Source organism: Neopsephotus bourkii, unplaced genomic scaffold (genome assembly GCF_033783945.1).
Source record: "Neopsephotus bourkii isolate Nb327-2 ecotype Australia unplaced genomic scaffold, CSIRO-AGI_Nbou_v1 NB_1234, whole genome shotgun sequence".
NCBI classification, from domain to species: Eukaryota; Metazoa; Chordata; class Aves; order Psittaciformes; family Psittacidae; genus Neopsephotus; species Neopsephotus bourkii.
In genome coordinates, this window is record NW_026901719.1 from 1,657,555 (window position 1) to 1,898,685 (window position 241,131).

General features: G+C 39.5%; 1 protein-coding gene across 4 annotated transcripts; it reads left to right on the forward strand.

Moving 5' to 3' along the window:
* Positions 1 to 75,875: 75,875 nt before the first annotated feature.
* GLRA2 (glycine receptor alpha 2) lies at positions 75,876 to 203,566 on the forward strand. Of its 4 annotated transcripts, none has more exons than XM_061364467.1 (9): positions 75,876 to 76,233; positions 78,376 to 78,509; positions 96,583 to 96,650; positions 103,741 to 103,964; positions 116,457 to 116,539; positions 117,825 to 117,962; positions 120,610 to 120,824; positions 174,090 to 174,239; positions 202,062 to 203,566. In XM_061364467.1, the coding sequence occupies exons 1-9, from the start codon at positions 76,166 to 76,168 to the stop codon at positions 202,338 to 202,340; spliced, it is 1,359 nt and encodes a 452-aa protein (XP_061220451.1). In that variant the 5' UTR covers positions 75,876 to 76,165; the 3' UTR covers positions 202,341 to 203,566. The 4 variants fall into 4 exon arrangements, with proteins under 4 accessions (XP_061220451.1, XP_061220452.1, XP_061220453.1 ...); XM_061364468.1 differs by lacking the exon at positions 96,583 to 96,650 and adding an exon at positions 96,747 to 96,814; XM_061364471.1 differs by lacking the exon at positions 75,876 to 76,233 and adding an exon at positions 96,747 to 96,814 and having other exon boundaries at positions 78,455 to 78,509.
* The last annotated feature ends 37,565 nt before the right edge of the window (positions 203,567 to 241,131 follow it).

Here is a 241,131-nt window from a genome sequence, read left to right on the forward strand (position 1 = left end):
TTTTCACTACTCAGTATTCCCACATCTTATGGGTTATCTTTCTGAATGTTTCCCAGAATGTTCATTATATTCTTTCACCCTGAACTGTCTTTCTGAACTCCAAAAGGTAGCCAGGACTACACCTGGGCTGCAGGCATTGTGACCAATCATTTAACTCATGCATTATTCCACAGCTGTAACAGAGAGCACACTTGAAATTCACATCCAACGTGCTCTCATGACTCCCTATAAACAAATCAGTCACCTGCTTGCCTTTTGCCTGAAATTACAGCCATCACTGAAAGAAAAGGAATATGCATACATTAGATCTTTTTTGGAGCTTGGCTTTATTATGATGACAGGAACATACAATTTCAGGCTGCTGTTTCTTGCACATTCAGATGTAGATGGGTTTCCTAAAGGTCAAGTTATCTCATCCCAAAGAATATCATATGGATTGAAAAGTGTACTAGAGTGTAGCTGGTAAAGCTTTCCAGTGAGACAGCAAGGTTGAGTGAGGCAGAATTCAGAGGTCATTTTCCTCTGGTATCAAAAGTATGCCAAATCAGAAACCTGCAAAGCAGGGACATGGTGTAACTCACTAAGTACTGTGTCAGGTGCCAGATTCAGGAGGGCAATACAATAATCAGTGTTCAGCAGAAACCATGGACAGTCCCTTGTCTCATCTTCCTTTGTGAATACCTAGAACAGGACACATGCCCTAGAGCACCTGCAAAAAAGTGTTACTCTGCAGCAGCCATGGTTCTTCAGTGTTCTGCGTTCACTGATCCTCTGACCTTCTGTATTTCCTTGCGGTCTGCAGAACTGTAAGAATACAGGATTTTGCTGCTCTGACATCAATATCCTTACACAAGACCACAGTGAAGCTGAAGACCCTTTCAACCCGGATTAACCAAAAAGATGTTTTTTCAAATCTTCATCAAGTCCTACCTACAAGGTAGCATCCTAGTGGCACTAGGAGGAGCATGCCATTCTTCAAAGATGCTTGAAACATGGACTTCATCTTACTGACTCCAGACATGAAAGGCAAGTGAAATCTCTGTACACCACTACTTCCTCTGTGATCTCAAAGCTGTCCTTGAGATACTGAGATACTGATAGAGTCATTTAGAGACAAAGACTTTCACAGATCATCTCCATTCTATGCCCAAGCTCTAGATGAGAAGGTTTGTCTACTTGAAACCTTTGCTCAGCACCATGAATACTTCTAATTGTGCAACTCCCATCTGTAGAAACTGTCAGCTGCTGAGAGAGGTCTTTTGAAGTTCCCAACACGGAATTGCAAAGCCATGCTAATGAAGGAAAGTGTGAAGAAACATCTTGCATCAGCATTTGATTCCCGCTACTGCCTTTTTTTCTGTTGTTCTGACAATATAAATGAGCATTCTCACAGGTAATACAATCATACATCTCTTTGCTGTTCTCTACACTGTCTCTGGCCTAAAAGCATATCAGAAGAATTGAATGGAGGAAGAATTTATTGGCCTGAAGACTTTTCTGGTTGCTTTCACTTGTGAAGAAAGCAACAGGAATATGCCAAGCAGCCAATTAGATTAAATTCACATATGGTGATGTTGGGCCATTGTTTGGGATGCCCAAGAGTTCAGGAAGCATATTTTCTCACATTCCACTAAGGCTAAGGTGCAGCAAACAACAGTGTGCCTTGCAAAAGCCTTTGAGATGTTCTGATCACCTTACATAAAATAGGGTGTAAGAAAAATCCGAAGATTCTGAGTATCCTAAAAAAATCTAGTATACAAAAATATCATGAAGCCTGCTTGTATACTTTTGTACATAAGAGAATAAAGCTCTCAATAATAATTAATTGAAAATGATTTTAAGTATTAATTCTACATAGCAATGACTACCTGCTTCCTTTTCTTGCAGTTGACCATAGTGAATCTTTTGACATTAAGATGTCTGAAATTATGACTTTACCTTATTTATATTAGCTTATTCCCTCTAACTCTATGCAGTTCAGTATAAAATTATAAATACATTATTTCTATATATAACATGGTATAATATATAATTTTCACTCTTTACGCAATTTTTGTTCTTGTGCTTTTATTCCATGCGGTGACTGAAAGCTGTAGAACAAATAGGAAATTTTTGCCTAATTTCTTCTTTCAGGAGTGCAGCAGTGATTCACTGGTGGATTAGAACACCTAAAAATGAAGATAATGTCCCTTGAGCCAGGGATAACAAGTTGTCACTGTATGTGGTGCAACAGCAATTCTGCTAGAAAGCAAAATTCAAAATTGTTTTCAATGCAGGAAAGGCTGCTTACAAAGGTCAATACTGCTATGTTTTGAAATGACATAGTAGAACATCTGTGTTTTAAGAAAAGAGCAAACCTAAGTAATTTAGTTATTACTGTGTTACTGTAAGAATGATGTAAGGAGTTTGGATCATACAAAACACAAACTCCTATTTTTTTAAAGGTTACATATGAAGTTTTTCTAGTGGAAAACCTTTCCAAGTAGCCCTTGGTGTATAGACGGTCTCTGCTCTCCCATACTTTGCTGTTGACTGTTGTAAACTTATTGATATAATTGCTCCTAAACCTCATTTATGCAGGAGAAATGAAGGGGGAATGTTGGCAAGTTTAACTTCGTATGGATGAGTATGGCCCAGGAGTCAGTAGGCCTGAAGCTAAAGCATGCGTTAGTATATATTTTTTTCTGAACTAAGGCTGATAAAACCACTGACTATGGTTAGTTTCCAACTTTTGGCACTTTTTGCTGCACTTACAAACCTAAAATAGAGTCACTTAAATGCCAGGTTGCTGCTGGGCTTGATCATGTCTCAAATGTCTTGCAACTTTCTATTAGCAAAAAAAGCAGAGAATATAGCTTTATTTTCGTAGCACTTGTGCAATGACCGGTTTCATACAGATTTAATGTGAAGCTGCATATTTGTCCACAGGTGAGAAGTTTGCTATTCTTCACCATTCCTTAGCTCAAAATATCAGAGTAAGAACAATACCTTATGAATCCAGTTATCTGTGAGATGTCTGGGGGTGACAATCAATCACATTAAAACTCTCATTCAAATAAACTTTATGAAAATCTATTTTGAATAAGTGAATACTTAAATACAGATTTGAAGGGATATGCCTTGTTTTCATACTTTATATATTTCTAAAAGGAATTTCTACTCCATGAATGTAAGGCTTCTGGTCTTACCATTGCTGAACAAGTGCACGGAGATATCATCTACAGTATGTTGAGAAAAAGCTGCCCCATACTTTAGGATTATCCAACAATGTACTTGCTCTATGGGACTGACTATACAAATGGTTGAGAGGTAATGCCTGGAGGTACCTCTCTGCCTGGGACGTAATGAGTACTTCAATGCTTATTCAGGCATATGGACCTCAGTCTCCTTTATCCTAATGTTGTAGATTTAAATGCATCTTTAAAGTGTGGGCAGCTACTTTTACACTGTATTTAAAATAAAAATGGACCCTATGAGAAGGTGGGGCTATTTAACACCATTCAGAGTCAGCTTCCCTGCCATTTTCTTTTTCTGATTCTCACTTCAGCCTGAAAACAACAAGTTTGTGCAGTTCCATGTAGAAATCATTTTATAGATTTAGAAATCTATGAAGAAAATCATAGAGGGGCCAGGGACCTGAGATCACCAGAATCACAGCAGTGCTCCTGTATACCTTATGGCATGGTGCAGCAGGGAGTCCAGTCACCTGCTATCGAGTTACTTTAGGAAGACAATGGAAGACAAGTTTTATCAAACTCATGCCACTCTGCCTCTCAAATGCAAATATTGATCTCCATCATGTATAGCTTAGTGTTCTTTTAAGGTTTATTTTTTATTCTCTCTCTGTACAACCGTTCAGACATGCTGTCTGAATAATTGCAACAGTAGAGCTTGTGTTTGGGAGAGAGATCCAGATGATGCTGTGAGGCTTCCAGTGAGTTTGCAAACTGTGAGCATTTCAGCAGTTTCAATTTCTGATCCCCACATGGAGAACTTTCTCTCATAAACAATGTATTTTCCAAATTCAGAGCTTAGAGTTGTCTGTTTCATGCACACCAAGGATGGGCAAATCTGTTTAGATGAAAAATCTGGAAGAAGCATTTATTAAAAAATCTCAGTCAGCTCTTCATGTACCCAGTTGGGAGGTAAGGTTTCATTGGGTACTTTTGCTAGAACTCTTCAAGGACACCTCTTAAATCAGAGGGATAACAGAGCATTGGGCCCTGGATGGATTCAGCATGTTTTAGCCAAAGGCTAGGACGAGAAATCCGAAGGAAATACTGCAGGCTAAGTGTTCTCAGAAAAATGCTTATGCTCTCAGAAAATGAAGTCATTAGGGACATTATGCAGAATCTGTTCTTGTGACATTGTCCTCGGATTTCCTAGAACAAAACCTTTTGAAAGCATGTACAATAGAGGAATTATATTGTAAATGAATAGGAGGAATTTGTCTTATGATGAAATATGGATCACTTCTTTGGCTCTTTGTAGCCTAGAACAAATTAGCTGGAGCTTAAGTTTGAGTAGAGCTGTTCTTCTACAGCTACAGTAACCTATCTTCCTGGTTATAAGTAACATGAAGAGGTTTAATGTGTATCTCTTCAGTGATAAATAAATCTGCCTTCTCTATAGGATTGTGTACCCTCCTGATATGAGTCTTTTGTTTAAAAAGGAGGATGCTATTCATGAAACAAGCACCACTCAAAAATTATGCTATAGAGTAAAAGCTGATCTTGAAAGCAGCAAAGATATTCACAGTTTCCAGTGATGAGGCAATACATGATAAATAAACAGAATGCTTGTGAAAATGGTAGGATGATGTGCAATGGTTCATACGCCTCTCTGGGGAGTACTTGTTGAGGGTCAGCAACTCAGACGAGTTTTGGGAAGAAGGGAGGTGTGGGATGGTTCCAAAGCCTCTTAAGGTATTCACTGTGCCTGAACAGAAGTCACTTTCTATTTGCCTGTGGCTGGAGAATAAGCTGAAAATAAAACTGCTTGGAAAAGGAAGCATTAGGTTACCCTCCTGGACTATCCACTTGCTGGTGAAGCATTGTTCTCAAAAATAAATTTCTGTCTTTTGACAGAGGATAATTTTGGACCTTGGATAATCTTGTTTTTCAAGGAATTACCTGTAGGAAAAACCCAACCTCCTGACACAGCCAAAGTTACGCTTACTATTGCATATCTATTTAGACTGCTATACTGCTAAAGACCATCTGAATTCCCAGTGTTCTTTTTCCAATGTGTCACTGTTCTGGCTGCTGGTAGCATGTGGAATCCACAGGCATAGGTGTCATGACCCCAGACAGAGACCAGGTTTTGGGCTAAAGCAGCCAGAACATAGACTCTTGGCTCACCCTTGACTATGGTGCACACATTAGTCCTATATGAAGAAGACATCAAGCCTTATCTGACCTACTTCCCTGCTTCTTCCACCCACAGTGCTTCATTCTGCTCAGGGAAGCCTTGAAAGATTAGAGAGGCAGAGTGTTCCTGTCAAGGGAGCCCTGTGCCTCTGTTCTCCCTTGCCTTGATATCCTAGCCCTTGAAGTACCACATGAATACATAGCAACATGTATCCCACAGAGCAGAGGGTGTTTATATTTCTCTGAGACACACAGTGATTGGCAGTGCAGTGGACAAGCAGGAATTCATACCTTCCTGAAAAGCTTAAGCTGGCTGCGATTGCACGTCTCTTGTCAACTTGCTACAGTTCGAGAGGAACTGATGAATTTCCATGTCCGTGTCCCTGGGAGGCAGACCACTGACAATCTCCAGGCACCACAGAACATGCACCATGAGCTCAGCTGTCACCTGACTCCACATCCTATTACAATTTCCCGTATTACGTATCTGTCTTCCTCTGCACCTCGTGTATTAAAGAAGATAACTTGGTGCTACTGAAATAAGTACAGCACACAGCTCTCCTGTCAGGGTGTTTACTTCATTAGTCAAAGACAAAAAAAAATATTTCTCATAGTTTTACTCCTTGCAATTTTCCTGAAAATTTTTCTGCTGGAGGCCCTTTATATGTAGTCAGCCATAGCATATATTGTCTAAAACAATATTTGAGCTCTCTGTGAGTAACCCTTTCAGCAGAATTACTTGTAATGGAGGAAGAAAGGAATGATATTGGGAGTCTAATGGTGAATGGCCCTTTCCCCCACTGTTCAAATGGGAGAAGAGTCACATCAGGTTTTAGACTGTCACCAACAGTAAATTTTGGAGGTGGCAGCACCATTTTGAAGTCAGGCGACAGCCTTACTAATTGGCAAATCTGGACAATTCACGGAAGGACAAGTGATTCTCGTGTGTGATTTCTGATGTTTCTGCTCACCACTTGGTATGTGCCTGGACCACAGACCACATGGTCGTAGGGGTACCATGTCTGCAGGAAGCTGGGGACACTTGGGCTCCTACCCCTCCCCTTTCTACCCTCAGGAGAATATGGACAAAAAGCCTTTTTTAACAGCTTAGAGGCTCAGTTGTAGCTGAAGGCTGCCATGGGTGTATATCACAAGGAGAATCTTTTGTAAGTGTAGTTTATTTCAAGTATTTCCAATTTTAACAAGATTTAAATGGATGTTATGTATCATTCATATGGTGTCCTTTGTGTTTCTTTATTTAGATAAAGTAAGTGTGGAATATTTATATTGTTCTTTTCCTTTAAATTATTTCTCTTATAGTTTCCTTCCCACTAGACATAGACACGTCTACTCGCATTTCCCCAGAGGACTCTATGGATAGCTGAAGGACTCACGAGTTTATATCATCAGAAGCACAAAAGCAGTGAAAAGTGAGAGGATATGATTTTTTAGCCAGGTTACATAAAACTCTTTCCCTTGTCTTTTCTTCTTTTTGTTGGCTCTTCATTAACTCAAGCATCTGCCAAACACTTAAGACTTGAGAAAACTCCACAGACTAGTTTCCCAGTCCACTGGGAAGACACTGAAAGAAAAAAAATACTGGAAAAGGGAGCAGATTCTATCTCAGAAATAAGAAACAAATGGTAAAGAAAAATCTTTATTCTGATTTTGCACTTCTACATGCAAAATCAAGCAGAAAGAAAGCATACAAACTCTTTTTATTTTGTGTGTATATACTATAATAAATGACATGGAGTAAGATATTGGAGGTCAGGAAGCTTGTTAAGCAAATCTTAATATGGAATGAATCCTGCTTTTAACAAAAAGATCATGATTAACATTACAGATCAGGAAGACTGGAAGATGTTTTGTCTGCAGAAGATACTGTATATTTGAAGTGGTAGCTCTTACAATTAATTGGAACTGGCAAGGTGTCACCTCATAGGAAAATATCCACTAAGAAACAGATCGTTGCAAAACTGGGTAGTATGAGCTGTCTTTCCAGATGTGGTTAAACTGCAATTTATGATCAGTGGCCTACATATCATGCTTAAATAGACATAGTCTCATTCAAATAATAAGTACTGGGGTCACCTTTCTTTCTCCTGAAAAGGACTGTCTCTGTTTGGATAGCTGATTCCTAAGCCAAAACCAGGGAATTTTCTTGATGTGAATGGAAGAGGGCAGAAGATAGCATGTGAATCCAATTTCGAGGATAATGAACCTCTTCTCTACTTTCCAGAACTGGCAGACTGTTTTCATATAGGGCTGTAATAGCATGTTTTTCTCATTCTCTGCCCCTTCCAGGGGTCATTTGACCTGGTATACACTTGTCAAATGGTATAGATTGCAAGAGAGCTGAGACATATCCAGGGTGCTGGAAGAGGCATCAGTTGGATTCTTCCCTCACAGATAACATCATCATCAGAATTGTTTGGGACTCCAAGCAGAAGCAGCATATGACCATAAGAAGACTCAGAACAGCAGACTGGATTTGAAATGATGATTATTGTAGGTGCTATCAGAGAACTAGTAGGAGGAAGGCGGAAAAATATTTTTAACCTGAAATACTTATTCCTTTTCTCACTCTCCATGAAGACCTGATTCCAGGAATTTACAAAGATCATTCTTCAGCAAAATTCATAGTCAGGGGTGTCCTCTATAAACGTGGTTGTCTAATATTGCATCTACAACCTGCATCCCAACAGCCTTTGCTTCTCTCTGTAGTCACTTTAAGTGGTTTTAAAAGTCAGAATAAGTGGTCTGAAGGTGGAGGCACAGATGCTGTGAGCTATAATTTGGCCTCACATGAATGCAACGGTTCTGCAGTGAAATGCTGCTAAGTTCTGGACAGAAGAGAAAAGAAAAAAAATAAAAATAGAAGATTAAATATAGCTGAAGTCTTATTCTTGTCCCACAGCCAGTTTCATGGGATGTTTATCATGGGCATTTTAGAGCTAAACTTTGCATTCATATTTAGTTTGTTGCCAGTTCATGTTCTGTCACAATTATGTCCCCCATGTGGAAATCATGAGATATTTTTACACATTTATAGTAACTCTTTCAGAGATTAGTCTAGCAAACTGCCAGGTACCCATGGATGTAACTGCTCTATTAGAATAAAATCTTAAGTGAAAAGATTTATATAACATACATTTGACACGCGATTGGCTCCATGAATTATTTACCCTAAGATGTCCCAGCACACGCTTGTGCTAAATAATTAGCTAGACTTTTTTTCAACTATACATAACTGAGATGGGATAGTGTGCATCAAGGACTGCTGGTAAAAGAAAAACATGTAGATTAAGGTGATGCTGATGCTTGAAAACATTTATAGACAGATATGGTTAAAAAAGGATTGTTCAAAAGCCCTGAGTTAGGTGGACTACTCCTCTGCAAATTCAGGAAACATTGACAAAACCCTCCTGCAGTTCCAGCTTAGACACAGTCCTGGTTTCAGCTCAGATAGAGTTAATCTTCCTCCTAGTAGCTGGTATAGTGCTGAGTTTTGTTCTTTTTCTGACTCTCCTTCCCATCCCCTTGGGGAGAGTGGGGAGCGGGGTAATGAGCAAGCAGTTTTGTGGTACTTGGTTGCCAGCTGGAGTTAAACCACAGATACAAAAAATGACAGAAAGTAAAAAATGAGGTACCAAACTAAGCATAGTTTTTTGAGGAGAAGCCTTGATAACCAGAATATGTCCTTGTGATTTTTCAGTATGAGACACATGCATCTGGTTCTATGCTCCAACATCTCACTTCACAGGGAAGGTGTCTGTCTTCAGACACCTTCAGTCTTCTGTCATATGTGGTCTGTGATCTAGGAGTAGGTGCTAGTTTTGCTTGCATTGGACTGAAGGACAAAGGAGATATGTCTCCTCATGGGGTAATGCACCACTGCTCAGGAAACTTTTGTTAAGTCAGCTCAGTGATAACTATGCCTGTGTAAATGGACATCCCAGAGAGAGATGTAGGTATCTGTGCTTTAATGCAGTACTAGAAATGATGTGGACCTGAGGAGATTCTTCACACCTGTGGTTCCTGAAGGCAGTCCTGAGCTCAGCCTGTGGTAGATCCAGCAATGACAGTGTCAAAGTAGCTGGGATGAATTCTAGGGAATTTCAGAAAAAGTAGAAAATAGGAAATAGAGCATTTCAGAAAGCTGCTAGAATAAAGGTTTTTGTTGTCTAATAGTCTGCCTCCTCTCATGCTACATAGAGGGGCTCTGAAAGCAGTGTAAATTTTCCTCCTTTGCCTAACAATTATTTATATTTACATTGAAATCATGTTGTAGTCAGGCCCCTGAACCTCCCATCCAAATCTTTGTTTAATATTACAGGCAGGGTTTCTGCCAGTGTCTTCTCAAGAGAGCAGCTCTATTTTGTGAAACAATTAAATTTAGATTTGTTTGGTGGCCTGAAAGTCCTCAACTGCATTTCAGGCTTATAAACACAGTGGGAAGAAAATGATTCCTGAGAAACGAGAATAGAGTCAAGTTAGGGGTAAATTTCCTAAATTGTAATCTCTGCCACAGATCCTGTTTCAGGAGCAGAGAGCAGCCAGGAGAGGTCGTGATCCAGATTGACAAGGGATGAATTGTCACTGCTGGTTTATAGAATCTATCACAAGCATGCTAAGCACAGTGAAAGAGATAAAGGAGATGTTGGGCTGAAATGGTGAAATCAGGCAACAAAACTTGATTTTATAAAACAATCCATAAGAGATAGAGTTCCTACTTAGACAGAAAGGTCAGCAAGATGTACAGTCCTGTGCTGTTACTCATACTGTAGCAAAATGTGTAGCAGCAAGTTATAAACCCGATGTTATATATATGTCCATCATATTTGAAAAATCATGGCAGTCAGGTGAAGCTCCCGATGACTGGAAAAAGGGAAATATAACCCCCATTTTCAAGAAGGGGAAAATGGATGACCCAGGCAATTACAGACCAGCCAGTCTCACCTCTGTGCCTGGCAAATTCTTGCAGCAGATTCTCCTGGAAGGCATGCTAAGGCACATGAAAATCAACAAGGTGCTTGGTGACAGCCAGCATGGCTTCAGTAAGGGGAAATCCTGCCTGACCAATTTGGTGGCCTTCTAGGAGGGGGCTACAGAACTGATGGACAGGGGTAGAGCAGTTGATGTCAACTACCTGGATTTGTGCAAAGCATTCGACACTGTCCCACACGACATCCTTGTCTCTAAATTGCAGAGACATCAATTTGATGAATGGACCACTCCGTGGATAAAGAACTGTCTGGATGGCCGCACACAAAGAGTTGTGGTCAATGGCTCAATGTCCACCTGGAGACCAGTAACGAGTGGTGTCCCTCAGGGATCGGTGTTGGGACCGGTCTTGTTCAACACCTTCTGTCGCTGACATGGACAGTGGGATTGAGTGCGCCCTCAGCAAGTTTGCCGATGACACCAAGCTGTGTGGTTCGGTTGATACGCTGGAGGGAAGGAATGCCATCCAGAGGGACCTTGACACACTTGTGAGGTGGACTGATGCCAACCTCATGAAGTTTAACCATGCCAAGTGCAAGGTCCTACACCTGGGTCAGAGCAATCCCAGGCACAGCTACAGGTTGGGCAGAGAAGAGATTCAGAGCAGCCCTGCAGAGAAGGACTTGGGGGTGCTGGTCGATGAGAAAATGAACATGAGCTGGCTTCAGTGTGCGCTTGCAGCCCAGAAAGCCAACCATATCCTGGGCTGCATCAAAAGGAGTGTGACCAGCAGGTCGAAGGAGGTGATCCTGCCCCTCTACTCTGCTCTCGTGAGACCTCACTTGGAGTATTGTGTATAGTACTGGTGTCCTCAACATAAGACGGACATGGAACTGTTGGGCCAAGTCCAGAGAAGGGCCACGAGAATGACCAAGAAACTGGGGCATCTCCCATATGAAGATAGGCTGAGAAAGTTGGGACTGTTCAGCCTGGAGAAGAGAAGGCTGCGTGGAGACCTCAGCAGCCTTCCAGTATCTGAAGGGGGCTTACAAGGGTACTGGGGAAGGACTCTTCTTTAGGGACTGTAGTGATAGGACAAGGGGTAATGGGTTCGAACTTAAACAGGGGAAGTTAAATTGGATATAAGGAAGAAATTCTTTACTGTAAGCATGGTGAGGGACTGGAATGGGCTGCCCAGGGATGTTGTGAATATTCCATCCCTGGCACTGTTCAAGGCCAGGTTGGACAGAGCCTTGGGTAACATGGTTTAGTGGGACATGTCCCTGCCCACAGTAGGAGGGTTGGAACTTGATGATCTTAAGGTTCTTTCCAACCCTAACTATTCTATGATTATATAAGAGTTATCTAATATAATTTTTAACAGCAGTAAGTAAAAGCCTTTCATTCTGGTTGATATGAACTCAATAAAGCTGTGTGGACTGCTTAAGGGTTTGAATGTTAGCAAAATTATCTGCTCTAAGATAGGTCTCACTTGTGGAACCCTTGTCCTATTTTCCAGTTTCAGTAACATCACTGTAGAAAAGCAACTGTGTAAGATGAGAGCTGTGTCTGATCACAACATGAAGCAAGCCTTGTGGAAACTAGGCTAGCAGATTTTAACAAGTGGATTACAGGTACTTTAATGTGTCTGCTTATGATGTGCTTATAAGTTGCCAGCTCAACAGGTGGGTTTGTTCTGAGAAAACAGGATTAGCACCCAGCTACACAAATGAAATGGAGAAATCACCCCCAGAAAAAAACAGCTTGTCTTGGAAGTCTTTTTCTGACTGGAAGATATAGTGTTGTACATTTTTTGCTTGCAACTGGCTCCACTGAGCCAGTTCTTGGGCTTCTTAGTTCTTCATCACTGTCAGGGTTTTATGCTGCTCCTCAGCATTGCTACACCAGCTAGTTAACTTTGGAGTTTAACTATTTTTGAACATCAGTTTTTAGAAGATACATTTTCCAATGTCTTGCTAGATTGTGTTTTGTCTTTTGCAATGCTTTTGAGCAGAAAGTTTAATAACATATACCAATGAGGTGACACTATGGATAGCTTTGGTCTCCTATGTTCCATACCCAGATTTTCCTTGCTAGTAATGCCTTGTTTCCATCTCTGACAAATTCCCTACCAAGCTTTCTCCTTTCCCTGATCCTACATTTTCTGTTGTACATGACCTAAAACTTGGTCTTCAGCAACAGCTGGTTTTCCTCATGCAGGTTCAGTGGTCTAATTTGCCTGTTCAATGGAAAGGTGCAACAAAGGAAAATTTGCTCTTTGTTTTTGACATGTTAGCCTGTGCAAAGAATGGAAGAGTGGGGTATGTTTACTCTCACTGCAGCTCCACTGCTATGCTTCTGATGCTCTTGAGAAATGTCTGTGGAGAGATGATGCCACAGCAAGGGCAGCTGTGAAAGTTTCTTGCCAGTGCAGTCCCTGAGCCAATGGGAAACACAGTTGGAGGGAGAGGAGCTGACTGAAAATCTCTTTGTGAATTTGTGTGGTTTTTAAATTGGTGAAACTTTTCTTTTTGAATGTAATTAGTTACTAAGCTAAACTAAGTTCTTACTAAAAATGTAGGAAATGATTGCCAGGTCTATGATAGCAGTGATACTTGTCTGGAAGGAGAAAAGAGGAAGTCTAATCTTGGCTGGAAAAAAAAAGAAACCTGACGTAGGAAGGAGAAACCTAGGGAGGGAAAGAAGTCAGCAAATATTTCCCAGCTGGACATTTCATGGACAGGCTTCATGTGTTTTGCTTTCTGCCCCTGCTTTCCAGAACAGAAGGCAGAGAACCCCTCTCCAGCATCCCTTGGTACCTTGTGATGTGTTCTGTGTGCCACCTCTGAAGGGCAGCAGTCCCCACAGGTGGGGAAGCCATCCTGTGCTTTCCCAGGGATGCTCAAACAGCTTGTATTCTTCAGGACGGTTATTTTTTGTCCCGAATTACAAAGAACAGCTTTGCAAGGTTACGAAAACAGTGGTTTATCCAGAGGAAATCATGTGTAGCTGTGACTTGATGGCATTGTGCTGACTCAAATGGGTTTTGAACACTCACATACGGTATTATAGAGTCTGGTTTTGTGATCGAATGCAGTTTCATGTCATAGGCAGTGTTGAAAATGTTTCTTCAGTATGCTGCACCTTCAACACCACACATGGGAAGTATCTTAGGTTCTTTTTTCCTAATTCATGGGTCATTCTTGCATTGCAGGAAGTGTAATGAAGATAAGAGGTTTTTATTTGTTTTGCTGTATTTAAAAACCCTTCAATTTATGAGTGTGGTGGTGGGCTGACCCCAGCTGGCAGCTGAGCCTCTGCCCATGCCCTTGTTTCACTCTTCCAGTGGATGTGGGCGAGAACCAGAAGGGCAAACATGGGAACCATTTGTGGTTCAAGATCAAGGCAGTGTAATATGTGAAGCAAGGCTGCATGCACAAGCAAAGCAAAATAAAGAACTTATTTTCTATTTCCCATTGGCAGGCAGATGTTTAGCTGCTTCTTGGAAATCAGGGCTTCTGCATACATAATGATTATTTGGGAAGGCAGCTCACATAGCTCCAACCATGCCCTGTTTCCTCCTCCTTTACCCAAAATTTGTTGCTAAGCATGATGTCATATAGTATGCGACATTCCTTTAGTCAGTTCAGGTCAGCTGTTCTGGCAGTGTCTCCTCCTCAGCCTGCTCATGCTGGGGCCAGAGTGGGAAAAGGCTTTGATGCTGTGTGAGCACTGCTCAGCAATAGCTAAAACACTGTGTGTTACCACTCTCTAATCTACAGCATAGCACCATACAGGCAGCCATGGACAAAATTAATTCCATACCCTCCAAACCGAATAGTATCTCCATCTCTTATTCAATACCATTTATATTATGATTAGAAGCCCCACTATCCAATGCATTCTTGCTATCCAGTACACCCCTCACATTCTCTGAGATGTGTATATGTCATTCCCTTGTTCTATGGGTCTCCTTGTAAAATGACTGTAAAATGTCCATAAAAGGTCCATATAATATCCTTATAATATTCATTGATTTCATTTAGTCCATGAATTGGGGTCCATCTGTTGTAGTGGTTGCTTGGGGCAGGAGAGGTGGTGTGTTGCATGGGATTATTTGGCTCCAAAACCAGTTCACATGGGGTCACTACTGTACTTGTCCAGCTTACAGAATCATAGAATCATTTAGGTTGGAAAAGACCTTTAAGATCATTGGGTCCAAATATTAATCTAACACTGTTCCACCTTGTCCATGGCCCAGGACCCCATGACAGCCCCTTGGGGTCCTGCCCCCACCCACAGGAGGGCCTTCTTCCCTCTCTTATTTTTAGTTTTTGTTTGTTTTCTGCTGTCTACGTCCAGGCTGAATTTCTTGCCCAAGCACACACCTTAGAGGTGAGTCTTTCAAAGCAACTGCAACCAAAAATAAACCCATATTTGACAGTGAAACAGGACATGTTCACACTCATGAATAATTTTACTAAAAGGCCAAGTTTCAAGAAAGGAAAAAAATTAAAGAGTCAAGAATAGTTGGTAGGCAGAAAGACGGAGTATAATATGTGTGATTGGGCAAGTGACTTCTCTAATAGAATATTGTGTGTAGATGTTAATAAAGGATGGCCCTAAGAAATAACTTACAAAAAATTGCTTTTCCCAACATCTTTGGTTTTGTTAAAATTAGTTTCATTGAGCTTTTTGTGTCTTCTAGAATGATTCTTGCTGCCTTATTTGGGTTGAATATTTGCAACCTATTAAAATATTCCTTCTGCTAAAGCTTTGAGAGGGAACACTTACACTCAGCAAATTCCCATTGGTACCAACATTGTAGGTAATCAGCATTTTGCCGCTGCACTGTTTGCTCTGCAGGTTGCATGTGTAGTTTTTTATGCCTGCTTCTTAAATCTAAAGTGTGAAGGGTCAGGCTATGTCAGGTCCAATCCCCAGTCAGAGATGAGTGTTGCTGTATTTTCTGACAGCTCAATATCAGAAAGAAAAAATGACCCGTCATTCATGTTTTTAAGCATCTACCTTCAGACTGTTTAGTGTAAGGTAGCTGCCCTTACAACATGGGTATACAGGAGCTGGACTAGGATTTTATTACAAATTACTTTTTTTGTTGTTGTACTGCTCACTAAAGTCTCTGGTCACTGTGATTACTATTGTACACGCCCTGCTCTCAGAGAACAAATATCCAGAATTTTAAGTGATCATTTCAATTAACAGGCAAGAAGATATATTTCTCCTAGCACTAATAGGAGAGTCTAATATGGAATTTGCTTCCAGTCTTTATATAAGTGAAACTTCCAAACATTTCTTTCAGATAAGAGGCTGGCCTATTGACAAGGAAATTGAGTGAGGTAAGTATGCTACTATAAGCAAATATTTATTTTCTCAGCCAAAGCTTAAGCAAGCATCATATTTCTAGAGAAACTTAGGAAGTAACCAACAGTCGCAATTGTTTCTCTGTGTACTTTCCTTTTCTTTTTTGAATGAGACATTTAAAAGATGAAACAAACAAAGACATGACAATCTCTTCCTACTGATGCCAAACAAATCTGAAGCAGATGATGTAATAAAATTGACAAAACAGCATGAAGGACAAAGAAAGCTCTGGTGCTGGCAGCTTGAAGCCAGAAAATACTCACATTTTTAAAGCTGACGTAATTTGACAGCTCTGATGAAATCATAAGAGTATGTATGCACATTCAGCAAAAAATATGGTGATGAACTCTATCTGTCTTGACAGGCTGCCGCTTGAGTGGATACTTGATTAATATTATCTGTATTCACAGTGCCACTTGGCATGAACGAATGAATTTCAAAATATCGAGCTAAATGCTTTCATAATTCACTGTCTCAGGAAGGATACAGTGCAAGTGCAACCTGGAAAATTAGTTCTACGGTAAACACAATCCAACACTTTTCTAACAGCTTGGCTTATTGGGGTATAGACATTATCTCTATAGCAAATATTTTATATAAATGCAACTTAAAACCTTATTCAAGTTTAAAAAAAATTTACTGCTTTGTAGGGTCTTTACCTGAAAAATACTATCCTGCTTTGTGAGCTCAAGGCTATAATTTATTCACACTTTTATTTATCATTGATTAAAATTCCTGAATAAATTCATTCTCTTTTTAACAGCTGAATCTAGAGGATCCAGCATAAGAGCTGTCCTATTAGCAAGCAGTAATTTTGCAAAGAGCAAGGTTCTCAGAGTAAATTCTGAGGTACTTACTTTGATGCAGTTTTCCTTGTGCTACTTCCAACATTACCATGTCTACTGTTTTGTTCCTGTTTCTAGAGATCCATTTAAATATTATGGAATCTTCAGTTATACTTTCAATCTCTTGTAATTCTTGTTCTGCAATTCAAGGTTCTGTTGTTTGGCTTGGCTCCTCCTGGAAGCTGTCACTGCTGGTTTCTGGTTTAAATCAGCCTCATAATATGGGATATACTGCACTTTTGGCTTAAAAGAAAGAAAGTCCATTTAGGGTGTTTCCATTTTCTGACAATACTTGGGTGCAGGATGGCAGTCTTTTGGCACAGTTGCAGCTGTGTGTGGTTTGGAGAGAGCTGTGCTGAGACTTCTCCAGTCTACACTAGGAACTGAGTTCACAAAGGGCTTAGAAATAGAAATCATCATCGTTGCCCCTTTTTTAATATTTTTTTTCTTCTGGCCAAGAAACACTGATAAAGTAGAAGGTGTGAACCAGATGGTGAGAAGATGATCCTGCAGTAAAGCATTCTTATGTTACTCTTGAGATTTTTACCTTGCAAATCATTCCGGTGCTTATGCATGAATGTCTAGTACTATCTGAGATGCCTTGTGACATCTGAGGCATCAATAGGGCTTCAGATAAGCTATGGATCCTGCTGTGGTTTAAGCCCAGCTGATAACTCAGCACCATGACATGCTGTGGTATGGAATGCCTCTTTGGCTAGTTTGGGTCAGGTGTCCTGTCTCTGCTCCCTTCTGGCTTCCTGTGTCCCTCCTCACTGACAGAGCATGAGAGACTAAAGAGTCCTTGATCAGGGTGAGCATTACTTAGCAACTAAAACATCGGTGTGTTATCAGCATTGTTCTCAGACTAAAGCTGAAACACAGCACTGCACCAGCTACTAAGAAGGAGAAAAAAACCCACAAAAACATTCCAGCTGAAACCAGGGCAGATCTTACAGTAGACCTGTATCCTTTTAGACAGAAAGGTGTAGTCCAAGCAGGACAAGAGAGACTTAATCAGCACCAGATGTCCAGGTTCACGTATATGTATTTATATATTTTGTATGGTAGAGAAGTTGTCCCATATCTCTGCCATAGCTGTTGATAGTAAAACTCTTTGAGTTTTGCATAACATTTTATGAGTGTGCCTTCCAACATATGAGTAGTTCTTAACTATATTGCTCTGAACACTTGCTCCTGCCTTACATGCGTCATGATCTGGAAAGGAAGCTTGCCGTGCTTCAAGGCATAGATACTTTGTGAGTGAGCACTTGTGTAGATATGTTCACCTTAGAAACAGAAAGGTGTTCTGTTGCACATCAATAGGGATTGCTCCATGTGGACATTGCTCATAGAGATGTCCCTGAAAGCAAGTAAACTGTGTTACAAAAACTGATGAAGTGACTTAATCACTTTTATTCATAAACATACACATTTTTACCTACTGTTCTTTCTAATCCTCACACTGACACAGTGAGTGGCAGATGGTTATGCTGAGGTTCTCTATTTGATAGAACCAAAATAAGGAACTGTTCATTACATAACAGCTCATGGACAATGAAGATGCTTTCTTATTGTTCACTTTTTCTATTTGCATTTTACTCTCATGTCGTATGTGAGAAAATTCAAGTGTGTTTATTTATTTCACTTTTCTTCTGGGAACAGAAAAAGTTGTTACTGATTTTGTTTGGACATGTGCTAATTTTACTTCTCAAACTAGGACAAGGTGGTTTTGAAATGGCCTTAATAGACTGCTCTGGGAACAGTTCCCAACTAATGAACACTATTAAATAGCCAGATCTAGTTCAAGGATGATGGCTTTGGTAATTCTGTGTAAAGAAACATGCTGGTTTTGCTTTGCAGTATAATTAGTCTGTGCATGAGGCACACCTGTTTTATTTTAAAAGTAAGCATTATGCTTGGTTTATGAAAACCCAGCATCTGCCATAGAGTTTGCTAAAGTATGTACCTTCAAATACCTGCTTCTGATATGCTGCTGCATATCTTAAGGTAAATTAGCAAAAATGTGTATTGATATTTTAACACTGAATTTGTGGTTGTTCATCATTTAATTTATAGTTCTTCTCAAGAACTGTACTTTTGAAATGCATAAGCCATTTGGTCTACAAATGTCTTTTATATTTCTGAATTATCTTTTACAGAATAAACACACGTCTTGCTTCTTTCCCAGAATGAGTAGTTCTCACACATTTGTCTGCTTAATTGTACTGGAATTGATTCCTCTTGACCACTGCTTAATGAGGTTTACCCCTGAAAGACTTAAGACCAGTTTATCTCCTGTCAATTTCTAACAGAGCAAGAGACACTTTTCGATGGAATGACCATTTAAAACTCCCCACATATTTCAAAACTGCTATAAATTTCCTTTTTTGCAGTGGTATTTACAAGAAAAATACTAAAATATACCAACAGAGTAGATGGTTTCTCTGCTGTATCAAAAAGGTTAATTCACTAAATGGTGCTACCTTTTACTAATGAGAAGCACCATTATCCTCTATCTTTCTGAACAGTGCATTAAGCTTGCTTGAAGTTTTTACTTTATCTGTTCTACTTACTGTGAAATTACAGTTAATACATTTTATAATTAAATTGTCTAGTTACTTCAAGGAAAACTCAACTGTTGTACGTCAGCTTGTGTTAAAATCATCAACCCACCAAAAGAACTTGACATTGTAATTTCAACACTCTGTGGCAAGGCAAGGGAAGGTTGAAAACAAAGTAAAATGTGCATGATGGCTTTTTGTCACTGATCAACCTGTACCAAATAACTGATTACTTAAACAGAGTAACAGTTAGCAAAAAGGGAAAGCTTGCTTTCTCAAGACCCCAAAAGTGAGAGATCCAGGTTTCCAAGTGTTTCCTCTACAAAACTGTACTCTCCAGTTATAGATGTACTTAAAGTCATATTTGTTAAAAACAACAGTGATTTCTTCTGGAAGTCACAAATGTATCTAATGGGAGGAACTACCTTTAAAAATCATCTGCTGCCTGAGCAGAGGCTGGATAGTAGCATAGACTCATGTTAATTCATTCTCTCTTTATATTCTCGGTTTTATGTGGGGTTTGTTTGGGGGGTCTGTCTGGGGAGAAAAGAGGGAATGAGGAGAAAAGCAGATGTTTTTAAATAAGGCTATGAAAAATAAACATGACATTACCACAATGAAGCATTCATCTTGTCCATCAGACAACACTATGTAACCATATTCCATTAGAAAATGCAGATTGTTAAAGAGTATTTTACAGGGATTTCATTAAGACTGTTTTGACAATAAATTTGTTTCAACTTAATTTTCAATGCAAAAAGTATGCAGTTTTGTATGTTGTATATTAATAATAAACTTGAAATACACACCACATTAACATAATTACACATGTACGATACAGCACTGTGTTTCAACTTTTAAAAAAGAAATTTTGTACTTCATGTTGAGGGTATTCTGAGTTTCATTCTACGGAAAAAACATTTTAATTGCAAGATTTGTTTCAGGAGAGTAACAGTGAACAGCTCTACATGTAAATAAAGTTATGTGGCAGATGGGATTGTTACATAGGATGAAAAATATTCTGCAACATGAAAGTTCAAATCTCTTTGTGTTCACATACTTGGCAGTCTTCAAGAGAGGCATAAGCTAGTACTATTAAACTTTGGAAAGCAACGTTTCTTACTAATATAATGTTTTAAGCTTAAAAAAGAGAGAAATTGCTCCTTTTTCTCTCTTAATATCTCTTTTGTGCACATAAGTTTAACTTGGTTTTGTCTTATACGTTTACAAGGAAAATGAAAGTTTAAATTCATGCCCCTGTTTCCAAAAAAGCAGCTAGCAACTAGTACATGAGGGAGTAACCTTTTCATCTAAACAGCTTTTCAGTGCTTCAGTGTATGTTTGCAGAAAATAACATTTTTTTTTCCTAGCATCTGTCTGTAATGCCATCTGCTGCTATGCTTCAGGCAGCTTTGATTGTGTAAACTTAGCTTTTCACACAGTTTGCCAAATGTAGTGGTTTTGAAAGTGTATCCCCATTCATTCCCTAAGACATTTGGTGGCACTCAGCAGACCCAATGCAGAATACATCAACCTTGTCTACAGTGAAAATGCTTCTTGTTTCCTCACTTCTGTTTGTGCCTTCACAGACATCAGGACAAGCCTTATGGACAGATAATGCTATTCAGCCTGTCACTACAAATTTGTGTTAAATACACATTTATAATAATTTCTAATTCCATTATTGGGTTTAACACTTGTGTTCACAATTTCTTAGCATCTTTTTCTTATTGCATTATTTTTCCAAAGCTGCTGAAAGCCAAGGTAGTTCCATAATAATCAGTGCTGCTATTTCCAGCAACCACAGACCCTTCTATGTTCCACTGACCTGAAACAAAACATCAAGTCTTGCCACTTTCTGGACTCCTTGGGTAACTGGCTCTTGGCCTGTACATGTACAGTTAAATATTTATTCCTGTGTTGATTAACTTTAAACTTTATGTCATATCTATTCCCTGCCTGTTCCCATTGCAGTTGCAATGTATATGGAGACAGCCTATCTGTACCCAAACAATACCTGGTAAGCTGTTGTGCAGACTCGGTGCTTGTGAGGTGTATCTCCAGTTCCTGAATGAGACGCACTGCTGAGTCATTCTAGAATGTTTATTGTTCAGTGTCAAGGGACAAATTCTTCAGCTCTTGGGTGTTTTTTTTCTTCTTCACCCATCTTAGGAGGTGCATTAGCTGTTGATGTTACTTTGGCAACATGAACTTCCCACACTGTATCTTGATATGCTTCAAGCAATGCAAAATAGACAAGAAGAGAAAGTCCTCAGCGAATGAGACAAGAAGTCTAGTAAAAGATCAGCTATGTCAGTATCATATCACTAACAGATTTTCAGGGTTTTATAGAAGCAAAGTTTAAAGAGACAGGCAGTTGTTTGCTTTTGTTTTGTTTTGTTTGTTTGTCTGGTTTTGTTGTTTGGTTGGGTTTTGTGTGTGTGTGCTGTTGTTTTTTTTTGTGAGTTTTTTGTTTGGGTTTTTTTTTGTGTGGTTTTTTTCCCCTCTCTGAGTTTGCAGAAATTCCCAGCCTTTTGAGCATGACAAGCCTTCTTGAGCTCTGAAGGCAGAGCAGCATCACACTTTAAGCTAAGAACAAACTGGGAACAATTGAATTTAATTTAATTATGTTAATCCATATAAAATTAAAAGAAAAGGATGATTGGCACCTTCAGAACAGAAAAATGTTAGCAAGAGAAAGGAATGTTAATAGTTATAAGTCATTGTGACATGGAAAAAGAAAAACAGGTAATTATCACCAGTGGAAGTAAAAGGTTACCAGAGGTGAGGGTAGGAATAAATAGTAATGCCAAAATAATCTTTTTGTGTTTGTGATTTTGATTATCCACTGGAATGCTGAAATGAGTTTCCAGTTTCATCTTTTGGTGTTCAATTTTCCATTATCCTTGACATTCACGACTTCTGATATGCTTCTAACAACAGTGAAGTAGTCAAGAAGAGAAAGTCCTCAGTGACTAAGGCATAAAGTCTAGAAAAGGTCAGACACGGCAATATCACATCACTAAAAGATTTTCAGGGTTTTACAGAAGCAAAGTTTGAAGATACAGGCAATTTGGGTTTTTTTGTGGCTTTGGGGGGGGGGGGGGGGGGGGGGGGGTGGAATTTTTTTTTTGTTTGGTTTTTTTTTTTTCCTCTGATTTTGCAGAGACTCCCAGGCTTTTGAGCGCAACAGCCTCTCTTGTTGTGCTAAACCACCCTAGAGGTTGGCTGGCTGTTTTGAGAAGCACCTCCTCCCATTAACAGCTGTACAATTCTGACCTTCAATGACCACATGCTTTCATCTTCGTGCATGCAACACCCCTATTATCCCTATTATCAGGACTGAGGCATGTGAGACCATAGAGGCCTAATGAAGTATCCTATCTGGCTTTCTTGAGATGTCTTGTGCTGTTATCAATACGGATATCCATTTCAACTCCAGTGTTAGGTAAAAATGTAAACTTTTAGCAATACAGATTGCAATTTGGAAACTAGCAAGTTATCTTTCTATCCTGTACCTTCATAGCCAGTATGGAAGACAACAGTGTCTTTTCTTTACTCATAGCATATGTGAAATCTGCTGCTAGACTCTGGTAGGTATTATGCAAATACATGAATAGTATTAGCACTACAAGAGCATCTCAAGAATGGTGTAAATCACAGGACAGCTTGCTATGCCAAGAACAGAGTATTCAAGACTTTCTTCTGCTTCATCATAGGACTAAAAATAGATTTTAATGTATTCCCATTTCAGAGAAAGCCTGATTTACACATTTTTAATTGCTACTATGAAAAATGGGGGAGAAAATGCAAAAGTGAACAAAGCTGTAGGAGTTGGTGGAATCAATACATAGATCAGAGAGTAGGAAAGCTCATTAAATTTTGATGATTGGACATGATTTTAAATGTAAATGTTTTGAATCTTGTTAAAGTACCAAGTTTCACTTTTTGAGAGAGAAGCAAACTAAACAAATGTGTATTAATGTAAAATGGATCATCTATTGGAAATCTGTAATATACTCTATGGAAAAAATAAGTTATGAGAAATTTACCATTTGAAAGTGATTGTGAAATGAAGGGTAAAACTAAACAACACTAGATCCTTGTTAGCACCAGGAGTTAAGGAAGATGAGGCTGGTGCATCCTTGAACCAGTTGCTCTTGGGACCTGTAGAGCTGTATGCCTTGAAGCACAGCTTTACGTACAGAGGAAAAGGCACAAGAAGTTCTCATCAAATGAAGCTGGATATTTTCTTCAGTACAGTCATCAGAGGTGACTGTATAGCTTGAGACAGTTGAATGAAAGGAATGGTAATCTCATGAAGCTGAAGAATTAAATTCTTTTCAAACATGATGGCAGTGCTATTGCCCTAAATACCCTAAATAGTGACAGGTGGACTTAATGTTCTGCTTTCCAGCCTGGAGGATCCTAGGCTTGCCCTATACTGGGAAGGCAAAATGCATGGAATAACTAGGTGTTAGTACTCTAATATTAGTAATTCCATCCAGTAGTCTGTTAAACTACTACAGCTGGTAGAGGCTTTAGTGTAGCCTGCAGAATCCAAGAAGTACTCAGTCTCTCTAAGGTTCTACAGAGAAAGCAGCCGTCCCCATATATGCAGAATATTAGTAACATGTCTATCTTTCATTGGATATGAAAAACATGGACAAAACTACTCATGTCCATGTGAAGCCTCCAGCACAAAGAGGCAGCTTCTGGCAGAGAGGACAAGGTAGCGGTAATTCATTTCCTGGAACAGAACTGCTGGGTACTTCGTAGAAAACACAAATGCATGTGTGGACTTACAATAAAAATATCTGGTAACAGAAGGCATGAGAGACCTTGGCTAGGAAGGAGGATACAGGTTCAGCACAGCTTGGCTCTAAGTGTGCAGAAAAGTTCCTGGATTTGTGGAGCAATATTTGGCTTTGTGGCTAGACAAACAGGAGCTTAGAAGGCCTTACAGAAATAGGCAAGGCTCTAATAGCCCTAGTACTTCCATGGAAACCTGCCTCTTGGGAGCACCAGTTTCTCTGAGAGTTGTGCTTACCATCTGCAGACTTAATTCACAGAATGAATAGTCCTTTTGTTGTTAGTTTGGGGATTTTGTTTGTTTTTCTTCTTTCTCTGTGATTCAAGACAAAAACAGCATGTTACCATGGAGTCCTCAAATTGGATTGGGTTGGAGATGATGTGAGGGGGAGGTCTAAATTTTTAATTTTGTTTTTTTTTTTTCACCACTGTGATTGAGGATTCTGAACGGCAATTTTCTGAATGAAAGTGAAAGACAAAATAACCAGTGATAGCACCAGCCCTAAGATAGACTGGAACCGTATGGTGAAGAGGTCAGATTTGCATTAGCTTATGGAACTCAGGAATGCTCCTGTCTGAATCCCCTAGACCAGGTTTCTCAAAGTCCCATCCAACCCGGCCTTGAACACTTACAGGGTTGGGGCATCCACAACTTCTCTGAGCAACCTGTTCCAGTATCTCAAAACCGTCACAGTAAAAAAGTTCTTCCTCATCTAAACTTTCTTATCTTCTTCATCTTCCTTCTTCTAATATAAATCTACCCTCTTTCAGTTTAAAGCCATTCCTTCTTGTTCTATCAATCCAAGCCCTTGTAAAATGTCCCTCTGAAGATTTCTTGTAGGCCCTTGTTAGGTACTGGAAGGCTGCCCTGAGGTCTCCCCAGAGCCTTCTTTTCTCCAGGCTGAACAATCTCAACTCTCTCAGGCTGTCTTTGTATGAGAGGTTCTCCAGCCCTCTGATCATCTTTGTGGCCCTCCTCTGGATTTGCATCAGCAGATTCGTGTCCTTCTTGTGTTGAGGACCTCAGAGCTGGATGCAGTATTCCAGGTAGAGTCTCATGAGAGCAGAGTAGAGGGGGAGAATCACCTTCCTCTGCCTGCTGTCCAGGCATTTCTTGATATGGCGCAGGATACAGCTGGCTTTCTGGACAAGAAGCATACATTCCAGTTCATGTTGAGCTTCTCGTCCAGCAACACCTCCAAATCCTTCTCCTCAGGGCTGCTCTCAATCCATTCTCTGCCCAGTCTGTATTTGGGCCTGGGGTTGACCCAGCCCAGGTGCAAGACCTTGCACTTGGCCTTGTGGAACTTCATGAGGTTTGCGCAGATCAACCCCTCAAGCATGTCAAGGTCTGTCTGAATGGCATCCCTTCTCTGCAGCATGTCAACCACACCACATATCTTGGTGTCACTGGCAAACTTGCTGAGGGTGCACTCAATCCCACTGTCCAAGAAAGATGTTAAATAGCACAGGTGAGAATGCCGGCCTCTGAGGAATGTCACTCAAGCACTGGTCTCCACTTGGACATGCAAGAAAATAAGTATTTTCATTTGGCAATGAATCTAATGGATTATTCCTTTCTGGTAATAAAGGCATAAGGAAAAGGAGGAGAAAAAAATGGGACTATAGGTATCTGAGATGAAAAACACTATTAACCCAGCATCACTGGGGTGATCCACAAAGCATTGTGAATCATGGTGGAGGTGGAAGCAGCAGATGGTGTCATGCACTGAGATGTCAGTTGGACCTCTGATCCTTCTATGATGGATGTGAGCTGGACTTTTAATTCTCATTCACAAAGGCATTTGTTATCTCAGTTAAAAATTTTGACTTTTTAAAATGGGAAAAGCAAAATGTTTTCTTCTCAAATTTACCGGTGGTTTGTTTGGGTTTTTTTATTATTCTGCACTCAGACTTCCTTTATTCCTATGCTTTTTACTAGCCTGTTACTATTTTAAAGAGTATAATCCGATCCTCATAATAACAATTTAGAAGATAGCCATGGAGTGAGAAGACTTTCAGGTTAATGCAGGCTGGTGGGAGGTTTGTGTCAATAAGGACATAGGAGCAGCAGATGTTCTGTGAATCCTTCTGTACCTAATGGTTGTTGACAGCTGCAGAAAACTGTTCTTGCCATTGGTGATCAGGTCAACCCTTCTAGTGCTGAGTTCCCGAGTCACTGGATTATAGTACATTACATTACAGAAAAAAAATGGTACAAATATTTTAAAGCCTGTTAAATAATAAAATAAAAAATAAAATAAAATACCATTACTTTTCTTTTATAGAAGAATTTGTATTTCCAATTTATATAAAAAATGGAAATTTTTGGTGGATTTGACTGGAGTTAGTAACATCTTAAGCTAGCATCACGTTTACTGATGTTAATTAACCATGGTTTCCTTCATCAGTGGTGGTGATTTGGGGAAAAAAAAACCCAAACCTTATTATTTTTCAGAGTGAAACATTCTTTGGATTGCCCTGTGTTGCAGGTTATAGGATTTAATAGTATTCAGTTGTCATCACATTGAATTCTCCCACTTACTTCTACTTAAAATAGGGTCTCTTTCTCCAACATTGAATAATTTAAGTGATCAAACCCAGATTAATCAGATGTGAGAACAAAGAAGGCATCTTCTGGCTAACAGCAAGTAGTCTATGTCCTGCTCTTCAGCATTTAACAGAAACATTAAAGAAATGTCAAGTGAGTGATTGCTAGCTCATTGCCTAATTTTAGTCTATGTAAAAGCAGCAATTGGCACAAACCACTGCATTAAATGGAACTAGCTGGGTACCTTTGTAGTTAGCATTGTCTAGATCATATTTAAAAAATGTCTGCAATATAAAGGAGTCTAAAGTATTTCCTTGGTTTAAAAGTCATCTCCTTGTGGCCTTTATTAGAGACATGACATATTGGAGATATGCGTGTTCTTGGCACAATTCAACAAGAAGCAGAGAGGTAAAATTATCTTTTAACCATGGATCTCTGAGGCTGTTGCTTTTGTCTTTAGCGCAATGAGCATACTGAGGATTATGTCATTTATACCAGTCCAGGATAGTCTCAGAGACTGGGTTAGCTGTCGTATAAGATGACCTTCCCTTTTTCTTGGATATGTGGCTCTCTGGATTGAGGTAGAGCAGACTGTTTAATGACTTAAGTCTGAATTAATTAAATGGGCATAAAATAAAAATTTAAACACTCGTTAATTCTGTTGTGCAGTATTAAGCGCTGTAACTTCTATATCTGCCACATTTTATGTAGAATGATAGGTAAAAACTTAAAGATTGACTGAATAAATCAAATCCAAGTTTCCTAACCTATAAAGTGTTTCCAGTGTCCATCAAAAGTAGGTATCCAGGGAAGAGTGCAAGGAAATGGGTGCATGTTACACTTTTCCCTTTATTCTTGTGCTGTGGTTGTATAGATCTCTCACACAGTCTGCTCAGCTACCACTTTACTATGCTGGAGAGATCTAACTTAAAAAAATCATTCTTCAGGTAGAAGCCATTGCTTATTTCTGATCACTCCTCTTGCCCTTCTTCAGCTCTTCTCTGACACTGCTCTTCTCAGTTTTGGGATACAAAGACCAAGACTGCACCAAACAAACTATGCATTTACATAGGGGCATAATACAGTTGTGGGGATCTTAATTATTATTCTCTCTCCCCCCCCCCCCCCCCTTCTGTACCTAATTAATTCTAACACTGACTTGCTGTTCTGGTAGGTACTGAACTGAAATTTTCCTGGAACTGTCTAAGGTAAATTCCAAGTTTTTCTCCTGTGTTGTAACAGATGCCCCGGAGCCCATCATTTTAAGCACAAAGTTATAATAGGTGTTTTTTTCATCCCTTGAATATAGAATTCAATATACTGATTTTTATCTGTATTTTTATTTACCATGACTTTACTTTATAAGGTGGTTCTGCCTGTCTTGACGGCTAACACATGTATTCGGAGAAGCTGTTCAGACTTTGCAAACTTTTTTGTTGCAGCTGCTTAGTGTATTCTTGATGTATGTCCGCTTTCACAGTCAGGCTATCTCTCACTTGGCACTGTTGTTAGCTGGAATCACCTGTCAGTTCCTCTGCCTCTGACAATAGAAGCTGAGATGGGGCTGAGAAAAAAAGATTCTAATGAGGTCCAGTGATTTTTTTTCCTGTCGCACTGTGGCCAGAAGATACTGGCTATAGCAGGGAAAATGCCTCTACATGTTTACAGGTATCTGGAGTTCTTTATGTAGCTTGCTTGTTTTCATCCTTGTACCTAGCTCAGGAATGGTATAAACCTTTTTTAGGTGCCGTGAGTGAATTATAAAACCGTTGGTTTCAATACACCTAGGAATGAATAGGCCCTCAAACAGTAGGAGTGTGTCCTGCAAAGATTTTAATATCCATTTCTGCAGCTATCATGGGGAAGATAAGACAGGAATGTAACCTTCCAAATGGCAAATCAACACGCTCACCAGTTTCAGACTTAAATATTCATGAATATTTCTCCCCTTGTTTCTTTGAAGAGTTTTGACATTTACTTAGGTAATTACTGTCACCTCTAAATGGCTGCCCAAATTTTGTCCTTTTGTAAATCCTTCTCCAGTATTATTTATGCCTTTGTTTCATCTTAGCTCTTTGAGCCAGGTTTTATCATGTCTGTCAGGTGTGCTGTGCACACACATTCTCAATCTCCCTACTCTGTCAGAGTGTGAGAAAGTCAATTTATTCAAAGGAGGTGGGAGGAGTAAAAGGAATTCAGCCTGAGGTATCCCGCTCTTCGTTGTCTTTGTCAGTTTGTTATACTGGGCAAAATGCTGCTTTCTATGTGAATAGTTTCAGTGCAAGAAAAGACGATGTCAGACATGAGTACCCTTGAGTCAAGTCCTTTGCCTCCAACATACTTCAAAACAAGCCAATTAATTTTTCAATATCTTTTATTCCAAGAGCTTTGCTGCACTGCGCACATATCCGTCATGTAAAACCTCACAGAAACGTCCTTTCCCATCAGAAGTGAGATGGCAGCCCTGGTCCTGCAACTAGGCACTTTGCTGGGCAGCCTGTCTCATACCTGCATAAGTAAATGCTTCATGAGGGAAGTTTAGTGCTAGCTTTCAACAGATGGGCAAGTGGATTTAGAGGTACAGTGCGGTTGCATGAGGTTCCTTCTTTGTGGGGTTGGCTGGTCCAGCCATGTGTTGGAAGGCTGACTGACTTTGAAAGTTTGGGGTGTCACATGGAGTTTGACTTGGAACTCAGCCCTGGCATATTGGCGTTAATCAGTCAATACTCACATTTAAACAGTCAAGAATGTGGAATAAAGTTGGCAAGGAATTGAAAGAGAGGTAGAAGGTCTTGTCCTTCAGCTAAGGCTCATACAGACTCAGTGTGACTCCTCTAGGTGATTTAGAAGAGCTTGGTTCTTAAATTAGAACAAAAAGCATCTCTGACTATTTTTGACTTGGAAATGAGAGGCAAAAAAAGAACCAGGATGGAACTAATTATGAGTCTATGCTGAATAAATCCAAGTTACTGTTTAAGTTCCAAACCTGTCGAAGAAAATATGAAGCAAAGCTGCTCACACAAATTAGTGAAGACAGACCTGAGCAGATTTTGCCAGTGCACAGTGGAGGATGTGCAAGAACTCTTAGATCCTGCTGAGAAAGAAGGTCTGTGGAAATGCTTTGAAGGCAGCTAATGAATACAGTCAGGAAGGAGAATACTGGGAGATGCTAGGAAACCTATCGAGTGCTGAGAAGAGTGACGTCAGATATCAATTATCACAAGCTCTGTCTTTGACCTGTGTTTTGGTACAAAGCTTTCTGAAAGAAGAAAATACAACTAAAGAAGAGAACACAGAAAAAGAAAAGAAAAGCTATTTCTTATTCTATATTTTTGTATAAATTTTATAACTATCTTATTCTGTAACATTTTATTATTTCAAGTTGGATTTGACTTTAGGTGATATAGTCTAGTGGAATTTGTCCCTTTCCATGGCAGTGGGGTTGGAACTAGATGATCTTTAAGGTCCCTTCCAAACCAAACCATTCTATGATTCTATGATTCTATTTGAATACAAATATAGTTTCAGTTTAAATTAGCCACTAAAACGTTTATCACTTCTGTCTTCAGCTGATGTGTTAGGCGAATGCTGTGAATGCCATGACAACCAATGTCACTAATGGTGTAGTGATGCTGTCCATTATGTCCTTTTTGAGATTAGTTGCAGTGTAACTTCAAGGCTGGTATTTTGGGGGAAATTCAACTGGAGAAACAAACAAAAATGTTTGGGTTTTGTTTGTTGGGTTTTTTAAAGTTTTTTTTTTTAATTTTTGTTTTTTTTTTTTTTTTTTTTAATTTTAATCTCCAAGTCATAGAAGGAAGGATGTTATCTGTCAGACACTATTGCCATATTGTCAGTCAAGAAAAGAGACAGTGACCATGGAAAAAGGAATGAATGAACTTCTGACATGTTCTATTTCCCATTCTTGAAAAGCTGTGAGCACCGGATATTCTTAAAAGTCATACAGAATGGTCCACAAAGGGATCGATTAAACTTTAAGTGTCTGTCTACAGCTTTTTAATGTTTGTTTTCCAGGGAACAGCTTTGTCATTTCTTACACTTTCAAATACCTAACCTGTTTGCTGGGCCAAATGCCCAGGCAATGTTTATCCTGTCTTACTGTTTTGAGCTTTGTGCTGCTGTTTGTACGTCCACAAAACCCATTGAAGCTCTCTCCTGGTGTGTGAGCAGGCAGCCTTGCAAGCCCTGAGACCCTCTGTGACCTCCCTCAAGGCATGGATGTAAGAGGTTTTTGTATGAGGGTGCAGAGTATTTGCTGCTGTTTGTCTGCTGTCCTGTGCAAGAGCAGAGCAGATGACTGGCTTCAGCCATCTGCAAGGGAGGAAGGGGTCAGGAAAGCAAGTTGGCATGATCACAGGAGAAACCCTCCTGTTTCTTCTCTGTGTTGAACCAACTGTGAAAATGTCTGCAGGCCTGTGGAGCAAGAAGGACAATTTATTTCTCTTTACATGTAGTACACAAAGGAAAGAAGATATACCAGGAGCAAGCGACAGGAATCATTCTGGAGCAGAGAGCGTAGGTCAGTTTTGTTTCTCCTCTGGAAACTGCAATGAAGAAAACATTTTTAAAATTTTTCTGGCATTCTTATATCATTTGTGGTGAATCTTTTAATCTTATTTTCCATGTTGTACTTGCCATCGTTCTCTCTTGCTTGTTGTTTCCTATTGCGAATATTGCATTTGCATTTAAAAATACAGAAAGAGACTAATAACTTCATTTCTTCTGTGTTATGGTGGCTGAATGGTCTGTGTAAATGTATGTAAACTCCTTTACTCATCCTATTTGTTACTGTATACCTTCAAGAAGGTCTTAGCTAATTACTGAAGAAAATAAACTTGTAACAGTATTTATTAAGAGGGCTTTTGGTTCTTAACTTGTAATTTCAGAGAAAACCTCTCATTCTCTTTTGTTTTCCCTTTCTGTAGATATATGTGGTTAATTTTTTTTTATCATAAGAATTTACAGAAAATGAAACTTACTTGCTCAAACATTCACTTAAAGCAAATTTATATTCTTTCTTCACAAACAATTATCCAATTGGATAATAATCAAACTTGGCACCTCTGTGCCCTGAAATTTTACAATCTGTTGACTTATAACCTGTCTCTGCGGCTGAGCCATGTCTGAGCTTTAGGTTTATTTACCAAACTGACCAAATGCAGATTTCCTTCTTTCTGCTGCAGAGTTCATATCAGATACTGTGCAGTAGGTTAACAGATTTTGTGTTGAAGAAGAAAGATAGATGATTTTTTTTTAATTTTACTGTTCTATGCTGAGGACATACAATAGCTGCCGTCTTCAAAGGATCAAGACAATTTATGAGTTAATAGACCAGACATGATTGCACTAAAGCAATTTCAGTCTGAGTTTATGAAAGTAAACCATAGTGGCAGGTTTATGAACCAAGAGATCATAAGGTTGCAGTGAACTGAGGTTGTAAGTTTGATGTTTCTGTGCTGAGAAAATTGCCCTCTTTCCAGAGGAACAGGCAGATACTATAGCTCGACACCCTTGTTACTTTTATTATGTATGTCTTTTCCATTGCTGGAGGCCTCAAGTCTTCAGGGCTTGAAAACAGAAATGGCTTTAAAACTCTGCTGTTTGGGACTGGACCATGATAGAGAGGGAAAAAAAATCTTGTTCCACTCTCTCTCCCCAGTATTGTATGTGATACATAGCAATAGAAAAGCTTTCCTTTAAATGGTTCAGTCACTCCATTGGCTGTTGCTGTGCTGTGTTTAAGAAACTGTCAGAAACTTGTCAGAGCAGCCAGGTGCATCTCATGGATTTTGATAATAACTAAGTGGTGCTCCTGGGCCCCCAGCGGGGCCTGTGTATTTTCTTCATGATGCTTTTCTTCAACAAAGGGCAAGAAATTTAACCTTTTGTAAGCCAATACAAGATAAAGTGATTTTACTCTTTGCTACAACGTGAGAAAGGTAACTTGCTGGGGCTGAGTCCCATATTCAGTCTGTGTCTTTACATGATTCTGGTGATGCCAAACAACTGTAAGCCTGTCTAGTTAAGCATGGCTGATGCTTTGTGTTTCTGGAGGGGTGTTAACCCGGCAGAGCTTCCTGGGTTAACTAGCACACTGCAGCTGTGAAAGAAGTGTGAGCTCACAGCCAAATTCCATCCATAGCTGTGTAATACCTGCCTGCTGGTTGTGAGCATGCTCTCTTCAGCCCCTTCACTAGATCTGTCTAGGTCCCTGGATGTCCTTGTGACTGAGTGCAAATGTCAGAAAAGTTTGTTTTTTCTTTGTTGGTTTAATGTTACTTAGAGGTAGAGCTATTAGATCATAGAAATATAGAATAGTTAGGGTTGGAAAGGACCTTAAGATCACCTAGTTCCAACCCCCCTGCCATGGGTAGGGGCACCTCACACTAAACCATGCCACCCAAGGCTCTGTCCAACCTCACCTTGAACACCGCCAGGGATGGAGCATTCACAACTTCCCTGCTACGACATAGCATATAACTGCAATACATATAAAATAACATACAGATGAATGCCACAGTAATTCAAGAAACACTTTACTATGTTCCAAAATGCCAATCTGAGAAAAGCACACTGAGAGGTGGTTGAGGCAACCAATTACTTTTGAGAAAAACTGGATGTAAACTGGATGCAGTGGCTTTATGAGTTACCCACTCTCAGCCCAACTGAGGTATCTTGACTGTGGGTGGATTTGGTCTTTTTGAGTTCTGAAGTCAAATGTGTTGGCTTAGATCAGGTTCAAACCAGCTGAAACACAGCTTCTGTCCTTCAGCTATTTAAATTGCATTTTGCTCATATTTAACTTCACTATTCGGGTCAGTAGGAGCTCAGCCCTCAAATTTAAGGCATCTACAGTATCCCCATTTGGTGCTTGAACCTGAGCTGAACTCCACTCCTGCTGCCTTGAAAGGCTGTAAAAATAAAGCCTAACAACAAATACAAGATATTAGCCTATGCGGTATTTTGTCATAAAAATTAGTGATGTGAAGAATTTAATGCTGAAAAAAGAGTTGTGTAGATGTATCATAGTTACATGGGGGACAGACCCACTTAGAGTAATTTTCACACTTCAGGGCTTAACCAATACTTTCTGATCACTTCCTGGTGGACATTACAAGATGTGTTTGCTTAAAATAGCAAGGGACTGGATTCACCTATCAATCCTTGGTTCTGTTTGTTAAGACTCAGGGCCAGAAAGATAATTCCCTCCAAGAAGAAGTAATTTCCTCAACTGTCCATGACAGACTGTTTTTGTAACATTCTCAGAAACATATACCACTTACTGCTCTTGGAAATAGGGTATTGATGAATCACAGCTCTGCTAGGCACGGCCATCCCTACACACTGTATTCACCCAGACCCTTCTGTTACACAGTCTTGACTGGCCTCAAACCTTTAGGTACCATAAGCAAGACAAAGCAGACATCTTATTTTTGAAATGCTGATTCATAAGGCTGAGTTTGGTCATCAGGCTTTGGGATCTTGTTCTCATTCATGACCTTTGTCTCTGTGAAGCTTTAATGCAAGGAGCTGTCTGTATCACTGGTGCACCATTCTGCTCTTTGCTTATTTTTACTCATCTGCTTTTCCTGTAGAAGCCTTTTTTCCTTTCATGTGCAGGACAGTAAAGCACGAATATTTAGTACTGATGTCCAAGAGACATGTGAATAAAGTCCTAGTTTACAGGTTACTAGTTTACATTACCTTACACTTAAAGTTTACATAGACTTCAGCTCTGATGGCTGTGTGCCAGAAACGTCATGATTTTGCAAGGACACTCTCAGAGGATCTTCCTATTTTAGTTTAAGATTGCTTTCATCTTGGAGCTGTTAAGTTGCCAAGTGAACTTTTGGTTATTAAAGGTGCGGACAGATACTGAATACATTTTCAACTCAGTACATACTGAGTAGAGCACATCTGAAGAAATGAAGATGCTCTTGAAAAATAGTAATTTAGTTTCTGCACTGTAGACCTTAGTATTTCATGAAACAATTATGGCATCAAAATTAGAATTAATTGAAGGCAGTGACTGGCAGTCAGCACACTCCTTTGATGTACACAGCAGCTGAAAGAAAACTGACATTTCAGATGGGGACAAAGGATTTAATTCTCACTTGCACAAAAGCAGAGCAGAAAGAAAACAAAGACTTTAAATTGTGGTTGGGGATAGATCCTAACTCAGAGGTGCAGGCAGGAAAGACAGTACAAAAAAAGTCATCTTCATGACATTCCTAAATCCCCCACCCTGCTCTAAGACAACTACTGTCAGAGCACTTTCCAGGTGGATGAGTGGAGAGACAGACTTTTTCTGTATGTCACATTTATTATTCTTAATCCTTCTGAATAAATAGTACTGCTAAGAAGAAACAAAATTTGAATTTTATCTCATATTTCAGCAGAATAGAGTTTAGTGGGTTTTGGTTTTTTTTTGTTGGTTGTTTCATTTATTATGGTTTGGGTGTTGTTTTTTTTGTTTGTTTGTTTATTTCTTTATTTTACTGTTATTTTTCCTGGTTGTAGAATTCACATGATCACAGTCACAGAATAGGTGATATAGGAAGTGACCTCTGTAGGCCATCTGATCCAATACCCGTGGTTAAGCAGGGCCATCTACAGCCAATTGTCTGAGACCATGTCCAGATAACTTCTGAATATCTCTGAGGATAGAGACCTTCACTGACTCTCACTCACAGTTCTCTCTCTCTTAATTCATTTCTTACATTCAGAAGAAAACATGTATACAGTTGTATATGGATGTATGTGCATGTAAGCACACCTGTGTGCTTCCCTATCCTTTTTAATACTGTGAGGGGGTCCATACAAAAGTGAGAACTGTAGACATGTTATCGTGTCATCATGAATTGTATTAATTAATTGTCAATATAGAATGAAAAGTTTATGAAGTATTTTACATATAAGTAAGAAGGCAGTTTTTTTTTTCCCACAGCACATCACACTCAGAGCAAGAGCCTGACTTTGACGCTGGTAAGTGATCCCTCCCCACTCTGTGGTTTGATTTTATTTTTTTTTCTTTATGAAGATGTTTTTCTTTAAGATGTCCCACCTTTTCAGAGAAATAAATTGAAACAAAAAAGTTGGCATTTCTGTGAAGGAACAATTGCAATATGTAGGCTTTTGATCGCTCGACAGGGGAACTCCTGAAGGCTGAGCAGCAGAAGGTGTTTTCAATTCTGCAGCAAGCTCCTCCACCTTGTTGCTAAACAGTAACAAGGCAGGAAAGTAGTGACACGGTACAGGGGAAATTGAAGCTGTGGGGGCAAAATGGAGGTATCTTCCTTAGGTTTTTCATTCCTTTTCCTGTTGTCTCAAGCAGAACTGCTAATATTCAAACAATATAAAGCAGTTGAGATGAGTGGTATGGAAAAATGACAGACACTGAACTAACCAGGGCAGTAAACTCAGCAGTGCATTTCCTATTCCTGAAACTTCAGTTCTGGCAGTATTCAGCACTGAGCCAGCTCCATGAGAAGCAGGAAAATCATGCCAACCTCTTCTCAACTTGGTGACAAAGTTTCTAAAATGAATCAAAGACATTGAGTCCCTCCAGGCACATCACTGCACTTTTATTTATCTTGACAATATTTAAACTTTTGATTTGTATGGATTTATGATTTCGAAAGATGCCAAAGGGGGTTAATGTCACATTGAAGCAAAATATTAAAATGCACAGCTGCAAGTTTGACACATAATGCCATGACTTAGATACAGGTTGCAGTTACAGAACTTCTGAAGCCTCTTTAAATGTCATTGTGTTATATGTGATATCCTTTACAGCCTGTGACTGCCTGCCTTAAACAATTTCATTTTATTATGCTGTGAAGCATTTACTGACAAAAGAGCCTTCAGAATTACCTTTGGCAGTAGCCTTCATGAGAAGTTCTTGATGCTGCATTTCACTGGAAACTTTGATTCTTAATTCTTGTTTGATTGCTCTTTGGTGAGTTGTAACAGTAGCTGTAGTTATAGTAACTGTAATATAGTTACAAAATGAATGGACCGAGAGCCAAAAAGACTAATTTATGAGGGGCTGTGAAAACTGTAGAGGTACAAACAAAATACTGAGGAAAATATTCCAAGTTTTTCTTTTTTTTCTTGCTACTGCTTGTGTGCAGACTTCAACTCTTAACCTTGTAGAACTGACAATGCCATAAGCACCTACTAACCTGTATGGGCTTCTTTCTTCCTTTGGCAGGTATATTTTCAGTACAACACTCAGGGGAAATACAGATTTCCTGAACACTGAATGGGAAGAGATGCCTGGAATGTTTGCAATTAATTCTCTGAATTTGAGATTTTAAAGAAAATTTGAAGTACATATTAGAAGAATCTGGCAACCTATTAGAAGTATCTGGTGAGGGTAACTGAAGTTAATTCTTTGAGCAAATTTTAGATAACAAATATTTTCCCTGAAAGTATAAGAAAAATGAACTAGAACAAAACCTCATAATTTGCCCAAATGATTTCAGACTCTTCACATTTGCTTTGAAAATTGTTGGTCATTCAAACTTGGTGAAATACAGAAGCAGAGGCAAAGCTATACCTTGCCATATACCCAAGAGAAATTACACTACACTTAGTAGTATACAGGGCGTTCATGCATTCATGTCATCTAACCCTAAAGACCTGAAATGCCTCGTCAAAATATGTCTGTCTTCCTTATGACCTTTTTCTTCTCAGCTCCTGGTGGTAGTTAAGCGCCAGAGAAAAATCTTCTCTGTTTTTTCATAGGCAGCCAGGACAGAAACATCATCCCCCTGCCCAGGACTAGACAGGAGAGACAGTACTTCAGTCAGACCTACTAGGTCCAGAAAATACACAGTTGTTTTTCTTGGAGTTGTCAGCCTCAAAAGTTAACAACGGGGTGAAAGACCAGTTCTCAAGAGACAGGTTTCTTCCTGCAGTGGATATCTACTTTAAATTCTTCACACTGCAGTTTCAACACCCTAGAATGCGTCATCTTCAGTTTGGGCTTTCATTTTCTGTTGTCTAAATAATTCCAGCAACTGTGTGATGGCATTGTACGTATTTAACTTACATGTGTTTTAGGATACACAGGCCTCAGCATGTTACAGAAGTGCATAGAAATGACAGAGAAGGGAATTGGTTGGTTTGGGTCAAATAAAGTCTGTTTGGCTTTAGAAATTATTCTGGGTTTCTAAGTTCACTTCTAGTCTAACAGGTCTTTCCATAACACTTATTTTTGAGTGCTAGGCTTTCATTTTGAAAAATAGCTGATAAAATGGTCTGCATGAAAAACACTTCCCTGAGTGTTGACACTGTTCATTAGGATGAAAGCTTGCGCTTTTACTTGAGAGACAAAAGCATACATTATTCCTGATTGCACCATGGTAAGAAGAGTGGGACCAAGCTTGTGTTCAAGAATGCAGGCACATCTGCTTTTTTACTTCAATGATGCTTGAGTAGCCACCAGAGAGGTAATGACTTGGAAAGTGCGAAGTCTAATTAGAGTCATATTTGCAGTACCTATGCTTCAGGATAATTCAGTGTGTGAGAAAATGCTGCTCTTGGAGAGCATTACTTTTTTTTTAATCCTTTGAAGAAAACCTAATCAACCCCCCCAGACTGGCCCATTTTTCCTTCCTGTAGTACAGAAAGGTGTGGGAACTAAAAGGACATTGGAAAGGCATAAGTAATCCATCTAAAGCTTCCCAGCATGGAATTTCACAGTAATGGTGTCTCAATGTAGATGAAGAAGAGCTCTCTGAAGGCTGAAATATCAGTGTGCAGCAGCTGGGTTTTATCTATGGGATCTTCATGTTCCTGCAAACAACTCTGTTCCATGAAAAATTGGTTTTGTTTTGGTTTTTTGAAGTGAGCCTGGACGTCTTCTGCATAGTGACAGAAGGCTGCCTGTCTTTGTGCACAAGCAGTACTTTGTATCAGAGGCAAAAAAAAAAAAAAGTACAGACATTTGGTTTGCCACCCTTGTGCAAACTGAGAGCCAGACTGCTACACGACACGAGTAACTCTGAGAAGCAGCAAGTCTACTGTAATTTTGAGCCACTGGAGACAAAGAATTAGCCTGACAGGTAAGCAGTAAACAGTGAGCAGACACTTCTTTCTTCCTGATACATATAGTATAAGAAAGGTATGGGAGGTTATTGAAATACATGGCTCTTCAGCTGCACAGACAATTCGACACCCTGGAGGGATATCCCGTACCTGGACAGAAACCAAGCAGCCTATCCCTTTGGTGACGAGTTATGACTGGCAGAAGCACTGTAGTTTAAAACCTCCTTGGCAAAAGCTATGGGGGAAAAAAAGGACTTATCAAGCAGTTGTCTGAAAGCAATGCTTAGCAAACTAGCAGCTTCTGCTTTTTCACATTAAGCAGTCTCTCTCCAACCACTCTTCATAGTAAATAGGCCTTAAAAATTCTCTTACCTCTGTTTCACCAGCTTCAATTTGATGCAGTAATTAGCAAAATGCAATTGGAGATGTAAACCACATTCCACCTGTGGTTTTCTATTAGCAAGTTGGAGACTCTTCTTTAGGACACTGGAAGGATAAATCATCTGTTCTAGGTACTCAGCTCTTACATGGTCAGCTTGAGTACTGACAAAGAAAAAAATCTAGGAAAAACCCTACTGAGTTAAAACAGCTTGAACAGGAAGATGCTCCTGTGGAGACAAGCTTCTGGAGCAGATGTTCTTCCGGGGCAACTGGCATGGCAGAAGCCTGCTACATGTGGCCTTCTCCAAAAGGTTTTTTTCCATATAATGTCATTCTTCATTCCATTTCCAGCCTGGGAGTTTGGTGTGAAATCCTAATAAGGGAACTAAATATTTAGCATTAGAATTTCCCTTGAAACACTATTCACCTTATTCTACCATATCCCAGGGGAGCTGTAAACACTCTGTAAGTTTTAATAGTTCAGTGAGGTTGGACAATGATAGGACAATATGAAATTGTTTTAGCTCTAAAGACCCATGCCTTGAATTGCAATAAAGGCAAGTTGGGCACTGCAGTAAAGGCAGAAATAGATGACATGTAAAGGGGACTCCAGCATTGCCCCTAGCAGAAACACATGCTGTAGGATAGTGAGGAGTTCTGAGGCCTCTAAGCTCTGAATGAGCTATAAAACATATAAAAAACTAAAATCCCTTTCTAGAGGCTGCACAGAGAGTGCGTGCTGTAGCTAAACTGGCACATCATAAAAGAAAGCGTTCAGTTTCAGCACCCACTTGGGAAAAACATCCACAATCAAACTTTCACAAAATGCCTGAGATAACAGAAAGCAACTTTTTGAAGTATGATGCCAATGGTGTTCAAATGGCATGATTGTCTGAAAGCTTAGCCCAAGGTTGGGAGCTGATAATGCAGAATGAGAATGTTAGTTAGCGTCACAGCTGATTGTGGGGAAGGCGGAACAAGTGAGAGTGCTGAAGGTCAGGTAGAGGCATGCCTGCTTACTTATCAGAGCTAATTTTTCTTAGCAGCTTGCCTTTTAAGTCTTTATCTCAGGTAAAGGCTAATGCTGTCCTTAAATTATCTTTCTTAAGTAAAAGGACTGTGTGTTTTGCATGCAGAAAGGTTAGGGCTTATTTTGCATTATGCTGTTGTGTTTTTTTGTGGACTTGTTTGGGGCTTTTTGTTGTTGTTGTTTGATTTGTTGTTTTTTTTTTTTTTTCCTACAGATAATAGTGTTCTTTTATCTGTAGCATAATTAATGACAACTCCTAGAATATACAAAATCAGAGAGTTGTGAGGATGTATCAAGCTCTGCTCAGCCTAAAAAGCTTGTATAATATATTTACCATACTGCACACTGCAGATTATTTGAACTAGGTTGACTAAAGTAAATCTTTTGATATGAAGCAGTGTTTTTATCTGGCAGTGTATAAGATAAATGTTAAACATGTTATAGCACATTAGGATGCTTCAAAACATACTGGTGCTTGCATTCTGTAGCCTAATATAGAAAAATTGTTAGAGAATCCTGCATAAAAGCCTGTATTTCTCAGCCAATGAAGACTTGGCTGAGCTGTGTTATTGATTGCACCTTCTTAAAATTTTCACGTGATACTGAAAATATGTGTAGAATATACATAGTTGTGAATTCATAATGGGAAAGAGCTTAACAGTTATGGGAGTAGTACCAAAATGTATCAATGAATTTAAAACCAATTCAGAATCCTTACCTTATTAAAAATGATGACCCATTTCTTTTTAGCACTTCCAGAAGCAGGTATGGACTCTTACATACGTCTTGCACACATGGGGAATGTGTGCTCTGGCTTCTTCATAAGGCAACAAAGAAGACAGATGTACTTTTCTGTTAGTGAGACAGCAGTTTAAAAAAGGAAAGTAGGAGATGGTAAGACAGGAAGTTATTTAGAAGAGGATCATTGCTATACTAGCTGACTGTGGTGAAGAAAGTGGAGGTCTGTTCAGGAACACAGAACTTGTAACAAACGTACACCGACTATGAAAACCTCTGATTTCTTATTGCTTATCTTATTTTCAGTAATGTGCAGGGATTTACATAATGTGTGGTTGTCAGCTACAGGTGAAGGATAGGTGCAGGCAGATAACTGATGAACCCATCCAGATGGAAGCAGGTGTGCCTTTTCTAAGTCAGATGGCAACAGTAAGCTCGTTTCAAGAAAGGTGGTAAACTCCTGCTCACAGAAAAATCACTTCCTCTGGCACAAGCTAAAATCCGTTATAGAAGTGTATTCTTCCAGGTGTCCTGCTGGTTGAGAAGCTCATCAGCTGTGGTCAGCCACATATGGGAGATGATCTGAGCAATATCTGAAACTGTAACTGAGGAAATTCCCTCCAAGTACTTCATGATGGTGCAGAAGGCTGAAGATAGAGTGAATTTAACACGGGAAATTGATTCTCGAAATTGTATATTTTTATAAGGCCAGTATGAATGCATGGTTCTAGGGATGCAGTATTTCTCAAACAATCTGGGTCCCAGGTTTAAGGAATCCATCAAGCTTATGAAATAAAGTGGCTGCTGGATTATTGTCTCAATGCCCAGTTATGATAGGGAGGAGAGCTTTAAACAGCAGTATAGCATTTAATGAAAAGTGATACTAAGTGCTTCCCTCTTTAGGGGTATAGGATAGTTACTGTTGGGTTTGGGGTTTTTTTTTATTCTTTCACTACACAGATATTTGAGAGACTCTGTTCATAAATAACCATGAGGGAAACAAATATGTGCTATGCCCCAGTAGATGAAGGTGGAATGTGAGTGCTCACCTCAGGCAGGTGAGTAGCTCTACTGTCTGTAAGATCTGAATAACTTAACACCTGGATAATCTGACTAGCACAAACCAAGATGAATAATCCATGGGAAAATGAACTACAATGGTGCAGGAAGAATGCATTTTGAAGAATAAGTAAGTAATTAGTTTTGAAATTTGTTAATTTAAAATTCTATGAGGGGAAATAAATCTTGCTTTATTCGTAGAAACATTACTATCATCATGGTATGAGTATGTTCAGTGATTGGTAATGAAGATGGCAAACAAGGCCTTACATTGTTTCAAAAAAGCAGATGTTAAATATAGAGCATACCTGTAGAGTAATTCAGGTCTAAGAACTCACTCCCTACTTGCCAATATTTAAAGTATCAGTGTTTGAAGCAAAGTTAATATGCTTGCCTTTAAGTGTCACATCTAGTTTGCTCATAAATGGAAAAGCCAAGGATAAGTGTTAATAACAGTTCAGATAATTTGAAATAAGGTGTAACCCATGGTAACTCATGTATTCATTACCACATTTTTATTCCAAGAAATCTGCTTTTAATAATTGATGTGGAGTATGTGTTGCTGTCACGGTTCATTGTTTAATTAGTTTTCTGATCAAACACATTAATGAACGAAGACATAATAAATCATGCAAGAGCAGAAAGAAATACTTAGTTAATATGTGTTGCATTGATTAATGGTAATATGAAACCACAGCAATCTTGAAACAGTGGTTATATGTGACCATGCACAATTACAAGGGCACCTTCAAACTCATTTCTTAGGAAAAAAAAAAAAAAGAAAAAAAAAAGGAAAAAAAAAAAGTGTAACATTAAATTCTCCTAAAAATGAGAATGTGTCGGACATTTCCTACCTTGCTCTGAGTTCCAGGCTGCAGCTGTGATGGATTAAAGGCATTTTGAAGTCCACGTGAAAACTGAATCTCTGGTTTTCCAGCAGTGCTGCAAGATGCTCCATTGTGGTTGGTGCAGGGTGTCAGGATGGGGGCTCCAAAGGGCAATAATGTGGTGGCATCCATCTCACTAGTCAGGAAATTTGAGGTGAGAGCAGTTGTCAGTTATGATGATAGACAATACACCTCTTCTTGCTCCCCGAGAACGTATTTTGAATCATTGTTTTGCCAACCCCTGACATTAATAATATTCACTATATTATTATAAAGTCCTCTGGATGCTTTATGGTACTGGCAAAAAAACGTGTTCGGAACCCAAATGGAAAAATGAAGGTGAGCAAGAGTGACATAACAAAAAGATGGAACAGTGAATGGAAAAAATTACGTGTAATAAATAATGAGGCTGTCAGAACTTAGGTATGCTCTGTTTCCTGTTAGAAGGTATGTGACTACAGTTGTGTGTGATGTGTGAAAGTGTATAATACCCAGAACTCGAGCTTAGCAAGGTATATTGAGCTTTTCAGCTTTAGCTTCACTTTCAAACTTTTAAACTGCAGATACCTACTCAAGACCTACATTCCTTTTGGTGCTCTGCCTTCCTCTCACTCCCTTCAGGGACTCATAGTACTTTTACAAGTCCTCTGAACGTGTACCCTCACCTGCCACAACATACAAAGCTCATGGCAATAGGCTCAGAGGAGGTACCTGGCTGAGACAGCTGCTGTGCTGCTGCTGCAATTTGGCCCATTAACTTGGCTCTATATCTAAGGAAGGTTTCTAGGAACACCTCTTTCCCACACAGCCCTGGCCATCTGTGGGGTATTTAATACTCAGATGATCAGTCAGATTTGCAAGCTCTGACACATCATGAGAATGAGAGGGATTTCTAGAGAGCTGGTGTGGTTTTGGCTGGGATAGAGTTAATGTTTTTCTTAGTAGCTGGTACAGTGCTTGTTTTGTATTTAGTAAGAGAATAATGTTGATAACACACTGATGTTTTAGCTGTTGCTAAGTAGTGCTTACTTGAAGTCAAGGACTTTTCAGTCTCTCGTGTTCTGTCAGATCCACAAGAAGCTGGGAGGAAGCAGACAGGAAACCTGACCCAAACTAGGCAAAGGGGTATTCCATGCCACAACACGTCATGCCTAGTGTATAAATAGGGGAGAGTTGGCCAGGAGCCACTCGTCACTGCTTGGGGGATGGGCTGGGTTTCAGTCGGTGAATGGTGAGCAATTGTATTGTGCATCACTTGTCTTTCAGGGATTTTGTTCCTATTATTATTTCTACTACTATTCTTACTGCTACTATTATGTTTTACTTTATTTCCATTATTAAACTGTTTCTTATCTCAGCCCACACATTATTACCTCTTCTAATTCTACTCCCCATCCTACCAGAGTGTGATGGAGAGTGGGAGAGCAGCTGTGTGGTACTTTAGTTGCCAGCTGGGGTAAACTCCATAACAGGGTGTAAAGCACCTGAGGTGCTCCAGAGCTTTGGGAAATCCCAGTGGCCCGACTGCATCTTTATGTGCTGAAATATTCTGAAAAGTCTTGCGCTACATAGCTTCCTCCACATCCTACTGTTGGAGTGCATTACCGCATGGTCTTCCTTGGCCTACCCTCACTAGCAAGTCAACTGTTTGCCTTGACTTGTCTTTGCAGTATCTCACTAAGGGCTTGGTTCCTGAAGCAAATGCTTGCTTTTCCTTTCTTTGTATAGCCTCAGAGGAGATTCCCCCACAAATGGCTATGATTAATGCATACACAACCAGCTTTCTATCAGAAAATCATTCCTTTTGATTTCCAAACAAAGAAGAGAAAAAGGATGGAATAAGTTGTTCACCTGCCAGAGGGACTGAGGGATCTGACCTGCTTTCCCTTGAACGTAGTCCTAACTGTGGAGGAGAGAATATGAGTTTGGTTGGCTGAGCTCTCACAAGCACTTTATTCATGCATTTCAAACTCCATTACCTTCTAGCCAAGAGAAAAGTGAGGTTGCTGTTTTCATTCTGCAGAACACCTTTCTACATGTCTGAAAAGAACTTCTCTGCAGTTGCTTGTTTTAATTTGATGTCCCATGAGAAGAAACTGATTGTTTACAATATTCTTGGATGAGGAAAGAAACCCAAATTAGATTTAGGATCCTGTTGCTGGCTTATCTTCAAAAGGGGAAGATCATAGTAATTACCAAATATAAGATAATTTTAGATGTTTAAAAATGTTCATGGGTGGTAAAGGGAAAATTATAAAAAAATGGTACTGTATTGTGTATATTTGATTGGATATATTTTAAAGAGGCAGAAAACATCTCAAATTACCTTTTGAGTGACACTGACGACAAACATTCTCATTCTAAGAGTGCAACCTAATTGATGCAGCCCGACAACATTATGAAACCAAGGACCAAAACCCCAGAGCCTGGTGGAATGGAAATAGAAGCAATGCTATAAGCAGACAGTTTTTAGCTTTTTGTTAAAGTTTATATTGACTTATTTTTGTAGAATTTCTAATGTGTTGAAAACATTTTGTAGTTAAATGGGAATGAGCTTGGAAACAGTGGCAGCCTAGTCCTCTGACTGTCAGGTGGACAGCTTCTCTGTGCTCTTGACGTCTTACAGCTACTAGAGACCTCTCCATTGTATATGTTATTAAGGATAGGTTTTAAAAATCATTTTCTAGCTTTGTGTCATCATTGCAGGTGGAATCGTTCAGATTTAGTGGAGAGAAAATGCATCATGTTCCTCAGAAGGGAACAGAGAGATAAGAGCGGTAATGAGACACAGGCAGGATGAAGGTTATTATTCCATGGTAGGTTATTTTGGCAACAACCTGGATTTAAGTAAGAAAAATGAACCAAGTAAGATTAAAGTGTACAATCTGTAATCCCAGACTGCATAGAATGGGAATAACAAATATTTGTGTATGTGCAGACACAACATTCAGAAGGTAATCTCTTACCATTTTCACTTAAAGATACCTGAGATACTCTGTCCCTAGGGGCGTCAGCCTCTCTTCCCGAAGCTGAAGGCTGAAAAGCAGGCTCAGAAGAGGGCTCCTCTGGATATGTCTGAGGGATGAGTTTCAAACAGCCCTTGTTCATTCCCCTGTTTATGATGACCTTTGTACCTCAATAGAATTCCCACTAACTTGCAAAGAGGCAGTATTTCACTTTAGGTATTTATCTCCAAAACATTTCTGTCCTGAAATGGTGGAATAATTTTAAATACATTTCTTTAAGGAGAACAGTAAATGAAACTCAAGAAGAAAGAAGGATTTGGACTAAGAACTTTAGGGAGACTTTAATCAGAAATCCAAAAATAGGCTTTTCAAGAGTTGAACAAGTGAGAAGCGGTGGTATTTTTTTGTCCTTTCTACAACAAATCCACTAATATAAGCAGAAATCTTTGGACATCCACCTTTCCTTCATGGCCACAAAAATAAGCTTATTGAAATGTTTCATGAGAAGTGGTGTGAAAAAACAGTTGCTCATGGAAATATTTTTCCACTGCCTTCATCAATTCTATTAATTGTTTGCTCAACTTCATTAAGCAAAAGGTTGTTTCCTGCTTTTTTTTCAGGTGAAAAGTGAGGCTTTCAAGGGTATTTTTCTGTCCCCAATCAGAAAAGTCCCTGATCAATACACCAGTTCATGCATCCGGTGGGAAGACACTGAAGATAAAAGTGTGTGCACAAACAGCTGATTCAATGTGAAGTTCAGTGGAACTTGGGCTGTGTTAAAAAAAACAACAACCCACTTGGCTGTGTTAAAACCAAAAAACAGTACTTACCAGATTTACGAAGTTTGAACAAAAGCTTAATATAGCCAGCGAGAATGGGATCCAGGTCACTTGTCTTCCAGTCCATGCAGGCCACATCTGGTGAAGGGACTTATCTGCCCTCCTACCTGTGGTGTGCGAAATAACTTCCCATGCCTTTAACTCATACAGGTCTTGAGGTGAGCTTTGTGGGAGATAAATGGGAAGGATGATACCCACTGAACAAGAAACACCTCCTCTCTTTGCATAATGGAAAATACTATCCAAAAACCCTACTTTGCTTACCACACCATGCAAATAGAAGTCCAAAGAATTGTTTGAATAGCCTTCCCAAAGACTGGGGGATCATAGGACAGGCATGTTTAATGTGTACAGGCGTCTCAGATCACTTAGAAAAATTATATGAGAGATGAGATCAGTCCTGGTAATCAGATGTCTGAGTTGCAATTTGGTTAATTGTTTTGTATTCTTCACCTATTTTAATAAAATTTGGAGTTACAGGCATGAAAAGTATTTGTTGCATGTGACAGTTTGTTGCTGGAATATGAATAGTGAGATCTGATGTACTTTGCTTGGGTGAAAGACAATAGGGAACTCCTGCAAGCTTTGTCTATCTGTTCCTAACTGTCTAACTGGTACGATAGAGAGTAGATACACCACAGGCTCTTGAAAGTGTCTTTAAAAGTACAGATTATGTTAGAACATGTATATTGCTTTAGGGTATGTCAAGCACAATGTACAGAAAGCACCATGCAATCATTATCTGCCACAATTGTACAAATTAATCCAGTACATCTTAAGGCTAATGCATGTACTGGTCTGATACCCACAGGGTGAGAGGCTGAAGGAGGTCACACTTGTTTCTTTTCAGTGACACTGATTCCTGCACAAGGCTTCAAAGGCTGCTATATCTAAAGTTTGTTCAAGCCCTTGCTTGGTGTCATGAAAGTCAAGTAATGTGCAGCTGTTTGCAGAAGGGATGGGGCAGGGCTGTGATGTTGCTCTGATAGCTAGGGATGGGCCTGGGTGCATGTGGGGCCCCAAAGGCAGGGCAAATGGACCTGCCAACTAAAACGAGAGAAAAGGGGTGGTTTAAAAAAAAAAGGTGCTGTTGTAATTATGGGAAGGAGAACACTGATAAAGGAATGTGTGCTATGTAAAGTGATATTGCTGGGAATAGGAAAAAGGCAAATACCAGCCACACATATCAAGTATTTCTTAATGATTTTACCCAAGCATCTGTGTGGATGAAGTAGAAGATTTCATGAATAGCTGTCTTGGAAGACTGCACATTTGATGACACTTCTAATCCCTGCTACCAGTTTATTTCTTTAGGATGAAGTCAGTCTCATCTCTGTGCCTGGCAAAATCTTGGAGCAGATTCTCCAGGAAGGCATGCTAAGGCACATGAAAAACAACAAGGTGATTTGTGACAGCCAATATGGCTTCATTAAAGGGAAATCCTGCCTGACCAATTTGGTGGCCTTCTATGATAGAGCTACAGAACCGATGGACAGCAGTAGAGCAGTTGATGTCATCTACCTGGACTTGTGCAAAGCATTTGACACTGTCCCACACAACATCCCTGTCTCTAAATTGGAGAGACATCAATTTGATGGATGGACCACTCGGTGGATAAAGAACTGGCTGGATGGCCGCACACAGAGTTGTGGTCAATGGCTCAATGTCCAGCTGGAGACCAGTAATGAGTGGTGTTCCTCAGGGATTGGTGTTGGGACCGGTCTTGTTTAACATCTTTGTCAGTGACATGGACAGTGGGATTGATTGCGCCCTCAGCAACTTTGCTGATGACACCAAGCTGTGTGGTTCGGTTGATACGCTGGAGGGAAGGAATGCCATCCAGAGGGACCTTGGCATGCTTGTGAGGTGGGCTGATGCCAACCTCATGAAGTTTAACCATGCCAAGTGCAAGGTCCTACACCTGGGTCGGAGCAATCCCAGGCAAAGCTACAGGCTGGGCAGAGAAGAGATTCAGAGCAGCCCTGTGGAGAAGGACTTCAAGCATACCCAGTCAGAGATAATTTTAAAAAGCTTGCAGATTTATTTCTTTTCATATAAATTCAAGTACTTCACTGCAGACATTTTTAATAAGGTCCTGTCTGGAAGTTTCTTGAGTAACACTTTGAATCTTTCTGCCAACAGCAAATTTAAGTGTTGTTTGCATATGGCGCGTTAACATTTGTTTCTATCTTGTTCCATTCTTGAATCACACTGCAGACACTATGGCAAGGTGTCATGTAGGAATTTAAAGAAATGTCATGGGCAACAAACCTGTGCCATGTTATACTGAAGTATCTTGAGGGCAGTATGCACTAAAGCTTAAAATAATTTAAAAGCTGTCTCTGAATGCTTTTCATTATGCATTGGTTTATTAGAGCATGCAGAAACATGAGAAAGAGTTTTCAATGTATTTCTTCTTCCAGAAGATCATTACAGACACATATTTTTTTATTTCACATTGGAATTCTTAAATTCATTCTCCCAGCTTCCACAACCTTTTCTAAATGGCATCAACACATACTATGTTAGCTGGTGCAGAGTCAGTTATCCAGTTAATCTGAAGAGGTGGAAGGATGAATCATTTGGTCTGATCACTTGTTCTTGCTTGGCCTTGGGAAAGAGACAAGGTGGCCCTTGGTGCTGCTTGCAGCCATCTAAGACACAGCTGAGTTAGTAGGCAGTGCAGTGTGGAAATAGTCTGCCCTGGAGGAGGAGGGCATGTTCACCACTTCTTCCCCAGTCTAATAGTCCAGGGAAGGTTGCATTAACGGTTAATAATTTATGTGAAAACAGGCCCAAGCTGGTAAATCTATGTGGATCCACACTGTGGAATTCCCAGACCAGGTTATTGGTCTTTCCTCCATAGACGTCTCTCTGCAGTGGGCTTTGCTATAGCTCAAAGTCAGCCTAGCAGCTGACCGCTGCTTGTGGGCCCTGAAGTTGCTCTGCCAATGACAGATTTGGAGGACTTCACAAAAAAATGAGATCTATTTAAATTCAGAGATTGGTTGGAATAATTTCAACTGTTCTTCAGCATACAGAGATTTTCATAGCAATGTAAGACTCCAGGGAATGAGTTTTGTCCAATGTTTGGCCCTTATACACCAGCTGGTACATAGTATTGGCGCAGGAAACAAGTAGATGTGAATGAGCTAAGAATTAACCTTAGGCTGATCAGTAGAACTCGATTAATTAGGAAAGAAGTGATGCTCTGGAGCAGCCTCGCAGATGAGACACAGGGTATGCAACAAAGGCTATGGTTGTTTACTCTGTTAATACTTACGTATTTTCTTAAAATGCATGTTGATGGGCAGCACTGGAAGACTGTTAAGTTGTCCCATGATGGCTGGCAAGGCAAAGCTGTCGCAGAGACGGGGAGGTTCCCCTACCCTTCCAGTCAGGAGGAACTTTTGGAGCAAAGATGTGGCAGGTGTGGTTGGAGGGTAAGGCAGAGCAGGCAGGGAGCTTGTGGCACAGGGTCAGACTATAAGAGAGAAGCAAGTGGCTACTTTCTGCAAGGAACAGACTCACAGACAGGCCCAGAAGCTGCAAATTACTGCTCCCTGGGAAAACAGGATTGGAAGAAAGGACATGCCTTCCCCTCATGGGCTGGCTGTGGTCTTGTTTTTGGACTTCTGTGGTTTGCATTTTCCAATTTAAACAGCTATTTGGTCATAAACTGTAGAGTTTGTAGAGTTTGAAAGCCTTGTGATGTTTCCTCTGGGAAGGAGACAGTTTTTGTAATCCAAGTCTCTGGCCATTTCAGCAGAGGGAGAAAAGTCCACACTAGTTTTTAAAATGGAGACATATGAGTTAAATAGGAGTACTGTAAGATGCAAATGCTGTATTCGGGCAAGCAGCTGGACTTCATGATCTTGGGGTCCATTTGGCTATGTCCATGGTAGGGTGCGTGTCCATTAAGTAAGGTCATGATACATTCTGTTGAATCATCAGCATGGTCTCTAGCACAGTTTTAGTGGTCAACATGTGCTCTTCATGCAAGGCTAAAGGTGGCTTAGGGAAGAACACAGGCCATGGACCATTTCTAATAGATGATATGGAGAATGCTGTTCTCATCTTGTGGGATGAAAAGCTTAGGTGTAGGGATGCAAACTATTCTATGACTCAACCAAAAACTGGCTGGGGTAGGCAAGCACAGTTAGTGTTGCTTAACAGACAAGTCTATTTCAGAGAAGAGTAAGATCATTTACCTTCATGTTGTTTTGTAGAAATTTGCTGGTAATAAGTAAAATGTATAGATGGCTATTTTCTCCTGTGTACAGTAGAAGTATAATTCCAGACCCCTGAAGAGAAAGAGGTAAAATTTACTGCTGTGACCAGTGGTTAATCCTAAACTTGTGTAATCTTACAGGTTTTTCCCTGCACAAATAGTTTCAGTAGTTTCCTAGCTCTGGTTTCCTGCTCAAGCCTGCTGACTTGTATTTCAGGCCTGACTGTCTCAAGCACCTGCTTTTTTCCCTGTGAACAATTTTTCTTGTCCTGAGAATAGGCAAGGAACTTTACTTAAAAATGCATAGAGAATGGGCTAAATTTCCAACAAAACAATTCAAGAAAAGACATTTCTATAAGTAACTGGATTTAATCTTATTTCTCTGTGATAAGATTTATAAAATTTCAGTGTGCCTTATGTCATAACCTTGTGTACAGTGCATGGGGCCCTAGGTGACGACCTGTTGGTTTGGGATGTGATTATGCATGATGTTCTTTTATTTCTGAGGTTCACTGTGTAAAAATACATTTTTATACTGTGACTGAAAAATAGCATGGCTCTTCCTCAGGGTGAAGCTTTCCGATCTCCCCCATGAACTCTTATGTCTGCACAAGGACATTGCCACACGTAAATGAATCAGATTATCTCACGAGGGCCCTGCTGGGTTCATCAACAAAATAAGGGGAGGTAGCGCAGGATGTGGTTCTGCTGGAGCCCATACAAATGCCTTAAGTAACTGGTGGTGAGCAGAAAGATCCTGAGGCCACTGTTGGGTGCTATGGCATTAAGACATCTGGAATCAGATGCTGCTCGAAGACAAGTTTCACCAATGTTCAGATTTAGGAGATCATGAGAAATAGTGAAATTCTCTGTAAAGATGAAATTTTGCAGGGCTAAGTTGATAGCTGAAAAGAGAACAACATGAAGAGAGAGTATCAAAAGTACAGAAGTCAGAATACAGAGTAGTGTGTGCTAAATGATCCTACTTCCTTCTGACCTAAAAACTCCTAAAAGTTGGCCTTCCCTGTTGCACTTTGCTTCTGATTGCTGCTATTTGCATCTGTGGCCAGCAAATAGATGCACTACTAGTAACCAAGTGTGTTGAAAGTGAGTTGCTAAAGGCTTTTGCAAATGTTTTTCCAAGTTACCTCTCCTACTTCTGTACTACTTTTCATTCTATTTTGTATTAAGTAGGCAATGCTTGTTCGAGTGTTTGTGTATCTGTACATTTATAATTTGATGTGAAAGACTGCAGGGATTGTATATGTCTTCTCTTACTTGGGTCACATGATTTTAAGACCTTGTTTTTTATCTCCTCTTTTTTTAAGTTAATTGTAAGTAAATGTCATCTCTGCAGGGTGAGATTAGCTAACTTGAAAATAAGATACCTGGACATGATGAGACATTTTGAAGGTTTGCTGCTTTTATTTCAATGCTAGAGATGTTTTTTATTCATACAGCATGCAACCTCTAGGCATAGCAAACCAAACAACTCCTTACTTAGTGTTGTAGCTAAAAGTAGCAGTGTAGTCTGTTACTACCCTGGAAAACATTAGAACTGTGGTTTGAAAATAGGAATATCATTAAACATGTACCATTTCATCAGTTTCTCAGTTAGCCAGAACAAAGGCATGACTGCCAAAGTGTTTGCCATACTGTATGGGTTTTCAGTTTAAGAAAATCTCAATATTTGTGATACTTAGTTCTTCAATGTGTCCGCTGCTTTCCAGTTCTCTAAAGAAATGTGTTATCCATGCTCTTTATTTAAAAAATCGTTCATCTTAGTTTGATTAGTAGCAATAAAGTAGGACAAAAGCTGGGGGAAGCTGAGTGCAGTCTATCTGCATTAGACTGGAGCCTTTGGATACCCTCCTTTGCCAGTCTGCTGGCTTCTGGGGACTGACAGAAGATACGAGAACATTAGGCAATAACTGTAAATGGAGGTCATGAGGTTCACAGGAGTCTGCTACAAGACTGGATGCGGAAGAGAGAGAGGTCAGCTGTTGTACAGTATGCTCGCTCAGTAGGAATCTGCTTATTGAGCAAATGTCTATGCTCACCTCAGGAGCAGACTCTGTCAACAGTGCTGAGTCCAAAAGTCAAGTTTAAAAGTCAAGTCCAAAAGCAGAGAGATTCCATAATACATACAAAAGCCCCCGCAAAGTCTTCCAAAAGTCTCTGTGAAACAGCAGGGCAGAGAGGTAGAAAATGAAGGGATAATCTTCCCTGTTGCATTTGTGCTGTAGTGAAAGCAGATGGCGGTGTACCGGTTTATGAGGATTATAAAGTAGCAATCAATCTTCAGACATGGATCGATGTCTCCTTCACTCAGCGCTTCATGGGAAGACAGAGGCTAGCTGAGGTTAGCAGAAGGTGGTGCTGGGTGGTCACCCTTCCTTGCCATCAGTTGTTAAAAGGATTATTCCAGTGTAACTTGTTGCCCTGGGGTGCAGGGATGCAACATTTTATTTTTTCATACCACTGTAGAGTAGCTGTTACACAGTGGTTTTGGGATGGCATCCTCATGACTGCAGAGACAGAGCAGTACTTGCAACTTGAAAATTATATAAAGCAGAATGTCCACCTTTCTGTTAAGAGTGAGAAAATACCACAAGTATTTGCAGGCAATTGTAAATAATTTTAGGGGAAGAGTTGATGGTGTTCAGCTTCTTATATCAGTAATAAAACCAATAAACCTAGCACGATGTGGAAACACTCCTAACATTGCTATGATGCTAAGGGCAAGTCATTTCATGTTTCCCTGCTCTTGCAAAATGCATGAGCAAATTGTTTCTGGAAATTAAGGTATTGGGGTGGTCATATGGATGCCAGAAAGCATTCATTTGCAGTTACTACATGGTAAATAATTTCTCTTCGTACCTCTAATGTGAATCCAGAGGTAGAGTCTTGGTAATGAAAAGCAGAGTTTGTTTTTAGCAGTAGTCAAACAGTAAAAGAGGTCTTAGATCTGTTTCTTAGTAGAAATCTTAAATTCAGTAATGGATATTATGCAGACTCTGTTTACACTGAATGTCTTTCCCACAGGAACTATATATGTTCCTTAAAGAATAGTAGAAGGTGGAAAAACTAGATTTTGACAGTAAGTAGAGAAAACCCTTGAGACAACAGAGCACATTATCGGTCAATAAATAGGATTTTATTTGAATTTCTTGGAGAAATATGTCTCTATAGAACTGAGACTGATAATTTTCAGCTTTAGAACTGAAATTCTTCCCATTACTGGGACAAACAAAAAAATGTATTATTAATTAGCAAAATTATTAGATGTTTTTGGCAACAAGCACTAGATTCTTTAAGCAAGAATATCTCAGTAAAATAAAGAAGAAAATGCCACAGTGAAAAAAAGAAATCCATTGACATTCATTATGACATACTTATTTAATTCATGGAGAAGTATGCTATCCATAATTGTATCCTTTTGTGCACCTGTTTTTAAATAAATTTTTGTTTGTGTATGTGAAACTTTCATTACTAGAAAATTAAAGAGGCCTGTGGTGATTATCATTTTTTCTAGCTTGCTGTTAAATTTTAATTATTGTATATTTAATTTGATAAAATAATAAACTTTTAATTAGACTAGTATTTACTCTGGACAAACAAACAAAACTCCCCTCACGTGCCCTAGTTATTCTTGGCTCCACATACTGCAAATAACATTGGAATTTTGGTACCATATTTCTAAAAATGTTATTTTTCCATTTTCTGCTTAGTATGAACTTTGCAAGAGCAGGTGACAAACACGGAAACATTGACTCCTTATGAAAAACATGTAAAAATCTAATGAGATATTTTAAAAAATAAAACAAACAACCCAAAACCCTTTAAAAACTACAAGGGGATCAAGAAAAATCTATTCTCCTGTAACAAGCCAAACCAACCAACCAACCACCCAACCAACCAAAAAAAAGTTCACAATTCAAACCATTACTACAAAGTAAGCAAAAGGTAAGAAACATACGAATCTTTTTTACTTTCATCCACCTTATGAAGTTTTTCATTGGTATTGAAATTTCCCTTCCATTGAAAGGCAGGGGGGTTTATGCATGATGCCTCCTTTCCTAGAATTTGGGTAGCTGCTCAAAAGCATAAAAATGCCTATGATTACAAAATCAAAAAAAGCAATTACACAGAAGTGTCTTCAATCATGCTAGTTTTATTTGGCCAGCCCAGGCACAGCATTGCTGTTGTTATCCAAGCTTCATATAATAGTCGGAGTAATTCTGGCCCATTTCAGAAGTCTGTTTCCAGACAATGTAGAGAACAATGGCATTCTGCATTTCTTTCTGAATCATACCTACAAATTTGCAGTGAAACATCTCTCCTTGATTCATCTCTTTCAAAACTCTGAACAAAGCTGTTTCACCTCCCAGGCTCGCAAGTACTGTATAGGCACAGCATGCAGATATTATCAGAGTCCCATTAAAAGTAATTGCAGGCAGTAATGCAGACAATTATTTGTGACTGACCGGGTTATTGATCTTTTCAGTTCATGAAAACAATATGAAGATTCTCTGCCCTCTTTTCCTATCTTGTCCTGTTTAATTGACAGGCCAGCATTACTTACAATTTACTGCAGATTTCAGTCTCCTGTCAGAAGACATTCTGAATTCAGAACACAGTCTTATACTGCTTTGCTGCTAAGGTTAATTAACAATTCTTTTTGTTGATACCAGGAACAGAAATGTGAAGGGAACAAGAATCTGGCATAAATGGAAATCTGACAATTATACCCTGCAAACTTAAGTTTAGATATTATTTAGTGACAGTAATAAGAAAAGCAAGTTTATCATCTATTTTGCAGAAAACACTTTTTCCTCATTTCAAGTCAGTATGCATTTGTAAAGCATAAACACTTCCATTTCTGTCTTTTAACTTTCTTACTACAACAGCATAATTTACCTTTATTTTTGTCACCCTTAATTCTTAAAGATTTTCTTTTATTTCTGCCTTATTTGTTAAATCTTCCCTGAAATATTTCCAGTGCATAGCAGTTTAATTTTTCATTATTCTACCTCTGTAAAAGTCCTCATCTTCCCGTAATGACTTCTCACTAATTAAGTGCCAATTATTTTTAAGTTTCAGTTCCTACAGCTCCTTTAAGTTTCAGGACAGAAAAACAAACAAAAAACCAATCATCTTCAACTAAGTCCAGAAGATCTACGCTGATATCAAGAACCATTAAAAAAACTGGTTTCAGTGAAAATCATCCATAGCCTACTACCAGCAGATGGATGAATTCCTTCCTGTATGTCCTTTTTGGAAAAAAAATCAATGCTTTTGAAGCATTTCCTTGAACACATCCCACTCATGGAGATAGGGGTGGGTTATAATAAAAGAGTTATATTAGTTCTAATAATGCAAGTAAAGCAGAATAGGTTTAAGTTTAACTTTGAGTTGAAGAGGGAAATCATAGAAAGAACACTAAGGCCATCACTCCTCCTCACTACTCTTGTGCCACAGTGTACAGATTTCATGATTTCTTCAGTGTGAAATGGCTTTATACAAATTCACGTCCATTTTTCCTTAAAATGTTCCAAAGGAACATCTGGAACATTGTTCCAAAGTCCTTATCTTTACCTACAGGAGCTCTAACATGGCTGCAGGACCAGGTTTCTGAGTGAAAAAAACAAAATAATTTTATGTAAGAGACATGCTCAATTAACATTCATTTAGGTGTAGCCATAAATATGAGAATGGTGACAAAAGGTGTCTTCATGGTATCCACCCTGCATATGATTTGAGGTGAGCTTCTGACAGACTGTGGGAACTTCATGTTAGTGTAAGTTCATTTGAAATGTAAATGCATTTCAGAAATCCCAAAAGGAAAATTTATGGTGAGAATATGGGAAGATGACAAGAAAATGGTATATGGAAATCAGCTTTCAGTGGGAGGAACTGTGACCCAAAATCAAAAGGTGTCTGTAGCAGCTGCAGAAACCCAACATGTTTTCCTCGGTATCAACCGTAGACTAATAGGGGAAGGTTGCTGACAAGACTGCAAGACTTCTCTGTTTAATTACTTCATCTTCATAACAGACAGACCTTTGTTGGTAATATTCCAGAACACTTCAGAGTACTCTTCCTTGGACAACTCAGACTGTGGAGAAAAATATTAATGTCGTTTAGGACTTAATGCTGTCTCTGGCATAGAAGTAGGAACTACCTACCTTTTAATACTTAGAGTGAACATCATCAACATCACCTTTTCTTTTCTTCTTTTTTAATTTTTTCAACTAGACAAAGATACTGCACCAAAATGGGATCTACTAGAGCAGGGTATGATAGGTTAATTGGACCATTATTGTTGGATGATACAATGCAATTATCACTTCTGATTCTGATGTAATGTGGAAGTGTGGGTTCACAGTATATTACAACCTACTGTAAAATCTCATGACTGGGAAGAAATTAGCCATGTTCAACATTGTAATTAGGAAAAAAAGTCTTGGTAGAAGCAGCGTTGGCATACCTCCAACTCTTTAAAAATACCAAAACTGTTCTTCACAAATTCAGTATTCTGCAAATTAAAATGAAGTACATTCAAATCGATTCTGTCTCTTTGGGACTATATTATAATTCTGCAAAAGGTAAAATATTACCAGTAAGCCACTTTGAAGAGCTACTCCAAGAATACACACCAAATTAAGAAGCTGAACATTCCATAACTTCCTTTTTAAAAAAAATTATTCCATATATAAATATCAAATTATATTAATCTGCATGGTTTGGGAATGTCATAAAAGACTCAAAGGGCAGGAAGTCCAATCCCCCTCCCAAAGAGCAGAGAGAAAGTTTTCATCTTTCATAATTTCTAACTGACATTTATCTTGCCTACCCCCAAATCTAATGATGAAGAATTCAAGGCAATCTATAGCAGTGTTTACTTCCAAATCTCTTTTAAGAATGGAGCCTATTGCCTGGGCACTGTCTAGGACAAACACGTTGCTGAATTAACTTGGTTTAAACTGAGATTTAAAAGCACTAAGTACCTAGAAATTGCAGTGAAGGCAATGGTGACTTTTGCTTTTATATTGAAAATAAAGACATCATGTTCCTCAAGGTCAGGAGTAAGCTGCCAAGTTTCAATTCCTAACCCAACTCATCTTTAACACATAAAGATATTATCCAAGTAGAAATAATTACATACACTTCATGCTCTCATTGCAAATTCAAAAATCCCCATAGCAGAACATTTACTTTCTGTGGCATTCTTAATATTTACATTACAGAGAGTGTTGAAAAGGAACGGGAAGGCTCTAAGGAAACCTTTCAGATGCTGGATGGCAGCTGTGCATGTTATTGTGCCCTTAATTTCCAGGCTCCAATCTAGCTGACCATTTAGATGGGTGTAATTATTAGTTACTGTTTTTGCATTTGTGGGAGGAAGTTATGAAGCTAAAATGAAACCTTTACTAACTGTGTTGGCTGTAATGACATTTAACATTTTGATTAAGGGAAATTAGGAGAGACGTTCCTGAAGTGCTTTCTGTCTGGCATGTGTAGGGCTGAGCACTGTTTGAAACTTAGCAGGATGGGTCTCTCCTCAGCCATTACTGTTAAGCAAGCAATTGGTCCTTATGGGAAAAGCAGTTCATTGGTTACTGGAGTTTCTTCTTGGCATCTGCTTTTTCTGTAGACACAGGTATCTGGAGGTGCATTTATATTAGTGTCCATATGCATGAATTGTGAAAGATGACTGTCCTTTTGAGGGAAAGGCCAGTACAGAAGGATACACAAAGTTTTGAGTTATTAAGAAATCATGATGAAAGCAGGGAGAGATAGATTACTGATTATAGAAAAGACCATACAAATCATGATGGATACATTCCTCTTCAAGCAATAGAAAAAGAGTAAGGTCCTGAGGGACCTGAGCAACTTGACCAAATAGGGCAATTGCAACAAAAATTGGCATTGTTTGAGCAGGTGAATAGGACCAGATGACCTCCAGAGATCTTTTACAAAATGAATTACTCTTTGATTCCGTTGTGTAATTCTATAGCATATAAGCATAGAAAATTGCATTGCACAAGGCTTCATGAGGCCATGTAGTCCCTTCTCTCCCAGTGCAATGTCACATGTTCCTGTTTTTCAGGACTGAAGCATCTGAAATACTCTCTGTGTCTGGACATTTTTACAGCCTCCCACAAAGCTCTTACAGCTTCCAAATAATATTAGGAATTTTTTCTTGACATCAAATTTAAATCTTCCCTCATGTAATTTAAGCCCATTTTATTTTGCCTTAAACCCAGTACTGAAAAAGAATGATTCATTAATCATTTGTTTTGCAGCTACCTTTTCTATAGCTGAAGACAGCTGTACATCATCTTTGGCTCCTTTTCCCTACACAAAGTAACCTACAGGGCATTTAGGCCTCTGAACATTTTTATTACTTCACGGAATCACAGAATGTTTGAAGTTCGAAGGGACCACCAGAGGTCATCTAGTCCAACCTCCCTGCTCAAGCAGGGTCACCTAGAGAACATTGCTCTGGATTGTGTCCAGTTGGCTCTTTAGTATCTCCAGGGAAGGAGACTCTACATCTCCGAGCAACCTATTCCAATGCTCACTCACCCTCACAGTAAAGTGAAGTTCTTCTTCATGTTCAGGTGGAACTTCCTGTGTCTTAGTTTATGCCCATTGCTTCTTGTCCTATTGCTTGGCACCATCAAGAAGAGCCTTTCCTCTGAACCTTCTCTAATAAGTCCATAGATCTTGGCTAAACAAAGCCCCAGCCTGGAACCAGTCCTACAGGTGACTCCTGTAATCATCTGTATCTCAGCTTCCAGTGCTGAGCAGAACAGAGATTATCAGAAGTGTTTCAGCAATGATGTGCCTCTTTGTAGATCACGATACAATTTTACCATTTAAAACCAGCATAATATCACTGACTCAGCCCCAGATGTTAGCTTTGTAAAGCATGATCCTCACTCTGAAAGTTTTCAAACATTTTTCAATTACCACATTGCTGTTATTATGTCTTTTGGTGAGATAGAGCTCTCTGCAGGAGCAAAAAGAAATTATAGGACAGCACAGACTAGAATGCTGTGGTAGAAGGACTGTATTTCAAAGAAACAGTGAACATGGACTTTCCTGTATGTTACCCTGTCCTAGAGAAATATATGACCTTTCCTGAAAGGGAAGCAATAGATTACTTAGAGTAATAATATCTTAGCATGTATTTTCAGTTAATTATTGCACATGCTGGGTGTTGTTTTGTTATCTGTTATCAGAAAGAACAGCAGGCTACAATAAATCAAGGAGTAGAAAAAAAACCAAAATACAAAATGCAGTTCCTGTACCTGGTTGGATTTCCTTATTAGCTACAGTACTTTTTACATTGTGATTTTTATTCTGTGCTCTCTGCAACCAAATACAATTGTTAGCAATCATGTTATGAAGGACATCTAGAAATAATGAGGAGGCCTTGAAATGCTGCCTTCCCTACCAACAAAACACTATCACTTAATTGAATGCTTCAAGGAATGCCTCAGGAGAACTATGCACAGGATGGATCACTTTAGATTAGGTAAAATAATGATGCCCCATAGAAGCTTTTTTTTTTTTTTTGTTTTAGCAATTTCTACCTCAAACTATGGTAAAAACCAGTGAAATATTTGCCTTTAGATCCATTAATGGTCATTGGATGTCGAAAAAGAGACCGGGGGAACTGCAAGGCCAGCCCACAAGAGATCTATGGAAGAACGGGGCATGTCTAATGAATCCTGATGTGAGAGATGCAGAGCTATTGTTCATTCAAGGAACCAAAGGACAAAAAGTGCCTAAGCTAAATGAGACATGTCACACAATATTACACTTAGGAACATGCTGTTTCTAAGGTATACAGATGAAGGAAGCTGTGTTAAGGAGAGCAGGAAAGCCATTAAATGGTTGGATCGTTGATATTGTGCACATCCTACTGAACTGTGAGGAAAAACCAAAGCCTTCCATTCATCTCACAAGTTGTCTACAACAGTGATCCTCAAGAGGCCTTAACTTTATTACTGCCAACTTTCTCAACTTCTCATGGACCACTGGGCATCCTTTCTCTCAAGCTTTTAACTGAAAACACTTTTTTTTTTTTTTAATAATTTCACAGACACAGTGGGCTGTGGACTAGTTTTGGAGTCATCAATACAAAGAGGCATAGATCAGAAAGCCCTGGCTGTCTCCTGTGGGTATAAAAGGCAAAGTAAAATCTTAGTCTGAACAAAAATGTCACAATGTTGTCATTTTCAAATACCTGTACCAGCAATGTGGATAATTTCCAGAACTGAGCTTCAAACAAGAAAATTCTTAGTGTTTACAGATATAGTTCAGTTTGTGTTATAGAGGCTTGTTTTCTTTATCCACAGAAATAACTTTACTGATCATTTCAAGCTGTTTGATCCAAAATTTGGTTCAGACTTCCCCCCCCCCCCCTTCTCTTTTTTGTCTATTGATTGTTAGCTGTTTCAATGCTTTCATATGATCAGCTGTAGCAATTCCTGCAATATTAAGCATCTATTCACTAAATCACAGTCTGGGTAAAAGGAAGACCATGTGATGTCTGACTGAGATACACACATGGGTAGAGCGAGCCAGTTGTTACTGGGGAAAGTACCAAGAGCTGGGCAGGCAGGGCAGCAGAGAACCTAGGGTGGAGGAGGAAACGCTGCTCACCTGACACAAGAAAATATTTAGAGGGGACATGGCAGGAATCTGGTCTGCAGGGAGGGAATGGTCTGAAATGGCTCAGCAAGCCGGTCATTTTCTTCTCATGATTTCACTGCTTGTTTCCACTTATTGACGGAGAACAATATTGGTTTCAAAGTTAGTGCTTTGAAAATGAGAGTCTGCAAAGGCATAAACAGAGTGAATGTTTAGATTTATCTAGAAGTGTGCATGGCATAGCAGAAATTAAAAATCAATATATCTCGTCTTCTAATTTCAAAAATGTTCCCTATCACTTGAGAAGCAAAAGTTTTAATACATAAATATAATAATTTTTAAAATAGTACACAAACTTCTATGTATCTTTTTAAAGATCAGATTCAAAACTTAATTTGTTCTGAATATGGAAATTCCATGAACATCTTCTGTTAAACGTAAGAAGTAACTACTAATTTATCTATCTTACACATCTTCTAAGAAATTTTAAGATATCTTTTATATCTATAAGTCAGATGTTTATGGTTAACTTTTTGCTGCTGAATCTGTTTCCTACCACATTTTAATGAAAAACAGATATAAAGGATACTTCATTGTTCTAGAGAGACGATGAGGAACCAAAAAAGGAGTAAATAATTCAACGGATGGAACAGTTCTTGTCAAGATGCACTATTAGTGGTAATACAGCCCTCCCCTTTAAAAAAGTACCACAAGTGTCACTGAAATGTCTAGCTGGAAATAGACAGACTATTATAGAAATTTTACTTTTCTTGCCATTTTGCTTTAGATTACTGAAGGCTAATCTTTAAGAATGAAAAGGAGGTTTTATCAGTTAGAAAAAATAATATTGTCCTTAATAATCACTCATCTAAAACTTATTTCGTTAGCTGCAATGGCTCATGTGGAAACTTACCACCTCCTGCTCTGGAGGTGGTATTAATATCCTCCCTCTCCCACCCCGTTGCAATTCTTAGGGACATTTTATTAGATTATGTGGGACTGAGCAAATTAGAACTGGCAAATGCCTCCAAAATATTTGGGTAACTGTCAGCTTGTGTAAAAAAATAAGAATAAAAATCTGATTAAGGTCATTTTATTTTGACTACTCTACAGAAAATTCAACAAATCTGGAATCCATTTGTTGTATATATCATTTTTCACCTCATTTGTATAATTTCCATGGAAACTTAGACTCTCATTTCATTGTTAGTCTGAGCGACTGAGTCGGGTAACTGACTTGGGTGACCATGGTATTTCAGTCACTGTTGTCCCCAGTTACTCAGGTGTCTTCCTTAAACAGGAGAGAGGAAATCAAACAGAAGTTTCTGTATCTGGATTGTCAGTCAGTCAAGGTTATATTGTAACCTTTTGATATGGAGATAAAGGGGAGGTATTTAATTTCACCAGGTGAATAGAACCAGGATATTACTGCTATGGCATGAAAACCCAGAAGTGTCTGGAAAGTAAAATAAAACTATTTGTGTCTAAATTGAAATGTTTTACTTTCTCTTTAGGTATAGAGGCAGGGTTTTAATACAGATCGCCATGGAATCGAGTGAGGCTGAAGGCTGGGGATGCTTCAGGGTTCTGAAAACTCTGGGTAGGTCATAGCCCTCCATCACTGGGCAGGCTGGTGGGGGCTCTGAGTGGCTGATAACAGAGTGCACTGGCATTGACAGTGTGGTTACAGCAGACACTGAGACCATCCCACCAGAGGGACCAGATGCTTCTGTTGAGCATGGCTGTAATATATAATTTTCAGGTCACATATGAAGGGTTTATGTCATGCAAATGTGTGATGAGAATGCCTGGGTTTTCTCGATGCTTTTGAATACCTGGAATGATAAAAAAAGCATTATTTTTCTATGTCTGGTTTTGTGTCCCACATATGCAGAATCAGACTATATTTAACTTTCCAAACCAGTGCTAGAAAAGAGATTCTTAAAAACGTATATCAACAGTGAATATCCACAAGAACTGTATAGGAGAGTCAGATTTACTGTCTTTCCAGGACTGATGATGTTAATTTACTGAATGTTTCTGGGAACCTTCTTAATCTGTTCACTAAATGTAGGTGGGGTTCACAGTTTCTCCTCTTTGTCCCTTTTAACACAGCTGATGGACTTTCAGCTTGAACAGCATCTCAGCTGCAATTCTGCATTAAGTGTTCCCAGTAATATCCTCTACCACTTTGTGCATTTTGGACTCTGAAAGTCTGAAGAGATGAAAGTGAGGAAGAAAGAACAGATATTCATTTAGTCTTGTGGGTGAAAATAATCATAGTTTAAAAAGCAAAATACTGCTTCTATCATACCTGTTTTGTATTTCCTCAAGAAGAAATGGATAATTGGGAAATTATATTATTCTGAAATAACCCTACCTGAACTTTCAAAGTTCAGAATCAACACTGTGGTATCACAGCTCGGTGGCTCTCAATGCAGTATGGACATAGCAGGTTTGGATTTCTCAGTGTTCCAAGGCAGCTGTCCTGAAACAATATTTCTGTTGGAGAAGTACTGCATTGATGACTTAGAAGCACCTCTTCTGAGTCTCTCTTACGTCTAATTTTGTTCATCACTTAGTGATGACATAATCTGGATAATACTTACAGATCTTTACCGAGACCCACACAGCACTCCATGTACAAATGATACTACCCTATTTATCCAAACAGGATTTCTCCCTTCTAGCCTGAACACCACCTTCACTTTAATCTATTTTTCTTGGAGAATTAAGTCTATGTTTGTCTCCATGGGGAGTAATCCTAAAAAGCGTCTTGTAGCTCTGTGTTGGGAAAAAGGTCATTTCTTATTACAGATCTTTGCCATTTGCTGAGATATATAGTGATTCAGACAGGGTTTCAGTAATGTCCTGAATTCTGCAATGCAGCAAGAAGACCTAGATGAAGTTCATGGCCATGCAGGAATAGTGTGATCTTTCCTGTGAAGGATATTTTACATAGGAATCCTTTTTTTTTGTGGGATTGAACCAGTGTTTAGCATATGACTAAGTGGAAAGTTACTTTGAGGACATATGTTAAAAAATTGAAACAAATAAATAATGTGGAAGAGACTAGAGCGCTCTGCGTATTTGTTTGTGAAGGATCACAGATATAATGAATAATGTTCCATCACAAGAAAGGAAAATAAATGAAGGAAGACTGTTCTAAAGAAAATACAGGACAAAAGATCAATATTTGCTGAATGGGAAAGTCTAGCATTTTTATTCAGAGACATGTATTTTTATTCAGAGACAGTTTTGCATTTCCAGAAAGTTGTTTCAAAAGTAATTACAATTAAAAAAGGAAGCAAAGGTTTGAATTCTCCCTTTCCTTTCTCTACATATTTATTCATCTTTTCCCAATGAACATGATTTCTAATTGAAGTCAGAAAATGGACTTGTTTTGATTGCATTAAGTGGTAAATCAAGTGTTAAATAGTCACAGTTACTTCTGATATCAATATGAGATATGTATGAAGATGTGTAGAAATCAGTGATGCAGACCAGGGAAGGTTATTTAGATTTGAAAAACAAAAATAAGTAAATTCCTTGCTTCTGGAAAAAACCAAGCCAAACCAAAACAAACCAACCAACCAATTGATATAGACCAACATGCTTGAGCTGGATATGGAATATGTGAGTTTAACTTTGTGCGTAAAGCTTCCCTTGTGAACTGAGGGCAGTTTCCATTTTCGGCACTGAAATTCAATAGCAATGGAAAAAAAGGATGTGGTCAGAGTATACATAAAATAAATCTTCTAAGTTCTCTGCACTGCTTATTTACAAAAAGCATCATCAATGATATACTATAAGCCTTCAAATACTAAAACCAGGTTCAGTGAATAATTTAAGAAACATCTTCAGTAGTACTCTAAAGGGACCAGTTAGGTCCACTAGATAAATAAATCTAAGTTTTTAAAAGTCTGCAAGCAACTTACTGCCTTGCTGGCAGGACTTGGCACAGTATATCACACTTGATATGGAACACATGTGATTATCCTTCTGGGTTAAGCACAATAGGGAAGATGATCCATTAATTATACACTGATTAGCATTTATCCTACACTGGTAATTCTATTTTTCTTTTGCTTTTTTCAAGTTCCACTCGTTTTGTGTTCTCCCCAGAAATGATACTGGAAAATATCCCCACATTAAATTATTCCAAATAATCATACTGCCACAATGAAAGCCTCTGCACCTTAGTAAAATTTTCTTACAACAGAAAGAAGGATTAGACAGTTAACTAAAACACACAAGCTTTTGGTTTAATTAAAAGACGCAAATTGCTTTCTCAGTACATACTGTATATTTGTGGTTCCACAGCCCTGAGACAGCAGCTGTCTGTAGAACACAGACACCTTCAGTTGAGCTGCCTGCATCTTGGAGTACATAAGGATTCACGTGACACTGCTGGAATTCACTGTTTCTGATGGCTTATGTTGGAGAAGATGAGGCAGGCTGATGTTGACTTCATTTATCTGAAGGTTTTCTAGGAGGCTGTCCTCAGGTGCCCAAAGGGCTAGCAAGACAACAAATTGGAGTTCTGACCTTAAATATTGGTAAAATCCAATCATCATCTCCTTCAAGATCTGCGTGAGAATGACACATTTGCTGCAGTGGTGGTATTTCTTCTTCATTTATAGTAAAAATATTATTTTTCTTGACTGTATTGCTAACTGGTTTGGCATTCGCGGGAGAAGAGATAGAAGTGTTGATGAACTGTTGAAATATCAGACCAGGCATTCAGGCACGAGAGCTGCTTTGGCTTGTGCCAGGTGAGAGAGGTTCAAGGGCATAAGATAGTTGCTACCTTTTCCTGGGTGATAACTTGCTGCTTTCTGAGTCTCAATGAAACCCAGTGCCTTCTTTTCAGCATCATTAAAAAAACTGTAATTTATACGGTTTGGTTTGGTTTGTTCTAAAAATGCTCTCCCATGATTTTAAAGCCCTGTACAATGCATATGACTGAGGCACTTGGCATTAGCAAATGGCATGGTTTAGTGTGAAAGACCTCAAATTTAAGAGGAAAGGATAAAAACTGAGGATGCTGGCTGTCTAGGGTCACTGCGTTTCAAACTGGACCATGGAAATGGTCAAAGCATATCACTAAGGGTCTGTTGGTATGCTTTGGATCTGTAACTGTGCTTTACTTACTTCTGGATCTTTATTTGCCCAAATAAATCTGAAGGCTGTTTTTCTGTACTGGTGTCAGTCTTTGCTGACAAGATTTGCTATCAAGATTTATTCCACAACATCGCAACTTTTAACTAGTAGTGGTTAATATCTTTATTTCAAAAGATCAGTACTGTTCTTGTCTTTCTTAATAGAGATATCCACAGCTGCAAGAAAATCTCAATATTTTGAGATTATGTTGTTCAGAAGGTTTTGGGTTTGTGGATTTATTATTTTTTTTCTTTTTGTCTCCCATTTTATACTAATGATTGTTGAAGCAGCAAAAGCTGAACACTCAAAATTTGACAAAATGTATTTCTTTATGAATAGCAGATTCTGGGATGTTGTAGTTTGGATGCCCCACTACTCAGATGGTTTTCGAAGAGGCTAGCAACTACAAAGTAACTAGATAGTAACTACCCAACTATAAAATGTAACTGTGGACATGACTGAAACCTTGGCATAAGCAGTCTTTACTGAATATACTTGAAAACAAAGCAGGTTTTTTATTTATAAAAGCTCTGAAGCAAACCTGCTTAACAAGCTGAATACATTTAATCTCTGAAAGCTCCAATGAAACTCCAATTGACTTTAATTTGGCTCATACTTTGGCAGAAAAGGAGAAAAGCCTAGGAGAATGACCTTTGCTTATTCCCTAGAGAGTAAACAATTGAGATAGATACGAACAGATCCACATTCTCGGTAGGAACCTTTTTGTCCTCTCAGTGTGTAATGAATGTGCAACTCACGTTGGTGTCGACAGCAATTATGTACATTCACTGGGAGGGAACAAAATTTTAAATTGGTAACTCTTCATAGAATCTTATTACAACTGTTCTATAGGCCATTGTTCAATGCAGTGAGTTAATAAGCATTAGCCAAACTCCTGTTGGGGCAGTAGCAGTAATACAAGTAGAATGTTTAATAGAAACTTGTGGCTTAATAACTTTCCAAAGAGAAGACAGTTCAGCTAAAAGATCTGTTTTGTAATAAATTTTTCTTTATATTATATAATTTATATTATAGTGATACTTAGGACTGGTTTTTCAGTGAATACCACCAGATGTGAAAAGCTCGTCTAAGCACCGGATTAATAAAAAATTCATAGAAAAAGCAAGGTGAGAGAATTCAAACCTGCATGGTTAAGCATTCCAGTTAGGAAATGTATGGGCAGTCTTCATTTTACCCCATAATGAATAATGTATTATATTATAGCCTTTAATTATGTTATCATATACTATTTCTTGAATAATGCAATTTTCTTCAACACGTTTTAAGTCCTGGTTTATGCAATTTTTGTAGTGTTATCTATTACTCAGTGTATACTAGGAAGAATCCAAGAAAGTGTTCTATATAAAATCCCATAGCATGCTAATGTTGCTCAATAAATTTATAAATAAATCACCCTTTCTGGAACACTGAAATCTTTGGATTTCAGACAGCCTTGCAGTTGTCTGAGACATTGTTTAGTAATAATTCCTCTAGGTTCCAAGTACCTGACCCTGCCACAGCATGTATTGCTTTCATAGGCAAACAGATGCTTTAAAGTTAAGAAACAATCACAGCTCTAACACTACTAATGGCTTATAGGATACCTTGCAGGTATCTCTATAGACAAAAATGATTATGAATATGTGCATACCAGTAACATATAGCCTGTGAATCTGGAGTCAACGGATCTTTGGGTCTTTCCTCTGCTTTTGAAGTTTAATAGACTCCTTACCACAGGAATACCCAAGTTCTGCCTGCTACCAGGCAGTTGCAGAGCCAGCAGTGAGTCACAGGAATGCAGAAACTGAGATCCCTCCCTCTCTATGCTGCACCACAGAAACTAAAGTGGTTGTCAGACGAGGTAGAAAAAGCACTTTCCCTTGCAGTAGCCAGTACCATGGAAAAGACAGGGGGAAAGCATTTGTGCACCCACACACTCACACATGTTTGCTCTTGATATTCCTCTCTAGTAAATGCTAAAGAAAAAAATAGAAGTGAGAGACACTTCTGTGGTGTGGAAACCCACAAAATGAACTTTTCAGAGCACACATCAGCATTAGCTTTGTGTTGTTGATACTTTATTGCATGCTCTATGGTAGTGCTAGAGCATGCTGTTCTGTGACTAAAGAAATTTGTAGTGCAAATGCCACAGGTGAGTGTCCAAATATCACCTGGGACAAATATTTTCCCCTTTCTAATCTGGGAGGATGGTTTAATTTATTTACATCCATTAAAGTATGTGTCTGCATTTTGGATTTGCTAGGGGATGGCTAATCCTGTTAAGGCAGAACCAGCATAAGGAGGACACACTTAATTATCTAAATCATCTATATTTTGTACTATGATTATTTTCATCATGCTCTTCACCAGGCATATAAAATTAAAGTACCAGTTTAAAGAAACTCTTGTAATCCATTTATAAATAAATTAAGCTTTACAGCTTTTCTTCAGTCTGCATACATGATTACACCACTGAATCTCGGCACCCTTATGGCTAGATCAGATGTCATATTGTAAAGTCTATTTAAAAGTGTTATTTTGAATAAGCTTGACATGCATTAAATTGGGGTAAAAAATTTGTTTTGTTGCAAGCCAGGAAGAATGCATACTTGATTAAATATCGAAGACTAAAATTTACAAAATAATACCATCAAAAGAGAAGCAAGTTCAGCTTACAAGCATTAAGGGAAGATGATTAAACTGATTACGATGAGCAGCATTACTCATTGATACTATATAATTCTGCTGTCTGCTGAAGTCTCTAATCTACTGTAAGATATTTGGTTCATGGGTTAATATATAACATCTGGAACAAAATAATTACTGCAAATGAAATTGAGAAGTGTGACAGAATTTTCATGCATTTATACACATGCATATTAGAATCAAGTGTTCACTAGATAAATCACATAAATACGACTCTTTGGTAGTCATCCCATCAGACATACATTAGATAAATCTTTAGCATAGCTCTTTCTTGCTTTTGTTTCTGTTACAACTTAAAAAAATCAAAATATTAAAGCTGAATGAATGTTGATCAGACACTGAGTTTAGCTACCAAATTCTAAGAAATTAATGGCCTGCTGATTTTCTGCAAAAACCCCTTCTCTCTCATAGCTGTGGTTAGCTCACATAAAGTGAACAAAGGAGGTGGGCAGCAGCATATATTTACAATACATTTGTTGAGTACAGTTGCATATACAGCAAACACAAACATAACAGTTCATATCATTAACTTTTCTTTTGAGTGGCTCCACTTAGTACTCTCAATTTGTATCTGATGTATTTTGTAGAAATTGTAACTGATGATGTTTTTATCCAAGTGGAATTAAACAACAGTTTTCCTGTAGCGATGATGATATAGACAAAAGCCCAGACACAATAGACAGGAACAAGAACTGATCTCACAGCTGACTCAACTATACTTTGGGTATAAGTGTGCAGAAGTAAACAAGGTTATCTGCTGTTTCCTGGAAGTTGTTATTTCTTGGTCTTTGGAAAGTGGGCAGTGGATAGCAGTCTGTCAATTCATGCCTTCTGACTATCATAAACTGAAGTAGCACAGTTCAGAGAGGGAGAAATCCATTGCTGAAATAGGTTTGGACCCACTTCTGGCTATTAGTCCCTTCTACCTAACCCAGCCAGTATTTCCAGGTAAGGAGGTTCTGATTTTGCAAGAGAAGACTTAAAAAGCAAGGCAAGGCACCAGCTTAATGTTTAAGACTATTTTTTTTCATCATGAGTAGAGGCTGCCTTTCGTGGAAAGGTCCTGTTGGGATATTCTCTTGAAATAAGTCACATATAATACATGTTGTCTTAGGAATTTAAGCCATAAATGAGACCTAAGTGCTAGGAACTATTCAGATTCATATTTAAATTGCCAGAAGACAATATGAAAGGAGGGAGAAGGAGAATTTTGTGATGTTTCTGAATACTATTTTTCCTCCTGCTTGAGTATCTGCCAGCCCCTCCCAGTATGAACCGCATACTGGGACTGAAGGTTGAGGACTGAATGAGTAGCTCATTTTAACCCTTTTTCCACCTCCTACTCCACAAGGATATCTGGACAGGTTGAAGTACATATAACTTTATATTCATATTTTCCCCTTATTTCCAATCTTACCTTGTTCCAAAAGCCAGCTATTTCCATTTTATTTGTGTGAAATTCTCCCCTATTCTGTAACGGCTTCACTGGTACCATCTGAAGAGTAGAGAGCTATAAATCACCTAAATAGGTCTTATGGCATAGGAAGTTCTTGGGAATACCAGAAATCTGATGGTAATGTCAGAAACCAAAAGCTGAACTCATGTGAGCCAACTAGCAAAACTGAAGTAACTCCCTATGTAATTAAATTGTAAAGCTATCAAACAAGAACAAATTTTCAAATGAGTTTTAGTGTATTCTTTGTTTTCTATCTTTGCAGTGTAAAGAAATTACACTGGCAAATGATATTACAAGGCACTTTATAACAAAAAGATAAATATAGGCATATATTATAAATTATTATATATGTAATATAGAATATATATTCAAATGTTCAGAAAGTGAAACTCAGATGTAAGAAGTAAACTGAGTACAAAATTATATTTACAATACAGAATTCCATTCAAGAGAAATTATGTCCTCCCTCCAGCTGTGCTTATTATTATTTAAAAGCAAAAACTATGTGATAGAGAACAATAAGGACTTCTATATATTTTGTTGGAGTTTTGAGATACTTAGACAAGTAATACAAACAAAGAAGGAAGGATGTGAAAATATTCTGAATATAAACAAAATAAAGCTGTACTGACAAATGCTTTGTTATATCTATTAATGCCAGATATAAAAAAGTTACATATATATATGTATATGTTTATAAATTATGTAAACATAATTCATTTTCATACTGAAAAGCTAGCTATTGCCTTGTCCTAACACAACTAAGGCTATCACTGTTATTCACTGAAAGAGACTTCTTATTAACACAGTTCTCAGAGCTAAACAGGATTAATTTACAGGTTTTGATCCTTTACATAATTTGTTATGGTACAGTTTAAAAACCAGGCCAGTTGGTTTCTCATCCTTAGCTCATCATGCAGTCATGTTAGATTACCCTCAGGTTTTGTTTTGGCTTTTTTACCTTCACTATAATTGGATGTTTTACATAGACTGTATCCTTTATTTATATTTGGCAGTTTATTGAAATACACTTGGCATTGTTAACAAATATCCAACAATTATGATAATCCGACATACCATTTTGAAAGTTATATTGAATTTTCTCTTCTTATAGACACTAATTGTATATTTGAAGTGATGTATTTTGTTTCCTTAGAAGCATGCTTCTGGATCACTTATTTATCATCATTTGAGAAAGCGGTATGATCTTATTTCTTCCATTTCATAGACTTCCAAAAAAGCATATACAGTGCAAGCAAACGTAAATTATGTGCCATCAACTGTTATAAAACCACTTACATGGAAACAGGGTGATTCTGTCCTATTTTCTGCCCAGTAGGTAGTGCTTAAGAAACTCAGGTGGAATAGAGAAATTACTAAATTAATTCTTACTTGAAATAATATACCACATTTAGCATGATTATCAAGCTTTGCTATATGCCTGGGGAACCAAAAGGATGCGTTATTCAGTCTTTTCACCAGAGGAGCAGCATTTCCCTCTTATCTTCCTCCACATCCCAGTACCATTTTACTACAAGCCTCCCCATCCCATCCCTTGAGTCCCATTCATTTGCCACACTTGTGTAGTTAGAAATGTGTTGTGGGAGATAACAAATGAGTGACACTGGAAAGAATCACATCCATGCAACTCGAGGTACACAGCTCATCCAGAAACTGCTGTACATCAGCGGTTGTACTCATAGCTCTGGCTCCTTCAGAAGAAGAGGACTCTGAGAAGTGCTGTGTACATTCCCACAAAGTGCTTCCAAATGGTCCCCTTGTCTGCAGAACTGTGAATCATGCCTCACCATCGGGTGTGCATTTAATAGACACTCAAGCTGTGGATGAATGACAACTTAGATACTAAAAAAAAAACTATACTTTTTTTTTTTCCTAATAGAATTAGGATGAGGAAGAACTGTTGCAAAAATGACTGACATCAAGAACTTTCTCATGCATGTGTTAATTCATGGAAAAGTGAAGGATGCACTAAAGTCTGGCCCTCCCCTCCCCCTCTTCCAGATACAGATGGGAGTTTGACCTAAACCCCTCTGATTAGAGGAAATAGTTGCTTTGAGCCCTCAGAATTTCAAGAAGAGAGCTATTTGACTGACTGTTGCTGTTACTTAAGTTAGTATCAGTAAAGCACTATTTTCAGCCCTTAATAATTAAGTTTTATTTGGCACTTCTCGGTAACCACCATGTGGAGCAACATGTCACTGAAGCCTCCAGGCATTTGGAGGTGTAACAAATGATACTCAAAATTTTCGTTATTACATCTCTCACCATATTTTTACAACCCCAACCCCAATTAAGGGCAGGTTATTTTGAAGAACTTCCTGCAACTTTCATTCAGCTTAGGAATATAGCTATTTAACATTTCAAATATCTGTGAAGCACAGAAAATGGCTGCTAGCAGCTAAATCTTGGAAAGCAGACTTCCAAGTAAGTTTTCTTTAGTTAGATAGCTTACAGAAATGTTCAGTTACTTTCTCAAAAAAAAAAAAAAAAAAGAAAAAATACAATGAACACTTATGGGTCTTTTAAAAGCATTTCACGTCACAAAACCCATGTTAACACCCTCATTGGAAAGACACCTGCAGTATTCAGTGACTTCTGCATTAGGAACTCTATTAGCAGTCCTGAGATTCCCCACACTTTTAAGCAGGTGGCAGTGTAGGTTAGAGAGACATAGATTTTTCCTGCAGCTGATAGAAATTGTTGCTTTCCAATTTCTCCATTTATCTTAACCCAAGGTAACAATATATAGCAGTTTTATCTGGCTCCTTTCTAGATGGGAACAGGCACAAATTCTGAAAGGCATATCTTTGTTGATTCAAAACTACTCCATTATTTTTCAGATGCAGCTTTATCAGCTGTATTTCTCAGAGCGAGACAATGCAGTACGAGACATAACAACCCCTCTTTAATATGTCAGTAGGAGGACCTACCTTCTGAAGAGGTTAGAGGATGTTACAGTGCAGTGATTCAGCACCAACCCTCAATGTTTACTGTTAAACACTGTCAGTTTTAATAAAAACAAATTCTGTGGCCTTTCTTCTCCTGGACCTTCATTTATACTATTGATTCAGCAGGAAAGACAACAGATTTAACTTATATTTGAATGTTTGGACTGACTTTTCCAGTTATTTCAATCTTTTGTGCATAAGATGTTTTAATATTTAGCATTTGCACCTATGATTGGTGCAAAAAAGAGTAGGTTTTCTTTTTCAGACAGGTCCCACACTATTAAACTAAAGTAAACAAACAAAATGCAGCAACTGAGTTTCATTTAATGAACAGCAAGTGGCTTTGATCTCTTGCTAATGCAGTAGTAGAACATCTTTTCAGAAGCAATTTTTGAAGATGACTACAAACATAGTAGAAGTATCTGTCATGGAGAAGCAGATTCTTTTACTTGGGAGATAGAAGAAATGTGTGTGTGCAAATACTTCTGCAGAAGTGAAGCAGTGTTCAGGTGGTCACATTCCCAGACAAGAGAATACAGCTGGACCTAAAACTGAAGGAAAAATGGTAACTTGTTTATTTTGGGAGTGCAGGATGGGTAAAAAAGACAACTTCTTTGGAGGCATTGGTTTCCAGATTGTTGAAACAGATTTAATTATGATTTACACAAAATTTAGGATTTTCAAGTGGGAAGCAACTGAACTGGTGAGGAAGCATCCTGCTTCTTGTCAGGGTGTTGCAGAGTGCACAGAACCAGAGGCTAAACAGCAGTAGAAGAGAGGGAAACCCATGGTGGAAGCAGAGTTAAAACTGTTTTATATTCCTTGAACATCAGGAGATAGGAATTGTCAACTGCCCGTTTAAACCTACGTGACCAAAATGCTTTAAGGGTTGTAGTGTGTTCAGCAGTTTCTTTGGTCACCATATGTGCTTCAGAGGGGCAAGTTATTCTCTTCCTCCCCTTTACAACGTGACTCCTCAGTGACACCTTGGATTTAACATGAGAATCTGTAACTGAGTGATAGGGAAGCACTGAGGGAAGGACATGGGACTGAGACTTTGGAGAATGGCAAAGCTGGGCCTAATCCCTGCTCCATCACTGCCCATCTGTGGGGTCTTGTGTAATTATATTCCTGTTCCAACTTCCTGTTTCCACAAAGAGAAGTATCTCCTTCCAACGTGTTGGGTATGGAGACTGAAACATCCCCTTGTAAGATGCCTGCCATTATCTTTTCTAAACCATGGGGAAGAATAATAAAACCAATTGGAACTGGAAACTACACAGTCCTGCGTCTTTGGTATCTCCGCAAACTCCCCACAGGCTCCTCCTCACTCCTCCTCACACCCACTCGGGTCTTTTCGGAGTAGCTCCCAAGAGAGGAGCCAGCTCCTGTCGCAGGGACGTTCTTCCCTGCGGGAGCTCCTTCCTGCCTCCTCTCCAAGGAAGCAAAGGTCTTCCTCTCCCCTTTCCCGCTCACCACAGACACCTGGAAGAAAGAGGCACCTCCCTAAGGGGCGCGACATGGCGACTTGCGCGACCCCACGGACAGAGGGACGGCGAACACGGAAAGCCCCTCACTTCCCCCCCCCTCCCCCCCGACTCACGAGCACACCGCGCAGTTACCCCCCGCACACGTTCCAGCACACCCGGAGACACTCCATCACACACAACCCCCGCTCACACACATACACACATACACACACCCGCACCAGGCGCTCCCCGGGCGCGCACACGCGGGCACACACACGCGCACTCACCGACCTCCACTCGCTGCCCCCCATAGCCCACACCGACCGGGCGCATGCGCAGTGGAGGGCTCGGAGCTGTCCGAGTACTGAATTTCTAGCGCGGTGCGCTCCCTCCCGCCTCATTCCAGCACAGGCTCCGGGGTTCCCCGCGGCCCCCGCCCGGTCCATCCCTCCCTCCCTCCCTTCATCCTTCCTTCTGTCTCTTCCTCCCTCCCTCCCTGCCCCCTCCGGCAGCGCCGACGCCTCCCTGCCCAAAGAGGGGAAAACCAGACAGACCCAGTAGTCCAGGCACCAGTCATAAATACTAATTTTCAAAGCGAAAGGGGAATAAAACGTAGAAGCAACAGAACGGCTCTCAGCGCTATTCCCCTTTTCATGATGCTCCTTGCATAGCTGGGTTTCCTCTTCCTTTCCCTTCCTCTATCTTTCTTTCTTAATTTTTTTTATTTCCTTTTTTTTTTTTTCAGATTTTGTGTTGTCCCCGTCCCCCCCCGTCCCCCCCCCCCCCCCAACGTAGGTGGGGGAGCAGCCAGGTCTGGTGCTTTGTCTGTTTCATGCTGGCTGCTGGAGATGAGCCTAGGCTTGACCTGACCATGAGTCCAAGGACTGGCACTTCTTTTTTACCCCCAGTTTGTAGATATCCAGACTTTCTCTTCCTGATTGTCAAGAAAATTAAATTATTGCTGAATTTGGGAATCTAAGCAACACCAGCTTACTTTTTCCCTGCATCTCTCTGGAATCGTTTCTGGGATATTTTCCAAATCATCATTGAAAGCAGGAGGAATGAACCGGCAGCTAGTGAAAATTTTGACAACCTTGTTTGCATTTTTCTTAGAGACAAACCACTTCAGGTAGGTGATGCAACTCTGTGTGATGATATTTGTGAAAAGGTTGTGGAAACCATAACTATAAAGATACTATGTCACATTACCTAGTTTGCTTGCTGTATTTGGGAGTATTTCATGATAATTCTGTATAGGCTATCCTTTTTACGCTTGGAGGCTCGTTGCTTGGTAACAAATACAAAAGATAATAATCTCAAGTTTTTTGTGTTTCTCTGATTTAAAGACAAGTTTTTTCACTGAGTGTTAAAATAGCTAAAACCATTTTCTTCAGTTTTTCTTCCAAAATGCAAATTCTCTGTTCCCACTGGAGGTTGTTTAGGAAGTTGCTTTGGTTCTCTTCTTTTTAAGCTTTTGAAATGATTGCACCAGTTTTGTCGGGCTTGTAGTTATTTGAAATTACAGAATCAGCCCTCTGATTTTGGAAACCCCTGAATCAGACCAGTATTGTGTTCACTTAAAGTGCCAGCACACACGATTGTTTTGAAATTTTCTCAACATTTCATGAGCTTTTGTTTCAGCTATTGACTTTCTGCTATACAGAGCAAACAGGTCAGTCCTACTAGCCAAAACACCATTTCAGCTGAGATTCATCATTATGCTGTGTGCTGTTGTATATCTACATGTGCACATATAAAGTGACTTTGTATGAATGATGAGGTACATACATACAGTGACGGAGTGAAATAGTGTTCATATCCATGAATCTGGGATTGCAACGCAAATCATAACTAGTGAGCTTTGAATGAAAACACAAGTAAATTGTATAGGAACACCCCAAATACATGCACTGGATTAATTTGCATTTTCTATCTTAGGTGAATGGATTTAGAAAATAAGTGGACAATATTATGTATTAGCAATTAAAGATATTTTGTAATAATATGTGTCATTGGCCAAAGCAAAAAGAAGCAACTGCCTCCTGTAAATGGAACCTGAAAAAATGTGGGGAATCACACTATGAGAATTTACTATCACCTTGCCTTTTAAAAGTTCCAGTGCTTCCGTAAATGGATAAAGGTTTGCTATTTGATTCTCATTTCAGATGCTTGTACATATATATAATTTTTTTTAGACTTGTGTATAGATGCATGAACAGCCCCCCCCCCCCCAAAGACTCCTGAAACTGAATGGCTTGCTTTGGGCAAATATATAAAGCACAGTCATAGAATCACTTTAAATATAGTAAAATAAGAAATTATGTTGGAGCATAGATACAATGAAATTGGTTATTTAAGAGTCACGTAATGTTTTATGATTAAATCTATGCCTCTACACACCAAATATGACCATTTCATTCTAGTTTCTTTTTCCCTAGGGAGCAGACATGGGAAATCCTAAATTCTCTTTCCCTGAATAAATAATGTATTTGCAATATGTAATATGCTATGTACAAAGCATTTAACATGCATGATATGATACCAGAAGTTTGCTTTGAAATTCTGACAGCAGAGATGTATTTCGAGAGCCTTCATATAAATATCAGCTGGTAATAATACTGATAGGTTTGTGGATTTTTTTACTTGATGTTTAATGATAAAAAAAAACCTAAGATCAGATGTGGCTGGCTCTGGAACCCTTTTTGCTATGTTGGAGAAGACTTCAGACATTCACAAGCATAAGTCAAACATTTGTTGGGTAGCATCTGTAAAAAAAGGGTTTTTTTGCATCTATCTCCTTCTCAACATTAACAAAATCAGTATTTTTCAGTGTTGCTTGGTGTGTGTTACCAGCTATTGTTTGCAAGTTTAAGACTACCTCAAACCCAGGGTTAACATACTTTTAACAGCGTACATGCAATAAAAACAATGATATGAAATAAGATCTCAAAGTCCCTATAAGGTTGCTCTAGACATAAAGACAAAAAGTAAATATAAACTTCTAAAGTCTTAAAGCTGTAATGAATTTCTTTTTTATGCTGTTTTGTTTGCTTGCTTGCTTGTTTGTTTGTTTCTGAATAACAAATTGTCCATGAATATTACCTTAAGCTCATAGAGTAAAGTTTTCAGATTAAAAATAGACTATATTGTTCTACAAAAATAATGCTACATTCACTGGATTGAGACAATTTTATTTGCTGTTATTATTTCTCCATAACTTGAATACAATACAAGGTAAATATTAGCTAATCATGGCTAATAATTTATTTAGGACAACTTTCTGTAAAGAACATGATTCAAGATCTGGAAAATCCCCCTCACAGACCCTGTCTCCTTCAGATTTTTTGGACAAACTGATGGGAAGGACATCGGGGTATGATGCTAGAATCAGACCAAATTTTAAAGGTAAGTTTTTTAAGACTTCTTATTAATTAATGGCAGGGGGGTTGGAACTAGATGATCTTAAGGTCCTTTCCAACCCTAACTATTCTATGATTCTATGATTTTGGGCAAATTATAGGTTTGAGGGGTTTACTTCTGGGTTCTAATTCTCTTTCCAATAAATTCAGTTTTCCAGTGTGATAGTGGACATCGGCTAACCCATGGGGAGGACTAGGAGAGCATTGTAGGTGATATGGGTCCAGAGCTTGAAAAACCTCTTTTCATGTGACAGTAATATTTAGCTGCCAGAGGATGCTTCTGAAGATTCTGCTAATTCCATGTAGTAAATAGAATTCTAGTTCCACACTAAAAACATTGAGATAACTTGTTCCTGAAGTTTTTATCTGTGAAGACAATATCTTTTAACACTTCCATGCTGAACTGTCGTGTTCTTTATAGCAGTGTCTGAAGAAAAGGTTTATGTTTTCATTCAACTTGAAGAAAGTAAAACCTCTTTCTCCAAAGTAGAGAGATAGGCTAGGCCTCAAGGTATGCGCACAGAAAATTTTATCCTATGGATGCTGACTGAATGATAAAAAACAAGTCATCAGTATCCCTACAAAATATAAAAATAATATTTTCTTTTGCACTTCCATAACTCCCCCCTTTTCTTCCAAAATTTGCACTGAGCTATGGAGAGTCACCATCATTCCAGCACAAACAAGGCTGTGAACTGGAGACCTCTTTTGCAACCATTACTATTCACAGTAAGTTTTTCTTGCTGTAGTCTTTTAAATCCCTATGGAAGTGGGCACAGAATGAGTTATGGCTTTCAGTGAAAGGAGTTGAGAGAGAAGTTTTCACTGTGAACATTTTAGCATTTCTGGAAAGCTCTGTAATTCTGTGAAAGTGGCTCTTCTATGCCAATTTAAAGCTTAGAATGTGTTTTTACTTTGAAAACTGATAAAATGCTTCCTTAACAAATCTGATGACAATGTACGTTTGCACTCTTACCTCTCAGCTTTGGTCACCAAAATGAATGTTTTCCTGTACAGAGCCATGTTATCAGTGCTGTGAAAGTTGTTAACAACTGGAAAAAAGCCATCATTTCTTAGCTAATGAATGAACTGTTAGGAAAGAAGCTCTCATGTCAATTAGAAAAGTGCTTAATTAAATTTAGATCAAAGATTAGTTTCTTCTCTCTGTTCCACATGTGCAAATTACAAGATTTGGAACAAAGTGCCTGTTTTTGCTGCTTGCTTCTGGAGCTCCCAAACTGGAGTCCACATTAGCTTGTAGTAACTAAGCAAGCATTAGGCCCTTATATTCATTTTGTGCATTTGTATGAATATTAGTGAAGTTTTAGAGAATGCAAATAAGGGCAGAAATTCCCTGAATTGAGCAGGGTAGCAATCATTAAAACTTATTCCTGCTCTTTACATGAAAGGGGCACTAAAACGAGACTTCTACTTCGTCTCTTGTAGCTCAGATTAAATCAGGAATAGTAGCAGTCCCTGTACATGGAACTACTTAAAGACTGCACTTTATTGCTCCCCAGTACGTGCCTAAAGCCATTTCATGAAAAACACAGGAGGAAACAGATTCAAAGCTTTGCTGTCAGGATGTTCAAGCAGGTAGAGCAGGTATGGTGTGCACGATATTACGTGGTGCTGAACTGTTTGACAGACACAGCTGCTCTCCAAGTCTCACAGTTTCTTTGTGCTCCTAAAGTGAAGCTGCTCCTGATGACACCTATGAACGCTTAATGGCAAAGAATATGCTGTTTCTTATTTTTGATATTTTTTTTTATTGTCACTTTCCAGAGCAGGAAAGTACTTTGCAGCAGTGTGAAGTGACAAACACATCTCCAGTGTTTTTTCCTAACTTCACATCTCTGAGCTCTCGCATAAGTGTCAGTCTTCTGGGGAGGGGTCTGAAAGGTTTTCTTGTTCTTTGCTATGTTCCCTTGAAGGGTATTTTATATCTCAGATTTCAAAACTAGAGCATGCAGTTAAGTCATGCAGTTTTGAACTTTGCATCACCCATAAAAACCTTGTCAGCTGATAACCATTTTTAATTAGTCATTATGATGCACACCCATGTTCTAGTTGCCCAAGTCTTGTTAACTTTTTAAAGAAATTGAAACTCCTTTTTTGCTCTATACTGCATATTTATTCTTTTCAAAAAATAAGAAGTACAGTTGCAAAGAGGGTAAAATAAATATGTCTTGCATGGATTTAAGTATTATAAAGTTTTTTGTACTGAGTTTTATTGTTACCATAATACAAATTGTTTCAGTCTCTAAAATTCATTAATCTCTTTGAGATCTTTTGGGGGATTTAGGGTATTGTACAATACCAATAGTCTAAATAATATAAATGGATGGATGTATAAAATGTGGAATAATTACCTAATTTATAACACTTTTTGTATTTTAAGACATGGATTTTAAACACAAGACAGCTCCACAGGAACAATGGTTTAAACTAAGGATCTGCTGCGTGGTTTTGCATGTAGTCTGGAGCTAATACGTATTTTCTACATTTCACAAAAGACGTGGATCAACATAGTTGTGCCATTGCTCATGCATTTATCTAGCTTTTTCTGTTTTAGACCATTTACATAGATCTTTCTAAGCTCAATGTAGGCATTTAAAAGTATCAGAAATGTCTGATTTCATGGAAAGGCAACTAGGTAGAACCCGTAGCACTGATTATATAATAATGAAAAATACTTCTATGACTAGTCTGAATTACTGGAAAACTACAGCTATTTGATTGATTTGTGTACTAAAGGCTACACATTATAAAAAGAGAGGAAAATGCTACTTACTGCAACAAGGTGTTTTATCCAGATAAAACACTTCATCATTAGTTATTGCTGTTCCCTAACTCGCTCTTGCAAATCAGAAGATTCAAGAAGGTAGTGGGAGAGCAACAGGTGAATATATGAAAGATCAAACATCAGCAACAGTTTTGTTGGGTTTTGTTTTTTTGGAGGGTTTTGTTTGTTTGTTTGTCTTTTAAATAAAAGTACAGTATGCTGAAATATATTGAAAGATCCTTTCTTTTTTGTATCTTTCTGTCTTACACAATCATTTGAAAGCAGAGGACTGGATTTCTGGTTCTTCACGCACCAACCAGTCAGATACAAAATGACCAGGCACTGAGAGGGACTGTCCCCCTGATGAGCAACCACAGAGAAGTGCCAGAGTGACAGCTCTCAAAATTGCCTTTCTTTAATCACTGTGAGATACTTAATGCATATTTTTTCATCTTACACTTACTGTTTATTGAATCTGAGTAGGCTAATAATTTGTGTTAAGAACACAGAGGGGAATATTTTTAAATGTAAATATGAAGACTGCAATCTAATACTAGTTGAAATCCCTGAGAGCCTTTCTGTTGACAGCAAATATGCGCTAGTGGCCATATGAGTTGATTTGCTGTTTCTTCTTCAGTTATAACATCAGTTGAGTAAGATTTCTGTAAAACAATAAAACATGAAACCTGCATGATGTACTTTTAACCTGATTATTATCAACTTTGTATCATTTTAGTGGTAAAAAACAACAGCAACAAACCAGAGTGATGTCTTTTAATTTCTCCACTGCTTATTTTGCTTTCCTCAAGAAAACTAGAACAGTCGTGTCAGGCACCTGTGCTATCAAACTAACCAGGAACGTGCTTTCTTGTTGGGAGAAACCAGAGATGGTGAAGTGGTATCTCAGATTAGTATATATTCAGTTCAGGCTCCCTCAAGAGCACTGTGTATAATGCCATGATACAAGAGATCAATCTGCAACTTAATCACAACATGAGATGTGGTGCTAATGGAAAGTCAGCTTGAATTTTAAATTTCTTATCAGGTGTTCACCTTCAGAGATTACTAAATTATTTCCACTTTTTAACACCTTCATCTTCTAAATCCACTTAAAATCTAAACATAAACTAGAATTATCAGATAGAGAAAACTTTCTCTATAGGCACTACTACATTCTTTATGCCAAATACTTTATGTAGTAGACTGGCTGTCATGCTGTGAGTGGAGAGAAGTGGAGTTTGTCACCAAAAGCTCAAGAAGCTTATTGTGTTTGGTATGAAGAAGTTTGCAAAGAAGACCATAGTGGTTTTCTCCCGTACTGAATTTTCATTCTATATTTTAAGTGCTTTCTTTCACACTAAGTAATTTGCTAAGGAATATTCTGGTTTTTATGGAGGTACCTGGAGATGTGCAGCAACACTGCCGATGCTACTCTTGTCACTGGATGATGCAATGCAGTGTGAATTAACTTGCTCAAAAGCTGCTGTTTCTGAACTCAGAGAAGATTTGTTAGAGGGTTGCAGTTTGGGGGTGTAGTGGCTGTAGTTGTAAAAGATTAGTCTGTAATTAGAGCAGTGTAATGTCATTTTCATGCCAAGTCAGTGGGTTTATATCTGAATAATAAACGCGTGGACTAAATAATTTGCTGAATATTAGCTTGACAACTGTTACAGGAAATGGCTTATACACTTTAATGCCTTAACTCCTTGGCAGCAAGGGTCAGTTTTTACATATGTTCAAGCTCATTGTTTACTTATTTGGCCCCTGAGTTGGCCAGTCATGAAATCCTTAAAAAAGCATGAATGGAAGCCAATGAATGACATTTAAGGGTGAAATTACTAGCATCAGGCTTAATAGACGAAAGCAGCTTCTATGTACATGATGTAAAGAGGAACTGTCCACGGAAGGTGACCTTAATCTAGATACGATACTTCACAATAAAACCTGTTAGAAAAACAACCTGTAAAACATCTAGAAGTTGAAAAGCATAGGCTGTGGGATCCATTCTCCAGTGCTTAATAACCTTCTTAAAGACAGACTTCAGTTGCTAACAACTCCTGAACATGAAGTCAAATGAAGGGAGTATACTGTACTGGGCTATTTTCCACACAGTTCAAAGTCTCAAAGGACCATATCCAATGGAGACTCAAATCCAATTCAGGTGTGATGGCATGTAGTAAGGAAGTGCATGATCTTGGTGCATTCTCATTGTAGGCCATGGGTTAAAGGTGCATTGTAGGAGAAGGGAGGCTACCTGGACAGTTTTTGGATGTGGCCAAGGCCATGGCACTCCCTAAATATAGGCTGCTTGGAATGTGCAAGCATCCATTATTTGGAAGGTGTGCTTCCGGTTTATTTTCTCACTTGAAACACATCTACAACTACACTGTTTTCACATGAAGCTGTGTATGCACATCTCACTACACAGTTAAATGCTGCATGAGGATCTTTCCTAACAGGATATTGGGTTTGTTTGGGTTTACTTCATTTTTCTTCAGCCGCAAATATATAGCTAAGGAAATGATATTCAGTCCCTGCCTTAGGTATGGACTTTTTCATGCAGAAACCTTTTTACCTCAATTATGCAAGGATCCTTTTAACTGTTTTTCTTTTAAAATTGTTCATAAAGAGGGATGTGGAACTTGTCCTTCTCCCTCTGTTTCTTTAATTTCATGTTCTTTCCCAGAACATGAGTAGGCTGGGGAAATTGCATGGCTAGTTAGGTTGTGTCTAGACTTCTAGACAGATTAGACTAGACAGCAAGATCAAGCAGCCCCCCGGATTATCTACACTGCTTAGCTGTTTTCTCATTCCCTGGATCCTTTTCTGAGCTTCCTGCAGCCAGCTCCCTCCAAAGTAAGTCAGAAAGGCTGTGAGCACGTAGCAGTGTAAGGCACAATCTAACCAGTGCTGCTTGGCATCCAAACTGAGGAACCGTCTTGGTCTTCATTTATATTTAAAAGGTTAGCCACACTGATCTTTATTGTATTGATAAATCTGCCTTTCTTGCAGAATCAATGATTTAATTAAGAGATATCAATGGATTTGGCTGTTGTCATGGAATACTGCTGTGCTGCTGCATAAACTGTCAAGAGAATTTATGAAAAACAAATGTCAAAGCAGATCCAAAGACCTTTGATATCAAAGTAGGAGACACTATTGTTTTTATCATGTTCTAATTTAATCAAGGGGTTTTTATCACATCCATTGTCATGTTTAGATTTAAATTTTCTATGCAGCTGAAGGCAGTGCCCTTGGGTCACTCATTAAGCATCTTGTGTTTTGGAAAACATGAAATTTAAATATAGAATACGTAAAAGCACGTACACTTAATTTACCAAAAATATACAAATATTTAAACCACAAACCTATTACATACAGTGCTACAGTAACTAGGAATATGTATACATAAGAAAGAAATATGCAGTTTTATCAGAAAGATTCATTTATTTATTTTTTTCCCTCTGGAAATATGAATATAAATCCCTGATTAAGGCAATAGAAAATGTATATTTGATGTTTCAACTTCAAAACACGCATTTCATAGTCTTTCACAGAAATGAATGATCATAACAGTCTGCAGAGAAGCGCTCCCCTAAATGACGCAGACAGGGCAGTACAGGTTCTGACAGAGCTTTAAGACAAAGAGTGCAAAATGTCTGGCATAAATAGTGGCCTGCCAATGTTACAAACCCCAAATCCATAGTTGAAATTCAAAATTTACTGAAATATAAAACCTCTGATTCTGGAAACCATGCAAGATCTGAGGAGTACAGTTCATGACAGGAAAGTGCCATTCACCAAGTATTCTGCTACTTAGAAGGAATAAATTAGAGCAGGCTAGTGGCATGTCTGAGCTGTGCCAGCTACCAGCAAGCATGAAGTGTTGGAAGAGCATGAAGACACATTGATTGCTCCTTATGCCTCAGCTACATGGCAGCAGCTAGGAAGGATGGGAGCATAAAGACTTCATGAACCAATAAAAGATGGAAGCTTTTAAAACTGGACATATGTGGAATATAAATCCACAAACAAACAAACCATCCCCCCTGGAATTACTAACTTACCTACTCTGTAACACTGGCAGTGCATTACTGTTTTCCCCCATATTCTCTTGGCTCTGCTCCTGAGTGTGCCCAGAATTGCTGCAGGCTGCCTCAGCACTCACATCCCTTCTAAGCCAAATCCAGGCTGTTTGACTGTAACCAGATAATCTTAAAGTCTTTTGCAGCCCTAACAATTCTCTGATCCTATGATTTTAAGATTCTATGATGAGGCACTGTTCCACCTCCTGTTCCCTGTATGGAACAGGTATATCAGAGCCTGCTTTATATTTATTCCTCAGGAAAGGGATTCCTCTCAGTGTGGGATTCCTCTCAGGTTGGATCAGTGAGCACTTAAAAATCTCACAAATACAAAACAGTGTCTATGGGTGGCCCGCCTTCCTCTACTATGCACAGAAGATTTTTGGTCATTTCCCCTCAGCTTGAAGGGTTCTGCATCTGATCCAAAGGACTATAAATGATTATGTGTAGCCCATTTTGCAGCATTATGATTAACGGAATAAATGTTGTTTCATTTTCCAGAAAACCCACAGCCTAGGAGGTGCAAGTTTGCATCCCTTCAATCTGAGGCAGGCATAGAAGTCCTAGAAAGGACTCTTTCTACACGAAATGTCTCAGTGTTTTGTTACTGCCTGCAAAACTGGCTATATTTTAGATGGAAAAACTGATATTCTTGACTGATTTTTCAAAGTAAGGTTGTACATATTGGCTTGGTGGAGAGTGGTCTGAGTAGTGGATTTTGAACGAGGTACTTCAACCTTGCTGAGAAGCAAGGTTTCAGAAGGGCTCTCAAAGAGTCCACTGAAAATTATTTGCTCTCTGCAAGTGCAACCCCACTGTTCTGAAGCATTTCCTATGCTCATGGACTATATAGGGCCCTTAGGGTTCCTCCTGTGGTGGTACACATCAAAGTATCAGACATAGCAACTCCTACCTGTCATGGGACAAATATGTTTTGGCTATAGCAAACAGTGGGCTGCTGCACAGTAACAGTGTGATATTCTTCTCCAAAAGCTGATAACCCCTACCTGGGTGTTTCTGTGCCTCCAAAGCCCGGGACTGCATAGAAGCAGCTAGGCACATCTGTGACCGAATTTTGGGTACTTTGACTTAAAGAATGGAAACTGGTACTAAATTGATACACGCTGCATGAACAAACTCATTATTTTTCCATCCTGAGAATACCACTATGAGTTATCTCCTTTGCTTTTGTGCTTGGGAAATATAGACGAGAAGAGGTTAAATGCTTTCCTTAAACCAGCATAGTTAGTCAGGGAAAAGCTAAGATTACAATTGATCAATACTCATTATGTTAAGCTGCCTCTAATGACTATATTCCCAATGTGTGCTGTCTGTGTCTTTGTCTTAGGCTATAAAACTGTCTTATCAGGATTAATCTTTCTTATTTTTCTGTTTACTGTGTCTAATAAAGAAATAGTCCTAAATAAAATATAAAATAACAGTAACGCATTGGCCGGAATGCTGCTATAAATTCTCACATTTCAATTTAAAGCAGTTGTTGAAAAGATGTATGCAAATTACATGCATGGGGCCAAATCAGGAGTGTATGCAAAAAATCCTTCTTTGCTATAGCTGGATGTAGCCTGTTGCATAAACACATGTACATACTCTCCCTCATGCCAAACTAAAATGAAGATGTGGCCACTCCACATAAGAGTTTCAGAATGCAGCAATTTTCCTTTCCATACAGTGATATCCCATCCAATGGAGAAGTCTGAGGTGTAAAAAGCCTTTGGTCAGCCTGGTTATAGGAGCCACCCTAAAAATAAAAATCTGAGAAAATTTTTCAGCTCTTTGGCTCTCTACTTCTGAGAATAATTTTGCAGCTTTTTGGCTGCATACCCCTGAGAATTCTGGTTTTGTCACACTTCTGTGGTGTGTTTTGCATGAGGTAAAGCACACATAATCTGTTAAAAACAGATTTTAACTTTTTTTTAATAAAATAAAACATTTTACTTATCAAAATTAAAAAATAATTAAGGACAAATTCAGTTCATGACAGTAAGTTTGTCAGTGTGTGTATAGTCTCATTTAGATGACTTCATAGAAGACTCCTACTCAGCATAGCTTTGATCGTAGAAACCAGAAAAAGATCAGATGCCCTGACCCTGCAACAGGCTTAATGTCAGCAGAGCTCTAAGCCTATGTGAAAGCCATTTGATGCTTCTCACAGCAATGCAGTGAACATCCTTCATCATAAAGCTGATTTAGTATTGATAAAAAAGTAAATTAGTTACTTTATAAGATGCTTACTTTCTAGGCTGGTGAAGAGCTCTTATTGCATCTCCCATTCTTCCAGGCATTTTATATATAGGAAGAACTGATGACTGAAAAAAATCCTGGTGAAAGACACCCAAGAGGTGCCTTAAGGATGTCTTGCAGTTACAAGACAGATCCTTTTGGCATTCAGGGTGTGGGAGACCATTAAGGAAGTTCCAAATGAAGGGGGTATGTGTGAATGGGAGGGGTAGGAGGCTGAGAGAAATGTGAATCAGATCAGATGATAGGAGCATTGAAGCTGAGAGTCAGAAGGGAGGAATTAATTTCAAAGTAATATTCTGAACAGATAGTATGGAAATTAGTGGAACTATAAGGAGGCAAAAAAATGGAAAAGTTTTGAAAATAAAATGAAAATTTTATTTTATTACTGCTAGATATAGTGGGATCTGTATGTCCCTGACCAGTTGCAGATTTCCATCTATACCAGCTCCTGATCATTTCTTTTGCCATTTATCCCTATGTCTGAGCTATCCCATTTGTCTAAATCCCATCATTCATCTGTCTCTCATATATCATTTGGTGAATAATTCCCTAGCAGCCATAAATCAATGTCTGCTCATAATTTTAGTCATCCAAACTGCTCTTTTTCTCAGAGTCTTGTGTAGGCCTTCAAACAGTTAAAACAAGGAACATTATGGAGAGATTAAAGGAAAAGCTGGCAGAACTGTGAAATACAGTGGGTATGTGAGGCTCAAACGAGCAAACTAAAGGAGTTAAAATCGATTCTGAGACCTTTCTGTGGACATGTGCTTGAGACAGTACATACTGGTGTTTATAACTGAGCTTTCATTAATTCCTGCGGTGCAAGATCAGAATCACAAAGAACGAAGAAATATTTTTTAAAAAGCAAAAAAGTTCTAATTGGTTTTGGCTTTTTAAAAATAAACATTTTGAGGTATGCTGAGCAGAGTGCAGCTGTTCATCATGACTGAAAATAGAAACCTAGACTGATTTACAACATTTCAGTAGTAAAACTTCTTTTTCACTAAGTAGACCTTCCCTCCTGCCTTCTCTTTGCAGTGAAAATCTTTTATCTTGTGGTTCTATGCAGTCTCTTATATGAGTTGGCTACAATGACTTTGTAAAACATTATTAAAAGTAAGATTACTTAGGAGCAGCTTAATTGACTACACTGGAGTGCAAATTTCATGACTAGACATGCAATACCATCTTTTATTTAACCACATTTGGGAATGTTCCAGGCCTCTGCACACATGCAGTTCACACGCCGATCAGCAGTGAAGACCTCTGTCTCCATTAGTGCAAAGCAACCAAGCAGCTCCTCAGAATAAGGTACAAGGAGGATCTCTGCTACTTGCTCCTTATGGGGCTGAGACCCTCTGCCTTTCCATTTGCTCACTTCAGTGAGCACTGTTTTGTGATAAGAAGCCGGTGCCTGGATCTTTCTATGTCATAAGAAAAGCAACCAATTTGATTTCCCTAAATACAATCCATTGCTCTATTGCACTGGAGGAAGGAATACTTCAGAAAGTCTTGCAGTGATGTGCTTGTTATGACTTGGAATGGAAAGATTTGAAAGAAGAGTGGAGGGCTCAGAGATAAAAAACAAAGTTTGATGGATGTATGAAGAGTTAAATCATTTATATGAATATTTTCAAAGTTGACATAAGTACTAATCAACTTTGCATTGTAGGCTTGTAGTTTCAACAGGAAGTTTCCGGATGTAAGTTTTGTGATTCACTGGTTTTTAGATTTACTCCCACAGACTAATTTGCACATGGAAGGCTTTAGCTCTGGGACTGGCTGCACTCAGTCACAAGTACGACTGAAGCTTGTGTAGAAATATCTGAGTTAGCTTTCAAGTAATTTGCTCAGAGATGCTCTGTGCCACACCGACATGATAAAGAGCTCCGCACAAGCTATAATGCCTGAGGTTAATGGCCTCCAGTGAATTCCAGCCTGCCATGACTACATCAGTTGCAGCCCTCAAACTACCTACGTGAAAACCAGCTCCAGCACATTTGTACAATTCGTTGTGACTGCTATATATATTCGATGGCTATATATTCTTTGCAGACTAGCTCAGGTTAGCCAGATAAATCAGGAGCATGTCAACTGTTTAAACGGCTTTTCATTTCACAGTAAAATAAAATAGTGCCTGAATATTGTTCTTGTGCACTGTCTATTAGATAACCTATGTGAAAATATCCCACTGAACCCCAGGGCTGTCAGTAGTATATGTTTCTGTTATCAGCCTCTGCAGAAAGAGTCAGGGAAGAATGAACAGGTCGTAGACTATCTTGTAATGCCAACTTCAGAACTGAAGGTTTTGTAGTGTGAGACTTACCTTCCTCTTCCAGTGCTGGGTCTGTGGACAAAGGCTTTCACTGAATGTGAAGCTTGCCAATCCAAGAATTTTCACAAGTGCTTTAAAAGCACACAAAAAGATGCATCTTAACAGGGATTCTCCTGCTGTGAAAAGTTGATAGGATTGCACTGGCATAACTCCTGTTACATTCAGCAATAGTTCCACAGCTGAAAACTCACCACTTCTGAAAGTGATTGCGCACTGTTTGATCTCAGACTATGTCAATGTATATATATTGATGGCTTTAGCTGTACTTACTCCAGAGAAATTTTCTTTCTGTGTCTCATACTTTAATCACCTGGATCTGACAATCACTGGAGTATCTGTCTTGTGAGGCCTTAGAGGCATTTTGATGAAGAAGAGCTTTCAGGTTTGGAATTTTGTATTCCCTTTTCATATCCAGGTCACATCATAAGGCCACGGTTTTGGTCAGATGTTTTCTCAAGTCAACCAAGTGAAGAGAAACAGCTTAAATCTTGATGTAAGAGGAGAGTTCTCTTTATGACAATTTGTTTATTTATATTTGTGTGTGTGCCTGCATATGCACATCTGGAAATAGGCACCTGAAACCAGGAAGAAATATACTTTCTCTGTAATGCTTTCCTGCAGATTCTATTCAGCCCTGCCTCTATCTCTCAGCTGCTTTGGGTAGGTCATGTTGTGTCTCCTCCAGTCTGTAAACACAATTGTCATAAGAGGTGTTGCTCACATATATTCCTCAGATACTTGGTAGTATTTGGGCTCAGTGATATCAGTGGGAGACAGTCCTAAAGAGAATTTAGACACCTAAATTTCTCTGCAGGTCTTGCTCTGGCTCTATAAGTGCCTTTGTGTTTCTTAGTCTTATTCTGTTGATAATAAATGTATATGGATGTCACAGAATGTTTCTGAGTCTCATGTATAACAACAAGCACCCAAAACTGTTGCCACATTCTCATCAGGAGGTATGACATTCTCAGCAAGCTAAGTTACTATATATGACAGATGAACTTTCAGAGGATGTCGTTTCTAGCTTGATGAAGCAGAACAATAATTTTCTTATTTGATTTTTCAAGCAAATTGCATCAGTGCAAAGTACCATACAATTACTGTATTTCACAGGTTCCTGAAATCTGTGGCTGTTTGTTTTCGTTATTTTTTCATTTGGAGTTTTCTTTTTTTGTCTTTTTGTTTGTTTGTTTTGTTTTTGTTTTTGTTTAGTAGGCACAATTGTTATCAATGAATAATAAAAGTGACACAAGCATAATAATTTCTGGGGTACGTTGTGTTGTGGCAAGTGCTTTCAAAGAAGAAGGAATTCTCAGTTTACCAGTCATAATTATACTTGGAGGATCAGGGTGAGCACGCACTCTACAGGAATCCCACAGAAAGACAACCTCATAAGTGAAAGGCATCACTCCCCAACAAGAAATGTCACCTTGATTTTTAAGCCTTAGGATAACTATGTTTTCCTGCTGTCATTAATTTTGCCTCCTGTGACTGACTCCCTTGCTGTTAACATTCTAATGAGATGATTCTGCTGAAATGGAGGAAAACATTGTTTTTTTCCAAAAGCAGAACAATAAGGAAAATTAAAAGGCCTACCTAGGTACTGGCAATAAAGACTACCTATGGTCTACCTCATGCTTTCTTATTAGAAGCTCAAGCTTGTTAAATCATGTAAATTTTCTCATCAGGGGTTGGATTATGAAATATACAAATCCTTGAAAACAAGTGTGCAAGCTGAACTGCTTCTGGAGTAGCTACAGGATCCCTGTGGCTCAGAGGAATTTTTCTAGGACATCAAAGCTACCTTTCTCTCCTTGGCCCAATATCCCTGGGCCCTGACCACAAGGTTGGCTGAATTGCCTTTGATAGCACTTCTGCAGTCCTTACCCTGCATGCCATACTCTGAGCAGCGATGAAGGTAGACAAGTCACTTGCTCCTGTCTAATGACCATGGCCATCTGAGGTGTCCCACCAGTAGTTCAGCCTTGCTGTTTGACTTACAGGGATGTGCCTGGAGGGCCATGAAGAGACTCGTTGGCAAGCTTTTGAAGTAATTCAGGCACCTGTAGAACTGCAGCTGCAAAAGCAGAGCCCTCCATAGGGGTTAGCTCTGTTTCAGGTCTCAAGAAGACTGTGCTGGACTCAGAAGCTGTTCAGTTTGGCTGAGGATAAATGGTTGCTAAACCCACAGCTGCCTTTAGAACTGGCAATTAAGAAACCATCTCCAACTGCTACCCTTCCCTGGTGCCCTGGGATCTGTGTTACCAGTGTTCAGATCAGCACGTGGGTCTTTGTCCTGCTCTCAGCCATATTTTATCACCTCCCTTGTTTGATCTCAGACATGAAATACCTGTTCCACAGATGAAAGGATGCTCAGTCCCTGGTGGGTTCACTGCCCCCTTACTTTGCCCCTTGGTCCTGTTCCTGGGAACCTGCTCTATCCTCACACTAAGATGGGATTGATTTTAGTCTTTTGAAACAGTCCTGATGCTTATCTTGCTCTTTGTGATAAGGTAAGAAGGGCAGTTCAGCTCACCACTCTCCTCTGTGTATGCACTGAGATGGTGGGAAAAACCTCTTTCCATTTGTACCATTTGCACATGGACCAAAGTCAGAAGATAGACCAAAATCTACTACATATAGAGAAAGACATAAGATTCTTCACAGACCTGTAAACATCTTGCCAAAATTTTCCCTGCCATCTGATGAGGTGGTTCTGCCTCATTATCTCTCATTTTTGCTTCCACATCTCTCTGGTTTGCCCACAGTTCTCTGTGTGTGTATGGTATTTTAGCTTGCCTTAAAAAATCCCTTAATAATAGAGATATAAAAGAAAATTAGCAAGTGCAGAGGTATCATTTTAAAACTCTTGTATGATTATAATATTCCCACTAATGATATTTTATCTATGTGGCTGAAATTAATGTGAAGAGAAAAAGGCTGCCAGGTGCAGCCTGGAAACTGTATACCAAAAGTCACTTAGGATGGATGTGTGAATACAGATATGATTAGTTGCAGTTAGGATGATCTGCAGGACAAGAGTACAAGTAAGTCTGCTCAAGAACATACCAAATGAAGGAAGCTTTCGGGTTGTGTGTTATCAAGACTGGAGAATATTCAGCAAAAGCTGCACTTAGCAGCTATATGGGGCTCAGTGTACATCTTTCAGCACTCATTAGTCAACATGGGGATTCACCCATGCAGTGGGATGGATTCACCCCCTCTGGCAACTGACAAGGGAAGGATTCAGTCTCTAGCCAGGCAACCAGACAAGGTCACAGACACCTTTGGTACATGAGTTGTGAGGCAACATGCCACAACAAATTCAGGGAAATATTTGGTATAGTCAGGCTTCTCATGGATAGGGTGAGCAGATGAGTGCTGAGGACTTTCTGTAAGTGCCAAGTGCCCTGAAGTCACAGGAGGTGTGTAACACATCAAAATGTCAGAGTTTTTCCATAAGGCAGTGTACTGGAGGAGTAGTTGACTTGACTGGCAGTATTTGCAGGGGGACGGGAGTGTAGGGAAAACAAACAGTATCTTAGCTGTTTGTCAGAATACAAGAGATCTGCTACTGTCTGGTGGCTTTGAGCATTAGTTACCTGTTTGGGTTTTTTCTTTTTTTTTTTTTCTTTTTTCACCTGTGTCCTTTCAAGAAACAGACATTTTCCCTGTGACTCAAAAATCACTTTGATTATCTCAAATGTGCCTGAAATACAGCTGGACTGTTACCCTGTTGCATTGGAGGCGGCAAAAAGAAAACAAGTGGGGGAAAAGGGATTTCATTATAAAGTATACTCTGCTTAATTTTTTAGAGGAAATGAAAACTCTTTTTAGATTTTAGGCAACAAAGGCAAATTAAATATTTTCTTTGTCTTTGAAGAGTTTTAGATCGTGTTCTCAAACCTTGGCTATACTTCATAGAAATTTACTGCCTTCATTTTAAATGAATTATTAGATCAGAAAAATCTGATAGGATGCAGTGTAATTCTTAAGATGTACAAGACCTATACACCCCTTCCCCACTGGAATATTAACAGTAAAATAAACCCGAAAGATCAATATAAAAGAATAAAAACATAGCCAGCTTCAGTGCTCAGTTAGTTATCTTTTTCTTATCTACTTCATTTAGCTCATCTTTTTAATGCACATTTCAAAACCCCATCACCATCAGACTGACTTTAACAGAAAGTTGGTCTTCTAGATTATAATCTGTGATTTATGTGATCAAATGTTAGATTTTAAGATTCTTTAGTAAATATCTTCAGTTCTCATTTAGTTGTAAATCTTGCATTACATTTTTTATGTTTATAAATAAATATAAATGATCAGGAAAAAACCTGAATTGGTGATGTCTCACTGACAAAACTCTTTCCAGGAAAATCTGAGGATGAAGAGAACATGATCAGTTTTGCTGGCAAAAATCAGGTTTATAGAATCACAGAATCATAATCATCATAAAATAGTTTACGTTAGAAGGGACCTTTAAAGATAATCTGGTCCAAACTCCCCACAGTCAGTAGGGACACCTTTGACCATATCAGGCTGCTCAGAGCCCAGTCCAACCTCATCTTGAATGTTTCCAGGGCTGTGAGCACACATTGTATCCGATATAGACAGAAAGATATTGTAAAGGGCTTTGTCAAAGGCCTTACAGACATCCAGATAGACAACATCCATAGCTCTACCCTTCTTCACTGATATAGCCACTCTATAACAGAAGGTTGCTAGGCTGATCAGACAGGACTTGCCTCTGGTGAAGCCATGCTGTCTGTCTCAAACCACTTCTCTGTCCTCCATGGGCCTTAGCATAGCTTCTGTTCTAGGGTCTGTTTCATGATCTTCCCAGGCACAGAGTTGAGACTGACAGGTTAGTAGTTTCCAGGGTCCACATTTCTACATTTCTTTTTACATCTACCAGCAGGAAGTAAGTAAAAGACATGACACAACTGAGTAGAGAAATGAAGGCAGATACTTTCTTTCTTTTCTTTGTTGTAAGATACAGTGCTCTAGCACATACCTACTTAGTGTTCATCTGAACTGAAATCTGTGGTGTGGTAGCGCATTTCCTAACATAGGTAAGCATGTTTACTGGGTTCTGCTGGCACTCAGGATTCAAAGTCATGGTCCTCACATTTGGCAGCTTTTTCAATACAACACCATAAGCTTAAAGAAAATTTGACAAAACACATGGGAAAACGACAAGGCATTCAATGCCTTCTTCACTTCAGTCTTCACTGGTAAAGTCTTCAGGAATCCCATATGTCTGAGACCTACGGGAAAGTCCAGATCAAGGAAAACTCAGTGGAGAAGAATCAGACTGCAGAGCATTTAGGCAAACTGGGTACAGATAAGACCATTGTAACCACATAGCAAGCACCCACAAGTGCTGAGGGAGCTGGCTGATGGTATTGTGAGGTCATTCTTAGTTAGCTTTGAAATTTTATGGCCGTTAGAGGAGGTTCTGCATCATGGGGGGAAAAAAAATCATTCCTATATTTGAGAAGGACAAGTGGGAGGATCCAGAACTACAAACTGTCCAGCCTTACTTTGAAGCCAGAAGCAAATCCTCGTTGAAGCCATTTCCAGATATGAAGGACAGAAAGATGACAAGGGTCGCAAGCATTCCTGACATATTACTTATCTTTCCATTTTTCAAAAAAGAAAGTAATCATGTTTCCATCTTTTGTAAAGCAATTTCAGGTCTAAATATGAAACCAAATGTAGCTGTTTATATTCTGTGCACTGACATTTTTTAATATTAGGAAAATTATGTGAATAAAAATAATGAGAGAAGAGATAAGAATGTACTTGATACTCGATGTTTGTACCAACTTTCGTGTCACCGAAATTTAGGCATTTAGCATTAATCATTTTTTATTCAGTTGTGAACGGCTGTTTATTTCATCACACCTAAGAAATTAGGTGGCTAACAGATAACTAATTAAATATTAACTCCTCATTCATTCTGCTACATGTCAGTGACTGCTGAAAAACAGAAAAGGATCTGGAAGGGAAGAGATTACAAATAGCTGTTTAACAAAAGCTTGGTTGAGCGAGAACAGATATTGCTAAAATATTTGCTTATGGCAATGCAGACGTCTTCAGATCAGGTTCACAAAAGGCTGCTTGTCCAAGTCTATTTTCAGTGGATTTGAGTCAATGTGAAAAGTAGTCCTTGTTGAGAATTTCAGTGGCAAGACTTTGCATACAGAGTGGAATAAATGTGGAGAGATAATATTTTAATTTTAAGTCTGAGAAGGAAATGAGAGAGGAGTGTTTGTAATGCTAAAGCATATTTTGCATTGGTACAGTAGATAAAGAAAAAACTGTTACGCCCTCACTCAACTCTTCTCATAAATACTTAAACGCAAGGATGTAGTTCTGTGTATTTATATAACAACTTCGAATGAAACTAGGTTAATTAAATTACTGTTAATGATGTTTTCTTTTCATCAAAATTTAAATGATCTGTTTGGGAAAACTCACTTTTCACTTGTTTTCAGCCACATCTGTACCAGACTGTACGGAGGCTGAGGGATCTGTACTTTTGTTTCAATGTATATTGCAACATTTTTATTGCATTCCACAGGTCCTCCAGTAAACGTTACTTGCAATATTTTTATCAACAGTTTTGGATCAGTCACAGAAACCACAATGGTAAGTGCTATGATGCCATTGGCAAGAGAACAACAATGCTTAATACATGTCATGAACACAACCTGTCAATTTTTCTATTTATTGTTCAACTTGCAGGTCCTCCTGTAAATGTTACCTGCAACATATTTATCAACAGCTTTGGTTCAATAGCAGAAACTACAATGGTGAGTGGGACTGGTCATTGAAGCCATCTTGTGAAGGAGTGGGATGTGATGTAGAATAGAGATGCTCAGGACGTGGGGACATTCCTAAATTATTAAGCTATTACAAGCCTACCAGCTGAGCTGAAATAAAAGAAATCTAAAATAACTATACAAAAAGATATATAAATCATTAAACTCAACTACCAAGTCTAAACATACCTACATAATCTGTACTGACTCTAATGGCAGCAAATATAGGTGAGCATAAACCAGCTTTTTCAGGTCTTATTAACACTGAAGAGGCAGAGGAATGGCTAGAGCTCAGCTGTGGGGCTCCTTGCCAAGCACTCCATATTTTGAGTGGGTTTTACAGCACATGTTGAATTATCTGCTGCTGCAGATTGTGCTGACAGAACTGCCGGAACACTCTTGTTTAACTTTGCTAAATCTCTGTGCATTGCATATGAATGTATAACTTGAGTTAAATAACTAAAACATATTTTTCTATAAGGAAACTTGGGTATTTGAGCCTTGGGTGAGATAGTTTAGTGTGAGGTGTCCCTGCCCGCGGCAGGGGGGTTGGAACTTGATATCCTTTCCAACCCTAACTATTCTATAATTCTATGATTTCATTTTGAGGGTTAAATTGGTAGTAGGGATCCCAGCTGACTGAAATGTGTATTTTGACTGAATTCAAATAACACTATCAGTCAAAAAATATACTAAAATGAAACATTGCAGAGTTTAAATTTTGTTACATACAAAAATAAATAGCTCAATTTTTCATGTCAAGATGAGATTTTTCTTCTAAAATTGCCAAAATTTAAGGATAAAGGAGACAAGCTAAAAAAATTGAAATTAAAATTTTAGTCCAAATTTTTTCTGGTTTACTCTAGACACGAATTTTCTCTTTTTTTCCTTTTTTTTTTTTTTTTACTATTTGCTAAAAAAGAAATAAAATCTTTTCTGAGCAATTAAAAAAGACGCTGAAGTTTTAAATCTTTTTCAAATAATGAGTAAAAAAGATCACTTATTTATTCAAGCATACATATATCTGACTAGTGGTGTTAGCCCAGAGAGTGATTTTTAATGGCTTTCTTATAATAATGTGATAAACCCAGAATGATTATCAGGTATTCGTACACAAGAAGAATGTTAAATCAATTCCAGAAAGAGCCTGGTTACAAATTCCTTTTTGACTGAACTATTCAAGTCACTGCTACCACAAAATAAATTAACCTTCATTCAAATTTTGCAAGATGTATTCTCATTGTTTCATGTGGCTATAGAAAACTATGGACACTTCTGAAGAACTGCAAGGTAGTTTTCCAACTGCTTTGCAGGCATTGCTACACAGAATCCAGGTCTTTCTGCATCTGATGAAACCAGAGGCAGTAAAGAAGCTTAGCATCCTGTAGGATTGAGTTCTTGGTAGCTAAAAAGGATTTTGCTACACAAAAGGACTTAAGATATACCAAATAAATATTTTTTTCATAAAAATTGGATAGATATTGCCTTGCGATCTTTGCATTACAAAGGAAGAACAGAGATTTAGCCCAACGTATTTAATTTAATATTCAAATACTTCATTTAAATTCAATTGTAATTCATGCCATCATTTTAGAAAGTGATGCTTAAGGAATGTCCCAAATATTTTTACATAAGACCCCCTAAGATGTTATTTAGTGTTTTCTAGAGATAAAGTAAAAGTTATACCTAGGGCAGGTTGATTTGTTAAATAGCGTGGGAAAGACTCTTCTATAAATGACAAGCTATAACATACAAAGCCATAAAATAAATAGTTAAGTTAAACTTTAGCCTGTGTATCTGTAGTATTTTAAAAACACTTTAAATGAAAACTAAAATCAAGTTAAAAAATACAGGAAAAAACATATCTTGATGTAACATAATTATCAACTGACTTAATTTTCTTTTTTTTTTATTTTTAAACTTTTTTTTTTTATATTTAAAGGATTCTGAGAAGATAGCTAGGCATGTAGCCTTTTTTACCCCGCCACATCTGTTTATCCTAGCGTGCAGAGGCATTAGCATAGTGTTAAGTAGCAAAAAATCCTGCACGTCACTAGCTTTACAAGATGGCATTCAATGAAAATATTTGCACGACCTAATGCTGATTGCATTAATTAGACTCCTTCATTGCTTTGATTAAATCCCCTCATTGCATTTTACTTTCTATCAAATATGTTAATGTGCACCTTTCCAATGTTCATTAACACATTCTGCTGAAAACAGCCAAACATTCAACTAGATGAAAACAAAGACTATTGGCTTTCTTATTTTGCTTTGTTCATAATATCTGAGAAACTGTGGAAAGTTTTCTCTTAGATGATGTTCAATGGTTTGATATTAATTTTCTTAATGCTGTCACCTCTTTAAGTACTAGTGCCGTCACTTTTAGGATGTTTTAAAACTGCTCTGAGAGGCACACATCAATTACTGTTCCATCTACTTTGCCTTTCTGAAATAGACGTAATCATGTGGTAAAAATGTTGTCATCCCTTGTGATAAGTACTGATTTTTGTTTGACTCCTAGGATTATTTTTTCCCTATAAAGTGCTCTTGATGGTTTTGACATAAAACCAAGCTATTCATTTAAAGCCCTGGACTGTAAATTGAATAGAGACACTCCTTTCTCAGAGGACAGGAATGCTTAGCGAAACCATGCATATGTACTGAAGGGACATTATCAGAACACAACTTGGATGATCTGCAGCAGCTCATTAGAAACTTGGGAGATGAAAACTTGTTTCAGTAGGAGAAATGAACATGGAAAACAGGATTACAGTCTCAGACCTACTAAATTCAGTAAGCCAGCTTCTCAACAACATTAGCAGGAGTAGCTTCTGTTTTCTGAATAGGACAGACACCATCATGAAACTCATCCCTCTGTGAGAGGCCAGCAGAGCTCTTATGTCCAGCATATTCTTCTAAAAGCTAAAACATTTAATTCAGAAATAAATCAGGATTTTGTGCTGGTTCTCTCCAAACAGGTGAATTCCACAGAGTATTCATGAGTTTTGTTCCCAAAGATCTAGGGAAACAAAAATGCAAATGTATTAGACTTTCTGTACTATAACGCACATATGGGGCAGTACCAAAATTGATTTCTTTTTTTCTACAAAATAAATGGTTTCTTCCATATTGGAATGATATATATTATACCAAAATAAAAATAGTAAAAAAGAAGATGAGTCAAGATGTAATTGTTTGAAATATTCTTTGTTGATTTATTTAAGTCCTAACTAGCAAAGAAAGGTGAAAAGGCATTCCTGAGCAAGTTCACTGAATAAATCAGTTATGCCAGTAAATTCCATCCATTTTTGGAAGCATTCACACTTGCAGTATTCAGCAGAAAATTCACCATACAGCATGACTGCAGCTGAGTATCAAGGATGAGTAATCCACATTGGGCTGGGTGGAGTCCCAATGACTTCAGATGTTCAATGCTGCTAATGACCAGGAACTTTAGCTGTCAGCTGTAGGAGAAACTAAGAACAGTTTGTACATCTACAAGCTAATTGTTACTTACAGAAATTATTAACTGTGAGGACATTATTATTGTTGTTATGCCCCATAATCAGTGACTGACACTGTGCAGCAGGTTCTCTGCTGGGGTAAACGCATCAGACTCTAGTTGTGTTTTGCGTACTTTTGTTAGCAGAAAAAAAATGCCATTCCTTTGTCTTAAAAGCTTGGTTGTGTCTGAATGTGTATTATTTTTCCAGTAGAAAAAAACATAACTGCAAATGAGCTTGTTACATGTGGATTAATTCACATGTATAGTTTTAATTGTGTAAGAAACTCCCACTGAAGCCATTGGGGACACCTTGCATGTTTAGGTACATAGGTAACCCAGGGATCTTCTGTAACATCTTCTGAGCCTTAAAATAGGTCATTAAACCACTATTCTTCAGTTAGCATTCATATTTAGGATTTAGAGAGAGAGCAGTCTCTTTGGCAAGACCTTCCTATGCATGGAAGGACAGATTAAGTCTGCTGCTTTCGTCAGGCATCAGTCTCAAAGCCTGAGAGATCAATGCTATTGGCAGGGGTCGAAAATGGAAGGAAGGCTAAGATCAGTCCAGAGACAGAAAGTAACACTGAAGAGGGAGCATGGCTCCCCTGCATCAACCCTGCCATAGCAGTGCCTGAGACCAAAGGGACCAAGGACTTTGCTGAAGCTCTGGGCAGCGAATCTGGTGGTTGCTGAAAGACGATTTTTATTCAGAGTCCTATAACACAGTGTATTTATAGATTGAGTCCCTAAATCTTCAGATAAATCTACTAAAACTAATCAGATGACTATTTCTTCAGTATGTGAGTATTACTCCCATCTTATGGCTTGACAACAGACAAAAACTGTTTATCTGAGTTGCCTTGAGCTATGCTGCAAACTGATTGAATCTTCTGGTCCATGCTCCTCGTTCAGAGCAGTAGTGCTGTCAGAAAGAATTTGTGGAGCAGGTATACTCATAGTTGTGTAGGTGTGCATTACTACAGTCCACCCACTTTTACCCTCAGGAGCTTCCAAAATACACAGTGTAGTCTGCCTGAGCTCTATGTTGTGATAGTTTTCTCAGGAGAATTTTTCTTCAGAAGATAGTTAACAATGTTAGCACAGGAAAAGTAAATCCAAAATTCCTCGCATGATTAAGTCTGACTGTGTAAACACACATCCTTCCCAAGTGCTTACACCACAAGAACAGGAGAAAAAAGAAACTGCAGTTTTGTGCTGTGCATGTTATATTTCCATTTTTCTTTCTTACTAAATTATCTATACATATATATGTATGCAAAGCCTATCAGACATAAACACAATTTTCAGTGTTGTTATACTTCTAACAACAAAACTTACAATGAGAAAGCTTTTCTGAGTTTGTCAGTATGATGGCTCTGATGTATTTATGAAGATACATACTAGAAAAGATAGTGTAATCCTTTCAAAATTATTTATGCTTTTGGTATAATATATATCATCATATGCAAACTCTTCATTGAATAAGGATTCTTCAGACTCTTTTCTGTTACCTGAATCACAAACCACTGAAGTTCATTAAAATATTTATTTTTAGGTATTTCTAAACAATTTACTAATTTGACTTATTTATGATTTCTTTGTCATGGGGGGAAAAGCCCTCTGCTTTCCATAGGCTTCATTATATATCTTATTTCAAAGAAAAAAGAAGTCAGTTGCACATCTAGTTGTAGCAATTTTATTCAATCAGCTCATGACAGCTCCTGCCTTCTTTTCTGCAGAATAAAAATCTAGTGCTTTCCTGGATTTATAACTAAAACTGTCTCATTAAACTTATAAGACACGCTCAGCTTCTGTGATGAAAACACAAGGGAAAGTATGATTAGGGTTAGTGTATCCTTACAAGTCCTCATCCTGTATGAAACAACACCATCATAAAAAGTACAGTGGCTTGTGAAAAACAGATACAAGCTTTTGTAAGTATCTTGAACACATGTGCTGTTCTTAAGACCTCTCAGGCCTGTCCTGCTTTGATTAGTAGACATTTCTGTTTTGACTCACATCTACACAACAGCAAAAAGAAAATGATAAAGAAAGCAAGAAAAAAACCCCATGTTCCTAGTGAGAATGTAAAGCATCATCCCAATGGGTTAGAAAACTTCATCAATCTGGATGTCAGAATCAATCTCTTAGGGAAAATACACCTTGTCACAAATGCACTGAACTAAAGATAGGAAGTGCTCAAGCCTGGAGAAGCTTGTTCACAGAGTCTTAATATTGGGCAAACTGCTTTCTGCAGCTCTAATCTGGGTGAAAATATTTACCTACACTTCATAGATGATAAATTCTTTAGACTATGCAGTTCAGTTGCCTAACTAAACCCGAGTCAGCTCATACATTTTCCAAGTCAAAGCACAATGCTGCCATATTAATGTACTCCAGCTTACCATAAAGTAAATCCTGAATGTGAGGGGCTTTACAGTTGGCAGAATTATTTGATAAAATATTCCTTCTGATTACATTATTGCTATAAATATTATGAAGTATTTTCACTTTCAAGGAAGAATAGATGTGTTTCTAACAGAGTGTTCACAAGCAAGTGAAATGTAGTAATTTCAGGTAAATGTTTTATAATAATAAGGAAAGATGGGGGAGATGAAGCTGTTATTTGCTGACTTTGGAATTTCAGGATAAGGAGAATACGCATTAGCATCTTTCCATTCCCTCCAGAGAGTTTAGACCCTAAAAGCTCCTTTCACAATTCCCTTTAATAGTTCTTGACACAATGTTAATGCCGGTTCTAAATGAACCTCTAAGTAATTGCTGCCTTTCCCAATTTTGACTGGCAGACCACAGAGCAGAAGAATGAAATTAGAATAATTTCAACGGGATGCAGAGAGGGAGGAGTGAATGAAGTAACATACAGAGAAAAGCATACAGTAGATAAAAAAAGGATACAAACAGTAAATAAGTAGTGCTGATCTAATTTACTCTATACAAATCTGGCTTCATTTGAATTAGCAACTATTCATGAGTACATTAGAAATAATTGATCTACATTTTGGAAGTAATTTATTTAAATTACTAGTTTTTGTAGAATATTTGTTGAAATTATTTATATCTAGCTGCAATGCTTTTTGACTTTCTAAGTACCTCTGAGTTAATCCATCACATTGGAAAATGGTTTATATTTAATATTTGAGGTTGCAGTTAATATTTTTTTCATCATTGAAGTAATTTTGATTTGGAAAATGTGCCAGTTGTGTGTGTTTGGTTCTACACAGCTTTTAGACTGCTTTACTTTCGAATGAGATCTCTCATGTTCAAAGGATAACATAAATGTTTTCTGTAACACTGGTACTGTAGTAAGTCTAACAGCATAAAGAAAGCTGAAGTGGGCTCCAAGTTTCAATAAGTGGCTTAGTAACCTTTTCACATGGCATTTCTGTAGGACTACAGAGTGAATATATTTTTGAGACAACAGTGGAATGACTCACGCCTGGCTTACAGCGAATATCCCGACGATTCCCTGGATTTGGATCCCTCTATGTTAGACTCTATTTGGAAGCCAGACTTATTCTTTGCCAATGAGAAGGGAGCAAACTTCCATGATGTCACAACAGACAACAAGTTGCTGAGGATTTCTAAGACTGGAAAAGTGCTGTACAGCATCAGGTAAACCAGTTATTTTTTTTCTCTCTTTTCTGTTCATCTGCTATTTTCTCCTCACTCCCTGTTTTTCTGCAGGTAACCATACTCACAGAACATAATGGACATATTTAATTTTTTATTGTCCCATGTGTACAGCTGAAATGAGACTTAATAATAACAGGGTAGAAAGAAAATTTGCCTGTGTTCCTTTGCTCAGCTTTTACTTTTCACAAAAGAGTCTGTAAGTGGCACAGCAGTACTTCTTAGTCTTGTTGGAAACCTGAGGATGTCTAAAACCTTAATGGCATGCCTCAGTAATTCCCATTAGTGTTAGCTCAAGTCACTCCTCTTACAAAGAGAGGAAATCAACTCCTCTATAGTTTGTGTGTTGCAATTTAAAAGTAAAGGGGAATACTGTTTTAAGTGACAGCTCAACACCTTAAGTAAAAGACATCCTTGAAATAAAATAAACTTGACATGCAAGTCACTGGGTAATCAGATGTATCTATTCACATTTTAAAAAGACTGGAATTACACAAAGCATTTTTAATACTGAGTTCATTGAAGTGTGTGCCATGTGACTGGATTTAGGCTGAATTAATAAACACTGACAGAACATGATTTGATATGACCTGATGAAACAGGACATATGCAGAGAATCAGAATTTAATTACACAGGCATAAACAGAAGCAAACAATACGCAGGATTTATTTAGCATTCAGTTTACTCTGCACTGTTAATTACTTAATATAGGTAGTCAAAGACGCAAAACACTGTATTATAGTTGTTAACAATTGTGGTTTTTTTAAAAGGTAATTACTGTGTTTAATTTGTTCCTGAGAATGTTTTTCAGCTTTTGCCTTCTTTGCGTTACAGAAAGTAAACATGATAGTATTTGTTTAACTGGTTGTTTGGTTAATTTACTCATCTGTAAGGCAGATTAGTTTAGAAGGCAGTTGTTTCTGACTAGGCATTCTGTTTGTGACTTGCATTTTCATTAAGGAATTATTATTGATCTAGGGTCAGGACAGCTCTGTTCTTTAGGATGATAAATAAACAGATTATAATGTTGCACTTCCTCTGCATAATTCTTGTGGAAATTCCTTGATAAGACCCCAGTAACATTTATATCAAGTAGGGTAGAAAGGAAATGTTTATTGAGCAAGATTTGAAATTGGTGTACCTGAACAGTTTGAGAAAAATAATAAGATACAAGGATGGAACTAGCACAAGCAGAATGGCAAATATGTTGTCACTTATGAATATTTCTTGTTTCACTCTGGGAAAGAAATGAATGTATCTGTTTGTTTGAGCGACATCAGACACCATCTTATTGCAGACAACAGTGCAGTTGGGTGCTGTTCTGAATGCAGACAGATAATTTTCCTGACATTAGACCATGAGAGAAAAATATTTTGCACTGTCATATCGCATTTGTAAAATTCCCACACCAAAACACAAACTAATGTGAAGCAGAGTAAGAAGGATTTCAGTGGAGTACTAAGCAAACCCATTGTTTCTCATTTGTATTGCACAGCAGTAACAGAGGTTTACCTGGCACCTCTAGCATGGCATATAATTTTTTTAGTACATTCCAGTGTATAGAAACTTGAAGTCAGAAGTAATTAATAAAGCTTGTCTTTATTCTCTAGATACCGGGCAAGATACATCAGTGTATTGCCACTTTTAGTTGTGCTATGCGGAAACAAACAAGAACATTTTAGTGACTGGTTTCAGTACATAAAAAATGTAGTAGTAGTTTCACTACTGCACCAATAGCATTTCAACTGACATCATGATACTTAACACTTGGCATTTAGTGTATTGTAAGTGTTTAAAACACTTCACAAACATGTCTGAGAAGTAGTGGTGTAGGCTATTTTGTCATACTCCTAAATTTAATAAAATCAAGGTGAAGTTAATCTCATGTAATTATATACTGCTCTCTGCATAAGATGAGTTTAGAACTGCTCCTAGTAATTAGTGGGTAAGAAGCAAGGTGTGTGTATTATATGACAATGGTATTCCTTTTCCCTGTATACTGAACTGAAAACATAGAAACACAGAATCATGGAATGGTTTGGGTTGGAAGGGACCTTTAAAGATCATTGAATTCCAACCCCACTCCCATGGGCAAGAACAGCTTCCACTACACCAGGCTATTCAAAGCTCCATGCAGTCTAGCCCTCAACAATATGGAAATATGCTACACAAGAGGCAAAACTGGCTTATGCTTTTAAATGCCCTCAGAGCCAATCCAGCCCTTTCTGAAAAGAACGTGGAAGGTCCTGGAACTAGATCTTATGGTGTACAATACAGGTGCTCAGATAAGGCATGGAAGGGTCAGTGAGGGTCTGGACCCTGTGTTAACCCTACTGCAGTGGTTGGCTCTGGGAATTATCTACCTTGTGGTAAGCATGAGGCTATCTGTCCTTCTGTCAGTGAGAGAGAAACCATACTGCATTGGCTGGTGATGGTAGGCATGACGTAGATTTCCATCATAGTTTGCCTTATCATAATTGTAATGCTCATGCTTGCAGAGTCCTAGATCTATATTTAATTTTCTGGGAGTTGTTCATGGTTGATGTATTCACCTATGAATCATATAAGTTTAGGAGTCCAAGCCTATTTTTAGATACTTGCTTCATGCTCAAATGACTACCTTTGTTTTGATCTCAGACAGAATGCTATATATGCTATATAAAGCTCCAGACTCTATATCTGGATAACTGGTCTAAACCTTTGGGTACTGCAGGGAGAATTCTTGTGAAGGGAACCGAGCACTACTCAGTATCACAAATACAAGCTATTAACACTAGAGATGCACCAACAGCTCTTAGAGGTGCACACATTTTAAGAAGTCAGCAGTTTCAGTGAAGTTATATTCAGCAAACAACCACACTTTAGTCAAGATTAGTCTCAACTGCACTCTTTGAGCTGCAAACCAGTTAAATAGCTATAACTTTAATTTTAGAGCCCTCTGCAGAGAGCAGTCAACATGAGGGATTTGTTATAGCAGCATTCAATAAAATTAGCTTGTGTATATTCTGTGTTGTAAAAGCAATGAGAGTCAAAATCAAAACCTACACAATATTACCCCTTAGATGCCTGTGACTCATCTTCTCCCAATCGTTGAATGATCTCCAAAATCCAACAAATTGGATTTTGCAGGGGGTCATGCACTCAGAAAGAGTGGCAGTGCTGTTCATGATACTGATAATCCTGTTCCTGGCACTCACATTCTGTGTGGCACCTGAATTTTGCACTATATACACTGCTGAACTGATTTTGTGTTCCAGGGGTAAGGATCGTGTCTTCTCTGGCCCATTACAAACACCTGGGCCATGAAGAAAATATTAAATAACCTTTGGGTTCTCTCCAAGCCACCCATGTGTGCTACCTGATTCCCACAAACTCTTTTCAGGCTGCCAGCCCGCTTAGAATATTAACATCTGCTAAAAAGCTTATTTTAACAAAGTGATATAGAGTGGAATGATTTTATTTAAGGTTTGGGTGGGTTGGGGTTGATTCTTTTCAGCATTAATTGCCTCCCTCTCTTTTTAACATTTTCAGTGCATCTCAGCCATATGAACTTGATGCAGAAGGTGATATAACTCAAATGTAACATTGAACCTAGAATATATTGGTCAGGAAGCAGGAAGGGGCTTCTATTTTTTACTTTTTTTCCCACTTGCTGCTCCAGAAAACACTCCTGATTGCCAGATGAGGGTATAGAGCTGTGCTCTGGAACACAGTGACAATGCACTTAGCCAAAAGGAGTTACAAAGCAGATTAGCCCATATTTTTAACATGTTTTTTTACACAAAGATTTTAGAATGTCTTGCTTAATTGACAAAAGAGCCACTTGTAATTCTAGGGAGGAGATCTGTTCAAATTCACAAATTACATTTCTCCCCCCATTTTCCTTATTCTTGTCCAAAGAGCACTGAAATACCTAGAATGAATTTCCTTAAGTCTTTAAAAATACCTGTTTTTGCTGGTTTTGTTTATCTTCACAGTGCCAGAAATGTTACAGTTATGTAGACAAATAGTTCTTTGTGGTTTCAACTCTTGACCTAGATTTAACTGTTAGATGTTATTATGGAGGAAGGCAGAGTGTCTACTGGAGAGCAGTACTGTGTGGTTAGGGCACCACAAAAAAAGGGGAAATTCAAGCTATTAGATGTCTCTCTATTTGTGCAGCTGTTCTGGGGTGATTACTAGCCCCTCCATTCGGCAATAAGTAGCTGACAGGATGAGTTGGCACATCCAAAAGCCCTTGCCTGCTTATGTAACCAAAGAGAAGTATCTGTGAAAACAGCACATTTATTTGCAGTACCATCTCCCGTGCCAGCTTCCTTACTCAGGAGTTTCCAAAATCAGCTCTTCCTAGTGTGGCCATACTGCTGAGTGACAGAGCAGAGTCAACTCTCCCCTGCACCCACACCACACACCATTTTGGGTTTTATTACATGGTACAATTACCATGTCTCTCACTAAATCATCAGAAGTAATCTATAGTATGTTTTAAATTCAGCTTTTCTGAGTGAAACTTCTGTATTGTAGTCTACTCTGTAACTGTGTTCTTTGCCCTATGGGAAAGAAATACAGAGCAGCTTAAGGGAACACATGGGTAACTGTGCTAGTCCTTCTGCAACAGACTATTCATAGGGCAAAAAGTCCACTATCCTTCTGAAATATTTTGTTTTAAAATAAGATCAGATCTTATTTTTTCGGTCAGGCATGGGTTTTCAAAAACAATTTCTAGGTCAAGATCTTATCAGCATTATGATACTGAAGATCCATTTACACCTGATGAGATAGTGTGTGAATCATCCATGGCACAGCAGAGTCTAGCCTAACAGAGTGGTAGGATATGTTATGTTCTGCAGCTTTGTGTGCATCCTGCGCTTTAATTTGAAGACATCAATTTTATTTTACAATATAATGCTGGGATTTAAGAGGATTTGGACTTTACTAGCAGCGTTGTATTTCCATGCAACAGATAAGCAGAGGGGGGAGCAGAGAGACTGTTATCATGATTGACATTGTTGCTTATTATGTAGGAAACCCTCTCTCTGACCTCACACAATCATATTTATTACCTCAGCTCTTATCAGAATAATACTGGTGCTGACAAGGTGAGGATTTTCCCTTAGAAGTTAATAAAAATCACCACAGGAACATTTTCATAGAAAATTATTTAGTTTTCCAGTTAGCAACACTGGCCCATGCTATCTGTCCTGAAAACTTTCCAAAAGCATACAATGTCTTCATGAGCCTCAAACTAAATTTTCCACATTTAAAACAAGCCAGTACATTGAAGAACAATCAGTGCAGGAATGCGAACTGAAATAGAGCACATATCTAAAGAAGTTTTGAGTTTGACAGCTATAATATATTGTAGGCAGAAGTCCTATAGACATTATATAAATAGTGCTAGAATCAGTAAACTTTATTAAACTGCACAATATTATTGAGATATGGTGACTTCTCAAATTGTGGCTGCAGGCTATGCCAATCCAGTGAATTTGAGAGATTTATGTTCCCGTGGGCATAATTACAATAATAATAGTTTCAGGGGCTAAATTACTGCAGCCTTTTGTGGGACATGCAACCACTCTCATTATGGCTGACACAATGTCCTTGGGTTATCAATAACTGTCCACTTTTCACCTATCCTTTTTCTTTCTTTCTTGCCCTTATTCCTGCTTCACATTCTATCCCCATTACCTTTCATTTTAGGGTCTTTTAATTACATAGCCTCAAATTCTTCTCATATTTTGGGATGGCTTCCTAACACTACTTTCTTTCTCATTCACACCCAATCTACAAATTCAGCCTGAGGATTTAGACCTGGGTTTCCAATAGTCTTATTTTTCTGTTGTATCTAAGGCATCTTTTTCGCACAACAAATAATAAAAACTACTAAATAAATAATGAGGCCTGATATGGGTACTTTGCCACGCAACTGAAGGAAAATAAGATGAAAATGACAAAGGAGAAAGGAGAGATGAAATACTGTTCTTCATGGAAAGGAAACAGATGGTTACAGAATTTAACTGTTACATGAAATCACACTTGAATATAATTCATAGATTTGCTTGAGCAATAATTGGAAAATCATTTACTGGCAGCTCATGCACTGGCATTGTACATCTACAGACAGTGATTGCATTACAATGAGAAGTGGGATGCCTGTAATGAGAAATCCAGCACCCTGCTCCGTGCCAGCTCCTGTGTTGTTAAGCAGTACATGAAGCAAAGGAAAGCACTGGAGGGAGCAAGAACATGCTCATAAACAGCAGTACCTGAAAACTCCAGCCTACATCTCACATTTTGCCATAGCAGAGAAGGCTCCACATCTCTAAGCTCAGCTTCAGCCCATTCCCACCTGCAGAACATGACAAATATTAGGGAGGAATTACAGGACTCCTAAAAAAAACCCCCCAAAACAACAACAACAACAACAACAACAAACACCACAAACAAACAAACAAACTAACCAAAACAGAGCAGACAGTTTGACGGTTCCATTTAACAGGACAAACCCAGTAGAATGTGAAAATTACCAGAATTGACATTCAAAATGATGACTCAGGTGCCTGAAAAAATAGAGATGGACTACAAAATGAAAAGCCCTTTAAAAGAAGAATGGCACTGGGATTTTATACTTTTTGGTTTTTTTTCAGCCTCCTGATATGTACAGTGTGTGTAACCTTCTTGCAGGCACAAATCACCCAAGAGAGGGGGCTGGGAGGAATAAAAGGAGATTTTAGTTTCTCCACCCTGTTTCAGAGCCACTAGCCTGAATGGCATGTGCTCCTCTGTCGTGTAATGTTGTCATGTTTGCTGTGCAACCCAACCTCCCCTGCCAGTTTAGTGGGGAACTTTGTGCTTATGTAATATTTCAGTGTTATTTCAGCAGCTCTGAGGATCAGAAATTTAATCTTCCAAAGAAAAATGTACTACTAAAAGTACTTTTACCTACATTGTCAGCTTGGAGCTTTCAGAAAAATACCAGATATCTTGCAATTTATGATAGCATCTTTAGAATTGGCAATACGGGAAAGAAAAAAAGAATAAATCCCACTTGTCTCACTAAACCCAACACTATGGGCTTAGCACAGGTATCAGACTTTTCACTAAAATGGCCCAAAGCCAATGTTAGCAGTGACCGTGCATGTATTGTATGTGTTATGATATTTGCAGCATAAAACCCTAGATTGTGAAGTCTCCTGTCCCAACAGCTGAAGTGCAGATGGGCGTAGCGTGAAAGAATGAAGGGATAAGAATAGAAACAAAAATGTTATTTTTGGTACCATGCCCACATTTGTTGCTTTTCATGCCTGTGAAGAGATAATCATGTATTTTTAGGAGACGAAAGGAACCTGTACTCTTTATCTCCAAGACCGTTTAAATTACCAACAATGTTTCTTTGCTTAATAAGGCTGACCCCAGTTATTTGTCATTAGAAAAAGCTCTATGAGGAGGCTGTTGTCCTGAAGCCCACGCACAAACCACCAGTCTTTCAGGATAATTAATGAAAATTATATTCCCCTGTTTTCAGACACCTCATATTGTGATCCACAGAGCTTTTCTCTGGTGGGATCAATGTTCTCTCCTCGAGCAAGTTTATTGCTTAGATCAAGGGAAGTTTTGAGCGAGCTGCAACACATCAGACTAAGGAGTGACAGCTGTTTGTAAAGAGGTGTATTAGAATTCAGTTTAATGGCTGCTGCAGATCAGGCAATACGTCAGATCCCAGTTAAAATTAGATATTCTCTTAAATATATATATTAAAAAAAAATCCTTGGATTATGTAATGTGTAAACCCAATTCCCTAAGGATTTAACACACTACTAGCAGTTCTTGACTTCAGTTCTGTGTTGCAGACCATTCACAAGCAGTCTGTATGTGCAGAACTCTGAAGCGGTTTTGTAGCATTGTGAGATTATCACAGAAGTGATATGATGGTGACGAGCATCAGTATTCAAAACCCTCAAGAGACAGATTGAGATTGGAGATCATCTTGAGAGTAATCTGTTTACAAATATTTTATCCCTATTGATTTGTGTGTGTGTGTGTGTGTGTGTGTGTGTGTGTGTGTGTGCGTGCGTATTAAAGGACCTTACCCTCTGCTGATGTTGCTGCTTTGGGGATTAGGTGTCAAAGAGCAAACTGGTCTCAGAGGCTTAATACTCTTAAGAGAGATGGGAAAAGGAAGGGGAAAGAGTAGAGGACAGGCTAAGATGCAAAGGAAAGAGGCTGGGCTCTGGGTTATGTAGGTGTCAGATGGGACAGAGGTAGGGGAGATGGGCAGACATAGGAGAAGGTGGGAAAAGTATCCCCAGGGCCAGAGAAAGGACAGGACAAGGGCAGGAATGGGTAAAGTATAAATATAGGAAGCATAGTATCTCAGCCCCTGAGCTGAGCTCAGGAATTTATTGCACTACAAGTAAATACCTCTGAGCTGCCTGAGCTGCACGTGTCAGCTCCCTTCACTGGCTTTCCCTTGCAGGACAATGGCTGGCAATAGCAGTTACATTTAGGGCAGCGGTAGCACCTGTGCTGAGCTATGCTGCTGGCCCATCTGAGGGCATGTCTACTCCCAGCTGGACAAAGCACTGACCTTGCAAAACAGCGTGTTCAGGTGTTAAAGATCACCAGCATAAGGGTTTCTGATTAATAACATGTTGTCAAGCTATTTATTTTTTCCCCACAGGATACCTTAGTCTGGTTTCTATGACAAAGGAAGCCACAGCATGCAGGACTTCTGCCTTCCTGCCTGAAGAAGTAGGAAATACAGATCTCTGTATGATGCTGTTAGGGGATTTCTGAGGTAGCCAGAAATAAAAGATGTTGAGCTGGGCTCAGAAGAGAGACAGGTCCAAATCTGAGTGATTTCTCTGGACACTAGAGAATGAAAAGTGAAACCAGAGAATGAAAGGGAAGTGTGTGGGTAAGTGAGGATGATGAATGAGATGCCAAGTGAAGAAATCCAGCAGTGCACAGTGCACTTCGAAAGCATTTGAAGTATGAACAAACACTGCTCAGAAGAACTTTCTTCATGTATGAGGGAATCCTCAGGAAGAGGGTCCAAACTTGAGCAGATACAATATTGCCCTGGAGTAATTTGATTAGAGCCCTGCCTCTGCCACAGCATTGCTCAGTAAAATTACCGATTTATTTTTTTATTATTTTTGTCAGAGTGCTGTCTAATTGTTAATTCCTTGTTTTCTGGCTCTGATTCTGCATTTTGTTCTATTCATGCTCTATTTGCACTATTCCAAAGCTTGATTCTTCCTGACTGTGGGGTAGGTGAGGGAGCAGGGAAGGAAAGAAGAGAGCAACTTTACGTCTCCTCACAGGTGTCTTGCTGACCCTGGCATTGTGCCTGAAGTGCTGGCAAGCTGGAAACAAGATTCTCTCCTGCTCTCTCTTCACTTGTCTACTCAGATGGAAAATAGAACATGCCTAGCTCCAGAACTCTCTGTGAGTGACTTGTGTGAACTGAGCCTGGCTAATAGTGGGTAAAGGGTGTTCAGGTACCTGAAGAGAGAATCAAATCCTTGGTCAGCTACTTCTCCTTTTGGCTGTACAGATTGTCATAAAATTCTTCCCATCAGTGTCTTATTGTGCTGTGCCACCAAATGTGTTGTTTATGCATCTCAAACGCTTTGGTGGCAGGGTGCCTGAAAAATAATTTTTCTATAGCAGTTTATTCTATTTTATTAATGATTTTTCATCAATGTAATTGCCAGTTAAACTTGCACTTTGCAACAGATCTCCAGGGGCTCTTCTTGAATTTGCTAAGTGTGAGATGTTCACTTTGCTGAAATGTATTCTGCCAATGGCACTGATACTGTAGGCAATGTGGGTAGTTATATCTACCTAACACTTCCCATTGCTGATCCTGTTTCTTCATTAATGTAAATATACAAGTGGTATTTGGCACCTGGGTTTGGAAATACTTGCAGGATCATATTTTTACTGGAAAAGTCAACTGCTATAAATTGATCCACCACCATGGTTTCAGTGGAGCTACTTCAGACTCCAACAGCTGAACATTTTGTGTGTAGTACTCTTATAGAAAAGTGATTAATCTGTGGACGATACCAGGCTGTAAGCATTGGTTCAACAGTTGCATTACCCCTAGTAAAAGGGACTATGTCTACAGAGGCAAAGATGTTAACTATGAATGGCTTCTCTGCTAAGATAAGCAAGTAGAGGTAAAGCTATAAGGGCATGATTTCTTGAATAGAAATTATGTTCCTTTTGTCAGGGTGAACAGAGTCTTTGAGTGAATTGAGTCTTTGAAACACATTGTTGGTTAGGAAGAGAAAGAAAAGGTGTTAGCCTCTGTGCAAACCTATATACTAAGCATTTTCTCAGCTCACATCCAGAAGACAGTTTTTTCTCTGTGAGGCTTGAAAGCTGCAACTGGATGTATTAACTTTCTCATTAGTTATATTATTAGTTAGCTATATTAGACTAAGATGAGACCCACCTGCCCATGTATGTAGTCAACCCTCCAGATTATATGAGGTTCTTGGGGAGCAGAAAGGTTGAAGGAAACAAAGTCAGTATGCAGCCCACAGGAGGGGTGGATAGGCCATGCTTACTTCAGTAAAATATTTAAAAATTATGTATTTAGAAAAGCTGCATTTGCGTAAAGACATGTTTGAAATGAACATAAAAGATCTAAGCCGTAATTAGGTGATGACAGAAAAGAAGGAAGAGGGTTTGAGGTAGCAACATTTCAGGGGAAAAGGCAGAAGCAGTCTTTTGTTAATGCTGGGGATTAACAAATTAATTAGCACAATCTTCAATGCAGGAAATTGCCTAATAAAAATGACACTACTTAATATTTGCAAGGCACTTAAAATACTTAAATAAGTAAAGGGCAGACTTTCACTGATGTTTATGTATCTACTAGATGTACTTTTATCTCTAGATGGCAATTTTTTTCTCAATGCTTATGGTATTTGCTCCCAAAGATTAAATGGGAGTTTATTTACTATGGTGGTGTTGAGAGGATGACTGGGGGATTTTATTACTCTCAGGGCACTTCACTGCCACAGGCCAGTCAAAAGGCCTCTAATTTTCTGATACTATCATACTTCAAAGACTGTGTCAAGAGCAAAATATTGTGACTTTCTCTGGGTAGCCCACTAGTAGGCAAAAGCAATGATGTTGAATGTCATTTTTGATCAGGTTGAGACCATTTTGATCTCTGTTACTTAAACATCATCTTCTTGTCATAGTGATTTGAAGGCAGGACATTAGGGCTATAAAAACCCAGTCAGGCCATCCCTGAAGAGTCACATGGTAAAGAAACAGACTGGAAGAACTTGAATCAACTATATGTAGTGAGAAGCACAAAACCACCAGGGGAGACAGAACTTAATGAAGTATTTCTCCATAGAGATCACATTTGTCTGTGGGGCAACATATTTTCAGAGTTAGCAGCTGGCCTATAGGTTCACTGGCACTATTAAAAAACTGTTCTTATTGTACTGTGTCAGTGTTTCAATGTACATTCAAATCAGAAAATTAAGTTCTCATCTTTTTATTTATTTGCTTGCTTTGTGTCAAGATGGCTTTATATACTGAAGTTTACCTAGAATAAAAATTTACTGTTTTTATATTTAAACCAAAATCTTAGCAATTCTTCTGTTTTTCAAAGCAGCCAGTTGTTTGTAATTATATCATCCACTATCTTGGTTTGTTAAAAACAGTTTCCTCTCCCCATACAAAAAATAAAAGAAATAAATCAGAGAAGAAATCTTGAAACAGATTTCAATCAAATGTAGAAAAGCAAATTAAAAAAAAGGGGGGGGAAGAAAGAAACATTAAGAATGTTCTTATCTGAATGAAATTAGGCTTTATCTGGGACAAAACAACTGAACTATTAAGAGAGAAATTTAGTTTGTATGATAATGTTCCTTTAGGCTTACTTTCTTCTATCTGCACTCTTTTATCTTTAAATGCTATGTGATTCTTGCTTCTACTTTTCTTTCTTTTAATGGCTAAGCACTAAGAATGAAGTGTTGAAAATGGATCTCATAAGCAACAAAAGCACCGTCTGTTGCAAAAACCCGTGCTTGTTTTCTTCCTTTGCTTTTCCAAAACAAAGCTTAAAAGTGTGTGTCCCATGATGAGACATTTTAGCTTTTGCATTATTTGGGTTCAGTAATGCACATCAAACATTCACTGGTACATTAGTGGAGAGTGTTTCTTACTATCCTGATGTTGTTTTCTCTGTCTCTGTTCTGTTCAGCTGTCACAGCCAGCGAGTGCCCAGTTTGCGCACACATTCTGTCTTCACAACTCTCACATCCCTAAAATTTTAGAGCGGAGAGTGAGCCTAGACTCTGAGGTGTTAAGATTTGGTTTTGATCCTTTAAACTCTAAATATGGGACTTTGGATAAAACCTATAGATTTCTAACAAAAGCTTCTTTTTCTTTTCTTTCTTTTTTCTTTTTTCTTTTTTTCCCCCCTCCCATTTTAGGCTTACTTTAACCTTATCCTGTCCCATGGACTTGAAGAATTTTCCTATGGATGTACAAACATGTACAATGCAGCTAGAGAGCTGTGAGTGTCCAACTGCTTTTTCTATCAAGAACGAGATTTTACCCTCACATTTGGTGGTTAGATAGTATCTACATTATTGTATTTATGTGGTGAAACTCAATATTCCTATTTTGTAAGGGAAAATCATGGAGGAACAGTGATTTAACTGTTCATGAATGTGTCATGCAGGTCCCTTGTCTCTGTGCTGTTCCTGTTCCCTTTCTGCCTCCTTGGGCATTTCACCTTACTTCCAGCGATAACCACAACAATACTGTGCAGGAGAAATTATTACATCTTGAGAAAGTAAAAGCAATTACTACACAGCCAGGGATTAGTACACATGTCTGATTGAGACGTGCTATGGTCTTTTGAAAAATGAAAGCAACATACCTAATAAAGCAGAAGCCTTATTAGTATATTTATGCTGGTAAGCTAAACATGGCAAAGGCACGGACTTGGGTACTAGCATGCTCCCATTCGTACCATGTAGCTGTCAGCACAAACTGTGGTACTATTCCAACCTGTACCAGGTAACAATCAGACAAAACCAGGAGCGGCTCAGATAACAGCATGCAATAGCAATCATTCCCAATAGTCAGTAGGTGCCAGGCCACCTTGGGGTTTTGTGGGGAGGGGAGAATAGGTCTAGCTGTATGGATTTTAGCTGTGGGCTACCACCTGCCTTTGTGCCCAGAGAATTATAGATTTATAGAATGGTTAGGGTTGGAAAGGACCTTAAGATCACCTACTTCTAACCCCCCTGCCATGGGCAGAGACACCTCATGCTAGACCATGTTGTCCAAGGCCCTGATTTACACATAAAGATGTAGCCATTGCAGTCAAAAATACTCTTGTGTGAACCAAAGCCTCCCACTGGTAAGCTCACAGGTTTACAAAAGCTGCCGTTTTCTTTTTAGCAAAGGCAGTTTAGAAACCTTAGGTTTGTTGGTGCACACCAACTCCATCATCAAAGAATGATGAAAATAAAGCAAATAAATAAAGCAGGCTGACACATAAGCACAGAGAAATGTCATTTCAGTTGTAAACGGTATCTTTGATGGGCCAGCAAAATTATTTCTTAGTGGCAAACTAGGGCAGTATTTCAGAATGCTGCTACTTGTTGCTATAGAGTAATAGTGCAGTAATAGTAACTGGCAAGTAACAGCAGTAATGCTGCTCTTAACCTGACAGTTTAAAAATATAACACATATTGCAATAAAACACACGCTTCTTGGACATAATAATATTTGGTTTTGATGTCTTCCAGTCAGCTAACATCTAACAAACTCTAATTTCTTTATTGTAGTTGGCTACACTATGAATGATCTGATATTTGAGTGGCTAAGTGATGGACCTGTGCAAGTTGCAGAAGGTTTAACCTTGCCACAGTTTATTTTGAAAGAAGATAAAGAACTTGGTTATTGCACAAAACATTACAACACTGGTAAGCATGACACCTTTTTTTTTTTTTTTTTTTTACAATTGCCCTAATGGTATCTTGTGTCAATTGGCAAAGGAAAAAGGAGTAAAACAAAAAAAAAAATTGAAATAAAAAATCTTTTAAGCCACACTGATTTTTATATCTGAAAAAAAGAGAAATATTCTCCCTTTTGGTTTTGTGTTTAAAAGGTTTTGTTTCCAAATTTCCTTTAATTTCATTAAAGATATTTTAGTATACACGTGCTAATATTCTTAAAAACAGTAAGGAATTTAAGGTCTTAAAAAACTAATAAAAAATCTAGTTGTCTTGATTTCCTTAAAATGGAACATTTTTAGCAAAGTGAATCTTTTCTTAAATACAGATTCATCACTTTTAAAGTACTGATTTTTCTGAACTTGATATTTTTCTACAGCATATCAAATTGCCAGTGAGGAAAAATATAAAATTTTCATCATCTTTTATGTGTGGTCTAATTTATGAGATGTAGCATTTGAAAGGACAAATGCTTTCATTGCTGATCTGAATATTGTACAGGCCATGGGAAATTAAATGTTTGTTTAATACTTCAATGTTTTTCTCCTATTTGCTGTTTTGAAGTCTCAAATGCTGTGTTTTCTGTCTTTCGCTCTACAGAGCAGAGAGAACTCCGCTAAAATTTTGATCTAGCTGCTTGGAGTTTATTTAATGGGGACAACTCTTACAGAACAGTTTGCTGGGTGCTTGCTGGGATTAGATATAATCCCTCTCATCTAAAATAGCTTTTTCATGATTTGAGCATAAGAGTGAATCCAGTTGCATCAAATACATTTGTTTTGCTGACTGAAATAATACAGCATGAGAGGTTCTGCCTCTGCCAAAAAAATAAAGTCACATTCATTTCTTATGAATAGACAGGTACTGTTTTTCATTTTTATAAATGCAGCTTTGCATTTGGGGGCCCAAAGTGCCAAGGAAGTAAAACTTCACAATTATACAGTCTAAGACCTGTGGAAAGGGGGACTGCTGTGACTTCTCATAGTTAAAGGGGATAATCAAGAGTAAATTCCAATAGGTATATATAAAACATAATTTATTTCCCACTGTATGACTCAAACTCTGAATAACTGAGTTCATCTGCTTTTCTAACTACTTTTCAGGGACAAAAAGTAAGGGAAGAGTTCACAGGCAATAGCTTCCTTATATATCCAGGAAGGTTCCCCACAATGGATAAAAAAAAAGCTTCCATTATATGTAATTAAACAAAATAAACTTGTAGGTATCAGAAGTTGAAAGTGTGTAGTTTGACAAGGGGAACTGACAAGCAGTATTCAAGCAAAAAAAATTTTGCTTAGAGGCACTCACATTCTGCCTTCGCTGTAGTGTGCTCCTTCAGATTTGGTGTGAAATTAAAATGTGAATAAAAGCTGCACTATTTAGTTTTGTCCTACTTACACTGTCCAGGTTGTGCCCTGGGAATCTGGAGAGCATTCAGCAGGTTGGGCTTCTTTCATGCCATGGCTACCTCTCTCCTCTGGAGTCCCCCTGGGGGTCAGGATCAGTTACTATCCATGTCTCAGAGTGTGCCTTTAGGGTCACAGGTCCAGTCACTCATTTCAGAGCTTCTGTCCGGCCAGAAGGCACTATTCAGTTCTTCTCCCCTACTCTCTTTGTCAAGCAGCCTCTGCATTGTCCTTTATGCCAACACTCACACCCTGCCATTCAGCATTCTAGACTAGAAGAAAAATATGTGTACATCACAAAAAGGAGAAAAAAATTATCTCATTTCTCCTGAAAGGATGAATGAGGAACAAGGCATCTTCATGCATTTGACTAACCAGGACAAGAGAGGCTCTCTGAAACCATAAGCATGAAACTTCAGGAATTACAGTCTTCATCATACTCGGTGTAGTCTGCCTCAAATGACAGCCTTCACAATACCTACCCCACAGTAATTTGCAGAAAAGTTATGGTGACTGCATCAGTAGATGTTGCATCTCAGGGCTATGCATCCCCCACTGCACAACTAGCTCTGCTGTCAGGCAGTCCTAAACTTCCATCCTCTGCTACCCCTGTGGAGCAACTATCTGTTTGAAGAATCACTCCCCTCCCACAAAGAGATTATTGTCGGTTCCTGAAGTTAGACTTTTGGCAAAATTCAAAGTAGGCATTGAGTTGATTCTACTGCGAAATGTTATCCACAGATACAGGCAAATAACATGACCAGAATGAGGTGGTGTGTGATCTATCATAGGGCTGTAAGACTAGCAGTTTTTAATTTGTTCTTTTAAATACATTTTCTTAATCTTGTGTCATTAAAATAGGAAAATGCTGTCTTCTTTTAGGACTAAATATATTTGACTAAAATAGAATCTCACTGAATTCTGAGAAAAAGAAACAAAAAAACATTACATTTTCTGGAATATATATATTCTGGAGGTGAAACTGCTGTGCTAATATTTGTTTTCTCAGTTAATGTGAAGAACTGGGTACAGCCTACCTCAAAGGTCCCATGTGTCCCCAGGCTAGTGTGCAACAAATAGCCGACTTGCATTTGTGTATCAGGACCTGCTTATACTGTTAGATTAGGAAACAGGCCATGCACCTGACTTATGTTTGAAAAATGAGATAAAAATGTGCAAAAAGCATTTATGAAAGTAATTTCATGTTCTAGGAAAGTTCACATGCATTGAAGTCAAGTTTCATTTGGAGCGTCAGATGGGATACTATTTAATCCAGATGTACATTCCTAGCCTGCTGATTGTCATTTTGTCCTGGGTTTCTTTCTGGATCAACATGGATGCTGCTCCAGCTAGAGTCGCACTGGGTATCACTACAGTTTTGACAATGACCACGCAAAGCTCAGGATCAAGAGCTTCCCTCCCAAAAGTAAGGAAATACTTTCACACCACCAATTTGTTACTAACAAGAAGTATCTGTACTACTCTTAAAGTTTCTCAAAGATCTCTGTAAATTTGCATCCGATAAGGATACATGAGAAAGCGGTAACAATGTGATGTTAAACTTGCAGTACTCTTGCATTTGGATTCAGGCAGGTTTCTGGTGGTTTGTGGGATAGCTAGAGGATTTAACCATATGGATTTTTAGAGTTTCTGCTAATTCTGAGACTTAGTTTTCAGTATGTCAAAGCCAGATTTTCTGAAGTATTTAGGTACCTAACTGGATTTCTGAAAGTGCTTTCATTCTGTCTGACTGGGGACTTTATAAACTCTGGCGTTTTCTAGACTGTTAGACTCTACGATATTTTGGTGTTTCTAGATGTGGCACTTAGTTCAATGTATATATAAATATACATAAAAACCAGGTATATATATAACACAGATACATATACATACCATACCTGAAACAATACCTTAGCCTTGGCTATATTGACTACCATCAGTGGTCCACCTTGGCCTCCAATCGGGAGACTTGGAGGCACACCATACATAATGCTGTTGACTCCTTTGAGAGCTCACGAAGAACTAGTCTTGAGGAGAAAAGACAATGCAGAAAGAATCGCGCCCCACCTGTAGCACCCAAGGAGACCTTCTGCTGTGCTTTTTGTAGCTGGATTTGCCTATCCCACATTGGCCTTCTTAGTCATCAGCACGCTTGTAGTAAGCGTGGGTAAAGCCCTTCCCAAATCTTCATTTGTGAAGTCAAGCCACGATGATGATGATGATGATGATGACATATACATATATAACACATGTATACACCTAGAAGTTTTCTCTGGAGAGTCTTTTCAGTGAGGAACTGCTGATGTCTTTGCTTCATGGCAGAATTTGTCCATGTTCTTATTCAAGAGTTGTCTGCAGACCTTTACCTTCTCTATGCACAAAAATACACTCACTAAAATTTTGTGTTATTTCTTTTTAATCCAGGACAGATGCTGTAGATGGTTTTGCAGATTACAAACTGGATTGTGTTTAGTCAGGCTGACAGCTCTTTTCAGCATAGGCACAGCCTGAATACTTCTGCTGATAGTAGTCCCAGCAGAATTTCATGTGCATGCCTAAGTTTTACAGTTTTCAGGGACAGAGCTCAAAGGTAGGTCAGTTTGCAATAGTCTAAAAAATCATGAGTTATAGTCTCTCTTTATAGAAGTCCAGCATCACATGGTTGGGGATTACAGCAGGAATGAAAAGCACAGATTTTTGAGTGTTTGTATAGAACATGATCCATTCCAAAAAGGCATGTTGTATTTTGTGCTACTTTACCCTCAGAATCACATTTAGTCATACTCCAAATACTGTGATTTGTTCGAGTGTATATATATATATATATATATATACACACATATGTATATACAGGGCAAATTCAAAAACTGCACAGATTGCATTAATCTTTTGTTGGTAATGAGAAAATATCACTTAAAAATCTGGTGACTACAACAGTTGATTCAGCTTCACTTGTTCACTTGGAGATATGCATAATTTTCCATGCAAACTGAAAGTCTTTTGTCTATTAACTTCATATCCACTTCAATATTGCGAAGTGAACACTCTGAAAAGAAAGTCAACAAAGAGATAATGTTGGCAAGGAGCATACAGGCTCTGTACATAGCAAATTTAAAGTCAATGAACACTGTGTCTAGGTGGTACTGCATGACTCCATGTGTTATATTCCAAGTTCTTCCAAATTAACTGGCTTGGGAATTAGAGATGGTACAATCATGTTAGTGGAGATTTCCATCCACATTTCCAACTGGGCAAACATAACCTGCCAAGAAGCTCTGCAGTGTTAGCATGCCCAAAATGCTGATGCTTTAGAAATACTTTTTGTCATATGCCTTTGATCCAGCTGAAATGTTTTTCCCTTTTGTATTCTGCCTTGTTTGAGCAGAAAAGTATTTGCTGGATAATTTTCTGGGCTTTTGCAAAGTAGAATAAATGGTCATATCCAGAATATGTTGATTGTGTCTATCTGAATAGTGAAGAGTTTCTCCTCTAGCCTCAGGAATAAATACATTTATCACAGCAGCTGTCAGAGAGCAGTGATGCTCTGACCCTACTCTATCTTCTCCTTTCTTATTGTATTCTTTTGCCAGAAGATAAGCACTAAGGGAAAGTACCTCAGCAGATAGCCCAACACCTTATATCTGTCAGGCTACACCTGGTTGTTGCAATTTCATTGTGTAACTCAGCTCAGCTGTACTTTATAGTTTTATCCTCTATATAAGTGAACTAACATGCATGGGGACTTTTGAAGGTTCTGAATCCCACCTTGGATGACCCAGGCGCCCAAAGAAACATGGGACTGACCAAAATAAAAGTGCTTCAAAACAGGCTTTGTGTGCAAACACATCTCATCATCAGTACCTGATTCCTTAGACAAAGCAGAAAGTTTTTTTGTTGTTGCAGGCACATAGCTATTTTAAAACCTCTTCTGTAACTTACTACCAAAATTGTATTTCTTAATAAAATCTGCCCAGCTGAAATGCATTTAGAAATAAAAATAAAAACTGAATCAAATCACTGTCAAGTCCCGAAATGTCTTTAAAAGTAGTGGTTTTTAAGTCCTTCTACATATTGCTATGACACAGGAAGTTAGGCTGTCGATAAAACATCCATTTAAAAATTGCTGCAAGCATGAATTCTAACAGAATAAGATATGACGGGTTTATTTTTGCAAGACTACTGAAAAAAGATGCAACCTTGCTTTGTGAAAGCAATAAAGCAACCTACATTTGAATATAAGAGTTCTATTTTCCCCCATCTTTCTTCTTGTCCTGTTCTTAAGAGCACACATTTATACAACTTAACTTTACCTTCAGTTTCTTACTGCCACATGCTAAGAGCTTTTCATTCTTCTCTATTTTAGCAGCTCTTTACCACACACCCACACAAACAAAAAAAAAAAAAAAAAATTAAAAGAAAATCAAATCAAATCATTAAAACTCACTACTTTAAAAGGAACCTTAAAAAGGCACAGAAGAACTGTGATAAGATTACCAGTCAGATATTTTGTCTGTTTCCAAGTTACTATATAAATGATTAAAGTGTTATTGTCCAGGAGTAATTACATACGTATTGCTCTCAACCCTGGCATAGGATTACATGACAGAGTTCTGTTCACTTAGAATTGCTCTTTTCTGTATTAATAACCACTATTCATTGTTATACACAGATTTCATAATGACATTAGGCACTCTGGTGTTGAAAATTAAGCATAAGATTGAGACTACTAAAAAGAAAAAAAAAATGAAAGGAAAGAATGCAATTAATTCCAACTGAGGTTCATGTTTGTTGCACATAAGGGAAATATCTAGAAAGCCTCTTCTAAATGAAGTATGATATTTCTTTGGTAAATTCTGTAATATTTCTGTAGAACTATTATCTTTGGAGTGTTTTAAAATTCTGGATAAGAATAGAGGGTTAAATTCCAATGTAAGCAACATAGTGATAAAAAAATAAACATTTTTTTTCCTTATTCTTCTACAAAGTTGATTTCTTTGTTACAAAAGGTAAGAATAAACCATGAACGAGGTTATATCCCAGAAAAGCTAATACTGTTCTGTAGTGCCTGTTTCAGAAAGCAGAAAGGTTCTCTACAGTTTTAAGATAAGCTGAGAAATACTGCATCCTGCTTCCTTCATGGAGATGAAATAATGATTTTCTGTATAGGGAGTATCTCCAAAACAATACTCACCAGGATGTTAAAATCTGTTACAGTGATGAAATTATTTTGTGTTTGTTACAGAAGCGTAGTGAGGGGTCCTATAACCAGAGTTAACCTTACTGGCTGTTCAGAGGTGGTGAGGAACTCATCCAGAAAGCTGGGCTTGAATACTTTCTCTGCAGTTCAGCTAATCCATTGCTGGGATGCCCAGGAATGGTGATCCAAAATAGCAGGGTTCCTGTGATCAGTTCGCCTTCCCGCATATTCATGTGTGTACATCTTACCCACATCTAATACTCTGTGTCTGGATTCCTCTGGTTTTATTATCATTTTCCACTTAGGGTCTTTGGCTAGATAAATGTTTGTGCACTCAGCTACACCAGAAGCTCTTGCCAATCAGTCATCTGAGCAGAAATCCTGGTTGTCAGCTGGGTCATCAGTGTGGCCACACATCTGCATTGAAAACCTCGTGAAACCCTGAACTTTCTGTGTGAGCTCTATGTATGAACCAGGGAGCCTGCTTGCAGCTAGCGTTTGTGGGACTTCATTTACGCAGAGAAACTATGACACACAAACCAGGAATCTGATGTTACCTACCATACACCCATGCAAAACACACCACACACTTAGACCCAACGCCTTCAGGAAGTATCAGACCCACAGCACAAAAATGGCAGTATGTATTCATCAAAATATGGATTAAGGCATGTCTGAGCATCATGAGAGACATGGAGACATAGAATATGCCTTCATGTATTTTACAGTCCCAGCTGTATATAAGCTGGGGGAATAAAGGGAAGGATATCAATGTGCAATAGTGCAGAACTGTTGAGAAGTGTTACAAAAGAATTCTTCAGAGAACTGAATGACCATTCTCTTGTTATTCTATTTATTTTTTTACAGCTTCCCTTCTGTTGAATCAACAGAATCAAAAGTTTTCAAGCACTTTCAAATGAGGCATTTGAAAGAATAATGAGTTCTCTATTGTGCTGCTAATTGGGTATTTTTCAGATTGCATACTTCTTAAAACACTTATATAAACCAAACCTTAGCAACAACAATCCAAGAAAATGAATTACTTCTAATGCCATAATGCAAAACATTTGAGGACATTTTAAGTCAAGTAAGTGATAGCAACTGCATTTTACAGAGTTGCATAGCATTCATATAGTGTTACTTTAATGCACAGTGCTTGATGAATGCATGTTTCTTCCCTGGGGAACAATCTCTGCAGAAAAAAAAAAGTCTCATTCAGAGCTCACTGAAACATCTGGGAGTCCTTCCATTCACTTCATTTGGCTTTGGATCACTAAATGCATTACCAAATGCAATAAAAGCATTTTATTCTAAAAGGTGCAGAGACGTGCAAAAACAAAGTCAATGAAGTCTATGCCCTTTGGCAGTAAATGACTGCTTTTACATGTTTTTCGCTATCCCCAATGTATTTGGAAACTTTTCAAGATTCTTTGGCTTCTGGCAGACCAGTCTGAGAAAGTAACCTCTCCTTTTTTTGGCTGCCAAAAGTTATGAAATAAAGAAGCTCCAAGAATACATCACATTTTGTATTTTGAATTAAAGTTAAAATGATGCCATAATATTACTTTTTTTGAAGGAAGAAATAAGAATAACAGTAAAGAAAAAGGAATAGATGCTGTTAGCAGAAATTATATTCTTTGTTCATTTGTTTTCATAGTAAGTAGAGAACCTAAGGTTATAGCTTACTCTTTCATGAAAAAAAAAAACAACCAACACTGAGACAATACGTTTTCGTGCATCATTATGGTAAAAAAGCAGTAATTGAAGTAGCTTGGAATGGAAGCAACTTCTTGACAAATTACTTTTACTCTAGTCTCAGGATCTCAAAAGGAAATATAGGAGTAATTCAGTGATCACGAGATATGTTAATTGGAACTTGGATTATGTGGGTATCTGCGCACATCATACACTGCCGGAAATAATTAAGCTAACCCTATTTTTATTAGATGCTTACAAATTCCTGTTGGAGACGTGATGGTCCTAAAACATTACTTTGATATCTAATATGCTTGCACATATTTATGTATTCTTATAAAGGAACTGCAAACAAATTTCCACTTTACAAAAAAACATTCAGGGGCCTTGAGTGGATTAAAAAAAACCACATCCTAGTGGTTGTCAGTTTTCTTGACCCTTATAAAAGTGGGCATGCTGTCCAAACACTTGGCAAGTCAGGCTGTGCTGTCAGGTAACCATGAAGATGTGCTCTTTGATCATGTGCCTACATGGAAATGTTTTCTTTTCCCTCCCCATTACAGTTTGTTTTCCCTCCCCATTACAGTTTTAACATATATTCCTTCTTTTACTTATATTAAGATATCATGAGACCTGCTTTAGCCCTTTTTTTTTCTTTTTTTTTTGAGCTTGGTTAAGGTAGGCACAACTAAATCTTATATTCAGACAATGTTTTCAATATCCATTGTTTTATATACAGTATTTGAATCTGGATACAAAGATCTCTTCTACATTACATAACAAAAGACATCACATAGACTGAACCTATTTTTCAACAAAAAAAGTTCCAAAATAAAACAAAGTTTATAAGTAAGTGAGCATGTGTTTGCCTTATTGCAACTTATTGAAGCAGTTACTTGAGCACAAAATGATCATGACTAAATATAGTTCTGTGTGTAAAATAATCTGTCCTACAAAATATTAGCAGATGAATTACTGTCAAGCTCCTTATAAACACCTCATAAATTCTAGCTCAAAAAGGAGTTTGGTTATTATGCTCTACAGCTTTTTCATATTCCTTTATTCTTACTTCTTCCCCCTTTACATATGTTTTGTCATGTATGGTTTTGAGGTAAATGTTAATGTACTTGTGCTCGAGGGCAAGAGGTTGGTTGAAAAGTGTGTTACATGTATTGGATGATACCTGACGTAACACAGAGAACTTTCTAGCCACTTCAAGTATTAGTAGCTGTGGCCATGCTAATACCAGCTTGAAAATATGTACTTAGCCCTAATGAAAAGAGTCTGTGTTGCCCAGAAACTTCTCTGCTGCCACCACATACATCAGCTTGTCTTGTAAAGACACCTTCCCTTCTTGTAAGTCTTGCACCTTTAAGATCTAGTTTGACAAACAAATAGCCTATGAAGTTACAGCTTCAATGGGAGCAGTATCTTAATTAAAGCAATGTTGGACAAGCTTCAGCACAGTTATATATGCTGTGATCATGCATCCATTATAGGAAGATTATTTTTTTCTCCCATTCCACAACCATTTCTGATTTTATAAAACCTAAGGTTTGTGTCTGCTGCACAGGTAGGAAGAAAAAATACAGCAGGTTCTACACTTATTGTGAGAAAAGCAGGACGAAGAATGACATAGGTGTTACACAGATCACATACTTCTGTTGCTAGAAATGGCCACATGAGTCTGTCTAACTTGGCCATAGATGTGGTGAATCTTTGTGTCTTACAGTGGTTATGTATAGATTCTAGTGAAATACTTGCTGCCCTTCATCCTGTGCAAAGCTAACTGACTGGTATGTTGTCTGATAAAAACTAATACATCTATAGCAGGTTGTACTCTATGAAAGTAAAAAAATAAAAGACTGAGTAAATCAGTCACTTTTTCCGCTGTACTAAGCTAAACTTTAGTTTGCTTTTCTGTATAGGAAGACAGTGGTATTTACTGTAGTACAAAAACAGTGGTTGCTGCCATGCGTGACAGCTAAAAATACACAATAAAATGTGTCTGAATACCTTTGGGATGTAGTTTGAGTACTCCTGGCGCTTCCTCAGCAGGTTTTATAATGCAGTCATCTGGGAGGGCTGGCATTCAGAGGAGCTTATTTCAAGCATCAGAGAAGAGTTGAAGTCATTGTGCTCACCGGTCTGGTGGCTGTTTCATAACCCTGGCATGGTGCTGGGGCTCTCTGGCTCTGTTGTTGCACCCTCCAGGACCTTCTGGCAGCTTTTAGCAGCTCTTTGAGGAATACTCCCTGACGTTCTTTCACACACATAAGTACTCCAAACCCACTCTGAAGCAACAACATACGCTGTTGTGGCTCATTCATTTCAAGTAATTGCAAGCCTTGACTCTATTAGATCATCTAGCAGTACTACTTATGAATATCCTTTGTTAATATTTCATCTGAAAAAAATGTTGATGGGACCCCCTGAAGTCTGGGAAAATACACTTTAATTTGAAGTGTACCTTAAGGCTGTCACCTTCCTGTCTGAACATCAGTGCACACTGCACATGGCTGTTAAAACAGCTGAGCCGTCAACCTCTTATTCCCCAAAAGTTGTCTTTGGGTTACAGCCCAACTGCTTGAATACCATTGCTTGAATAACAGGTCTTTGGTTTTGGTTTTGGTTTTTTATTTCGGAAACATTTCTGTGGCAAAAATACCATCGATACTGATGCCTAGAACTATTAATACATTCCTCTTGTCTCCCACTACCTCAGAAAGAAAACAGAGAGAGGCAATTTTCTTTTTTTCATGAAAGCATCAAACTTCTGCAGGAGGAAGAATCAAATTACTCAGTATCTTGTTTTTACATATATCTGTGTTATGATATGACTATGAAGTGGTTCTGGGCAACCCGGTCTAGTTGAAAACGTCCCTGCTTATTGCAGGAGGGTTGGATCAGGTAACCTTTGAAGGCCCCTTCCAATCCAAACTATGATTCTATAGAATCATACAATCAACTACGTTGGAAAAGACCTTTAAGATCAAACCCAACCATTACCCCAGGACTGTCAAGACTACCACTAAACCATACCACTGGAGACCTCATCCACATGGTTTTTGAACATCTCCAGGGACAAATACAATTCTATGACTTTAATTTGCCAGTAGTGAGGTGCACTATTCCTTGTTGCAGTAAAATCAGCTTTGGAAGAAAACCAATTCTGAATTAGGCTTTGGCAACAAAACAATATAATTTGGTTTTAAGACATGGGAATGTATAGTAATGCGCTCTAGAGTGCCTCATTATTCACAGATTCTAGTAGTAAGGTTTAAAAACCTGATGAAGTAGTCTCTTCTCCTCATCATTTCTTCTTCACAGAATCTTGGAGTTAATTGAGATATCTTGTCTTAAAGAGAAGGGAACATGAAAACAAAGAGCTTTGATCCTCAGCAGCTTCTCTCTGGTGCTAGGCTTCCCTGCCTGTGAGAAACAGACATAGTGTGCTGTCTTGCCTTATTCTACGAAAGGTTCAGGCTCTGGAGAATTGCACCAGAGCTCTCAGTATGTCAGGAGAGAAATGTAAGTGACTAAATCACAGCAGAAAACATAAGTTAGAAAAAAGGAAGAACCCGTAACAAATGCTCCTTAGTACATGTATTCACGGAATGGTTCATAGTATTAATGTATAAACGTTAGTTTAAAAGTATTTTATCAATATAAATTATTGCATTTTTTGTTTCTTTTCTGCAAAGGAGATTTCCCTTTTTGTGCATAATAGCCATCAAAACACTCTTGTTGATAGGTTTGTACTAAAATATGATGAATAAAGCTACTTTAAAAATTTATCTGTGGTCAGGGGACGCTGATGCCCATCCCTGTATAAGGCACGATCAGCTTAAAAGGATCTCTTAATTTTCCAAGGAACCACGTAGATAGTCACAAATAGCAATGAGAGTACCACCTTCCTGGATTTCACCACTCTGAGCTTGAGTGTGGTCTGCTCATCAACTGACTTAAACCCAGTTTAAATTTGCATCAAACTGACAGAGGAAAAATGAAAAGTTAAAAAAGTGAAACAGTCCAAATGTCAGAATTATAATGAAAACTCTTGGAGTTAGACGGTGTTCTGTTGCTTTTTCTCATTAAAAATAAATCAAACTGCTCACTTGTTTTTTTAAGGAAGCTGTAGTTGTCTGACAGGATCTATTTTATGAGGTTGTTGGCTGCATTTTGCTGTCTCCTGAGCCTTCTAGCAGAAAGAGAATCCGCTAGGAATGAAAACAAAATCCAGTGACTGGATATGCTGTGAATTAAAGCATTTAGATACTCAGGCTTTAGCACTGCTCTTACTTTTTACCAAGGCTCCCCAAAGTTAAGGATGATGGGGTTATGCCATGAAGACAACAGTGCAGAACAACATAGTTCTGCATATATCTATATTTGGATGTGACACTCCCCTTGCTTTTATGTATTTCAGAATGGCTAAAATACTACTCTAGCAAGCAATGTGGTGTCCTTATTTTTGCCTTGTTTTCTCTATTTGTCCCATCTAGTGAGTAGGAGGAATAAGACATAGCTGTTCTTGTAATTGGTCAATTATTCTCTCTGAAGTTAATTCATTTGCCATTCTTTAGTAATGGTGTAGCGTTGATTTTAACTGGGTACTATTGTCTTTTTGATAAATAAAAAATGCGAATTTGATTTTCTTTTTTAACAATTTCCATATCCCTTCTTAGAATGGGGACAAACACTGTATTGTTCACTCCAGAAGTGTTATGTGCCAACCACCTTATGTTGTATAGATGTAACTTCTTATCTTTTTCTACGTTAACTGGAACAGGAGACAGATGTTTTGCAGCAAGTCAAAATAGTGCATATTGTACATGCTTCCAGGCAAGATTTGTAGCTTGGGTAATGATTTCATGGTGAATTGTTTTAGGTTAAAACTCTGTCAGTAACAGTGTCTATAAGAGGTGATTAGCTTTTTGCATTAATGAGGTTTCAGAAGAAGCTTTTCCCAAATTGAAAGACATATCTAATTAAACCACTGTGGCTTACCTGAATATGGGCACTGCACTTCATGGCAAGTTCATCTGCCCAGTTTTATTCCTGATTTCCGCAGTTAGGCTTACTTCCTCCAGATGTACGTCCCTCTTAGTTAAGGAAAAGCATCCTCAAAAGCAGCTGTTGACCACAGCAGAGTTCAAAAACATCTTACCCAGTTCCTCTGCCATCTGTGAAAGACTTTTAAAATAAATCCTTGCTAATGCTTACATTGTCATCATTATGATTTCTTTTTTTTTTAATTCATACTTTTTTGAGATGTTGTTAAGAAAGACGACTGAAAACCATCCTCAAGAGACAACGAAAATTTTAAGCTAGAACAAATTCTGCTATTTTCAGCTAAAATCAAATAAACAGTTTTTCCTAATTCCTCTTTGTCTTTGTAGCACACATTGTATTAGATATGTGTTCCAGTAGTGATATATATTTTGGATGAAGTCAGGAAATTTTTCTGAGGGACTGTGTTTTGCAAAACAAAAAAGACCCTTTTTTGAAGCTATCTAAAGGATACTTAGAATACGGTTCTCATTTATTGGAAAAATTTCCTAAACTGTTCCTCTTGACTTCCAAAAAGCACTGTCTGATTTCTCCAAGACATTTTTTTTAATTATTTTTGAAACCGCTTTGTTATTTGGAAATCAAAAATTAATCAGTCTAAAAATATCTGAAAAGCTTGATGTGAGAATAGAAGTGATGAAAACAGTTCAACTGACATGATTTAAAAATATTTAATTTACCATTTGTGACTTTTTTTTTTTTTTACATTTTCTATTTTATTCTAATTTAGAAGACATTTCTGAAATGTCAAAAATCCCCAGGGTAGGGAAAAAACACATCCCACTCAGATCTAACATTTACTGAGATACGGGTAGGCACTTTTCAACTTTAAATAATATCAAGAGTTCAGAGAAAAGTTGCTATAATTAAAACCTTACTACAGTCACAAGATTGTGACTGAAACACTGACAGGAAGAGAATAAAACCAAACTACTTCACAGTGAGCTTCAGCTATGCTGTTTGTAGCCAACATATGAATCTTCAAGTCATTGGAGATGGTTTTATTCTGATGTGGCTTAGTAACTTCTAGAAATCATAGATCTTTTCTGTCCAGAAGTGACAATGTGGCCTTCCAGAATAACACTGTTATTTTTGCATCCAACTGTTATTACAGTTGTGTTCTGTAACACACTGGGGATTCTGTGGCTTTGCCCTCCAGCCCGTGTTTCTTGCTACGTATTTCTTGTCCGGTCTATAGATACTTTCCAGACTGTTTTCTCATTCAAGACTTCCTATGATGAAATTGAGCAACCTTTTGATCTCTTTTTTAGCAAACTAAACAAATCGAGCTTCTTTTATCTCTCACTCATATGATATCTTCTTCAGACTTCAATCCTGTATTGTCTTCCTCACTGTCCCAGTACAATTTTTATTTTTTATTTAATATAGCATCTGCAGCTCTTCTACCATCTCTTCCTCCTCCTGTGTTCTGTTTATAGACTCAATAGTCATATTCAACTTTTCCCCACACCTTTGTATAGCTGATGGTCCATTATCAGTCCCTTTCAGCACCGTTCATGGTGCGCAGTATAGCCATGCTGTCTACAGATGTGGGCCCCTCCTTGTCTCCAGCAAGATGGGGCTCTTTTCACAAGCATTTAGCTTGGAAGTGCCTAGCAATCCTAATTACACTGTTCTTGTCATTGTTTATAATTCTACCACTCTTAATTTCTTCTAATATTTTTTTACATTTTTCCAGGACATTCTGTTTTTACTGTTTGGTGCTCATGTTCCTCTGGTTTTACTTGTTTTTTTAAGTATTTTCTTTTTAGCTCTCTTACAATAATAATGCCTATTTCTGCTTTTGTCATGCTATAAAAGGTATTCAAAAACCAGATCCGGACAGTTCAATGGTTGTAGAATTGCAGTTATTAAAATCTTTAACTCTTGTATGGTTATAACATACTTAGTGCTAATAAATAAGAAGACATTTGTGAAAGCCTGTGCTTGTGCCATGTAAGCCAGGAGAAGTTATTGCTTTATGAAAACCCAACCGATTGTAAACGGTTAATTCTGAGAGGGAGAACACTTCTAGAGAAAGCTGTAGCTGAAGCAGCATCAGAGTGTAAATAGGGACAAAAAGGAGCACTGTGACATTTTTTGTGACTTTTCTTGCCGTTTGTGGATAAGAAATTATGCTGAAACCTAAATTTAAATCAAAATGGAAAAGTCAGATTAAACTGAGTAATAATTTCCAAGGAGTTTCAGTCTGTATCATGAAAAATGGTGGTTTATGCCCATTTAGCCAGTTAAAGAGAGATAGAGCCTATGGCACCTGGGAGAGGTGTGATTGTATGAGAGTCTCTCAGGTCCTCAGCCGGACAAATAACTGATGGTTTGGGTTGTAGCAGTGAGGTAAAGTAAGAATTTCTAAGAAGTCAAGTTTTTGTAGCACCAGATAGGATCAACGTGGATTAAGATGCGACACATAAAAGGAAAGTTTATGAATTTCATTAATTATGAGATAATAAGAGTTCCACTGAAAACATTAGCCTGGGAGGAGAAAAAGATCTTCATAAGCAAAACTAGGTAGATAATAATTTCTAGTATCAATTAAAGTGAATAAAGACAATAGTAAAAGTTTTAAAATGTAGATTTTCTTTTGGATTTGAAGAGCTGTGGTCATCATAGAATCATACAGAATCATAGAATAGTTACGGTTGGAAAGGACCTTAAGATCATCTAGTTCCAACCCCCCTGCCAAGGGCAGGGACATCTTGCACTAAACCATGTAAAGAGTTACTTTTCCATCTATGTAAGACAAAAAATGCACAGGAAAAAGAAAATATTGCTTAACATATGGAACAGGGTGAAGAGAAGAGGAAATAAGTAACAAGCCCCTTAATAGTTAGAGCTTTAAATCAACTAGTGATATACATGCACTAAAAAATATTCATATGTAGCTGTCTCTGAAGAATATGAATAAAGGATTATTTTTCAGCTGTGGCTTGTAATAACAGATTGAGGAAAGAGTAAAATAGCATATAATGGAAAAAAAAATCATGTTTCAGTTGCATCTGCCTTTTTGAAGCTTCCTGGAAAAAGCCGGAGTAATTCTTTACACTTAGACTAATGATGGCTACTTTAATAGACGCATCTGTATTTCACAACAGATTTTAAATCAGAAAGTAAATACTGGTATTGTAAACTTCCAGTGAGATACAACTGTCAAAACTAATGTGACTGAAAATTGTTTTAGACTGCCTTTCTATTCAAGAGAGAAAAGGAAGCACTTCCACTGCCAGATTCTTCTGACACTCAGACAGGTATGCAAGGTAGGTCAGAGAAATTGCTTGCCAACAAGGTGACCAGTCTGAAAGTCAGATGTCTGAAGTGTTGGGAGGTAAATCCAATCCCAAACACACAGTGTGAAAAGTAGTAAAATGTGTCACATAATACAGAAATATTCAAAACATTAAGCTCTGGTTTTTTTTTCCAGACAAGCAGCTATATGAGAATCTTCTTACCTACGTCTACTGTTTGTGTGTGATTAGGGTCAAACCTGTGGTATTAAGAAAAGAAAGTAATTGTTTTCTTTCCATTCTTTTTCATTGCAGTGCTGACATGGATTAGAGTGAATGAATTGGGGATGAGGTGGTATCCAAATGCTTGTTTCATTATAGTCTGTTACACATTTGTTAATCTTTAAGGCAAACAGGTTACAGGAGGTGACTCCAAGGCCCTGTATGGGCATAATTCAGTCTGCAGAACCAGGCAAAGAACTGCAGAATCACAAGTACTCGGTTTAACTCTTGGAGCTGTAAATTAGAAAATTGAATACATACAAAGTAGAAATAATTGAAGCAGTAGATATGTAACTTCACAGTAGATTAAAAATATCAATTCTCAGCATAAACTGTCACACCACTTTGTACATTCTAGGAGGAAATCAGAGAAAAGGACTTCTATTAGTCATTTCTCCAATGCAAGCATTTCTGGATAAACATTACTTAAGCATTTCAAGAATGGATTGTCATCAACCAATCTTATCGAATCCTCTTGAGTATAAAATGATCACATTGCATACCGACTGAAGCCAATACTGTTCTTACATTATTTTGAGTGATATACCAGTGGTGTTTTTCCATTTATGCACAGGTCTTCTGTGCAGAGAGCATTTATATAATGCTTCTTACTCTATGAGAGCTCTGGGTTGTGTTTATTCATATAGTGGATTTTTAGGCCTTTGTGGATGTCATTATGATTATGTGTGTTTGAAAAGTAAATGCAAGGCACACGCCACTCTCTGACATAGGAGATGTCTCTTTATCTGTGCAGAAGACCAGTGCTTCAGTCTAATATATAATGTCAAAGCTTCTTATTCACTGGGGTCGCATTTTATTTGCTATATTTTGGGCAAATGCATTAAGAGTTCAGTGCATGAACAAGGTTACAAGTGTGTCTTAGAGTCTAATATAGAGCATTTGAGGGTACACAGGGAGATTCTGAAACCTTGCAGAAAATAAAAAGCTGAGCTTTCCTATATAAATTCTGCAGTATTATCTGATACGTGAATCTCTCATGTGCATGGAACAAGCACACACTACACAATTGAGATCTGCTTTCCACAGAGGAGGCTAAATCTTAAGTTCCTTTGACAAAACTGACAAGGTGCAAATGAAACATGATTGACTTAGACTTTGACTGACACAAATCCCCTAACTGATTTACCAACTGGAGACCTTGTTTGAGTACATTTATTTTTTAGTGGAAGATATTTATTTTTTTAATTCCATCAACATTCTGTAAATAAGTGTCTTCTTTTAATGAAAAACTGAGGGATTTTTCCTTCAGATGATCCAAGATAAATTCATCCAAGAAAAGCTTGAAGTGTTTCCATTTGGATAAACTACTGCAATTGTTTCAGGAAAGTCAGGAATTACTTACATCATTGTCCCCTTTCTTCTGTGCCCTTCACTGACATTTCATTTTATTGCTTTCTATAATGCACTCCTGGCTCCTTCCAAAGAGAATGTACCACAGGACATGGAGTCTGAGCTGAAAGGAAAGCCCATAGAAAACCTCACTGCTCAGAAAATATGTGGTGACTCTTTGTATTGTGTGATTTGCATATTGTTCCAAATTTGAAAGGTGACACATATACTTCGTTCTGTGTGCTCTTGCTAGATCCGCTGCTCCATTAGAGGGAAACTGCTGTTAATATTTCAACACTGTTCACATAATTGCTTATATGATTTATAAGCTGTGTGGTTTGGTTGATACGCTGGAGGGAAGGAATGCCATCCAGAGGGGCCTTGACACGCTTGTGAGGTGGGCTGATGCCAACCTCATGAAGTTTAACCATGACAAGTACAAGGTCCTACACCTGGGTCAGAGCGATCCCAGGCACAGCTGCAGGTTTGGGCAGAGAAGAGATTCAGAGCAGCCCTGCGGAGAAGGACTTGGGGGTGCTGGTCGATGAGAAAACGAACATGAGCCGGCTTCAGTGTGCGCTTGCAGCCCAGAAAGCCAACCGTATCCTGGGCTGCATCAAAAGGAGTGTGACCAGCAGGTTGAAGGAGGTGATCCTGCCCCTTTATTCTGCTCTCTTGAGACCTCACCTGCAGTACTGTGTGCAGTTCTGGTGTCCTCAACATAAAAAGGACATGGAACTGTTGGAACAAGTCCAGAGGTGGGCCACGAGAATGATCAGGGGACTGGAGAACCTCCGGTGTGAAGATAGGCTGAGAAAGTAGGGGCTGTTCAGCCTGGAGAAGAGAAGACTGTGTGGAAACCTCATAGCAGCCTTCCAGTATCTGAAGGGGGCCTATGAGGATGCTGGGGAGGGACTCTTCATTAGGGACTGCAGTGATAGGATGAGGGGTAATGGGTTAAAACTTAAACAGGGGAAGTTTAGATTGGATATAAGGAGGAAATTCTTTACCGTGAGGGTGGTGAGGCACTGGAATGGGTTGCTCAAGGATTTTGTGAATGCTCCATCCCTGGCAGTGTTCAAGGCCAGGTTGGACGGAGTCTTGGCTGAGACGGTTTAGTGTGAGATGTCCCTGTCCATGGCAGGGGGATTGGAACTAGATGATCTTAAGGTCCTTTCTAACCCTAACCACTTTATGATTCTATTTCCCTATGTTTTTGTTTCTTGATCATTTCTGCAATCTAGGATCTTAAAAGCACAGGAAGCTTTGCTGAAGGAAAAGAGTTCTGTGAAACCACAACCAGTTCCCAGTATGCCAATCTTCTGAAAAAGTTTGCTTTTCTTTTATTCTACCAGATAACCTTCAGTGCAACAGTTTAATTCTGAAACTACCAGTGGTCACATGACATCTTACTTTTAATATGCAAACATTTACATTTTCAGTGGTCATTTTTTATGCACAAATTTGGTGATAAAAGCAGAATATTTTGTAAATTAGACTCTCAAAAATGGATTAAAATGAAAGAATCCTGTGATGAGATTAATTCATAAGTGAAAATATATTTTATCTAACAAATAAACACATGCTTGCAAACTGCAGAGAGCATTCCCCTCTGAAAATTTTATCAAGGATATTATGCATGTTCAACACTTCTGCTTATTGCTACATAACAAAAAGCCGTTAACTATTTCACCATTGCTAATAATGTCCATAATAACAGGCAGATATAGCAGTAGATAAGAGCAGTGCAACTGGGGTTTCATTTTTAGACCATTATTGGAGGAAAGTAATTATCTTGCATCCTTTTTTTTTTTTGCCTTCAACTATCATTTCTGATGCTATGAACTTCACTGGAAATCTGCAAATTGTTCGCTTCATGCAAAACCAAAGCTGCACTGGAAAAAAAACAATCCGTCTTCATACTGTTCATGTCACTTGTGGAAATGAACTTGAATGTTTTTATACAAATATTTTCAAACAGCCACACTTCCTTGTCTGTGCTACCTCGCTTCCCTCCCACATAAGCACAGTCCATGCAGACTTGCCAGGATACTGTGAGAAAGGCTGGTTTTGCCTCACAGCTTGTGCTCAGGTACAGAAGTGTGATTGCTTTGGAGAGGGCTTCTCTCCACAGGGTTTTCATGCTATGTTGCCAGGCTTGGGAGATGTGCATCAGTGGCATCTCCATTAGTGCTCTCCGGGTGAGGCACATCAATATGTGAGAATGCACTGGAGCAGATGCTTCTTGAGATTTGCTCCTTCCAGAGTGTCTTTCACATTTTTCTCAGCTAAGCTTCACTGAGCTAAAGCTTAACTGCTGTTTACAGCACCTGGAGAAAAGCAAGAAGGTGCTGACATAAACTGCTCTTTACCCTCCAGGAGTGCCCAGAGGTCCAAGTGGTACTCTGGACTCATACCCGTGTAGCCAGGTGCCCAAGTTGTCTGTTGAAGAGTATGGATTTTGACCATATTGTTTTGTTTCTTTTTTAGCACGATCTTTTTTCTTTTTACTTTTTTTTTTTTTTTAATATGTATTTGTCAAATTCAGAAAAGTTTCCTAGAGACAGGATGATATTTTATGATTCCAGGACAACTAGCAGACTGAAGCACAAAACCAGGAAATTTAAGATTTGAGTTTGATTAACTGGTCAGGTCTGATTTTAAATCTAAGTAGGGTAAACTAAACCTTAATGCCACTGACTCAAATTACTCAAATAAATGAGCTGAATTACACACCAAAGGTGTCTATTTTTCTCCTCTTGTTGTAAAAATAACAGGTCAGATGTAGAACTGTAAAGACACTGCAGTTAGATGAAATGACCCCCCTGCCATCATATGTGTCTGCTTCTGGTTCACTAACTACTATTTAACTAGCTATTTTAATTTATGATCTTGTCCCCCCACAGTGTCTTACTAAAAATAAGGATGGATCACTATTTTATTTTAAAATAGTCAGGGGAGAAAAAAAAACCCAAAACCAAACTACAAATATTTCCAGGACAAAATTTTTATTTTCAGACTATTACCCATGTGTGGCTCACACTGCAGGAAATATGTTCTGAAAAGCAGTAAATCCCAGTTTTAGAAACTATAGGAGAAAAGCAATTACACAAGGATTACAGAGAGATGCCACACAAAAGGGGCTAACTTGGTCTATGGCTGTGTCAATTGTGCATGGGAATGGAGTGATGTTTTTAACTCTTTATGTAGCATTTTTATGACCACCACTTCAGTTTTGCCTTTTTATGTGACCAGGCAAGAGAGAACTCATGCCTACTTCATAAAATTAAAAAATGCATTCTTTGCATAATCGTCCTCAATGCAGTTTTACTCAAGTCTGTTTTTTGCTGAGATTACTGTCTTCTCCTTGCATTCTCTTTTTTTACATTCTGTGCTGAAATCTTTTAACATCGTCCTGCCATCTTATATGATAAAGTTCTGTATGGCCTGATAGATTCATGCAGGTTGCTGCAGTCTGTAAGCATGCACACAACTTCTACAGAGAATGACAGCATAGGCACTGAAATAAATTCTAAGGACATTTTTCATAGTTTCCTCCCTTTTTAGCTGTCGTAAGATCTGATCCAGAGCTGAAATCCAGGTGGCTAAACTGCTTTGCAAGAATTTCACTTCTTTTTTCTCTAGTTCATGGTTGATTAACTGAAAATAAATTCCCAATCAAAACTAGGAGTACATCTGTTTGCTTAGCTGTCTCCAGTGTGCCAGCAATGTACTAGCTCAGTGCCCAGCTCAGCTGCAGTAGCTTGACACCAGCTGTCTTGGACACTGTCAAGGGCAGCTCAGTAAGAGCCAGTGGCAAACTGCATTAAACTCCCGAGTTCTGTGCTTAAGCCAGGCTTGCTTTCTGGCTCTCTGAGGTATATATGAACTCTGTGGACTATGGTGGGGCAAGTTATGTAAGTGAATCAGGTAGCTTATGACCTGCCAGTGTCCCTCTCTTCCTTACACCTTACTTACACCCCCCTTACTTACACCACCAGTTCTGTAGTCATGTCATCAGCATCAAGCAAACAATCTGCCTATAGGTCTCAAAAAAAGCTCAGTTTTTGAGGCAAGGCAAGAACTGATAGCATTATGTTATTTAGGGGCCCCCACACATAATTACCAGCAGATTAATCCTTTAAATGTCTAAGGTGTCTATGCTCTTTCAGCACTAGTGTCACCTCTGACCCAACGAGAACTGAGGAACCCTAGATCATGCTGAAGCCTTGGAAGGCAGGTCTTGGAGCCTGTATCTCAGTATATGCTGTAGGCATTTTCCAAGAGGGGCAAGACACGGACATATCCCTGTGCCATCGACACTTCAGGGACATGAGATGTTTGGAATTATTGTCTTGCTCTGCATATAGCTAAAGACAAGAAACTTCTTCCTGAAAGGCTTTTAATTAAAATTTTATAGTTATTTATGTAGTACTGAAAAACCTCTTTCTTTTCCTCTCCTCTCTTCCTCCTTCCCCTGATCTTCTGGCATTGTTCTGATCTCCTAGGGTGGGCAGTAGCTGGAAGGTAATGCAATCAGCTGGTACCTATTTTTCTCTGAAGCACGTCAAACACAACTTTGTACCTGATGAATACTTGCTCTGCACCAATGACACTCAACCTTTGCCCAGCCAATAACATAAAAAAATACAGTATCCTGCTCAGCTGTCAGTCTGGACAACTGACTGGTGAGAGTGAAAACTGCTCAGCTGCTAGTAGATGGCAGATCCTCTCTATGATGATCTGCTGAAAGAAGTAGGTTTCAGTGCCTAAATCAAAGGCAGGGCAGTTGTGTTCATAGGAAGTGCAAACAGGTGTGCCAGCCTTTTTGCTTTTCCCTGCACCTCATTCCTGAATAGCTCTTCAACTTGGTTTCTGAAGATCTTGCATGGCTGGCTTAGCATAGGAAATTGGAGGATATAGGAAGACAGGACAGGATACTTCTCAGCCTCAGGCCACTTAGGGATTGGACACTGAAGCCCCTGGGTTCACCTGAAGAACTATCAGCCAGCAAATGAATGGCACCTAGTCCTATAGTAACAAATCCCAGTAGCTTCAGGTTCCTCCTGCCCATGCTTCCTTCTGTAGCAAAGCAACAAGTTCAATAGAGATGTGACACCACATTCACTGTAGCATAATTTCAACGAAGCTAGTACAAGATCAACTGATCCCTTAATGTTTTGTTTAACAGTCTATTTGTGACCCCCTTTTCTTGTCACTTTGTCCTTCTAAGGGAAGGGAATCTGAGGTTACTGAGACAGTTTTGATCAGTAACGGTAGGATCTGATGGCCTTGGCTTGCCCTGGTGTGAGGAACCCTGAATGTCACTAGAAAAGTGGCTGACCAGCTCAGGATGTACCTTAAATCCATGTTAGGCTTTGCGTCACAGGAGTTTACTTGTGAACTCCAAACCCACTCCAGTGAAATAGCACAGTCACAAGCCCACTTACAGTAGGTAACCCAACACTGCTCTCTGTTCTGGACAGTATGCTATTGCATTACCATCTTAAAAAATAAAGAGGTATTGTTACTATTAGCATGCTGTGACATCATAAGCTTACAAAGACACTTTGTCCCTGACAGAAACCGCTAGCAGCATCTTCAATTCTGCAACAACTTGTTTGTGAAGTCATCCGTGATACTCCTTGGTGAAGTGTGGGTTAATCCTGCCCAGTGAGATGCAGCCTCCTGTAGGCTGTGTCTGGGGATTCCCTGACACAAAACTCTTGGCATCCTCTGGGTCTGTGTAGAGGCCGTAGAACAGGTCTGAAGCACTCCCTGCTGTCTCCTGTGCTCAATCCTGCCTGAAAGGACCCAAAACTGGTGTGAGATCCTTTGCACCCACTTCAGTGCCAGCCAGACAGGGCCTGGATGGAGAAATGTGCTGGTAGACCAAGTGACACAGTTCTCTGGAGGCATTAATTCATTTCACTGTACGTGTGTGTGTATCTGCTTTGCAGTTGGTGACCATGATATCTCTATATTCACAGCCATGGTTTAATTAATCCTCTTATGGATAGAACCTACCATGGCATTAAGAGCAAATATTTTTAGCCTGTATAAGGAGTCAGTCCTGCCCACTTGCACAAAATACTTTAGAAGCCAACTTAGCTACTGCAGGTAGCTGGGATGACAAAAGAAAATGAGGTTTAGATTATAGCAATTAAAATTTACAGAGCAAAGGAAACCCTTTGTGAAAGGACATGAATAATTGGTGACTTCACCTTTTAGAGAAAAATAAGAACTATTCTGCTGTATGCCAGTTCCCCTCCCTGCCCTCAGGGCAGAGGTCATACCATTTTTGATTGTGACTTTTATAAAGGTGTGAAAATAAACCATGTTAATTGCTGAGTTCACACCACTGAGACTAATGGAAGCAAATTGCAAAGACTTGAGAGAAGACACACCATGAGAGGCAGTGTTTTACATAAGTATTATGAACAACATCACTCACCTCTTTCTGTTTGTCAGACAGATTTGTGCTTCTTCAGAACCATCAGGACAACAGCACACATGATTTTTTTAAGAAGTGCTCAAGCCCTAAAAACCTGAAAAGGAAAAGTGAGTTCCCCTTTGCCCCTTCTCTAGGAAATTGCAAACTCAAATTGAATATCTACTACTGATTTGCCTCTATGTTCATGACTTAAGCATGGAAAAGCCCTATTAGGACACTTGAGTATTCCTTCTTCCCTACAAATAACATTTTTTAGTGATACCTTATACGCTTTTCTTAAACATTTAGAATGAAAATAAATCCTTACCCTGAAGTTTATATTTTGCTTCCTACAACTCAGACAAATTCCACTTTCTGAAAGAAAAAGCTCAAATGTTGCATCTGTTTGAGTCCCAGGGAAGCATTTAGTGGGGTGGCCAGTGGGAGTGACAGCCTTACAAGTAGTGATGGGAGCACTGAGCTGTGGCAGATACTGTGCTGAAACTCTATTTGAGGAAGAGTATTCAGAAACTCATATAAATTGAGAATTATTTTTTTTTTAATCCTTTACATTGCAAGGGACTTTCTCTGAAGCCTTATATAACCATTTCCTTACTCAGAGCAAATACATAACTCTTGGTAAGAAAATTATTTTCTGAACATGTATTATTTCCTTGGGATAGAAATGCAAGCAAATATTGGGGGTGAGGTGGGTGTAGAAATAGTGCTTTTATAAGAAAAAATATCAGTAATGAAATTTAACCCAATTCACTGTATTGAGGAAGTAGCTCTTAATATTTTGGGATATGTCAAATATTTACTTTTTAATGTTATTAATATTAAATGAAAGAAAATTAATTTTACATGTGCCTGATCAGAATAAAGTCAATTTTGACTAAAATTCATGTGCTGTGGACTACCAAGCTAAACGCTTTGAAGGAGGACATAATACAATTTCCAATATGAGGGCAGACAAAAAGAGACAGAGAAAACAATTTTCTTTTGGAACTGATTATACATTACAAGTTGAAAGTAAAAGGTGACTTATCCTGACTCACATGTATAAACATATACACCAGTCTAGTATGTACTCAGCAGCCAGTCTTAAAGAGCCTGTTGAAGCCCTCCTTGACTTGTCTTTGCCATGCCACATGCTGTCCAGCCTAGTAACTTTTCCCCCTCTCCTCATCTTTGCTCCAGCTAAGATAGGAATAATGGGAAGAGTCAGGGAAAAGGTGCACCTGCATCTAGAGGTCTCTTGCTTCCCTGAGGTGTCTTCCAGCTCCCTTCTTGACAACCTCCAGTGTCATGTTGGAAGGTTCTCTGAACTATCTTTACGCCTGTGTTTTGCCATACTGTGGCCATCCCTTTATAGCAGTCTCTCACCAAAGCTAGATTAGGAAGAATGTAGGATGATTGGCTTTGTTGCCATCAAAATGTCCAGCACTGCAAGGCAGCAAGACGGAGGAAAGAAACAGACTCCTGTGCCTCAGCACACCTTTCCATCTCTTTCTTGCATGTCCTTGATACCTCCTCCCTGCCTTCACCTTCATAAGCACAGATCAGCTGACAGCTGAGCTGGTGAGACAGGGACCTTCTAGGTCAGATCTACAGGATGATTGGAGTGAGAGCAGGGAATCACCTTAGGGAAAGGGAGGTGAAAGGCTCAACAGGCTCTTTGTTGTACTTCCACTGGTTTGTTGGCTTGTGACACTCCCTGTCAGCATTCTGCTCATAAAGGGTCTCTTGTCCCCAAACCAATCTGCTTTTCTCAGGACTGCTGTCTGCTCTACTAAGAGAGAACTCATTTCCTCAAACCCAGTTTTGAGTCTGTAGCCCATCATGGCTGCAGCAACTCCTCTGCCCTTATTTATTTGCATTTTGCTGAATTGCAGTAGATTTCAAGTCTCAGCTGCTAAAAAACAGTACTAGGAAACTCAGTCATATAGCTATGTTCTCCTCCAGCATCGACAGGATGGATTCCTGCTGGACGGTCCTGGAATAATATCCTGGAGTGGCTTTGACAAAAGCTCTGCCACCATTAGCTTCTGCAGGCTTTGGAATAAAAAAACCTTTCAATGGGCTGCATGGTCTGTCTAATCACTTCTCAGAAAATCCATGTTTCAGTATACTTTCTGAACAACTTCTATGTGGAGATTTTAATTGTGTTGAATATCAGTTGAGTATTAAAATATGTGAAAAAATACTTTGTAAGTGTCAGGGATTCACTAATGGAAATTAAACCAGTATGCATCTCCAGTTAGTATTGGGTGAATCATTAAACATCTGCTGCAGGTTATTATAGAAAGAGAAGCCAAATGAGAATGGAAAATGTGTACCCTCAGCTGCAGGAGCTGTAGAGAGACAGCATGTAAATGCTATTTGAGGGAATTGCTGATCACTCTGCATTGCTCCTTTGAAAGCCAGAGGCTTTTGTGCTGGACTCTTCAGCTCCTGAACAAAGCCTGTGCACAGCAGGAAATTGACAAACGGGCTGGAGAGACTGTGGAAAAGGCCTGACTGTGGGAAGCAGAAAAGAAGGCAGCAGAGACTTGTTACATTTGCATGGATTGGACAGAGTAGACAGGATGGATCCCATATCGATTCAATTTGCTCCCCATTGTGGGAATTAATTAGTTGATTGGGAGAGAAGAAAGGCTCAGTAGAGGTGCTATGGCAGAGGGCAGGCAGTGGGGAACAGATGCTTCCTGAGGAATGGCTCTGAACCTACCAGTCTGTAAGTTGGGCACTACAGAGTACTTACAGTTATCACAATTACTTTATTTCTCTGCTGGTTTGTTGTTCAGGGCTCAGGATAATATGCTGTTCAGATCCAACCACTAATTAAGGATATCTCTTCAGTGTGAGGTACCCTAGAAACAGAACACGTACAGATGACATGGATGAAGAATACAGGATTTCTTCGGTCAAGTGTGTTCAAATCCAGGGTCTATTCCCAACCTCTCTGTGGTTGTAGCACATACCTGAGGTCCAGAAGCAGCCAGACTACAAGCATGTCCATACTCAATAGAGTCAATGTTATACCTTGTACATACATGACACACAGCTGAGCACCTCATAACAATGGGCTCACTGTGCCTGCCTTATGAAATCTGCTTTGCTACTCTGAAAATTGAAATAAATCCCTGTGGTTGAGCCAGTCCTACCCAGCTCTACATGTTTTGGCCCAGATAGTTCAGCTGAAGTCACAAAACTCTGTACTCTTCAGTTTTCCAAGCTACAAAATAGAGATGAGGAACTTTCCCCAAGACAATCACAACACAGACTTACAGCAAGGGGATTCTTCATTTGTTCTTCTCCTTATGTTTTTCCACTGCAGGCTCTAATACATGCAGAGTATACATATGTAGTCCCATAGACAGATAGTAACTATGAAGATGGATAGAAGCAATGGGGATACCTTCAAACCCTGGAGTCTGCTGTGGGAAGAGACCCCTCTTTACAGCAGGGGAGGAGTGTGAGGACTCCACCCTTAAGGAAGGAGTGCCAGAAACAAAGTGTGATGAACTGTCTGAAACGCTCGGTGCCTGTCTGCCTGTACTGCTGGGGGAGAAGTGCAGGACTTGGGATTAAAATAAAGACCAGAAAAAAAAAGGCAGGGGTGAGGAGAACATGTTTTTAAATTGGTTTCTTATGATCCTCTCATATCTCATTATTTCTATTCTCATTATCACTCTGATTTGATTGGTAATGAATTAAATTGATTTCCCCCATGTCAAGTCTGTTTTGCCCATGATGTTAATTGGTGAATGATTTCTCCCTGTCTTTATATTGACCCATGAGACTTTCATTGTGTTTTCTTTCCCCTGTTGAGCTAAGAAAACGGAGTGATAGAACAGCTTCAGTGGGCACCTGGCATCCATCCAGGATTAACCCACCACACAGCTTCATCAGTTTGATGCACATTAATAGGTCAAGGCAAGCTCAGCTTGGTAGTGCTTATGCTCATGACAACACAGAGCTTTAGTGTATGCACCTAAAGATACCATCTCATCTTTCTGCTTTTCCCTTTTAGGCAAGGTCAAAGTAGTCATTCAACCTGTGCAGCAATTTTGTCAGTCAGGAATGGGCAAACTGGCTTTTCTGTGCCACAGATCTGTCCCAGAGGTTTTTCTGAGGGACTGTTCCTTGCAGCTGGCAATGCTTTAGAAATAAACCCATAATTTTTAGTGAGATAATGACGGAAGAATGTAAAAATCCTCCCCTGTTTATAGAGAGTAATAGAGAAAATTACAGGCAACAGGTAAAAGTTACATCAGAAGCTTCGTATCAATATAAACCAGATTTTACTGTCAGTGAGAACAATTCTGGAACACCTCCACAGGGATGTGGTAGGCTCCCCATCAGTGTTGGTTTTCAAGATGCAATTGGACAGGGTGGTAGATAGGCTCATCTAGGCTCTCTTTCCTGTGAAAAGTGGGACCAAATAATATTTGGAGATCCCATCCAACCTGGCCCATTCAATGATTGTAGGGTTTTTTCCCTAGAATATGAATCTTCGCTGATTCAGTAGCAGAAAAAAATTGAAATTTTTAAAATTTTGCTCTGTTGGAAAATTTCATTGAAATTTCTTGATTTTTTCAAATTTCTGAGAAGTGACAGAAAAAGATATGCATGGACCAGCAAAAGATATCTATACAGCAAGGTAGCACTCTCTTAGAAATCAGACTAAAAATTGAAAAATGAAAGTATGGAATAACTTGCTACAGGTGTTTTTTCTCCGGTAACTGGGAATTTAAATGTTGCAGTATATACAGTAAACTTCTTTGCCTTCATTCACATTTAAACACGTTGCAGATTTTCACATAGTCAACTGTGTGCTGATTAGGTTGTCCTCAGATGAATGTGTCAGTCTGAAACCTCGTAATATGCACAAGAGAAATAAGAGAAAGAATTTGTTCATGTTTTCTTGATTAGACATCAGTTTTCCTGTGAATGTGGAAGTCAAAAATCAGGTTAGCTAACATGATGCTCTGCATGACTGACTCTTCTGAGGAACTTAACATCCAGTATCACTGCAGCTAATTATGATTAAATAGCTGACAGAGATAGCTCTTGCCAGTTAATTTTGAATGTTACTGGTTAGTCAGTTGTGTCAGCTTAGTCATGTCATTAAATCATGATAAACCAGGCTCCTTTTTGGTGAAGTATGCACAACAAACACGATTGCCACCAAATGATGGAGCTGGAAGCCTGTCTTCTGCCAGGGCAGAGCTAATGAGCGAGAACTGGAAGCTTGCTTGTTACTGTAATATTTCTTTGAATTGGATAAAGGATCTCATACATAACAGTGTGACCAGTTTTGGTCTTCTGGAATTTAACTGTTTTGTGATCCTTGAGCATACATCCTGCTAGGGCCTGGGTATCTTCAAGGTCATGGCAGAAAAAGGCAGTGAGCAAACATGGTACCCAGCAAAATTATATCCCATTGTCATATGCATGTTTTTATGGGGTTTTTGTGTTGTTCAGTTTTAGGATTTTTTTTAATGAGGATCAGAGCATGCAAAAATGTCATGATTTAAGCAAGGACTTCAGCTAGACATTTTGCAGAGAAAAAAAGCAGGGAATCAGACATGCAAAGAGTAAATAAGCTGTTCTTCAGGTCCTTCTCAGAGTATGAGTAACTAGCATTGGCCTGTTACTCTTATTTTTGTACGGATATTATGGAGTTGTCATGCTCATTTTCTTCCCACAACTCACCCACATTGAATACTTGGGTCATGCAAAAATACTTACACAAAATGCAATAGACAGCTCACAAAGCCATTTGCAAATAATGTGCCGATGAAACCAGCACTGATCTTTTACCATGAATTCACATAAAAAACCTAAAGGAATAGAAGGCCTGCTGTGAATTGTAATGTGATTACCCTTCAGTTAAATAAACCGAAAGAATCTTTTATTTTGCCTGTGAATCTTTATATTTCAAATGTACTTTAAAATGAATGCTATAAATTCATAAAATTCTTTTTGAACACTGTTGCATGAGAACGTTTTACAAATTGTCCCCAAAATAATGTGAAACTTGCTTCTTGGGAAGAATACTCCCAAAATGTGAGTGATTTAAAGATAGGAACTAAGCAAATCTAAACCAGGAGCTGTCTGGTATGCTTCAACAAGACAACAAGCTGACTGATGTCACTGGGGTTCAAGTTTATCCTCCTCAAGAGAGGGACAAAAGGTGAGGGTTTTTCTAGTCTTCTATCACTATCCCCCTAAAAATGAGCAGTCCCTTGGAAAAACCTTTGGGTTAGATCTGTGGCACAAAAAGCCAATTTGTCCTTTCCCAGGTGACAAAATGGTTGTACAGGTGGCCTGACTAGTTTGACATTGCCTAAAAGGGAAAAGCTGAAAGCTGAGGTGACCAAGCCACCACTGTCTTTAAATACACCTATCTTTAGGTGCTTACACTAAAGCTCTGACTTGTCATGAGAGTAAAGCATCGCAGAGCTGAGCTTGGCTTGACGCATTAATGTGCATCAAGATGATGAAGATAGCAGGCAATTTTCTAGTATTTTCAGTATATTCCCCCATCCCTTTTACCTATCCCCACAGCAAATTGCTGACAGGTTTCCCTGATGTGAAAATGGTAAGGATAAACACAATAAAAATACATTTCATGTGTTTTAAAATCACAAGTCCCAGTGGAAAATGAAGGTTCTTGAATCTTGCTAGTGTGAATTGTGACATTTTGTAATGGCTTGTACTCCCTACGCCGTGTAGACCTGGGCTGGAAGGGAATTTTGCAGGCAGTTTAACACACTGCCTTTACCTGCTACACTTGCAGAGGCTGAAGAATTTAGAGCATTATGGCTTATAAGCACCTGGTGCTCAGCTCTGAGCAACAGAGAAAAGGGTGAACTGTGTGTTTACTGTCAGTAGCTGCTTGTGAGAAATGAATCCTGTTTGCCTTCCTGTTTGATTTTGACAGAAGTGGGAGAGAGAGTGTACTCCTGCTCAAACTGTGCTCCATGACTGCTCTTTATACCCCAACAGCGCAACCTGAGTGCCAGTATCCTAATCTGTGATGCTGATCTGTGCTTCCATTGCACCAGAGCTAAGCATTGGACTTAATTTTGGAAGAAAACACAGACCTTTCAGCATAGGCACAGGAATTTTAGTGTGCTTAGGCAAGCTTGGAAATGGCCAAGCTGTGCAGACACACATGGACAGTTCCTGTGACCCTGTACCTCTGCATCCCAGTGCCAAGGGTATAAGGTGTACCAAAACTTTCTCGTAGACCTGGAGGTCATTATCCATAAATGCAGTGTTTGAGAGGGAAGGATAAAGCTGGGGGCTGAGAAAGGTTAAAGAGTGTCTGTCCAACTTGGTGCTGGTAAAACACAAGATGTGATGAAAACCAAAGGGGTTTAGCATGTATTGCTGCTGGCCAAATATAGATCAAAAGGGATTCAAGCTCTTCATATCTCCTTTTAGCAGAAAAATTACATGTTTTACAGGAAAATACAATAGTTTGGAGTTGCATACACATATGCAACTGTGAATTAAAAATCTCAGAATGGCATTACTTATTGAAAGCCGGTAAAATAATGATGTAGTGAAAACTGAAGTTACTTTCATTTGTCAAAACTCACCTTGTTGGCTCTGTTATAGTCTGTAATGCCAGGTGCTGAGGTAATACCTGGTGCAGCTAAATCTCCTTTGTCCAGATTTAGCCACGTATTTCATTTTGGAGCATGTGAACTGCAGAGCTGAAGTCCTGTAGTGCAGCTGGGCACTGATTCAAGGTTTCGATGAATGTTTATGTGGAAACTATGTGGTGCTGGAGACTGTAGTTAATTCCCATCTGAGCAGAAAAGGGGGCTTCCTAGAGATGCTTCATGTGTCAGGTTACCATAGCATCAGCCTTCCTCACATGCCAAAGTAGCATTACTTTCACTTGTCTGAGGAGGACCAAAGAAGAAATGTGAATATTATGTTGTGTTTCTCAATGTAGTCAACTATGGTCTTGTATGAAATAGGCAGTATCCACAAATCATGGGTATCGTGCCACTTCCTAAGGGTAGAAATGGAGAGGTGAGTGTTCTGCCATTATTTGTGAATGAAGATAAGCCTGGAAATGGCAATGGTTTTGTCAAAAAGGTAGTTTCAATGAGCTTTTTGACGGAAAATGTAAGGTCAGGTAAAGAAGTTACATTAAATTCTTAAGAGGTGCAGTTAGGGCATCTTTACACACAAGTATTTTGTGTCAGGCTCACAGGAGATAAAAGAAGAATCTCTGCTATGCAGGAGCTCAGTAAAATATTAAAAAAAGAGTTCTTACCTGTCAGTAGAAGGTTCGGTCACCATGAGGTCACTGGAAAACAGAAAAATGAGTTGAAAATAGCCCCATTTGGGGAATTCTTGTATTCTGCTCTAGATTCATGACCGATGGCTACTTTTAGAAAGATGATGTTCATATTCTTAACAAATTGTTGACATTCCCCTTTTGTGATACAGTTGAACTGCCAATAAAAGCAACGTTTTCATATGGTCTAAATGTTTGTCATTATCCTTGTATGTTTCATATGAGAGAATCAAAATCACCCTAGCTACAGTTTTTTTCTGCTCTTGAATTTCATTCTGATTTAAATACAATCCATTTTAAATTAATTACTGCATATGATGGTTTAGACGTTCTTGTTTCAAACATCCTAATACATGATTCTGTGTAGCCAATGCGTCATAATTTGAAGACAGCATTTATTAAAATGTCACAGAAAACTAAGATAAAATTCCCAAAACTGCAAAACTAGCTTCAATTTTTAATTTCCAAGTATTTGTTCTGCTTTACTCAACAGCAACAACAGTGTTCCCTAAAAACAAAAAAAAAAAAGAAGAAAAAAAAAAAAGAACCATTCACTCATTGTTTGCAGATTGAAAAAGCAAGGGTACACATGGAAAGAAAGTCAGGAATTTCCCAAAAGAAATTTTCTTTCCTCTCTCATTCTGACTTGTGAAGAAGGGACAGAGGCAACTCATGAGTGAGAGCAAGCCAGGGACCAGGGGCCATCTACAGTACAAAACAGGCCAGGGTGCTGACTCACAGCATCTGGGCAAGTCTGGGGTAGTGATGGTGGTGGGATCCACTGACTGTTGCAGACAAGGTGAGGTGATGACCAAGGGCTGGGATGAAACCATCAGGACAGACAGGACTAAAAGAGGCAAGAAAAAGAGATTCCAAATCCAACCAGGACTGAAACAGGAAGACCAGGGAGGCCAGGTGCCAGTAAGGACAGCTGGAGGCCAGCCTGGTGGTAGGGACAACTGTAACACAGGTCCAAGGTCTTTGCAGAGGACTTGGCTCGGCAAAGCCTATGTATGACATAGCCCAAACTAGGATACTCCTGGGCCCACAGGGAGAGGAAGCATGGCTGGGGCCTCAAGTGATACTTGTCAGGGCAATCAAGCCTTGCTGGAGCCTCCAGGGACCCGGAAATATCTTTATGTTCCCTACCACATCTGCTAGTGTTCTTGTTTAGCAAGAGGTTTTTTGTAACACTCAAAAAAAATGAGCCACTGTGCAGATGCAACTGGACTTTAGAAGGCAGTGCTTTATTTGAACATTATTTCTGTAGTAATCAAGCTAAATAACAAGGGTATACAAATAGAAGGTGAAGCCTTTGCCTCCTCAGAGTGCCTAAGAAAGGCTTGTCACAGTTTGGTGTTGTGGTCTCTCTAGCTGATCAAGCAAAGCCTTCCTAGTGTGGGTTCTGAAACTTTAAAGTCTAAGCTAATTCACTGAAAGGGTAATGGATACAGTGCTAATTGCAGTATGGCTATATTTGCTACAATTACACCAAAAAGAATTATCATTCAAATGAGAACATGAAGCATGTAAGACTGCAGAATCATGACATACTGTGCATATAATGGCCCAGGCAACTGAATAATCTTTGACATTTGTCTGCCCAGATCTTTATCTCTTTCCGTCTGCTTGTGCTCCTATGCTATTGTATATGAGATCTTTCTTTCAGTGTCCAGTATGAATCATTAGAGCAGAAAAATACTTATGTAGTTTTGCTCCCTATAGCAAAATACTCTGCATCTAGGAATAAACTGTATCACAATGTATGCAACATCTGAGGAAGTATTGTATTTCAAAATGTTATATTTAAGTGTATGTGTGGGAGGTGGCTTTGAAATTCAGACTACTCCAGCAGAACAAAAAAGTCTGAGTAATGCTATTTGCATTCATGCTATTTCATTTCTTTTCTATTTTTTTTTTTTGTTGTTCTTCGCCTTTCTTTGTTATCACCATTTTTACATTGCAGGAAAATTAGTACTAAAGAACTGACTTCCATCTTAATGTGCAAAATTGATTAGGTTCTACCCCTGGAACCATTCAAATTAGTTGTGCTTGGGGCCTGACTGCAATGCTATTAAAGCAGGAGAAAATTCTCAAGGCCTCATGTCTGAAGTTAATAACAAGTCCTGTCAAACTAAAACATATCCAACCCTTTTAGTCTAGACAAATACTTTAGCTTCAGTTTCAGCAAATATTTGCCATTTGAACAACATTATTTTGGTTGATGGGATTTCTTTTTAAACAGAAATTATAGAGCAACAAGGTTCCTTTCAAGAGGCAAAATCAATGGAATAAATGACATTAGCATGTGCAACTGCAGTCTGGTGCACATGAATGTATTAAACATTTTTGCAATAAAAAGCCATCGGCTTGGAACAGCTCAGCTTTCTAAGATGATAACATTTTAGTGAGAAAATAACTTTAATAATCCCCCTGAACATCATATGCATGCACAAATTATTAGATTAGGCTGTCCTAGTTATTTGGTTGTCAGAAGGCTTCTGCAGGAATCGCACCCAAGCCACAGGAAAACACCGATTAAAAAACCCTACAGCCTAAAGATAGCATAATTACCACAGGGAAATAGGTGATTAAACAATAATATTTAAATTAAATGGCAGTGTTGAAAGGCTTTTCCAAACTGCGTTTTAATAATGTTTGTCTCTGTTAAGCTTTGAAGATAAATAGACAAACCATGATAAAAAAACAGGAACTTCTCTTCCTGTTAAGAGACTAGTCACAGCAAGAAGAGGACAGAATGAGTCAGGGAACCCCTTCATGTTTGTATTTTCTGAATTGAACCCCAAGTTAATTTCATTGGATTTTTCTCCCTTATATTTTTATCCTCCCCTTCCTCCCCAGTTCAAATGCCTTACCTGGCTTTTCAGATCGATTTGGCTAGCAGGAACTCTTCATGTTAGTTGTCTCTAATGGATGGAAATTGATACTTCCAGAGACCCAATTCATCCCTATGGAAAATCAACATCTAATATAGATGGGATGAAGTCTACCCTGCAGTTACCTATCTCTTCAGATGGTGAGCTGAATCCTCCCCGTATCATTCACATAACTGAGGACTGTTCATCTGACAGTGGCAGTACTGCTATTTCAAATTGGACAGAAAGCAAATAATTTACCAACCAGATAAGGAGCTTCTTCATTCTAGCCAATAACTGAGAACATACCAGAGGCATCTAAGGCATGGCTCCTTTACTCTTCTTCCTTGTTACAAAATTCATGAATCTTACTTTCCTTTTGGTGCAGTTCCCATATGAGCTTTAAAATCCCTGCTCTTCCCAGCCCTGCTGGTGATCTGATACAGATATGTGGGAGGTAGAAGAGATGCACTGATATCCTCTCAGGCTTGGGAAGGCATTTAAGGTGTATTTCCCTCCTTCTTGGTGAATATGGCTACCACAGAGCTTCCAGTGGCAAGGTTGGCATGATTTTTCTTTAATATTACTGTGGGTACCGAGGCATTTTTTTTAAAGCACTAAGAATGTCAGTATGTACTTGGTGTACTCTGAATAAACTCCTGTACACAGTCCTTGTATGTTCTCATTGTAGCTCCTGAATCATGTTTGGACCCAGGCTGGAGCTAGATTCCTCCCTACATGTAGGAGATATTTTGGGTATGGGCAGAACTCAGCTGCCCATAAAACATTAAACAACAAAGGACCTACTGAACTTCAGTTATCTCCAGAGTTATGCAGCAGTTGAGCAAGGGCAAAGTATTGGGACTGAAACACCCAGATCTTTTATGTAGCTATCATCAAGGGGATACTGGACAAAGAGATGGTGAATTAAACACTCCCCTCCAGCTAATTGTTATCCTTTTGTATGGACATGGACAGTGGGATTGAGTGCACCCTCAGCAAGTTTGCCGATGACACCAAGCTGTGTGGTTCGGTTGATACACTGGAGGTAAGGAATGCCATCCAGAGGGACCTTGACACGCTTGTGAGGTGGGCTGATGCCAACCTCATGAAGTTTAACCATGCCAAGTGCAAGGTCCTACACCTGGGTCGGAGCAATCCCAGGCATAGGTACAGGCTGGGCACAGAAGATATTCAGAGCAGCCCTGCGGAGAAGGACTTGGGGGTGCTGGTCGATGAGAAAATGAACATGAGCCAGCTTCAGTGTGCGCTTGCAGCCCAGAAAGCCAACCGTATCCTGGGCTGCATCAAAAGGAGTGTGACCAGCAGGTCGAAGGAGGTGATCCTGCCCCTTTATTCTGCTCTCATGAGACCTCACTTGGAGTATTGTGTGCAGTTCTGGTGTCCTCAACATAAAAAGGACATGGATCTGTTGGAACAAGTCCAGGGAAGGGCCATGAGAATGATCAGGGGACTGGAGCACCTCCCATATGAAGAATGTTGAGGCTGTTCAGCCTGGAGAAGAGAAGGCTGTGTGGAGACCTCATAGCAGCCTTCCAGTATCTGAAGGGGACCTATAGAGATGCTGGGGAGGGACTCTTCATTAGGGACTGCAGTGATAGGACAAGGGGTAACAGGTTAAAACTTAAACAGGGGAAGTTTAGATTGGATATAAGGAGGAAATTCTTTCCTGTTAGGATGGTGAGGCACTGGAATAGGTTGTCCAGGGAGATTGTGAATGCTTCATCCCTGGCAGTGTTCAAGGCCAGGTTGGACGAGGCCTTGGGTAATATGGTTTAGAGCGAGGTGTCCCTGCCCATGGCAGGGGGGTTGGAATTTGATGATCTTAAGGTCCTTTCCAACCCTAACTATTCTATGATTCTATGATTCTATGACATTGGGTGGAAAATACTTTGGATAAATATGTTGTTAAGAAAGGCCAAGAGGGGAACCTTGTTGAGTTGAAAGAAATAGCATAGTAATATATCAAATGACTTCACAGGGCATAGGACATCATGCAGTCATGAGAATTCACCTTCCCTGTAAAAGGAGGACAATTTCCTCGGGAATGATATTGTGAGGTTTTATTGTAGGAATGTGTTCCAACGTTCCAATGCATCTGCTGCATTGAAATGCCAATGCCAACAGGAACACTGACTTGCAGCCTTCTTGAAGATATATTGACGAGTGCTCTAAAAGTAACAGCCCTCAAATAGGAATGCAAAGAGGTCCCCAAGAGCTCAGCAGATACTCTGTGGATCTGTGGAAAATTTGCTGTCAAACATGCTGGACAGTTCTGAAGATGTCTGCTAAGGATAAGAAGCCTTTGGACAAGGATGCTGTGTGCACCCCTTCTTCTGGTAAAAGCATATTAATGTCAACTGGGTGGCAATGATGTATTTTGATGGGATGTGCAATAAGGGGATATGGTAAGCATGCTTACTGGAGAACCAGGCCCTGCTTTTGTTTTTTTTTCTGTGTTCTTCTGCAGCTAGTTGGCAGCTAGGGATGTTAAACAGATGTGGATTTGCTAGAAACAGGAGGCTATAGAGACTCTTTTTCTTTGCTCTCCTTCCACATTAGCACCACTTAGTGTGATGTTTGTGCCTATGACATGTCCTGTGGGAGTAGGGCTGAATGGCTGTTCCCCTTTTCTTCTTTGCTGCCCCCACATTTGAGACTGGGGCTGTGGCTGCTCTGGCACACAAAGCATGTGAAAGAAGCAGGATTTAAATTTTAATTTCCATACTTTGAAGTGATTTTGTGTAGGAGTTTCTGCACTTAAGCTTCCTGATGTGCAATCAATCAAAGTCATGGCTGCTAGAATGACATTAGGTTCAAGGTACCCTCCAGGCAAAGTAAGTGTTGCAAACTTGACAAATATGTTTACAAAATAAACATTGTATTGAAAACTTAAGCAAAATCCCTCTTGCAGTTGCATATGCTGTGAAAAAAAAAACAACAAACCACTGAACCACTGAACTGTGAGTTAACGTACACTGAGAAAAAACCCAAAACTGTATAAATTTCTCTTCATTTCTTCTTATTATGTCCAAAACCAAGTCAACAGCAATAGTCAGGAAGAAGTGGGTACTATTACTGAATATATTATACTATCTCTCTTCCTGATGTGTGTGACAGTGACACAAATATGGATTTTTTTGCAAAATCCTGTTTTTAGTGGGGTTGTGATGCAGCATCCTCAGGAAACTACTCATGGATTTAGGCAGTTCTGTGGAAGAGTCAGCAATGTTGATCCCTCTCATAGTCAGGTGGGAAGGATGATCTGGGCTCTAAAACATAGATATGGTAGCCCAAAAAAGTTAAGATTTTCTGCAGAGCTCAGCCACTGGCTCCTCCTGCATCCCTGGGCAATGTACTTGCTATATGCACACCTGATTTCCCTATTTGTAAAATGAAGCTAGTAATATTTCACTGCAGTGCACATGCTCTTTGAGAAGCTGGTGGCTTAGCTTATTTAAGACACCTCATTAAGATCTTTCAGGAAAAGAGGCAGAGAAATACTGAGGCCTTTTTGGTAGTCTTTGAGTCTATCAGATTCAATCTACTTTCTGCTAACATGTACTGCACCATGCAGAATAGTTCTCAGTTGTTTTTTATCTGTTTGTCCTCTTTTTCATCTCCTACTTGATGACATGTGAAAATACATCAGTTCATATGAGAAATACTTAACAGGGTTCACCAGCCAGGCAAGTACTTCCCCACAACTCTAATAAATAATGGTAAAGCAAGCGTTACTGAAATTTCTGACATCTATTAATAAGTTATCAGACATAAAGATAGTTCTTAAATATAATATGAAGTGTGTCTCTTTGTATTTCTATCTATGTGTCACTCTCCTCATCAACATGCTAGTGGGGTCATAATCGTTAAAAGGTAGGGACTTCTGAAGAGATATATTTATTAATGCATCACATGAATACTGGATAACAGGACAGCACAATCTGGTCTTCTATACAGGACTAGCAGACATTTCTTCTGACCTAATAGGAGTCAAAACTGTGTATTATGTGCTAATTCTGCTGAGTCATGATGGAAATGGAGATTGTCATAACCACATGGATATAAAAGACGTAGGTGTGCATTCCTGTGTTTAAACTAGTAGAAGGAACAAACAGATGTAAGAACATGTAGCACTGAAAAGAAGGTGGTGAGCTATTTAGACTTACCAGCAACTGTAGGCAAATGCCTACAGAATGATTTGAGCAACATATAAGTTCATTCCCAATTATGCCAATACAATTACTGTCTTGGGCAGTTAATGAAAATCTCCTGAAATGGTTATAGTTTGCCCCAAAACTTCATGGTTTAAAATTCTGACCAGTGTGTTTTCTGAGCTTCCTTATAACTTTCAGAGTTAGGGATGAAAAAAAAAAAAAACAAAAACAAAAGAGAGAAAGGGATTTAACTTGAGTCACTTCAAAGCTTTGTTCTGCTCTAGCTACTTATGGAACTGACAGGGGAAAAGTTATATAGGTTGTTTATATATAGGCTGTTGTCTTCTCTTGTGTAGGCTGGTGCAGTTTTAAAGCTTCTTTGAAGTTTCATGACTCATCTGAGCAAGTCAGAATTGCCCAGAAGTCAGAAAATCTGTTCCCTTTCCCTCCCTCCTTTGACATGTGCAGTGCTCAACCTGGAGAAGCTGGGCTCGTGCAGTGCCTGTGTCAGGTGGCCTGCTGTCAGCCAGAAAGCAGAAAATGGGCTCTTGACACACCCACATCTGTGACTTGGCAAGAGGAATAATCCCTGTGAATTACGTGGTTGCTCCTTTTGGGGGGCATTTCAGGGCAGCCATAAATTATGCTCTTGGTGAACAAGTTGTCTTCTGCTTATGCTCTGAGGCCCTGTGGTTGCAGAGAGGAGTATCAGAGGAAACTCCCACTCCATGTCAGACACATGAAAGGCTGGGCAGTCAGCTGAAAGACGCAGAGTCTCTTGGTTTTGTGAAATTGTGCCTGTGTCAAGACCCTATATCACCCAGAGCTTTGAGGTGGATGTGCTTGTATTCTTCTCACAATGAGATCCCACAAAAGGTAAATGGGGGGGGGGGGGAAGGGAGGGGGATGGCTAACTTAAAAATTACTCACATTTTATCAGAACACAAACAGAACAAGAAAAGTTGATATTTTTTTTTTACTAAATAAAAATCAAAACAACTAGGTAAGACAAAGCATATATGCAAAGGTTGATACACAGCACTCCTCCTACCTACTGTGTTCTCATTTTCAGCCATCCCAATGATTCTGAGTGACAGAAAAATCAGTTTGGTCTCCTCTGGGTCTTAGGAAATTACTCTGTCCATCATTTCTGAGGCGTGTCTGACTTTTCCTCAGTAGAGTTTCTCCAGATCCCTTATCATTAAGTCTTTTGAACCTTCTCCATTTGAGCAGGATTAGCTGTTCCCCTAGAATGCAGCAGCCTCTCCTCCTTATAGGAGACTCAGCCTCACCTATTCACTGTTTTGCAGACACAGCATGTGACACAAACTAGGAACACACGCATGAAAGAAAAGGGACCTATACCATCAGCTGCAATTCCGTGCTTATAAGGATATAACCCAATACATCATATGCAAGAGCCTATAAAATTGCAAAAAGAAATAAGAGGACCAGAAGTGATTTATTTTCTACTTCCTGCACAGATGAGCAATTTTTGCTGTGAATATTCACTGAGCAACAGCAATATGCTCAGTAGATATGTAACTGTTAGTTCCCTCCAGGATTTCTCCAGCCTTTTGAAAGATGAACATTCGTCAGTCAGTATCATGAAGCCATCTTGCAAGCAGACAGCAAGTTTGGCTTGCTACAGGTCAACAGACTTTAACAAGTCTTGAGAACATGACATCAGACTGACATGAAAACCATTCCCCTTACTTGTGCTGCAGTGCTTTGAACCTCCAGGGCCAACAGAGGCCTTTTTGAGGGGTGCCTGCATGATCCTGTAAATAACTCTCCATCTATAATCTAGATTAGCTCAGTCACTGGGACTGAAACTGTTGTGGGAGCCACCGGTACTCAGAGGTGTGGGGTTCTGATTTCCTATTCCTCAGAGAATCTCTGGATGCATTAACTACAGAAGCAGACAGTACAGAACAGATGCACCAACACTGACATTAGAAAATGGACAAGGAAGAAAAAGTAGCTTATAGCAGTAGACATTGGACTTTAGGCTAAGTAATCCAAAAACCATCAGAAAAAAAAAAATATCTCTTGTTATGAAAGTCCACTACTTTGGATCAAAGTTAACCTGAGAAGAGAAAATAGATTTGCCCCAAACTTAAGACTGCATGGGTAGAAGGCTTCTGCATAAACATCCTTCTGCAAGAAGCAATGATGTTCTTACCTATTGCTTTTTATATATATTTGCACTGGACACCTAACTGTTGTGGCTGAAAATGACCTCACTCAGCCTTGCAGTCTCATGGCACTGTTTTAAACAGAGTTCTTAGTATGGGGGTCCTGAAGACAATTTAGTGTTACAGTATGATTCATAAAGTACTTGGATTTACAGCTCAGGTGAAAATGAAATTCTGTGAAAAACACAATAACTGCAAACAAAACTTCAGTACAAGACTGCTTGGAACTGAAGTCTCAGAATTTGAGAGGCCCAATTTTTACTGTAAATCAACAGATTATTTTGTACATTGAATTGTGAAGGAGAGAATTGTATTCTGAGTTATGTTAGCAACAGATCATCAATAAGCTGTTGCAAATGATCAGAATATGCAGTAGAAAATGAGCATGAATGGTGATACTTTCTCTTCTGTCCTTGGGTAGCCTGGTGAGTCTTTGCAGGTGCTCCTGGCAGTTCCATGTGAATACAAAAGGGAACCTACAATCACATGTTCCTGTGCTGATTTCTCCCTGCTTTTTTGTTCTATGGCTGGTCTTTCACAAGTAGATTGAAAATTTACTTGAGTTAAATGTTAATTGGTCAGACATCTCTGGCTGGAAATGACAGGCAGATCTTGATTTAGGAAGTACTACCTTGTCATGGTTTAAGCCCAGCTGGCAATCCAGTGACACAGCCCTTGCTCACTCCCCACCCTTCCTCCCCTGCTCCCGGAGGGATGGGGAGGAGAATGGAAAGAATGTAAATCCCACGAGTTGAGATAAGAACAGTCCAGTAACTACTGTATGACACAAATCACTACTGCTACCACCAGTAATAATAATGATAAGGGAAATAACAAGGGAAGAGAATACAACTGCTCACCACTCACTGACCGATACCCAGCCCGACCTGAGCAGAGATCTAGCGCTTACAGGTAACTGCCCCCAGTTTATATAGTGGGCATGACATGGTGTGGTATGGAATACCTCTTTGGCTAGTTTGGGTCAGGTGTCCTGTCTCTGCTTTCTCCCGGCTTCCCTCATCTCCGGCAGGGCATGAGACTCAGAAAGTCCTTGGTCAAAGTAAACATTACTGGGCACCAACTAAAAACATTGGTGTTATCAGCGCTCTTCCCAGGCGGAAAGTCAAAACCACAGCACTGCACCAGCTACTAAGAAGGAGAAAAAAATGACTGCTATTGCTGAACTCAGGACATACCTGACTTTAGAAAAGAGAACAAAAAATCATTAAAACTCGAAGAATGTGAACAGGAAAAACAGGAAAGGAGGTACTTGCCAGTAGCTTCAAATCTTCTATGCGGTTCTGCTTCTACCACAAAACCTAGAGCAATATCAGCTCTCAGTCCAAGCCTTTTTCTTCCAAATAGGTGGTACATGTGGATCATAGAATCATAGAATAGTTAGGGTTGGAAAGGACATTAAGATCATTTAGTTCCAACCCCCCTGCCATGGGCAGGGACACCACACTCTAAACCATGCCACCCAAGGCTTTGTCCAACCTGGCCTTGAATTCACAACTTCCCTGCATAATACATTCCAGTGCCTCACCACCCTTACAGTACAGAGCTTCCTCCTTATATTCAATCTGAACTGCCCCTGTTTAAGTTTTAACTCATTAACCCTTGTCTGATTACTACAGTCCTAATGGAAAGTCCCTATACCCCCCTTCAGATACTGGAAGGCTGCTATGAGGTCTCCACGTAGTCTTCTCTTCTCCAGGCTGAACAGCCCCAACTTTCTCATCCTTTCTCCTACAGGAGGTGCTCCAGTCCCCTGATCATCCTCGTGGCCCTCCTCTGGACTTGTTCCAACAGTTCCATGTCTTTTTTTGTGTTGAGGATGGTCATGAGCTGGTTAGTGGGACCTATAGAGTGTATCAGGTGGGCCGTTGGTTTGAGAACTCCATGGGACAGGACAAAGGGCTTGGTTTTCTGCACCATCCTGAGTAAGATGACCTTCCGCAAAACAGTAGTTGGGGTACGTAACCTGCGCTTCACCAAATGCAGTGTTGATCCCAGGTTCTGAGGCTAAGCACTTGGGTAAATTTGGGTGTGTGATAGGTACATTTACATTAATGTGGCAACTGATCCCTTTAGAATATGGAATCTGATTCAGTTACATTAAGAAAAAAACAACCATCTGTATGAATCTTGTGAGAGCTGTTGTTCATTCCCCTTTATTTGAATTCCATTTTCTTACCTTTAACCTCCCTTCTTTACCCTTTTTTCTTTCTTTTTGCTTATTAATATTCACACCATCGATTTCTTTCTACGTACATTTTTACCTTTTCCATGTTCTATTATTCCCGTTGTAAACTGTCTTTCAATTCTGCGTTTCCTTATGTGCTTTACTGAACATGAAATATGATTCAATCACACTTGCAATTAGAACTGGACCATGTTGTCCCTCCTGAGCTTATGTTTCCTTTGATGTCAAATTTGGCTTCTTTTCTAGGGACATTTTTATTTTTCATTTCAAAATCCCTTCTTTTTCCTCAGAGATTTAAAGAGAATAATTTGATGGACTGCATATACTGATCTATTTGTTGCACCATTATTGTTAGTTCCATATTGCTTCTATTATCCACAAAAACAAAACAAAACAAGAAAAACAAAACAAAACAACATTATTGTTCCCTTACAGTTTAAGCAGATGAAAGTAGCAATTCAGAATACAGAGCCAGAAGAATCATTAAGAATGATAAGTGGCTCAGGAACATTAAATAACCGATCAAGTAATATTCAAGAAAGAAGCATATGGAGGTACTGAGTAATGTAACGAAGCATCCCATTCTCAGTTGGTTTAGTCTGATCTTATGTTTAGTGTTAGTAAGGCAATTTTCTTTAACAAAGTATTAATTTAATTTACCCATCTGTAATCTAGACAGACTGGCAGTCATGAAAATACACAAATTACTTTTCCCACCAAATTACATAGCTGGAAGTCCTAAAAAATCCAGAAGTTAGGAGAATAGTCTTAAGGAAGAATTAGCAAAACAACTCTCTATTCAGAAAAAACAGAGACCAAGAGTGAAGGAAAAACAGCATATTGCTCTAGGCATCCTTTTTCTAATTTTAGGGTTTTGTTGTTTGGTTCAGTGAATTGGATCACTTTTAATGGTTCACTTAGTTGTGACTACAATAGGAAATACAGCACAGAGAGGATGTTGTAGAATGTTCTGCAGTCACCTGAGCTTTAGCACAATTTCATGCTATCCAGTGAAAATATAATGGCTAAAAAGGAATGTATACATGCAAATGTTCTGTGTATTGATCACTGCCATCCTCCAATTCTGTGATTTGTAGCTGCTTTACATGAAAGGAAGAGATTTGTTTACATTGCTACAAAAATAAAATCCTGATTTTTTATTTGATAACAGTCCTAGACTGAGTCAGTTAACTCTTCAAAGAATAATGCAATTTGGTGCAATTCTTCCTAACTGGGAGGCAGAGATAATAACTGCATCTGGCATGCCTGTAGCTGAGCTGAATGAAGATTACTTTTCACCTGAGATAGGTGAGGAGCTTTTGGATTTACAAAGGAAATGGAAAGGATTTTCTAAACCTGAGTTAATTCTCGTTTTGAAAAAACAAACAATAAAATAATTTCATAAAACTGCAATCATAATAGAAAAGCTGTTGTTTTAGGAGCAGGCAGTCTGGCTATACTCAGCTATATGCCATATTGGCTTCTTATGTCCAATGAATCTTAAATTGTCCTTTGGTAAGTATCAGCATTTTACTCTAAGTTTAATGACATTGCTTCAAAATACGGCCAGTGGTTCTGCCCAGCAGAATCATGGTTTTGTGGCTCCTCTTCAATCTTCCTCAGCTTTTATTCCTCGGTGATTGTTTTTCATCCAAGCTCTCATTCATTGAAGAATTTACTACTCTGGAGTCCAAGTAGTCAAGTGGGTATTTAATGATGTTAAAGAAATACTATCTGTTGATTTCACTAGGAAGGGACAGAAACTTCTATTGTAAATGAGACCTGAGACTGACATTGTCATCTAGCTACAGAGGCTGTCTGTATGTGTATTTGCCAGTATCTTAATACAGCCACATATAACTTTCAATTTGCACTGAGCTCAGCTGAATGTGGGGGTGTTACTGTGTGATAAATGTCTTTCAATTACTTAGCAATAAGAAGCGGCTTCCTTATGGCAGAGGCATCAATCCTTATTTGTCACCTTCATAAACTGATCACCATGGCTCCACCAATCTGTTGATTACTTTCATTGGTCCATACACAAGAAATGTCACAAATATTGGTATTATTTTTTTTTATTTCTGTCAACATAAGCTTGTTTTGTGCTTTGCTTTATTCACAAGCCAAACCTAAAGGATTAATTGGTTGGACACTGAGGCACTGTAGTAATCTTTGGGGAATCTCTGGACATAGAGAGACCTAGGTGGGGTTTTTTTTGTGGGGCAGGAGGATTATTTTTCCTTTTGACTGTAGAAAGCTTTTAAAAAGAGCTCTTTTTCAAGATAAGTTGCTTGAAGACAGAAGAAGACAATATACAAAGCAGGACTGAAGGAAGGAGCAGAGACAATATTAGTGGCAAGAAGACGATGCTTAGTTTTGCAGGTTTCTTTCTGAGACAGTTCAAGCACAGATTGTTGGTTTTGCTAGTCTGCCTGAGATCTGACAAAATCATACCACCTCTAGCCATGACATTGGGGTGGGGTTAGCTGCCTCTTGGTCAGCAACAGTACTGCAGAGCACATTTTTGTTGCCCATTTAAGCCAGACTCTTTTTATGAAATAGGCAGAGAGAGGCAACCAGGCTGGATAGTGACATGAACCACAATTCCCTATTTCCACATAGTGCTGACTATGTGGCTGAGCTGGTGACAGTGGTGGTGTCCCCTGACTTTTTCTTGCCCAGTGTTTTTTCAGGATCAGGGCAATTGATACCTAACATTAATTGGTAACTAAGGATGAACAGAAGAATTTTCATTCCCACCCCCTCCTCTCTTTCATAGTTTTTATTCTCTCAAAACTTTTTTTTTCCCCAGGGGACCTCAAAAGAGACAATCAAATGGAAATAACTAGACCCTTTGTCATTTGGTCCATCTGTGGGTCCAAACTTCACACACCCTGATGGAGAGCTGCTCAATCCTGGTTCCATTCAACCCTGTTTACAAGGAACAAAGTCAGCACAGTTCTTGGGGAGGGACACGGGAACCTGCTATTACCAAATAATTCATAATTTCCCTTCTGTACCTTCTTGTTTCTGTAGCCATCTGAGTTAAACTTAAAATCCTGGCCTAAATATGAGAGACATTTCCATTTTATTGTCATCTTAGTGATACAACACAGTTGACTACCGTTTGCAAAAGTAGGTTTTTGACCCTGATTACAATTTCAGTTAGTGTTATTTCATTCCCACTAGAAGAGATCAGCCTGTTCCTGTTTTATCAATGCATAACAAAAATCACCCTGTTTGCTCCCAATCTGAGTACCACCACCATTACCTATCAATCAAAAGCACGAGCCTTTGTTTTCTCAACTGTAACCTGCCCTAAGCTATCACTCTCTTTTTTATGTGGTTGATTTGTGTCTGAAAAATTGTCACACTATTTTCCAGGAAGTCAAGGGCTTTTGAAGTGGAAATGGTACATTCTGTCTAAATTTCCTGTACAGAAAGAATGAATTGTCAGAAATAGGAAATACAAGGCAGCTACACCATATGATTGCACAAAATGACACATGATGAATATGCCAATACTTTCTATGCCCTTGGGAAGTTAAGAACAGCAGTCTTGGCTTCACCAGTCTGATAACTGATTCCATATTTACGGGATTGCATTTTTTCAAAGGTGGAAATCTGCTGCTTGAGAAGAAAGATAATAAAATATGAATAGACACAGCCCATGCTAAAAAGAAATATATTATTGTTTCTCTAGATTGGCTTTCCTTTACCTGGAACACAAGTTTACTTTTTTTGGTAATGTGTCACACAGAATATTTTTACTTAATTTAAGGAAATATCAGTCTCTGGTACACAGTTACTGCTCTGTGCTCTCTTTATCACATCCTGCAAAATGTACCATAACACAGTCCTGTGTCATCTGAATCAGGTGTTAGCCCTGTGATGTAGAGGTTCACAAAACGCTAGATAATGCCTGCAGATTCTTGTGAGGCAGCCCCATGTTGAAGTTAGGGAGCAACTTGCTTGTTCTCTTCAGAGGGACTGGAACTGGCACAGAGGCAGCAGTCAGCACTCACAAACTGACACTATCTATCTGTGGCACCTTGGGCTGGATGGCACAACAAAAATAGCTATTAGCTGTATTAGTGAATTCTGTTGCACACCTGTGATCATCTCTTCCGGCCTCTGCCCTGGGGCCTCTTTCAGACCATCTTTGTAAATACCTTAACTCCATGATCATCTTCAAAGACTTGAAGAAAACCTTCCTGCATCTTTGACAGAAAAACAAACCATAAACAGTTTCCATACTTTTCCTTGCTTGAATACAGTCAGCATTTAGTTCTGCGTCACCAGTGGGTAGGAGGTTTCGCATCTTCTGACAGGGAACAACCAGCAACAGAAATAGAGCAAAAAATTTTGGATTAATAGTTTATTCAATGTAAAGCAAACTGGAACAACTTCCTAGTCCCTGCTGAGTGAGGTGGATACTTTCAAATGGAATCTGAATAATAGAGGGAGGTTAAGAGAGTTTGTTTCAGTATTTTTAAATTAAATATTTCTTGCTTGTTTTTCATTTTGTTTTGAAAATTGCCCACATTTTGTTTAACAATGAAAGACAAAGTAGAGATTTCTAAGAAAAAAAAAAAGAAAAAAACCCAGACCAACAAAAAACCCCAAAAACAAAAGAAAAAAAGAAAAAATATATTTTGGTTGATTTAAAAAAATGGAGTTGTTTTATTAAAGTAACTGGAAAAAGTGTGTTTCACATTCACCAAATATTGTCATTTTTTCATTCATCTATCAAACAACTGAAATCAGTTATGTCATAATCTCAGAACAGGCATTTTACTCTGAGGGTAGTAGCTTAGGTCACTGAATGGGACATTTAGGACTCGATTTTAACCCCATTTCACCTCTGAAGGAAAGAAGGCCACCAGCCAGGCTGGTTGTTCTTCCAAGACATTTAGCAATGTAGTAAATGACCTGACGGACAAGTACAACTTCCACAAGGCTCATTCACTGATGAACTGTCTCCTGTTAAAATCTGCCTCATACTATGAGCACTTAATTTTCAGTAACAGAATAGTAGCTCTAAGGAGGTTCTTTACTGTGTGAATGATGAGGCAGGGGCACCGGATGCCCAGAGAAGTTGTGGTTGCCCCATCCCTGGCAGTGGATGTGGCTTTGGTTGGATGTGACTTTAATCAACCTTGTCTAGGGGGAGACCTCCCTGCCCATGGCAGGGGGGTTGGAACTAGATGATCTTAAGGTCCTTTCCAACCCAAACCATTCTGTGATTCTATGATTCTACGATTGTACGATAGCTTAACCTTTTTCATTACAAAGTACATTATTGAAAGAATATGGACATTAAAGTCTTGAAGAGGGAAATGAACATTTACCATAGTCTGGAAGACAAAAGCTTTCATTCTTATTCCCTAATCTCCAGCAGCAGCTGCCTTCAGGAGCAGGTCACCCAAACAGCTGTGAAAGACAGTTGCTTTATTTGTTCTCTCCTGAACACTTCAGAAGTGAGGATGAATCTTCATGAAGATGAATCTTTACAAAGATTTCCTTATCAGGTTATCAAGCTTATTAATTTTAAGCTTGGTGGAATTTAAAACACTTTCTGCTTTATGCCATGTTGTCCGCTAAGCTAAAAAGACTTCTCAGCCTGAGCCACCAAGGTGTTGCACAGTCACTGTGCATCTTTAAAATTGCATGGGGTGAAGAATAATTAACTGGGAGCTGTTTCAACAACAGAATAGTATAAAATTACTGAGGTTTTAGGACTGGGTAAGAAATTTCCATTTTTTTATATTTATTGGGTTTAAAATTATGATGTTTCATGGACGTGAAACACTTGGATGAAAAGAAGGATTGGGACTAAGAGTGAGACAAAAGAATATTCCTAGTAATAGCAGCTGACAGCATGTTCTTCATTCAGAAACCTCTCTCTCTGGAAGCTGTGATGAAACAAGGACATTTGCTTTCAGCTTCACTTATATACAGCTGATGTGCATGAAAGAGCTATCAATTTATTTATGAATTCAAGATTTTAAAAAAAATCCATTAAGTTTTATGATAACAGAATACTGTACAATTGGATTTTAAAAAATCAAGTGAAATTTAATGCAACATCAATGCCTTGTACAAGAAGGCAGTTTTACATAACTTTGGTTTCTTTTTTGATTTAAAATGCCACTTAGTTCTATTTCCACATTTCCAATCTGAAAAATTCTCTGAAACCCTTTTCCATAAGAGATTCTTTTAAGGTCTAGGATAAATGAATTTTAAATTGTAACATTTACCAGTAACTGAAGATCTTCTTTTAAAAAGAATTTACCTAGAATTCAATATTGTGCAAAAGCAGAGGTTTGGGGTTTCATAGCACAAGTCAAAGATATTTTTTTATTAGATTCTATCAACCAAAATAAATGAATATAGGGGTTTTAGCATAGGCTGAGCGCCTTGCATTGTCAGTTGAAGTTCTTATCACAATGCAGAATTCTCGGAGAGAATGGATGTGTCTTAATTTTCCTTTTACACCTGTTTGAGTTAAAACAATTGTCTGCTTTAGACAGAGTGTTAAAACAGTTGTCTGGTTTAGACAGAGTTAAAACAGTTGTCTAGAGTCTCATGAGTCTGGCACTGCAGCAGAAATAGAGCTCATATCTGGATTGATTCACAAATGTCAACAAATGACAGCTGCTCAGCCACAGGACCCATGACCATGTTTTCCCCTGGCTTCTCTGCACAAAAGCATGCTTCCTTCTGGTGTGACACATGGTGATATGCTGAAAGGTACCCAGAAGCTGTTAAGAGAGTCCCAGTGCTAAAATCAAAAGAGCTGGAGAAGTGGAAGGTTTATTCTTTGCAAGACCCTCAGGAACAGAGTAATATTCCTTGGACTTTCATTTCCAGAAACTTCACTCAGGTCATTGATGCTTCACTCAGGTACTGTATAGGGCATTATCTGGTCTTTCATTTATGTAGTGGGCATGGGCAAATAACAAATGAGGAAAATAGTAGAGTGAAAGGTGCTGCTTTGTCATGTTTACTATGTCTTGCCTCATCATACTTGGCTCTTCGTGCGGGTAGCTCTCCTTCTGAAAAAGTTCCCTGATTAGCTGTCCCTAATTTACATTTACAGAGCATCTGCAAAATTGATATATTTTATGATTTTATTAGTAGGAGCCATTAAATCCCCTCCCCCCAAAATAACATCAGAGAGGAAGCTCTGCAACATGCAGTAAAGAATGGAGGAGTTATTTAAAGAATAAAAGTGCATGCTGCATGAGGCAGGGTTTCCAAATATCCACTTCTAAAAGTACCACAGAGTAAGTGGAGCCAGTGTGCTGTCAGGGTTACAGACTTTTCAGAGGGTCTTCCTTTGAAAAAATCCCCTGGTGCTAATTTTTCATTTTATGCTTGGTAGCATCATAATGACAACTCTGAATTTGTAGTGTTGCTGCAGACCTTGTGTTCTGTCCTGCAAGTGAAATTATGGGAAAGGTGGCAAATACTCAGGTAACAGTCTGTTACATATGCTCTAGTGGGGTAACTGCTGTTATTTTGTTCATTTCACTTAGGATTACTTCAAGATAGTAACAGAGCTAACAGAGATGATTGAAAAGCTTTATCTAACCAAAGTTGGCATATATCAAGCAGACATATATACCAGAAATAACCATTCAAAACTCCAGTCTTGTTCAAAAATGAGAGACTGGTATTTTTAGGGTACAGTTTATTTGATGCTATTATAGGTATCTGCCTTCTACTTCAATGCATTTTGTCCCCGAAGTGTTTATTTCTTATAATTAAAACCCCGCATTACAGAACATGTTTTAAGTTAGGTGAGATGAAATCTTCTCAAAAAAAATCAGGGTCTCTACTGTTCTACATGTACACGGTAGTAACTGTAGAACATGGTACCTAAGGAAGCTGGAGATACAATATTGTTTGATGAGTCTTTATGAAAGCAGGTGATGTAAGCTTTTAGTTGAGCAAACATAAAAGTTTTCACACAATGCTATGACCTGGTCGTTAACACTCTTTTTGAGTTTGGTGGAAAGACCTCCCAAAGCAATGGATATGCCTATCATATCATGAAGTACTCAGTTTTCAGACCCTAGCCCCTATAAGCATGTCACTCAGCAATATTTTAAATTGAAAACTGCATGTGAAAGGTTCTTTGTACAGTGCAAAGGAGAAATAAGAACCTAGGAACAAGATGCACACTAGAACCTGCAGAGAAGAGTTTTCTGTTAAGGTAAGTGAGAAATGGCTGAGGAGCTCCTAGGAAAAGGCATTTCATTGACATGTGAGACACCACTGTAAGAAACTACAGCATCTGGTAAGGAAGTGGTTATAACACTCACCTGGAATGTGTTCACATCCTTTCTGTGTTTATCTTACTGAGGAAACTGTTCAAGTACCACGAAATAATCTGTGGTAGGTCTTTCTCAGTCCCTGCATGTGTTTGAGACACAGAGGCAGAGAAGGACTTTGTATTCCTCTGCTTAAGATTTGCATCTAACAAGGGGAGATTCTGTTCCCAGCCCCCAGGCCAATGTATTTTTAAGTGTTTTCATACAAAGCAGAACAGTTTCTGCTTTCAGCAGAGGTGGTTGGGAGAGGTCTATTTCAGAGCAGTCTACAATCTGCTAGATGTGACCATTTCCTAGTTGAAGGAAAAACACAGATTGGAGTCAGCTAAAGCAGACAGAGACCCTAAAATCCACTAAAACTTCACACTGTGCATGCTTTAGTTGCCAAAATGTTGGTCTAAGATCTAAGCAGTCGCTTTTGGACTTTTTTGGAGCCATGTACTAGGTGAGGCCTTCCTAGGCTTGATGTAATATAACTATGTCATTTTCCATGCAGAAGTTTGGTTTAAGAAAATTACATGAGGTTTTTAGGCTTTTAGCAGCATAATTCAGTACATGCTGAGGATACATAGATGAAATTACACATGGTGATTTGCAAGCAAAGGGGTCAGCTTTCACTCATTGCAGGACTTTTTTGTCTATTTATTTTTAATGTGTTGTTGTAAGCAATTGCTTTCTGTTTCCTCATTTAAAGCTGTGCCATGGTGTGGCAATGGCAAAACAGCAAAACAAGTTACATATCTGCCAAGTATATTGCGATCTTCTGATTCCAGCCAAGGTGACCTGGTTTAGTGCGAGGTGTCCCTGCCCATGGGAGGAGGGTTGGAACTAGATAGATTATCTTAAGGTCCTTTCCAACCCTAACTGTTCTATGATTCTAAGGCTGGAGTTAAAATAATCCAGCTGGCTCAGCAATTGTGTGGATGTCACTTATAGCAGCACAGTTTAAGTGGCAGGAAAGCTAACTCAGGGCTTCCTTTATTATTTTGCCCTCCCTGCTTTAAGCCCACTAGGACAGGATTTGCACAGTCAGAAATGCTGATTCTTGTGGCTTCTACTCCCTGCATTGTGCTGTCTGTAGCAGCACAGTCCAGCTGTTTATGCATGTCTAATACATCTCCTAAGGGCATTTGAGAAGGAAAACCAGCTGCCCCTTCAAGGAAGGTAACAAACATTCTGAATTCAGATGCATTTTACACAAATTACAGTGACTTGATTCGTGCTGTGCCTCAGCCTGTGGCAGAGTGCCTGCGATGTTGATTTTTTTACTGGGTTTCACAGCTGCTCAATAAAGATGTAACTTCTAAATTCTTTTTTTTTTTTATGAGTGGGAGAGAGAAATGCATACCTGCTGTGTATCTAATTGAAAGTCACAGATTCATAGTGTTACCTTAGCCTGCTAAACCCTCCTTTTCCATGCCTAAGCGTGTTGTATGGTGGGTATTGCAGAGTGGAGTTGCACTATAGCATCAGCTACTGAAATGTGTGTACCTGTGATGCAGGTTGAATAGCAGTACTTGGCTCCTCTAAAATGTCCTGCTCAATATTCAGGATCTGCAGGATGGATCTCTGTATCTTTTCTGCCCTGCTTTAAATGCCAGTTCCTCTGCTTATATTGCTTGCTGGAGCATATAGATCAGTATATTCTGTTTGATGTTAACAAAAATTACAGACATTGAAAGGTGATGCTATTCAAGCACATGGTAAATAGGAGCAAAATCTACTGAAATAGGTGTGCTTCCCTTCATCGTGAAATAGTAGCTACAACTGTAAGAGCAAGGTCATTTTGAATAGTGTGTGCAAAGGGTAGAGGTGAAGTTTTCCAAGGTTGAGATCGGGTATCCTAAATATTAGCATGTTAGATGTACAGCACATCCTTTTCTGCTTTCTTTTCAGGCCACTGTATGTTTTGACTGCATTGAAATGTTTGCTTGCAGGGAATTATTCAGATGTTAAATACTTTTTATTATCAATTCAGGGTTTTGGTATTACCTGTTTTGCTTATCTTGATTCAGTTGTATGGTGGGGCCATTTGAGGTCACCTTGGGTATCTGAGGCATCTCCAAAGGACTAGTTTGTTAGTATGATCCTGCAGATTTGTGCTTTGCTGGATTAGCAAATGGAGGCTACGTACCTCGTGTGGCAGTATGTGGTACTTTTATTTAGATGACTGAGTAAAGCCCCATATGTCTATGCTTAGTAGTTCTATGTTCTCCTTTACAGACATGAAGATGAAGAAGCACTTTTTGGGTGTTATTCATCTCACCCTAGAGAAAATATCTAAAACAGTTCACATGCATTGCATCCTAGAAATGACTATTCTTTTTCATTCCTTGATTTATTTATATCAAAGTAGTTTAGGCAACTGGCTCACATGTATGTTGAAGACATTAGAAGTCAGATGATTTTAATTCCACCCTGGGTGCAATATCTGATAAAGAAAGAGACAACCTGCTGTTGCCTAATCATAAGATCTCTGCTTAAAACTTGCAAGACTACAAAGAAAGGCAGAGACCTAACACAGCTATGGAAGACAATGTGCCTTTGATATACATAGCGTGTAGCTCATTAACTGCCTATTGTTTGGCCTAGTGCAGGTAATACGATAAAAATCTTGTGACATTGCAGTGCTGTAATATATCTGATTTTATCGTGGACCTGTCAGTTCAAACCAGAATAGGCTTTTACTAGAACAGAGGCATCTGCTGTTTGGGTGTTTTTAGTAGATAATATCTGTGAGTTATATTTTTCTTATAGAATATTTGGATACAGGTCAAGAAGCTACATTTAACTATTAAACTGGTGAAGTCACATCAACCCATAGAATACAGTACCCTGAATTTTGTATGAGGTTATGGATACCAAACATACCTAATTAAACAATATGGTAATTGGTTCATAGAAGATGAAAAAGGTGATAACTATAAATTTTCTATAGTAGTTTTTTGAAAGTTATTTTATCACACCTTTTATTTGTTTTCTTTCTGATAACCTGTGAGCACTCATAAACTGGTTGAGCGCTCTTACTTTGTTAGATTAATCCTGATTATTTTTCTAAAGGCAGTAGCTAATAATTTATGTGTTCTTTGTGAAAACACATTTTCATTAATAGTTATATTATTTATTTGTAATAGCAAATAAACTGACAAACCAAAACACAAAACAAGAAAACCTTCACCTCATTGAACAACTGGAACTCATGCTGTGCAGAAATGTGTTTATTTTTTAACATCCATAGCTTCAGCTTATGAAAAAGTTTGAAATGTAACATGCTGCGTCCTATTTTTTTCTAGGTCTCCTATGTAAAAGCTATCGATATCTGGATGGCCGTGTGCCTTCTCTTTGTCTTTGCTGCGTTACTGGAATATGCAGCAGTCAACTTTGTTTCACGGCAGCACAAAGAGTTTCTGAGGCTTCGAAGAAGGCAAAGAAGACAAAATAAGGTACAGCTGCTCTTCATCTGGGGTGACTGCATCTGCCCTGATAGCACACTGATGTGCAGTTGATTTCTCACCTCAGTTCTTGCCCTTGCAGAACAGTCTCATTCTAAAGTTTGCTTTTGAGTGATTTACTCCCTGGTGAAGAACTGATAACTGGCTGCAGGGTTTATTTCCAGTTTATGAAGTTATTCATAAATGCCAATAGATTAGTCATTGACTCCAAGAATTTTATTCTCTTTTTGCAATTGCTGAGGCAGCCGTACCTCTGCAAATATTGTGCTACTCTGTGGCACCCACCACTGGATAAGGAACTGTTGGAAGCAATGACACAGATAGAGTACTGATATTATCTCCTTGACAACAACACATGCCCAAGACCTGTCTTTTCTAGTGCTATGTTAGCTAGTCATACTAAAATGGGAGATTCCTTAAGCAGCCCGTCGCAGTGATCGGCAATTCTGCCCTCACTTTTAAACCACCAGCAACTGTTGTCTTTCCCAGCTGAAACCAGGAAATGTGGGCACTTAAAAAAAAAAAGAAATTTCCTCTCTAGATTCTACTACTTCACAGTTTGTTACTGATACAAACTTCAATTTTTTTAAAAAAGGACTATTTGTGAATATTGCTATCATATCATTTTATACCAGGGACTGAAATGTAGAAGGGAGGCTTGGTTTTAATCTAGATGTCAGTCTTAAAATATTTTTAGTAAGTTTGTCCATGTTTCCGGAATTTTTTTTCATTTATCTGTAAATGGAAAGACAAGAATAGATATTAAATTGAATTTTAGCCCAGTTACAGTCTTTGCCCCAGCTATAAAGATTTAATCCTTCCTGCATCTGTGTCACTGATTTTCAGTATCAGTAAAAACATTTAGGTTGACACTATACATATGCATTTTCTAGGTGAAGTAAATATTTGCTTGAGCTGTGCGAGTGCTTCAAGCCACAAATAATGGTTTCCTTTACAAGAGAGATGACAACAATGGCACAGGGCATTTGTGTTTTGACAGGTCTGTCTAATAAATATTCTGTAGCTAATGTAATATTTGATGGATGCTCTGGGAAGCAATCCAGTCAGATGAATTGAGATTCCCGTTAAGATTAGATTACAGGAGAGAGCAGAAATGCTTGCCCAACTGCAGGCACACATGCCAGATGCGCTGGCACTGAAAGCCTTTGCTTCCAAAACCAGCATGGCAGCAGCTGAAGCTGTTGTATGGGGCCTGCAATTTCAAGTTTGGATACAATGTCTTCTTTAGAGATGAGCTGGTGGGCAAGAAGCCACTATTGGTAAGTATCAGTGTCCAGTGGCATCATTCAAAAATTACAGGGTTTTGGTCCATGGAGTTGGTGGTTCATCTATGGTGGGAGTGATTATTCTGGTAACTATTAAAAGGAAGTTATTTAAAATAAAATCACCAGAAGATCTGTGTTTATCCTAGGGCAGTTGGTACATGGATTCTTTGCAAAATATGTAATGTCCTAACTAAATACTAGGAAACATTCTTCTGGAGTAAAAGACACCTGTTTGCACAATCTTTTTTTCACATTTCCTATGAAACTGGTTCCACAAATTTCAAAATAATAATGCTACTAAGACCATCTTTTTGAGAGGTATTTTCTGTATCCTCTTACTTGAATTTGCCTTTCATTTCTCAGTTTATTTTTCTTTGAAAGCAATTCACGTTGTTTTGCATGATGGCCTTCTCTAACAGAGCCATTCTTCTCTTTGCGTGTTGTGTATGTGTGTCGTCATGTTACCACTGCGCTATTCTCATTCTTGCTGCTGCTATCTATGCTGACACTCTGGGGACAGGCACAGACTATGACTGTTGGGAATGAAAGCGTTGAGTCCGTGCGGCGCATGAATGGCTTGCGGAGCAAAGAGTCACCAGCTTACGGGACAGTGAATCAGATCGGCAATTCAAGTTTGAGGGTAAAACTGTAGTGAGAAGAGAAAGCAAGAGACAGATTTAGTATCAACAATGATGTCATAAATCAGCAAAACGGCTGATTTTGATGGCATCAGTAATAGTCTCTTGTGTTCTCTTTGCTAAATGTCCCCACAAAATACACAGTACTGTCCCCAGCATGAACAGCAGTTCAATGTTGTACATTCCTGTGGCCCATTCTTATGCTTGTTTTCTTCCATGTTTGACTTGCGCCACCTCCATTCCAAACCTCCCTGGGAAAGTGCATGTATATTTGCTAACCTGATCCTGTATAAATATAAGGTGAATGGGGAAGACAGAAGCATAGGAAATGCCTTGTGACAGTAAATCCCACATTGTGTCATCTTTCAGATCAGTGCATTCCAACAGAATTTGGTATGCAAAATGAAATGCATGTTTATTGGTATGGTATTTATTCCCGAACTGTCAACCAGCAGTGTTTCTTCTTGTGACATCCTGAGCCCTGCTTAGTGGAGTATGAATAGCTATGAATGAAAAGATGTGTTTCATTGATTTCATTTTATTTTCTTGGAGAAGAGCCATGGGGCTGAAATCTTGTACACAGTGTAACATGTAGCAAGTCAGAAGCAATAAGACAGCAGATGATAGATCCAGATTATGGGTGAGATGTGGAGGTAATAAAATCAGTGATGGAGAGAGAAATGAGCTTAGTGTGCAGCTCACTGCTCTGTCGTAGTAGCAGAGAAATGAAATTTATTCATTTAAATAAAATGGGACCAGGATTTAAATCTTTCCTAGAACAAAAACATTGCCTGAGCAGCTTTTGAGCTGTAATGAGCCTCTGACTTTGATCAAACTCTGTAAAGTTATGGGATTATAAAATGCAGATTATTTCAGTGGATTTTGTGTAAGGGGAATTTTGAAAATCAAAGAAAAACCACAGTTCCTGTTACACAGCAAAATTAGAATAGAGCAATAAATTGTTCTCCTTTGAAGCTACAATATCAAGCAGTAGAAGACAGCCTTCATTTCTGGATATTTTCAATTGTAAAAATAATTGTATTTAAACATATAGAAAACATGAAATTAAAAAATCAGGGTCTTTCTAGAAGATATGACAAATATGACTATGCTGCCACTGGAAATCTGATGCCATACAACTACAAAACCAGTCCAAGTAAGTACTCAGTGTTACATGTCTTATCAGTCACAAAGTGCTATTAGTCCAGCTAAGGTTTGTGTAAGTTAAGTCCTGGTTATCCTCTATAAGGAAAGGTTGCAGAAACATCTCTTCAGCTTTTGAATACTATGTATTACATATACAGGAGTACTACACAGAGGGGCCATGCAATGCTAAGCTTGGGAGAGAAAACATAGGCACTGTATCATGTCTGACCAGGTTTTCTGGTTTTAATAGCTAGATCTACAAAACAAGAAAAATACTGTTCTGTTTTGTAAGCCTGTATCTCTGCCACTGGTTTTGTTACTGCTTCTGCCAGGTCTTGTCTTTTTAGTGCTGCAGCCCTGACAGCATTGCATGAAAGCACAAGGCACTTTAAGAGACTGTTAGATCTCTTAAGCCGAAGACCAGACTGGCTAAAGACTCTCTATAAAAGTGTGAGTTCTAACATTGATGATCCAGAAATTATATTTACAGCTGAACCATTGACATGTCATTGCATTAGAAAAGATTGTGTTATCAGGACGAGCTGCCATCTTCCATACAGAATGTATCTCTATACCTCAGATAATCAGTGCTTCAACCTTCCCCATGCAGTTTCTGTTGGAGAAAGCATTAATACTTGTCCTAAAGATTTGTGTAGTCTTCCTGCTCACAGTGAAATATATACCCATCAGCAGCAACACTTCACTGTAAAGAGAGGTGCTTGCCTATGTATTGTATATCATGCTACTACTTTTTGCGTTGCAGAAGTCTAATGGTACTGAGATCATAGTACAGTTTCATTATATTAAAACCTAAATTTGCATAGTGCCAGATGACCAAAAAGATAATAGTTTCTTTTTTAAATATGATCTCTAATAATCAAACAAGATTTGCTTATTTTGCAAAATGATGGTTTTCAGGGAAGCAGAACTCTGTTTACAGAGGTTCAATCATCCCTTTTTAAAAATAATAATTACTATGTTATGTGATCAGTAGTCAATATGAGTCACAGTACACTAGTATTCACACCATCACCTCAAAGGGGTCTTCCTAAATTATATATGTGGTGGTAATATGACAATTATACTGTGACCAAGAACAGGGGTTAAGTTTGGGACTGTTAGTGTTAAAAGCAATACTTTATGGCTTGAACAAAAAACTGTGCAGCTGGAGGCTGTGACAGACTTTAATCCCATGTGCAGGGAACACAGAGCAATACAAATAACAATGCTGCAGCCAAGGGAGTTCACATGAATGCAGATTAGCAAAGGGAGGCACAAATGGTGTTTTCAGTTGAAAGAGCTGGGACTAAGTGATCATAGCAGCAGAGGATAACTCGACTAAGCAAAGATGGCAGCACCTTACTGAGTTCTTCAGAGAACTGCTGGTCTCTGGATGGAGCTGCCAATGGCAAGGTGGGTACCCCAAGTACCCAAACAAAGTCACTGTGACTGTCAAGATAATACAGTATTTCCATCTTTAAAAAGGAGAAAAAGTATGCAGTGAGTAACACCAGTTTTCAAAGGCCATCTCTGCTGTTTCAATAGGATTGAAATCCCTCTGTTAGATCCTCTGAACAATTTTCTAAGATTTTCTAGACTTGCCTGTTGAAAAAGTAATCAGCGCCTTCAGCCTGACTTTGCCTTTAAAACACTTGGTACTACTGTCCCCGGTAGAAATTCTTGCCCGCCAGCATCCATGTGCACTCAACGGGATGATGTGCTTACGTTATGTAAGGTGCCGCATCTTGTGAATAATGGAAGTGCTCAAGGAAAGCCCTTTTTGCTGAGCTATTTTTGGTACTCACTAAGCAAGCTCAAGCACACAAGCTTCATTGTGAAAAATAGGAATCCAAGTCTGAATGGCTTTCTCTCTCTCACATACACACATCTTCTTACTTAATGGATTAAAGAGCACGTAGCTTCTGCTATAGATAAACACCCTCAAGATATTGTGGTTCCTTTTATTCCTCCAGGACAGTTGCATTAGCACTTTAATGTAACAGTGCAGTAGAAGATAAATACACCAAAATGATCATTTAGCTTGAAGTTATAGCTCTGCATATGACTGCAGAGAACCAGTTAAATAAAAGACACAATACATTTCAACATGTTGCCATGTCACCTTGTGACTTCATCTGAATGTCCTTGTCTGTCTTTTTTTGAGCATGAATAGGCTAGTTAACATCAGTCAAAGTATCATTATTGTTTATTAAAAGGACTTACTTCAGTGAGTTTAAACATTTAAACAAAAGCATCACCTCAAAATAGAAAAACATCTTGATATAAATCTTTGGTCTAGCTTTGGGCACAAGTTTAAAGAAAGGCAGAAGTCCCCAGAGAAAGAGTAACACGTAGAAAACAGAAACAGTTCAGCCATGGGGGTGGTATCCAAACAGTGGATCAAAAAAGTCTTGTGAAAGCAGTATGTTCAGATGGGCAGAATTTCCAGTAAAAAAGCAGAGATCAAGAAACAGTGGAGGGAGAAATTAGTTTTTATAAAGGCCTTTTACAAATGTAATTTAAAGCTGAATGGAAGATTTTCCTTCCCTTATTGGATGAGGGAAGGTAAAAAAATCAAAACAGTGTCTGTGTTTCCTGCGTTTTACACCTTCAGACACAATAAGATGGTGAACTGTATGGGGTAGATATTTTACCCCAAACCAAGAAACAGTAGAGAAAAGGGATAATCACATTTCAAGGAGAAAATGCTAAAAACCAAATAAAAATTTGGGTATAGTAAACATTCTGTAATCAAAGGCAGACTTTGAGTGATGGAACATGTAATACTGGTTCCTGAGAAAGACCTCCAAGTATCAACTCCCAAATATCTTAGCATTAATTGAAGCTGAGAAGAGTACAGCTGCAAAACCTGAAGTAATGGAATCCATGAGAACAAAATCAGGAGAACAAGCTACAGTCTCAGGAAAAAAGAAAAACAAACAAACCAAAACACAAACAAAAAAACACACACACAAAATAAAACAACAAACAAAACAAAACAAAGCAACTACCAACCAAACAACACAAAAACACCAAGGAAAAAAAAAATAATCACAATTCAAAAAAGCATAGTCCAGAAGTGGCAGAAACTAGAGGAGTGGAGAACTGATGGGGAGTTGGTAAGACTCAGAATGGTTCAAATGGTGCAGCACAGAGTACTCTGTGGGAGCAGGGAATACATAATCTAACTGCAGGGAGCAGGTACAACACCAAAGCACCAAACAGGACATGATGCAGTATAATGACTCACTTTGGCCAGCTTGCAAATACTTTAGCAAATTATTCCTTAACGTTAAATAAGATATGAACAGTATATAAACATTGTGTGCAGTTCTGGTGTCCTCAACATAAAAAGGACATGGAACTGTTGGAACAAGTCCAGAGGAGGCCACAAGAATGATCAGGGGACTGGAGCACCTCCCACATGAAGATCGGCTGAGAAAGTTGGGGCTGTTCAGCCTGGAGAAGAGAAGGTTGCATGGAGACCTCATAGCAGCCTTCCAGTATCTGAAGGGGGCATATAGAGATGCTGGGGAGGGACTCTTCTTTAGGGACTGTAGTGACAGGACAAGGAGTAATGGGTTAAAACTTAAACAGGGGAAGTTTAGACTGGATATAAGGAGGAAATTCTTTCCTGTTAGGGTGGTGAGGCACTGGAATAGGTTGCTCAAGGAGGTTGTGAATGCTCCATCCCTGGCAGTGTTCAAGGCCAGGCTGGACGAGGCCTTGGGTGACATGGTTTAGAGCGAAGTGTCCCTGCCCATGGCAGGGGGGTTGGAACTTGATGATCTTAAGGTCCTTTCCTACCCTAACTATTCTAAGACTCTATGATTGTAAAGGGCTACAGAACAGTAACATTATTAAACATTAATGCCTGTAATTTTGAGCAGGGATTTTGGACTAGACAGCCTCCAGTGATCGCATCTATCCTCAACCATTCTGTCATTCTATGATTCTGTAACATTACAATATCTCAGATATTAGATATGAAGTGACTGTATGCTACATCATCTGGGACAAGGACTGGAAAAGCCAGAGGGAGGACTTGAGATATAGGTTCTTTTCATTTGCTCCATAGAGTTACTTTGCTTTAGAAACTCTGAGTACTCTCTTGTACCTACCCAGCACACAGTGGCTGAAAGGATCAGCTCTGAACTGACAAACCTTGGGGATTGAAGTTTTCACTTCACTCAAGTGAGTTTGTCCTGATGGTAGCTTATGAACAGCAGGAGACACACCAGAAATGAACTCTGCTGTTTTCCAGCTCATGAAAGGTATTCTCCAGCTGGGTGCAAATGTATCCCTTTTTTATTATACCTAGGGGAGAGTGCAAGCTGAAAATAGGGCAGAGGAAGGTAGAAAGACACAGGAAATGGTGTTTTTATTTTTGATGCTTTAAGCAACAAGAAAAGTTTTTCAGAACGATGGGCCACAGGCACAAGTATTTGTTTTCCAGATTATTTTAGAAAACGGTGATTCTTTAGGTGGATGTGCTCTCCCTCATTTAATTAAAAAAAAAAAAAAAAAAAGCCCAATGAAAATGCTGTCAAATATGTGTTGCATGTTAAAAAGATGAAGAAAGGGGATTTCAGGGGTATGTTTAACCTAAACCACCCCTAACCAAGAGTCCAGAAAGAGATAGAAAAGCCACTTCAGTCCCAATATTTAGGCTTAGGCTGCACAAGGGGTCAAAGAAACAACAAAGTTGGTTCCTTTTTTTTTTTCTCTGTATGAAGTTACTTTTCTCTGCCCAGAGTCAGGACCCAGTAAGGCTCCAATGTCAGGAATCAGGTCCTCTTTCCAATGGGAAGGCGAGGAAACCTGGGAGGAGAAGAGTTTCTAATCCTAGGTTGACAGGGGTCCAGCAGGATGCTTCATACCAGTTCAGACTGCTGTCCCAAGACTCATTTTCAACAGCAGAGTATTTCAGTGTGAATAAATATAAATTAATATTTCTGCAAGAAAATGAAAGGGTCAGACAGTTAAAGACAAACATATGCAGGCAGAGAATACGAGCACTGCTGTATCCGTGTATTTCTACCCTGACTGGCAACTGTTCTCACCCTGCACATCTCAAGAGCATAGTACACCAGTTGTATCAAATTACATAGTAAATTGATGAGATGGGCAAGTATTCAGTAGGATCCATGAAATGCATATTTACATCTGACCCAATTAATCGCATTCTCCACAGGGGATAGAAGCTGCTATTTGAATGTAATTAATTGTGAAGCATTCTGTAATGATGTTGTCCAAATGACATTGTGTAAAACCGAATGGTATTAACCAGCCTGTTGAAACCTCATGCTGTTTCAAGGTCTGAAAAACTTCACAGGTTTCAGCAAAATCCAGGTTTTGTGGTACTTCTTCAAAAGCAGTGTTTAAGTCACTTGTCTTTATATTTTTTTCCAGTGGAAAGCCACATAGTTTAGTCATTCCTCTTCAAGTTGTCAGCCCTTGCTTATGGCAAAGTGATCAGTTGGAGCCTGATTCTAACACATTTGGTTTGACTTCATGATCAGACATGTTTATTTCACTTGATCTGCTGCTAGAGCAGGATGTTATTTACTGTAAATATGAATATCTGTACTTAAGTATTTCTTCTGCAGCCTGATATTTTTCTTCCTTTTTCTTCTCTTCTCTTCTCTTCTCTTCTCTTCTCTTCTCTTCTCTTCTCTTCTCTTCTCTTCTCTTCTCTTCTCTTCTCTTCTCTTCTCTTCTCTTCTCTTCTCTTCTCTTCTCTTCTCTTCTCTCTCTTCTCTTTTTTTCTCTTTTCTTTCTTCTCTTCTCTTTTTTCTCTTCTCTTCTCTTTCTCTTCTCTTCTCTTCTCTCTCTCTTCTCTTCTCTTCTCTTCTCTTCTCTTCTCTTCCCTTCCCTTCCCTTCCCTTCCCTTCCCCTTCCCTTCCCTTCCCTTCCCTTCCCTTCCCTTCCCTCCCTTCCCTTCCCTTCCCTTCCCTTCCCTTCCCTTCCCCTCCCTTCCTTCTCCTCTCCTCTCCTCCTCCTCTTCTCCTCTCCTCTCCCCTCTCCTCTCCTCTCCTCTCCCTCTCCCTCTCCTCTCCTCTCCTCTCCTCTCCTCTCCTCTTTTAATTGTTGTAACACTGATCTCTCTTGCACAAAAGAAGCAATTAGACATCTAGGAGGAAATGGATAGGTGGGAAAGGAGATTTTCTTTGCTATGTGAGTGGTGGACTAGGGGTAGTTACACTGGAAGGAATAAACACCTTGAAACTCCACATATTCTGAGTGCTTCTTGCTCAGAATCTTCAGAGACCCATTTCAGATCAGGGGCATCTGAACACTCTGTGCCAAGCCCCACCACAGCTCACTAAGAATTGACACAACTTCCACTCCCTTGGACTGGTTTCTCCCCATGGCGTTTTAGAGCTGGCAAAGCCCTCACTCTTCCCACACAACACTTCTTTGCTACAGCAGGATCAACGTCAAGAAGAACTTACCATTGGAAAGTGCAGTTTTCCAGCAGCTGACTGAATGTATCTGGCATACTGAGTGTGCCAGTGTCTTTAGGTCCTTGAAAAAGACAGAAAAGGTCAAAAAAGGCTACTGTGGTTGCGAAAACGTGAAGTGATGAAGTCCAGAATCCTACCCAGTGAATTTCTGCATTGAGTCTGTAACTTCTCTCTGAGTGACAGCATAGCTCTTCAAATCATTTTGTTTCTAACTTGTGTATATAATTTCTCATACAAATACTGTGTGTGCATTTGTACACACACATTTATAATCAAATTGTGTAAAGGCAAGTTATTTTACCAAGGTGCCAAGGTTTTAATTTCTCTGTGATATCATGACAAGACTCTAGAAGTCATGGCACCTTTGTTTTCATGTTGCACTTCACTCTTTTAAAGCTGTTCTCTAAGCAGTTTTCTAAGAGAGCTCTTTCTGCTAGTCATGTGAAAGTGCTCTGGCTGTAACTGACTCATTCATTTTTCTTTTAAGGCTTCCACAGCCTATTGGTGTACAGACTTGCCTTTAGGTGCTCTGTAATCTTCATCTGTCATAAAAATAACCAATGAAGAATAGAGGTCAAAAACCCCCATCATTAGAGATTACCCAAGTTGCGCAAATGTGAGATCTTACGTGGCATTTTAGGAAAGCAAGTTGTGCGTTTCCTGTTCACATGTAAAGTCTTACAGGTGCCTGCACGTAGCATCCTTGATACTCTCCAGCACAAACTCTCCAAGAAATTAATCTATCTGTTGTCTGTTAATTTAGGCCAGGTTTGTCTTTAACATCCATGAAGGGCTCACTTTTTGAATATGGCTTGTTTCTGTTGTCGAATTGACAGAAAACAGCTGTACAACAGGTATTCGTGTAAACAAGAGAGAGTTTTACCATATATTCAGGTTTTGCAAAGCACAGTATAGAACCAGATGCTAGATGTCCTCATTTACCCCATCTGCAGAATTTTCATTTTGCAGGGTTTTTTAATTCTGTGATGAGCATGGCAGGCAAGTCTAATCAAGTGTGATGCCACTACAGGCTGGTGAGATAGAGAAAGAACTTGTGCATCACAGGATGCTGTATTAGAACCCTTGGTATCTTCTTTCTGAAAGAAGTGCAGGGTCCATACTCTTTTTTCACCATTACATACCTAGTTAGATGAATTAAGATCTACTTATTGGGTCCTGTGTGTTTCATGGCATGATCAGCATAGCTGCATAACTACTGCATAAATACGCTGTCCTACCTTTGAAAGGTTGGTGACCCTGCCCACCACTGTCACAGGACTTGCCATGAGAAATCTGGGGGATATTCTTGTGTTTGCAGGTATTTGCACCAATGAGTTGATATTCAAGTCTTCTGAAAATCACTTTGTGCCCTTGCTCAGTAATTTTCTAGCCATGCCAATAGAAGGTATAAGTAATGCTTACAACCTTCCAGTGGCTCTTGCAGAAGACAATTAGCTTTCTTGAAAGTTTTGCAAGTCCTTGACCCATCTTTTAATGATTAGCTGGGGCAAATTACGCAGTTATTCAACTGCAGTTTCCTTATTAGACCATAATGTCTGCTAATCTTCCATCAGACAGGTCCTTCCTTGGGTATTTGTGTGTGTGTCTAAGATGAAAAAACAGAGAAGGAATTGCATATTTTAGATATTATTCTCCCTACCTTAGCTTTACACTGTATATCCTGCATAGGTCACTGAATTTCTTTTGTGCCTGCCTACCTACTAATTGTCAGTTTCCTTCAGTCTGTCATATGCTAGCATGTCCTGCCATGCCTGGGCTTCAGCTTATCTGAATTTATTAATTCTAGTTCTCTCTCTGAGCCTCTTACATTTGGGTATCATGCTTCTCACTCCAGGTAGCCTCAACACTATTTCTAGTAATGATTTCTCTAGCAAATCTAAAGATTAGTTGTTTCTTGGTTAATCTGCTGCCTTCAAAATTATTGCTCTATATAGCTTTTTTAATTACTTTTCAAACCTTTCCTACCAAGTGTGAGCTTAGCTGCTTTTCCTGACTGGTTTGCAAATTTGTTTTTTTGGCTTTTCATCTTCGGCACTGTGCTCTTCATCTAACTTTTTGTTTTCAGCTTCACCTTTCTACCTAGCAACAGTCAAATTTCTTATCACAGACCACATAAAACTGGATTCTTATTAGAAATAATAGATATTATAGATTTTTTTAAGAAATTATTGTAAACAATTGTTTTAGTAATGCCTACAGAAAGGTATAAAACTGCGTTTAGATTCTTGTTTTCAGGTTTATACTTTAGACAAAATGAACTTGTCACTAATTTAAACATGCTCCATTATAGTTAGAAGGCAAAGAGGCTCAGTAGGAACATTTCTTCTGGTCATTATCCAGACTTAGAAGTTATATAGCCAGCGTAGCTTTGAAATTCATGGGGCAGCTCTTCAGCAGCCAGCTTCATCAATTCATTGTGGGAAGCTTCACCTGGAGAGAATAAATCCCAAGAAGGCTGTCCCCTGTTTGGCCAGGGCTCTGGCCACTATAAGACTCTCCGTGACAGCAATACATCCTCAATGCACTCCTTGAGGTGTCAGGACTTTGCAGCTCAAGAACTTCTAGGGCCAGAGGTGGCATTTTTGCGATGAGTAACCTTTACTATTTATAGATAGAGAAGTCAGTTCAATGTGATGATTTATGAATTATTTAAACACTTTTCTTAAACTTGCTATAACTTGCTCGTATTAGTTCCTCAACGCTGTGGAACTGTAGTACATAAGGCCACTGGAGCCATCAAGAGTGCATGATGGGACTAAAAAGGGTGTTGGAAGTGCAGAAAGACCTTGTGCAAGGCTAATTGAGAAATAACCAGAGATGTGTATTAGATGAAAACAAATAGGATGATTAGTGGTTTTGAGAGTTGTCATTCATATACACAGTGTTCAGTCAGTATTTGTCATGAACAAATAGAGAATTCAGTGACTGTGCCTGCAAGGACAGCAGGGTTGAAAGAGAAAATAGTGAAATTTTTGCTATTTTCCTAATTTCAGGTATTTCTGTTTGTACAATTACGTAAACAAAAGCAGGAATAAATTTATCATATTTAAAGACTTAGCATAAGCCAGCCTGCTCCTGTCATTTCAGATTTCTCAGATGGTAGATGGGGCGCTAGTCACAGTCCTTAGCCCATACAAGCAAGGAAGTGAAAACAATGGGGGAAAAGAAGATTATTTATTCCATAATTAAAAATAAATAAATAAATAAATAAATAGTGAAACATTAAGTCAGTACTGCTGTTCAAAATCTTCACCTTCACAACACTTCAGAGATTACATAAAAGCAATTGATTATCTAGCTGCTGCAGTTCTTTCTTTAAATGTTTTTGAGCACTGTCATTTTGTTCCCTATTTTGGAGATGTCCTAGATTTTTCTGTCATGACCTACAGTGGAGTCAGTTCTGTACTTTTTGCTAATGGGTTGGTCTTCTGTTATTCTGCCCTTACTGTTACCTGTGCTGGATGTTCATGCGGTGAAGATATAAACTGTAATATTTCATATGGACCAAAGAGGAGTGTGAAAAAAAAGTAATAAAAAGTCCGGACAAAGTAGCTTTGGCAGGCACAAAAAAACTCTTATCTTGCTCCTCAGGTGTAAATACTCATTTTCTTCAAGTTTTTGCAAAGCATTTTTTTCCCCAGATACATGACAGATCTTTTAAGATGTGCTAGTCCTGTATGATCCTGTTCTTCTATTACTTCTAAATACAGGGTATGCCCGTCTGTGTTGTCTGTCTCCTACTTGCTCTTAGATTTTTGTTCATTTTCCCTTGTGGCTTATATTGTATTATTTCATTGTAAAAATAATCTATTGGAATTTTGCTTTTTGATGCATGAAGACTGGCAATTTTGTCACCCTTCTTTGTTCTGGACCCTTCTTTGTTCTGTTACTGCTTTTCCAGTTTGTTTGGCCAGTTATCTTGTGGGTATTTGCATAGCTGGGGTTGAGTATCAGACATATCACAAGAACAGATTTTTTTTTATCACTGTGTTTGAACCTAACACCTGATATTTCCTGAATAATTTTCAAACTTCAGGTTAGGCTGATAGATGGTTTTATTGCATGTGACATCCCAGCCAGTGTCCTCAGTCTCACTTCTTTTTTCTCACTGATACACCTTCCTTGCCGCCCAGCCTGACTTTCATGAGTTTGTCCAATATTTACCTCTTCCTGCAGTAAGGTCTTATTCATTCAAGGGGAGAAGAAAGGATTTTAAGGAGCATACCACACTTTATCTCGTGTGAGCTGCGGGCTGCCTTAGCCCAAGGCAGACACCTGCACTCCCAAAGTGCTGTACCCCAGGGATACAAGAGTGCCTGACGGGTAATCAATGTGCCATGGTGGGATGTGAATTTTGATTTTCCTTTTCCCACAAATATTCCCTTCTTGCCTTCCATATCAAAGTGAAGATGCCTTAGGAATTTGTAACAAACTCACATGAATCTGGGGATATTTTCTACCAGCAGCTTTTGAGGTTCCTAAGCAAAGAGGCTTAGACTTTAGCCTGTTTGCATGTTTAAAGCATTACAACACAGGGAAAGCTGTTTGGCCTGGGCAGTTACTGATTTTTATTCTGTTCTTCAAACTACAAACACAGAATTGTAGGATGACAGGGAACAGGACCAGGAGAGCCCTTAAGAGCCAGCTGGCAAAGCTAGCACCAGGCAGTACACTGAAATTTAGTTACTGAAAATATTAATCAGTGCTGTTAAAGAGTTTCTTCAGTAATGTGCCAAATAGATCAGGAGTGAGTTTAGGAGAGATTTGTGAGGGATTGTTCCTCAGAAAGATTGTGAGCTGAATTACATCTTCCTGTGCATGTGCTGACCCACAGCTGAGTATTTCTGATTTACACCCTATAATTCTCCTTGACTTGCAAGTACTCCTGGAATAAAAGGTCAGTAAAAAAGTCTCTGAACAATTTACCATTCTGGGCAGGAATAATGATAGGCTTTTTCTATCCTGAGGCTCTTTGGTTCCCCTCCCTTCTGCAGCAGCACAGGTTACAGCTGAGGATACACTACTTAAATACAGCTACAGAAGTGCGCATTTTGTAACTCATGACAATCTCCTACTGAGTTGTCTGTTTTCTCAGTCTGTGCTCTCATACTTTCTTAGCACTGAGAACTGCCCTTCACCCTGAGGTCCCTTTTAGAGGTTACTCTTAATTTTAACGTCTGTACTAAGTGAGGAAACAATTTTTCAACACATAGATGAGGAGCCAGGATTAACTCAATACTTACTTTGACAGTGTTATAAAACCCATAAATGCATGATGCAGTCATGCATTGGCCAAGCATTTAGCTTAGTAATCAGGCATTTAAGAAATGGTGGCAGAAGAGCAGAGCTATGGATTAAGTTGCACGATAATTTATTTAACAGAAAAGCATGCAGAATTTTAATTACAATCAGGAGATTTTACATTTGATGGAAGTACTCGTGGGTTGCTGACGACAACTGTGGTTTGACAAGGAAAGACCACGAAAGGCAAGACTTGAAAACTTCCAGACAGGAATGCAGTGACTGTTTCATTTTGGGCCCTGCAAAGAGCACATATCTAAAACGAGTATGTGACAAGTGGGGAGTATCGGATTTCTGTGTAAGAAGTTGACAAGTCGGACAAACAACAACCATATATTGGCTGTGGTGGTGAAAAGATCACATCACTGCTAACCTTTGAAGCAACATGGAAACTGAATGCAACATCTTATAATGATCTAGGAGAGAGCTGTCTCTTTTTTTTTTTTTCCTCCCCAGTTATATATAGCTGTTAGAGAGGGCCCTGCTGAGTGGAAAATGGAGCATATGATCGAGGGCAGTCCAGTGAGTCAATTTACTGACTAATACTGTAGATTATCATGTCAAATATATAGCACCAGCAGTATGAACAATAATGAAGCCCACCTTATTTCTTTCCTGTAAATTGAAATGAAGATGTGATTGGAATTGTCACACCTTGGTTATATGAGCCAGATTCCCTTAATCATCCAAAACAAATTGCCTTATTCTTTACATTGATGTATATTTTAGGAGCCGTTCCAAGACTGTCAAGCTGAAACCATCTATTTAAATGTGTCAAACACGTTTAAAATATCCTCCAGACAGCTGCCCCCTCAGGTGATGGTTCAATGGTCTCGCACTTTGAAATACCTGCTCCCCTCAGACCTAAAGAACATATAACTCAGCCTTTCATCCTGTAGGGAGAAATCACTCAGTGCAGCATCATGCAGAGACACTGCAAATGAGCTCCGGGATCATCAGTAAACCAGCCAGCCATGAAGCCGACAAGGCAAAAGACTCCTAGAAATCCCAGATGGCCATGGGAAGGAGCCTTTTCTTGCCTGGTCTTCTGTCTTCCCATGTTTCAGAGTGTCAGTGAGCAAGCATGAGGAGTGGGATATTGCCAGCCTTGTACAGAATCCATGGGTCTTCTTCCATTGCTTTTGTTTTCTTTCCAAACTGTAGAGAGAACATATCCATGTGATTTGTAGGTTTATTTATGGCATTGATCATTAAGGTGGTATTCTCTGTAACATTGAATTGGTCACTACCTAAAGAGAAGGTATAGTTAACAATTTGGTAAAATTTCCACTCCATACAGAAAAGTTTCATTTTAATTTAGCTGTACTATAGAAGGCTTCTTTTGTTTTGCTGGTGCCCAAGCTCCAAGTGAAAGTCTGATCACCTTTTGGTCTGTCAAAATTCTGGCATGAGCAGAAAAATAGGGAAATAACATTTGAATCATAGAATCAACTAGGTTATAAAAGAATTTTAAGATAATCAAGTCCAACCTTTACCCAAGGACTGATAAAACTATGTCACTGAAGGCCTCATCTGCATGTTTTTTTAATACTTCCAAGGACGGCGAGTCCACCATTTCCTGGGCAGCATGTTCCAATGCCTGACCACCATTTTGAAGAAATTTCTCCAAATACCCAGTCTGAGCCTCCCCACAATTACAAGTCACTGCCATTCCTTCAGGGATAAAAAGAGTACACAATCAATGTTATTGATTTCTAAACTACTTTCTGTAAGAAGACAGCTGAGAGCAATTGGAGAGACATTTACTAACTGTTTGCTAAAGATAAGACCCAAAGCCCAAATATTGCTTATTTGTTAAGTATAATTTCCTGAAGGTGGTGTGTAAACTAATATAGAAATTCACACAGTGTTGCAAATTCAGCACACATAAGGAAAAGCAGATGGTTCTGCTGTGATTGGACATGTCATTGGAGTATTCCTGAGTATGCCAAATCTTTAATCTATTACTATTTGCATATATTACCACGTTACTCAGTTTTCAGTAGACTAAAACATGTATATGCAGAAACCACAACTCTTTTCACTGAGCTTTAAACTTAGAACAAAAATGAAATCCTGCTTGTTGGTTTTGCAGCACAAATTTTTCAAAGCCTCCAAATGGTTCATGCTGCACATTCTGGGTGGTCAGAACAAAGTCTCAGACAGCTCCATGGGCCAATGCACCCACTGATCTTCAGCTTTCCACGCCAGCAGCGAGGCATGATGTATGATGTCATGAACAGTAGTAAAAATGAGAAGCAATACTTTTCAAAATGCTTTGTGTTACTGGAAACTCTTTGAACAATTGCAAGCTCTCTGGATATCCAAAAGTGGAAGATTTAATTCATAAAAAAAAATAAAAATCCAAACAAAACAAACAATAATAAAAAAATCCCCACAAACCGAAACCAAATCAAACCACCACCACCACCAGCAACAACAACAAAAAAAACATAAAACAAACCCCCAAAATCCCTAAAAAACACCCCAATCTGTTTCTTGGTTATTCTCAAAAGGTAAACACCTCTCAGTTTAGAGGTGGTCTTGCAAGATGAAGTTCTACTTTTATGATTTGTCTTTTCTCTGGAGTAAGAGAATTTAGATGCAAAGAGCAGAAAGGAGCAAAAGCAGATGCAGGTTGATGAAGGAACTGAATTTTGCAAGCACAAGGTGAAGGTCACATTTGGAAATGAGGATGAAAGCGTTAAAAAGGAGGTATGCAAGTGCAGAACTTGGAATTAGTGAGGCAAAAGCTGTGGTAGAAAAAAAAAAGTAGAAAAGGAGTCATGAAAAAAAGACACAGGTGCAGAACAAAGGAGTCAGAGAAGCAAAAGGACCAAGAGTAGCTACTGAGCACCATTTCCTTAGTCAATTTGCCTGTGTTTCACATTTACTGGTTTTAATTCATGTTTCCAGCTCAAAGGACAAACAATCAGGATAGTGTACACATTATTAATGCACGATGTGTGCGTGTGATATACGACTGTTCATTATTTAGGCTGCTCCAAAATCCATCATCTTGTCTGATCCTGGTAGAGTGTTCCTGCCCACTACTCATGAGGCTGCTGGATGTCCAGTCAAGTAGAAACCCAGGCACCTGGGTCTCCCTTTGTCCCAGGGATTCCTGCGTTGCTTCATTCTCTGACTTACTGGCACATTTTCTGAACACAATCCTTCCCCAGGTGGTATGCTCTCACAAAAATAGGACCTCAAGGTCAGATGGTCGTAGCCACTCAAAATGAGTCCTGGCCTCTTCAGTATACTCAAGGACAGGCGATAAGCTCCAGCACTGCAAACAGTGATTTAGAATCACTCCAGGACACATAAAAGATGAAATATACAACATGCATATTTCAGGATGGCTGCTGGCATAGCAACCCTTTTTTTTGTGTGTTATTCTTGTGTTCTCTCCTTTAGATAAATTAATTCAACATTTCTTCTCCCATTTTCCTTTATATTCTTGAGCAAAACTTCAGTTCAGATGAGCATCTGAGTTTATTTCCCTAGAATACCTCTTGTACTGCTATAGCCATGCTTTCATGTTTCATCTTCCTGTACTCTGAGTACTGTCTTATATGTTATTAAATCTGTTGTTTCAGGTTATCCTTTCATCAGTTTTGCCAAGTAATAAAAGTCCATCACCAGGCACTTTGCTACTTAGCTGCTGGCTTGGGCAGATGGTCCTCCTGGAGAGGTGCCATCACCCCGCAAAGGAGCCTGTTCACAGGCAGAGAGGATTGAGAATGTTTAATGACCCTTTAATGACCCTTGCCCATGTGTTCTGTATCCATGCTCCCAAGAACCACATTCCCATCCGAAAAGTAAAATCTAGCTGAAAAGTTCAGATTTTAAGGAGCTATTAAAAAATAGAGTTTTCATTTTGATAAATGTTCTGGAGACAACTCCTAACCTTAAGCTACAGTTCTTACTAGGTGGGCTTCCCACTGAGAAATGCCTTTAGAGAATAAAAAAGGCATTAGATGACTAAAGTAAGTAGATGCCCACAATAATATGTATGTACACATATTTATCTGTATGGGTGCATACAGACTGTGTGAGTGTGTATATTTAAGTGTCTCTAATGCAGTAAATGAAAAACTATCAAACCCATTTTAAATAAAATCTTATCTCATGTCCATTGTATGCATACCAATGATCTTGTAGTATTTGTGGATTTATTACTTATCAATGAATGCTTACCTATGAAAAAAAAAGCCAACCCAACCAAACAAAAAAATAAAAAGCCAGAAACCAAAAAACAGCAAAAATCACCTCAAGAAACCCAACAATTCTATCTAAAGATTGCACTGTCAAGTTGCTATAACATTGAGTGCCATTGATTTTTACCTGATGATGAATGTTTATTTTGCTGTGAATAAATATCAGTTTCGTAGAGCAGCTCCTCAGAGAAGCAAATCAAAATGAAAATACAGAAATCTATTTGTGTAGTAAATTTCTAATACATTCAAAGAGTCAAGATGTTTCTAAGATGTAATAATTTAAAGTTTGAAGTGCAGGTAGATGCCAAATACTTTGTTTAACCCAATCACGCTTCAGGCCTATGTAAAAATAGATAGGGAAATCCAGACTGAGATCTTGGCTAACAACAAGAACTAAGTGATACGCAAATCCAGAAAGGAAGATGAGAAAAGAAAACTGACCTCAAAACATTATTTATTAGAAGACAGATATTAAGAATGGATAACTGGAAAAGGAAGGCATTTATTTATCTGTTGGCATGTCTCCTTAGGAAAAAAGAAACGATGCACAAAAGCTATCAAATTTACATGTGAACACTTTAGGATTATTCAGATATTCTTATCTATTTTTAGCTACAGAATTTAAATTATTAATATAATTTAAATATTTAATTCATTTTCTGCAGTATTTGCAGAAATTAAATACATGGATGTCTGAGAAAGCTCTGGTAATCTCCATCTGCATATGCTGCAGTTTGTTCTGGGTGTTTGTTGTAGCGAATGGCTTGAAGAAAAGAATCCACCAACAAAGAGGAAAAAAGTCCCTTCTTCCCCTTTTCCTTTCTCTTTCTTTTATCTTACCCCTTGCCTTTTCCCTTTCCTTTCCCCTTCTCCTTCTTGCACCAAGTGGGAGACAGCCAGTGCTCAGCAAGGTCATGAATGCTACAGTTCCCAGCGCTGCATCCCGAGCCCTGGCCCAGGATGCATTATGGTGTTCACTGTTACTGTGGACTGTAGATTATCCCTGAAAACTGAGGGACCTGAAGAAATCAAAGCTTGAGTCTGAAAAAGGCCCCAGCAGCATATTGTTCTAGAGGGTAATCTGCATGAATTAAATCAGGAGAGCTGCTTATGGGCCCTGTATGCACATATAGATTGTTTGGGCTTCTTTAATTTTGACTGTTTGACAAATGAAGTACTCCGAGATGCCACACTTAGGGCATGGGGGTGCTCTAACAAAGTCATCTAAGATGATTACAGCTGAGGCAGAGGCCAGTGAGAAATTTTCCACAGGTGCGGTGAAAACCCTCTTCCCCAAAATATTTAAATCTTCACAGAGAAAAGTGCCAGAGAACCTGATGGGAAAAATCCTGGGAGGTGAGCACTCAGATACCCCTGCCCATGACTAAGGACTGTGAGCTCGAGTGCCATATGTGCTGGGATGGCTGTTCCTCAAGCTTGTCACACACCTTGTGTGGGATGGGACTTGCTGAGTTGTGTTGGCCCCATAGAGGGTTTCAGGGCAGAAAAATGTTGAAATCTGAGGCTGTGGCTTGAACGCTGCAAACGGGAGGTAGGTGAGAGTCTGCTTCTGTCCCATCTCATTTGTCCTGAGTCATATGTTTCGCAGGAAGCAAGAGAAAGTGGGATAGGTGAATTTTAGGTACATTTCCTATGGGGATTTAGGTTTCTGTGTTCTAGCATTTCAGCAAATATAGTCTTGCTTTACATTATTTTGATTTCATGTGGCCATTAACCACTATTCCACATTGTAGCTGAAATAGTCACATATTTAAACACTAGCTTTGCAGTTTGCTCAGCCTTGCGTGCAGACAACATGTGCAGAAGTTAGTTGCCCTGTATCCAACAGATTCCTGGTCAGAGCAGATTATCCTTCAAATCTAGGTCATTAACATGTATTTGATATAAAACACAAATGTGCCATTCCCACTGGTAAACTGGCCAACTTCTGCTTTCATCAGGGAGAGACTGGCAAAAGAGTCTTCCAAGAACAGTCAGGTCTCCAGACTTCGTTGCCCTCAGAGGATTATTATGTCTGTAAGACAGTCACAAATCACTGTGTCTGGATATTTTAAGACATTAGTTTCCTTTAAAACAAAGGAAAACCAAAGACACTGTGTCAGGAACAGATCTACTGTTATTTAGAAGCTATAATTCTGTCATATCAGCTATGATGTTTTGCAAAACAACAGTTAATCTGTTTGTCCCTCCCTCTCCCAAAATTAAAATATTAATTTTATTATCTATAAAACATTAAAGTTAAATAAGAAAATTACATTAATTGCATTTGCAAAATTGAGAGAAGGAACCCTTTCTTTACTAAAGGAAAAGGAAAAATTTTTTTTTTTCTTGTAACAAACTGATTGCCCTTACTGACTGTATAATCTTTATTATTAAAGTTATCCTTAAAAAATTTAGATTCCACTTACAGATATTTCAAGCCAGGAAAGTATTTTTGCACTTCAACATGTTTAAATTATGTTACTCTTTCAGTTGGATAATGTTCAGCTCCTACTCAAAGAGGGCAGAGCCACATTAACTACCATTTCATTATTGTATTAACAACAGTTCACTTGCTGTTCTTACAGAATGAGTAAGTTAATCACTCATGCTTCAGAGATTCTTCTGCTGTTTATTGAAGACAGGAGGTATTATTAAACACAGCTTTCTAAAGCAAACAGAAATTTGTCCATTAGAAACCCTTACCAAGAACAATGACCAATTTCTCTTCCATTAATTAAAATACCAGTGATATTTACAATAAGGCATGAGTGTATAAGTGAGAGAAAAAAACAAATCTCAGTGAGTAGGAAAATTGGTGTTAAGAGAGGTAGAAAAAGGTGAATACTACTGTCACAGACAGAGTGGTGGGTCCTGATAAGGCAGCATCACACAGTAGGATTGGACAGAGAATGTTTATGTTTTTGATGGAATTTCTTGGTGAATATTTAGTAAAGACAATACTTAGGCCAAATTTTGTGATGTGTTTGATCTATACTTTGGACAGGATTGAGGTGAGAAAGTGACAATTTTGCATCACCTTCTTCTCCTCTGAAGCCTAGACTAAGGAGGAGTGGGAATGACATCTGGAGTAGGTGAACTGAGATCCAGAGCTCTTCAGGGTGAAACTATTCAGAGACGTTTGCTAGTGACCTCTTTATTAACAAATGCCACCAGAGCTTACTCTATTTTCTGTTTTACACACGTCTAAGAAGCTGGAACTTATAGGTTTTCTGTGTAAGTCAATTCTTTCTATGTCAGCAGGATTTAGCCTCAAGGTGGAACTATGTGAAAAGAAAAACATGACACTCAAAGTAATAAAAACTTGGAGAAAGGCAGGACATTTCAACATTGGCTCCAGCTCATGGCATGTTATCAGGAGATGAAAGACCTGAATTCCTGTAGGACATTGCATATTTGATGAGAAGGAATGGCCTCTGTTTCAGAATCCTTTCCCCAGCAGTGGTCAGGAATGGATATTGAGACAAATTGTATTTAAAAGTTCCAGGATAAACATAGAAGGACTTTTCTGTCTTCTGAAAATAAGCAACAAAGGATACACTTTTCCATGAAGTTGGCTGCACTTTCAATAGCTGCACATGGACCTATGAATCTGTGCCATATTGTTATTTTCATAATCTTAAATGTTCTCACATAATGATTTACACACATAAATTAATGATAACTTCCCTTTAAAAAAATAAATTCTCCCTTTCTCCTTCCTGGTGTTACTGTGTTTTACCCTGTTTTCTGCAGTGAAAAAAAAAAAAAAAAAAAAACCACCCAAAAAAAAACCCAAACCAAAGCAACAATTAGTAACTTACTAATTTTCCTTCATTTATTTTCACCATGTTTTTATAATCTCTGTGATATCCACCCCCAAACACAGGTTTTCTAGGACGAAGAGATATCATCTGCTTTTTTTCTCCTCATGCAGAATGTCTTTTCTCATTCTTGCTGCTCCTCTTTGCATTTTATTTAATTCTACTATGTCTTTGAGGATTTTGAGTGACCAGAAATGTTCCCTGTGTCCAAAAACTGATCACACTGTGAGTGGATGAAATGGCAGAATAGTGTGTTCTATTTCATTTGCCCTACTGGTTAGCAGAGCACTAATGTTGTCAGAATCATCTATTTGGTAATTGCCCAAACTCCTACTTGGGAAAGAGCCAATTTTGAGCCCATTACTATCTATGTGTAATTAGGGTTATTTTTTGTAATGTGTTTTGCCTTGCACTTATCAACCCTGTATTTCATTTATTGTCATGTTGTTACTTAGTCACTCACCATTTAGAAATCCTTTGAAAGCCTGGGTAAGATTTGTCCACTTTGAGTAGCCCATTTCACCTGCCTACCTTCCCTTGGGAACCTTTGTCCCAGCTCATTTATAAATCTCTTCCTTTTTACTGGTTCTTGCACAGATTCCTGGGGATTTGCTCCAGTGAATCCTTCAGTTATGGAATCGATCTTTTCTTCCTAAACTCCATTACTGCCTTTTAAACAGTTATTCGATGAAAGGACCTTCCCTCTCATCTCCTGACAACCTAGCTTTGTAAGAGCCTTCTGTGGGAACCAAAGAGGATTTGAAAGTTCAGACATGCTTCTCAGCTAACTACCTCCATCCACCTACTCAGTGATTCCTAAGTACTGAAACTGTGTGAGCATGAGTGTCTTTGCACAACCACACTGTGAATTATGTAAAGTCCTGAGAGATGGGAGGGGTCTTAGAATCATGAAGGTGATTTAGGAATTAACTGTCTAAAGCTATTTGGGTGACTAATTCCACTGATTCCATGTTGCATCCAAGTCTGAGTTTATTGTGAATTTCTAACTTTGTGTTTATGAATGGCAAAAAGAAAATCACTCCAATGGTCTCTACCCTATACTTAAAAATAATCTCCAATGTCCTTGAAATTTAATTAAACCAAATAGACTTTTAAACTGTTTGCCCATTATATGTTGGGAAAAAAATAGCAAAAATAAACAAATAAATTATATCACAAATCAAATCTAATAGATTGAAGCTAGCCTCTCATTTTCCTCATTGTTAAAACTGAGTCAATGCTGATGATAAGCATTTAAAAGTGGTCAGGAAAAAGCACTTCAGAATGCATTGTACAGAAAGCGGCGCATGCAAGGCACTGAATTTTTTTCCCATTACTGGTTGGTTTGGTAAGCTGGTGGCATAGATAATATTCTAGACCTGATGGAGTAGAAATAAAAGCTGCCAAAGATTGAAGATTAAGAAAGAAAACCATGTCATAAATATAAACACTGCTGATTTACATATTGCCTACTGTAAAGTTAAGCCAAGAGAATCTAATGCCATTACTTTGTAAAGTACAGAAAATTACTAAATTCATAAAGGGGAATTAAAATCTAAGAAAAAAAATGTAGTTCTTGTTTGATGAAAATTGTTTAAAGCCAACACCTAAGCATGTTCATTATGACACCATAAGATAATACACATAAACTTATGCAGCTGAAACTCATCTGTAGAAAGCATTTGCCCAAATCTCAGGAAATGTAATTAGTTTTCAAAGGGTAATTCTTCTTAATGCTCAGGACATGCTGAGAAAACCAGAAAACAAACACTTTAATCTTGCTACGTGTTTATTTTCTGCTTCCTATCCTAGCTTGTGACCCTTTTCTCTATGTCTTTATCAAGGACAGATTGAGTTATGACTACGTATTACGCAAGACTAACTTCACACCCCTATAGAAGGATTAAATTATGACTTCAATGGCAGTGGATTCTGCCACTTCAGTAGACGTCCAATGGCTTCTGGCTGCTCTTTGATTTTTGTTTTAAAATCTGCAAAAAACATAAATAGCCTAGAATTTAAGCAAGTGACATCCTGCCTGGTTTAAAAGGAATAACTTTGATGTGCAATCTGATTAATATAATGAGAGAGATGTTTGCAAAGCCATTTGGACTATTGTACTAGCTGCTAAGTTGGTGAACAGCACAGGTTGAAGACTATCTTTGGACAGGTCTCCATGGTCGGGTATGTCAGATGATATGAACTGATGATACAGCCTTAAGAATGAAAAGTCACTGTGCAGCCCCACAGGAAGGGACTTTAGGTAGGTTGCCCAGTAGTCCACCAAGCCCCTATGTTAAAGAAATAAATATCCACTATGTTAAGAGCAGGGTAGAAACAGTACCATTCTCTTAATTAATAATTTAGTCATTGAAAAAAGTTTTTCTGATAAAGGTTGGAAAAAAGCTACTTAAACCCACACTTTTTTTTTTCAACCACCAAACAGCTTCATGTTGGGAGAACAGGTAACAAACCCATCCAGAGATTTAGTGGTGAGAAGGAGATTCAAATCTGCTCAAGCACTTGAACTGTAGGAAACAGAACACTTGAAGAGTAGGAAACAGACCATGTTCTCCTCACACCCCAGGTGAAGGCTGTAACTCTTGTATTCAGTGTAAATCAACATCTACTGCAGTCCTAAATGAAAAAGTAGCATGGGGAGAGGGCATGCTTCCCTCTGTTTTTTGTGAGAAAGAAGTGGTACAACCAACTACCTGTGGAGGGAAAAGCAGCGTTCAAAATCCCATGGGGAAAAAAGTGTCTCCTAAAGGATGGGTACTGAAGACCTGAAAGAATGTGATATATGCATCCCTGTCCCTAAACTCAGATGGCTTCCTGCTCAAGTTGCAACACTGTAAGCTTAAAAGCAGGGCTGTGACATTGAAGAGGAATTGCTCAGCCCCACATGACAAAGGTGCGACCCAGCAGGGCACAGCAGAAGTTGAGATTCTCCAAGTCCTGTTAAGCTCAATGCATTTTTTTTTTTTAACTCCCAGAGATCTCTCAGGAGTAACAAAATTAAATGTTTTAAAAATGAATGAAGTACATATGGCAATACAGCTGCTGAAAATCTGTTACCCTTTTTAATCCCCTCCCATGTCCTGGGCATCCATTTTATCTTTCAAAGTCAGAAAAAGGGAAAGCGCTGCAAGGAAAGCAGTGCCGTGCTTTACTGGGGAACTTTGTGGGGTTAAGTCACACAAGAGAAGTCATGCCTATAGGTCTATCCAGAACTTAGTGTGCTCGTCTTTAAAATACTTTACATATTTATAATCAGTAGGACAAGGAGAATTTCAGAGTTTTCACAGAAGGACTGAAACTGTAAATAAATAAAATTGAAAAAGGAGAGGACCATGCATCTTTTTCTTAGTGAAGGTGAGCTTTTGAAATGAAAGGAATATAAACCCCAGGTAAGTGCTCAAACAGCTTTGCAATACCACAGTTTTTCACCCACTCATGAGTACACTGTAGAATAGTCCTCAGGCTGAAGTGACAGGGGCTCCAAAGCACTGTTTACTGCCTACCCTTCTTCCATAGGTACTCAATGTCATAAGCAGTCAGAGTGATTCTTATTTGGTAGCCTTGGAACACTGTACTGGTTATTCATGTTTGTGTGCCAGCCCCAAGGTAAGGAGAGCAAGTTTGTTGATATATTAAATTCCAATTGTGGAGCTGGGAGATAGAAAAATGCAATTATTGAAAGAGATGCTTCTGTGAAGAAGCAGTGATTTACATCCTGAATAGGTATACATTGTCCTCTCTCCCAACGCCCAAGTTAAGGAAATGTGCTCCTTATTCAGGATCTTGCTACTGTGATGTTCTAGGGTTTTTTTGTTGCAGCCTCTCATTCTTTGTTAAGATCAGAAAGCTGTGGTTTAGCAAGAGATATGAGGGAGTACTGCCTGTGAGGAAGTGGGCTCCTTATGAGCCCAAGAAGTGGTCATTTTAAGTCAACAATGAAATATTTGTTGGATGAAGAAAAGGTCATTAACTAGGGCAAGCTGCTGGACCTGCAGTTCATCCCAGCTAGAATGAAAAAGAATAAGAACGCATCTTTGTTGGCTTTGAATCCTTTATCAAGGGCTGTCAGTAGCTGTTAACTTGTGTATTATTATTATAGAATCATAGAAGGGTGAGGGTTGGAAAGGGCCTTAAGACCATCTAGTTCCAACCTCCTGCTACTTGTCTGATAAGACAGAAGAAATGGCAGTGAGAATTTAACAGCATGGTCAGAAACCCTTCATCACACAGTTATGGTGATAAAGTTCAGCAATAGCTACTCATATCTCCAAAACCAAATATTACCCATCAGACAAGAGAGAAAATAGATTTCTGCAAGATGGTCCTATATTCGCTTCTGCTATTGCACCTGACACCAGGTTACCACTAAATTCTAATGTCCGGTACACTTAGAGCATTCTGACACAATCATCAGGGCACTCCAGTGAGCAAGGAAAGACTCGTTTTGTAGATCAGAGACAGAGGTGCAAGGCTGCAGTTAGACTTAACACTGGATACACATTGTCATGAGCCTGGGCCCCTGGATCTCTCAATTCAACCAGGCTGAAGCAGACTCCCTGCTAGCAACATGACCATGTTTCCTTCCCACAGCAAGCCTAAGGAGAACAATGAGGAACCTGTAGCATCAGATCTCTTCCCTCAGGGAACTTGATTTAGTCATAGCTAGCAAAATTAAAGCTCTGATTCACAAGCACTAACAGTCATCTGATTTCCATGCATTTTTGTGTGAGTTTTAATTCCTTGCTTATCTTTGAAACCTGGACTTTATATCACAGTTTAACCAGATAATTTGCTTAGGTGCTTCGGAGGAATGCACCTTAACTACTCCAGTGTATGGCATGCTCAATAGACAGGTAATGTGTGTCTTATTTGTCTTCTTTATCCCCCAGGAAGATGAAGTCACTCGTGACAGTAGATTCAATTTCAGTGGCTATGGGATGGGTCACTGCCTCCAAGTCAAAGATGGCACAGCAGTCAAGGCCACCCCACCCAACCCACCTCCAGCACCACCAAAGGATTCAGATTCCATCAAAAAGAAGTTTGTTGACCGTGCAAAAAGGATTGATACAATATCCCGTGCTGCGTTCCCCCTCGCCTTCCTCATTTTCAACATCTTTTACTGGATTACATACAAAATTATACGGCATGAGGACATTCACAAGAAATAGGCAACTCTGGTTCACCAGGACTTCTTAGCCAAAGTGATCCACGTGTAAATAAACAGTGAAAAGTCCTTCTGTCTTTGGACTAAGGGTTTCTTTAACCCCTAGGACACTGAGGAAAAAAATGAACAAAGAGGAAAAGAAGTATAGAAGGAAAAGTGATTGCATGAAAAAGTACGCTGTGAGACCAATGAGGGTTCCCCCTGTGTGATCTCAGTGTTGTTCTTTCACATTCAACATTGATCAGACATCTGTAAATGGGGCCAAATTTTACCCAGCTTTATCACCAAGATATACTTCAAACAAGAGAGAATCAGAAAACACACAATTCTCCTAAAACATCTACCAAGAGACTGTGGTGGCTACAGTACAGTGAGGTATAAGAGGACCAAACTTTTTCAGGATAATGTTGCCTTTTTATTTGAAACAAGTCTACTGAGCTACATTCCATGACCATGTCTGTAGTTAGTGGTTTCACCAAGGAGTCCTTTTGTGGGTTGTAAATTATTTCTACTGATAAGGGAGAGGAAAAAAAAATAAAAAAAATTTATACTTTACTATCCTTGTGGGTGTGCATTTTAATATTATCTTGCTTTACTAGAATTGCTATTTTGGGGTTGAACTTGTGTGTCCTGTGATTTATTTGATAGTTGACACTCCAAAAGCAGTGAAACCAACTGGTTTATTTTTGTTGGAAGACAGCGCACTTACTTCATTTTATTTCTGCTGATTTTACATGCAACTTGAGGTGCCAAATTGTATTTTACCTATTGTGCTACCCTGTACCACACTACTTAGTAAGTACTTGTTTCCTCAAAGGTGTAGCTCAGTTTAGCATTGAATTTCTATACTGCTCTCATTGTAGCTGCAATCGATAGCTCTATAGGTAAACACAACTTGTTTACAGACCTCTAATTTATATCTTTACTCAAAGTGGCTATCATTTTAAATATCATTAATTAACCTAAGAATTTTAAAACTGTACTGTGATTTTCAGAACCTGTTACCTTTTGGTGCCGGATCTGCATTATTCAAATCCTTGCTACATGTTTTAAAGTAGAAAACGAAAAGAAAAAAAAAAGAAAAAAATAAAAAGATGGTATTTTTGCTTACACAGATGACAACCTGTAACATAATATGAATCAAACATTAAAATTTTACACTTGCTGTAAAAGGGTTTATTAAAAAATGGTATTTGTTCGATTTCAATAAAGCTAAATGTGGTACTAACATTTCTTCAGTCTCTTCTTCACTTGCAGCAGGAGAACTGTGCAGCAGAAAGAGGGTGAAAAGCAACTTTCTGCTGACCTGACATCTTTCTATGCTGTTGCAGCTCCTGAAAGCATAGAAATATAAAATGAATGCCTCCAGCGATGGTGTGTCCGTCACTTCTCTGGGAAAACTGTTCCAGCATTTTACCACCCTCACTGTAGAATTTGTTTCCTAACATCCAGCCTGAATCTCCCCTGTTTCAGTCGAAAACCGTTACCCCTCATTCTATTGCAACAGGCCCTGCTGAAAAGCCTCACCCTATCATTCTTGTAGGTCCCTTTGAAGAATTGAAAGGCCACAATAAGGTCTCCCTGGAGCTGAAAAGCCTCAACTCTCTCAGCCTTTCCTCATAGGAGAGGTGTTCCATACCATTTCAAGGACCATATCAGAAATGTGGCTAGGGTATCACAGAACTTACAAAACATTTGCATTTGCTTCTCATTTGCTTCTGCTAAGAGGTACAACAGCTTCGCTAAGCCATTTGTGTGTGTTTGCATTTGTGTCCCTGTGTATCTGTGTCCCATCCCTCTCTAACCAGGTGCCTGTAACCACTAGGCTTTGTTCCAGTACCAGGACAAGGGAGGGAATCTAGAGATCTTGACAAATCTGATTACTAAACATCTATGTAAACTAACAGTAAAAAGCCAGTTGTGCATGTTATCTCCCCACACCCTCCTCAACTCTGTAGACTCTCCTGTCACTTATACCTGTGACATAATTGGCAACAGCCATCTTGATCTTTTTGAGACTGTGGATCCAGATGTAACTGACAGCCCTGTAAAGGTGAAAAAGTGAGAACTCAGGACAACTGTTTAAACTATTCTGCTTTGCAAAATAAGATTTTGACTCAAATATTGTAATAAATATGTTTTATAGTGTCAGATTTGCTTTTATTCCTTTTTAAAGTGGAAGGGCATTATATTAATGGATAACAAAGTAGAGGAAAACCCCAGTGCAATCCTAGTTCCACGAGCTCCAGCAGGGTGAGGACACTCAGCTGTAAACTGTGTTTGTGTGGGAAGATAGAAGCCTTCGTTGATACATAGACAGTCAGAATTTGCTTTTACCACTTCCAAAAACTTAACTTGTTCCAAAAGTTCTGCTTTAAATGAAGGTATAATGGCAGGATTAATGTTAATCCTCAGTCCTCAGATGTGTTGCAAATGACTGTCAAAGCCTATGGCTCAAAGTGCTCCCCCACGACAGTAGACCACTGCAATAGCAATGCAAACCATCTCTCAGGTGATGGATGTTTGTACCTCTCTTCTTGTGGTGAAGCCTCTGTGTCTCCAGCACCCACATCAAAAATTCCCTTCCACACTTTACTTGGCTGTTAGCATTGACTAAATAGCCTGCTAAAATATTCTGCTGATCAGATTTGAGGTATGCTGACAGTATCCACGAGATTACCCTGTTGTTGCCTTGTATACACATTTGGGTCCAGGCCAGGAGTAAGCTATGTGCAAAATAAAGGTGTCTCTCTTCTTGAAGACAGTCAGAATTTATAGCTGCACAGCACTTAGTTGTGAATCTTGAAATTATTTGACTAAATTTTGGGCATAAATAATGCATGCAAATGGACAAAGCCCACCAAGTACAGCAGTTAGGAATGGCCACGATACAGAAGAGTTCTCAGCATGCTGCTTAGTGGCCTCTGAACTACGTCACACAAAAATGGTTTGATACCAGAGTATACTGGTATATTATCCTCAAAGAATGTGGCTGGCAGCAGAAAGTTTTACACTGTCTGAGAAACTGTCTGCAGATAAAAAGTCAAATAACAAGGGTAGCAGTACTTACAGAAGGACAGGACTCTGCTAAACAAATGCTCAGTAGGGTTATCAAAGAAACAAAACTCCAAAACTGGACACCTTGCATTCAGAGAAGCAGCAGAATTAAAAAGTGAATCAGTTTCATTTCAACAACACCATTGCAAAATGAAAAAGAATGGCTTACAAAGTAAGTCCTGGACAAATAGCCTTCATGAGGCAGGAGACACAGCAGGATGGAAGGAAAGAGACCCAGGATTAATTCTGAAGAGTTTCCAGATGTATGGGCAAACCTGCAGGTTACAGTTCTAGATGGTAAGATAAAATAAAAGTGTAGGGAATTTAAGTACTTTCATTTATCTGTAAAACAATTATTATGACTTCTAATTTACCAAGAAAGCCTGAAAAGCTTTAAACATCTCTTTAAAGGATGCAACATCAGGTCAGGCTATTGGCACCCTGTTGTTACAGGCTGGACCTGAGTACCGAACTATTCAGTGCTCAAGAAGAAAGCTTTAGCCATCTCTCACCAGACAGATGTTGTCATGGGCTGTGACAAAGCCTATTGGATAAAACAGACCTCTGAGAAAAACTATGTTGCAATAGAAGGAAAGTGGAGAGAAAAAGGTGCTATATGAGATGAGAAATCTTTTTTTGATACTCTGCTTCTTTTTCCTTGTTTTTTTTTCAGGTGACAGAGACATCACTTGTGATGCGCTGAATCATTGGCTATAAGTGATACATCAATAGAGGGCCTTAGAGTCTCTATTATGAGACATTGGCAATTCATAACTGTTGGGGGACAAATCCAGAATCCATGATACCTGTCGGGTCAATTTTTTCTTGTGCTACAGAGGTGAAGAGTAAGGGCCAACTGTAACTAACGTTATTGAAAAAGTTGCGAGGAACCCGAAACTAAGCTTTGCAATTACAGACATGGGTATCTCCTGGGAAGGGTTCTCGCTGGGCTGGAGTGGTGTGTTTGGCTCAGCAACAGGATTCTGCATCACCTGGAAGTCATATTTCATGAATTTATTCCAAAGTTCTAACTCAGCACAATATTGACATTTCTATATTTAGAATATATTTCTAGATATGGAAAGAAATAACATTTGATGTGTAGGTGTAAATAGCATATGCACAGCTTTCTAATACTTATTCTTTTAAAAATTAGAACATGACAGGGAACAAAATACTAAAAGCTGTAGGATGAGCTTTGCATTAAACAAAGAAGCATGAAAATAATTTTAATTAACGTATTCATTTTCATTATTTATAATATAGTAACAGTTGAAAACAGGTTTCCACCAGACTTGCAAAGTAATTTATTCTAATGCTTTTTGACATAGAAGTTTGTGTCTTACAGTGTTTGGAAAACCAGAAAATCAAACCCAAGGCTGCCTAGCGGAACTCCTGCCTCTGGGAAAAATCTGAGCAAAGTAACGCTTTCTCCAAAAATGTCTTTACAGATTTTACTTTAAAAACTAATCTACTCTTGTTTGACAGGAAGAGAAAAAGAAGATTTTTATGCCATTTGAAGATACTTTTCCTACTTCTGCAGGGAAAATGTGAAAATTCATCATATTTAGGGCTAAGCTGCAAAACGAGAGTTTCACCAGTTCCAGACAAACTCATCTAGACAATATACTTTCAGTTCCAATGCAGTGCTCACTGAAATCAAAAGGAGAATAAAAATAGAAATAAAAAGAAAAAGAAAGAAGAAAATAAGTAAATAAATAAGAAGTACTTCGTTGACTTCAATAGATCCTATATCTGTCCCTAATGAAGAATAAGTTTCCAATGCCAAGCACCAGAAATAATCTGGGAGGGAAAATATTCAGAGTGGATTAACTCTTCAGTATCCTCTAAGGAGGAATGGAAACAAGTCAAAATAAGAATCTTCAATAATAATTAGGAAAACTGACTTTGTGAAATGCATACACTCAGTTCTTTAAGTTCCCACTGAAACAAACATGCCAAATTAATATCTCTGCTATGGATAAACCCTGTGAATCAATATTAATAAAAAAGCAGTGAATTCTGGGGTTCATGGCAGCATTTTACTTGTGCTAAAAACTGGGATTTTACGGGGACAAATTATATTAAATCCTTTCTAGTGATGTGAACAGCTGTATAACTGATTCAAAACCAGCCTTTTCAGCTTAATGTAAGACCTGAATCTGACTTTCTGAGGGGGAGTTCCTGTTGCTGGGGTTGGCAGACAGCATGTGCCTTGCCAAGAAGATGGCAGCTGGATGTATTGTCCCTCTTCCCACTGCCCAGGAAAAATGGCAAGACGCTGAGGTTGCACAGGGGCAATATATCCCTTTGCGGCACATAGAGAAAATGCATTTATACAGGGGTTGAAGGATTCACAGATTTCCAGCCTCCCTTTCCTTCTCCTGAGATGATGAAAAGTGCTACCCTTGACCATCACAGGGTCAGGACTGTGGCTGGACATGTCTGGAAATCTCATCTTTATTCCTTGGCTCCTGAAGAATTCCCCTCTCTCAACTGCAAATCCCCTTTGCTTGCCACAAAGGGCCCCTGGAGATCAGCAAGACACACGTGCCTTTGGAAACAGCTTTGACTGCCATTGCACAGCATCTCATGGCACACAGCAGGGAGATGAGAACAGAGAAGAGAGGTTGCACCACCAATGCTTGCTGTGAGAGAAGGACTACATATGCAAGGATGCCTCTCCTCTTCACTGAAAGCCTAGACCCGGGACTGAAGTTCCTCTAGGGCTCACATATTAGGCTTACAGCACATTCTGAAGCTCCCCATGTTGTGAATGCTGTATCTGGCTCCAGTGCTGCTCAGAGACCTCTTTACTGGCACATTAAGCCTATCCTACCCCCGAGATCTTCAATGGGGTTGCAGCTGTGGCTGCAGAAGTGGTTTGAGAACTACTGCAGCACGTGGAAAACATCTGTCTGTTTTCCTTTTACTCCAAAAAGAGAAAAGAGCTATGCCAATGCAAGCAACAGAAACTAGATTCAATGTATTATTGGTATTCACAGCAATGTCAAAGACCCTCATGTGAAGATGTGTCCCCACAGTAGCCTGGTCGTTGCCTCGTTTAACTGACCCAGGTGCCAGAGGAGTGCAGTGAGGGATATAAGCAGCACAAGGGCTGGTGCAAAGGAGAGGCAGTTCAAGGGTGCTGGCAGTGGAAGATGTGAGAATGAGCCAGTCAATGCAGACACCATCTTGGGCTGCTCTGCAAACCTGCTTTGAGGTGAGAGCCCACTGTGCCCAGCACAGGGCCTTGCAGAGGACCGGCCCAGGGGAAATGGGAAAGAGGATCTCCAAGGATAAGAAGTGGCCCAGTAATGGCCACAGAGCAGGGCAGTGGTGGGGATAAGAGCAGAGTGCACCACAGATCAGACTAACACAAAGTAAGAAACCTCATCAAAGAAAAGTCAAGTCTAAAATATGAATTTATAGAATATCTTCAGTCTTGTCTTGTCTTCTGGGTGCAATCTCCCTAATAAAAATGAAGACCCTACTGCAAAACATTTGATAGCGCATGTGCTGCAAACAGGAATAAATCATAATGTTGCATGTGGAACCACAGAGAGTCTTTATCAGGAAATTCCAGAGAGAAAATTAGAACAGTAGTCATTGATTTGACACTGGAGACACTACCTCCTCCTTCTTTCTCTGCATTGTCAGGCAGAGTTGTTATGAAGAGACATGAGAGTCTGGAAATGAAGAAGTCTGGCACTGTGTGATTAAAGATGTCCTCTTAGCTAGTGTTTAGAGGACAAAGGGGAGATTCGTATGGTTCCTTTTGTGGGAGACCAACAAGAACAGAATGGACAAATGTCTATGATGAGCTAAATAACCTTTAGAAGAGTGAGTGCATTTTTTCCTGTAATAACCTAATGAATCCTGCCTCTGGGAGATACATGGAACATCATCAGTGCAGCTTCCAGCAGAGGTTGCCAAAGGTGCTCTTCAGACGAGAGGTGAAGAGCAGGGCTGTTACTGAGTCATTAGCTTGAAAACCAAGAGCTGAAAGAGCTGACTGCTGCAGGAAAATTAGGTTCCTCATCCATGTATATTATGTTCATCGTAATAGGGTCCTGAAAGCATGTTCTCTGCTTGGAAGAATATCAGAAACCTCCACTAACCCATGACAGGAGCAAAGCAAAAAACAAACAAACAAACAAACAAACCAACAAAAACCCCACAAAGCATCTTTTTTGACATTTTTTACTTAGAGTAGTTCAAGTGAAAACCAGAATAAACTTTAATGCTGATCTTGAATGTTAATCTGGGCCATGACAATTTGATGGTGAATGCTTCAACAGGGGCAAGATCTCAGCCTGCGTCTCAGCTGTCTGCTGTTATGGCACATTTGCTTCTCATTTTGGAGACCAGTGACTTTGTTTTCTTGAATTACTATAAAGAGAGGTTTCATCACTAACTCTTCTGGTGTTGTAAGTGCATTGAGTAAGCATAATAATGAAGAATTTCCTAGACATTATTTAGAATTTCAATCAGAGTTTCCTCTCGTCAAAATCTGTGTGTATAATTGTGCTTCAGAGCTTTTTTCCAAGGGATAATGGTAGACACTAAAGAGTATTTTAGTGTTTCCTTTGATTTATTAAGATTAGCTCAGTTTTTAATTAACTGAAAAGAAGTGCTCCATTAATAATCACAGTCACATTTTACATTAGAAATCCTAAATGTGACCTATTCTATTTTTAGAAGAATTAATTCCTGTGCATTTTATTACTTATTCCAAGCATCACCAAGCCTCAAAACATAAAGCCTGTTCTTGACATGTGGGGAGTTTTCTTTGGTTTTGAACAGCTGTGTTGTTATTTTAGCTGTAGCTTTCTATATTAATATCAGTGGGCAGGACTGATTTTATGACACTAAGGAAATAGAGGAGAATATTTTAGTATAAAGGAAATTCACTATTTGTTGCTCTAACACTAGATAAAATGTCACTGGAAATCAATGATTTCTGCAAATTTAAAAGCTTGAATTTTGTTTGTGCACACACATGTAGATACACACTTCCCCCCCACACACACTTTGTATCCCTTAATATTATTATGATATTTCCTTGGCTGACGTCCCTGAAAATTTCACCTGTTACCCAGTGCTTCCTAGTGTTGTAGCCCAGAACAACATCTACCTTATTTATCTTTGGCCTAGTTGCGGAAAAGGTCCAAAAGTTATCTTCAGCCTGATTAATCTAAGTCTGATCTGCTAACATGCTGCCATGGATTAAATATACATGTCATCTGAAATTGCTGAGGCATGGCTCAGACACCCCGCAAATAGCATCACTCAGATGTACCTGCTGTGAGCTCTGCTAAGCAGGCACTCTGCCTGGTGCTCTCTGATAAGGTTTCTGGGTCAATTCTAAAGACTTTAGCAGAAAATGTGATTCTGAGTACTACTGAGGCACATCTTAAAAATTCAAATCTGAGCTGGTATTAATAAATCAGAAGGGAAACATGAACTAAGAGGACTGGGGAGAGCTCTTCAACCTATCCCTGTGGCTGGTGCTGGGGGAAGAGCCACAGCAATGCAGAAGGACTTCAACAACACCATCTGCAGCTCAGTAGGGTCCTGATGGAACCAGTTCTTGGGAAAGAAAACCCAACCTCCCAGGTCTCCTGCAGAGCACAGGGAGTCCTGCCTTGCACCAACAAACAGGTCAGGAGGCATCTACGGTAAGGTATGAGCAGTTTTTTTCCTTGGAGCAGCCCAAGGTGAGGCTACTTTACAGGTGGTTTAATGTTGTCGTCACACCTTGGTCAGGTTGTCTGAGGTTGCCCAAGCCCTAATGTTCACACTGGTGTTTTTAAACTGTGCTTAAATGGCTATGTAGTTACACACCTGTGACTTCTGTGACTAGCTCATGTATATCTTGTCTCTGACCACTGCAACCTGGAGGGTTTAGTAGCTGCCCTCTGTGCTTCACTAGCTATTCTTCCCTTAGAGTGGGTGGAGGAAGTGAGCCAGATCCTCTGTAAAACAAGGCAGATGGAGGAAAAACCCACCTGCCAACACCAAACCACACAGAGCACTGGTTCCCAGCTTGGCTATGCAAGTTTGGGACATTCACTGAGCTGGTTCAAGGGCAAGAGGCTGAATATGTTTGCAGCATTATGTGTGCAAAAAAGTACTGCAACTGGAAAGCAAAGAGAAGCAGGTTTTGGAGAGACCTTGAAAAAAAGAGATTTTGGGAAAGTGCTAATGACAAAGGAAGAAAACAGGGAGTGGAGAAAGGGCCTCCTTTTGCTCATCCCAGTGATGCTCTGAGGAAGACAAGCAGGACTCCACCAAGGATATTGTAACTAATTGCTCTTTATAATAGAAATCGCCTGGCAGATGCCCAGTATCAGCTACCCACTCAGAGGGGCATTTGTATTAATAGGACATCTGGGAGAATAGCCAAGGTTTATATTAACTCCATTACCAGCTAGCTTTAATGGGTACTGGGGAGCATCTCTGACTTTTGGAAGAATAACTGCATCTCTTGTACAGTACTTCAGTGTTCCTCTGTTTTAAGAAGGTCAGCACTGTGACCCTAAGGAAAAAACAAAGAAAAAAAAAAAAGGAAAATTCTAGGATAAATAATGGAAAATCAAAGTAGGAATGACCTTAAGAGACTGCATAATCTACTTCAGTCCCAAAGAGGCTGGGCTAGAAAGGGTTTATGGAAAAGATTTGGGGGAATTGTAAGAAAATATGTGTTTGGTTTTGCCTCTGTAACTCCATTTCCTGGCCAGTGCTCATGGTGAGCTCTTAGGTCTTGCAGTGAGGGGAGCTTTCCCTGCACCCCCCTCAGGACCTCCTTTTGCCTCTGCTTTGTCCCTTCAGTCAAGAGGTTCTTCCTGATGCCCTGCTCTGGGACAGCAACCCAGTGAAGCATCTAGGATGTGGAGAGAAATCAAAATGGAAGAATCAACAGAAAAACTGATAGAAAAATTTTTATCACACAGAGTATTTTCATCCTTATTTGCACATCCTCATGAGAAAAGTCTACTTTCCCCAAATTTTGTAGATTCATTAGTAACTTTTCCCATTTCATAGGGTTTTACAAAACAGTTATTAAATTTTAAATCAACTGAGCCATTCAGCAAAGAAATGGTTTGTTATAGAAAGCACAATTCAGTGTTGAAAGTACAGGTATTATTCCAAGGTATAAAGCAGGCTCAGTTGAAGACTTCCTGAGACCCCATTGCTCCTGCTAATTCCTGGGAGCTATTATTTTCTAAACTACTGTGTGTTGTTTTCTAAACTACCAGGGTGGTGGCTTATTGGGTGATTTTTTTCTTTTTTAATTATACCTTTCCAATTCTGCTCACTGGGCTTCAAGGACACTGGATGTTTTTTTATTATTATTATTATTTTCATGCATCATTGGAGCACCTGAAGAGTCTCCTACAGATTCAGAAAATCAGGCTGCCTGTTGTGAATGAATCCTTTAAAACCAGTGATATTATTAGCAATTCTGTGTCATTGAACAGATGAGCTAAATGCTAAAACCAGAAATTTCATTAAAGATTAAAGAAATATCATTTCACATTTCACCTGCTCCATTAATATCAAATATGAGTTCTATCTTTCATGACACAACTGAAGTGCAGTGTAAGATTTCAGATATACTATTATTTAATCTTGCTTTCAGAGATAGAAAAAATGTTCAAAATCCTTGAAGAGATGTGTATCACTATGACAATATATTTTGTCTGACCATTTTAAGTCAGTAAAGAATACCTTGGCCCAGTCATTCTTCAGTAACTCCCTTTCTTCATGCACCACTTGAAATATATTAATGGAGACATAATTTTCAGGAAGTGCCAAGCACTTATGCTCTGAAAATAAGGCCTCCAAAGACTTCTCTGGTGGAATATCCAAGAAGTGAGGTACTCGGAATGATAAAGTGGTTTTGGGAATCTCAACCTTAAATATTATGGTCAAACTACTTCTTTTATCTGGAGTTTTTCCTCGTTCTTGATTTGCAATTCCCCCCTTTGCTTTTTTCTCCCAAAGAGTAGTCGCTGAGTAGACCTTTGTCTCTTCCCTAGAGTCCAAAACCCCTGAGCACTTTGCTTCTCTGCACAGGGAAGATCTTAAAGGACTATAGAAGCTGCTTAACAGGAAAAAGAAAAAATGTGGAAGATGCCAGTCAGATACTTTTCTGAGAGGGTCCTAGCAAAAAGGCAAGTCCAGAAGGCCATCCTATCACATTAATATTACCTACATATCTCAGAGACGGAAGATTAAAAAAGGACACCCATAGCTTTCCAGGCAACACATTTCTTCCCCGATGTTCCTGTATCATTCTCAGCAGAGGCTTTCAGAAGACTATCAATACCCAAAAATGTAATTCTCCCACACAGCAGGGTATAAATCTTGCTTGTGCACACTGGTTGGAGTTATGCATATATATGTGTTTGTCATGTTAGTTTCAGCATCTTCTAGCAGAAGCCATAAGATGCTCTACCATGATTCTTTACGTCTGCTACTTTCTGCACTTTCCCCTGCTTTTTCCAGCAACACATATTGGTGTCTCTACATACAGTGTAGAGCAGGCTTTGTGGCTTTGCCCAGGGGTGTGTATGGGCTTCTTCATGGGAAAAAGGGAAACCTCCTGACACACCATGCTGGTGAAACAACTGAGTTTTCCTCAGCACCTGTTTGGGGAAGAAAGCTGGGGTTGCTCCAGTCAGCCATTCCCTGCAAATATCCTTACCCTGTCTATGGACAAACTGAACAGATTTCCAGGCCATGTGCCTGTGCAAGATGTTGAGTCCCTAATTTAAGGAAACAATGACAGTAATGAAGAAAAAGGAAAAAGTGCAAAAGCATATATTTTTACAAAGCTACAGCCCTGGGGCAGCTTTACAGAGGCTGATTCTCTGGAGTGCCAGGAGTGGCTTTTAGTATCTACTGCACTTCAGGGAGGGGGTTACCAACACATGTCTACATAGGACCTGCCTGGTCTCTCCCCACTCTTCCTGGCCCATGGGTGCACACCAATATGTCCTCTTTTTGCTCCAAGCTTCCCTGTCCTCAGGGGCTTCTTCTTATTTCATTTTTGTCTTTCCTTGACAGGGTGGGTGCAGAGATGGCTTGGCCACTGGTGATCCCCCCTTCTCCCTCTTCCCCAGCCCATGCAGCCCCCAGGGGCAGGGGCAAGCTGTCCCTGAGTCCTCCCAGCTGCTTCCACTGCACAGCTTGCTGATGCCGGGGCAGTTCAGGCACTGCTGCCAAACCTGCAGTGACAGGTCATTGGGTCCCTATGAACATTAATGTAATGTTTACTGCTTGTGCTGAAGTGCCACATGGGCTGCAAGCTGTTTCCTCTTGGCCAAGAGCTTAGAGGGAGAAAACCCCAGCTGTCTGGTGAGCAGGGACATCTTCCCCTGCTACTGATCAAGTACAGTAATAGCACATGTTTGCTTTTTGTTTGCAGGGAAGTCCCAGCAGAGATGCGTCAATTTCGTCTCAGCTCCTCACAGGAATCCTTTTTCTATGGGTACTACATGAGGCAAGGGTGTAGAGAGGGAAAAGCTCTCAAATGTATGCCTTGAAGAAAAAAAGCAAACAGATCCTACCTTCCTGACTTTGCATGCATCACAGGGTTTGTCAGTCAATCCTAAATAAACACAAGCTTTCTTTTAGCAGCAAATAATCTCAGCAGCCTGCCATTTGCTCCCAGTCTGATTCTCTGGACAGACCTCCAAATCCTTGTCCAAAGATTCCTGATTTTCCCACTGCACTGCCAAAAAGATTGCTGAGATGATTGGCAAGGATTGGGCAACCTAAGCAGACAGAGGAGGGCAAGTGAAGATGGGTTCCTTGCTGGCCCCAACTTACTTTTCAACCCATTAATTGCTCAGCAGGGCATACAAGTGGAAAACAAGCAGCGTCTATTGGAAGGAGGACTGCAAGCATACCTAAATTATTTGGGAAAGAGAAACCCCTCAGAGACTTCCACTTCCCCCACAGAAAGTGAGCTGAAGATTTGTAATAAAAGGAAAGCATCCCACCATGTTTTCTGCGCTGAGGCTGCCATCACTCAAAAACATTAATTTGGGGTTATCTGAAATTGTTTCACAATCACTCACATAATCTTTCAAATCCTCCTACAAGCCTAGTGTCATCCTTCAGGAATGTATCAGCAAAAAGTTCTTATTTGATTAGTGCTGAAATCTTTCAGGAGAAATAAATTTAACTGTCAAGAGGATTATGTCATTCATTAAAGACTATTGAATTCATGTTTTGGTAGTCAAAAAAAACATTAAAAGCTTTTGGTTTAAAACTTTTAATCTGCTGGTCTGGCAAAATCCATCCATAGGAAACCCTATGGATGGGAGCAACTTAGTCAAAATGCATCTCCCAAGGGCCTGGTTGATTCCCAACTGTATAAAATCTAAGGGGGCCACCTCCTTCTTGGGCATCATGCAGGAGTCATTTGAATAATAAATTTAAACTGTGATCCTCATTTAAATCTTCTTTTTGTGCCAGGGCCTGGGTCTCTGTCTGTCTCTACTTCAGAGGTTTGAGGCTGGCAGAGGTGGTCTAGGAGTAACCCTATCCTGAGAGCCTCCAGAGAAGACTCCTGCTGGAGTTTATATTGGAGTGTATGGGAAAAGTAAAACAGCCTCTGGAGGATTATAAGTATGCAGTCAGGATATGCATAGTGTGTGTACAAGGCATTCATATGCAGACATTCATTTCAGCTCGATACCTAATCTGACCTCCTTTTCATTCAAACAGCATCACTCTGGTCCATATTTTGATGAGATATCTTGTTGGAAAGAACCCAGAAAGTTATTGACACTTGCTGTCCTCTGGGAAATGGCTAGAAGGACAGACACTGAAATGCTGTTGGGCTTTTCTTTGGAGCCACTATCAAAGACCACATTTCCATCATTGATCTAGGAGACTGAATTCTTTCCTTTACCACTTGAATTCATGTAATCCACTGTGGATCTAGCCAAATTCAACTTTGGTAATTACATTTTCCAGAAGGAGAGCAGGTTTAAATCAATAATTAAACAAAATCAGTTAGCATTTTTGATTTACATTGTGTTTTTGAACGAAGATTTACTGAAAGCAGAGATAATTTATAGACTTCTCCTTCAAGAATGCTCAGCCTAAACTATAATTTAAATGAACTGGAAAAAAGAATTACTTCTAGAAGTTGGATCAATATGTCATGAATTGACATACTGCATTAAGCAGGGCAAATAAAATTGCATGGAGCAATTAGACATCCTAGACTACAAGGTGACTGCTATGTTCTCTGAACCTCAACATTTGCAGCTTAATGAATGCTGAAGAACAGGTCTGGGTAGCTAAGTGGTCTGCCTTTATTTTCTGAAATGAAAAAGTGTCCTTACTTTGTATCCCTGAAGTCTAAGTCTGAGCTGATCGGAGTGACTTCATTTAAAAAATACAAGAGTTCCCCTCCAAAGAAATATTGAGGTTTTGTGGGTTAGGATGCTTTTTTTTTTTCTGTTTGCAAAGGATTATTGGTTTGGGGTTTTTAAACTCAGAGTTACTTCATAGTAGATAGCTTTAATGAGCTTGGTAAAGTAGTGGCATAGACTACTCAAATTTTCCACAGAGTTGTACCTTACTGAAATCTGGCACTTAGCTATACCTGAAAAAATTAAATCGTGTCTTGTCTTATTGGTCAGCAGTGTTCACACTTGATTTGTCATAATCATAGTCAGGCACAGGTAAATGGTATATGGTACTCTTAAAACATGCTGTTTCTTATACCTGTGATAAAATCTGAGGTATGCACTGTAGTGCACATATGAGCTAGCTTTAATTTACTTGACAGGTATGATTATAACAATGCATTGAAACCTATGTCCTGTTATCTTCAAGCTGTTGAAACAATCTGAGACCCTGACTGCCTGGAAAATGGCATGGAGATGAAGTTTATGCTGTTATATCTACACTGCTGTTGTTACTGCTATTGAATTGTTTGAACTCCCTCTTATTATTGAATTAGTGAGGTTAAGTCTGCTGAGGTATATCGGCATATGCAGCAATTACATCTGTGGCTGCAGTGTAGACATAAACTTTGTGAGTTCAGGGGTAACAATCTATGATGATTTTTCCCTCTAAATGATTTGCACATTGCTGTCTTCATAGTCTGGTGATGACTGCTCTTCTAGACTTGCCACTCTGGGCAAGCCCAGGCCCTAGGCTCTGAACACAGTGGGATTTCTACTCTTTATTTCTACTTTTATGAGGCAGCAACCAAAATTTGTGAAAGCCCAGTGTTAAACGGTGACTTTGAAGTCCATCTGCCACAAAGGGTGCCTGTGTATAAGTGGGAGGGAGAAAACCTGATGAGGGTAAACCAGAATAGAAATCTGCAAGTAGGAACTGATTTCTGTAAAGAGGCTGTTTGGCTCAGTGAACCATGGTCCTGATGGAATGTTGTTTTAGAAAGCAGCAGCAGAAGGTGAGGAAAGAGGTGGCTGGAGGTATCTGAAAGCTGTCAGGGGTATCAGGGTGTCACTGGGGGGGCTTGAGTAAATATCACTATGTATGCCATATGGTCTGGGATAGCAGAAAAAAGGAAGATTTCAGCTCACATTTAGCCTCTAAGTCCTGCTTTTGTGTTTAGATTTCAGTTCTTAAAGGGACTTAAAAATATATTTAAAATAAATAGGAGAATTCTGTATAACATGCAATTTGGATCACAGAGACAACCTAAATGATAGTACTTTCTAGCTTTTGAGTGATTGAATTATCACCTTTTAACACCCTCTTAATATAGTTAGTGAATGTAATTAGATTGCAGAAGCTGGCTTCAAACTTCATCACAACTGCATCACAAGTAGAGACGCTCAGCTTAATGGCCCCTAATTGCATATCTCTCTATATGTCAGCTAGATGTGCTTTAATTCATATTCTCTCAATATTACTTACTGTTGACCCAATCAGTTTTCTGAGACATAGCTCTGATGTTCTGCTACTAGCAGCAGATGTAAGTAGTGTTAACATGTTATTGCTGTCAACAACAGGAAAATGTGACAAGAGACAGATGAAGGGCACAAGACAAAAGGCAGTTGGGGGAAGAGGAGAAGTAGAAGTGAGATTCCTCTTGCTGATCATCAGTGTGTGCTTACTTTCATTCTTAGGGTTGTTTGATCAAGTACCTGATAAAGTGCTTGAACATCAACTTAAAGATCTTGAAGACAAGAATGAGGACCACCAGTGAGAGCTGCCTTCTCCCATCAAGACACATTTGAACTTGACATGCATGAAGCCCTCCAGGCTAAGAAGGTAGGCTAGTTCCCAAGGCTGAGCATCTCCATCATACTCTCTGCTAAGACTGAGGTGAACATTTTCTGCGAGCCCCATCTGTGATGAACAAACTTGTCACTAGCAGCTGGGTGCATTATATATAAGTCACAGAACAACCAGGGAGCCGAGCAGGCACCAACCTAGGTACTAGTAGGTTCTTCATTCATTTCCATGCCTATAAAGAGTACTAACTCCTTTATAGAGGATACTTAAGTAAGTACTTATATTTTCTCTCTCATCTCTGCAACCTGCACATAAGCAAATAGATAAGAGATCTTGCAGGATCTGAATCACAGTAAAACAAACTTTCCTAACCTTATCTACTGGATATATTTTACCTGGTAGCTTTATCCGGTAGTTCTTGTCCTAACAACATTATGAACCATCAGTTTTGAGCTCACTGGCTTACTTCATTCAAAAGTGTTGCTAAGATGCATGTTTAAAATACCTTACAACGTGTTCATTTCAGATGTTACACATACTTTTAGCAACTGTTGGCTGGGCAGCTGGCAAGTATCTTGGCCTCAGAAGAAGGTGCCACCGGGGCTAAACAAGGTAACTGAGATTACTGTAAAGTAGGTAAGGCTTAGAAGTATCAGGCTTGGTATCTCAGATCAGGATTTTTCTAGTACCAGCAGGAAAGCTGCTTTTGAACAGGCTTAAACCCAATGCCTTAGCCCTTCACAACTCTTCCTCTTCCAAGGTAAGCTGTACAAGATGGAGAAAACATGGAATGGAGAAGAGTATGGGAGACTGACATTATATGGAGATGTTGCGTTACTGTCAAACCATGCATTATTTACCTAAAGTGTTTGTAGTTAAGGCTGTATTTCAAACAAAGACAAATACATTTAGGAATGAAAATACACAGATGGTGTTTGTAAATAGCCTTAAGTCTACCCTGCAGTGACACCTTGAGGGTGAAACATTAAGAATAAATAACCAGAACATGCATTTCAAATCAATGATAAAAAAAAAACAGGAACTGCCAGCCTACCTGAACAGACAGCTGCCTGGTTTCCTGGAGCAACTCATGACCATGTGGGGCTTTATAGTACCACACCTGCCAAACAGCTTTCTGTTAGTCTAGTCTGAAACACCTTTCAACTTCTCCTGTATGCATCCCATACATCTGCAGCCTAATTCCTTTTCCCTTTTTATTTCTTCTCCAGAGGAGTTACTGCAAGTATCTTGTGACTTTCAAAAAATGTCATGGATCAATGCTCTGTTTTGACATTTTTTCTGCATCTGAAGATTATCTTCCACAGGAAACCTGTCATTCTTCAGAAGAAACAACCTCTTATTCCTTTTGTTATTAGAGGAAATTGCTCAGATTCCTGGAGAGCAACAAAAGGTGTCAGGGTGACCTGGAGGTAGCATCCCCAGGGGAGTCTGGTCTCGGAGATATGAGCTATGGGGTCAGCCTGCTGTTACAGCTGTAGGGGGCTAATCGGTTTCTGCCCCTCTCCATCTCACCAGCCTTTTCTTTTGCAAGTTCTCTGTTGCACACTAAAGGCTGGTTTTAAGGGTTTTTCTCTGGCCATGACCCAAGAATGGCACTGGAGATGTGCTCCAGGAAATGGTCCCTGCTTAGGGCTGTGTGGACTCATCTCTGCTGAACAGAGAGGCAGACATTTGGGGAAATGTACTCTGTGGAGCTGTTTTAGCAAACTGTGGTGACCAACCATCTCTGGTGTCTGAGTGATGCTCAGTTATGAGGAAGAGGAGCTGCAAATGGCCACTGCTCCTTACAAAGGGTGTTCATACAGAAATGGACACTAGCATCAGGCCATAGGTTTGAGATGTACCTCTGTGCTGTGCAGACGAATAGCAGGTCAGTACTCTTACATGCTTTGTAACTCCTCCAGCAGGGCTTTGGTTCAGTGTTTCAGAGACCAGGTAAGGCAGCAGGGTTTGTGTAGCTCAGAGCCTCCATGTTCTGCAAGTAAACGCAGTCACTTTGAATTCAGCTGGGGGAAGGGGGAAGAGGGATCTCTTTCATAATGTTTCTGCCATGTACAAAGCAAGAGATAACACTGTGTGCTTTTGCTAGGGAGATAAAGGGCACACACATACCAAAAATTTACATTAGTTTTTTACATGCTCTGGCATACTAATATGAATTAATTTTAATTTCTAATCAGTATGTTTAATTTGTAAATCCTTAGAAAATGCAATTCATGTCATTGCAGAAGGGCATATACTAAGAAAACTGAACTTTTTGAGTACAATATTCATTTTAACCCTGCTGTGGAGCTGCTCCTAACCTTCATAATTAAACTATCTCAAATGTCACAAAAAAAAATCTTAAAATACATTTAAAGTAAAGGTTTTGTGAGTTCAGTTAAATCATACAGTCAGTACATTGTTTACTGCTGCACGTATGACATTCTACAAGTTAAACTACCTTCAGACAGACAGTGTCACCACAGCAGTCAAGCAGTCCTACGTGTCCTGTATGTGCTGGCGCTGGGGGAATGGGAAATATTTTTTTCTACTCACCACAGCATTAGTCTCAACTGAAATGAACCTACCAGTGAAAAAAAAAAAAAAAAAAAGAGAGAGAAAAAAGGAGTCAATCTATTCTTGGTTAGCACTTGCAAAACATAACAAATGACCTGTAAGGGGCTAATCAGTAATTACAGACCATTGTGGGATTCTGTAGGTCAACATGTTGCTGACAGTCTTCTCTAGGAAATCCCACAGATGTGGAACACAAACACCAGACACCGTCTCTGTGTTTCATATGCCAGTATCCTCCACTGGTTGGCTAATCAGCCCACTGGAATAATTTAGAGGAGGGAATTTTATCTCATCTCAAATTACACATGCTTGGGCACCAGTGATGCACAGGCTTCCTCCACCTGAGGCAGCTCATGTAGAACCAGGTTTATTAGATAGGAACGTGACTATGTTGTTTCCAAGGCTGCCTTGTGAAACAGATACGCCACTTCAGCTTGGTGTGCAGTCTGGACTCAATTTGCCAAACCCAAGCTCACCACACATGAGGCCAACTGGGGTATGCAGGCATGTGGTCCCCAGAGCTGGGCAAAGCATCACAAGCACAACTAGCCTTCATCCAGCTTTCCTGGGAGGCAGCTAGGTTATTAAACCTTGCCAGATGTGTCTATCTGGATGGAAACTAGTGGTAAAAATCTCAATGTGAGATACGATGGAAGGGGAGGTGATATTTCTTTAAAAAAGTCTCCAAGAAAGGCAATTTTACCTATTCACAGCCATTCCTTCATACATTTCATTCACTCATTCTCCCACAGTGCATACTTAGGACCACCAAGTTGTTTGCAAATCCTCCATTTGTCCCTAGGGCTCCCCTGGAGGGCCACACAAAATGACATTTTGGACAGATCTTTTACATCTGTTAGGAACCATCAGCTCTTATTGAGCAATCCCTAGTCTGAGCATCATGTTGACTTCAGGTCTCTCATTCTTTGGCCAGGTTGCTGCTGCTGCTTCTTGTTTTTACTTGTTTGGAAAATATGTCCATCTTCCTCATGGGCTAATGGGAGAAGTGCTATATGTTGTATGTGATCTGTTGCTATGTTGGTGCCACCCTTCTGCTGTTAGGATGCAGGGTCTGATGGGCTGAGATCTTCTCATAAGGCAGGTCTTCTTGGTGTGGTATAACAACCCTTGCCTCCATTTTAATGCTGGAAAAGGTATCTTTTGGGGGGAGTATTTATGCATTTGACTCTTTGTTCTTCTGGTTCTTTTGATGCTCAGCTACATGTACTCACTTCCCTTGGCACTTTGTTCCTACAAGTCTTAGTATTTCTGTTACAAATCTCCCCAACCCCTGGGATCTCCCAGGTTCCAGGCAGACTCCCTAGCTGAGATAAGCTACGAGCATTCACAGAGCTGTATACATGGCTCCTGTTTTGCCTAAATGATCCAGGCAACACTATCTGCTGGTAATGGCAGCAAGTGATGACCTTTGCTTGTGCTACCTGCTGTTTGGCAGCTGCTGCAGAGAAGTGATTTGTACTGAAAGAAATTTGAGGCTGCTCAGAGGTATTTTCTACACCATGAGCTATGCTGAGCCTTTGCAGTGGGGGTCTCTGCAGAGCAACTGTTGTGTCCCCTCTGAACAACGCAGCCCATGAGCATTGGATGCCGCAACTGGTCAGAGACAGCTTGGCTGATGCTCACTACTGGGAGAAGCTGCCCTGGAAACCTGCAAAGCCTTGTAGCTAGCTGCACGCCAACTGCCTCTGCACACAACCAGGGTGGGCCTTTTTCCTTCATTTGTCTGAGGTTAGCCCTCAGTGACTTGCCTTGGGTTAAGTGCCAAAGAAGCTCTTCACCATGAGGAAGATGGCTGAACGAAGCCCAGAACATGTTTTGGTTTGGAAAGAGGAAAGAAAGGAAAGACATATTTCTTTATCACCATATATTCCTATCCATTCTGCTTTTAAGCACATGCATGGTACTCTGTAAGCTCCATAAAGCTTTAACATTTGTGTGCCTACAGCACTGCAACACAGCCTTAAAGAACTGACAATTTTCATTGTACAACTCAACTCTATTTTATTATCAGATGAATGGAGTTTCAGCCTCTGGTAACTATCATTTGCAGTTTTCCTTTGAGTAAGGACTGCTGGGTAGGCCTTTTTAAAAGGGGTGAAAACCAGCTTTGAATTGTACAAATTGCAACAAATAATGGCTAGCTCTATGTACACCAGTCTGTGCCACAGGGAAGATGGATATTATAAATGTTCTGGGATTCCATTTCATCTTCTTATAGCAGCTTTTTCCCCATCACTGCACCCTCTCAAGTAATGGTGTTAAATAATGCATGTGTAATTTTGTTGTTTTGCTCTCTGGTTTGCTTCTAACACTGGACTGGGACTGTGTTTCCCTCCCTACCCTGAAATTCACAGTCGAGGATATAGAAATTCTATCATTTGTTCCTGCAGTATTTGAAGAATTAGAAAACACTGTCTGGAGCACACTCTGCTTTTTCATTGGCACCTCCTGACAAAATCAGATGGTCAGACACAGTCGTGCCATCTGTAGTAAGCCCTGCAGGTGGATGGGCCATGCCAAGAGATTTTGTTTGACAGCCTTTATTCACCAGATGAGTTTGCAGGAAGCTCACTACCAAATGATGAACCTTCCTGTTTCTGGTTAATTATCAACTTCACAGTCTGTTGGGTGAGGTCAGCTCTCTTACAAGACACTAATGGTCCTGTAAAAGGATTTTGGTTTTTGCTCAGGCTTTTTAGTGCACCATTTAAAAGTGAACCGGTATTTCAGAAACTTTAAGCACAATTGTCTTTCAGTCGTCTATATAGGTACCCTCACTGAAAGAAAAGATGGCAAAAACAGTTGGTACAAAATAGATAAATAGATGTAGAGTGTACTGGTCAGCTTTGATAAATTCTTTGGTTTTGCTTTAGCACATTCACAATGTCAAGATGAAAGGCCAACCCTTCTCCTCCTATAACTCCACAGACATCAGAGCAGTTGCACGGAGAAGAGCTTGGTCAGAATAATTTATAATTTCTTTGTCTCTTTTCTATGTGAATATAATTATATAAATCTAATACAAATATAAAAAAATAGTTTGAAAAAATCACTTATGATCTGTACAAAGTTCTGCTGTTTATTTTAAGAGTTTACACCTTTCGGGCCAGACACTCTTTTCTTCTGTGTTTGGAGACCATCTATGGCATTCTGGGTACTAGTTTATTTTCAGAAACTCTTAGTTTTATTTACAATCTTTAGCATTCAGAGCTCAATTTCAGACAAAGGTGGACGAGCAATTCCCTTTCTTAACATCTTCCTGTGGGTCAACACAAGAGAAAGGAGTGCAGAGCAATAGCAAATTCCATCAGAAACTGTGGTGCATCGAGAGAGTCAGGCGCCACTACATAGAGTTCTTAAAACCACGCCTAGAAAGGACCAGGGATTTTACACTCGGAGAGGCACTGGGTTTGCTGGCATTACATAAGCTACACTGTACAGACGTGAAATTTGTATTCCAGACTGGTTTAGGGCAAGCTTTACGTTGTGACTAGTAAAGCCAAAACCAGGACAGAGTCACAGAAAGCTGTGTAAGGGAAGAAAAATTGCACCATCCATCTCACTCATTGTGCAGACTTGATGGGATTGGGTTCCCCATACTGTCCTCCCTTAGCAGTGTAATTCTGCCACCCTGTGCTGGCAGTGGTAGAGGGTCTCAACCACCAGCAAGTGCAGAGGAGCACTGCTGCTGTCCCCACTCCCTGCAGCACCTTTCCACGGGCACAGGTGTAAGTGCCCAGTGCCTGTCCCTGCTTCCCACACATGCTCTGCCAGTGTTAGGCTGCCAAGTGTTAGGTTTCACAGTCCTTCCTCACTTGTGGCTGACAGTAACACAGTGCACCTGTAAGGTACCAGTCCCAAGGGGAGGCTCAGCATCCTACAGGAGCGTCCACCCAGCTTCTATGCTGTACAAACACTGCTCCCTGTGAATGCAGATTTAATTCACAAGACTGAGCCCTGGAGGAGATGTTCCTAGTTAGCACCAAACAGGGAAAAATTAAGCAAAAGAATGCAGACTCGAGAGTGCAGTAGCCTGCAAAAGAAGAGCTCCTGCTATGAAATCGTAACAGGGAAAACACAGGAATTCTTCTCCATGAAATGGGTTCTATCTTTATGCTACCTCTACAAACAAAATGACACAACACTGGAGAAAACACAACTTTGCAAACCAAAAATGTAGCTAAGGAATATACAAACAGGAATGCAGGAATGCCACACTCTGCCGTAACACAATTCTGGGTGAATTTTCAGAAATGGCAAAATGTCACTTGTGTAGAACATAAACCAGAGGTCCCTATCAGCTGGCTCTCCATCCTGTCTATGGCAATTCATCAATAAAGAGGTGTCTTGTGAAATGCTCATTATATATATTATGTATAGATACTATATTTAAAATGGAGTGGGAAACATTTTCTTTGGGCAAATGCATCTCATCACAATTAAACGATGCTTTGCAGCTGTCTAGTGCTCTAATTGGGAGATAACAAATTGATTTACTCACAGTAAGCATCGATTTTATAACAGACTTCTCTAATTACAAAGATAAATTGTCTGTCTAAAAACTATTCTAGCAGCAAGTTTGCTGCATGCAGCACAGCAGTGTCAAGTGCAATTCCTGCTGTGATCACTAGGTGGCATTTGGCTGTGTTGGAATAATTCAATTTTGGACCTGAAATGGAGTATTACATTTTATACAGAGGAGTGGAACGTAAGCAACAGTTCAGTGACAGAACTGAGGGTGTGGATGGATGCTAGATTTAGATTCATAAAAATGCTAGAATAAAAATACAAAAAAAGAGTCTTGCTCTAAGATTGCTGTAAGGTGCTTGGTGGTAAGTAGCGTTAAGGCTTAAGCTCTGGTTAAGCTTGTTATTGAGAGACCAGTATCTACTAGTCTTGTGGCTGTGTCCTGGCCATCAGCCATGCTGACTGGGTGGGATCCAGATACATCACTGGGCTCGCACCTTGCATCATGTAAGACCGAGGAAAGCAAACAACTGCTGGACTCCCTCAGGCGTGACTGTGGTACTCACTTCAGCTGAAGAGAACCATGTATTTAAAATGCTGTTGCTTTCCAGTTCCAGCAAAGGATTAAAAAGACCACCTAGAAAAAATGTCAATGTTTTGTTTGTCATCTAAAGGACAATATCAAGGAGAAAAAAAATCTTTTGGAAATAAGAGTATGTTTTGCTTGCCCTTTGAAAAGAAAAAAAAAACTGATTACAAACTGCCTCCTTAACTTTGCCTCTAGAATTAATTATAGGCACTTACTACCTAGGCACATGCAGGGGGTGGGGTGTTTTTCTGGTTTAAATGCAGGTCTGGCAGCTCATACCAGGAAAAAACATACACTTTGTAAAAATATTGTGAAACAGTAGCAAAAAAAAAAAAAAAAAAAAAAAGGTTGGGCAAATAAAATGCCATAAGGGAAATAAGCATTTTTCCTACACACAAATGCACCAAGTCTCTCCTTCATTTCTGATACAGAAGACTCTTGATTTTTTGCTGAGTGTCAAAATACCAGCAAAGACACAGAAGTACATACCTCACACTAGTTATTTCCCCATACAGTCATCTGTAGACATATGACTGTTGAGATGTCCCTTTCCCTAATATCTGCAAAAAGGCTAAAGCAAATAAATGAACTACTGCGTGTAGGTAAAGTAAGTCACAGTGTATTTATTCACCTGAACAAATCCTAGACTTAGTATGATTAGTATGCTTTGATAAAGCAGCCTCTCAGGTTCCATCAGAAATATTACCTCCATAATGCATATGCTATAAAGGAGCTTGTTTTATATCCAAGGAGAAGGCTGTTTCTCAGAGAAAGTCAGCACTGAGCCATTTATTTCCTCTGCCCCTTTCAGCATTGCACCCCTTTTCCTCAAGGCTCATAAACATGCAGTCAGGGACACAAACAGTAATTGTCGAGTTAGCAAAGTTCCAGGTGATTTGCTACACACTGCTTTACCTCCCTCACACGGGCTTCTTTCTCTGGCAACAAGCAAGAACTGAAACATGAGGTCCATCTAAAGGTGAGATGGCAGTGCGAGATTAATATGCATTGACCTGCTCACTTCAAATGTTTCCTCGCCTGCATCCTAATCATCACAGGCACACTGCCAATCTCCAGCCATGCTTTCAGAAATAGTCTGTTCCCAGTGCATTTGCTCTTCAGTCTGCCACCTGCATCCTCCCACTGCTAGCACTTTGGAAATGGGTCTGCCAGTTAGTGCTGGGAACAGAAAGTCAGGTGGTGGCATGGTGTATTCAAACTGGAAATGGAGACGTTTATTTTTCCAGGATTGCAAAGTCACATAATACCACGGGCCTCATGAAAAATTGTTTTGCTTCAGGTTTGAATCATGAAGTCCCTTAGCTGGGTCATTCTCAGCCTGGAAGCAGCTGAAAAGCGTCACTGTGCTGGGGCTACCCATGCTTGTGCGTCCTGGTCCTCTGTGTGCAAAGAAATAAACACACAGTCTTTACTTTGGGCCACCAGTAAAGTACACCCAGACTTGGGTCTGCATGTTAATTTGGCAAACTTTTCTTGGAGCTATTACTGTAGGCGAGAAACTGAGACTAATGAGAAAAACAAGTATTTTAACAAATTCAATTGTGTTGAGGAGAAAAAGAAGCAAAATATCTCACAGCACAAACTTGGTGCTCTGTTACCAATCTCATGGTGCTTCCAGAGATATAAATGAATCATCAGTATGTAACTTGCCACCATCACTTTAGCAGGACATGTAGCTCTCTGTATGTGCAGACGCACTACTTTGGCTACCGCCTTTCCTGGAGCATTACCTCTGGTCATGAGGTCACAGCCAAAGTGAAAACCTGCAGGCAGGAGACAGAGGGACCACTTCCCTGGGGGCTCAGGTCACAGGGACACTCAAAGCCATCACAGCCCATGGCGGCTGCTGGCAGGTGTGAACAGCATCCCCAGTGACACTGAATGCTATGTCTTTGGGAGCCTCCCCCGGAGAAGGGTGGATTAAAAAAAGGCTTGGGCTAGCAAAGCTCCAGTTTGACAAACCCCTTGTGGCTCCCTCCTCCCTGATTCCTGCCACTATTGCTCTGTAAGGACTTCTCTCTCCTTGATTTTCTAGGCAGGGGCTGGAAAGCTGCAGAGAAGAGACCAAGTGTTTAGCAGTCAGTACCCTCGGCCCTGTGGCACCCTCCAGTTCGAGTCCAGCAGAAAGGCACTTCAGAACTTCAGAAGTGCCACTTCCTTGGTGCAGAGAACTCCACCCTGCCAGCATTGTGCCTGTGGTTTTTGGAGCCACCCAAATTGCTCCTCTGGCAGCTTGAAAGGGTTTATTGTGCAAAGCTAGCAGGAACCACTATGGGAGGTCACCCTGAGATCTGCCACTCGCTGGAAGTGCTTTTGGTGCTTGGTTGCATGCTGCGCAAGAGACTCAAGCAACAGAGACCATGTCAATGCTAACCAAACCAGACCTACAGCTACTTCTGCACGAAGCAGCCCTCTTCCTCCAAGACTGGCAGAGCCACAGCTAAACTTCCCCCAAGGACCAGTCCTCAGTCCCCCTAACCTGTGCCCCGGGACATCACCTGAGGAGCACGCACTGGCCTCCCCCAGAAACGTGCTGGGAAACATTGATGCATGCTCAGCTCTGGACAAGAACCATACCCATGGCCAGGAATTGCAGGGGTCCTGGATATCATAACTCCTCCAGCCCTGCTTGCCAGGCAGTGACTGCAAGGCTGCTCCCAGCAGTGCCCACCTCCTCCATAGCAGAGCACAGGCTGCACTGGGGAACCACAGTTGGACGCAAGGGGCAGAATGGGACATTGTCATGGTTTAACCCCAGCCAGACAACTTGTTCACCCACTTCCCCCCTCTTCTTGCCCCCCCCGCCCCCCCTACTCCTGGAAGGATGGAGAGGAGAATCAGAAAGAATGCAACTCCCACGGGTTGAGATAAGAACAGTTTAGTAACTAAGGTATAACACAAATCACTACTGCTACCACCAATAATAATAATGATAAAGGAAGTAACAAGGGAAGAGAATACAACACCTCATCACCAGGCGACTGATAACTCCCACCCCCAGCCCGACCAAGCACCGACCGATACCTCCTCCAACTCTCCAGTCCTCCTAGCCCCTCCAGGTCACTCCCAGTTACATCCTGGCCATGACGTGCTGTGGTATGCAATACCTCTTTGGTCAGTTTGGGTCAGGTGTCCTGTCTCTGCTTTCTCCTAGCTTCCCTCCTCCCTGGCAGAGCACGAGGCTCACAAAGTCCTTGGCCAAACCAAAACATCATTTTTATCAGCTCTGTTCCCAGCCCAAAAGTCAAAACACAGCACTGCACCAGCTACCAAGAAGGAGAAAAATGCTACTGCTAAACCCAGGACATTATCCACCCTTATTCCATACCATTCACGTCATGCTCAGATCCTACATTTTCAATATACCATCACTCTTATCTAAGTGCACTCTCATCGTAGTGCATGGGCCATTCCCTATAAAGCTGATGAGTCCATCTGGTCCATGATATCAGGCTCCATCTCTTGTAAAATTCTTTCAGAGCAGGAGAGGCTGTGTGCAGTGTTCACACTTGTGAATAACCTCGGCAATAGCGTCCATTGCTAAGTCAACCTCTTGATCATGAGTCCATCTCTATGTTGCATCTCTGCTCTGATGGCCTGAAGTCATGGGCCCACCAGGCTCAAAATAGTTCACTGTCCCCTTCAGCAGTTTCTGCAGCTTGTTGCTGGGGACTCCATACAGCTGCCTTCCATCTCCAATGCTTCCAAAGCACTGGAGGGGCCCAGTGGACTAGATACTGTCCCACACGCCCTGCCACTCATGGCTGCCCAGCCTTGGGGGAAACCTCTTGGTCCTCCCATATCGTCGTCTAACCCCAGACAAGACCCAAACCCTACTCTGCCTAGATTTCGGGATCAGACAAAATGGTGGTGGGTAAAACGCAGTCTGTGTGTGTGCCAACATGCTGATCCCCATCACAATCAGCAGGCAGGTCCCAAGGGTACCCAAAGGCCATCCAAAACCTTCAGAACTCTCAAGCGATGCTGCTGTACTTGTCACTGGGGCTGGTGTAGCTGCTGTGCTTGCCGGATCTCCCACCACCAGCTTCTCTTTTCCTGAGTCCAGATCTTCCTCCTCTGCCTTGCTGGGAAATGCTGCGGGGTCTCCTGCGTCCTCCTGGGGCTCGGCGGGTGCTTCCGGGGAATGCTCTCGGCCGCCGCGGGGCTGGGCTCGGCCGCGGGGCTCAGCTCCTCTGCGGGGCTCGGCTCCTCCGCTGCCTCCTCCCGCTCCTCGACTGCCCCGACCTCCTCCACCGGCAGCCGTCCCCTCGCGGCCTCCGGCCCCGCTCCCGCTTGGTCCCCGGGGCCGCTCTCTCGGGCCGCTTCAGCAGCCGCCGGCTCCCGGGGCGGCTCCCCCTCGGCTTCCCAGAGCCTCACGCAGACGGAGGCGAGGGCGAGGGCCAGGACGGTGAGGAGCAGCCGGGCGGCCAGGGACCAGTCCATGGCCACGTTCGTCCCGCCCTGCTGCTGGAGCCCGACCGTATTACAAGTCATTGCCATAAAGTACAGTGAGACAAAAACCTTAGCCCAAGCCCCACACTTGATAAACACTAACACAGCAAATACCGGCTCTAAGTAAGTTACAACATTCTGAAGCTGTGAGATCAAGAGGAACAACTCTGAGAGCCAATAAATAAGCATTGTATACGAGTGACTATTAATCCGGTCAGATCTGTCGTTATCTCAACCCCTCATGCCCCACGTTGGGCGCCAAAAACAACTGTCATGGTTAAACCCCAGCCAGAAAGATTACTCACTCACTCCCCCCTCACCCCCCTCTTGTCCTCCCCCTACTCTCGGAGGGACGGAGAAGAGAATCAGAAAGAATGCAACTCCCACGGGTTGAGATAAGAACAGTTTTAGTAACTAAGGTATAACACAAATCACTACTGCTGCCACCAATAATAGTAATGATAAAGGAAATAACAAGGGAAGAGAATACACCACCTCATCACCAGGCGACTGATAACTAACCCCCCCCAACCTGCCCAAGCACCGACCGATATCTCCTCCAACCCTGCAGTCCACCTAGCCCTTCCAGGTAACTCCCAGTTACATGATGGGCATGATGTGCTGTGTTATGGAATACCTCTTTGGTCAGTTCGGGTCAGGTGTCCTGCCTATGCTTCCTCCCAGCTTCCCTCCTCCCTGGCAGAGCATGAGGCACACAAACCCCTTGGCCAAATAAAAACATTGTTGTTTTCAGCTCCGTTCCCAGCCCGAAACTCAAAACACAGCACTGCACCAGCTACCAAGAAAGAGAAAAATAACTGGTACAGCTAAACCCAGGACACATGTACAGTCATTTGACTGTGGCGATTGCAAAAGTGAAAGGGGTTTGGGTTCCCTTTGCATGAAATTTGCAGAAACGTAGAGAGCATACAGGAGTTCCTCACCATTCCCTATTTCCGAGCACCTCCCTTATGAAAATGGGCTGAGAAAGTTGGGGCTCTTCAGCCTGGAGAAGAGAAGGCTGTGTGGAGTTCTCATAGCAGCCTTCCAGTTTTTCAAGGGTGGCTATAGGGATGCTGGGGAGGGACTCTTCATTAGGGACTGTAGCGAAAGGACAAGGGGTAATGGGCTAAAACTTAAACAGGGGAAGTTCAGATTGAATTTAAGGAAGAAGTTCTTTACTGTAAGGGTGGTGAGGCACTGGAATGGCTTGCCCAAGGAAGTTGTGAATGCTCCATCCCTGGCAGCGTTCAAGGCCAGTCTGGACAGAGCCTTGGGAGACATGGTCTAGTGTGAGGTGTCCCTGCTCATGGCAAGGGGTTGGAACTAGGTGAGCTTAAGGTTTTTTGCAAGCCTAGCTATTCTGTGGTTTTGTATGCATAACGTAGCATTGCTTTCTGTTGTATTCTCTTCCATTCCATTCCATTTGATTCCATTCCATTCCATGCCCTGCACTCACAATGAGTTGTACAATGAGGAGACTATTATTTACACAAAATGCCAAGGGAATTTCAGCACCAAAAGCACTTTCAAAGACACAAATCAAAGGGTTACAGGTGGAAAGAGTATTTATTTAAAGTTATTTTGATTGTCTTGTGTGGAGCAATGGTTATTCTCACGAGGCCCTGCACAACCCAGGATTAGAGCCGAGTGAGACAGCCTTGAACTCTTTCTGACTCAGCTGAGCCGAGGAGGTCTGGAGTTGAAGAAATGTAAGCAGAACGCTGAAACAGGAGGTTGCTGGCCACAAGGAATGCACCGCTTATCACAAGGCATGCACCCTGCTGTTGTAGAGATATGTGTGCAAAACTTAGCTTAGCCAATAGCAATGTATAGACAGGCGCATGAACAGTTGTTGGGGACCAATGATAGCTTTGCTTTAGGAGCGTGGCTGATTTAGAATCCTATATAAACACTGTCTATGCAAACAATAAACGAGAAAGATCATACTCACATTGAGGTTGGTCATTACTCCGGGCCCGACTCCCACTCCGACAGTCTTGGTTTAGCTTAGTTTAGTTAATTTTAGTCTGGTTTAGTTTAGACCCTTCAGTTTAGCTGGAAAAAACCTCCCTTGCAGCCGGAGAAAGGAAAGCCAGAGCAGGACCGGTGCCGTGGTGGTGCAAGAGCAGTGCAAGAAGAACCCGGCCAGAAAGGGCTAGGGAGGACCTGACAAGGGGTGGTGCTCAATGCTACAGAGGACAACAGCAAGTCCCGGGGCCACGCTGGGGCCACCCTGGGAGTCCCGGGGCCACACTGGGGCCACCCTGGGAGTGCTGAAGGCTGCCTCCCCCCGGATGCGAGGCACGAGGGCCACCTGCGTGGAGCACGAGCCACTGCCTTTGGGACACCGTGACCCAAAGGAGCCCCATGAAGGGGGTGTGCTCAGCTGCGGAGGAAGGCAAAAAACCCCAGGGACGCTTGCTAGTGAAGCCTGGGGGGAAAAAAGCCCTTCCCCCCCCAGCTGCAGGACACGAGGGGCCACCTTCGTGGAGCATGAGCACCAGGCCATAACGCAGCCAGAAAGGACCGAGGAGCCCTGACAAGCGGTCATGCTCAGTGCTCAGAGGAAGGCAAAAAACCCCCCGGGGACCGGTGCCAATCTGCCCCGAGGGAAAATTCCTTCCTGACCCCAGTGCTGGCGATCGGCTACTCCCTGAGCATGTGAGCAAGACCTGCTCCTGGTCCACACGCTGGTTACGCCTCTAAGGGGACAAGGGGACACTGGCACTGCCTTTTCTGCCTCCACCTGGAGCCATCTCAGGAGCTTCCAGCAACACCAAGATGCCATTGTTCTGATGACTCAGAGCAAGAATCCTTCCTGTGCTTGGCAGTAGGAGCTCCAGAGCACTGGGGGAGGCCACTGAGCCATCTCTGCATCCTTTCTCTTCTGGTTGCTGCCACTCTCTCCCCAGGAGATGAGGACGGCGAGCTCCCTGACAACTGAAGCAGGATTTCCTTCCCTCCTTCCTTCCCCCTTCCTTCCTTGCTTTCCTTCCTTCCTCTCCTTTCTTCCTGTCCTTTCCTCCTTCCTTTCCTTCCTGTCCTTACTTCCTTCCTTCCTTTCCTTCCTTTTGTTCCTTTCCTTATTTCCTTCCGATGAGCTTTGAGCGTGGCCTCTGCAGGAGCTGGAACTGCAGTACCCAACCTCCCACAGCTTTGTGCATCTTCAAGTGCTCCTGCCATTAACCCCCTCCCTCTCCCAGTAATTCCCCTGCTGCCTTCAGGGCTTCCTCTCAGATGCCCTCAGGCTGCCAGCTCTGTCCTGGTGGCAGCGCCGGGCACTCTTGACAAGGGACCAGGGGAGGGCGCTGGACTTATATTGCCCCAGAGCATTGTTATGCTGCGTTGGAGGGTGCTGGCACTATGACATGGTGGTGACGGGGCCCTGCAGCCCTGCCCAGGGCAGCCCTGCTGCTGCTCTCCCTTCACCCAGCATCCCTTGGAGAAAGGCCTTTGGGCTGCTGGCCCTGAAGCAGTGCCTGTGCCCAGCAGGCCCAGGCAATGTCCCTGCCCATGATGGCCACATACTGGGCACCGCTACAGGGTGTCCCTGTAAATAAATCTGTATGTTCAGACCCTATCCGTAAAGGCTTTTATACCACGTACAGTCAGTTGACTGTGGCCATCGCAAAGGTGAAAGGGGTTTGGGTTCCCTCTGCATGAACTTTGCAGAAACGTAGAGAGCATACAGGAGTTCCTCACCATTCCCTATTTCCGAGCACCTCCCGTATGAAAATAGGCTGAGAAAGTTGGGGCTCTTCAGCCTGGAGAAGAGAAGGCTGTGTGGAGTTCTCATAGCAGCCTTCCAGTTTTTCAAGGGTGGCTATAGGGATGCTGGGGAGGGACTCTTCATTAGGGACTGTAGGGAAAGGACAAGGGGGAATGGGCTAAAACTTAAACAGGGGAAGTTTAGATTGAATTAAGGAAGAAGTTCTTTACTGTAAGGGTGGTGAGGCACTGAAATGGCTTGCCCAAGGAAGTTGTGAATGCTCCATCCCTGGCAGCGTTCAAGGCCAGTTTGGACAGAGCCGTGGGAGACATGGTCTAGTGTGAGGTGTCCCTGCTCATGGCAAGGGGTTGGAACTACATGAGCTTAAGGTGCTTTCAACTCCTAACTATTCTATGAGTCCATGTTATATTTTTTATGTTCTGTGTGTCAGTTATCAAGCAAAATGTACAGTAAGGTGTATGTTAGCATTCAGGGCCAATTTCTAAAAAGTGAGCTACTTGGGAAAAATAAAACTCCTTCTTTTAGTAAAATTAGTAAAAGCTGACCTCTACCTAAAAGAAATACCATGTTTATTTAGAAGGTAGTGTGCATTGGAATAGTTCACTTTGTTTTGCATTGAGTTGAGAACACTAAGTTACTACTTCAGGAACAGAATTCTTTTCACTTCTGCATTTACACAGGCACTCCCCTGTTCAAGTGGCAGGCAAAATATGCTGCGGTGCACATGACTTAAAACCACAAGGAATAAACCGAAATCCTATATTCTTTAGCATTTTTAGTTAAATAATCATGAGTGAAGCATTGTGTTTGGGGAACTAAATATAAATCATGTACTTAGAGAAAATCAGGGATAGCATTAGGGGTAAATAATCCCAGTGAAACCATCAGCATTAGGTGATAGGTGATTCACCCCCAGCAGAACCTGTGATTTCAGCTCTATTCCTGCTGAAGTCACAATTACTGTCATTCATAGAATGGTGATTGTATTTATCTTCTGTCATTAATTCATGTGCAGACTTTGGATGGAACAGTGAAAGACAGCCACATTCCTACATCCAACCTGACTGCCACACAGAGTCTCCAGCATAGGTAAGAATTCATAATCTAATACAAGTAATCACAAATGTGAATTTATACCCACATGCATATTCTCAAAAAGGGGCATGGGGTCTTCAAATCGAGCAGTTGCTCTCAGTGATTATATCAAACTGTGCTGATAAACGAACAAAAAAAGATCCCTGACAAACACACAAGAGTGCTGGTCTATCTCATAACATTTCTTCTTCCAGCTGTGTTGAAAAATGCACATACATACAATGTTACATGATTTTCTCCGTTGGATATTTAACTTATACAACTGATTTGGGGTGATTAAAGAAGCCAGCACATATTAGTTGCATTTGGACACACCTGTATGATCTGATCATTAGGAAATTTCATTCTACGTTGGAAAAAGAGAGATTTTGCCAATACCCGCGCCCCCCAATTTGGATTTTTACAAAGCTTATGTACTAAAAATTCACATTCAAATCTAGATTAAAAATTGTAGTATACTAACATATCTAATGAGTGCTGAATTTTCTTAAATGAGGTTGAGAAGAGACAAAGCTTGAACAGAGGCTTAAAATGTTGCAGGTAGCATTAAAATCCACTGCCAATAACTAGAGGTGAATTAAGAATGAGCCTTAATTACAAAAATCTTGGAAAAAAAAAACAAGCCATCACATTCACAAACAGTGACGAAGTACTCATGAAGGGTGTGGGGAGGAAATGTTGGGTTTGTTTTTTTCCCCCTGTATTGCACAATTACTTGCTAGAGTGCCTGGAGCACTTGAAAGCTTCATTAAGGTATGCTTTGCATCAGGGACATGACTTCTCTGTAGATTTGATTTAGCAGAGCTATATCCCTTCGAAAAGAAACTATACCTGTTTCTGACATGGTAAAGAAAGGCAAAGTTAATTTTTTTCATTTAGAAGTGACTGCCTTTTTAGTCTTCAGTATTTGATTACTGGGATGAAAGCGGGAGGAAAATGTGAAGGCTCTCAAAGTGCACCATCCCTAGTGCCTGTGAGGAGGGAATAGCACACGCTGTACAGAAACAGCAGATTCCCATTAACCATGAATTCTGGAAGATTTTGGCAGCTTCCACTTTTCCCCTCATGCTTGAGAACATTTCAAAGGCAGGATTACAAAAGACATCACATGTTCAGTTCAAAACCATAACTGGGGCTCTGAGGAGAGGAAAGGGGCAAGTTCCAAGGCAGCACATGCTGTTTTGAAGGACTTACTACAAAGCACTTACCTTTATACCTCTCTGCACAGATAAGAATTGCAGCTGGCAAATGGTTCACCACCTCTCCACTCAGACAATAAAAAGAGGAGTTTGTTAACCTGACACTGCTTTACCAACCTGTGCATCTGATCTAAATACCACAGTTAAGCAACAGTTTAATGAATGTAGGGCTTTGGGCATGAACTGGATTGCTACAAACCTGACACTTTGGCAGTCTGTTCTAACCAAATGATTTATGAACATGCCACTGTCATCTTGCGCCTACAAATTATGAATTTCTCAATGCAGTCATGGGGTAAGTCACATACCAGAAACCTGAGGTCACAGGAAAGACCATAGTAGTATCACCTCTTTAAAGTAATAATTAGCGTGACTGAACAGCAGCATTAAACCTCCTACTCTTTTGCCTTTTCCCTTGGAGGGTTTCATTCAGTTTTTCTCTTGGCTAGAAACTCCTGCTATGTGCTGACCAAGTTGATCACCTTGTTCCTACCCAGTGGCATGCCTAGAGTGCAGAGAAAAGAGTACTGAAAAAAACACCCTAACCAAAGCCTGAAAGAAACTAAACCCAACAACAAAATAATGCTTAAACTTTTACATCTAGTCAAGATTTAAAACCTTTACATCAACACTTACCTTCCACTTGTTTACAACTTCATCTCTCCCAGGGAAGCAGAGAAGGGGGGATAAGAAACCTGCTACTGTTTGGATACTCCTTTTGCTTACCCTATCATCTTTGTTCATAGCATCTAAAGAATAACTCATAAACATTCTTGAGTTATTATTGTCTTAGCAAAATCAGCATGATTCAGAAGACAGCAGTCATAAGTCTGTCACGGTTCCCAAACTGCCAAAAGTTGTGGGAAAACAAAAGTCAGTAGCTGAGGGAGAAGGCTTAACTGTCATTACCATAAGCAACTTAAGCAGCCTGTTGGTTGATCTGAAATATGCAAGTACCCACACAAACTTAAAACTGTCTATTGCTATGCAATAGAGACTGTTCTGGAGCAGACAGGTTTCTCCTGCCTGAAAACAGAGAAAAAGAACTACAATTAAATTTATTTATTATACCAAATTGGCCGAAACCCCAGAGTTCTTTGACACCAAATCCCACTTCTTAGGTCCTTAAATCATGTTGACTTTAAAAGGGCCAAGATAGACATGAGTGAATTTAACCATGACAGCTCATGCTTCCTATGCCAGACTTCCCTTTTTCACCCCAGTCTTTCAAAGCAGGTGCTAAGAGGGGTGTGACAAAGTACACATCTACATGCTGATCACTCCCCTGGCCAGAGAACTGGAGCTATTCCTCTAGATACCTGACAGAAACCACTGACATCTGCTAGTTTTCAGAATTCAAAAGTACAATTACTTGACCCTTTGGCATCAAGACAAAATTGTCTCTGGGCATACTTGTATCATGTTGTTAAAAGCTTATATGTGATAAAGGTCCCTTCTGTGTGAGTTTGTGTGAAGGGGTTCTACAGCTGAGCAGATTATATGCTGAGCAGCAGCATGGCAAAGTCTCTCAGGTAAACTCTGGAGACTGGCTCTTAAAACCACCAGAACTGACAAATTCAGAACAAGAACCTGCTGGCTCTGTACAAAGCCACTACCCACATTAGTATCAACCATGGGTTGCATTAGTTTAGATCATGTTCAAGCAGATAGCAGTTGATATACACAGACAAAAATATCTACAGGATTACATACTCACACATGATAAAGCAAAGGGTTCTTTGAGGCACTTTGTAACATACCTAGGAGCTGAAGGACCCAGGGGTTGGGACTGGCCTCCCAGTTGTTGCTCCAGCGTAATTACAAGTGTGCAAGTAAGTGAATATATTGTGTGAATAGTTACCTGCTATCAGTAACAGTTTTAGTAATAAAAAGCCTTCTGCTGGTTTGTGATCTGTATCTCTACCAGCTTGATCTGCTATCATCGAAAAGGGAATTTACAGAATCAAGCATCCAAGTATTTTATCAGTCATTTCTTGGCCATACTGATCAGTAAGCAGGACTGCTGCTGTTACCGCTGATTTAATTTCTCAAATTGCTTGCTAAAAGAAAAAAAAAAAAAAAATTACTTGCAGAACTCACTCTGAGCAAGATCTCACTACCAAGACCTTCTTGAAAGTCCAGAAAATGTGACTGCAACTGTTCATGACAGAAACCTAGTGAGCCAACCTAACCTGTTTGCCTAGTCCATGCAATTTTCACTCTCCAGTTGAACACCAGCATGTGCTGAGATTAATCATCATAACAGACCAAATAAACTGAAAGCTAACACCTTTAGTTCTTTTACCTCTAAAAGGCAAGTTTAGGAAAGCAAGTATCTCTAAACAAAGTTACTGCTGCTGCCACTTGAAGATTCTAGAAAGCCTGAACCTTTGTTCAATCCTGCTCCATTTTGCCATTAATCCTGACCAAAAAACACCCATACCAGCATAAAGCTTCCAAGTATTTCCAGCAGACCTTTTAGATTTTGGCACATAAAAATATCTCCCATGCATATGCAATACATCTACCAATTGCATCACTACCACTGAAAGTTGTGCCATGTCATTATGCATTACTAGTCAGCTATGTAACTACTCCCACAAATCTTAGAGCTGTTAGGAAAGCTTTCAGTGATCTCATCTAGTGATATGCAAACTAAAAATTCATTCTTCTGGAAAGACTCTTTTGTAGGAATATGTTGTTGTATATCTTATTCTATTCTAATAATTTCACTTACACACCTCTGTGATTTCACTGTTTGCTTCTGTTAAGTAGAAATTAAAAACTTGCAACTTCTGTCTTTCGCAACCTCTCTTCATTTGTACCACTCTACTAGTTCAATAAAGGGATGGAAACACAGGTGAAATTGTCTCTTTAAAGACATACATATGATGGTTAGTTACAACATGAAACCAGGCTGCTACAGTAGTGCTAATAAAAGTCAACTGCTGCACTGTTTACTGCTTTGTGTAAACTCCTTCAAGTGCCCTGAGCTGAATAGTAGCTCTGTTGCTCTGAAAGTTTCTGCTCCACTGGTTCACCAAGGTCCTGCCCTTCGCTGCAAGCTACAGAACTGCACTTGGAGATTTTTTTTGCTTCACTTAAGTTTTTATAATCAGGAACTTTCTTCTGGAAATTCCAGTGACAACTGACTGACAACCCGTGACAATAAGCTTTGACTATGGGCTGAAAAGAACTGCAGCTTAACAAAGAAAGTTGTGGGGTTTTTAAAACAGTTCTTTCTCATTCAATAAATCCTGAGTTTCAAATACCCATGACAATTTCTCAAAGCATTCTAGACATATTAATGCAAAATTTAATTTCTAAGTAGCCCAAAAAAAGACATTTAATACTTTGAGTATCTCAAAAGCCAGACTGCATCACTAAACTGTGTTGAACTTACACAGCACAGTGTTCTCATTTACCGTTGTTCTGGCTAGTTTTTTGCATTTAGAAGTGCACTGTTTTACTCCTGTTGCCATTATGAGAGAACACCTTGGATTGGAATACATCACTAATGCTTCTAGAAGACATATATACAGAACTTGAACTTTCTGATGAAATGCCAGTGTTTCTTTGAGTCAATAAATATCTTTTAAGTATCTTTTATTGCCAGAGTGCATGCTGTAGGCATTAACTATTAAAAACTGTTTACAGGACAACTGAAAAGCAAAATATTGACAACTTTAGAAAAATGTTGACAAACTTGAGGAATGTTTTGCTTACATAAAGCAGAGATAAAGGGAAGCTATTGTGATTTGGGATTCTCTAAGCTTTCTGCCCCTCACAAAGCTGAAAAATGGTGGGGAAGAAATGATTAAAAGGCAAGTAGTACCTGCAAGATCAGAGGCAGTTCTCTTCTTGGATGCATAGGCAGTATCTTGGTTAAACCAGAGAAGGGAGGAAAAGCAGACAAGGAGTTGCAGATTATTTAAAATATTTGAGATAGGCCAAAACCGGTGAGCAGCTAGTATCAGCAGATAACCATTTATGACTCAGGGAATAAGCCATTTATGATTCAGGGAATGACCAAACAAATATTCTGTCACCGAAGCTAGGTTAACATCCAAGGAAAGACAGCTTCCTCCAAGATTAGTCGCAGCACTAGATCCTAAGTGGGAATGGACCTCTCAAACCTGAAGGTATTTTATTACAGAGTGAAACTTTATGAGTTCTTGAAATTTTGTAAAAGGCCTGATCTGGCTCTCCAGCTCCAAAACTCCAAAATCACTCAGACCTGAGGGTGGACTCTAGAAGATAGGGTTGCAAGGTACAACCAGAGTTTTCTTCCTCAAGTAGTATCATTACAAGTTATTTGATATATCACAAAGATAAGATC

Bases quoted from the DNA above. Each gene is read 5' to 3' on its own strand.
- GLRA2 (XM_061364467.1), top strand. From the start codon at position 76,166: ATGAACCGGCAGCTAGTGAAAATTTTGACAACCTTGTTTGCATTTTTC. The intron at 78,510-96,582 runs GTAAGTTTTTTA...TGCATTCCACAG, and splicing joins AATCAGACCAAATTTTAAAG to GTCCTCCAGTAAACGTTACT. The intron at 96,651-103,740 runs GTAAGTGCTATG...GCATTTCTGTAG, and splicing joins CAGTCACAGAAACCACAATG to GACTACAGAGTGAATATATT.